We start from the raw sequence: 288,358 nt of genomic DNA, 5'->3' as shown, positions 1-288,358 counted from the left end.
ACATTATGAATGGAATTGCGGTCGTACAATATCATACGAATTATAGGACGTATAGTATCATATGTCTTACCCGGTCGTACAATAACATACGAATTATAGGATTATAGTATCATACATCTTACCCGGTCGTACAATAACATACGAATTGGATGATTCATAGTATTATACTTCTTTCTCTCAGATTGCTTGTTGCACTGTAACAATAAAGGATAATTACAGGGAGAACTAACTTTGGCGGTTAGCGGAACTAAGGTTAGGAGAATTTATGTAAAAGTTTATGTAAAAGTTTAAAACGACAATGGTTAGGATCATTTATGTAGCAGGTTAGGTGAAATGGGTTAAGTTTAGAATAAGGGTTAGGAGAAGGGTTAGCTAAAATGACGCGACATGAACACGAAACCTTTGGATTGCTAGATGGTTGCGGATTACGCCCACCCATCCTCCCCGACCAACCTCCCTACTTTCGTTTCTGTCTGAAGTAACTAGACCATTAGTAGGTATCGTACATCTTGGAGGTGCTCAGAAATACATGAAGTATGTTTTGTATGGCTCTGAGGCCAGGCAGTGAGTTGGCATTTTTTCTACCATGCATGACTGCTCAGTAAGACGTGTCCTGTTGCACATCACATTGTGGTCTGTCTGCTAGGTTGTAGCTCATCCCTCTGGCGGTTTGAGATGATCCCATATTGGGCTGTTATCTGGGGCAGTGGGAGGGATAGCCATGCCTCCTCTTTCATCTGAGTCTGGTTGAGGTTGACTCTAGCCAGCATGAAGCTCCCTGTGCCGCTCTCCCTCCCTCCTTCCTTCCCTCCCGCATGCCCTCCTATCCCTCCCCAATGGGAAACGTGTCAGAGGCTCCTCTCCCTCTGCCCCGCCAGAGAGACAATCCACTTACCACAACAGGCCAGACACATTCCCAACATGCACCTCACCAGCTGGAGAGTGGTGCTCTTTCTCCCTCTATTCCTCTCTCTGTATATTCCTCATTCTCCCCCCTCCTCCACTGATCAGGGGCCCAGAAGAGATACACATTATGCCCTCTATCTCAGACAGCTCAATTGCATACAGCACCCTAAACAATCGTATAACCAGGTAACAGCTGATTTCACTGAATGTACTGTACCATAATCATTTAACAGACACCCTATGGTAGCCATGGACCATTTCACAAGATTTACAAAATGCTCAACATTTTTACATCCAAAATTGGCAGATAAAAATAACTAAACACTCTACATGTTAACACCTGCCAACCTGCATTCACGCATGTACCCACTTGTGAAGCCATAGGGCCCTTAAACTCAAGTTCCAGTTCCTTCTAATCACACTCATCACAGAAACATCCACCCGCTATGGAGTCAGCGGGAGAGGAGCGCATGCCTGGAGTCGTGTCACGGGTCCAGGAGCATTCCACGATGCTGGCCAGCATGGGGGAAGCGATGGATCGGGTTCTTCAGGTCGTCCAACGCCTGGAGAGGAGAGGACCCGATCTGTCGAGACCAGCTGGCCAACCGGATCCAGCCACCCACACCCCAGCACCCGGATGGATCCAGATATCCCGACCACGGGAGTTCGACGGGACGGCGGCGCTCTGCCAAGGATTCCTCCTCCAACTGGAGCTCTACTTCTCCAGCATCAGGCTGGCCCCATCGGAGCGGGGGAAGGTGTCCGTCCTAATTTCCTGCCTCTCGGGGAAAGCCCTGGAGTGGGCCAACGCGGTTTGGAACGAAGGAGGAGCCGCGTTGCAGAACTACGGAGAGTTCGCTCGCCTCTTTTGGGCTGTCTTTGATCACCCGCCCGAAGGTCGAGAGGCGGGCGTGCGGCTGGTCCACCTGAGGCAGGGGACGAGTACCGCGCAGGAATTCGCTTTGGAGTTTTGGACTCTTGCAGCGGGGTCCGGGTGGAACGAGCGGGCCCTGATCGACCATATCCGGTGCCATCTGCGGGAGGACGTCCGACGGGAGCTAGCCTGCCGGGACACCATGTTGTCCTTCACGCAACTGGTGGACATGGCCATCCATTTGGACAACCTGCTGGCAGCCAGAGGACGTCCTGGAAGGGGTCTGCCCGTCCCCACCCCGGCCGACTCGGATCCTGAGCTGATGGAGCTGGGTGGAGCCGCCGTCCGAGAGAGCGGAGGACGACAGTGACAGTGCCACTCTGGTGGCACGAAGGGACAGTACACCACACGTTGTGGTCAACGCTCTTTTGGGTCTGGAGGCGGCAGGCAGGGCACTCTCGCATCACCCCAGGTATCGAACACCCACACTCGTTCAGAGCCCTCTGCTGAGCATTGTACCCTACCCATCTACTTTCCCGATCACATGGTAGTTCCCCAGTGTAAGGCGCTAGTTGATTCAGGCGCAGCTGGGAACTTTATGGACAGGGCATTCTCACGCCATCTAGGCATTTCATTGGTTCCCCTATCCATTCCACTCCCCATCAGAGCACTTGATAGTCGACCATTAGGGTCCGGGTTTGTTCAGGAAGTTACTGCACCAGTCAGTGGTCGGTGTTCTTGCCATGGGCAGAATATGCCCAGAACTCTCTCCGCCACTCCTCTACTAACCTAACGCCATTCCAATGTGTTTTAGGTTACCAACCAGTTCTGGCACCGTGGCACCAGAGCCAGACCGAGGCTCCTGCGGTGGATGACTGGTTTCGACGCGCGGAGGACACGTGGGACGCTGCCCACGTTCACCTCCAATGCGCCGTGCGTCGTCAGAAGGCCAACGCTGACCGCCACCGCAGTGAGGCCCCGGTCTTCGTACCGGTGGATCAGGTCTGGCTCTCGACCCGGAATCTTCCCCTCCGCCTGCCCTGCCGGAAGCTGAGCCTGCGGTTTGTGGGGCCGTTCAAAGTCCTGAGGAGAATCAACGAGGTCACCTATAGGTTATTACTTCCCCCTGATTACCATATTAACCCCTCATTTCATGTGTATCTCCTCGAGCCGGTGGTGGCTGGTCCGCTCCAGGAGTCTGAGGTGCGGGAGGTTCCTCCCTCCTCTGGACATCGAGGGGGCCCCGGCGTACTCTGTCCGTTCCATCCTGGATTCGAGGCGTCAGGTGGGGGGCCTTCAGTACCTCGTGGAGTGGGAGGGGTACGGTCCGGTGGAACGGTGCTGGGTCCCGGTGAGGGATATCCTCGATCCCTCCCTGTTGTGGGATTTCCACAGTCGCCATCCGGCTCGCCCTGCTCCGCGTCCTCCTGGCCGTCCCAGAGGCCGGGGTTGGCGCGCTGCTGGAGCTGCGTGTCAAGGGGGGGTACTGTCACGACTTCCGCCGAGGCTGCCTCCCCTCCTTGTTTGGGCAGGCTTCGGCGTTCATCATCACCGGCTTACTAGCCACTGCCGCTCCATATATCGTCATTCCATTTCTCTTGTCTTGTCAATTACACACACCTGGTTCATATCCCCTTATTAGTCCATGTATAAGTGTTCCCTCTGCCCCTTTGTCCTTGTGGGTGATTGTTTTATGTGAGTTGAGTGTAGCTCGGTGGAGCTACTCGTACCTTGTATTGCCGGGGTAGATTATTCCCCTGTGCCTCTATTTTGTTGGAGCTACCCGTACCTTGTATTGCCGGGGTAGATTGTTCCCCTGTGCTTGTATTTTGGTATCGCTATCCAGCGGAACTGTGTACAACGGAATAAACTGTATTTGGTGATTTATCCTCCTGCGCCTGACTCCTAATCACACTCATCACAAGAAGATCAGTAGCATAAAGAGATGGGATTCTTGGGGGCTTTTAATGGTTAACATGCACTCATTTAACAAGGCAATTTCTCACCTCTCTCGCTCTGTGAGCCTCAGGAGGGCATAGACAGCTGGATGTGTTTACTGATACACACACACACTCACACACTCACTCACAGATATACAAACACACACGCAAATACTCACTCAAAAATACACTAATTAATGCGCTTTATAATCAATCATAAGGCATTTTATAATCAATTAAGGCATGTGTAATAATGAAAGGCCTTACCTTCATGTTGGCATGTAAAATCTCCCTTGGGAAAATGCACAATTAGCAATTATTGTTTGTGCACAAAATCCAATTAAAATGTAATTGCAAACACTTTTGGGATAACAGTATTGAAAGTAGCTATTTGGCTTTGAAGAAGATAAGCATACACATTAAACATATAAACATAACATTTGCCTTATTAATGTAACTCTATGTTTCTAAGTGTGAGGTAAGCCAGGTAATAGTGCAACATTACCCACCAACCAATATCATACTTTCTACTTACATGATGGGATTTTCATTCAGATGTATTTCTGTTGCGTACAGCTGTAGATGAAGTTTATAAAATGTTTTACATTTCTTGCATTTCTGAAGAAGAAAAAACATGGTCAAATCAGCAAGACATTCTACATTCAAAATATGCAATGTCCTCAAGGTAGGGGTTCAAGCTTGACTGTCTAGTGGAGATAACTCTCTCTCTCTCCCCCACTCTCTCTCTCTCTCTCTCTCTCTCTAACTGTCTCTCCCTCTCCTCTATCCCTCTCTGGAACGCTACAGTGGGTTGAAATCTGCTCTTTATTAAGAGAAGCCAGAACACAAGTCTGATAAGAACCCCATCCGTCTTGAGGTGTTTCACTGCGGTTAGACTCTGTTTGACAGAATTACCCACTTTTTAAGGCACTCTGGGTTCATTTTCATTCTGTGGCCTACTAGTATGAAAAATGTATGCACTCACTAACTGTAAGTCGCTCTAGATAAGAGTGTCTGCTAAATGACAAATGTAATTTTTTAAAAATGTAAACAGAACCTTAATTCAAGCATACATTTTTCTTGCACATAAAATCATGTGGTTAGAGCTTTTGAATAAAATTCCTAGACCCATTCTTATTTGAATAAGTCAATATCATGTTATGGAATGATTATGATGTGTTAGTTCTAATTAGAAGTATTCCTGTTGATATTGAAGCAAATTGTAGTGAATGATGTTGAATTCAAATTATAGTGGTATAGCAGTCAAATGCCTAATAATAAGCTGTGTCCTTCAACCTGAAGCAGCATGTTATTTAAGTCAATATGTATTACATACACAAAGTGCAAACCACAGAGGAGCCTGGTGTGAGTCAAACAAACAAATGTCTTATAATCAACTAACAAAATGACAGAACGATTTATGCCATTTAAACTTTCTACGTGTATCCTTCAAAACATTTTAGTTCCACAGGCACATGTAACTGAAGTTGTTTGCTTGATAGTGTAGTCTTGTGCAGGGACATAACCTTATTGAAGACCTAAAGACTTATGCTAGCTAACCCTGGCTCAAAACCCGGTAAGTTAAACCAGTGTGTGAGAATGACATTACCAACTTTATGTCTTTGCTGTGGAAAGTAAGGAAGGTGTGCATAGTGTAACCATGAATCATGCCACCACCTTCCTTGCAACTGCCGCCTAAATTCAATTCAATAGAATTCCACACGCAGATCTAAAATGAGGGTAATGAACATATAAATTAATAATGATACTCTATGTTAAAGAGTACCTAATTAGCATATTTTGTTTCAACAAGTGCACAATTGTAATGTGGGAAGTAGTAGGCTAGGCTAATTGTTCCACTGGGACAGGTGATGAGAAGATACAATTAAAACTAAAGCGAGAGAGATACACTTGTATTGCCATATACACTATATATACAAAAGTATGTGGACACCCCTTCAAATTAGTGGATTTGGCTATTTCAGCCACACCCATTGCTGACAGGTGTATCAAATCGAGCACACAGCCATGCAATCTCCATAGACAAACATTGGCAGTAGAATGGCCTTACTGAAGAGCTCAGTGACTTTCAACATGGCACTGTCATAGGATGCCACCTTTCCAAGAAGTCAGTTCATCAGATTTCTGCCCTGCTCGATCTGCCCCGGTCAAATGTAAGTGCTTGGCGTTTTTACAATTTTTTTGCATTACAACCTGTAATTTAAATGGATTTTTATTTGGATATGATGTAATGGACATACACAAAATAGTCCAAATTGGTGAAGTGAAATGAAAAAAATAACTTGTTTCAAAAAATTCTAAAAAATTAATACCGGAAAAGTGGTGCGTGCATATGTATTCACCCCCTTTGCTATGAAGCACCTAAATAAGATCTGGTGCAACCAATTACCTTCAGAAGTCACATAATTAGTTCAATAAAGTCCACCTGTGTGCAATCTAAGTGTCACATGATCTGTCACATGATCTCAGTATATATACACCTGTTCTGAAAGGCCCCAGAGTCTGCAATACCACTAAGCAAGGGGCACCACCAAGCAAGCGGCACTATGAAGACCAAGGAGCTACCCAAACAGGTCAGGGACAAAGTTGTGAAGAAGTACAGATCAGGGTTGGGTTATAAAAAAATATCAGAAACATTGAACACCCCACGGAGCACCATTAAATCCATTATTAAAAAATGGAATGAATATGGCACCACAACAAACCTGCCAAGAGGGGGCCGCCCACCAAAACTCACGGACCAGGCAAGGAGGGTATTAATCAGAGAGGCAACAAAGATACCAAAGATAACCCTGAAGGAGCTGCAAAGCTCCACAGCGGAGATTGGAGTGTCTGTCCATAGGACCACATTAAGCCGTACACTCCACAGAGCTGGGCTTTACGGAAGAGTGGCCAGAAAAAAGCCATTGCTTAAAGAAACAAATAAGCAAACACGTTTGGTGTTCGCCAAAAGGCATGTGGGAGACTCCCCAAACATATGGAAGAAGGTACTCTGGTCAGATGAGACTAAAACTGAGCTTTTTGGCCATCAAGGAAAACGCTATGTCTGGCGCAAACCCAACTCCTCTCATCTACCCAAGAACACCATCCCCACAGTGAAGCATGGTGGCAGCATCATGCTGTGGGGATGTTTTTCATCGGCAGGGACTGGGAAACTGGACAGAATTGAAGGAATGATGGATTGCGCTAAATACAGGGAAAGTCTTAAGGAAAACCTGTTTCATTCTTCCAAAGATTTGAGACTGGGACGGAGGTTCACCTTCCAGCAGGACAATGACCCTAAGCATACTGCTAAAGCAACACTTGAGTGGTTTAAGGGGAAACATTTAAATGTCTTGGAATGGCCTAGTCAAAGCCCAGACCTCAATCCAATTGAGAATCTGTGGTATGACTTAAAGATTGCTGTACACCAGCGGAACCCATCCAACTTGAAGGAGCTGGAGCAGTTTTGCCTTGAAGAATGGGCAAATATCCCAGTGGTTAGATATGCCAAGCTTATAGAGACATACCCCAAGAGACTTGCAGCTGTAATTGCTGCAAAAGGTGGCTCTACAAAGTATTGACTTTGGGGGGTGAATAGTTATGCACGCTCAAGTTTTCTGTTTTTTTGTCTTATTTCTTGTTTGTTTCACAATAAAAAATATTTTGCATCTTCAAAGTGGTAGGCATGTTGTGTAAATCAAATGATACAAACCCCCCAAAAAATCCATTTTAATTCCAGGTTGTAAGGCAACAAAATAGGAAAAATGCCAAGGGGGGTGAATACTTTCGAAAGCCACTGTACACAAGCAAGCTGAAAGCTAGAACTTAAAACATGAGGTATAGAACATCCATCTCCCTGATGGTTGATAAATAAGTATTACAAGGTTCACGGTACGCTCACTTATCTGGGTTGAGAGAGCGTGCCGTGTCCAGAACCACAGACCCCACTGATGGTGTGGACATAACGTTGAGTCTGTAGTACCGCATGAATGTCATGGGGGTTGCCCAACTTGCAGCAGCACAGATAAAGTCCATGAAGTGGCCATGCCCCTGGTGAAGTGTGCTACCACGCCTGTCTGGAGTTGGTCTACCTGCTGCAGCATGTGATTTTGACACTGCATTGGTAATCCAATGTGCCAGTACCCCTGTGCTCCCCATAACACACAAAAAGCTGTTCTGTTTAATGATCAGTTGCTGTTGCAGCAAGATAGGCACTCAATGACCTAACCGGGCAAAGTGTATGCAACTCACAACTCTCCTGTGAGGAGTGGGGAGGCAGGTGAAATGCCGCTATGATTAAGGGCTGGTTAGTATGTGATGATGAAAACACCTTAGGTAAAGCAGCTAAGAATGCTGGATTTGGCTGAAGCACTGCCTTAGATCCATCTTCTGCTAAAGTGAGGCATGAAGAAATGGTAGAAAGCGCATGTAATTCTCCAACAAGCTTGGCTGAAACAACAGCCAATAGAAAGACAGTCTTGACTGAGAGCTCACATAGCACAAGTGAAGACAGGGGCTTAAATGGTGGGCTCATAAGTGATCGTAGGAGAACATCTAACTCCCATGAGGGTACTGAAGGAGTGACCGTAGAGTGTACGCCCCTGGTGATGAACGTGCAATCTGGTCATGACCCATAGAGATGGCTACCATATACACTTTCAATGTAGATGGGGACTTCCCTGCAACCATAAGCTCCTGGAGAAAGGTAAAAATGACAGAAATTGGGCAGGAAGATGGAGATTTTGCATGGGTGACACACCACTTCCTGAACACATTCCACTTCTAGGAATACGGCGTTCGTGTACAGGATGCCCTGGCTGCCTGAATTGTATAAATTACAAAGGAGGGCAACCCTGCAGCTAGAAGGCGGTCAAGTTCAGGGGCAACACCCGCAACTTCAGTATGCTGGGTTTGGGGTGACAAATCTTGCCGTTCGCTTGTGACAGGAGGTCCACTCGAAGGAGTTCCCATGGTTGGGAGGTTGTCAGCTGTACAAGGTCTGAAAACCTGTGACGCTGTGGCCAATGTGGAGCAACAAGTAGAAATTACGCACTCTCGAGACTGATCTTCCTCAAGACCTGAGGGAGCAAAGGAATTGGTGGAAATGCATACAGCAGCCCCCTTGGCCATATGTGTGATAGGGCGTTGACCCTGAGTTGGCCTGCTGGAACCTTTATGTAGAACCACATAAAACAATAGGTTGAGTCTTGCGATGCGAACAGATCGAGGATGGCCGTTCCGAATTGCGCCCAGATCATCTCCACTACTGTGGGATGTATCCTCCAGTCTGAAGGACTCTGAGGGATGTAAGGTGTCTGTTTGCCCAAAGCAGTATCTCCCACTCTACCTGGTGCAGTGCCATTGACCTCAGTACGCCCTGGGGGTTGATGTGTGCAACCGCGGTTATGTTGTCTGTCCGTATCAGTACATGTTGTCGTCTCAGTACTGGGAGGAAGTGCCGGAGTGCATGGTGAACCACCTTGAGCTCCAGTACGTTGATGTGAGCTGTTGACCATGGTGCTGACCATACACCATGGATCCCTGACTGGTTCAAGGCAGCTCCCCATCCCTGTAGGGAGGCTCTATGGTCAAAGTCACCCTGTTGTGAATTGCGCCTAGGAGAACTCCACTGGGAGTTTGAAGTGCTCAGCTCCAGCATTGTATTGCTCTCCAGCAACTCATTGAAATTGTCAGCTTTTTGTGTTTGTTCCTTTCTGGGACATAGATTGTGTCTGTTGTACCAGAGCTATATTGGCCGCATGTGGAGCAAGCCCAACGGTACAACATGGACTGCAGCAGCTAGGAGGCCTAGGAGCCTCTGACTCTCTAGTGCTGTCATCTGTTTTCTCAGTTTCAATGTTGAAAGACAATTTGTCAACGATATCACTCTTTCTGGAGAGAGTGTTGCTTGCATGATTTGAGTGTCCAGGGTCAAGCCCAGGAAGTGCACACACTGAGTGGGGACCAGAGAACTATTTTCCAAGTTCATTGTTAGTTGCAACATGGAAAGGTGATGTGAGACCATGGATATGTGTGCCAAAGCTTGGCTTTGTAACCCGGCACAAACACTATTAGCCAATCGTTTAAGTAGTTCAGGACCCTGACTCCTGCTTGGTGTGGATGGCGTCTCTTTGTGTGGATGGCTGAGTTCGTGCGAAAGTCTCTCTCTCACCCTACCTCGACCTCGAAAAACTGTTCTGTGGGCGCCTGCATTTGCTACATCTGCCAATCCAGACTAGCGCGACAAAGTGCTGAGGATTGATAGTGCATATATGTGACCGACTGGCTCGATTCGGTCTTATGTAGCAATATTTGAAATTTTGTTTTATACATTGGATAAAGAGACTCAGAGATAGAAAATGGTATATCATACGCTACAGTTGAGGAACAAAGGGAAAGTAATTCTGCTTTAAAAGTAACCTCACTTTTGAGAAAATGGCCCTTGAATGTTTTGGTACTCCTACTGGAGAGCTCTTCATTGTCTACACCCATTCAGCATTGTTCACACCCTCTAAAGACTTAGGCCCACCTACCTCTTTAAGGATTCACATGTGAGGCCATATACTAAACAACCAAAGATTTAAAGACTAAAGGCTGGTTTATACTACGGGTGTGTTCGTAAATTTAATCTGGAGTGCCAGATTGTGCACAGAGTGCGCTCTGGGCAGTTCGTAAACTCAGAGCGTTGTCAGATTGTCCGTTCGTAAATTCAGAGCGTTTCGCTCTCAGAACGTTCAGAGAGCACACTGGATGCTTTGGCAGAGAAGTAGGGTTGATCTGAGCGTTCTGACCTAACAACAGTAGTCAAGCTCCCAAGCTAACTGGTTAACGTTGGCTAGCTACTTCCAGATACAAATGAGAGAACAGCTCACTCTGACCATGTTACTCGCCCTAGCAGAGCTGGTTAGGCTGTTTTTATGTTATCCAGAGTGCAAATGTGCTGCTTGTAACAATTTCATTATGCTTTTTTGCCAACGTTTACTGACACTGGTCATATTCAAAGGGGGTTGGGCGTTCGTATATTCGTCAGTTATTCTGCGCTCTGGCACGCTCAGACGAGAGTGCTCTGAAATCGGAGTAGATAGACAGTTGTCGCAGTGACATCATGAACATTCTTTTGAAATGGTTACTTGCATAGTGGAGTCTTTTGTTTAGACATGTAGCTAGCTAGCTAAACAATGAACCATAATCCCAACTCATAACGTTACTACCCTGCATGAATCTGCAGATAGCTAACCAACCAGGTTCAATGTTAGCTAGCTAACATTAGGCTATAAATAGCAATGCAAATGGCTCTGAGATACGAATAATATAACTACACAGATCATACACATAATGTTAGCTAGCGAGCCAGCCAGCTAACGTTAGCTAGCTAGCTAACAGTACACTTTAACTTGAAATGAAAACGACTTTCTGACAAAATTAGAAACATTTAATATCTGAAAATGTAGCTAGCTAGGCTATCTTACCTGTATACATGGATGGATGCTGCTCCCTCTCTGTCACGGATGCCATGGTTGCCCTTATTTGAAGATGTGATCCGGAGACAGGTGTTTTATACAACAGCCTTCTTGTGTGTTCTCTTTTCGACTCCGTCTGCATATTTGCAATCAAATGGCAGAATTTTCTCCATCTCCTTAGCTATCATACTCTAATTCCACTGATTTCAAAACTCGGTCCTCCAGAAAGTGGAGAGCAACACTTATGCAGTTCTACTACGTGATATCTTTCAAAAAAGCTGCGTTAGAAAGGATTACCTCCACATACTGACCAGCTCATGTTATAGACAGCAGAAGCGTGCTACATGGCAGACCAATCTGAACTCATCTCTCGGCATGTCCAGCCCACTCATTATCTCAGCCAATCATGGCTAGAGGGAAAGTTGCTGTCTTTTTCTGTGGCTAAACCAACTAGGCTTGTAATTTAACAATTGTATTCTATCTTTCTCATTCACAAGTAATCACAAGCTAACGTTACTTCTCCTTTGCTAGCTAGCCAATTCAATCTGTATCGTGGGAATTCAGCGTTACAGCGTAACACAATCACATCAAGCAGCTGAAAAGACAGCAAACTGTGCATTTTAATTTCATAACTGTGCTATTGCAGTTATTATAAATTAAGATGAGAGTGTTTGCCTTCGTTTTATCTAATGTACAACGTTTTCACATTCTATAAGGTTGAGGAGTGCAGTGTCAACTCTACTATAACATGAAAACGTGGGCCCCTGTGATGCATCCTATCGAAGTTAGACAGGCATGGTCTATCCTGGGTATCTATCTCATAGGCCCTTTTGAGAACCGCGGCTGGTAACCAATATGCCCTAACCATGACGGACCTCTTCAGCAAATTAGTAATTGCTGAACCCTTGGAGGGCAAATCAGGAACAGAGATCACTTCAATAATCACCAACAAACCTCTTGATTTAGGACTTGTGGACAACACCATCACTGACAGGGGAGGGGAGTTTGCAAACGATGTACGTAGTCTTACGGTCACTGATGTCAAACATTGGTCATGAAAAGTCTAACACTTTCTAATCATAACCATGCAAAGGCTATGTTTGTCACTTTTTCTTTTTCATCACAACAGATCCATATATAGACACAAGGTTTGCCCAGCTAGAAGCAGAAACGGAGCTGGTAGCAGAAATGGAGACCAAGGATGTGATTATACAAAAGTATATAAAGTGTAGTAATTACTGTAATGTCTAACGCAAAACTCCCCCCTTGTACACCATGTATTAAGATTGTAAATGTATCTCAATAGGTGAAAACACTTCCCGTGTGTGCATTCATATCCTGGTTGCGCAGATGGACTAACAGCAGACATATCCATGAACGTGTCCTGTCTTGTTACCATGAACGTGTCCTGTCTTGTTACCTGAAGGTATGAAATGCAGATTGACTGAATTACTTCACCACCTTTTGAAATCATTGCCCTCTCCTGTTTCATAGTTAGTAATTTATTTGCGAAGGTACTTAAATCATTATAAACTCTAAACCCAAACAGGACGTTCAGGGAAACAGCAAGATCCTTCTTCCTCAGTGTGTGGGAGCTGATCCTGAGAAAGGGGACCATCCTTTGGGTGCGTGTCCACTTAATGATATATGCGACACTTTGAAGGCCTTCGACTAATTTCCATGTCATTCAAAATGGCTGGCGCATGAGGTCTCATGAGATACGTATGTATTTAATATATTCAACAGGTCTTCGATGGTGCATCCAAGCAGATCAGAGTGTATGACTCAAAGGGCTCCCGCCAAGGCATTGGGTCAGAGGATCTGGACTTGTTGAGGTACCTCAACCCTCTCCATATGTCAATTCCAAAACACATGGGAAATTGTGGTTGTGGTATATTAACCCTTGGATCGGGCTAAATTGAAATGTTTCTTACAGAAGAAATATGAAATGCATATGCATAACCATGGTAGCAATTGAAAGGGAACAGTTTGGAGATTATGGGAAAATTATTAGATGAAAGGTGAGGACACAACAATAGCAGGAGCAGAAATATTAACAAAATCTGAAAATACTCTGAATACAATAGGTAGCGTGATAAGAATATTCCTAGAAAATATGGGGTAGGTGCAACATAATACGAAAAATACTACCTGGTGTCTCCAAGTGGCCACACCTCTACAAAGTGTGCACTGTTCCTAAGTAATTTCAATGCACTTTTATGACTCAAAGAATAGTATTCAACTGTAAGGTGCTTTTTTGAGCTCTCCTAGCTGTGCTGTTGAGGAACTAGAGCAAGCACACTTGTAGTTGTTTTGTTTGGAACACAATCCTGCATCCCCACCATCACACAATTACTGTTGTTGTTTACGCAATCGAGAAACGGTCCATTATAAATCGCAATCTGGGTCAGGTGGGCATCATTTGAAAGCTTGTTCTATTGCCAACATGACTAGCGAAGTTATAAAATATGATATTAGTGTTAGGCTTTCACAATGCTATTCAGGGAAATGGATCATCATTTTGGTGCTCATAGAAATGAGTCATTATGAGTGCATTCAGGTGTGTGTGCCATGGTGAATTTTCTTCACAATAGACAAACAGGCTAATTCTGTTCAGAATAACCCAGGGTATGGCGCAATGTCATCTTGTAACTGTACATCAAACTGATCATAAACGTTGACACTGTGTATGACATGAGTTTTATGATATGGAAATGTGCTTGCTTGTATGACATCAAAGTGGTATTTATTATAATCCTCAACGTCTCATCTTTCAAAATACATAGTCCTCTTAAATTTACAGCATTTCCCTCACTGAGATAACAAAACATTCGCAAAAGTTGCCGGGTACGAGTGTAAAGGGCTACATAACAAAACCCTGTATTTTTATGCCTTCAGGAACATCTGGGATCTGAGTGAATGGACCGTTGTGTACCCATCACAATGGCGCAAGGCTCAGACGGATTTTGACAACTGGAGTCTTTGTCTGCTCCGGAAGTCATCGCCTTATTTAAATATGCAACCTGTGTGTTGGAAACACAGGAACTTGATGAGTCAGCATTGTGGCATCTTCGTCGATACCATCCTGCGTCTCTGGCAGTGTATGTGGTGACGAAGATGACATATGACAGGTCTGTAATTGGAGTTGATGCATAATTTTGCAATTGGAATACAATGTTTGATCAATAAAAAAATAATGAACTTTATTACTTGGTATTTTCCAGAACACTTGCTCTCCATCGCCACCTCAGCGTTTATGCCCTCGCTGACGAAGACATTGAGGCAATTTTCTTGTCTGAAGAAATTATGAGTCTCTCAACTACAATTTGCTTACAATTCATGACTAACAGTACCCTTCCACTTAACTATTAAATTGCATACCGAGCACTTTCCGACGGCACAGTCACAAACGACCGGATGAGTAAGTGGCTGGATCCTTCAGGATCTTCCAGGGTGAGACAAGAAGGCTCCAAGTTTGCTCATCCTGCAGTCTCCAAGTGCCAAGAGGCCCTCATAAAGAAGATATTCAGGGTCATCGCACGGCTGGACAAGGACTTTGACGCAGACACCCACTTCTACTTCATCAAAGAAGTTATGTTCTGTGAGGTAATGAAATGTGGTATTGGATGATTTTGTGTGTTATAAGTGTACATTTTGTAGTCAATGCACCATATCTGTGTGCATTCTTATCTTACAGGTCACAGTGTGGATTCTGCAGAAGCATGAGGGGTTCAGTTGGGCAAAGCTGTACTTATCCTCACACATATTGCCTCCCCATAAATGTTGTACATTTTATTTCACTATTTGGTTGCATCTGCATGTTCATTTGAGAGGCAGGGCCTAAGGGGTTAAGCTGGCCATTTCGGGGCTAGCCAACATTCTCTGCCTCGTCAGATGTACATTGTGTTCAATTGTAATCATCCTCAGTGTGGTTAGGTAGGTTTAACCTAAAACGTATCGTTCCTGTATCGTATCGAAGCCTTGTATCTAGCTAGATATTTATCGCATCGTTTTGAAAGGGAAAGATGCACATCCCTATTAACATGTATGCTTTTTATTTTGTATGTATGCAATGCCACCATCATATTGTAACGCCAGCAAACCGTTCTTACAACATGTCTCGCTCATCATGTCAAGTAAATAGGATTTCATAACTGTTTTGCTTTCTTAAAAGATAGCCTATATTTCTTATTGTCCTCTTACTGTTTAGGAGTCTGCTTCTTGTTATTTTGTTAGCACTTATTCTTAGCTCAAAGAAGCCTACGGCTTTGTTTACTTATATAATTATAAAGTCAGACACGCATGGATACTCTAATCATTCAATGCACATGTATCAAACTCATTCCACGGAGGGCTGAGTGTCTGCGTGTTTTCAGCCTAACCCCTGGCCTAGTGTCTGCGGGGTTTTGGTTTTTCCTTTCAATTAAGACATAGACAACCAGGTGAGGGGAGATCTTTACTAATTAGTGACCTTAATTCATCAATCAAGTACAAGGGAGGAGCGAAAACCTGCAGACACTCGGCCCTCCATGGAATTAATTTGCCACGTGCACTAGGCCCTCCATGGAATGAGTTTGACACCCCTGATTTAATGGAAAGAACCAACATTTCAGTACCTTCTTCAGGGAGGGTTGAGGAAACCACATAGGCTGCGTTTATACAGGCAGCCCAATTCTGATTTTTTTTCCTACTAATTGGTCTTTTGCCCAATTATTGTTTATTCCAATAGTTCAGAATTGGGTTGCCTGTGTAAAAACAGCCATAGTGCTGAACCTTGGTTAATTATATTACCCTAAATTGTTGGAAGCATACAGAAATGTCTGACTTTATTTTTGTTGTCAGCATCTCAATTTAGTGTGTGTGGGGGGGGGTCATATCTATTCAATTGATTTGCTTTTTAAAGCGTCAAACACCTGCTATAAGACAGCAGATCGCTGAGACGTGACTTGTTTATGTAGGTTTTACATCTAAAGCTTTTGGTCTGATATCTGCCAGGAGGGAGGATGATAGTTTTTTTTTGGGATAGCCTGTAATGTCTCTTCCCTTTATACCCTGAAATAAAATCTGTTCACTCAAGTATTTCACTGTTAATTTCTGTTATCAACCTACGAATAAGCATATGGCCATACATGACATCAAGGACTTGCTTTCTCCTTGGCAATATTCTGGCGACAAACTTGGAAGACACACTCGCAACACAGTCGAGTCTTCAGTTCCACATTATGACAGTAGAGGCCACTCAAGTGACAAAATACAGCAAAAACAGATTATTTTGGAGAAATTGCAGTACCATGGGTTAGTTATATAAATCTTTGGTAATAGTGTTGATAGTTGATTTGGCTTTACCACAAATTAGCATTGCATTTATTTGCAGCGCTGTCATTTACTTTCCACTCAAGGATTGCTCCAGCAGAGGCTACGTCGGTACTGTTGGCTTTGGGTAATGTGAGAGATGGTGGGTAAAGTTATAAGCTATTTGTAGACACAAGCTAGTTGTGCTAGCTAGCTAGTGGAGCCTAGCATGTGATGCACGGAATGGCAGACAGCTAGCTCAATACATTTGGTTATCAAAAGTAACTTGTGGAGATGTGAAACAATTGTTTATACTTTGGTTAAAACCTAGCTTTTATATTTGTTTATTTGGCTATAAAAAACAAGCTAAAGCTGCACACCCCTGAGAACAAGCCATCTCGACCAACTAACAGCTAATTATGATAGCTAGCTAGCTAAATCAATAGTGAGGGAGGGTGTGAGAGACATACGCATGAGCTCAGCCATCCACACAATTATTGACTGGGAAAATGTTCTCGCTGTGAACATTTTCACAACATGACGTCGCAATCACAACAGAATTGGGAACTATTTCATGCTGGGAAGATTTTTACATGACACCCTGCATCGTTTGTAATTCAGCTCTTGGTCTGAACTGTGATGGAGAGAAGAACAAGTGAAGCAAATTATTTGTCCATATGGGAGAAATAGCCAAAACCATTATCATCTGCACCATGAACTGTAGCTAAGCGAGTGCATATGCTTGGCATGGCAGGGCTACTGTCATTTGGCGTGCTCCAAGTGCATTGCTCACGCACACAGTCTTTGAAGAACGGGATGGATGTCTCAGTCTTTGAAGAACTGAGTTAATCAAACTGGGATGTGGACGTCATGGCAGTAGGTGCATGCTCCACATTGAGGTTCCTGCTTGCGCTCTCATAAATTTCAGACAAGGATATTTTCTGGTCAATCATCACTGCCAGGACGGAAAGCTGGGACTGGAAGATGCTAGAGCTGTGGTACATAGCATCATCATCATCAGAGTGCTCATAGTCTGTGTCATAAGAGTGGGAGGCTCTTGTGGACAGTACGTCAGTGTCTTCTAATTCAACATCCACGCTCCATTCAGAGGTAGGGGTTGGGTTTGGTACCGGTGGGGGAAGCCTGGCCAGGATGTTCTCAAGGGCAGACTCAATGGTTGCCATACAACTGTCCAGTGACTTAATCTCCTTGATTATCTCTCGAGATTTGTGCTCAGGCGAGGGCGAGCGATGTGTATATTTGGTGGTGGCTCATGAGGGGAGTGAGACCCATCATTTGACCTGGAGCATTTGGAATGATCATTGATCTGTGTTGCAGACTCATCTGATGAGAATCCAGAGGCTCTGCACCCAAAGCACACGACAAAGCCTATTCCCCCTCAGGAGACTGAAAAGATTTGGCATGGGTCCTCAGAATCCTCAAAAAGTTATACAGCTGCACCATCGAGAGCATTCTGACTGGTTGCAACACTGCCTGGTATGGCAACTGCTCAGCCTCCGACCGCAAGGCACTACAGTGCGTACAGCCCAGTACATCACTGGGGCCAAACTTCCTGCCATCCAGGACCTCTACACCAGGCGGTGTCAGAGGAAGGCCCTAAAAATTGTCAAAGACTCCAGCCACCCTAGTCATAGACTGTTCTCTCTGCTACCGCACGGCAAGCGGTACCGGAGCGCCAAGTCTAGGTCCAAAAGGCTTCTTAACAGCTTCTATCCCCAAGCCATAAGACTCCTCAACAGCTAATCATGGCTACCCGGACTATTTGCATTGTCCCTCCACCCCACCCCCTCTTTTACGCTGCTGCTACTCTCTGTTTATTATCCATGCATAGTCACTTTAACTCTACCCACATGTACATATTACCTCAATTACCTCAACTAACCTGTGCCCCCGCACATTGTGACTCTGTACTGGTACCCCCTGTTTATAGCCTCCCTACTGTTATTTATTTTACTGCTGCTCCTTAATTATTTGTTATTTTAATTTTCTACTTATATATTTTTTTACTTAACACTTCATTGTTGGTTAAGGGCTTGTAAGTAAGCATTTCACTATAAAGTCTACACCTGTTGTATTCGGCGCATGTGGCAAATACAATTTGATTTGATTTGATTGGAAGTCAAGACTCTCGGTTTGAATTTCTGACAGTGAGTGCAAGAGCTTCTACACTGGGCAGCCGCTTGAGCATGTTCAGCTCCCAAGCAAAGAATGCAAAGTGTGTGTTCATCCGAGGCTGGGAGTTGTTTTTAACACTGTTGACATGGGTGGAATGACATCCTGTGTACAGCACTGAATCAGTGTGCAAAGAACAGATTTTCACACAAGAGAAGTGTGTTACATTTTTGTCTCTATGTGGTTCGGCGTATGCTTCGATTGGGTCGGTATCGGCTACGAATGCTTCGAGAGAATGTTATAGAATGTTATACTTACCGTAGACTCCATATGCTTTGGGGTCGAGACTCCCGCCTAAATATGTATCAAGGTCCGAGCTCGAAAACTCCCACCTATATAAAGAAGTCAAGCGTGAACTGTCAGTCTCGGCGTTGATGGACTCAGTCAAGCAAGGACCGGTAGCCAACAGCATTGCTGAGATCCGTGATCACAGCAGAACTCCAAGTGAAGGAGTGGTAATGCTGGATTAACGGGCTGGTGTTGCAGTCAAGCAGGGACTGGCACGACACTGCAGGTCAACAAGCGCCAACAACAGGTACAGCAAGCTAACTACTGTAGCTATGTGTGGCTAATTTAGCTAGCTAGCTACGAGCTAATTTATGAGGTAATGGGATAGACCCGAAGCTAACTAGCTAGCTAACACACAAGGATGGAAATGCCCAACAAAAAGCGATAAAAGTTAGCTATTATGGGCAGGCAAAATAACAAGAACGAGGGGGAGTAGATTAGATAAAATCAACTACTCACAGCACCTCCTCGAGTCGTTAAAGAATCGTAAGAAAGTAATCCGAAGGGGATTAATAGCAATCTCGTAATGTAAAACACATAAACGAGAGAGTGAAGAAAAGACACAATGTCACGCCACACCGCCTTTTATTGTGACAGGTCACGTGGGTACAGTAAGGGTGTGGCGTGACTGCGTGGATTTAATTGATATTAAGCATCTCAATCACATCGCGTGAAGGAGAAGGAGTTCCCATAGGTCGTTTGGCGACCCGTTACGAAAACTAAAGAGAACCAGAGAGCAATTGTCACGGTTTCGGCCGAGGCTGCTCCTTCTCCTTGTTCGGGCAGGCTTTGGCGGTCGTCGTCTCCGGAGTACTAGCTGCCACCGTTCTATGTTTCTATGTTTGATTGGTTTTGTCTGTTTTGTTACACCTGTTCCTTGTTAGTGTTCATTATGCGTCCTATTTAGTTCTCTTGAGTTTGGTCAGGTGTTGTGTGTAATTGTTCGATGTCACGTGTAGTGTTAGTTCGTTGTTCTGTTCTCTCTATATAGTTTTGTTAGAGAGAGTCCCGCACTTTGTGCGCATTTATTTTGTACTTACCATTGTGCGTAAAGTTCGCCTGTGGCCTGTTGCCGTGGTTGGCTTGTCCTTGGACTTCACTAAAGACATCTGTTCGAACCTCTGTGTGTCCTGCGTGTGATTCTACGTTACCTCTACACTCAACCCTGACAGCAATGTCTCTCCGGTGAAGTCCACAAAGCATATTGCATGTAACAAACAGTTACATGACCTACTACAGCGTGGTCAAGCAAGTTAATGTTTCTACCATTTTTTGACTATTTAGAACCACGGAGAAGCTGCCTCCACTAACGTCATTCCAGCACCATTTCAACTTCAACATTTCAACATCATCAAATCACCTATGCTTAGTCTAATACAGTGACAACTAAAAGATACCAAAAACAATTTAGTCCAATCAACATAAGCTAAATATCATGTGGCTGTCAATGGTACTAATTTCTGTGTGTGTGTGTGTGTGTGTGTGTGTGTGTGTGTGTGTGTGTGTGTGTGTGTGCATTTGTGCGCACAAGTAGAAGTAGTAATACCATCCTCCTCTCTTTCATGTTGCCAAAATGCTCTATGACTGTCATACAGTTACCTACACGCTTTTAGTTTTTGCTGTCCTCGACTAGGCTACCTGACTAAAAGGCTTGCTAACTAGCCTAACTTACTTTCATGGGCAATGATGAGCCAGCTAACTAGTTAACGTTAGCTTACTACATCTAGCAACATATTGAACTTCCATCCTCTCAGGAACAATGTATAAATTTATGGTTGGATCAGAATCACCGTTACAATCATTGGCCGGTACACCAAGTCCAATTCCCTATCTCCATCCATGGCTAATTTAGGAAAGGGATGATTTTAGTTAGCTAGCTAGCCACCGGAGGACAACGACACAACGAGATGCAACAATTCATGTTTTTTCTGTCAATGACGTTTTGCTTTATATGTGATGTGATTGGTGTGAAGCCAAATCCAAATTGGCTTCCCTTGACACGTTTTTTTGGGTGTGCCAGGAACATTCACAGTTGTGCTCACTCAGTTTAGCTCAACGCTGATTCTTTTATAAAAAAAACATTTTATCAAGGGAGGCCAAATGCTCGCTGGCTTCATTTGCAATTGAATTCAATGCTTCTGGCAGCAACAATGTCATACTCTTTTTGACCAGACAGCATCAGATAGATTGGCCATACGTACTGAGACAGAGGGGCGCTGTTTTGCTCACTCTGATGCTTTCTCCAGTGAGATACATTCAGCCACTTGCAAATTGAAGGACAATTATGAAACACAGAGATCAGATCGGGTTCAGACTTTTTGGCTTTAAAGGGTGCATTAAAGCAGTATATTTTGTATTTATGTTCAGGAAGCCTTAAATCTAGGTCAACAAGCAGCATGAAAACACTGCACTTAGAGGAGAGTGTAGCCTAATTAGTAGAGAGAAAATACCACCTTGGCACCCCTCAAGCTGCAAACAGCTGAAGGTAATTATGGCAGTTCACCTCATGCTACTGTCTATTATCTAGCCTGTTGCCTAGTCACTTTACCCCTAACTAGATGGCTACAACAACAAAAAAAGACATTACATGTACTGTTAGATTAATACATGGCTACTATGAGTGGGTATTATCTTTAGAGTTAGTGATCTAGCTAATGTCTTTTGAGTCTCCACTTACTCAGGTGGTGAATTAGCCCAAAATAAATGTGCTTATGATATTAGAGCACATAAAGATGCATAAAGACTTTAACTCTACATTGTTGGAAAAGGACCCGCTGCACCTGTTCTTTTCGAAACGTGACAAATACATTTTGATTTGATTTGCTATGTCTCATAGTCGCTTCATGCAGATCTGAAAGAATTGGAAAGGTAGGGGGCCTAAAGCAAGAATGGTAGCTCCAACTTGTCCTCTGACAGCTAGACACATGTCAATTTGTACCATATGCCCTGTCCTTTCAGGCCTAATGCCTTTGTGGGCTAAGCTAGTTTCTCTAACAGCCGTGATTTTGCCTTCCTCCTTTGTCAGTTAACCTGAAAGCTTGAGGAAAGGTTTTTAGTGGTAGCCTGTTCTTTGATTTTCTCACCATAGATTAAAATAACATAGGCTATGCCACTCATTCTAATAGCTAGGAGTTCTAATATTTAATACTATGAGCTAGTTCCTCTGTCCTTTTGTCCAATGTAGTTGTATAGGCTACTTGGTGCTGTTAAAGTTATAATGTTATAGTTGTCATAATGTTATAATTGTTATAATAACACATTTAGAATGGTTTTATATTATCCCAAACGCACCAGCCTGCTATGACAGGCTAAATTCAACTAAGGCACAGCATGGCTGCTCAGCTCACAATAACAATTCCAGGTATTTCATTTGTTTGACATCGTTGGACGCATAAGGTAGATGAAGACCAGCTGGAGTGCATTCGTAAGAGCTGAAGTGTTTCTGACGCAAGTTAAGGCCTCTCTAAGTCCTTCCAAAAAATCTCTATAAACTTGGATTACCACCATAACACAGTCCCACAGCGTCACAACACTTGAGTTACTACGTACATACACTGAGTCTACAAAACATTAGGAACTCCTTACTAATATTGGATTGCACCCCCTTTTGCCCTCAGAACAGCCTCAATTTGTGGGGCATGGACTCCACAAGGTGTCGAAAGCGTTCCACAGGGATGCTGGCCCATGCTGACTCCAATGCTTCCCACAGTTGTGTCAAGTTGGCTGGATGTCCTTTGGGTGGTGGACCATTCTTGATTCACACAGAAAACTGTTGAGCATGAAAAACCAGCAGCGTTGCAGTTCTTGACACACTCAAACCGGTGCACCTGGCACCTACTACCATACCCCGTTCAAAGGCACTTAAATATTTTGTCTTTCCCATTCACCCTCTGAATGGCACACCTAAACAATCCATGTCTCAATTGTCTCATGGCTTAAAAATCCTCCTTTAACCTGTCTCCTCCCCCTCATCTACACTGATTGAAGTGGATTTAACAAGTAACATCAATAAGGGATCATAGCCTTCACCTGGACTCACCTGGTCAGTCTATGTCATGGAAAGAGCATGTTTTGTACACTCAGTGCACCTCTGGATGTAGAGAACGAGGGTGAAGGCCTGAGACTTCTGTCAGCTCTAAAATGAAGTCCGGACTATAAACATCTCTCAACACACTGCTGTAATGTCGATAGCACACTGCCATTATGTTATTTTTATCAATTCTCACTCTTCATCCAGCACAACAAATCAACAGGTTCACATACACTACAGTCTTACAGGAAGTCAAAAGGAGGTTTTGAAATTGTTTAAAAGTGTTGTAGTATTATCATTGTTGGTCATGCTCAGTAATGTTTCCCACCTCTTATATCCTGTTTTGACATAATTCATATTCAATGTAGTGAGGGTTCTCAGATGAAACATAAAATAAACCCAGTGAGCCACCTTGACATTTGGAACCAACCTTTTGCTGGTGCTGAAAACAAACCCTAACACCACCCACAATCAGTCTTTTCAAATTTGATAACTCAGATTAGACCTATGGGAAGGATCTTGGGGTTAACTCTGTTTTTCTCATTGTTTTTGGTATTCTCGCTTCCATTCCAGTATAGTAAGTCATGTGGGTCGGCCCACCGGCGTCGACCGGTGCTGTGTATGGACCAGACGGGGGGAAGAGGTCCATGAGATGTTCTGTGTAGACCAGGGAAGGCCAGATGAGTCTGAGAGCTGTAACACCCACATCTGTGAGTTCATCACAGGGGACATTACTGTCGTATCTGATCGTGCTGTAGCTTTGTCTGATATTTGTTGTTTTTGTTGTTTTTGTCCATGCAGTGCTTGGCCAGCTGTGGACAGGGCTACCACAGACCACAGATGTCTGGTCACCTGCAGTGAGGTGCATGCTGGAATGATAACTATGAGTATGGGCATCAGTCTTCGTCCAACTGCCCTGGGACCCTCCCCCCTGAGAGCTACATGCCGTGTAACCAAGGCCCCTGTCCTCCAACACAGCAGTGGAGGGTTGGAATCTGGGGAGCTGTGAGTGGCTTCCAGTCTCTATGTATTATCACTGTTATGTTTTTTCTCATTTTAGTGTTATTGGCCATGGCAGGTACCCTTACTCCTGCTCTTCTCTCCCCCTCAGTGTTCAGTGAGCTATGGAGATGGAGTGATGGAGAGGACAGTGCAGTGTTTCTGCTGAGGGACGCAGCAATGACAGTTGTCCCTCAGACACTAAACCAGAGGCCAGCGAAGCCTGCAGCAGCCCTGCCTTTGAGTAGACATACAGTACAGTATTCTCAGCCTCTTCTTCACCTAACTCCTGTTATATAGTATGTCTGTAACATAGCTATACCTCTCCTAAATATGTCCTTTGTTCGCTCTCTCATCTCATCTGCCCACTAGCTACAGTGATGTCCAGAGTCCGTCTGATCTCCAACCTGATGGTGAACAGTTTCTCAAAATACAAGGAAAAGCACTCAAAGTAAGACTATGGTATCACCTTTCTTATTAAATGCACGGTGCACCATTTTATAATTAAGCAATAATGCCTGAGGCCCGAGGCGACGCCAAGGGCCGGGATACAGCCCTTGGATGGAGTTGACACATCGGTTTGGGAGCATTATTGCTTTTATTAAACGGTTGCCAACATATTTATACAAATATTAATTACATTATTTTTATTCAAAATCTTATTTTAACTAGGTGTTGAAATCAAAATTATTTCCCAAACGTTTCGTTCTGAACAGAACCACCATATTTTTTTCATTTCGTTCCACTGTTCTGACCAGCAAAATAAAGTTCTGAACCGGGTTAGAACCAAAAAAGGTACCGGTTTATATCGTTCCTTTTTTTAACCTGTGAAATCAATAGTTTAGTTCATTAAATTACTTCACAAATAATTTTGTTAAGTAATCTCTCCCCCAACCGCAAAACTTCAGTGCGGCTAGAGCAGGCAAGCTAGTTGTTTACATGCGTAATGGACAGACAAGTGTAGCCTAACTTATGGCGCAAGATGCAACTGAAGTTTTGCGGGTGGGGAGAGAGCTAGAGGGGGTTGAGGAGGAGGCTTGAAGCGCTGGGCATCTTGTTATGACATGCATTATCTGAATTAGGCCCACAGAATTATACCTAGGAGGAGCAGCTTCTATAGGAACTTTGAATGTCCTTTGAGCTACCTAGCTAACTAACAAGCTTGAGCTAGCTAGCTAACAAGCTTGTGTATGCAGAGTGGCACCATAATTAAAAACACGTCTTACCTTTTTGTAGTTAATATATCCAACGTGAAATGTGATAACTAGGCCTATAGTATCTTTAACTAGCATTGGAAAATGTTAATCCATTCTACTCTAGCTAGTTCAAAATCTCTCTCCCTAGCTTCTGAATCAAGCTTGTAACATCAGTAGAGTAGCCTATGCTTCGGAGGGCGGAGGGGCAGGTAGCCTAAACACACACACATGCACAGATTTTCAGTTTGCAGGCAGACATGAATACGTTTTTGAGTGACAGAGTGAGGGTTTTGCATAGGCGCTTTGTTGCGTTTTGTTGTGGGACTAGAAAAAAATGTCTGGAACGTAAAATAATGTTATTAACCGGTTCCTGTGCTCTTAAAATAACGGTTCAATTTCGTTCCAGGTTCCGTTTATGTTCCTTGAAAAATGTTTTTGGTTCTGTTCCCTGAACCAGTTCCAACCCCTGATTTTAAAGAGTACATTCATTCTTGGGCTAGCCAGCCTACTGGCATGAGCGAGATTATACATTGTTGCACAGGTCGGTGGGGGTAGATTTATGACATTATGACATTAACAGGTCATGGTATTTTGCGCATATCAACCAATCAGCATCCAGGATCCAAACAACCCGCTTTATAAAATGTTATATAGTTATTACTGACTACTTTTGCAAATGGAAAAGGACAATGAAAAGAGAGGGTATCAATGTTAATTTATTTTCTTTTTTTCTCCGCATATTCTAATGCTCCTATTACAATGCAGTTTAGGCTACATCCCTGGTGGCCAGTGATCATACAAGCCGCGGGAGTACATCACCCTGACGACCTGAGAGGGAGAGAACTACTCTGAAGTATTTGGCTTCAGGTAAAGCAAACTATGGGGCTGTGGATTACTTCATTTATCATCATGTAAAAAGTGCATGAACTTGATTGAGACAGTATGTTTGCTCTTTTCCTTTGCAGACTGATAGACCCCACACAGTGCCCTGTTAACGGGACCAGGAGAGAGGACTGTGAGTGTAGTAGAGACTACACCGCTGCTGGCCTCTCCACCTTCACCAGACTACGACTGGACCTCAGCAAGATGTACATCATCAGTGAGTGGGCCAAAACCAGTTGCAGAACACATTCAGCAAGGCCACATAGACTACCCTACCAATTATAGTAAATTATTGCAACACACACGCGCACACACACACACACACACACACACACACACACACACACACACACACACACATACATCAGAGTTAATTACGCTAACTTTAATGTAGCATAGTGTCAGAGTACCATGATTGACTCCCCCAACATGCTGTGAAATAAGAGTCCAAGCAGAGTGGGGTTAATGGGATCAAGATGTCATTTAGGAGCACACAATTAAAGGGCCTGGGGTGGGGGATTAGTTTAAATTGCACTAAGTAGATGGAATTATACTGATATTGCCATTATAGTGACCCTAAAAGCAAGGCTGGATTTAGGTTATGTAAAAGTGTAATCATTTTGGAAGATGCAGATTGTTATTTTGCTGGTATATGAGTTTTCATAGGGATGCTGGCCAGTCAAAGAGATCGAGCTATTTTCCATATTCATTTTTCACCAAGCCTTTGTCGTGTTTACTAATATGTTCTGCCATTGTTTCTCTCTCTTGTCATTCAGCCACAGACTGGCAGTTTGCTTTCACATGCGAGGGCCACAGAGTTCCCTTCGCCACAGCTGGAGACTGCTACAGTGCCCCCTGGCGTCCACAGGTAAGAACTAGGGTGTGAGTTCTGAGGTTAGGACTTAAGACTTGTACGGACCTAACGAATCTACGTTAATCTTGTTTACTAGATGTGTCTTTGACAGTGTGTCTGATAGTATTGTCACGATACCAGTATTGCGATACTATGATACCAGATTTTCCTTGGCAAATAAGAAAATACATAGCAGACTTAACTCTATAGTCCTTTAAAACCTACTTTTGTAAAATATTGTGTGCTATAGCTTGCAAAATAAACAAATATGACTCTGAGTGACAACATAAGGCTGTCTTTTCCAACATTAGAACTGTTTTTCTCAAGAAATGTTCTGCTTCCTTTGCTTCCTTACATCCTAGTATTGCAATACTGGTATCAAATCAAATACATTTTTATTTGTCACATGCGCCGAATACAACAAGTGTAGACTTTACTGTTAAATGCTTACATACGAGCCCTTTCCCAACAATGCAGTTAAAAAGCACGAAAATTTACAAATAGATCAAAAGAAAATAGTAACACAATAATTGAAGTACTATGTACATGTAGGTAGGGAGTGAAAAGCAGAAAGTCCGGGTAGCCATTTCATTAACTGTTCAACAGTTTTATGGTTTTGGGGTAGAAGCTGTTCAGGAGCCTTTTGGTCCCAGACTTGGCGCTCCGGTACCGCTTGCCGTGCGGTAGCAGAGAGAACAGACTGTGACTTGGGTGGCTGGAGTCTTTGACCATTTTTAGGGCCTTCCTCTGGTAAAGAGGTCCTGGATGACAGGGAGCTCGGCCGCAGTGATGTACTGGACCGTACGCACTACCCTCTGTAGCCCCTTGTGGTCGGATGCATATCGTGACAACACTAGTGTCTGACCATCTAACTGTGCTGTTGAGTTCAATGTGTGCTTAGTTCCAGCAGAGCCTCATGCTCAAGAGGTTAGTGAGGTGCTGAGTGTGGTGATACTGTTAACAGAGAGAGCAGGAGTGTTTTCTGTGAGTGGGGACCGAGCAGAGAAGAGACATATGGCCTGAGGACAGAGGGGCCCGTCTGTCTGAGGGGAGATTTGGACACACTCCCTGCCTGGGCCAGTCTCTGCAGATTCTATTCGCCTGTGAGAGGTGGCGGCTGGCTGACACACACAGACACACACACACACACCAAGCCTCGGTCTCCGACTGGCAAACACACATAATACCCCCTGTCTACAGCTGGAAAATACACACACATCATGTGCTGTGTCCCTCTCCACTATCTCCCCTCACCACTGATGCTGTGTGTGAGACTGTAATAACCCCATGTCTCTCTGCATGGTGTTGTGCAATGTCTGCCTCTCATCTGGGGTTTACCAGAGACAGGGGAGTGTGTGAGGGAGTGCACCGGTACACGGCTGTGGAGGGTGTCTGTATACAGTGCCTTCAGAAAGTATTCACACCCCTTTACTTTTTCCACATTTTGTTGTGTTACAGCCTGAAATTAAAATGGATTACATTTAGATTTTGTGTCACTGGCTTACACACATTACCCCATATTGTCAAAGTGAAATTATGCTTTTAGAATTTTTAACAAATTGAAAATGAAAAGCTGAAATGTCTTGAGTCAATAAGCGTTTAACCCCTTTGCTATGCCGAGCCTAAATCATTTCAAGGGTAAAAATGTGCTTACAACTCACATAATAAGTTGCATGGACTCACTCTGTGTGCAATAATAGTGTTTAACATGATTTTTGAATGACTACCTCATCTCTGTATCTCACACATACCATTTTCTGTAAGGTCCCTCAGTCGAGCAGTTAATTTCAAACACAGATTCAACCACAAAGACCAATGAGGTTTTCCAATGCCTCGCAAAGAAGGACACCTATTGGTAGATGATTAAAATAAAAAAGCAGACAATGAATATCCCTTTGAGCATGGTGAAGTTATTAATCACACTTTGGATGGTATATCAATACACCCAGTCACTACAAAGATACAGGCGTCCTTCCTAACTCCGTTGCCGGAGAGAAAGGAAACCGCTCAGGGATTTCACCATGAGGGCAATGGTGACTTTAAAACAGTTACATAGTTTAATGGCTGTGATAGGAGAAAACTGAGGATGGATCAGAACATTGTAGTTACTCCACAATACTAACTTAAATGACAGAGAAAAAGAAGGAAGCATGTTTTGGAATAAAAATATTCCTAAACATGCATCCTGTTTGCAATAAGGCACTAAAGTAAAACTGCAAAAAATGTGGCAAAGAAATTAACTTTATGTCCTGAATAATGTCCTGAAAAGCATTATGTTTGGGGCAATTCATATTTTCAAGCATGGTGGTGGCTGCATCATGTTATGGGTATGCTTGTCATCGGCGAGAACTAGGGAGATTTTTAGGATAGCACAGGCAAAATCATATAGGAAAACATGGTTGAGTCTGCTTTCCAACCGACACTGGGTGTCAAGGTGACGTGTATGCGGTGAACGAAGTCAAGCGCAGGACACCGAGCTACTGGCAGACGTACTTTACTAGCACAGTAAATGAACATACAAAACAAAACCTCCTAACAGGGAGGAACACTATTCGCATACGACAACAACTGCTGACCTCACGGAAAACAATCACACACAACAAACAATGAGAGACAGGGGTTTTTAAAGGGAATACAATGTAACATAATGGGAAACAGGTGTAAACAATAAAGACCAAACAAGACAAACACCGAAACATCGATCGGTAGCAGCTAGTACTCCGGGGACGACGAACGCCGAAGCCTGCCCGAGCAAGGAGGAGGAGCAGCCTCGGCTGAATCCGTGACAGTACCCCACCCTTGACGCGCGGCTCCAGCCGTGCGCCGACCCCGGCCTCGGGGACGGCCAGGAGGACGTGGAGCAGGGCGAGTCGGATGACTCCGGTGGAAATCCCTCCACATGGAGGGATCTAGGATGTCTTCCTAGGGACCCAGCACCGTTCCTCCAGACTGTACCCCTCCCACTCCACGAGATACTGCAGGCCCCCCATCCGACGCCTCGAATCCAAGATGGACCGGACTGAGTACGCCGGAGCCCCCTCGATGTCCAATGGGGGCGGAGGAGCCTCTCGTACCTCACTCTCCTGGAGTGGACCAGCTACTACCGGCCTGAGGAGAGACACATGGAACGAGGGGTTAATGCAGTAATTAATGGGCAGTTGTAACCTATAACATACCTCGTTCAATCTCCTCAGGACTTTAAATGGCCCCACAAACTGCCGACCCAGCTTCCGGCAGGGCAGGCGAAGCGGCAGGTTTCGGGTCGAGAGCCAGACCCGATCTCCTGGTGCATATATCGGAGCCTCACTGCGGTGGTGGTCGGCGCTCGCCTTTTGCCGCCTGATAGCCCGTTGCAGATGGACATGCGCAGCGTTCCAGGTTTCTTCCGAGCGCCGAAACCACTCGTCCACCGCAGGGGCTTCGATCTGGCTCTGATGCCAAGGTGCCAGGACTGGCTGATACCCTAGCACACACTGAAAAGGCGTAACGTTAGTGGAGGAGTGGCGGAGTGAGTTTTGGGCTATCTCTGCCCAGGGGATATATCCCGACCACTCCTCCTGCCGGTCCTGGCAATAGGACCTCAGAAACCTACCCACATCTTGGTTCACTCTCTCCACCTGCTCATTACTCTCGGGGTGAAATACTGAGGTAAGGCTAATCGAGACCCCCAGACGTTCCATAAACACCCTCCAGAGAGGTGAACTGGGGACCCCGATCAGACACTATATCCTCAGGTACCCCGTAGTGCCGGAAGACTAGTGTAAACAGAGCGTCAGCAGTTTGTAGGGCTGTAGGGAGACCTGGCATAGGAATGAGACGGCAGGCCTTCGAAAACCGATCCACAATGACCAAGATCGTCGTGTTCCCCTGGGAGGGGGGAAGGTCCGTGACAAAATCCACCGATAGGTGAGACCACCACCGTTGTGGAACGGGTAGGGGTTGTAACTTCCCTCTGGGCAGGTGTCTAGGCGCCTTACACTGAGCACACACCGAGCAGGAGGAAACATAAACCCTCACGTCCTTAGCTAAAGTGGGCCACCAGTACTTCCCACTAAGGCAGTGCACTGTCCGACCAATACCAGGATGACCAGAGGAGGGTGACATGTGAGCCCAATATATCAATCGATCACGAATCTCGAGCGGCACATACTTCCGACCCTCTGGACACTGTGGGGGAGTAGGATCGGTACGTAACGCCCGCTCGATGTCCGCATCAACCTCCCACACCACCGGTGCCACCAGACAAGACTCCGGAAGTATGGGAGTGGGCTCAATGGACCTCTCCTCTGTGTCATATAGTCGGGACAGGGCGTCTGCCTTAGCGTTCTGTGACCCTGGTCTATAGGTGAGCTTAAATACAAATCGGGTAAAAAACATAGCCCACCTTGCCTGGCAAGGGTTCAGCCTCCTCGCTGCCCGGATGTACTCCAGGTTACAATGGTCAGTCAAAATGAGAAAAGGGTGTTTAGCCCCCTCAAGTCAATGCCTCCACACCTTCAGGGCTTGAACCACAGCTAACAGCTCCCTGTCCCCCACGTCATAATTGCGCTCCGCCGGACTGAGCTTCTTAGAATAGAAAGCACAGGGGCAGAGTTTTGGTGGCGTACACGAGCGCTGAGACAGTACAGCCCCGATCCCAGCCTCGGACGCATCCACTTCAACTTGGAACGCCAAAGAGGGATCCGGATGTGCCAGCACTGGAGCCTAGGTAAACAGGTCCTTCAGATGTCTAAAAGCCCTGTCCGCTTCAGCCGACCACTGCAGACGCACCGGACCCCCCCTTTAGCAGGGAGGTAATGGGAGCTGCAACCTGTCCAAAGCCCCGGATAAACCTCCGGTAGTAATTGGCAAAACCCAAGAACCGCTGCACTTCCTTCACCGTGGTGGGAGTCTGCCAATTACGCACGGCTGAAACGCGGTCAATCTCCATCTCCACCCCTGACACGGACAACCGATGTCCCAGGAAGGAGATGGACTCCTGGAAGAACAGACATTTCTCCGCCTTCGCAAACAGGTCATGCTCCAACAGTCTACCAAGCACCCGACGCACCAGGGACACATGTTCGGCTCGTGTAGCGGAGTATATTAGAATGTCATCAATATACACCACTACACCCTGTCCATGTAAGTCCCGGAAAATCTTGTCCACAAACGATTGGAAGACTGAAGGAGCATTCATTCAACCGTATGGCATGACGAGGTACTCATAGTGACCCGAGGTGGTACTGAATGCTGTCTTCCACTCATCTCCCTCCCTAATGCGCACCAGGTTGTACGCGCTCCTGAGATCCAATTTTGTGAAGAATCGCGCCCCGTGTAATGACTCCGTCATACTAGCAATCAGAGGGAGAGGATAGCTGTATTTGATTGTGATCTGATTGAGACCACGGTAATCAATACACGGGCGTAAACCCCCATCCTTCTTCTTCACAAAAAAGAAACTCGATGACGCAGGGGAAGTGGACGGCCGTATGTATCCCTGTCTCAGAGATTCTGTGACATATGTCTCCATTGCCGCCGTCTCCTCCTGAGACAGAGGATACACATGACTACGAGGAAGCGCAGCGCCTACTTGGAGGTCTATCGCACAATCCCCCTGTTGATGAGGTGGTAATTGAGTCGCCTTCTTTTTACAGAAGGCGAGTGCCAAATCGGCATACTCAGGTGGAATGTGCATGGTGGGCACTTGGTTCGGGCTTTCCACCGTCGTTGCGCCTACGGAAACACCTACACACCGCCCGAAACACTGATCAGACCATCCCTTGAGAGCCCTCTGTTGCCATGAAATGTTGGGGTCATGAGATGTTAACCAGGGAAGCCCCAACACCACGAAAAAAACGCAGGAGAATCAATCAAATACAAACGAATTATCTCCTCATGGCCCTCCTGCGTTTTCATCCTGAGAGGCGCTGTGACTTCCCTAATCAATCCTGACCCCAAAGGGCGGCTATCTAGGGCATGGATGGGGAAGGGCACATCAACTGGTACAATAGGAATCCCTAACTTATAGGTGAACTGGCGATCGATAAAATTCCCAGCTGCGCCTGAATCTACTAGCGCCTTATGCTGGGAGTGAGGAGAAACCTCGGGAAACACAATTTTAATACGCATATGCGCAACAGAGAGCTCTGGGTGAGTTGGGTGCCTACTCACCTGGAATGACTCATCAGTGCACTGCCTACTGCCTCGATTCCTAGGAGACCCTCCCCTGCACCGACCAGCAGTGTGTCCTCTGCGGCCACAGTTGGTGCAGGGGACGGTCTCTCTCCTGGTCTCTCTCCTGGTCTCCCTAGCACCAGCACCTCCGAGCTCCATAGGGGTCGGCTCGGAAGTGCTGGGGGATGGAATGGACGGCCCTGAATCCGGACGTCCGCGGGTAGCCAACAGGGTATCCAGGCGAATTGACATGTCCACCAGTTGGTCGAAGCTGAGGTTGGTGTCCCTGCAGGCCAATTCCCGACGCACGTCCTCCCTCAGGCTACATCTGTAGTGGTCGATGAGGGCCCTCTCATTCCATCCCGCATTGGCAGCCAGCGTCCGGAAGTCCAGTGCGAACTCCTGTGCGCTCCTCCTCCCCTGTCTGAGGTGGAATAGACGCTCACCCGCCGCTTTACTCTCTGGTGGATGATCGAATACTGCCCTGAAGCGGCGGGTGAACTCCGCATAGTTGACAGTAGCTGCGTCTATTCTCCCCCACTCGGCGTTGGCCCACTCCAGCGCCTTGCCGGACAGACAGAAGATGAGGGCGGACACGCTCTCGTATCCCGAGGGCACCGGGTGGATGGTTGCCAGGTAGAGTTCAACCTGGAGCAGGAAACCCTGACACCCGGCAGCTGTGCCATCATAAGCCCTCGGGAGCGAGAGCCGAATCCCACTGGACCCCGGAGGTGAAGCGATGGGCATCGCCGATGGTGGTGGTATCGTCGGAGGAGGTGTAGGCAGACCCCCTCTTTCCCATCGCTCCATAGTGCTCACCACCCGTTCCGTGGCGGTGCCGAGAGCCTGGATCATGGCCGTTTGTTGCTCGACGCGTTCTTCCATTGATCCAGCTGGCACCGCCGCTCCTGCTGACTCCATGAGTGGTGTGTGATTCTGTCAAGGTGACGTGTATGCGGTGAACAAAGTCAAGCGCAGGACATCGAGCTACTGGCAGACATACTTTACTAGCACAGTAAATGAACATACAAAACAAAACCTCCTAACAGGGAGGAACACTATTCGCATACGACAACAACTGCCGACATCACGGAAAACAATCACACACAACAAACAATGAGAGACAGGTTTTTTTTAAAGGGAATACGATGTAACATAATGGGAAACAGGTGTAAACAATAAAGACCAAACAAGACAAACACCGAAACATCAATCGGTAGCAGCTAGTAGTCCGGGGAACGCCGAAGCCTGCCCGAGCAAGGAGGAGGAGCAGCCTCGGCTGAATCCGTGACACTGGGAGACAAATTCACCTTTCAGCAGGACAATAACCTAAAACACAAGGCCAAATATACACTGGAGTTGCTTACCAAGATGACATTGAACGTTACAGTTTTGACTTAAATCGGCTTGAAAATCTATGGTAAGACTTGAAAATGGCTGTCTAGCAATGATCAACAACTAGACAGAGCTTGAAGAATTTTAAAAAGAATAATGTGCAAATATTGTCCAATCCAGGTGTGCAAAGCTCTTTGAGACTTACCCAGAAAGACTGACATCTGTAATCGCTGCCAAAGCTGATTCTGACATGAATTGACTCAGGGATGTGAATACTTACGTAAATTAGATATTTCTGTATTTCATTTTCAATAAATTAGCAGAAATTTCTAAAAACATGTTTTCACTTTGTCATTATGTGGTATTGTGTGTAGATGGGTGAGGAAAACAAACCAATTGAATCCATTTTGAATTCAGGTTGTAACACAACAAAATGTGGAATAAGTCAAGGGGTATGAATACTTTCTGAAGGCACTGTATGTGTGTGCTGTCCATGCATGTATGTTTCTATGTGTACACACGTGTGTGTGTGTATGTGTGTGTGTGTGTGTGTGTGTGTGTTATGAGCTTCAGCCAATGCATGAAGAAGGGGTTCTACTGTATGTGTGTGTATATGCCACCTTTCCCACAGTCCCAGCCAGCTCCCAATGTGCAGCACATATGATGAGTCTCCAGAGTGTCGCAGACTGCAGCCCACCACAAGGGAAAGCCAGTAAAACAGGAAGAGACATCCTTCAAAGACACCATTTCACCCACTTTCCCCCAACTTTACCTCCCTTCTTGATGCCGCTTTTTGACTGTAACACCAGTGTTACACTAGCCTTATGTTACACTAGGGAAATTGTGTTTCCATAGGTAGGGCTGACAGTGAGGACTTGTGAAGAGCAGAATCAATAACCTCTGCATAATCAAAACAGTTGCTTTGTGAGAATGTGATAATGTTCACAGTTAACCATTGTTATGTAAATGAAAGCTGAAAAGTACCAGTGGCCTGGCTTTGGCCCCAAGTGAGAGCAGGTTCGCTGGAGCCATGGTCCAGTGAGACACGGGTGTCAACCCATGTAAATGCAATGTTTTCAATCATTTCAGGAGATGTGGCTGAGGCCATTTGTTTCCAACGACCCCAAAATACCCCAATGAAAGCTATTGCACCAAAACATGTTGATTTTGATAGGCTAATAAATAAATATTTCATTGGACTCCAAGAGTTACTGAACATGTTTTTTATTTCCATTAACACAACACACCTTGTAATCAGAAAACGTATGCACACATTTAAATTAGCAATACCCTACACACCATGCTCTGTTAACTTGACAAATACTTCTGCTTCCATAAGAGAGTTCCAAGAGACAACCTCTGTTTATAGCTGTTTGTGCTGTAAAGAGTCTGTTATTTGTCGCTGGGTTTTGGCAGGCATATATCATTTGAGCTTTGATGAAAAGTAAATGCAGCTGCCGCGTGTTAGTGAACTGCTCTCCACTGCTCCCTGCTGTTGGCCTTATGGGGGAGGTGCTGAAAGGGTTGCAAAGTCCCGGGAACTTTCAATAAATTCCCTGATTTCCAGTCATCCTGGTTTGAGACTTCCGGATTTCCAGCTTATTCCCTCCTGATTCCGCGAATCCTCCAACCGTGATTTTGGGAAAATCTGGGAATTTATTGAAAGTTCCCAGAATTTTGCAACCCTAGTGCTCATATCTCCCCCGCCCTCTCGCTCTCTCTCTCGCTCTCGTTCTCTCCCTCCCTCCCTCCCTCCCTCCCTCCCTGAGTCCTCAGGGTCGATTCAGCATCAACCTCTCAGCAACAGGCTTCCAGCTAGCTGAGGAAACCAAGTGGATCTCCAAAGGAAACTATGCAGTTGCTGATATACACAAATCCAAGGCAGGAACATGATGCACATTCACATAGCCTCATGTTAGGTCAATTATGATGGCGAGTTTTCATCTGAGATTTACCCCATTGTTTCACCCAAAAGGCTTTTCACATTCCTGGTTTCAGACAACATCATTCTCCACTTTCCCTCCCTCCCTCCCTCCCTCCCTCCCTCCCTCCCTCCCTCCCTCCCTCCCTCCCTCCCTTCCTTCCTTCCTTCCTTCCTTCCTTCCTCTTCCAGCTCCCCTTCCTGCTCTGGGCATTGGCCCAAATGGGCTCTGTATCCCAGACTCCTCTGGTGCCTTAAGTGCCTGGAGAGAGCGGCGCCTTATTGGGCAGCTGTGAAGTGGGCCCTCCTGGTTTTGTAGTGGAGATTAGGCTGAGGACGCTGAATCTGTCTCAAAACCAGTGGAGCTCTGGACACTCAAGGCTGGTTAACTGAACACCGGTTGTTTTAAGTTGAGTGCGGTGGAGGGCACTCACAATAAGTGTTGTCCAACTACAGAGGAGATGCCGCTCCTTTCATTCCGTGGGATAGACTTCTGTAGCATTTTATTATCCTGTGTATTTCTCCTGTTATCCTGTGTATTAAGCTGAAACTGTTCCATATCATTGCTTATGCAAATGCTATTCGATTACTGTACATTTCTATGTAATTCATTCAGCAGCCCCATTTTACAGTTGGGTTTAATACTTTTATAACGTAGTGACAGAGAACCTTACAAAAGGCCAGAGCCTAAAATCACCTTTAACAGGGTTTTTTTCTTCTCATGGCCAGTTGTAAAAGAGATGGCATGGTAGATGAGTGGATACATCATGATTTGTGTTACTGTTACTAAACCACGATGTATCCTCTTCATGACAGCAGAGTAAACATTGTTCCTTATCTGTCCACAGGATGGCAGCAAAGTAACAGGAATGTGTGGGGGTTACCTTGGGAAATGCACTCCTTCTTCCAGCTCTGGCCTGCTCATCACAGTGGCCTAAATTGACCGTTTAACCAGGTGTGTATAATACGAACTATTCTTTAGAAATATATAATGTTTTATAGCTCCAATCTATTATTATATGTACTACTAGTCTATATGTACCACCATTTCCCTCCTAATCATGAAACATTGTGTTTGTATCTATAGTACACTCTTAGAAAAAAAGTTTCCAAAAGGGTTTTTCGGCTGTCCCCATAGGAGAACCCTTTTTGGCTACAGGTAAAACAAACTTTGTGTTCCCTCTGTGGAAAGGGTTCTACATGGAATCCAAATGATTCTACCTGGAACCAAAAGGGTTCTTCAAAAGGTTATCCTATTGGGACAGCCGAAGAACCCTTTTTGGTTCTAGATAACACCTTTTTTTCTAAGTGTATGTGGTTATGGCATCCCTCTGTATTGGCATCCCTCCCTCTCTTCACAGCTCTCTTCAGCTCCTCTTCAAGCCAAGATTTCCAACCTCTCAGTGGTGCTAAAGTAACGAGGGTTCCATCCTCCAAATGACCTCTATTCCCTCCAATGTGTAAATATGTTAATAGAACAGGTGTAAGTACTGTACATAACATGGTAAATGACTTATTTATTATACGATATACTCAACATGTATTTTTACATTGTATGATCATTTAAGAATTGTGTTTCTTTCTCTACAACAAACACCACACAGACTGTACTGTATTTACTGTGTATCTATCCACATCCCTTCACCATATTAGATTATAGGGGTATTCAACTCTTACCCTACGAGGTCCGGAGCCTGCTGGCTTTCTGTTCAACCTGATAATTAATTGCACACACCTGGTTTCCCAGGTTTAAATCAGTCCCTGATTAGAGGGGAACAATGAAAAAACGCAGTTGAACTGGCTTCGAGGTCCAGAGTTGAGACTAGATCATAGAAATGTGCCTTAGAAATATTTATCATCATATTCAGTCCAGTGTACTGTAATTGCTTAGTGTTTCTTGCAGTGTTGTTTCTCTCATATTGTGGTAGTGTTACAGCCTGGCTCTTCTTTGTCTAATGATGCAGAAGAAGACCATCAGTTTTGCGTATGTGTATAAATGTGTACACACTTTGTATGGTACACTCTTTATTAATATTGCAGATAGATTGTAACTTCCATCAATGTAATTGTCTGCATCACTTCCAATCCCCCATATGTTTTTTTTCCCGCAAATATATATATATATACATACATATATACATACATACATATAAATACATATATTTACATATCCTTTTTTAACATTTATTTTCCTTTATTACTTTCCAACCCCACCACCCCTCCCCTAATTGGAGTAAACTAGTGAACCACAACGCTTAGGCCTCTACTTCCAGCTTATACATACTATATACATTTTATGGACACAGTCAATTTTACAATAATTCTATTTTGTTTGTTTTTACTCCTGAACTTCCTCTACCCTCAACCTCTCCGATCATTTTCATGATGTCCATCCGGTTTGCCTCTACATGCCATATCCCCCAAACTGTGCTCTTTTTCACAGAAGTTCTCAACCTATATACTTATTATGGACACAGTATGTTTTAAATTAGTTATTTTGTTGTTATTAGTTGTTATTAGTCTCTACCTTCAGCTCCATTCAACCCCTCCCATCTATCTCTTAACACCATCCATATTGGATTTCTACTTGCCATATATTTCTCAATTGTACTGTGATGTTTCACAAACGTTCTGAACCCTTCAATTCACATTGTTTCTACAGATTGTAAATTGGAAAAAACAATTTGGGCTAAAAGTATTATTATCACTCTTACACTCTTAGCTGTATTACGGTCTCTGCATCCTTCAGCCCTGTTTTTCCTATGCTCTGTGGTGTCACTATCCAATCTAGTTCAGTGGCTGAGTGTTTATGGACCAGTGTAGTAAGTGCTATGTTCCTGCCTGTGTTTTAGTTAGTGGAAAGGCTGTTTAGGCTGGTCTAATTACCTGGTCTAAAAGCAGCACACACAGTCACCAGCAGTGAGCAGTAGGATGGTACATTAGTCAGGTGCCCTTGCTCTCTAAGGCAAATGGGAGAGACAGCCCTGCACGGCTTTGGCTCAAAGGCAGTGTGGTGAAGCATAGCATAGCGCACTATACAGACTGATCTGGGACAGCTAAGGGGATACAGGCAGCTGCTGCAGAGGCAGACTCAGCCAGGTGTTACTACCACAGAGGAACAACCCTGACGTGGGCCAGATGCAGAGAAGAATGGGAGTGAGTGCATTAAAGATATAGCTATCCCTTTAAAGTTGAGGACTCAACTGAGAGAGTTGATGCCTTAAAGGTCTTAGTTGTCCAAATGCTGCCTGTAAGAACTGCTTACTGTTTTTTATTTATTTACTTTATTTAACCAGGTAAGCCAGTTGAGAACAAGTTCTCATTTACAACTGCGACCTGGCCAAGATAAAGCAAAGCAGTGCGATAAAAACAACAACACAGAGTTACATATGGGGTAAAAAAAAAACATAAAGTCAAAAATACAACAGAAAATATATATACAGTGTGTGCAAATGTAGCAAGTTATGGAGGTAAGGCAATAAATAGGCTATAGTGCAAAATAATTACAATTAGTATTAACACTGGAATGCTAGATGTGCAAGAGATTATGTGCAAATAGAGATACTGGGGTGCAAAAGAGCAAAATATATAACAAAATAGGGATGAGGTAGTTGGGTGGGCTAATTTCAGATGGGCTGTGTACAGGTGCAGTGATCGGTAAGATGCTCTGACAACTGATGCTTAAAGTTAGTGAGGGAGATAAGAGTCTCCAGCTTCAGAGATTTTTGCAATTCGTTCCAGTCATTGGCAGCAGAGAACTGGAAGGAATGGCGGCCAAAGGAGGTGTTGGCTTTGGGAATGACCAGTGAGATATACCTGCTGGAGCGCAGACTACGGGTGGGTGCTGCTATGGTGACCAATGAGCTAAGATAAGGCAGGGATTTGCCTAGCAGTGATTTATAGATGGCCTGGAGCCAGTGGGTTTGACGACGAACATGTAGTGAGGACCAGCCAACAAGAGCGTACAGGTCACACTGTACTGTACCTCCACTCAAATGACTTTTTTCTCATCCTTTATGTTACTGCCTTTCAACAGTCTGTCCATATTTATTTCCATACTTTTCTATTACCATATGATGTTATGTATATGTTGTCATTCCAGTGTTCCTATGGGTGTTTTCACAATACTTTCTGTTTGAAGGTGTGTTTTTTAAAATCTTATGCGGCCAATGCCTTCCATTAGATTTTTGATAGACTTTTATAGAAAATGAATGACAAAAATAAGAAAACCTATAATAATTGGGGGATAGATTCAGAGGACAAAGCTATACTTGCCATATTAGCCTTTTTATAAATGATACCTTGAGAATATCAGCAGGATATTTTCATGACGGTGCACCTATACTTTGTCATGGTTCCATCTAACCTTCAGCTAAAAGGGAATTCCACACCATTGTATCTGATAGCCAATGTTAATGTTAAATGTTTTACTGTCCAAATCTTCCAATCAGAAGAGATTGATACTTTAGTCTGATTGTGAATATCTGATGATCCAGATTATATATGTATACTCATGTTTTTAAAATGTTTTAACATAATTATATGCAGCATATTTATGTCACAATTTATATATCTTATTCCACATTTGCCACATTGTTGATCTTTTTTATAGTTTTAAATGAACTTAAAAGTATTATAGTAAGAAATCATGTGTTTGTTTAATTTGTTTAAATTGTTTTAGTATTTATTATTCTTTGAATCATACATTATTGTGAATTGTAATGCAGTTATGTTATAAAACATACCTCTTTATTAGAAAGATGCTCCAGGCAAACCATTTCACCCAGCAAATGTTTATATTTATGTGTGTCATGTCTGCATAATATGTCAAATAGTTTAATGCTGCGATAGGAAATGAGATGAGATAATAGGATCAGAGGAAATAAAGTGTTTGACACAGCCCATCCTTGTCTATGAGCACATCTTATGCTAATACATCATTTTCATACACAAACCTTGATGTATCACACTATGAAGTCTAATATCAAATCAAATGTTATTCGTCACATGCTTCGTAAACAATAGGTGTAGACTAACAGTGAAATGCTTACTTATGGACCCTTCCCAACAATGCAGAGAGAATGAAAATAGAGAAATAATAGAAAAGTAATAACAGATATGATCTAGCTATGAATAGACAAGAGAGAAGACATGCCTCTGCCATAAAGCGCTCATTGCTTTCATTATTGTCACTTTAACATTATTGCACTTTCCCCGCCATACAATAAAGAACTGATTTACGCTGTGCATATATTTGGTTTGTCTATGAGGGTCTAGACACTCACCTGGTCCTCCATGTGTAATTACTGGTTGGTAGGATCTTCTAAGATGTGCAGTACTGTGACCATGTGCTGTTGACTGTCTGTCATACTGTAGCTTACTATCCATACATGAAAGGGACTTGGGAATACAAAGCCAATGCTATGACTGTGGGGCGCCATGAAAATGCATTCAGATAAATTGTGTGCTGCGGCTCCAGCTAGTTTGTACAAGCCTTATAATCTAGATTTTATTCTCTCAGGTGTATTGTAGGGATCTAGCGGATACTTTTAACGATGCTGTTAGTTGTCAACAGATCCAGGGGGCTCTATTAAACTCAAGAGAGTTTCTACAGTAGCATAGAAGTGAGGCGAGAAAGACGGAGAGAGAAAGTCATCATTCTACCCAGCAGAAGGATCTGTGTTTCATACCTTGTGTTTCAACAGAGCTGTTCCTGGAAATGACATGACAGATGTCATGCTCACAGGGAAATTATTCTTGGTAAGTAGCCTACAGTAGATATTGCACTCAATGTAATAAGGTTGGTCTGAAACCAGTTGTATTAGTGTCCAGACACTTCTCTAGGTATGTTGTGGGTCTAACATACAAGGATGGTTCACTGACCATGTTAGGAAATAATCTAAACAAAACCACTGGTCTTTGGCAGAGATAACATCCGATATACTGTAGCAGCCCACATTGACCAGATGTATGGACATTTCCCCAGACCTCAGGTTAAATTAAACAGCCCATTCAATCTCATGTTTTCCAATGTAGGAGGTGGGTCCTCTGTAATATGTCATGGTCATTGGATCAGCACTAATCTGATGCCAGAAAAACAGATGACTTTACCTGTAATGGTTATGAGCATTTTATTGATCGTTTTAAAAGTACGGTGTTCACTGTAGTATAATGTATTAGCTATGTTGCTTAGAATGACACCTCTGCCAGTAGAACTGTCTAGTGGGGTTTAAATGGTGTACAGTGGTGTTTGTTGCTTCTGTAATGTGGTCTGTTTCATGTTGATGCTGTGTGTGTGTGTGTGTGTGTGTGTGTGTGTGTGTGTGTGTGTGTGTGTGTGTGTGTGTGTGTGTGTGTGTGTGTGTGTGTGTGTGTGTGTGTGTGTGTGTGTGTGTGTGTGCGTGCACGCCCTCCAACTCAACTGGTATAGTTACTGTTTACCATCTCCATGGATCCCTCACATAGGCATGTTCTGTTTTAACAAGACCCAGCAAACACCTGTAAGTCTATGGAGCACAGGAGCTTGGATCACACTGTCATTCACAGCTCCAACTCCACTTATCACTGTCAAAAAGACAAGAGCGAATAACTACCCTGACAGCTACAAGGTAAACTGAGTAATTTTTTTAATAGGTGAACTTGTTTCGGCAATCACTTTCTTATATGCTTATGAGTTACAATCTCTCAGTTGACATTTATCTACTGTTTTATCTGCATCCTTATCACATGTAATCTGTTTTCATGAGTAGTTATATGAGGTGCTTGTATGTTATGACTTGAGCTCACTCTAACCTTATCAGCAATTCATACACGACCACTCCTCCATTGCTCACTCATATCCTCTGGCAATACTCAATCTGGAACAGACTGCTAAATTAGTGGGTTTATATAGTTATCCAGGTAAAGTGTTTAGCCTGGGGTTAGAGCAGCCTGCAGTGTCCCACCTGAACTGTTGCCTCATGCCCTTCGGGTGAGTTCAGCATCACTGCACCCTGTATCACCAACCAGAGGCCTGTGCCATGGTAACTAAGTGGTAACTGCCAGAGACAGATAACCCCTCTGTGGACTCGGTACTAAAACCACCTTAGTATGCAGTGTTCCATCGGCAAAGCTTTGACATTGCCTCCCTTTAGCAGTGCAGAGAGAGAGTTACCTCTGAATTATGCAGTAGAGCAAGTGTAGCTGTTTCCTTCAGCTAACCTTGTGGAGCTGTGCAGACTGCATGCTCATATTTATCAGAGCACATTTAATGCTGGGAGTGGTTGGAGTCACCTGTCACTGTGGAATACGTGTTTTGTGTGTATTATGTATAGGTTACACTGTGTCAGGTTATCATCTTGTACTGGAGGGTATATTTAGAATCAATTTAAGATTCTATTCCATTTTTTTAGTTTTTTTTTAGCATTTTGAACTACAGTTTATATCTAACATTCATGTAGAATCAGATGTGTGTGTGTGTGTGTGTGTGTGTGTGTGTGTGTGTGTGTGTGTGTGTGTGTGTGTGTGTGTGTGTGTGTGTGTGTGTGTGTGTGGATGTGTGCGTGAGTGTGTGTGAGTGGGTGGTTGTCTGTTTCTATGTCTGTCTGTCTTTGTCTGTGTCTGTGTCTGTGTCTGTCTGTGTCTGTGTCTGTGTCTGTGTCTGTGTCTGTCTGTGTCTGTCTGTGTCTCTGTCTGTGCCTGTCTGTGTCTCTGTCTGTGTCTGTCTGTGTCTGTCTGTGTCTGTCTGTGTCTCTGTCTGTGCCTGTCCGTGTCTGTCTGTGTCTGTGTCTGTCTGTTTCTGTCTGTGTCTCTGTCTGTGCCTGTCTGTGTCTCTGTCTGTGTCTGTCTGTGTCTGTCTGTGTCTGTATGTGTCTGTCTGTGTGTGTCTGTCTGTGTCTGTGTCTGTGTCTCTGTCTCTGTCTGTGTCTCTGTCTGTGTCTGTGTCTCTGTCTGTGTCTGTGCCTGTGTGTGCTCAAATCACTAAATGCCATGGTTGGTTCTCAGACATATTCCCAGACCTTCCCACACAGATTAAAGCAGTGACCTCAGTCCTTATAGGTCCTTTATACCAAGGACAATATATTTCTGAACACTGAAAAATGTGAGGTAAAAATTCATGGCATTCACTGGGAAAAATAAGTATGGGAAAAAAAATAGATTTTCCTTTGATTTCAAACATAGCCCTAATAATCTCTAACCATTGGTGTAATACCTGTCCATGTGTCTTTTTGAATAATATAAAGGTGGCCACTATTAGACACCCCGGCCATGATGATCCTCCTGTTTTTAGATGACATCAGGATTATTGTAAACCCAGTGGCAGATAAAATACCCTGTAGGGCAGCCCCCACCACCATTCCCACTCCCCTGGGTAATTACACACAGCTTTGAACTTACACTAGGTTTGATTAGCCTCCTGCTTTCTGTACACACTTAAACAGTGTGGACATTCATGTGTGTGTGTGTGTGTGTGTGTGTGTGTGTGTGTGTGTGTGTGTGTGTGTGTGTGTGTGTGTGTGTGTGTGTGTGTGTGTGTGTGTGTGTGTGTGCGTGCGTGCGTGTGCGTGTATGTGTGAGACAGAGGTTAAGTTATTCCTCTGCAGGACTCTCTCTCTGTCTCTCTCAATATATATTTTCTGTTGTATTTTTGACTTTATGTTTTGTTTACCCCATATGTAACTCTGTGTTGTTGTTTTTATCGCACTGCTTTGCTTTATCTTGCCCAGGTCGCAGTTGTAAATGAGAACTTGTTCTCAACTGGCTTACCTGGTTAAATAAAGGTGAAATTAAAAATTGAAAAAATTGAAAAATCTCTCACCTCTCTCTCTCTCTTTCTATCTCTCTCTGTCTGTATAGAGCCTGCTGATGTGGAACATTGTGGATGTTTTAGTCCACAGTTGTGAGGAAGACTAAAGGTCACAGTTCACACCAAGATACAGCAGAGAGATTCCTTACACACAGACAGCTCTGGCTATCTTTATTTTATCATCTGTGCCTCAGTGCTGCTTCTTCATAGTATTGCAACCTTGTTCCAGATTCAAAAGTGTTGAAAACATATGTCTGAACATTGTGGGAAGTGAAGCAAGTTAAGAACATAGAAATGTAGTGTATTGAGTGGTACATGAGCATGTTGAAGATAGAGAAAAGCCAAAGGGGAATTCAATGAGTTGTATAATATATTAGGCAGTAATACCATCCTTTGAATGAATTGTAAGAGAAATAGATATACAATAGCCCAGTAAAGTGAATAGAGCCCTGAGCATGGAGATTATTGCAGGGATATTCTTAACATGGCTCTGCTCTCTGTGAAGAATTCTCCTTTGAGAGGAAAGGCCTTGGGACTCAAAGCTCTCTTGAGTGCATTGAGCCTGCCTATCTGTCTTGGTATTGCTGCAAAGCTTTTCTCTGGTGGTAAATGGCAAGCACTTGTTGGAGAGCCAACTCTGCCTGCATTACCTCACAAGAAATTGAAATGGGAAATCCCAGAGTGGGAGGAAAAAGTCGGACACTTCATCAAACAAATGGGGGTAAAATGTATAATTTCTGACCAAATGTGATTTAGCACTCAGAGAAACAAAACAGTTTAGTGAGTCCTCAGCTCTGTGTTTGACAAGGGGCGTTTCTCTGTTGGCTTGGTTACAGTCTGATGGTGAAAATTAGCATAGGAAAAACTCATGAAGGATTCAAAGAAAGTTTCCCAACGTTGACCTACTGTTTAGCTTATTTCATACTGTAGGCCTATATGATAGAAACACTTCTCTATGTGCCCTCCAAATGTCCGAAAAATACTCTCTCTGACAATTCACTTATAATGTCACTTACATTTTGATTCTATGTAGCCTAATGAATGTAGTGAGTATGGATAAAACTTTACTTTTATAAATATAATTAATAATGACAGTGTAAAGTGTCATTATTTAACTGTCAAGGTTACTATAGTCCGCAGAAATTGCGGCTTCTATTGGAGGCAATACGGTGGAGCTGGAGTATCCGGAAACCGCGCTCCTTCATTCATGAATTAAACGGGGTAACGGGATAGGACCGCGAGGGCAGGGCTTTCTGTTTGTTTGAGGAAAGTCGAGCGCCAAGATTTGTTTACGAACGTGCGCGGACACTCTCCAAGTGTTCCTTTTGCGTTATTGGTCTCAGTTCTCTTCCCACTGTCCTGGAACAAGACTATCATGTTCACTCGCAGCTCCAAGAAGAGAGAATACAGCAGAACGGTGAGTGATGCAAGTTGTAGTTTTTCATAGGATCCCACGTTTTTGCCGAAATGTAGTAAAACGATGGTTACATGAAGCGCACGCGACATCAGCATCAGTTACCAGTTTCCAGATACACTGTGCTGTGTAAATGCAGTCTGTGGACTTGGTTTCTCAATCGGCAAAGCAGTGCATTCCTCTTTGCACCGTTGCTCTGGGGGAAGTGACATCTGCTGGGGAAAGATAACGCATCCACCAGTACAATTCAAAGACTAATTAAATCACATTAACTGGCCCGCTGATGTAAGAATAGTTGGCTTGTATTCTATGCCAATACGCATACTTTGTTAAACCTTTCTGTTCATTGTTTCATCAGTGTTTTCCCTCTATTACCTATAGGCATCACTATGCTGACTTCTGGATTTATGAGCTCCTAGAAAGAGGCACAGAAAGCTAACTTTTTTCAACAAATTTTCTCTTTTTGGGGGAATTTGGCCCAAGTCATATACTCAAAGGGAGTAGTCCTAATGCACCAGGATTGATGTCATTGTAATGTCTCAATATTTCTAGGCCTTTCGAGGTCATCTGTAAACCCACTCTGTCCCAATGTGAATTGTTTTCATGTGAGAGACAGCATATGTGTTTGATGAAGAGATGAGTGATACAAGGAGGTATCATGTATTGGTTCTTCTCTCTGTCACTAGCTGAACACCCTTGAGGCACCAGAGAGGGGACAGCCGTGTAACGTGTGTGGAGACCAGTGTCCCGGCTTCACTCTGCACAAATGGAGGTAGGGACCCTCTCTCTCATTGTCTATTTTTACCCTTACTTTTGCAGGGCATGTCTCCACCCCCTCCCTGCCAAAAACTTCAGTCAGTATCAGTTCAAAGTTTCAGTGGTGGTAGTTGGTACCGTGGAATAGTGCTTGCTCGTTGTTTGAGAAAACATCTTGAGGAAACTCTGAATACATACTGCTCTTGAATAGTATGGACCATATCTCTATTCCAGTTTGAGGCAGTGGACACTTCCTCCTTTGCAAGATCACTGGTCTGGAGGACACCTGTGAGGGTTACTGAAGCCATCCTGTGTTAAGGTTTTTAATGGACTCAGCCATGCATATCAAGGCATTGTTCAGGATCTGTGTGCCCTAACATAACAGTTTACTTTAAAAAAGCCATTCATGCATTATGGGATATTTAAGCAGTCATTCTACACACACACTCCACTTGTATTTGTTTTAGAGTGAAAGGAATGAGCTTTGGGTATTCTTTGTCATGCCGCACTTATAAGCTGTGTTGTGTTTAGGTTTGATTCACTATTAGGCTATATATTAAGACAACATGAGTTTTCCAGAACTGTTTAAAAGAGTTGAACTGTGTGTTTGCAAACTTTATTACAAGAGTTTTTACTAAAACTGGGTATGACAAGCAAAAGCTCTATTCAGTGTTAAATCAGGGGACTCATCGATCATTGAAAGCAATAACTTTAACCTCTACATGATGGTTTCATTTCTTCCAAGAAAAAGACACGTTCACATAAAGAGTCCTCTGTATCAGCAATGTAAGCAGCCCTAATGAAGGCCAAGCCTGATCTGTCTGTAAAATAGGATCTACAATGAGAAAGGAGAGGAGGGCCTGCCAGGCTAGGCAGAGGCTCATCAGGCCTCCATTCTGTAAACTATTACAGGGCAACAGCCAACCTCTGGAATGTGCCTTTAATTGCCTGTGTTTGCAGTGCCACAATAAAAGTAAACCTTTTCCCGACAAACTGACCCAACGGCAGACATTTCTTACAGACGGGTCTTGAAAACTCTGCTTTGTGTGCAGAAGCTAGAATAGTATGGGGGACTTTATGGCTACAAACATCACTGAACTCCTTTGTTCCTTCCTGGAAAGAAAATACTCCAACCAATCTCTCCCTCTCTGGTTCTCAGGAAAGCATGTTTTCATGCCGATTGATATACAGTAGATATGGGTGTTTTATTTGGAATGTGGACTTTAGCTGACTTCAGTGTTGGAGATTAGGGAATCGGAGAAGGTAGGTGCGTACATAGTACATACAGTACTGGAGCTAGGCTACTAGATCAACCCTGCTGTTTATTAACTAAGAGTGTCAAAACAACTAAGTCAACACAAGGACCTGCAAGACTGCCATAATCAGACCTTGAATTGTCTCCCTGGGGGCATTATTGATGATGATCATGGTTGGTGTGGGTTGCGATCGGGACTGGGCTATTTTTCTTTTATTTCTAAATCTGGTTCTCTATAACAGCCTTAAAACAGCCACTGTTTTAAAGGTTGCTGATGTCAGAAATAGTTGCACAGCAGCACCCTCTTTGACGACATGCACTGTGTGAGTCTGGAGGAAAGCCAGGCCATTTAAGAACTGGGTTGAACTCTCAGAAATGAATAACTAACAGTAAAAGGGACTGGGCTAAGTAAGCGCTGAGACCCACATCCCCCTACCATTCCCTACACTTAAACGTGTGTATGTCAGAATTCCCTAAAATATTTATGCTTTTCTAAATATTCAGGAGCTTGAGATATCAGGAAGAGTTTGAGCAAGTTTTTTCTTCTTTCCTTCTTCCGCGCTATAAAAAGAAGCTTCCTCTAAGCTGGTGTCCTGGGGTTTTATGCCTACTCTTCTGCAGTGGTTTTACTGTGTTGGCTGGTCCCATTCAGGTTCTATTGAAGGCCCAGTCAAGTGTAATCCATTTAAAATGACTGAGGTATACTACTGACCAGATTCTTCACCACCGTTGAGCCGTCTGAAAAAGATTGACTAAGGAAAACGCCATTAAGATTTTATGTCACTTTTATATAGCATGATTTGTTCTCAGAAAAGCAATGTATGCAAACAGTAATATGTTATGAGTTACTGTGAGCTACACTATTCTGAATAGACTACTGTATGCCTAGTTGTATTGATTGAGGGGATTGGTCTGATTGCCTCTGGCTTCAGACCAATTCAATCTATCCATCTTTTCAATAATGGCAATAAATTCTGATGAACAGTAGCTGCACATTACTAACCCTACTGGCAGTTTGTTAGAGAGCCAGTGTAACTGTGTAACCAGAGTTGGCAGCTCTAGGCAGGGTAGGCTAGGATAGGGGGAGACGGGAGTGGATTTAGCTTGCGCAACGCGCTCCTTTGAATTATTAATGCTAGCCGTTGGCTTGATTAATTTTCTTTGTGCTAATGAGACTCATTACAGAGCTTATTAACATGAGCACTGTGTGAGAGCAGATATCTGATCAGCCTGATTGTGTGACCCACTTAACTCTTCACTGGTGTGTTTTAAAGCTGTGTTCAATAACTCGCCCAACGCGCTGCCAAGGCAAGTTGGCGCACCACTGCCAATGATAATGGTGCTTGAATGTTAACACTTGACCTGTAGTTAATACTAGGGCAGGTTATAGTAATTTTACTGTGACTTCTGGAAAATGTTCCCATTTGCAGTCATTTCTCCTTGCCAGTACCTTAATTCACGTGGTACAGTAGGTTAGTCGTGGTATTTGCAGTACAGTTTGGACAAAGCCTGCTCTTGTATGCACCAAGGCCTAAGCTGAAACCCAAGTAGGAGTAAAATCAGAGTAGAGGGGATATGGAGGGGATGGGAGGGTGGTTGGGGTTGGGGTTTGGGTTTGAGTTTTAACCCGGCCTCAGTGAGCGCCCTGAAAGCCCACTGACGTCTGTCCTCACAGTAACCCGATCTGATCTGCATAACACAGGCCAGCCCTGCTATTCAGCATGTTAACAAGCAGCCCAGTCAAATAAAACTGTCAGCCTGGTTTGGCATATGAATGGCCCTTTAAAAAGGACCATCTCAGTTTAGTATTGAAGAGGCCACAGCACTACGAGGGCGAGGGGGGAAGAGAGTCCCTGGTGGCCACCACCACACAATAGGCCTGTTGGATTTACCACTGTTCCTCTCTTCTCTGTAGTCTCAGTATTGGCATGGAGATAGATGCCAACCTCCAGTGAAAGCCCTGAAGAGGTTTACTGGTAATTATTGGACCAAATCACTATCTCCTCCACTCCACTCCCCGTTGCCTTTGAAGTGGAAAGCAGCAACATCTGTGCCGCATGGTAACACTCATTTAGGTCAGGAGGCAAATGTTGTGGCGGCTTTTTATCGTGTAAATTGAATGTTTTGTGTTTGTCGTTTTAAGAGGGTCCAATTTTAAATGCCTGTGTTTTGACAATGCCTGAGGGTTTTTGCTCAGCAATAATACAAACCCAGAGAACTCTTTAACACTGATATTAATCATAGTTTGACCTTTACAGATTCTCTGACAGGTTTGGCAGCCTATCCTCCCTCTTTTTCCCCTCCCTTTCTATCTCTCTTACTCGCTCTCTCTTACACTCACTTTCTCTCTGTCTGTCTCTCTCTCTCGCTCTCGCTCTTTTCACTCTCTGCATCAAAGGCTGAGCCAAGATCAGTTGCTTCTCTGAAGGCCTCTCTATGAGCTCAAGAGGGAGAGGCTGTCTTTGATTGGTTGAAATTCGTTTTTTAAAAACTTTCGATTAGATATGGTGGTCACGGAAAGGGGGAAGCATGTGGTATCCCGCTAAGACACAGAGGGCCAATCGGACGGCTCGTGAATTTCAATGGAGTGGCATGTTAAAAGTTGAGATGAGCCAGGGTTAGCTGCATCTAAAAGTCACCCCATGTGACGCAAACAGAGGTCATTGTGGAAGGACCCCTCCTCAGATAAGAGCCTGTTTTATTAGTTTATTCAGTGTCTCTCCTATCCAGCGTTCTCCTTTGATCCCCAGTGATATTGACATATTGTGTTGTCAGAGCTGCTCTTTATGGTCTTTCTGTGTTGGTCTACCCGGAGAGGGGAAATTATATATATTGTTTGGTACATGTAAGGGGAGAAGCAGTCACAGGAATCACATGTGTTGGGTTGCTCTGGTCCAGTGTGGCTATAATCTCTTTTCTCTATGGGGCGTATCTGAAATTTACAGAATGGTTACCTGGAGGAAAATGGGGGCGGGTCATACTTTTTCAATTTCAGTCAAGGGGAGGGTTTAGTATTTTTTAAATCTAGTCCAGGGGAGGGTCATGTAATTTGTAATTATATGACCCTCCCCTGATCTGCCTGCTCTGCTCTTGCGGATCGAAAACTTTTTTTGTGTACTGCTTAACCAATGGCTGTGCTATGTAGGGCTACGGTGGCATTTTAGGAAGAGAGTCAAAGGTTTCTTCCAAAAATAATATCTGATTAGTCCTAGTCCAAAGAATTCACATAGCCTTTGTTCTGTTCAATTTGAGAAAGGAGAGTGCCAAGATGAGAAGGAGGACCAGAGGTCAACTTTGATAGCTTGCTACTACTATAATAGATTTTATGAAAAACAATATGTTTCTTGCCCATTATGTATTTATCAGAGTTATTGACCTCACAATAAGCCAGATTTGAGTAATTTACATTTAGGTGCTGAAACAGCAGCAGCCGCTGCACAATCAATCGGAAATGGACAGTTTATGGTGCTGAAAGCAGGCAAATTCAAGTATTGCAACCGTCTTTATTTTATTTAGACTAACAAGAAGAGGGCTTTGTGTTGGTGCCTATTTCTGTTTGACAGACGAAATTAGGTTACAGGCTGCTATATCCATAGATTTTTGTCGGTCAATTCCTCCACCCACCTTGCACTCTTTAAATAGCCTACCAGTGTCAGTGAAGGCCTGTTAAGTTAAAACCAAGACTCGAATTTAGGGGGTATGAGAGGTTATGCCATAGGCCTACCTTTTATTAAATAAAATGGCAAAAAGCACAGGCCTACCCCTTGTTAGCTTAAGATTTTTAAGAAAAATAAATCCATTATATAAAGTGATCTATAACAGTGCTTTGGTCCGCGATGCTTAATGCTAGAAACAAGCTGTAAAATACCTGGGAAAGATGTGACTCTGATGCGGACCAAAGCACTATCATTGTTTAGTTTCTTTGACATTCAGAGCCTGACTTTGCTTGGGAAATAATCTAAGAGGGGACTCTGGGATGCTGCAAAGAAAAAGCCATATCTCAGACTGCCCATCTTAATCTTTTCTTTTTATTGGCCAGTCTGAGATATGGCTTTTTCTTTGCAACTCTGCCTAGAAGGTCAGCATCCCGGAATCGCCTCTTCACTGTTGACGTTGAGACTGGTGTTTTGCGGGTACTATTTAATGAAGCTGCCAGTTGAGGACCTGTGAGGCGCCTGTTTCTCAAACTAGACACTCTAATGTATTTGTCCTCTTGCTCAATTGTGCACCGGGGCCTCCCACTCCTCTTTCTATTTTGGTTAGAGCCAGTTTGTGCTGTTCTGTAAAGGAATAGTACACAGCGTTGTACGAGATCTTCAGTTTCTTGGCAATTTCTCGCATGGAATAGCCTTAATTTCTCAGAACAAGAATAGACTGACGAGTTTCAGAAGAATGTTATTTGTTTCTGGCCATTTTGATCCTGTAATCGAACCCACAATTGCTGATGCTCCAGATACTCAACTAGTCTCAAGAAGGCCAGTTTTATTCCTTCTTTAATCAGCACATCAGTTTTCAGCTGTGCTAACATAATTGCAAAAGGGTTTTCTAATTATCAATTAGCCTTTTTAAAATGATGAACTTGGATTAGCAAACACAACGTGCCATTGGAACACAGGACTGATGGTTGCTGATAATGGGCCTCTGTATGCCTATGTAGATATTCCATTAGAAATCAGCCGTTTCCAGCTACAATAGCCATTTACAACATTAACAATGTCTACACTGTATTTCTGATCAATTTGATGTTCTTTTATGTTATTCGAAAACAAGGACATTTCTAAGTGACCCCAAACTTTTGAACAGTAGTGTGTGTATGTATATATACAGTGGGGAGAACAAGTATTTGATACACTGCCGATTTTGCAGGTTTTCCTACTTACAAAGCATGTAGAGGTCTGTCATTTTTATCATAGGTACACTTCAACTGTGAGAGACGGAATCTAAAACAAAAATCCAGAAAATCACATTGTATGATTTTTAAGTAATTAATTTGCATTTTATTGCATGACATAAGTATTTGATACATCAGAAAAGCAGAACTTAATATTTGTTACAGAAACCTTTGTTTGCAATTACAGAGATCATATGTTTCCTGTAGGTCTTGACCAGGTTTGCACACACTGCAGCAGGGATTTTGGCCCACTCCTCCATACAGGCCTTCTCCAGATCCTTCAGGTTTCGGGGCTGTCGCTGGGCAATACGGACTTTCAGCTCCCTCCAAAGATTTTTTATTGGGTTCAGGTCTGGAGACTGGCTAGGCCACTCCAGGACCTTGAGATGCTTCTTACGGAGCCACTCCTTAGTTGCCCTGGTTGTGTGTTTCGGGTTGTTGTCATGCTGGAAGACCCAGCCACGACCCGTCTTCAATGCTCTTACTGAGGGAAGGAGGTTGTTGGCCAAGATCTCGCGATACATGTCCCCATCCATCCTCCCCTCAATACGGTGCAGTTGTCCTGTCCCCTTCGCAGAAAAAACATCCCCAAAGAATGATGTTTCCACCTCCATGCTTCACGGTTGGGATGGTGTTCTTGGGGTTGTACTCATCCTTCTACTTCCCCCAAACACGGCGAGTGGAGTTTAGACCAAAAAGCTCTATTTTTGTCTCATCAGACCACATGACCTTCTCCCATTCCTCCTCTGGATCATCCAGATGGTCATTGGCAAACTTCAGACGGGCCTGGACATGTGCTGGCTTGAGCAGGGGGACCTTGCGTGCGCTGCAGAATTTTAATCCATGACGGCGTAGTGTGTTACTAATGGTTTTCTTTGAGACTGTGGTCCCAGCTCTCTTCAGGTCATTGATCAGGTCCTGCCGTGTAGTTCTGGGCTGATCCCTCACCTTCCTCATGATCATTGATGCCCCACCAGGTGAGATCTTGCATGGAGCCCCAGACCGAGGGTGATTGACTGTCATCTTGAACTTCTTCCATTTTCTAATAATTGCGCCAACAGTTGTTGCCTTCTCACCAAGCTGCTTGCCTATTGTCCTGTAGCCCATCCCAGCCTTGTGCAGGTCTACAATTTTATCACTGATGTCCTTACACAGCTCTCTGGTCTTGGCCATTGTGGAGAGGTTGGAGTCTGTTTGATTGAGTGTGTGGACAGGTGTCTTTTATACAGGTAACGAGTTCAAACAGGTGCAGTTAATACAGGAAATGAGTGGAGAACAGGAGGGCTTCTTAAAGAAAAACTAACAGGTCTGTGAGAGCCGGAATTCTTACTGGTTGGTAGGTGATCAAATACTTATGTCATGCAATAAAATGCAAATTAATTACTTAAAAATCATACAATGTGATTTTCTGGATTTTTTTAGATTCCGTCTCTCACAGTTGAAGTGTACCTATGATAAAAATGACAGACCTCTACATGCTTTGTAAGTAGGAAAACCTGCAAAATCGGCAGTGTATCAAATACTTGTTCTCCCCACTGTATGTATATATATATATATCACACACACACACACACACACACACACACACACACACACACACACACACACACACACAGTGGGGAAAAAAAGTATTTAGTCAGCCACCAATTGTGCAAGTTCTCCCACTTAAAAAGATGAGAGAGACCTGTAATTTTCATCATAGGTACACGTCAACTATGACAGACAAATTGAGAAAAAAAAATCCAGAAAATCACATTAGGATTTTTTATGAATTTATTTGCAAATTATGGTGGAAAATAAGTATTTGGTCACCTACAAACAAGCAAGATATCTGGCACTCACAGACCTGTAACTTCTTCTTTAAGAGGCTCCTCTGTCCTCCACTCGTTACCTGTATTAATGGCACCTGTTTGAACTTGTTATCAGTATAAAAGACACCTGTCCACAACCTCAAACAGTCACACTCCAAACTCCACTATGGCCAAGACCAAAGAGCTGTCAAAGGACACCAGAAACAAAATTGTAGACCTGCACCAGGCTAGAAAGACTGAATCTGCAATAGGTAAGCAGCTTGGTTTGAAGAAATCAACTGTGGGAGCAATTATTAGGAAATGGAAGACATACAAGACCACTGATAATCTCCCTCGATCTGGGGCTCCACGCAAGATCTCACCCCGTGGGGTCAAAATGATCACAAGAACGGTGAGCAAAAATCTCAGAACCACACGGGGGGACCTAGTGAATGACCTGCAGAGAGCTGGGACCAAAGTAACAAAGCCTACCATCAGTAACACACTACGCCGCCAGGGACTCAAATCCTGCAGTGCCAGACGTGTCCCCCTGCTTAAGCCAGTACATGTCCAGGCCTGTCTGAAGTTTGCTAGAGTGCATTTGGATGATCCAGAAGAGGATTGGGAGAATGTCATATGGTCAGATGAAACCAAAATAGAACTTTTTGGTAAAAACTCAACTCGTCGTGTTTGGAGGACAAAGAATGCTGAGTTGCATCCAAAGAACACCATACCTACTGTGAAGCATGGGGGTGGAAACATCATGCATTGGGGCTGTTTTTCTGCAAAGGGACCAGGACGACTGATCCGTTTAAAGGAAAGAATGAATGGGGCCATGTATTGTGAGATTTTGAGTGAAAACCTCCTTCCATCAGCAAGGGCATTGAAGATGAAACGTGGCTGGGTCTTTCAGCATGACAATGATCCCAAACACACCGCCCGGGCAACGAAGGAGTGGCTTCGTAAGAAGCATTTCAAGGTCGTGGAGTGGCCTAGCCAGTCTCCAGATCTCAACCCCATAGAAAATCTTTGGAGGGAGTTGAAAGTCCGTGTTGCCCAGCGACAGACCCAAAACGTCACTGCTCTAGAGGAGATCTGCATGGAGGAATGGGCCAAAATACCAGCAACAGTGTGTGAAAACCTTGTGAAGACTTACAGAAAACGTTTGACCTGTGTCATTGCCAACAAAGGGTATATAACAAAGTATTGAGAAACTTTTGTTATTGACCAAATACTTATTTTCCACCATAATTTGCAAATAAATTCATTAAAAATCCTACAATGTGATTTTCTGGAGAAAAAAAAACTCATTTTGTCTGTCATAGTTGACCTGTACCTATGATGAAAATTACAGGCCTCTCTCATCTTTTTAAGTGGGAGAACTTGCACAATTGGTGGCTGACAAAATACATTTTTTCCCCACTGTATATATATATATATGTATATATGCGAGAGAAAAAAAGATATGGGGGATTGGAAGTGATGCAGACAATTACGTTGATGGAAGTTACAATTTGATGTGGATGTTTTGTGTCTTTGCCCATAACTTTGCACTTTTTGATGTAAATGTTTGAGGACAGGGTTTTGTTCTTTCTGGATTCCATTAGAATGACAATCACAGAGAAAGGGACAGGGCAACAACTATTACAATTCCAATTATTGAATCCTGCAAAACACTGTTCTTAATTATACAACTACCTTTTTTGCCAAAGCTGATTTAAAAAAAAATGCGTTTTCTCCCGCCAATTTGTGCACATTCATTGTTTCATAACTTCATTGTGTGAATAGTTTGTGTTTGATTGTTAGTGTCTATCAATTCCCCATTACCTATATCACCAGTAGTACATTTACCGTTAATTCCTATAATTTCTAATCTACAATGTTTGTTTGGTGTAGTGGTAATGTCTGTTAATGCATTCAATATATTATTATTATTCCCGTTTTTTACCGCTCTCATTGTCGGAGTGGACATGTTTGCAGAGCGCACAACCTATGCTACACTTGTGAGAAACAAGTTTTGGTTTATTTAATTCCTTTTAGGAGTTTTGTCAATTTAGTCATTGTCTTTTGTTTGGAGCACTCCTGTCAGTGTTGAGTAAGGACAAGCACCTGATTACGCATATAAGTAGGCCTATAGGCTACCTGGCCAGCATGCAAATCTAGGCATATAAATGTGCCCATTTGGGGATCTGATCGTATTTCTGATTGGCTTAATGCACCACCACTAATGAGCTGTGGAGCTTCTCAAAGTAATGTTTTCTTCACCTCAAACAGCAAACAAATTAAGTCTGTTTTTACATCCATTGAGAATGACAATAATTCCTCAATGTATTTGAAAACTCTTTCCAGCTCTCTCGCTTTCGATAACCACAAATGTCATGCTCTGATCCAGTGGAAACGTCATAAAATAGGCCTACCTGATTACTTCTTATCCCTTGCGCAAATAGCGTACAGCTGTGTCTGTCCTGAGCTCACTGGCTCGGGAAACTCTGAGGGCCCAGAATATTTTATGCAATGTTGCAAGAAGCTTCAGGCCAGACCCAAGTTAATAGTTGATACAATGTTTCAAGTTCATTGCAGACAGGCCATGTATAGCCAATGTGATTTATAGGATATTTATTTTTATCAGGATATTTTCTACCTGCAGGCTGCAATGTTTTTATTTGTTGGCTTTATAGGCTATTTTTTACATAGTTAGCAATGGTAATAGAAGTTACTTTTTAGGTTTGTATCATTTTCATTTAGATTTGCATAGAATGTTGATTAACCATTTGACAATGATTTTGAGATACGAAGATGTTATTATAAAAATGAAATGAAACCGTTCCACGAAAACGTACATATGAAAACCATAACCTAATTTGGCATTGGATAAATATGATAAGATGAACACATAGGCCTATCTATCTGTCCATTCCTTAGCCTGTAATTTCAGTAATTAGTGTGGTTTAAAAAAAATATTCTGTGAATGTCAAAAATTATGTAGAATTGCATGAAATGTTTATAAAAGGCAATTTTTTCTCGGACCTGCAAATACGATGATAGATTCATACAATGTTTTTGCTATAAAAGAGATCTTTCCACCCCTACTCTTGTCCACGGTGGTCTGTGAACCCACAACCTTCTGGCCCGTAGCCCTGTGCGCTATCATAATTCCTGCGTTGCCATGTAATGCTTACAGGACGAAGAACAGTTTATAAAACTGCATATCTAAGGCTCTGGTCTGTCCAAGAAGTGAGGGTAAATGGTAGACATGTTTTCTGCTATCCACTTTGTTTTAATTATTATTTAGGGTGTAAGGGAGGGTCACTTGTTTTTTTCAAGCGTTCAGGGAGGGTTTAGGTAAAATATATTTTGCTGAAGGGAGGGCCATCCATTTTAATTTCTGAGAGGGACGATTTTCTCCATGTAACCCTTTTTATAAATAATGTTCACTCCCTAACAGAAATTCAAGTCATTAGTCAAGTCTGAAGTCATTAGTATCATGTTATGTTTTTACAGTATGCTGTGCAAATTTTAACTACACTATAATTGTGTGAGTGTATAAGGCTTGACATTCCTACAACCCATCTACTTGTGCATCTTGTTCTCTAAACAACCAAAAAGCCAAATTGAAGTGCTGTTGATTCAAGTCTTGGCCCTGGCAGACAACAGAAGTAGTCTCTTTACCCTGACTTTGACGCTGTGGAGTGGAGGCAACCTCCAGTGTGCCAGTGCCAGAAAACCCACATAATCAGAAAGACAGCCCAGAAGTCACAAGCCAAAACAGGCTCTCTTTGTGTTGACTCGGCATTGTGATGACTTGCATTTTGAGTAGGTGCTTTTCATTCTGGGACCTTCAAAACCTTTTATATTCAGTGTTGGGGGTAACTTTCCTTGTCATCTGATTCTATGGGACCAAATCTTGTTTTAAGCTCTGAGGAGCCTTATTCTCCACTTTCACTTAGTTGTTTGTGTTTACTGTCTCAGTGGTGAAACACTTCTGTTTGTCCACAAGGAGGCGAACATGTCTCATACATTAGATTAGACTGGAGTACATATCCTTTGTCCCGAAGGGCAATTAGTTTGCAGCAGTAGATATCAAATATGGATGTTTAAGAATGGAACAGTCACCCAGCGTTTATTATTGTGTTATTATTTCTTAATAGTGACTTGCAATTACATAATGTTTTTAACAAACAGTAGAGATGGTCCTCATGGCACTGTGTGTGTTCGACAGCTGATTCCTGAACAAAAACATAGTAATCTTGTGCCAGACTAGGGGTATCTCTCTGTGTCTCATTTGATAGTTTAAGTCTAATGCTTTAGTCTGATCCCCATCTATTTCCCTAGACTGTTATTAGAGGTCATACTGAACAGGTGCCAAGCACTCTGGGTATTGGACAGAGACAGAGACAGGCATCAGAAAAGCCCTCTTTGACCCAGAGAAAGACTGGGGAAGAGGATTAAGTCAGACTCACTAGATAGTGATGTAGACCAGCTTATCTACAGTATGTAGGAGAGAGAGAGAGGGCAAGTGAATCCCAATGTCTGGAGAAGTGCATTTGGTATTCTGAACATCGATTTGTAACTTTGATTGTCCTTGTTAGTTTAACTTTACATTCCTGTAGGAAAACATTCGTCCTCATGATTTTGTTCAAAAACTATTTGCATACAAACCTTGCTGCTGCTGTTTACATGTTTGTTCCACTCTGAAAGGAGGAAAAGGCTCTGTTGATCAATGCACTCGCCCCCTTGATGTGAATAAACCCTGGATTTGCCTGAGAGCTCCATCCCCAGTAGTTTCCAGCCATGCAGGCAGCATTCTGTTCTGCTTTAGAGTCCAGAGGGCTTATTCAGCCTGCGTCTCCCCTGGTGCTGATCCTGGCTTAATGAAGGCTTAGCAGCCAGAGCTGCCAATGAACTGTCACTGCCACTCCTGAGTGGCGCAGTGGTCTAAGGCACTGCATCGCAGTGCTAACTGCGCCGGCCGCGACCGGGAGACTCATGGGCGGCGCACAATTGGCCCAGCGTCGTCCAGGGTAGTGGAGGGAATGGCCGGCAGGGATGTAGCTCAGTTGATAGAGCATGGCGTTTGCAACGCCAGGGTTGTGGGTTCGATTCCCACGGGGGGCCAGTATAAAAAAAAAAAATGTATTCACTAACTGTAAGTCGCTCTGGATAAGAGCGTCTGCTAAATGACTAAAATGTAAATGTAAATGTATGTCACCTGGAATAAAGGGGGGAGTCTCACAGCCGTCAGCCCCACACTGACTTAACATTCACTACGTACTACAGCCTACAATTCCCACTCGCCCACACTTCTTAGGGTTTGCACTGTTCATTCACATGTTCTCCCGTTAACATCAGGAGACGCAGTCATGATCTGTGTGTCCCTTAGGTCAGGGTCAGAAGCCAACGCTGTCACACTGACACACACACACTGGCTAAGATACACCAGACACACACCACACAGCTGTGGTGGTATCTAACTCCATCTATGTCCCCTCACCTAATTACCAGCCATCTCCACTCACATGTCAAACTCTCATGTGAACTTCCCATGACATTCCCATGACTATTGGCACATTCAGCAGTCTAACTTCTACCTTCTCTTCATCTAGAGTCCCCCTACTCTGCTCTGGTGAACTCAGATGAGTCATTTTATGTAGGATGATGAGCTTGCTGGGACACCACCTCTACATTTGTAGTTGTTATTTAGAGTATTAAGATAGATTTCAGCTCTAGCCCAGAGTCACCAGCAGAGGTCAGTGTTGTATCTGACGTTATCGCCTGGCATTTTCAGAATCGATGTGGCCAGAAAGTTAGTTTCTCACTGTCCATTCTGTTAAAAAAAACAATCCATATAATGTATATATAATCAACATAATAGACAAATCAGAAGAGTGGCCCAAGTCGGGTGGCTAAAAGACAAAACAATAGACATTTTCACACTTTCACTTAGATTTTTCCCTCTCTGGGACAAAGAATTATGGCATTTCCTATTTCCATTATATGTTACTGAATCCCATTGGAGCAGTATTCTTTTGTTTAGCCACAAAAAAGTGGTTTGATGACACAGCAGTCAGTGTTGATGTATTTGATTGGTTTATTGATTTAGCCAACTGACTGGTTATTGGTTGCCTTTAGCAGCGTATTGAGCTGTAAGCAGATGCTGTCGCCCATTTCAGAATGTTTCTTTAAATGACCAGGGTAGAATTCAATCTAACCAGCACAGTGGTATATCACATTGTGCTTTCGCGATTACATTTTGAATCACATTTGAAGTGGTGTGTAGGTGAACATGTTCTGGTGTGTAGGTTTGATTGTATCTGGCCCAAAATGTCTTGCAGGCTGTGTCTATTCCCTATGCTCAGGCTCTGCATACTGCGTTTTCTGCATCATCTGAGGAGTGGGCGAAGTGTTATTTTGGTCCCAATCACATCCACAGCTCACAATGACTCAAAGCACACAGCAGAATCCATGAGTGACGCAGTCGCAGATATCGTCAAAGCTCAACAACAAAACAGAGGAGGCTTATTATAGAGACCACAAAGAGCCTTCATCATTCTGTGCATACAGAAGCCTTTTTCTCTTGGCTATACATATTGAGGTGTTTGAGTGTGTCCATACTTTGTGCGACTGTGTGTGTGTGTGCTTGTTTGGATGTGTTGTGTGTGTGTATTAATAGCCAGGAGGATGCTGGAGAGCCCTGTGTTTCATGGATGAAAGAGTAGCCACTCTGCCCTTCTGGGCTCTGCTTATCAATCCATCTGAAAGGAGAGGGAGAGGTCAGGAAGTGGGCTCTAATAGGAGGTCTGAGGTACTGCCAGCTTCCTGTGATCAGAGACGGAACGACGCATGGCTTCCAGAGATCCTGAACACCCTGACACTCAGGCCAACACAAACACACATGCGCTCCTTCACACACTGACACACACACAAACATGTACCTGCACACACACACACACACACACATTATGTTCTTCTATCCTCGTGGGGACCTACAATTAATTTCCATTCAAAATCCTATTTTCCCTTAACCACTAACCCTAATCCTAATTCTAACCCTATCCCTAATTGTAACCCTAAACCTCACAAGCTAACCCTTAAGCTTCAAATAGCCTTTGTCCTCATGGGGACGTGGGAAATGTCCTCACGAGGGACCCTGAACACCCTGACATTCAGGCCAACACAAACACATGCACACACTCCTTCACACACTGACACACACACAAACATGTACCCGCGCGCGCGCGCGCACACACACACACACACACACACACACACACACACACACACACACACACACACACACACACTAGTTATGTTCTTCTATCCTCGTGGGGACCTCAAATGAACCCCCCCCCCCCCACACACACACACACACACACATACACACACTGCTGAGTGTAACCAGTGTAACTCAGTTTGATAGGAATGGCACCACTGGGCCCTGTAATGGTCTTTCACCTGAAACTTGAGAAAACATGAAACTTTTAAGACTATTCTACACCATGTTTATGGATTTAACATGTTTTAAAGGCTGTGTGTGTACGTGCGGTAGAGAGAGGGAGATGGGAGGCAGTGCTAAGAATATTTCAGAATGAGCACAATGTGGGGTTCATTTTGTAGGCCTTACCAATATCAGATTCAAGTCTTCATCACCCTATTAAATCCTACATTCCTAGAGGAGAATTATTGCACAAGAAACCAGAACTCTTGCTCCAGCAAGAGTGAGTGACTGCTGGTGTCTGCTGGTTCCTTGACAACTAGCCAGCCCAGAATAACGAGCCATTACCATTATTAGGGTGACAATGGTCAGAGAGCCAACAGGCAGGGCCTATACAACACAACCAGATTAACAGCTAGAGGAAGGAAGGCTGTACGAGAGAGAGAAAAATAGCTATTTTGTGAATTGAATTGGTTTCGACTCCAGCGAGCTTGTTTTGTCCTATTCATCTGGTCAGTCATACTGCACATCTGAGAACAGCTCAGTGTTGCTGTTCAGTGTTGGCTTGATCGAGCTCACTGCATTGCTATAAAGCTGAGGCTGAGTGAGGAACTTGGATTGAGTTCATAATAAATAAGCTTCAACTAACCATATACATTTTTTCTACCTTGATCTTTTTTAAAGATAAGCCATAAAGTTCTAAGAAAGAAGCACTTTGTGAGGTATAGAGTATTTTCCATTTCATGTAATTGACATCAGGTAAGGGTCCCCTCCTGAAATTAGACATTAACAATGCAGAATCAAATCAAATCAAATTGTATTGGTCGCTTACACATATTTAGCAGATGTTATTGCGGGTGTAGCAAAATGCTTGTGTTCCTAGCTCCAACAGTAATATCTAACAATGAAAACCAGACCCTTTATTGGTCTGTTGAGGGGTTGATAGTTTGGTATGTATGTAAATAAATGACCCACAGTTTGTCTGGACTTTCCAAGTGTAGCAGAGTCACAGAATGGTTGAGCTCATAAAGTATGCCTTACATTTCAAAAGTTTAGGACCTTGTGTCTTGTGAAATAGGAGACTATATAACTAACAAGTAAGGTCCCTTTTCATTTTTATGCCACTCAGTGATTTATCTCTCAACCTGATATCCTTGTAGTTTGAGCTAGCGGCCAGCGTTCTTCTTTCACTCAATTTGATGTTGAAAGTGTTCAAATTAGCTTTGACTGTTCACAAGATGTCATATCTAACGACCAGAATCTATCAGTCCATGGCATCACAGGTTATTGTAAGGTCAGTACCACCACACTGCCATTGACCCAGGACAGTGATATGGTGAATATGCAGGTTGTCATGTGTTAAATACTGCAGGCTCACTGGGGACTGAGACATCATTGCACATTATGGAGGAGGGGTTCCACATCGTAGTTGTGAAATCATCACTCTCAAACCTCCACCCTCTCGCTGGATCCTGATGTGGTGTCACTAATGTGGAACATTACTTTCTATGCTTTTGGCAGTTTCAAACAAACCAACAATCTGACAACTGTCTATTTGGCTTTCTGTCGCGAACAGAACAAACCATACACAATCCCATTGGGGAGGGATTTACCGTCTTTATCCAGTTGACACTCAGACAAAACATAGAGAATGACGTTATTTAAGTGACAGCTTGCGTTTAAAGCCCACACCAGAGAACAGTACACCCTCATCCAGCAAATCAAAAGACTGTTGTATCAATGTCAGAGGTCAGCTTTTAACTAACAAATCCCTTTCCCCTCCATAATCCTCTGCTCTGTGGTTTTCTCACACACAGGACAGTGGACAGAGAGGCAGGCCAGGCCAGGGGGACTCTGTTTACATTTCACCAGGCTGGATCCTGTCAGACACATGCAATGTTGTGAATGTTCCATAGTTTCTAGTATACCTATAATCCAGTGGTATGTTTCACAATAAACTACTTCAGCTACAAAGCAAGTGATGAACATGGCTTTCTGTTCAGTAAAGTATTGAAGGAAACCCATTCCAGTCTCCATTCTCATGAACATACAGAAAAAATCCAATGTTATGAGAAACTGATACCGAATGATGCTGACAATATTTTACTGCACGATACAGTATGAAAAGCATTGTGACACTTATTTATGCTTTACCCTTGTTTAAACCTTATTATACAAAATGTCTCTACCTTTCCACTAAATCTTCATCAGACTTTCTTCTATACAGTAGAGGTGAAGCGTTTCCTCAAGCTGTCAACACCTGGACTGTTGAATGTTCAGACTAATAGTCCCCTGGACTCTGGGTCTGTGCTCTTGACTCATGGCGCTGTGCTGCATACTTTTAGAGTTAGGTTAGCTTTACCTCAGTTAAACCCCTCTCTGTAAAGCAAGCCTCCGTCTATATCATCACACATTCCTTTCTGTAGAGCGGCTCTTGCTCATTTAGGGCAGAGATCAAAGGCTCACATATTTATCAGTCTTTTTGGGGTGTAATTTCTTTCTCGTTTGATTCTAACGAGCAGGCCTGGTCTTATTTATTTATTTATTTATTTATTTATTTATTTATTTATTTACTTACTCAAATCCTCCTCTTCCTCTTTTAGCCTCTTTAATGTCTGCTGATTGAAGCCAAATAGACATATAATTAATGCTGTATACAAGTATGCTGAGTAAAATGTAAACTGTTTAGGTTAAAGGGGTGGCTCCTTATCCATAAAAAGGCATTTTGTGACCTATGGAAAACTGTCCTGTACACCGCAGGATGGGAATCCCCTGTCATGTCGTGTGGGGACACCACCTATAAACAGTGACTTAACCTCAGCTGGCCCGTATGGGTTTCACAGTCCATTTCACCAGACTCTGTTGCTGCATCTGGCCATCTGGTTTGGATCAGAATCCCTGTGTTTGTTTGTCTCCTAATGTGTTTTACTAGGGAGGCTGACTTTGATGACTCTGGATCCAGAGCCATGATGCATGTGTAAACGTTCTAGCTGGTTCCTGCACTGGTATCCACTCTGGGCTGAGAGGTCCGAAATATTCCCTTTCACTTCAGATAGACACAGAAGAGTGAACGTGATATGTTTAAATGTAGGGTCATTATGGGTTGTGTTGGCAGGGGAGGTGTCTGTATATTTGAGAAGGATAGGCATGGGGTCTGTGACATCGTCCTGCTCCTCTCCTGTCCGAGGTGTTCCTGAGTTTTCATCTCTGGGGTTCGGTGTGTGTGTCATCCTGGGGTAGGGTGGGGTACAGATGTAGGATATTAATTTGATCAGCCAGTTGCAGGATAACATATAGTGTATTTGAGGTTTAAAAAGGCTCCTGAAGTTTGTAATTTCCACTTTGAAATTTCAGACTTGATTTTCCCTTATGAAAAATGAATCAACCCCTACAAAAATGTCCATTGATTATAATCCACATAATAATTAACATTTCCTGTTAACTGGCTCAAATTAAGATCTTACTTCTGTACAGGCTGGGGGTGTGAGCAGGTGCTAGATGCCTGATCACGTCCTGTGACAGAGGGACGTCCAAAGGTTTGTGTGTGTGTGCCTCCATATCAGGAGGGTGTTTCCATATCTTAATTGTTAAAGAGTTGATGCTTGACACGCGTCTTCTGTCAGCTTGTGTATCTATCCATTTATATGGTCCAGTTCAGTGTGTTTTGATGGATGTCTATGGGAGCCCCAGAGAGACTGTCTGGCCTGTAGGGACTGTTGGCCCCGTGTAGCTCAGTTGGTAGAGCATGGCGCTTGCAACGCCAGGGTTGTGGGTTCGATTCCCACGGGGGGCCAGGGGGGCCAGTATGAAAATGTATGCACTCACTAACTGTAAGTCGCTCTGGATAAGAGCGTGTGCTAAATGACTAAAATGTAAACATTTAATGAATGTCTGTGTTGTGTAAATGTGAAGCTGGTCCTCCTGAGAGGAACAGTGGCCTTATCTGTGTCTCAAACTTAACCTTTTATTATTACATCTAAAATAAATCCATCTCAATCAACTGAGGGCTGAGACTGCGATGTCCCAGTAGACACACACACACACACACACACACACACACACACACACACACACACAGAGAGAGAGAGACTGTGTCTTTGTTCCAGGGGTCCAGGTTTGTAAGGGTAGCAAAGCAATCGCATAGTGACTGTTAAGGCCTCAGCCTCCGTCTATGTCAGCAAGGGACATCATGTGACAGACATCGTATCACGTGAAGCCTCAGTTATGCAGACCACCAGCTAGAGATTCTTTCTTCTATTTCAATCTCTCTTTCTCACTCTCCCTCCCCTCCTCTTCCTCTCTCTCTCTCTTGCTTGCTGTTTCGCACTCTCCCTCCCCTCCTCTTCCTCTCGCTCTCTTGCTTGTTGTTTCTCACTCTCCCTCCCCTCCTCTTCCTCTCTCTCTCTTGCTTCCTTTTTCTCTATCTCCCTCCCCTCCCTCTTCTTCTCTGTGTCTCTCACCTTCTCTTCTTCTGGTAAGTCAGGCACGTCCTGTATGTAGATTGGTGCCACAGCCTCTCTCAATGCAGACTCAGCCTCTGCCCTGTTTGAATTGTAAATGCTCAAACTTAGGCAAGCTGTGCACATTTCCAATGAATAATGAATTTGGACTACAAGGAGAATGTTTGATGTGTGTTTGTGTATATGTGCGTGTGTGTAGGCCAGAAGGTGCCGATTTGAATGGAATACATAGCAGCAAGCTGGGCCCCAGCCTTCTCTTCTACTGCGACTCACTGTGACAATTCCTTCTTTTACTAACTAGGATCAATATTTGTCAATCAATGGAGTCTTTAAAACTACGGCTTTTGTGTGTGTGTGTACGTGCATGTGTGCATGTCATTCAGGCCTCATTGGGTTAGCCTTAGGAGAAACCAGTGCATATATTAGCCTGAGGCGATGGACTGTCGGGGCTGATTAATGCCGTGAGACAATTGAGTGGAGAGTGGACAGGCCTTCTGCCCAAACACAAAGAGTCTGTCTGTACACCCACAAAGACCATGGCCCAGTACAGGCAGCCTCATCACTGAGACAGTCATCAGGCCTGGCCTGCTGGAATTGGATTTGGAGCATCCAGCACCTGTGAACTCCAGTAGGTTCTAATGATGAGGGAGAGACCAATATACCACAGTCCTTCTGTATTGGAAATGGGCCCCGAAGGGCCACAATCATAATATTATTTCAGAGGGGCTGCTCAGGGGTTTGTGTTCAGGCAGAAAGCTGTAAGTGATCTTCAGGGTCTTTAGCTAGGCTATGCAGTCTGTGTGCTTGGCTAAGAACCGCTGGGATTTCAGAGCTACAGTACTGCGTCATGGCAGCTATTACAAAAGTCAAAAGAAACAAAAAGTTCCTACACATTATAGCTATTGCTCCCATACAACCTTGTTACAATGGTTTGGTCTGTGTTTTTCTGTTACCTAGCACCTTAGTGCAAAATTATGGGGCGTATGACAATGTTGATTTCAAAACCATTACAAAAGTGTAATAATTGACTCCTCTATTCCTAGAACGTTGTTTCCTAGCTGTTCACCCACCTATTGTTGAGGCCTTTTGTACTTGCACAATACCTGGGTGGGGGCTATTCATTTGTACATCCTTCAATCTGATTTTTGTATTGATTGACCTTGGTATATGTTCTCAGACAGCCAGGTTGTTGTGGTGGCCTGTGTGTGTTTATAGCCAAGCCTCTAGTGCTGATGATCAAGCCAGCGGATACTGTTTGATAGCTGTGCTCTCTGGAAGTTATGGCTATTTGAAGTGGCCTCTCTACTCAGAACTGTGGATCCATCCGCTACATCAGACGCCTTCTGTGTCAGACCACAAATGATCAGGCTATTTTCAGACTCACCATGATTCCCCTCTCTCCCCTGTTCAAAGGCTTCTCCCTCCCTGTGCCTCCCTTCCTTCCTTGTGTGATAATGCTCTCCAATTGAGGGGGATCAAAATATTTGTAATCTCCTTAAAGAGCTGCAAATTGAATTATTTTCTGAAATCTCTGTGGTCGCGTAATAAGGGATTTCAGAGCTTGAGTAGATCAGATTTGGTGTTTGGTTATGATTTGATATCATATGTAAGGGTGCTGTGCCAGCCAATCCCAGATCCTTGTTTTCTGAACATGAGTGTATGATTAGGGTTCTCTAAACAAAAGATTCATTGTATTTGGGCGGGTTTCTTTTACAAGTCGCTCTTCAGATGTTGCCTTTCTCTCTGTGCACACACACACATGCGCACACACTAAGCTGCATATAGTTCAATAATACATGAGTAGCTTGGTGATTGCGCTGCAGAGCTGTGCTTAACTTAAACTCGACTGTGACAGAGTTTGCAGTAATCCTTTGCCCACCATCTGTTGTTTGACCTCCTCCTGGTCAACAGAGAGCAGATGAGGAACCAGCTCTGATAGGCCCCGTCTGTCTGGCTGTCTCTGTCTGTCCGTCAGTGTGTGACTGTCAGTCAGTGAGTCAGCTGAGCTGGGACCAGGGGTGAGGTGTCATTAGTAGGCCTTGTTTTGGGTTAATAGGGTCAAGCACTAGTCAAAGGTCCACATGTGGAAGCTATTTTGGTGTGAGTGTGTGTTGTGGGGGTGGGGCATCAATCATACTCAGGTTTCAAAGTAGACACACACCGTTGCAATGGCTGGAGGATGTGGTGTTTAGAGTTGTGATTGGGGGAAATGATTAGGTATCTGAAATCATGGTGGAAACAGACTTAATTCAGTCTCTAAATGCTCTTAACAGCTTGCAGGACAACAGATAATTTTGTACAGGCCTAGACCATTTTACAAGTTTGAAAAGTCATTACCTATTTCGATTGTCAATTCCAAATCGTCTCGTTGGCCTGCTGGGTAGTGGCTACCAAGGTCAGTAATCAGGAGTCAGTATGAGGCTGTAGGACACCACAGTAAGTCCCTGTCAGGCGCCCTGCGGCCTTCCCTTCCCAGTCTAGTGACAGCGCTCTCATATCAAGACCAGGCATCACTCTGCTTACTAATACCAATCAGATCCCTCTATAGCCCAGTCCAGGTCCAGACCTACTCAATGGCCAATCAGACACATTCATGTAGCCATTCTCCTTCTTTCCCCACTGAGCCTGAGCAGTGTGTGTGTTTGACTCACATCAGATGGAAGGAAGTCATTACGAGCCACATTCTTGGTCTTATTATTGGTGGAATAAGGGGGGTTAGGTCATTTGTTCTCTGTAGTTAATTTAAGGAGAAAATGTTTGAATCCATTAAAGGCAGACTGAATAGTACTTTTCATACTTTGACTGAGGGAGACATTTCTACAGAGAGATTTCTCATACGGGGATAGATTTTATACATCTAACACGTCTCAACCTTGTTTTATTCCAAAATGGTTGGATAACAGCACATCTGTCCTAGGGAGTTCTGTAGAGAAAGGTTAAGGTGTTGTGAAAGAGATTCTCTGGCAGGCTTCTGCACTGCATGGACCTTATAGTGTTGGATATGCTATGTGCTTTTCAGAAAGTTGAGTTCCACTCCTGTGCCATCTCACATGCACGCACGCACGCACACACACACACACACACACACACACACACACACACACACACACACACACACACACACACACACACACACACACACACACACACACACACACACACACACACACACACACACACAATGTGCCGAGCTGGAAGCCAGGCTAACTTTTTTTAGTATTTTGGCAGGCTCAGCCTTGTGGATCCTTCCAAGCTCTCACAGAGATGGTAATGAATGAAAAATCTTAGCTAGGCCATTCCTAATACCTCTGTCCTAAAACCTCATTAGGACACAGTGAAGGATATGAAGGGTACAGTCTGGGGAAGTATACAGAGCTTTCTCCGGCGTCAGCATTGTTCAAATCCTGGAGTTGAGGAGCATCGAAGCCAAGAGCTCTGCTCAACAGACTGAACTACTTACTGATTTGTGTTGCGACCTAATGTATCTCCCATATGCTGCTGCACACAAACCATGCCAGAGCAGCAGCATAAGCGAACGGTGTGCACCCCTCACTTCTGTAGAAGTTTACCTTCCAAGTGGCTAATATGAAACGGCTCCACCACATGGACTGTGTATTTGTGTTAACACAACATTGATGAGAGTGTAAGTACAGGGCAGGTTGGCTGTTCTCCTTCACCAGTCATAATTTGACTATATTGGGTGTAATGATCCATGTGGGCTTCATCAGCCATCTCCCTCTCTGAGCTCTCTCTCTGGTCCGATGGTCTGCCTGGAGTGGGAGGGCAGGCAGCCTGGTGTTTCTGTGAAACCTGGGAGAAACAGGGCAGGCAGCCTGGGTGAGGCTGGGTGAAACAGGGAGGCTGGGTGGGATCTAGGTAAGAGGCAGATGGGCTTTGTAAGGGTCCGTCTGCATGTGTTATGCCAAGTGGACGGTGTTAGCTTTATTTAATGTAATCTTTAATTAGTCCACCTGGCTCAGAGGAGCTGCAGTCTGTCAAGACCAGAACCCACCGCACCGCCACACTGCAGTCAGTCGGCTTTGAACTGATGGAAATGGACTCTGACTGCAGGTCCAAGGGAGCAGAACGTAAATCATCGTTGAAAGTTTGAAAAGTTGGTGTTCTGGATATTTCACCACCTTAACCCTTAACTTTAGCTACTTCCTGCAGGAAAGAGTGGCTTTGCTGGTATGTGTGCGTGTGCATGCATTCACATTTGTGCTTCCATGTGTATGTCTGCATGCATGTTTCTGTGTGTAAATTGGCTGCTTATAGCAGAGTCTGGGTCAGTCTCCATGGGAGGGGGATTTATGATGACCTGTTGCATGATCAACAGAATAAATCATTATCTCACCAGGCCAACACTTTGAAGTTGTGCCCTCCTTCTGTTTATCTCTCGCTCACATTGATTTGCATCTGCTAGTTGCTAACCTTTGTAGTGCAAAAAGAAACCCAGCTTCACTTGCAGCTAATGAGCTCCCATTTCCAGAAATTCATATTTCTTTTAGGAATGACACAGACTTTTTTCAGGTGAAAATATGTAATGCTAGTGCAATTAATATATTTTGTGAAATGGGGCCATCTTATTTAAGAGTTTATTAGTCTATAACTTTTTGTCATCAGGACTACTGTTTAGAGAAATATGTACTGCAGCACTTGGCCTGTGACATCAGTCTATGGCTGTCTGAGCTCTGAAATAGACTTTCAATAAAGTGTCTTCCTTCCTTTGTGTGTGAAATGCAGGGCCAAATAAATATGTCTATTGATGATTTCTGTTCAGATAGAGAGTACAGCCAGGGGTTAGCAGAGATGGGCAGATTAAGAGAGTGAAGGAGAGAAAGAAGGTCTGTGAGAGGGAGAAAGAGAGGCCGAGATAGAGAAAGAGAGTGACGGAGATAGAGAGGGAGCAAGACAGAGATAGAGGGAGCCCGAGACTGGCCTTTGTCCCATAATGTGCATGCATTTCAAATAGAACCAGTCTAATAATGACTAGCCATCTTTGAAATTAGCATGCCCTTGTGTTCTTACATTGATTTGGATAGGTTTACTGTAACAGCAAAGAAAAGAGACTGTTAAAATAAAGTGCAAAATATATTTATTGCAGATTTTAAAGTGTCATTTGTTCTTTTCTGAGAAAAGGGCAGAATTTGAAAAAATGATACTGATACCAAAATGAAAAAAGTGGGGAGAAGGACTGTTCCCCCAGTTTTTTCAGGTTTTCGCTCTGAAAATCACACTTTTTTAATAGAACATTCAATTTAGTTGTTTTTCTAAGTCCACAACAATGCTTAAACCACATCAGGGGACCAATTTGGATGTCTGGGAAAATCATGTGTAGCAAACTTGTGATGGAGTTTTCAAAACAAATGGCCACTGGATTGATGCAAATAATAATGATTCTGCCAGGTGGCACAAAATAATCAAAGGTCTGACTGCACGGAGATGCTTGGGAAAAATGGTTACAACGGGGGACCAGAGTGTTTGTGTCTCAGGTGAAGAGGGTGGATCTGATCTCCATCACCTAGGACTTGACATAGATTAAGTAGATTAATCAAATCTCACATTGTTGTCAATTTCTGCTCAATCTTGCATGCTTTCTCAATCAGCTGTAACTGTATGTGCACTCGTAAATCAGGTCCTTTCTTGAGTTGGGCTCTGGGATATAACAACCGTTGAGTATCTGATTTTATGGTGGATTGTGGAGGAGGGGGGTTGAGTGTGTTGGAGTATGTGCGTGTGTGTTTGTCCGGCTTCTGTTGTGGGGGGGTGGGGATGTTGGGGGGGTATGGGATGGACCACAGTAATTATTTGCTAGGATAATAATTGCTTGTCAATAAATTAAATGTAATACAATGGCAATCCGGGTTATATGCTAAAATCCTACGCATGAACTGCCAACATTATTACGCATATTAATTGATAATGATGGAAGATAAGATATGCAAGATATTTGAATAGATATATATTTTTTAAATAGTTATATATAGAGGTGACAGCATTGGAAATGCTTTTGGCGGTTAATCTGCTTCTGTTTTGTGCGTGGCACTGTGTGCTGTTTTCGATGGATGGGTCCTGGCCTCTCGGGGCCCTAGGGATCCGGAGGGATGTGGGTGGGATGCCGATCACTGGGATGACGGCTCAACTTGGGATGGGGAGGGGCTTTAGTGGGGGAATTAGTGGAGAACAATTGAAGGGATACTTCAAATATACCAAATATCATGGTACAGCTATATGGACACTCAATCATTACGGTATTTTTTATCGGTAAATTTACAAACATATATAATGATGAATAGACTTGAAACTTGTATCTCATTATGGTGTATGGTGAAATAAGTATAGCCGGTTATAATTGTAATGGCTTAGCTGATAATAACAAAAGAAGAACAATATTTACATGGCTCAAAGAGAAGGAATATAATATCTATTGATTACAGGAAACTCATTCAACAATTCTAGATGAAGTTGCGTGAAAAAAGGAATGGGGGGGTGAAATATACTTCTCCCATGGGCAAAGAAATGCAAAAGGGGTGATGATATTAATTAATAGTAATTTCGATCCGAATGTGCAAATTGTAGATGGATTATTTTAAATATGTTATTGGACAATAAACAGATATGGCTCATTAACATTTACGGACCAAATAATGATGATCCACACTTCTTTGACAATATATACAGTGGGGAGAACAAGTATTTGATACACTGCCGATTTTGCAGGTTTTCCTACTTACAAAGCATGTAGAGGTCTGTAATTGTTATCATAGGTACACTTCAACTGTGAGAGACGGAATCTATAACAAAAATCCAGAAAATCACATTGTATGATTTTTAAGTAATTAATTTGCATTTTATTGCATGACATAAGTATTTGATACATCAGAAAAGCAGAACTTAATATTTGGTACAGAAACCTTTGTTTGCAATTACAGAGATCATACGTTTCCTGTAGTTCTTGACCAGGTTTGCACACACTGCAGCAGGGATTTTGGCCCACTCCTCCATACAGACCTTCTCCAGATTCTTCAGGATTCGGGGCTGTCGCTGGGCAATACGGACTTTCAGCTTCCTCCAAAGATTTTCTATTGGGTTCAGGTCTGGAGACTGGCTAGGCCACTCCAGGACCTTGAGATGCTTCTTACGGAGCCACTCCTTAGTTGCCCTGGCTGTGTGTTTCGGGTCGTTGTCATGCTGGAAGACCAAGCCACGACCCATCTTCAATGCTCTTACTGAGGGAAGGAGGTTGTTGGCCAAGATCTTGCGATACATGGCCCCATCCATCCTCCCCTCAATACGGTGCAGTCGTCCTGTCCCCTTTGCAGAAAAGCATCCCCAAATAATGATGTTTCCACCTCCATGCTTCACGGTTGGGATGGTGTTCTTGGGGTTGTACTCATCCTTCTTCTTCCTCCAAACACGGCGAGTGGAGTTTAGACCAAAAAGCTCTATTTTTGTCTCATCAGACCACATTACCTTCTCCCATTCCTCCTCTGGATCATCCAGATGGTCATTGGCAAACTTCAGACGAGCCTGGACATGCGCTGGCTTGAGCAGGGGGACCTTGCGTGCGCTGCAGGATTTTAATCCATGACGGCGTAGTGTGTTACTAATGGTTTTCTTTGAGACTGTGGTCCCAGCTCTCTTCAGGTCATTGACCAGGTCCTGCCGTGTAGTTCTGGGCTGATCCCTCACCTTCCTCATGATCATTGATGCCCCACGAGGTGAGATCTTGCATGGAGCCCCAGACCGTGGGTGATTGACCGTCATCTTGAACTTCTTCCATTTTCTAATAATTGCGCCAACAGTTGTTGCCTTCTCACCAAGCTGCTTGTCTATTGTCCTGTAGCCCATCCCAGCCTTGTGCAGGTCTACAATTTTATCCCTGATGTCCTTACACAGCTCTCTGGTCTTGGCCATTGTGGAGAGGTTGGAGTCTGTTTGATTGAGTGTGTGGACAGGTGTCTTTTATACAGGTAACGAGTTCAAACAGGTGCAGTTAATACAGGTAATGAGTGAAGAACAGGAGGGCTTCTTAAAGAAAAACTAACAGGTCTGTGAGAGCCGGAATTCTTACTGGTTGGTAGGTGATCAAATACTTATGTCATGCAATAAAATGCAAATTAATTACTTAAAAATCATACAATGTGATTTTCTGGATTTTTGTTTTAGATTCCGTCTCTCACAGTTGAAGTGTACCTATGATAAAAAATTACAGACCTCTACATGCTTTGTAAGTAGGAAAACCTGCAAAATCACTGTACATGGTGGAGACTCAATCAAGCTAGTCGTCTTGACTTCTTTCTTATCTCATTCTCGTTGGCACCAAAAGTTTAAAAAGTGTTGATAGGGGACAGAATGCGGTCGGACCATCATATAATTGACATATATATTACTCTTACTGAATTTCCACATGGGCGAGGATATTGGACATTTAATCAAAGCCTATTGGATCATAATTTATTTTTAACTAGGACAAAGGAATTTATAACTGACTTTTTCCGACATAACATAGGTACAGTAAATCGCCTTATTGTATGGGACACCTTTAAATGTGCCTTTAGAGGCCATGCAATTCAGTACTCATTTCGAAAACAAAAGCAATTTAGGTCAAAAGAGTTTATACTAACAAAGGAAATAGAAAGTCTAACAGAACAGATAGATGGCAATAAAAACTGTAACATAGAGGCTCAGAATAAATTACATGAAAAACAAAAAGAAATGGAGAAACTTATTCAAGAAAGATCAAGTGTAATATATTATAAAAAATAAAGCAAACTGGATGGAATATGGGGAAAAATGCACCAAATTCTTTTTTAAATCTTCAACATAGTAATGCTACCAAAAATTATTTTATGAAACTGGTTACAATTGACGGAGTAACCCATGATTCACCAAATGATATTTTGAAGGAGGAAACAATGTACTTTAAGAATATGTTTTCGTTTCAGTCACCTCCATCTCCTCTAACTGAAGCTAATTGTAGAGATTTTTTTTCTATTGATAATTTAAAATTAACAGCCAAACAGAAAGACTCATGTGATGGTGAAATTACAGAGAAGGAACTTCTGGATGCAATTAAAGACTTTAAGTCCGGTAAAACTCCAGGGTTGGATGGCATACCAGTCGAAGTATAACAAACCTTTTTTGATATACTAAGAGGACCGCTATTAGCATGTTTTAACCACTCCTATGTAAATGGAGGATTATCTGACACTCAAGAAGAAGGTCTGATCTCATTATTACTGAAACAGGATACAAGTGGAAAATATAAAGTTCCAGTCCATTTAAAAAATTGGAGGCCCCTTACACTTCAGTGTTGTGATGCAAAAATTCTAGCAAAATGTATAGTGCATAGATTTAAAAAGGTATTATTCATTCTAATCAGACAGTTTTTTTTACATGGAAGATACATTGGAGATAATATAAGGCAAGTATTGGAAACAATAGAACATTATGGAAAATCGGAGAAACCAGGCCTGCTATTCATAGCAGACTTTGAAAAGGCATTTGATAAAGTACGACTGGGGTTTATATATAAATGCCTGGAGCATTTCAATTTTGGTGAATCTCTTATAAAATAGGTCAAAATCATGTATAGTAACCCTAGGTGTAAAATAAGTAAATAATTGCTATTTCTCAGAAAGTTTTAAACTGTCAAGAGGAGTGAAACAAGGTTGTCCACTATCGGCATATCTATTTATTGTGGCCATCGAGATGTTAGCTATTAAAATCAGATCCAACGATAATATCAGGGGATTAGAAATCCAGGGCTTAAAAACAAAGGTATCATTGTACGCTGATGATTCATGTTTTCTTTTAAATCCACAACTAGAATCCCTCCATAGCCTCATAGAGGATCTAGATACATTTTCAAACCTCTCTGGATTACAACCAAATTATGACAAATGTACTATATTACGTATTGGATCAATAAAAAATAAAAAATTTACATTGCCATGTAGTTTACCAATAAAATGGTCTGATGGTGATGTGGATATACTCGGAATAGATATCCCAAAGGAAATAAATGATCTCACTTCAATAAATTATAATAGAAAGTTAGCAAAAATAGATAAGATCTTGCTACCATGGAAAGGTAAATACCTGTCAATTTGTGGAAAGATCACCCTGATTAACTCTTTAGTATTATCCCAGTTTACCTATTTGCTTATGGTTTTGCCTACGCCAAGCGAACAGTTTTTTAAAATATATGAGAAAAAAATATTCCATTTTATTTGGAACGGCAAGCCAGACAAAATTAAACGGGCCTATTTATATAATGAATATGAATTCGGAGGACAGAAATTATTAAATATTAAAGCATTAGACCTATCACTAAAAGCTTCAGTCATACAAAAGTTATACTTAAATCCGAACTGGTTCTCTAGCAAATTAGTAAGATTGGGTGAGACAATGTTCAAGAATGGTCTTTTTCCCTTTATTCAGATTACAACCACTCACTTTCTCACCAGATATCACTATTTCTAAAACAAGCCATAGAAAGTTGGTTGCAATTTCAATTTAATCCTCCAGAAACGACAGAACAAATAATGCAACAAATATTGTGGTTAAACTCAAAATTACTAATTGACAAAAAACCTTTTTTTTTTGACAAAAAAAAAAAAGTATAATCTTTGTAAATGATATCATCGGTAGGACTGGTGGAGTTATGTCGCACATGCAGCCAACAAAAACATATGGAAATGTCTGCTCTACCCAAAATTACAACCAAATAATTGCTTACCTATTGCAGATTCAGTCTTCCCAGCCTGGTGCAGGTCTACAATTTTGTTTCTGGTGTCCTTTGACAGCTCTTTGGTCTTGGCCATAGTGGAGTTTGGAGTGTGACTGTTTGAGGTTGTGGACAGGTGTATTTTATACTGATAACAAGTTCAAACACGCGCCATTAATACAGGTAACGAGTGGAGGACAGAGGAGCCTCTTAAAGAAGAAGTTACAGGTCTGTGAGAGCCAGAAATCTTGCTTGTTTGTAGGTGACCAAATACTTATTTTCCACCATAATTTGCAAATAAATTCATAAAAAATCCTACAATGTGACTTTCTGGATTTCTTTTTCTCAATTTGATACATCAGAAAAGCAGAACTTAATATTTGGTACAGAAACCTTTGTTTGCAATTACAGAGATCATATGTTTCCTGTAGGTCTTGACCAGGTTTGCACACACTGCAGCAGGGATTTTGGCCCACTCCTCCATACAGACCTTCTCCAGATCCTTCAGGTTTCGGGGCTGTCGCTGGGCAATACGGACTTTCAGCTACCTCCAAAGATTTTCTATTGGGTTCAGGTCTGGAGACTGGCTAGGCCACTCCAGGACCTTGAGATGCTTCTTACGGAGCCACTCCTTAGTTGCCCTGGCTGTGTGTTTCGGGTCGTTGTCATGCTGGAAGACCCAGCCACGACCCATCTTCAATGCTCTTACTGAGGGAAGGAGGTTGTTGGCCAAGATCTCGCGATACATGGCCCCTTCCATCCTCCCCTCAATACGGTGCAGTCGTCCTGTCCCCTTTGCAGAAAAGCATCCCCAAAGAATGATTTTTCCACCTCCATGCTTCACGGTTGGGATGGTGTTCTTGGGGTTTTACTCATCCTTCTTCTTCCTCCAAACACGGCGAGTGGAGTTTAGACCAAAAAGCTCTATTTTTGTCTCATCAGACCACATGACCTTCTCCCATTCCTCCTCTGGATCATCCAGATGGTCATTGGCAAACTTCAGACGGGCCTGGACATGCGCTGGCTTGAGCAGGGGGACCTTGCGTGCGCTGCAGGATTTTAATCCATGACGGCGTATTGTGTTACTAATGGTTTTCTTTGAGACTGTGGTCCCAGCTCTCTTCAGGTCATTGACCAGGTCCTGCCGTGTAGTTCTGGGCTGATCCCTCACCTTCCTCATGATCATTGATGCCCCACGAGGTGAGATCTTGCATGGAGCCCCAGACCGAGGGTGATTGACCGTCATCTTGAACTTCTTCCATTTTCTAATAATTGCGCCAACAGTTGTTGCCTTCTCACCAAGCTGCTTGCCTATTTTCCTGTAGCCCATCCCAGCCTTGTGCAGGTCTACAATTTTAACCCTGATGTCCTTACACAGCGCTCTGGTCTTGGCCATTGTGGAGAGGTTGGAGTCTGTTTGATTGAGTGTGTGGACAGGTGTCTTTTATACAGGTAACGAGTGAGGAACAGGACGGCTTCTTAAAGAAAAACTAACAGGTCTGTGAGAGCCAGAATTCTTACTGGTTGGTAGGTGATCAAATACTTATGTCATGCAATAAAATGCAAATTAATTACTTAAAAATCATACAATGTGATTTTCTGGATTTTTGTTTTAGATTCCGTCTCTCACAGTTGAAGTGTACCTATGATAAAAATTACAGACCTCTACATGCTTTGTAAGTAGGAAAACCTGCAAAATCGGCAGTGTATCAAATACTTGTTCTCCCCACTGTATATATATGTGTGTATATATATATATATGTATGTATATGTGTATGTGTGTGTATGTATGTATGTATGTATGTATGTATGTGTGTGTGTGTGTATATATACAGTGGGGGAAAAAAAGTATTTAGTCAGCCACCAATTGTGCAAGTTCTCCCACTTAAAAAGATGAGAGAGGCCTGTAATTTTCATCATAGGTACACGTCAACTATGACAGACAAAATGAGGGAAAAAAATCCAGAAAATCACATTGTAGGATTTTTAATGAATTTATTTGCAAATTATGGTGGAAAATAAGTATTTGGTCAATAACAAAAGTTTCTCAATACTTTGTTATATACCCTTTGTTGGCAATGACACAGGTCAAACGTTTTCTGTAAGTCTTCACAAGGTTTTCACACACTGTTGCTGGTATTTTGGCCCATTCCTCCATGCAGATCTCCTCTAGAGCAGTGACGTTTTGGGGCTGTCGCTGGGCAACACGGACTTTCAACTCCAAAGATTTTCTATGGAGTTGAGATCTGGAGACTGGCTAGGCCACTCCAGGACCTTGAAATGCTTCTTACGAAGCCACTCCTTCGTTGCCCGGGCGGTGTGTTTGGGATCATTGTCATGCTGAAAGACCCAGCCACGTTTCATCTTCAATGCCCTTGCTGATGGAAGGAGGTTTTCACTCAAAATCTCCCCATTCATTCTTTTCTTTACACGGATCAGTCGTCCTGGTCCCTTTGCAGAAAAACAGCCCCAAAGCATGATGTTTCCACCCCCATGCTTCACAGTAGGTATGGTGTTCTTTGGATGCAACTCAGCATTCTTTGTCCTCCAAACACGACGAGTTGAGTTTTTACCAAAAAGTTCTATTTTGGTTTCATCTGACCATATGACATTCTCCCAATCCTCTTCTGGATCATCCAAATGCACTCTAGCAAACTTCAGACGGGCCTGGACATGTACTGGCTTAAGCAGGGGGACACGTCTGGCACTGCAGGATTTGAGTCCCTGGCGGCGTAGTGTGTTACTGATGGTAGGCTTTGTTACTTTGGTCCCAGCTCTCTGCAGGTCATTCACTAGGTCCCCCCGTGTGGTTCTGGGATTTTTGTAGGATTTTTAATGAATTTATTTGCAAATTATGGTGGAAAATAAGTATTTGGTCACCTACAAACAAGCAAGATTTCTGGCTCTCACAGACCTGTAACTTCTTCTTTAAGAGGCTCCTCTGTCCTCCACTCGTTACCTGTATTAATGGCACCTGTTTGAACTTGTTATCAGTATAAAAGACACCTGTCCACAACCTCAAACAGTCACACTCCAAACTCCATTATGGCCAAGACCAAAGAGCTGTCAAAGGACACCAGAAACAAAATTGTAGACCTGCACCAGGCTGGGAAGACTGAATCTGCAATAGGTAAGCAGCTTGGTTTGAAGAAATCAACTGTGGGAGCAATTATTAGGAAATGGAAGACATACAAGACCACTGATAATCTCCCTCGATCTGGGGCTCCACGCAAGATCTCACCCCGTGGGGTCAAAATGATCACAAGAACGGTGAGCAAAAATCCCAGAACCACACGGGGGGACCTAGTGAATGACCTGCAGAGAGCTGGGACCAAAGTAACAAAGCCTACCATGAGTAACACACTACGCCGCCAGGGACTCAAATCCTGCAGTGCCAGATGTGTCCCCCTGCTTAAGCCAGTACATGTCCAGGCCCGTCTGAAGTTTGCTAGAGTGCATTTGGATGATCCAGAAGAGGATTGGGAGAATGTCATATGGTCAGATGAAACCAAAATAGTAAAAACTAAACTCGTCGTGTTTGGAGGACAAAGAATGCTGAGTTGCATCCAAAGAACACCATACCTACTGTGAAGCATGGGGGTGGAAACATCATGCTTTGGGGCTGTTTTTCTGCAAAGGGACCAGGACGACTGATCTGTGTAAAGGAAAGAATGAATGGGGCCATGTATCGTGAGATTTTGAGTGAAAACCTCCTTCCATCAGCAAGGGCATTGAAGATGAAACGTGGCTGGGTCTTTCAGCATGACAATGATCCCAAACACACCGCCCGGCAACGAAGGAGTGGCTTCGTAAGAAGCATTTCAAGGTCCTGGAGTGGCCTAGCCAGTCTCCAGATCTCAACCCCATAGAAAATCTTTGGAGGGAGTTGAAAGTCTGTGTTGCCCAGCGACAGCCCCAAAACATCACTACTCTAGAGGAGATCTGCATGGAGGAATGGGCCAAAATACCAGCAACAGTGTGTGAAAACCTTGTGAAGACTTACAGAAAACGTTTGACCTGTGTCATTGCCAACAAAGGGTATATAACAAAGTATTGAGAAACTTTTGTTATTGACCAAATACTTATTTTCCACCATAATTTGCAAATAAATTCATTAAATATCCTACAATGTGATTTTCTGGATTTTTTTTTCTCATTTTGTCTGTCATAGTTGACGTGTACCTATGATGAAAATTACAGGCCTCTCTCATCTTTTTAAGTGGCAGAACATGCACAATTGGTGGCTGACTAAATACTTTTTTCCCCCACTGTATATATATACACACACACAGTTGGGAGAACAAGTATTTGATACAGTGCCGATTTTGAAGGTTTTCCAACTTACAAAGCATGTAGAGGTCTGTAATTTTTATCATAGGTACACTTCAACTGTGAGAGAAAGAATTTGGTGCATTTTTCCCCATATTCCATCCAGTTTGCTTTATTTTTATAATATATTACACTTGATCTTTCTTGAATAAGTTTCTCCATTTCTTTTTGTTTTTCCTCTAATTTATTCTGAGCCTCTATGTTACAGTTTTTATTGCCATCTATATGTTCTGTTAGACTTTCTATTTCCTTTGTTAGTATAAACTCTTTTGACCTAAATTGCTTTTGTTTTCGAGATGAGTACTGAATTGCATGGCCTCTAAAGGCACATTTAAAGGTGTCCCATACAATAAGGCGATTTGCTGTACCTATGTTATGTCGGAAAAAGTCAGTTATAAATTCCTTTGTCCTAGTTAAAAATAAATTATGATCCAATAGGCTTTGATTAAATGTCCAATATCCTCGCCCACGTGGAAATTCAGTAAGGTTAATATATATGACAATTATATGATGGTCCGACCGCATTCTGTCCCCTATCAACATTTTTTAAACTTTTGGTGCCAACGAGAATGAGATAAGAAAGAAGTCAAGACGACTAGCTTGATTGAGTCTCCACCATGTACAGTGATTTTGGATGGGGCCATGTATCGTGAGATCTTGGCCAACAACCTCCTTCCCTCAGTAAGAGCATTGAAGATGGGTCGTGGCTGGGTCTTCCAGCATGACAACGACCCGAAACACACAGCCAGGGCAACTAAGGAGTGGCTCCGTAAGAGGGCATCTCAAGGTCCTGGAGTGGCCTAGACACTTAGATTCCGTCTCTCACAGTTGAAGTGTACCTATGATAAAAAATTACAGACCTCTACATGCTTTGTAAGTAGGAAAACCTGCAAAATCGGCAGTGTATCACATACTTGTTCTCCCCACTGTGTGTATATATATATATATATATATATATATATAACATGGGGGATTGGAAGTAATGCAGACAATTACATTGATGGAAGTTACAATCTATCTGCAATATTAAGCTGATCAACCCCCCCCCCCAAAAAAAGGTAGGCTACTTTGTATTTACATATTAATTGCCTCTCCATCTACCTGAAAAAGTTAGGCTATCATTAGCATCACTAATGGATACACAAAGTGGTAGACATATAGGACCTACGCACACAGCAAGTATTCAACCCCCTGAGTCAATACATGTTAGAACCACCTTTGGCAGAGATTACAGCTGTGAGTCTTTCTGGGTTAGTCTCTAAGCGCTTTCCACACCTGGATTGTGCAACATTTGCTCATTATTCTTTTCAAAATTCTTCAAACTCTGTCAAATTGTTTGTTGATCATTGCTAGACAACCATTTTCAGGTCTTGCCATAGATTTTGAAGCAGATTTAAGTCAAAACTGTAACTCGGCCACTCAGGAATATTCACTGTGTTCTTTGTAAGCAACTTCCGTGTACATTTGGCCTTGTGTTTTAGGTTATTGTCCTGCTGAAAAGTGAATTCACCTCCAAGCGTCTGGTGGAAAGCAGACTGAACCAGGTTTCCCTCTAGGAATTTTCCTGTGCTTAGCTTAATTCTGTTTCTTTTTTATCCTGAAAAACTCCCCAGTCCTTAACAATTAAAAGCATACCCATTACATGATGCAGCCACCACTATGCTTGAAAATATGGAGAGTGGTACTCAGTAATGTGTTGTATTGGATTAGCCCCAAACTTAACACTTTGTATTCAGGCCAGCATTATTACTTTAGTGCCTTGTTGCAAACAGGATGTATGTTTTTGAATATTTTTATTCCAAAACATGCTTCCTTCTTTTCTCTCTGTCATTTAAGTCGGTATTTTGGAGTAACTACAATGTTGTTCATCCATCCTCAGCTTTCTCCTATCAAAGCCATTAAACTCTGTAACTGTTTTAATGTCACCATTGGCCTCATGGTGAAATCCCTGTGCAGTTTCCTTCCACTCCGGCAACGGAGTTAGGAAGGATACCTGTATCTTTGTAGTGACTGGGTGGATTGAAACACCATCCAAAGTGTAATTAATAACTTCACAATGCTCAAAGGGATATTCAATGTCTGTTTGTTTTTTTAAACCTTTTTTTAACCACCAATAGGTACCTGTGTTTGCGAGGCATTGGAAAACCTCCCTGGTCTTTGTGGTTGACTCTGAGTTTGAAATTCAGTTCTCAACTGAGGGAACTTACAGATAATTGTGTGTGTGGGGTACAGAGATGAGGTAGTCATTCAAAAATCATGTTAAACCCTATTATTGCACACAGAGTGAGTCCATGCAACTTATTATGTGACTTGTTAAGCAAATTTTTACTCCTGAACTTATTTAGGCTTACCATAACAAAGGGGTTGAATACTTATTGACTCTAGACATTTCAGCTTTTCATTTGTATTAATTTCCACTTTGACATGATGGGGTATTGTTTGTATGCCAGTGACCAACAAATCTCAATTTAATCAATTTTAAATTCAGGCTGTAACACAACAAAATGGAAAATGTCAAGGGGTGTGAATACATTCTGAAGGCACTGTAACTTCAATGACTTTTCATGGGCGAAAAAGCCTAGAGGAAATGTCTGATATTCAAGGTAGGCTATTCCATGATGACTGAGTTGCACATCGCAAATATTCAGCTGTGACTTTGAACTTTTTAAATACCTGGTTTGCACACCCATTCTTGCCTTATCATTTACTGGTAGATATCATAACTTGGAACATCATTTCTACCGCTTTCCTATCCCTACCGCTGTCGGTCTTCACTCCACGCAACAACCAGCTGCTTGAGAGCTGCACACTCTCTCTGCCCAACATAATTTCTATAGGCTATATATGTGCAGCACGTGATAAATAATCAACATAATGAACGAACAGCTTCGGGGATCCATCTGTTTAAAAAAATATATAAACAGTGGGGGAAAAAAGTATTTAGTCAGCCACCAATTGTGCAAGTTCTCCCACTTATAAAGATGAGAGAGATCTGTAATTTTCATCATAGGTACACGTCAACTATGACAGACAAATTGAGAATTTTTTTCCCAGAAAATCACATTGTATGATTTTTTATGAATTTATTAGCAAATTATGTTGGAAAATAAGTATTTGGTCACCTACAAACAAGCAAGATTTCTGGCTCTCACAGACCTATAACTTATTCTTTAAGAGGCTCCTCTGTCCTCCACTCGTTACCTGTATTAATGGCACCTGTTTGAACTTGTTATCAGTATAAAAGACACCTGTCCACAACCTCAAACAGTCACACTCCAAACTCCACTATGGCCAAGACCAAAGAGCTGTCAAAGGACACCAGAAACAAAATTGTAGACCTGCACCAGGCTGGGAAGACTGAATCTGCAATAGGTAAGCAGCTTGGTTTGAAGAAATCAACTGTGGGAGCAATTATTAGGAAATGGAAGACATACAAGACCACTGATAATCTCCCTCGATCTGGGGCTCCACGCAAGATCTCACCCCGTGGGGTCAAAATGATCACAAGAACGGTGAGCAAAAATCCCAGAACCACACGGGGGGACCTAGTGAATGACCTGCAGAGAGCTGGGACCAAAGTAACAAAGCCTACCATCAGTAACACACTACGCCACCAGGGACTCAAATCCTGCAGTGCCAGACGTGTCCCCCTGCTTAAGCCAGTACATGTCCAGGCCCGTCTGAAGTTTGCTAGAGTGCATTTGGATGATCCAGAAGAGGATTGGGAGAATATCATATGGTCAGATGAAACCAAAATAGAACTCTTTGGTAAAAACTCAACTCATCGTGTTTGGAGGACAAAGAATGCTGAGTTGCATCCAAAGAACACCATACCTACTGTGAAGCATGGGGGTGGAAACATCATGCTTTGGGGCTGTTTTTCTGCAAAGGGACCAGGACGACTGATCCGTGTAAAGGAAAGAATGAATGGGGCCATGTATCATGAGATTTTGAGTGAAAACTTCCTTCCATCAGCAAGGGCATTGAAGATGAAACGTGGCTGGGTCTTTCAGCATTACATTTACATTTTAGTCATTTTGCAGACGCTCTTATCCAGAGCGACTTACAGTTAGTGAATACATATTTTTTTTATACTGGCCCCCCGTGGGAATCGAACCCACAACCCTGGCGTTGCAAACGCCATGCTCTATCAACTGAGCTACATCCCTGCCGGCCATTCCCTCCCCTACCCTGGACAACGCTGGGCCAATTGTGCGCCGCCCATGAGTCTCCCGGTCGCGGCCGGCTGCATGACAATGATCCCAAACACACCACCCGGGCAACGAAGGAGTGGCTTCGTAAGAAGCATTTCAAGGTCCTGGAGTGGCCTAGCCAGTCTCCAGATCTCAACCCCATAGAAAATCTTTGGAGGGAGTTGAAAGTCCGTGTTGCCCAGCGACAGCCCCAAAACATCACTGCTCTAGAGGAGATCTGCATGGAGGAATGGGCCAAAATACCAGCAACAGTGTGTGAAAACCTTGTGAAGACTTACAGAAAACGTTTGACCTGTGTCATTGCCAACAAAGGGTATATAACAAAGTATTGAGAAACTTTTGTTATTGACCAAATACTTATTTTCCACCATAATTTGCAAATAAATTCATTAAAAATCCTACAATGTGATTTTCTGGAATTGTTTTTCTCATTTTGTCTGTCATAGTTGACGTGTACCTATGATGAAAATTACAGGCCTCTCTCATCTTTTTAAGTGGGAGAACTTGCACAATTGGTGGCTGACTAAATACTTTTTTTCCCCACTGTATACGGTGAGGGAAAAAGTATTTGATCCCCTGCTGATTTTGTACGTTTGCCCACTGACAAAGAAATGATCAGTCTATAATTTTAATGGTAGGTTTATTTGAACAGTGAGAGACAGAATAACAACAAAAATATCCAGAAAAACTTATGTCAAAAATGTTATAAATTGATTTGCATTTTAATGAGGGAAATAAGTATTTGACCCCTCTGCAAAACATGACTTAGTACTTGGTGGCAAAACCCTTGTTGCCAATCACAGAGGTCAGACGTTTCTTGTAGTTGGCCACCAGGTTTGCACACATCTCAGGAGGGATTTTGTCCCACTCCTCTTTGCAGATCTTCTCCAATTCATTAAGGTTTCGAGGCTGACGTTTCACAACTCGAACCTTCAGCTCCCTCCACAGATTTCCTTGGGTTTAAGGTCTGGAGACTGGCTAGGCCACTCCAGGACCTTAATGTGCTTCTTTTTGAGCCACTCCTTTGTTGCCTTGGCCGTGTGTTTTGGGTCATTGTCATGCTGGAATACCCTTCCACGACCCATTTTCAATGCCCTGGCTGAGGGAAGGAGGTTCTCACCCAAGATTTGACGGTACATGGCCCCGTCCATCGTCCCTTTGATGCGGTGAAGTTGTCTTGTCCCCTTACCAGAAAACATCCCCAAAGCATAAAGTTTCCACCTTCATGTTTGACGGTGGGGATGGTGTTCTTGGGGTCATAGGCAGCATTCCTCCTCCTCCCAACATGGCAAGTTGAGTTGATGCCAAAGAGCTCCATTTTGGTCTCATCTGACCACAACACTTTCACACAGTTCTCCTCTGAATCATTCAGATGTTCATTGGCAAACTTCAGACGGGCATGTATATGTGTTTTCTTGAGCAGGGGGACCTTCCGGGCGCTGCAGGATTTCAGTCCTTCACGGCGTAGTGTGTTACCAATTGTTTTCTTGGTGACTATGGTCCCAGCTGCCTTGAGATCATTGACAAGATCCTCCCATGTAGTTCTGGGCTGATTCTTTACTGTTCTCATGATCATTGCAACTCCACGAGGTGAGATCTTGCATGAAGCCCCAGGCCGAGGGAGATTGACAGTTATTTTGTGTTTCTTCCATTTGCGAATAATCGCACTAACTGTTGTCACCTTCTCACCAAGCTGCTTGGCGATGGTCTTGTAGCCCATTCCAGCCTTGTGTAGGTCTACAGTCTTCTCCCTGACATCCTTGGAGAGTTCTTTGGTCTTGGCCATGGAGGAGAGTTTGGAATCTGATTGATTGATTGCTTCTGTGGACAGGTGTATTTTATACAGGTAACAAACTGAGATTAGGAGCACTCCCTTTAAGAGTGTTGTCACGATCGTCGTAATGAACAGACCAAGGCGCAGCGTGATGAACGAACATGTTTAACTTTATTATCTTTAGTGATAATAGAACACAATCAACAAAACAAGAAATGACTTGTGAAGTCCACGGTAACAATGACCGAACACGGAACAAGAACCCACAAACACAAAGGGAAAATAGACAGTATAAATATGGCTCCCAATCAGAGACAACCAACGACAGCTGACACTCGTTGCCTCTGATTGGGAGTCACTCTAGCCAACATAGAAATAAACACAACAGAATTACCAACATAGAATTAAACACATAGAATGAACACACCCTGGCTCAACATATAGAGTCCCAGAGCCAGGGTGTGACAAGTGTGCTCCTAATCTCAGTTCGTTACCTGTATAAAAGACACCTGGGAGCCATAAATCTTTCTGATTGAGAGGGGGTCAAATACTTATTTCCCTCATTAAAATGCAAATGAATTTATAAAATTTTTGACATGCGTTTTTCTGGATTTTATTGCTGTTATTCTGTCTCTCACTGTTCAAATAAATATACCATTAAAATTATAGACTGATCATTTCTTTGTCAGTGGGCAAACGTACAAAATCAGCAGGGGATCAAATACTTTTTTCCCCTCACTGTATATATATATATATATATATATATATATATATATATATATATATATATATAGCCTAGATTAATAATAGCATAATTACAATATTTTTTCACTGGCCCAAGCGGGCCACTGACGGGGATACTCGACTGGCCCGGAGGTTTTCCAAAACCTCCCATGTATGTCGAGCCCTGACACACACAGACAGGGACATTCCCCTGCCATTGTTGCCTTTTCAGAAAGTTGGTTTATTTTTGGTCAATTGCACATTACTGTTTGAATAAATCATGATGCTAAAAAAATAATAATTGTGAACCAAAAACGTGACCAGGTAAAAAAATATATACTGCAACCAATAAAAAATGTGTGTAGCGCTGCCAAGTCAAACGGTCGCAAATTCGACTGTTTTTATCGCAGTTTGGAACCCTGGAGCAAGACGGAGACAGGGTAGTGAGCCTGAGAAAGGAGGCAGAGAGGTGAATCTATCCTGAATGCTTGTTTCCATGGTACAGACGTGATTCAGGAATCAGGATCAGTACAATGATAGCCATCTAACCTGACCCCATGTTCCCCCTCTGTCTCTTATCCCTTTTCACCACTATTTTCACTGCTCCTCTCCACTCATACCATCACAGTCAGGCAGAAAACAGATGCAGTATTTAACATGAAAAAGCATAGATTTATCTTCCAAGATAGCTATAATTTGTGCTACATTGTGGGTTTCAGCAGTATCAATTGTCTGGTATTTACAGTATAAACTGTCAAGCTGTGGAGAAAAGACTAGTCTGTGATCTAAACAGCACAAAAGGAGAAGCAAGATAAGATGGTAGAGTGTTTTACGTCAACTGATACTGTATTTTTAGCTTCCACGAATGTGCAAATTCATATAAATATCTAATGAACTAATCATTACACTCATCAATTTTTTCATCAAATCAAATCATTCAAGTCATTTGCAAAACTCCCTTGGGGCAGTACAAAGCTTTGTTTCATCCCTGCCTCTCTCTATTCCTTTCTCTCTCTCCCTTCTCTCTCTCTTTCTCTCTCTCTCTCTCTCTGTCTCTCTGTGTCTGTGTGTAAACACCAGAGGTTTGTCCAATATTTCAAACACCAGATGATCATTAGTCATAACTAGAGACTGGTCTCCACAACATCTCTGTGTACTTTATAAGGCTCTGCATGGTCTAATAGGGCAGACCTAGTCCTAATGTTATGGTGAAAATGATTAGACACAAATACAGTTGAAGTCGGAAGTTTACATACACTTAGGTCGGAGTCATTAAAACTCGTTTTTAAACCACTCCACAAATGTCTTGTTAACAAACTATAGTTTTGGCAAGTCGGTTAGGACATCTACTTTGTGCATGACACAAGTAATTTTTCCAACAATTGTTTACAGACAGATTATTTCACTTATAATTCACTGTATCACAATTCCAGTGGGTCAAAAGTTTACATACACTAAGTTGACTGTGCCTTAAAACAGCTTGGAAAATACCAGAAAATGATGTCATGGCTTTAGAAGTTTCTGATAGGCTAATTGACATAATTTGAGTCAATTGGAGGTGTACCTGTGGATGTATTTCAAGGCCTACCTTCAAACTCAGTGCCTCTTTGCTTGACATCATGGGAAAATCAAAATAAATCAGCGAAGACCTCAGAAAAAGAATGGTAGACCTCTGGTTCATCCTTGGGAGCAATTTCCAAACGCCTGAAGGTACCAGGTTCATCTGTACAAACAATAGTACGCAAGTATAAACACCATGGGACCACGCAGCCATCATACCGCTCAGGAAGGAGACGCGTTCTGTCTCCTAGAGATGAACGTACTTTGGAAGTGCAAATCAATCCCAGAACAACAGCAAAATACCTTGTGAAGATGCTGGAGGAAACAGGTACAAAAGTATCTATATCCACAGTAAAATGAGTCCTATATCGACATAACCTGAAAGGCCGCTCAGCAAGGAAGAAGCCACTGCTCCAAAACCGCCATAAAAAAGCCAGACTACAGTTTGCAACTGCACATGGGGACAAAGATCGTACTTTTTGGAGAAATGTCCTCTGGTCTGATGAAACAAAAATAGAACTGTTTGGCCATAATGACCATCGTTGTGTTTGGAGGAAAAAGGGGGACGCTTGCAAGCCAAAGAACACCATCCCAACCGTGAAGCACGGGGGTGGCAGCATCATGCTGTGTGGGTGCTTTGCTGCAGGAGGGACTGGTGCACTTCACAAAATAGATGGCATCATGAGGAAGGACAATTATGTGGATATATTGAAGCAACATCTCAAGACATCAGTCAGGAAGTTAAAGCTTGGTCGCAAATGGGTCTTCTAAATGGACAATGACCCCAAGCATACTTCCAAAGTTGTGGCAAAATGGCTTAAGGACAACAAAGTCAAGGTATTGGAGTGGCCATCACAAAGCCCTGACCTCAATCCTATAGAAAATGTGTGGGCAAAACTGAAAAAGCATGTGCGAGCAAGGAGGCCTACAAACCTGACTCAGTTACACCAGCTCTGTCAGGAGGAATGGGCCAAAATTCACGCAACTTATTGTGGGAAGCTTGTGGAAGGCTAACTGAAACGTTTGACCCAAGTTAAACAATTTAAAGGCAATGCTACCAAATACTAATTGAGTGTATGTACATTTCTGACCCACTGGGAATGTGATGAAATAAATAAAAGCTGAAATAAATCATTCTCTCTACTATTATTCTGACATTTCACATTCTTAAAATAAAGTGGTGATCAAAACTGACCTAAGACAGGGAATTTTTACTAGGATTAAATGTCAGGAATTGTGAAAAACTGAGTTTAAATGCATTTGGCTAAGGTGTATGTAAACTTCCGACTTCAACTGTAGGTCCATTAGTCTATCAGCTAGATCACTACAGCCTCCCTCAGGACATTAAGGCTTAAACAGGTGATGTGTGATGGTGAGAGAGAGAGAGAGAGGGAAAGACAGAGGGAGTTAGAGTGAGTGAGAAGACAAAGGAGTGATATGGAGATAAAAACAGAGAGAAAATAAATTAAGGATAATTTTACCTAATCTTATTTTCTCTCCCTCCGGATTTTCACTTGTTTGACTCACCTTTTCTGTCTCCAGAAATGTATCTTGCTCCCTTCACATGTTTTTGTAGTTTTAGGACAACTTCAGTACGCACTATGCTACCAACACATAGGAGGACCTAGCCAGAGAGGCAGAATTCCAAATCTAAAATGTATCATTGCCTGAATTTGTGTTTCTCCCCATGTTCAACCTTCACCAGGATGGTCATAGCAGATTATCCTTTTTTAATTAAAATTTTCTGACACCAGGGAATCAGCAGCTCATCTGAGAGAGTTATAACCCCTGAACCATGAACAGCCAGACCTGGACACAGATAGGACACACCAGCACTGAGGGAAAGTGGGAGAGAGTGTGTGTGTGCATGCATGCGTGTGTTCATTCGTGCGTGAGAGATCACTGTCACCCAGGTCCATAGAGCGACGCCAGCCTTGCGTCAGTGCACTTGGCGGTGTCTCGCCTCCTGTCTGTCATTCAACAGCTGACATATAAGACACTCATTACAGATATGGACGCCTATTTGAGAGGGTCCTTATACGAGTGTACCTACAATGTGTATGCATAATGAGATACAGTGACATTGTGTTTTTGTTTCCTGTATAGAATATTTGTCTTGAAATATTAGACTACGTAGTATAAATCATTAAACAAAATCCATCCTATTATTTTGTTGTTAATGGTTATGTAGTCATGTTATGTAGAGCATATTTCTATCCCGCAGCCAGTCAAATCCCTCATGTCTTTGAGGACCAGCTCTTCAATTTATTACACATATTCCCATTCCATCTCCCATCCAGCCCTCTCCTTTCAGACCAGCACATCATAATAGCTGATCTGACAACCACTTATTGTGCCAAGTTCTATAAATACGGCAGAAATTAAAAGAGCAATTTAATAGCCTTTCATTGGAGAAGTGATTGAATTGTAGGGAGAGGGGGCTGGTTGGCTGGCTGGTGTAATTGTGAAAGGTGGTAGATGGCTACAGTAACCAGGTCACATTACAGTGAAGTGACCCCACCCTGTTGCTGCTGCTACTGGTTATTATTAAATAATTCCAAGGTCTCTACTTTGGGTTGTGTTCTCCTTTTATTCATTTGTGTTGGGGCCTGCTGTCCCGCTCCTCACTTCACAGACAACGGCAGCCTTTGAGCGCCTGCTTTCCATGGCCCTCTGATCATCCCTTTGTTCCTCTCCTCCATGCCTGCCCCAAACACCAGAGGGAGGGTCTGTTGGCTCGCTCTAGCTCTCTCCCTACCTCCCTTTCTCTGTCTGTTCTCTCTCTCCCTACCTCCCTCTATCCTTCTCTCCCTTCTCTCCCTCTCTCCGTCTCTCCCTTTCTGTCTCTATCTCTGTCTCTTTCTCTTTCTCTCTCTCTCTGAAAGGAAAGGATGTTCGGCTGAAAGGATGTTTGGCTTCCTTGGAGAGTCGGATATATAACATCTGTCTGTGTGGAATTGGATTCTGGCCGTCCCATGTGGCACATGTAAATGCATCGGCGGTATTTCTCTGTGCTGTGCGTCTGTGGGGAGGGATGGGGGTGATGGCAGGGTGTGGGGGAGCAGTGTGATTGTCGTGTGGAGGACCGTGCTTTTCGGAGAGATAAAAATCACTCATGCGGAACTGGGAGAGGAGCTGACACTGGCTTCATGAAGTTTACACGTTGCTGTCAGGGAGCTTATTGCCTTTTTCCATCCTTCTGATAGAGTGTGTAAAATGGCTCTGTCTTCCTCTGGAGTGTAGTTTCACCCTCTGCTTCCTGTCCAGTTCAGCTCCTAGCCTCACTAATGGCTCTCCTTCATTTCTCACATCTTAGCAGCTCTCTGTCAAAAATAGAAAAATCTGTGTTTTTTCTAGGGGTTTCGGACCTTACCAAAAAATATAGGCCTACTGTGATTTCAATTTCATTTTATTTTCAGCTTCTGATTTTCCCTTAAATACTTTTTACTCATTTGATACCCTCTTCTTTAAACAGTCACTGCATTATGCGCAAGTTGACGTTTATTGTCATGAGTCTTGTCCTGGAGGCAGAACTGAGCGATTTCCCATTAGATAAGGGAAAGGGGGATACCTAGTCAGTTGTACAACTGAATGCATTCAACTGAAATGTGTCTTCCGCATTTAACCCAACCCCTTAGATAGGCCAGCTGCAAAGTCAAAATTGGCTACATGGGTATTTAGGGTTAGACATTTGGTTTAGCAGTGTGGTTAATGTTAGGTTTAAATTTATATAGATTGTATGAGGGAGGGAGGGAGGGAGGGAGGGAGGGAGAGGGAGAGAGGGAGAGAGAGAGGGAGAGAGGGAGGGAGAGAGAACATATAACATCAGGGACTCTTCTGGGCGCTGTCAATAGAGCCACTATCTGCTGATTGATAGTGTCACCATGTCACACCAGGGGAGGAGAGGGGCAAGGGGGGTAGAGAGGCAAAGCTGTCGTTGGGCTGGGGCCACGTGTGGGTCTGGAGACACTCCAGTGATCCCGGATGAGAAAGCCACTGGCCCTGCTGCCACAATGGGAAATTCATGTTAAGAGAATTTTATATGGGACTGTTACATTTTATGGTCGCGACCACTTGCCTTTGTTTGAGCCACTTTTGAGGGAGGCAATGGGTTTTAGATGAGTGGAGGAAGGAAGGGACGGAGCATGTGTTTTGCATCATTGTAGATGGGGTTTGAAGAGTTTGGTTTGGCTGTTCTCAGATGTGCTTGCTGATGAGCAGGGAAAGCATTTCATGTGTTGTTTACACCCCCAGGACTTTAGAAGAAAAATACATTGTTAGGATTCAGTGGTCTTTACCACAGCTCATCACACACTCTCTGGCTGCCAAACTAAGACATCTCAAATGTGTGGAAGACACATTTGCTGCTCCACTCCCACAGACTCCAGTGGAATAAGCTTGGTCGTTCTCCCAGTGGGTCTTGTTGATTTGTGACCTTTCAGATGCCTCTTACCCTTGTCCTTTCATCATGACTCTCAGTGGAGATGCGTACATTATTAGAGCATTGTTCATAGAAGACGTACTATACCGTCATCATCCCCTTAACACAGAGAGAGAGAGGGGGAGAGAGAGATAATCCAAACACGCTAACTAGAGTTCGCTTACTTAGGACATAGCCCATTCACTGCTGTAGGTTAGGGAGGTTAGGGAGGGGTAGCTAGATGATGTGTCTCTGGATCTGACCTCAGTGTGGTTGAAGACCTTCTGAGAAGCACTGTCTCTAACCACCTCTCTGACTGAATCCCATGATGTATAATAAAGGATGCAGCAGAGATGAGGCAGTGAATGGATCATGCTCAATGCCCATCCTGTGAATGTGTAGCAGATGGACGGTCTATAATCAGTGGCAGCAGAGGTCTCTAGCTGTAGCTCAGCCGTGATTCAGCTGTGATGGGCTGGCTTGCTGAATGGCTGACTGCATTCTGTGGTTCTGCAGTCAGTATCTCCCTCCCGCTGAGGACGACTTACAGATGTCTGATGCTGCAATGCCGCTGGCTGCCGGGAACTGACTCAGGAGTCCCAGCCCCATGACCTCTCACCTCCTGTTCACTGTGGGGAGAACACTCCCAACTCGATGGATAGATCAGGGTTCTAACAGAACTTAGTCTTGTTTTAATTTCCTTTGGTGACCACAGATCTGAAAGAGTGCTGCACTTGAGAGAACAATATTCTGTAGCTTCATCTACATAATTATGGAGCTATCTATCTCCACCATGTTGAATAGCTTTGACCTATCCTTTCAGGTCATGCATGTGGCCACTGGCCAGTAGACATGGGGAATGAGATGAGACACCCAGGCTGTATCATCACTGTCTGTTTATGGAGTAGGGTTAGGATGAGGTCAAGGCTCCCTCAATATCTCTCTATCTCGCTCTCTGTCTCCTCTCTTCTCCACTAACTGAAATGACAAAATTATAAACTCTCATCAACATAATAACGATCACTGCTACAATGTACATGGTCCCCAGAATCGACCAGTTCATTATATTGTTGTAAACAGACACTGATTTATCTATGCGACTCCCCGCCTCTGTGCTGAGTGTGACCCCTGTGTATAGCTCATTAGCTTGTGTGTACTGTGTGCTCCCTTTCTCTGGCAGGAGGGGAGTGGCTCGGCCGAGCAAGCAGTTAATAAAGACACACTGACTGACACGTCTGGGACAGAGGCTGCCTCTTTACTGTCATAGACTGTGTGTGTGTGTGTGTGTGTGTGTGTGTGTGTGTGTGTGTGTGTGTGTGTGTGTGTGTGAGCCTGTATGTGTGTCCAACTATCCCTGGAGAGAGGACATGTCTGGATGGGAGGAGAGGAGGAGTAGATGGACGGAGGAGACTAGGAAGGGTGGAGGGAGAGATGAGAGGATAGACTTGAGCCTTCTGTAGCAGTGGCTTGATCCCAGTCCCCAGAGTATGTGTTCTGTTCTTCTGTTCTGGAAAGTCTAAACCGCAGGCTGGAATTTTCATTGGCTTTCTGGAGAGGCAAACAGCTGGGCATTGTGAAACTAAGTCCGGCCTGTAAGTGGCAGGAACACCGCTGGAACTCACAGAGGACTTTAACCCGTCGAGTCCTGGACTACAGGGGCGGACTTATCACCTTTACATACAGTAGTTTATCTATATACAGTATGACTCTTTGCCTCAGGGGTTCTAGTGTGGACTTTCCCCAGGTTGATCTCTGTCATTTCAACCTCTCTCATCTCCCATCTCCTCTCCCTTCGTTCGGAGAATAAACAGATCGGAAACAGCTGTCAGAGACAAATCTGTCTTCTCTCTGACCTCGGCTAACTTTGTTCTACAGTCATACTGTAGATCTCAGTCCCCCCCCCCACCCTCTCTCTCTCTCTCTCTCTCTCTCTCTCTCTCTCTCTCTCTCTCTCTCAGTGAATTGCATGAAACTCGTTCCAAAGTTTCAGTGTTAGTTTAACCTTGCTCTCTCCTCATCTGACATTTTGGATGATCTTCAGCCCCCTCCCGCATCGCCTTCCACCCCCTTCCACCCCCAGTATTACCCAGACGCAATGGATACCAGAGGGCCTGCCAAAGGGCTCACTGCCAGGCCAGTGCAGAGAGGAGGGGATTGGTCTCTCTCTCTTCCCCTACTCTCTCTCCTCTCCTTTCTTCACCTCCCCCCACTCTCTCTACATCTTGGCTGAGGGTCAGCCTGTGGTCTAAAGGCGTACTAGGTTGGGTTTGCTCTTAGCAGAACTCGGCTAGGCGAAGTGAACGTCTGTGCCTCGCCTACTCCCTTAAAAGACCTTCCCTTGAAAAATGAGAAAGAAGCGGCAATAGTACTGTTTGTCTCTCAGAACTAATCTAAGGTAACTCAAGAAATCTGTAATTAATTTTGATGTTTTTGCCAAGGAGGTCTTAGTCGCACAATTTTACATCAAACTAAGCTGTTTGGTGCAGTATTTCTCAAGTGAAAACATTTGCATGAAAACGACTCGTCTCTTGTTGAATGACAACAAACACTTAATTGAAGAATCCCTACTGTTGATCAATCACTGACGAAGGGGCATAGACTTCGGTTACCGAACTTGGGCTTGCCTCAGCAAAATAAATATTGTGCACGAACAGCCGGAAAAACCCTTGCCGAAGACCAAAAGGAACAAAAACGTCACAGAATGTTGTCATAATATATGCACGAACTGTTTCGGATGGGAAGCATGAGGACGCCTTAAGCAGGCCTCTCCTCTGGGGTCTGAAAGGGGAAACCTAGGTATGGTAATGTGCCAGTGAGCTGACAGTCCGAGCCCATAATAGGTCCAGTGTGGATAGCCTGATTGAGCTTCCATCCTTAGCACACTACTTGTTGTGGTTCTGCATCAGGATACTAGTCTCAGACAGGATTCTGCTCTATATAAGTCCTCCTAACACTCTACTACAGGCTCTGTCTAGACTCATGCTTATACTGTAGGCTGAAGCATTGGGGTTCTTTTGATACTCTATTGAGAAGTACCATGTCAGATGAAAGATTTTTATTTTCACTAAATCATTCTAAAGGATTAATTTCTTCCTCACTCTGTCTGCCAGCTGTCTCTCTAATGGCTTCAGAATCGGAGAAGAAAGCAGATTCCCAGCGAGAGACAGATGCAGAGTTTTTAATCATGATGACTTTCTGTTATGTGTATGACATGTCAAAGCCCATTTTCTGCGTGACACATTTACTTTGTGGAGGTGAGAGATGACTTTAAAAGCTACAGCCGTGTAATTGTGTTATATTCTTCTTTGCTCTCTCTTTCTGCCAGTATGGGTGAGAAAGATAATAGTTATTGAGATTATAGCACTAACTATCTTGTACCAGCTCTACATTTCTTCCGTCACCATTGATTTCCTTTGCCAAGTTGCCAACCCACCATTCTTTGGTGCACAATGGGTATATCAAAGACTCTTGATGAGTGGTCAATTACATTTTATTAACTTGCATTATATTGTACCATGCTGTTTATTTTTGCATGTTATAATAGATAGTCATGTGTCTTTTTTTCAAGTCCCCTTGTAAGGCAGATGGCTCATGAGTAGCTCAGAACTGCTTGTGATAAACACACACTCTCCTTTCACTCGGGCAGTTAGCTGCCTCTGCCTCTGCCAATCTACAGTATGTGTGTGCTGTTGGCCCATGTTCCCCTCTCTCAGTGGGACTGTGCAATTGATTGATCACTTCATTTAGTCCTGAGGGGCAGACGACGAGTTAACCTCTCCGTGGGCTGGGGGACAGGGGGATGGGTGATGGAGGGATGGGGTGGAGGAGGGGAGAGTCACAACTTTAGCATTTCCTCTGCATGACCACATACACTAACCTCGTTGCAATTCAAAACAAAAAACTACAGTACCAGTCAAAAGTTTGGACACACCTACTCATTCAAGGGTTTTTCTTTATTTTTACTATTTTCTACATTGTAGAATAATAGTGAAGACATCAAAACTATGAAATTATACATGGAATCATGTAGTAACCAAAAAAGTGTTAAACAAATCAAAATATATTTGAGATTCTTCAAAGTAGCCAACCTTTGCCTTGATGACAGCTTTGCACACTCTTGGCATTCTCTCAACCAGCTTCATGAGGTAGTCACCTGGAATGCATTTCAATTAACAGGTGTGCCTTGTTAAAAGTTAATTTGTGGAATTTCTTTCCTCCTAATCAGTTGTCTTGTGACAAGGTAGTGGGGGTATACAGAAGATAGCCCTATTTGGTAAAAGACCAAGTCCATATTATGGCAAGAACAGCTCAAATAAGCAAAGAGAAACGACAGTCCAGGTAAGTCAAAGAGAAACGACAGCCAAGGTCAGTCAATACGGAACATTTCAAGAACTTTGAAAGGTTCTTAAAGTGCAGTCGGAAAAACCATCATGCGCTATGATGAAACTGGCTCTCATGAGGACCGCCACAGGAATGGAAGACCCAGAGTTACCTCTGCTGCAGAGGATACGTTCATTAGAGTTACCAGCCTCAGAAATTGCAGCACAAATAAATGCTTCACAGAGTTCAAGTAACAGACACATCTCAACATCAACTGTTCAGAGGAGACTGCGTGAATCAGGCCTTCATGGTCGAATTGCTACAAAGAAACCACTACTAAAGGACACCAATAATAAGAAGAGACTTGCTTGGGCCAAGAAACACGAGCAATAGACATTAGACCGGTGGTAATTTGTCCTTTGGTCTGGAGTCCAAATTGGAGATTTTTCGTTCCAACCGCCGTGTCTTTGTGAGATGTGGTGTGGGTGAACGGATGATCTCCGCATGTTTATTTCCCACCGTAAAGCATGGAGGAGGATGTGTTATGGTGTGGGGGTGCTTTGCTGGTGACACTGACTGTGTTTTATTTAGAATTCAAGGCACACTCAGCATTCTGCAGCGATACACCATTTCATCTGGTTTGGGCTTAGTGGGACTATCATTTGTTTTTCAACAGGACAATGACCCAACACACATCCAGGCTGTGTAAGGGCTATTTGACCAAGAAGGACAGTGATGGAGTGCTGCATCAGATGACCTGGCCTCCACAATCCCCCGACCTCAACCAAATTGAGATGATTTGGGATGAGTTGGACCGCAGAGTGAAGGAAAAGCAGCCAACAAGTGCTCAGCATATGTGGGAACTCCTTCAAGACTGTTGGAAAAACATTCCAGGTGAAGCTTGTTGAGAGAATGCCAAGAGTGTGCAAAACTGTCATCAAGGCAAAGAGTCGCTATTTGAAGAATCTCAAATATAAAATATATTTTGATTTGTTTAACACTTTTTTGGTTACTACATGATTCCATATGTGTTATTTCATAGTTTTTATGTCTTCACTATTATTCTACAATGTAGAAAATAGTAAAAACAAAGAAAAACCCTTGAATGAGTAGGTGTTCTAAAACTTTTGACCAGTAGCGTAGCTAAATAATTTAGCAAGCATGGCGTTTTCTTTTGACTGTGCACAGGTCACGCAAGCAACCACTGATTATTATTATGTTGTTTTACCTGGATGCTTTTTGGGAAGACATTGAAAAGTAAGTTGACACTGTGTTGATCAGTCAGCGCAAATTTGGATTATGTTGACAAGTAAATTGCATTGACAGAGGAGGGAGCGTACTGAATTAATGCATAAGGTAAGGGATCGAATTTGCTATGGATCTTCTAACAGCGACATGTCTGTTTTGCTGTGTGCATGTATTATAAATTAGGGGCGTGGTAGTTTTCCTAAATTCCCAATGTTTTGTGTAGATAAGTGGCTATAATAGCAGCCAAGGACGTTCGCTATCTTATTTGTTTGTGCTCTGACTACATGAAAGTGTCCAGATCAGCAGTTTACACAGATTACTTATGAACAACCTTCCATAGCTAAATATACCTAGCTAGCTACCTTCCTTTTGCTTCACATCCAACTGGTGTTAGCTTATATAGCTAGCTACAGCTGCTAGCCTTCTCCTGCTAGTTGCTACTGTTGCACAGCAACCAGGTTGCACCCGGTTTTAGAACTCAGAGATTCATCTGAAAAGATGTTAGCGTTGTCAGAAATGCTACAAAAAAAGGTAGCATATCGTTGAATTCCACATTTGTGTCATATTGGCTTAGATATGATGGAAGGGAGATTTGAATTTAACATTGAGCTTCAACCAATGCATTCTATCGTGTGGCTCGACTATAATATAAACACCTGTTAAGACATCAACACAGCTGTCAGTTTTTTCCCAAATTGAGTCTACTAGTGATCCTAAGCTTGTTTTGGATATGAGGTATTTCGCTGTATCATGCATACATTTTGATGCACTTTAGCAGGCAGCTCTCATAGTAGCAAAATATAGCAACGTCTGAGACATTCTTAGGGTGAGTGTGGCTTGTTGCCTAGTACTGGGCTAATATACAGTACATTAATGTTAAGAGGCATACACACACGCCGCTGGGGAAAGTTCATGGCTGTTCACCCTGGCATCGTACTCCCTGTGTGTGTGTGTGAGGGTGTGAGGGTGATGATGGTTGTAAAGAGAACACTGGCACTAGTTGTCAGGTATGAGTACTTGTTGCTCTCCTGGCGTGATTCCTTGTACTCCACCACAGAAATCTATATGGATTTATGGGAATGAATCACAGTATCCTGCCCTCTGTGGAACAGTAGTTGTACAGTGTAGAGTGCTGCTGTAGAACCAATTATATTCTACCCACAGCACACTACTGACGGGTCCAGAAACCTCACTCTGGCTCTCTAGTGATAGATGGCTATGTTCTAACCTGTACTCACACGCTCTACAGGTCCTGTTCCTCTATTTATTGGTCATGTGATTGACATGGGGAGAGGGGGTGACTGAAGAGGGGGCAGTTTGGAGAGAGAAGATGTTTAGGTTTGGCATGGAGAGGCCTATGGTGAGGTGAGGTCACACTCCATTTGTGTTGATTTAAGATGTCTGTAGCTCTCTGTAGGTAAACCAGTAGAGCGTTACTAGCTGCACATCACATAAGATCTGGCTCTACAGAAAGTATTATAGCAGATGTTTCCATCCAGTTCAGTACAGTGCAGGCGGATGTGTGGAAGTAGAGGTGGATTATAGTGAAAAGATGCTGGCAGTAGCAGTACCCAGTTTCTCTACACTACTACCGCTCCAGTCTTTTCAGTAGGTAGAAAAGAGTCGAACATACCACAGTCAAATCTGAAGTTAACCTTCTACTGTCCGTTTAGATTGCACATCATGTTGATTCCTCCTCTTTTCCCTAGCTCGCCACTGTGGTAATCTAACCTCCATGCTAAATGGACACCCTAATAATTCTAATCAGAGTCTAGTTGCTAAGCTGTGATAGTCGTAGACTCACTTCTTTGGGGGATGATGGGGGAGGTATGACGACTGGGTCCTGGCTAAGGAGGCTGCCTGCTCAGCTCCTAGCTTGGTGATCAGCCCTGATCGCAATCCTCTGGTGAGCAGCTCTCTCTCTCTCTCTCTCTCTCTCTCTCTCTCTCTCTCTCTCTCTCTCTCTCTCTCTCTCTCTCTCTCTCTCTCTCTCTCTCTCTCTCTCTCTCTCTCTCTCTCTCTCTCTCTCTCTCTCTCTCTCTCTCTCTCTCTCTCTCTCTCTCTCTCTCTCTCTCTCTCTCTCTCTCTCTCTCTCTCTCTCTCTCTCTCTCTCTCTCCCTCCTTCTCTCTCCCTCTCTCCCTCCTTCTCTCACTCCACGCACCCGTATGGTTGTGCCACTGGCTGCAGTCCCCATCAGGTCAGCAACACACTCAAGGCAATCATCTCCATGTCAGTCTCTCTCTCTCACCCTCCTCTCCTGGTTGGTCATCTGAGAGAGGAACAGACTTTTTCAATTACAGAGACGTTGAAAGTGTTTTCTTCAGGCTATCGTGCTGCAATGATTATCCTCTGAGAGTCTCTCTCGTTTGACTGTGTGATCCCCAGTCCCTGCACTGCTCAGCCAGCTGGAGGGGAAGTGGTGAGTAACTTTTACGTATTAATTCAACTCTGTAGCAAACATGCCGTTTCACACACACAGACTGACTGACAGCCATGGAATCTCTGCCTGGATACAGTCATGTTAGTTTCCTAGCTTTTCTCTCTGTTAGGTCTAATACATTTAGTGATTGACTGACTTATGTTTCTTTAGGCTGATGTTGACAACTGGTATTTTAGGTTATTTGGAAATACATTTCTGTGTCTATAAGCCTTTTGTTGTCATGAGAATTTGTGGGATTCAGATTTTGTGTGGTGTGTGTTACAGTCATGTATGAAAGGCTTGTGACATTTGTGATTTAAACATATTTTGAAGCATGTCCTTCCGTTCTCTTAGCACTGCTCTGTAGAGCCTGCCAAGTAAGGTGTTGGGAGTGGGTGGCTTTATCTTTAGAGTGAGAGCGACAGGAAAAAAGTGAAAGGGGGAATACAGTAAAAAGAGAGGGAAGCAGAAAAAAGAAGGAAACAGCGGGGAAAAAGAGAGGGAGATAAATAAATAAAATGAGAGCGAGAGAAGGGAAAAGGTAGTGTAGAAGCAGTCTCCTGTCATCTCAGCTGTTGTGATTTAAGTGGACTGACAGCACACAAATCTCCCTGCATCTCACAGCTGTGTGACATACCTTCCTCTTTATTTTTAACTCCACTTATATTGGGCTATGGCAGGGACAGGGAGCAGACTATTGTCTCAGCAATGTGGACAAGGTGTGTATGTGTGTATTAGGGTTGTGCGTTAAGGTTGTGTGTAGTTGGCTTTGTATATCAGGGTAGTCTAGGCATTTATATCAAAAGCTTTTGGTGTCTGTTATGCTTCAAATCATGTCAGATATGACAAGTTAAAGTACAGTTTATATCTGAGCGATACACTGCTGGGTCTGCCGTCTTTATTGGCCGTGTGAGTGTCTATAAATCACGAGGTACATTCCACATAGACGTGCTGCGCTCTCTGTTTATGGCACCCGGGTGTGAGTGGCTGGCACTGGCCTAGTAGAGAGAAGAATAGGGTTTGACACATAACAGGCTGTGGCTTCCTGAACACACCCTTTCTGTCCCCAAAATGGCCTCCATGTTGACTGATTTAGAGCCAGTGGTTAAACCGGGCACAGTAGAACAGATTCATCATATTTGGATGAAAAATGGTATCAACAGGGGTAAAACAATCAGCTAGATAAGAATCTTGGAAAGTTAATCCCATTTTGGGTTCCAACTGGCCATTTGAACCTTTACTTAGAGCTACACACTGAAGGCTAGTGCTGACTGCATCAATCCACACAGACCCAGGACAAACAGCCTCCTCTCAATACAATACCCTCAGGAAGAGGGATCTGCTGAGCACAGAGGAGAGGAAGATTAAAGGAGGGAGAGAGAGTGAAAGACAATGGGCTGGATGGATGTTGTGTGCTGATCTTTAGATGCTCAGCAGGTGGTGAGTGCCCATTGATTTTAAAGAGTGTGTGCTGCCAGACCCATTTCCTGCTCTAATGCTGTTTACAGATCAATGTCCCGGGCACAGCTCGCCACGAGCCAGACCAGCGGGGAGATTACATCTCTAATCATATTTAATCTCAGACACTTTGGTTTAATGCTGCCAATCATCCATCTTTAGTCTGTGTTGCTGTTGTAGCTCTTCATGTTCTAGTATAACAACATAACCACATATCATGCCAGTCAACTGTCCACTGACAAGAGTTTGAACAAGGGAGACATGAGTGACGTTGATATGGAAACGGAGCTGGGAACCCCTCAGTGAGCTCACAATGCAGACTGCCTCTGCGGTGATGTCACAGTGTAGGCCTACAGCTTGTAACTGGGTAGAAATAGGGAATGGTGGTCGCCAACATCAACAAGAACAAGTTCATTCCATCCACACAGGGGATTTTTTCAAATAATTGCATCTGAGTGACATTTAGTATGTTTATATTACACATGTCCAACATAATTTTGATTAGATTTTCTTTGTGTGGTAAGTCAACAGTATCTTTGCCTCCAGTATTTGGCTCAACACTCCCACCACACTTGAATCTGCCAGAGAGCCAAGAAAGCGGGCTGACTAACCAGCCTGCCACTCAGTACTTCCAAGCCTGCCATCTGATAGCACAGGCCAGGGAGGTGACTGCACTCTGGACCTGTCTGTCAAATACAAGGCCTTCCTTCCCCCTCTCTAGAGAGGAGAGAGAGAGAGAGGAGGGGGAGTGAGGGAGAGATAAATATAAAGAGGGCGGGGGGGGGGGAGTATGGGGTGGGAGAGGACAAGAGGCAGTGAATGAGAGGGATAGGAGTGAGGGACAGAGAGAGAGGGCTGAGTGAGAGATGTGGGGGGGAGAAAGAAAGAAGGGATACTGAAATGATGTGGTCAGATTGAGGGGAATGGAATGGAGGCACAGAATGAAAAGTGGGAGAGAGAAAGAAAAGAGGGATAAAGAGAGTGATACCCTCTGTCTATATGCCAGCCAAACCACCCCTCTCTGCTCTCATCTCTCTGTCATGGATCTAACCAGAACACATTTCTCTATTCCCTCTACTCTGCCCACAACTCACCCAATCCTCTCATTTTCAGATTGTTTCCTCGCTAAACCAGACTATGTTTCATAGAATTAAACACACTATCATAAAATCTCATGGAAATCATGTCAAATCCAAGTAGCTCCAATGACATTACAATAGGGTTTTCTATGCTGAGGGCTTCTTTTATACAGAATAGTCTTAACAGATTTCCCTCCAGAGGAATGTAAATGTGAGATGGTTGGTTCAGAACTCAAGACCTTCATCTCCTCTACTTCTACCTTGTTGACTAAAACTTTTATATTTGTGCTGACAGAGATGGAACTGAAATCTGCCAGTGCTGCCTTTTCTACAGAGGATGGTCACGTCAGTCAATTGTGGGTTAGATAGACTGCATTGCTCACGCATATGCACGCACGGATTCACTCACTCACGAACTCACGCATGCGCACAAAAGCACACCCGCACACACCCACAAATGATCTCTCTTTGTCTGAGCTATATTGTAGATAATCAGTCATTAAAGAAGCCTTAGATGAGGCAAGTCTTTATCTCCATCAGCCATCTCTTTACATTGTAGTGAAAGTGGTTTGTAAATCGTTAATTGGGTAAGGCCTTACCCCTTACCGTGGGTTCATTAGACAACATGAAAGGCTATATTGGAGTTTCATTGGAGAGAGAGCAGCCTCAGATCTCTGCTTGAGTTAATGAAAAGATGAGACACACAGCTGAGCCATAGTGTTAAAGCTCTGTTAATTGGATTTAGCTCCCAATTATCATTTCCTTGTGTTTCCTTCATGTTTGCTTAGGGGACAGAATACTAGAGGCCAAGCACACCACTCCTAACACTCACCAGTTTACACTGGAAAGTTGACTAAATGAACAGTTTGTTGGTTGTGATTCTGCTCCTAGAATATTTCAAGCATCTGCATTTCCTATTTCTGTCTTGATTCCACACAGATAGGCCTATAACCTGGAATGACTAGATGATGGGTGCTCATTTGTCAGACTGTGACAGGCCAGCTTTAGCAGAGTGCTTTGGGCAAAGGAGTACCGGGGTCATGTGTTAATGTCGTTGTGTCATATGTCAGGTCACAATGAGCAAATCCCAAAGGCATGGCGTATATCTGGCCTGGGACATGGTGGTGGTTAGCTAGCTAGAGCAGTGGAGATGCAAGCCATGTTTACTAAATAATTGTTAGTGTGATCAGTGTCAGAGAGAGAGAGCCACTTGGTTTCATTCTGGAACAAATGCGCAAAGGAGTTGTATTTTCTGTCTTCAGAGAATGTAAAGGATTTCAATTGATTGTCTCCCACTGGCTTTGCTGTCTGACATCAACACGCGTCAGACATGGCTGTTTTAAAGGTTTTTATATAGCACACACCACATGCCAAAGAGCAGTGGGTCAGGGCTCTGTTGAGACGAGGGAGGAAAATAGCATGCCATGAATTCAGATGTCACGTTAATTGGGGCTTGCTTCTTTACCAGAAGGTCAAAGTGCGATCAGCCACGCCACAGCACACTATATGACAGCAATGTGGAGTAGCAACCCCTGGACATTTAACTCTGCTGCTACGGATCCTGAGAAGTTTAATCTGTCTCTTAGGAGAAGCAGCGTCACAGCAGAGCCAGGCTCGTTACGGTCATTATACATTCTCCTTTTATCTACTGTTTATAATGTCAAGCTTCCCTAAGTTAAATACAGGACCAGAGGGACTAATGATGTTCATCTACAGCGACTGAGCCCTAATTGGACAGAATGCCATCCATATGTTATTGCAGGTAGGGGTGGTCGCCACCCCTGTGGTCCTAAAGCTTACAGGCAGGGCTCTTGGGAGGAGAGGGTGGGTGGAAGGCAGGGTTTTTATGAGATGGTTGGTTTATATGGAGGCAGGACTTGGGGCTCTGTAGCCACCAAGGTCTCTGTGCACTGACTGCATTGCAGATGGCTTCAGTGTGCAACGTGCCGTAAGGTATATAGACACGCACAGGAGATCCAGGAAAGCATAGACTTCAGAGTGCCACCCACCAGGTGCTGTTGATGCTCACTGTACCTCCACCCCTCTGCCACGTGTCACCCACAGGACCCATGAGGCTGTGGACGTCACCAGGTGCCAATGATACCACCCTCAGGCTTCCAACACACACACACTGAACATGAATCAGTGACTCCCCATATTTCCCAATTGGCACGCGATGCTCACAGAGGACAGATGAGGCGAGCAGAGTGCAGAGGGCACCCACTGGCACAGAGAGCAGGAGGAAGAAGAGGAGAAGGGGGAGTGCTAGAGTTAAAACAGCCTGACAGGTTTAGGATTATTGGGTTAACAGAGAGGAGGAACAGTGTGGGAGCTGAGAGATGCATTTAGAGACAGAAAGAGGAATAAGGGAAAGGGGGATACCTAATCACTTGCACAACTGAATGCATTCAACCGAAATGTGTCTTTCGTATTTAGCCCAACCCCTCTGAATCAGAAGGGTGCGGGGGGCTGGCTTAATTAACAGCCATGTCATCGGCACCCGGGGAGCAGTTGTTGTTGGGGGTTAACTGCCTTGCTCAAGGGCAGAACGGCAGATTTTTCTACCTTGCTGGCTCGGGGATTCAAACCAGCGACCTTTCGGTTACTGGCCCAACACTCTTAACCGCTAGTCTGCCTTCCACAGCCAAAAGACAGGATAGGTGGAGGGAAGTAACTACATTAAAGGGGAGAAATAGGGAGTTAAGTATGAGAGGGAGAAGACAAATAGAGAGAGCGGGACAAAGATTTAGGGAGGGAGGTAAGTAGGCGAGAGAGAGTGGGAGTGAGGAGCGCTGCCAAGCTGTCCCGTGGGTGATAAATGAGGCCATAATGAAGTATCTGTGCTCGTCTCACTCTTGCTGGAGAAAACCGCAGCCTTGGCACAGAGCAGGCCTCGCTCGATCACGCAATGGAGAAACAGACGCACACACACACACAGCTCTCATCTACATCAAGTGTGCTCTGATTCTCTCCATATATACAGGGTGAGTCCTACTTTGCAGGCCATTGTTCAGTGTGACAGGGCTAGGGTTGCAAAGGGAGGGTATTTTACTGGAAACTTTCATAGTTTACCAGTAAACTACAAGAATTATGGTATCTTTTAAGGATTTTATGTAATCTATCACAACATCTAGTGGCCCCTTTTGTGTACCTTAGATTATCACAGGTGTCTGTAATTATCTCTGGCCCTCTCTCTGGCCTTATCACATGTAAAATATATGAAATAATTAAATAGGATGATTTAAAAATAGAATGACCAAGCTTTAAAACATGATCAACCAAGTGAATACCTTTGGTGTTTAATATGAGGGTTTCAGCATGGAATATCCTTTATATTGTTTTTGCTATGTCATATGTATTTGTAGTCAATGTTTTGGCGTCAAACTTGTGGCAGTTGTGAAAAAAGTCATTAGTTGTACGAGTTGCAGAGGTAATTGAAAATAATGCCATTGTTGATTTAGATGCTTTTTTCATTAATTGGGTTATTTTCTCTTGAACCAGATCTACTAAAACTAATGGGAAATATGGACACAGATATAAAAAATGAATACTTTATATGAATAATTTTTTTGAAGCTACAATATGTCACTTTTTGTGTGACCTGACAAATTTCACATAGAAATTTGAGTTATAGATCTGTCATTCTCATTGAAAGCAAGTCTAAGAAGCGGTAGATCTGTTCTATGTGCACTATTTCTATGCTTCCTGTGCTTAAGTTACGTTTTTGCGTCTTTTACTTTAGGTTTTGTACTCCAGCTTCAAACAGCTAAAAATACAATATTTTTGGTTATGGAAAATATATTTCACAGCGGTTTAGATGATACAATGATTCTCTACACTGTACTTGCTTGTTTTGTCACATAAACTGAAATTAGGCGAACTATTAGAATTTCTGCAACAAAGAAATGGCTGAACAATTTCTGCATAGTGCATCTTTAAAAGTTATTCAAGTATACATTTCCAAAGTTACGATAGATTGCCATATATTTTCTATTAATTACCAAAATTACTGAAGATTCCAGTAACTTTGGTAAATTACAGGTACCTTTGCAACCCTAGACAGGGCTGTATTGTAGAAGGCAGTGTGGTTTTCTCACAGGGAATGATGGAAGAGAACAAATGTTAATACCTCTCTGGAGTAAACAATGGATGGTCTTCTGTGGCTTGTGGTGCCACTTTCTCACTGAGATGTTATTCTTAGTCCTCAAGATTTATTAACAGTGAATCTTCTGTGTGCAAAAAAACGTTAGTACGGCATTTTTGTAAGGTGACTGTGAAATGACAACAGTGTGTATGGGCTAGAGCGAGAGAGGGATCAAGAAAGAGAGAGACAGAGAAGGAGGGATTGGGAGAGGGAGAGAGAGAGAGAGAGAGAATAAATAAAGAGAGGGAGAGAATTTTGCGAAAGACCGGATGTTAGCTAAGGTCATGATAGATGAAGAGACAGAGAGTCGGCAGCGTTCTATGAGAGTAAAGCATGAAAACCTCACACAGCAGCCAAAGCAAACTTTTATCCTGCACCTGAGGTGTGGCCGTTTGGCTAGTGAAGGTCCCACCCTTAGTGTTAGCACCTAGCCCGAGAAATAGAGCCCTCCTGTGAATTCCATACACCAGTGTCAATCACTATGGTTTGGGCCAGGGAGTGTGTGATGGGATGGGGGGAGTGTGTGATGATTAAGTGGCCTATCTGGACCCGGGTCACGATGCCAACACAGCACTGACGTGTTGGGAGACATGGCCCTCTGCCTCCCTTAAGATGAGGAGCTACAGGAGATCTGTGTGTGTGTATATGTGCGTTTGTGTGTGTTTGGCTGCTGTTGCATGAGATCTGTCTCTTAGCCTGCATGTGCCACTTGATTGACACAAAGCATCTCTGTCTTCTTTCTTCCTGTTGTTGTAGCCTTGCCTTTAACATAATGGCATTATGTCATCTATTCCATAGAAAGCCTGAACATGTTTGAGTCAGAGGAACTGTTTGTACATTATAGTGGTTGTGTAGTGCTATTTGGGTTGTTAATTGGATTTGTCCTGATGTTCTTGATTTCTTTTTTGGGTTTTGTTTTTACATTTTAATTATTTGTGTACTTGTTTGACATTTTACTGCATTGTTAGGAGCTAGTAACAAAAGCATTTCGCTGCACCCGCTATAACATCTGCTAAACTGTGTACGCAACAAATAAACTTTGATTTGATTTAGAGGGAGGAGAGTTTAGGTTTGCAGTGACTGTGTGGGCCGAGGCTTTCTCAATAATTTATCCCAGTGGAAAAGGGGAGTGGAGAAACTTTCGCTGGGAAGTAGCACAAGGATAATGTGTGTGTGCATGTGTGTTTACAGTACACATATGTATACATGTGCTATGTGTGTGCGATCATGTGCATACAGATGAGGATCTTAATTTGATCCTTTTGTTGCTGAGAATGCAGGAAATGCAAACTTGTAATGTATTCAAGGTTTTAAAAGGCTTCTAAAGTTTGTAATTTCCACTAAAAATGTCAGACTTGATTTGCCATAACAAAAACTGTATCAACCCCTACAAAACATTTCCATTAATTTTAATCCACATAATTCACATTTCCTGTGGCAGCAGGATTATTTTCCTGCTGTAGCAAACTGGCTCAAATTAAGATCCTACATCTGTATGTGTGTTTGTTTGTGTCCTACATACATTAGTGAGGAGTGTGCAGTGTTGGCGTATGAATCCTGTTGGAGTTTTCCCAGTGTGCCACTGATGTAAAGACCATATGGAGCAGGCAGCCAGCAGTCTGGGCCATGCCCACTCCTACATGGCCAGCTGGTGCACGATTCAGGGTCTCTCTCACCCTGCCACCTAATCAACCCCCTAGCCACCCACCCTCCATGCCACCCGCCCCTCTAAGAGATGTATGGCAGGGACTCAGGGTATAAAGTGGTCCTCGCCCGGAATGCTAACCACTCTTGGCATATAGTTGTAAACACACATACATTACATGCATAAAGCATTCCCATAGTCTTCCCTGTTCCCTGTAGTGCACCTTGATATGCGATTGTTCCTGTTGAGGAAGGACCTCGTTTCCCAGCATGCACCAGAGAGCACTAAGCAGCCCCCAGTATGTGGCTTCCCCTGACCATCCATCTGAAGCCCACAGGAACAGACCTGTTATAGTATGGATACACCCAGCAACACTCTACCTTTAGTTATTTAGTTCTGATAGTACAGTGTGGGTTGAAAAAAATGACTAACTTGCCATGTTTAGCAATGGTAAGTTAGTAAGTCTATGTGACTATGAGAGGGATCCAGTACCATTTCTCAGTTGGACAATACATCTGTAGATTTACTATGTGTTCTTTGGCAGCATGTTCATTATGGGTCTGAGTTCGAAAATCTCTAGGGAGTTTCACTAGGCCCCTATGGCCTTAGCCCAGCCCAGCCAGCCCCGTGTAGCCAAGCCCAGCTCAGCCGAGGCCAAGCAGAACCAGGCCATGACCTGCTTTATCGTGATGGGGGTTGTAGTGGTGATGGTGGTACACTCTTAGAAGAAAAAGTGCTATCTAGAACCAAAAAGGGTTCTTCGGCTGTCCCCATAGGAGAACCCTTTAAAGAACCCCTTTTGGTCCCAGGTAGAACCCTTTTGGGTTCCGTGTAGAACCCTTTCAACAGAGAGTTCTACATGGAACCCAAAATAGTTATACCTGGAACCAAAAAGGGCACTACCTGGAACCAGGGTTCCCCTATGGGGACAGCCGCAGAAGCCTTTTGGAATCCTTTTTCTAAGAGTGTAGAGATGATGGGGGTATATGTGCTTTGACTCACCATGAAGTAGAACAGTAATAGGCAACTTTGATGGCGGTAGGGGCCACAAGAAATCTGAACTCATCATGAGGGTTTGCAGTGGCTCGCGGGTCTGCGTACCCACATCCATACAGAGCCGGCCCTAGCCTTTTGGGGGCCCTATTCACAGCACCTATCCGGTGTATGTGATACTAAAACATTTTTTTTTTTTAAATTCTATTCTGACTCTCAACAGTAAGTTGAGACCCCGACTGAGTTCCTACAAAAGGGGACCGCATGGCCGCCAGTTGCCCATCCCTGAAGTAGAGCAACACAAACAAGCTCCTGAAGCAAAGTACTTTAAGCATATGTTGTCGTTTCTGTCGCCTCCAACTCCTCTAACTGACGCTAATTGTAGGGATTTTTTTTCTATTGATAATGTAAAATTAACAGCCATACAGAAAGACTAATGTAAAGGTGAAATTACAGAGGAGGAACTTCTGGATGCAATTAAAGACTTTAAGTCCGGGAAAACTCCAGGGTTGGATGGCATACCAGTCGAGGTATACCAAACCTTTTTTGATATACTCAGAGGACCATTATTAGCATGTTTTAACCACTCAGATGTAAATGGTAGATTATCAGACACTCAAGAAGAATGTCTGATTTCATTATTACTGAAACAGGTGTGGGAAATATAAAGATCCAGTCCATTAAAAAAATTGGAGGCCCCTTACATTTCAGTGTTGTGATGCAAAAATTCTAGCAAAATGTATAGCACATAGAATTAAAAAGGTATTGTCGGACATTATTCATTCTTATCAGACAGGTTTTTTACATGGACGATACATTGGAGATAATACAGTGAGGGGAAAAAAGTATTTGATCCCCTGCTGATTTTGTACGTTTGCCCACTGACAAAGACATGATCAGTCTATAATTTTAATGGTAGGTTTATTTGAACAGTGAGAGACAGAATAACAACAAAATAATCCATAAAAATGTTATAAATTGATTTTCATTTTAATGAGGGAAATAAGTATTTACCCCCTCTGCAAAACATGACTTAGTATTTGGTGGCAAAACCCTTGTTGGCAATCACAGAGGTCAGACGTTTCTTGTAGTTGGCCACCAGGTTTGCACACATCTCAGGAGGGATTTTGTTCCACTCCTCTTTGCAGATTTTTTCCAAGTCATTAAGGTTTCGAGGTTGACGTTTGGCAACTCGAACCTTCAGCTCCCTCCACATATTTTCTATGGGATTAAGGTCTGGAGACTGTCTAGGCCACTCCAGGACCTTAATGTGCTTCTTCTTGAGCCACTCCTTTGTTGCCTTGGCCGTGTGTTTTGGGTCATTGTCATGCTGGAATACCCATCCACAACCCATTTCCAATGCCCTGGCTGAGGGAAGGAGGTACTCACCCAAGATTTGACGGTACATGGCCCCGTCCATCGTCCCTTTGATGCGGTGAAGTTGTCCTGTCCCCTTAGCCGAAAAACACCCCCAAAGCATAATGTTTCCACCTCCATGTTTGACGGTGGGGATGGTGTTCTTGGGGTCATAGGCAGCATTCCTCCTCCTCCAAACACGACGAGTTGAGTTGATGCCAAAGAGCTCGATTTTGGTCTCATCTGACCACAACAGTTTCACCCAATTCTCCTCTGAATCATTCAGATGTTCATTAGCAAACTTCAGACGGCCCATGTGCTTTCTTGAACAGGGGGACCTTGCGGGCGCTGCAGGATTTCAGTCCTTCACGGTGTAGTGTGTTACCAATTGCTTTCTTGGTGACTATGGTCCCAGCTGCCTTGAGATCATTGACACGATCCTCCCGTGTAGTTCTGGGCTGATTCCTCACCGTTCTCATGATCATTGCAACTCCACGAGGTGAGATCTTGCATGGAGCCCCAGGCCGAGGGAGATTGACAGTTCTTTTGTGTTTCTTCCATTTGCGAGTAATCACACCAACTGTTGTCACCTTCACACCAAGCTGCTTGGCGATGGTCTTGTAGCCCATTCCAGCCTTGTGTAGGTCTACAATCTTGTCCCTGACATCCTTGGAGAGCTCTTTGGTCTTGGCCATGGTGGAGAGTTTGGAATCTGATTGATTTATTGCTTCTGTGGACAGGTGTCTTTTATACAGGTAACAAGCTGAGATTAGGAGCACTCCCTTTAAGAGTGTGCTCCTAATCTCAGCTCGTTAGCTGTATAAAAGACACCTGGGAGCCAGAAATCTTTCTGATTGAGAGGGGGTAAAATACTTATTTCCCTCATTAAAATGCAAATCAATTTATAACATTTTTGACATGCGTTTTTCTGGAATTCTTTGTTGTTATTCTGTCTCTCACTGTTCAAATAAACCTACCATTAAAATTATAGACTGATCATGTCTTTGTCAGTGGGCAAACGTACAAAATCAGCAGGGGATCAAATACTTTTTTCCCCTCACTGTATAAGGCAAGTACTGGAAACAATAGAACACTATGGAAAATCTGGGAAACCAGGCCTGCTATTCATAGCAGACTTTGAAAAGGTATTTGATAAAGTACGACTGCCGTTTACAGTGCCTTGCAAAAGTATTCATCCCTGTTGGCGTTTTTCCTATTTTGTTGCATTACAACCTGTAAATTAAATGGATTTTTATTTGGATTTCATGTAATGGACATACACAAAATAGTCCAAATTGGTGAAGTGAAATGAAAAAAATAACTTGTTTCAAAATATTCAAAATAACGGAAAAGTGGTGCATGCATATGTATTCACCCCCTTTGCTCTGAAGCCCCTAAATACGATCTGGTGCAACCAATTACCTTCAGAAGTCACATAATTAGTTAAATAAAGTCCACCTGTGTGCAATCTAAGTGTCACATGATCTGTCACATGATCTCAGTATATATACACCTGTTCTGAAAGGCCCCAGAGTCTGCAACACCTAAGCAAGGGGCACCACCAAGCAAGCGGCACCATGAAGACCAAGGAGCTCTCCAAACAGGTCAGGGAAAAAGTTGTGGAGAACTTCAGATCAGGGTTGGGTTATAGAAAAAATATCAAAAACTTTGAACATCCCACGGCGCACCATTAAATGCCCCCCAAAATTTAAAGAATATGGCACCACAACAAATCTGCCAAGAGATGGCCGCCCACCAAAACTCACGGACCAGGCAAGGAGGGCATTAATCAGAGAGGCAACAAAGAGACCAAAGATAACCCTGAAGGAGCTGCAAAGCTCCACAGTGGAGATTGGAGTATCTGTCCATAGGACCACTTTAAGCCGTACACTTCACAGAGCTGGGCTTTACGGAAGAGTGGCCAGAAAAAGCCATTGCTTAAAGAAAAAAATAAGCCATGTGGGAGACTCCTAAAACATATGGAAGAAGGTACTCTGGTCAGATGAGACTAAAATTGAGCTTTTTGGCCATCAAGGAAAACACTATGTCTGGCGCAAACCCAACACCTCTCATCACCCCGAGAACACCATCCCCACAGGCATGGTGGTGGTAGCATCATGCTGTGGGGACTGGGAAACTGGTCAGAATTGAAGGAATGATGGATGGCGCTAAATACACAGATTTTATTTTATTTGATATATAATATTTTTATTCACAATGAATGAAAGATAAGATTTAAAGACATTGTAAATATTTTCCCCTTTCTGTCCCCCAAGGAGCCTTTACACCTGTCACATGTGCCATCAATATTTGGGTAGATTTTGGACAATCTGGCCTTACTGAAATGGATACGGTGAAGTACCTTAAACTGTATAAGGCTAAGCCGGGCACAAGTGGAGCTTCCATTTACCCTAAGTAAGATACCATTCCAGACTTCATCAGAGATCTCTCCACCAAGTTCCCTTTCCCACTCAGATCTGATTTTATTGAGTGACGCGTTATCAAGGGACATGATTATCTCAGAAATACGGGATATGAGTCCCTTTATTTGAAAAGGTGTTTTCAAAAGGGCATCCAGACCCGATCCGGGTGAAAGAATTGGAAAGGTTGGGCTTTGAGTGCGAATAAACTGGCGGATTTGGAAATACCTAAATAAACTTGAATGGGGTAGATTAAATTTGATAGCGAGGTCTTCGAAATTGGCAAAGGTGCCATCAATATAAAGGTCATTAAACTTAGTTAGGCCATTCCTCTGCCACAGCCTGAAAGCTGAATCCAGTTTGCCTGGAAGGAAGAGGTGATTATTACATATAGGTCCTTGAATAGAGAAATCACAGAGTTTAAAATGTTGACGGAATTGAGTCCAAATTTTAAGAGTATTAACAACAATTGGATTGGTTGTGTAGCACGAAGCTGAAAGAGGGAGATTGGAGGTGACTAAAGCTGACAAAGAGGAAGAGAAACAGGAGTTGGCTTCTGTTTGACACCAGTCAGTTTCTGGGGTGTGAAGCCAGTAAACAATATTTTGTATATTTGCTGCCCAGTAATAATACATAAAGTTAGGAAGGGCTAGTCCTCCGTGTGTTCTCTCTCTCTGGAGGAATAATTTACGTATTCTTGGATTCCCACCGCCCCATTTAAACAAACAAATAAATAAATAAAAATAAAAAGATCTAAGCTTATCCACTGAAGTGAAAAAAGACTTTGGTAAAAAAAAGAGGGAGACATTGGAACAAATACAGAAATCTGGGCAATACATTCATTTTGATACAATTCACTTTACCAGCTAAAGTAAAATGGAGAATACTCCATCTCTGAAAGTCCACTTTAAGTTTGCTAATCAGGGGATTAAAGTTCTCATCATGGAGGGAAGACATGGTACGGGTGATATTGATCCCTAAATATTTAAAGCCAGACCTTGGACATATGAAATGGAATAGTATTCCCTGGAATTTGTAATGCTAATTCATTAATAGGAAAACATTCACTTTTTGAGAAATTCAATTTATAACCCGAAAACACACCAAACCTACGCAGTAGGTCCACTACCTCAGGGACACACGCTTCAGGGTCTGAGATATAAAAAAGCAAATCATCTGCATACAAGGAAACGTTATGTTCCAGTCCCCATCTGTAGATACCATGTATTGAGGGTGTGTTTTAGTATAATAGAAAGGGGTTCTATCGCCAGGGCAAATAACAGAGGGGACATTGGACATCCCTGGCGTCATGTGGCCCTTGATAATGGGGAATACTGTGAACGAAGTCTGTTTGTAAGTACTGATGCCTTGGGTGATGAGTACAACAGTCGGACCCAGGAAATGAAGTTTGCACCAAAGCCACATTTTCCCAGTACAGAGAATATGGGGTGGCAGGTAGCTTAGTGGTTAAGAGCGTTGTGCCAGTAACCGAAAGGTCGCTGGTTCTAATCCCTGAGCCGACCTAGGTGAAAAATCTGTCGATGTGCCCTTGAGCAAGGCACTTAACCCTAATTGCTCATGTAAGTCACTCTGGATAAGAGCGTCTGCTAAATGACAAAAAAAAATTATATATATATACAGTGGGGAGAACAAGTATTTGATACACTGCCGATTTTGCAGGTTTTCCTACTTACAAAGCATGTAGAGGTCTGTAATTTTTATCATAGGTACACTTCAACTGTGAGAGACGGAATCTAAAACAAAAATCCAGAAAGTCACATTGTATGATTTTTAAGTAATTAATTTGCATTTTATTGCATGACATAAGTATTTGATCACCTACCAACCAGTAAGAATTTCTCTCTCACAGACCTGTTAGGTTTTCTTTAAGAAGCCCTCCTGTTCTCCACTCATTACCTGTATTAACTGCACCTGTTTGAACTCGTTACCTGTATAAAAGACACCTGTCCACACACTCAATCAAACAGACTCCAACCTCTCCACAATGGCCAAGACCAGAGAGCTGTGTAAGGACATCAGGGATAAAATTGTAGACCTGCACAAGGCTGGGATGGGCTACAGGACAATAGGCAAGCAGCTTAGTGAGAAGGCAACAACTGTTGGCGCAGTTATTAGAAAATGGAAGGAGTTCAAGATGACGGTCAATCACCCTCGGTCTGGGGCTCCATGCAAGATCTCACCTCGTGGGGCATCAATGATCATGAGGAAGGTGAGGGATCAGCCCAGAACTACACGGCAGGACCTGGTCAATGACCTGAAGAGAGCTGGGATCACAGTCTCAAAGAAAACCATTAGTAACACATTACGCCATCATGGATTAAAATCCTGCAGCGCACGCAAGGTCCCCCTGCTCAAGCCAGCGCATGTCCAGGCCCATCTGAAGTTTGCCAATGACCATCTGGATGATCCAGAGGAGGAATGGGAGAAGGTCATGTGGTCTGATGAGACAAAAATAGAGCTTTTGGTCTAAACTCCACTCGCCGTGTTTGGAGGAAGAAGAAGGATGAGTACAACCCCAAGAACACCATCCCAACCGTGAAGCATGGAGGTGGAAACATCATTCTTTGGGGATGCTTTTCTGCAAAGGGGACAGGACGACTGCACCGTATTGAGGGGAGGATGGATGGGGCCATGTATCGCGAGATCTTGGCCAACAACCTCCTTCCCTCAGTAAGAGCATTGAAGATGGGTCGTGGCTGGGTCTTCCAGCATGACAACGACCCGAAACACACACCCAGGGCAACGAAGGAGTGGCTCCGTAAGAAGCATCTCAAGGTCCTGGAGTGGCCTAGCCAGTCTCCAGACCTGAACCCAATAGAAAATCCTTGGAGGGAGCTGAAAGTCCGTATTGCCCAGCGACAGCCCCGAAACCTGAAGGATCTGGAGAAGGTCTGTATGGAGGAGTGGGCCAAAATCCCTGCTGCAGTGTGTGCAAACCTGGTCAAGACCTACAGGAAACGTATGATCTCTGTAATTGCAAACATAGGTTTCTGTACCAAATATTAAGTTCTGCTTTTCTGATGTATCAAATACTTATGTCATGCAATAAAATGCAAATTAATTACTTAAAAATCATACAATGTGATTTTCTGGATTTTTGTTTTAGGTTCCGTCTCTCACAGTTGAAGTGTACCTACGATAAAAATTACAGACCTCTACATGCTTTGTAAGTAGGAAAACCTGCAAAATCGGCAGCGTATCAAATACTTGTTCTCCCCACTGTATATATATTCCCATTCTACCCTGTCAAATGCCTTCTCCGCATCTAAAGAGATAACTACTTCAGGAACGTCCGAAGATGCAGGAGAGTGCATGACATTAAGCAGACGTCGAATAAACCGACCCTTAATAAACCCTGTCTGATCAGTCGATATGATGTCTGTCATAGTGGACTCTATTCGAGAGGCAAGCAATTTCGCTAATATTTTAACATCTGCATTTAAAAGTGAGATTGGTCTGTATGAGCCACACTCCGATGCATCTTTGCAGGGTTTTAACAAAAGTGTGATCGACACCTCTGTCAGGGTTTGGGGTAAAACACCCTGGTCCAGGGCATTTTCAAACATTTCAAGCAGGAGTGGGGCCAGTTTGGCAGAAAACGTATTGTAGAATTCGATTGGGTAGCCATCTGGGCCAGGGGATTTCCCACTTTGCATTGCTGTAATTGAATGAATAATCTCCCCTAACTGCAAAGGTTGATCAATTTCCTCTCTCTTCTCTGTACTAATGGTAGGAGTTTCCAAGTTGTCAAGAAAGTCATTCATAGTTGAATTGTCTTCAGGTGATTCTGACGTGTAAAGATCTGAATAAAAATGTTTGAAAGTATTATTGATTTCAGTGGGACTAACTGTTAAGACACCCGAGGTGTTGTGAATTTGAGGGATCAGCTGCGAGGCAGATTTGCACTTAAGTTGATGAGCTAGAAGTCGACCAGCCTTTTCTCCATGTTCGTAAACAAAACCGCGTGCGCGGAGTAGCTGCTGCTCAGCCTTATCTGTGGATAGTAAATTGTACTGAGATTGAAGACTCAGCCTTTCTTTGTAAAGTTCTGGTGATGGAGAGGCGGAGTATTGTTGGTCTAATTCCAGAATTGCGTCGATCAGCTGTTGTTGTTTAATTTTCCATTGTTTATTGAGAAGAGAGGATTAGGAAATTATTTCGCCTCTAAGAACAACTTTAAGGGTTTCCCAAAGTGTAGATGGAGAGATCGATTCTGTTTCATTCGTCTCAATAAAGACATAAATTGCATTCGATAGAATGGTGCAGAATGAATTGTTTTGAAAGTAAAGATGATTAAGTCTCCATGGGGGGCGATCTGTATAGTTCAATGAGAATGAGAGGTCGAGCGACAGAGTATTTCTTAACAGAGGGGAGAAGGGCTTTATCTACGAAAAAGTAGTCTATTCTAGAATAGGAGTGGTGCACATGTGAAAATAAAGAACATTCTTTGTTACTGGGAAAAAGGAATCTCCATGGATCGACACATCCCGCCTGGCTCATAAACGCAGACAAAGTGCTGGACATTTTTGAGGGAGATAATGATCTAGGGTTTGAGCGGTCCAAGACTGGGTGGATCACACAATTCAAGTCGCCTCCAAAGATTAAATAGTGTGAGTTGAGATTGGGCAGCAAAATAAGTTTGTTAATAAACTCAACACCATCCCAATTGGGAGCATACACATTTACAAGCAAAACAGAGGTGTTAAAGAGAGAATCAGATACCATAACAAAACGACCCTGTGGATCTGATATTATATCAGCAGCAGTAAATTGTACTTTCTTATGAATAAGTATTGCTGTTCCCCTTGCCTTAGCATTGAATTTTGAATGGAATATTTGTCCTACCCAAGCTTTACGGAGTCTACCATTTTACATTTACGTCATTTAGCAGACGCTCTTATCCAGAGCGACTTACAAATTGGTGCATTCACCTTATAGCCAGTGGGATAACAACTTTACAATGTTTTTTTTTTTTTTTTGGGGGATAAGGGGGGTAGAAGGATTACTTTATCCTATCCCATGTATTCCTTAAAGAGGTGGGGTTTTCAAATGTCTCCGGAAGGTGGTGAGTGACTCCGCTGTCCTGGCGTCGTGAGGGAGCTTGTTCCACCATTGGGGTGCCAGAGCAGCGAACAGTTTTGACTGGGCTGAGCGGGAACTGTGCTTCCGCAGAGGTAGGGGAGCCAGCAGGCCAGAGGTGGATGAACGCAATGCCCTCGTTTGGGTGTAAGGACTGATCAGAGCCTGAAGGTACGGAGGTGCCGTTCCCCTCACAGCTCCGTAGGCAAGCACCATGGTCTTGTAGCAGATGCAAGCTTCAACTGGAAGCCAGTAGAGTGTGCGGAGGAGCGGGGTGACGTGAGAGAACTTGGGAAGGTTGAACACCAGACGGGTTGCGGCATTCTGGATGAGTTGTAGGGGTTTAATGGCACAGGCAGGGAGCCCAGCCAACAGCGAGTTGCAGTAATCCAGACGGGAGATGACAAGTGCCTGGATTAGGACCTGTGCCGCTTCCTGTGTAAGGCAGGGTCGTACTCTCCGAATGTTGTAGAGCATGAACCTACAGGATCGGGTCACTGCCTTGATGTTAGCGGAGAACGACAGGGTGTTGTCCAGGGTCACGCCAAGGCTCTTCGCTCTCTGAGAGGAGGACACAACGTAGTTGTCAACCGTGATGGCGAGATCATGGAACGGGCAGTCCTTCCCCGGGAGGAAGAGCAGCTCCGTCTTGCCAAGGTTCAGCTTGAGGTGGTGATCCGTCATCCATACTGATATGTCTTCCAGAGATGCAGAGATGCGATTCGCCACCTGGTTATCAGAAGGGGGGAAAGGAGAAGATTAGTTGTCTGTCGTCTGCGTAGCAATGATAGGAGAGGCCATGTGAGGATATGACAGAGACAAGTGACTTGGTGTATAGCGAGAATAGGAGAGGGCCTAGAACTGAGCCCTGGGGGACACCAGTGGTAAGAGCACGTGGTGCGGAGACAGCTTCTCGCCACGCTACTTGGTAGGAGCGACCGGTCAGGTAGGACGCAATCCAAGAGTGAGCCGCGCCGGAGATGCCCAGCTCGGAGAGGGTGGAGAGGAGGATCTGATGGTTCACAGTATCAAAGGCAGCAGACAGGTCTAGAAGGACAAGAGCAGAGGAGAGAGAGTTAGCTTTAGCAGTGCGGAGAGCCTCCGTGACACAGAGAAGAGCAGTCTCAGTTGAATGACCAGTCTTGAAACCTGACTGGTTTGGATCAAGAAGGTCATTCTGAGAGAGTTAGCAAGAGAGTTGGCTAAAGACGGCACGCTCAATAGTTTTGGAGAGAAAAGAAAGAAGGGATACTGGTCTGTAGTTGTTGACATCAGAGGGATCGAGTGTTGGTTTTTTGAGAAGGGGTGCAACTCTCGCTCTCTTGAAGACGGAAGGGACATAGCCAGCGTTCAAGGATGAGTTGATCAGCGAGGTGAGGTAAGGGAGAAGGTCACCGGAGATGGTCTGGAGAAGAGAGGAGGGGATAGGGTCAAGCGGGCAGGTTGTTGGGTGGCCGGCCGTCACAAGTCGCAAGATTTTATCTGGAGAGAGAGGGGAGAAAGGGGAGGAGGATTCAGCAGGGAGGAGAAGGTGGCAAAGAGATTCCTAGGGTTAGAGGCAGATGCTTGGAATTTAGAGTGGTAGAAAGTGGCCTTAGCAGCAGAAACAGATGAAGAAAATGTAGAGAGGAGGGAGTGAAAAGATGCCAGGTCCGCAGGGAGTCTAGTTTTCCTCCATTTCCGCTCGGCTGCCCGGAGCCCTGTTCTGTGAGCTCGCAATGAGTCATCAAGCCACGGAGCTGGAGGGGAGGACCGAGCCGGCCGGGAGGATAGGGGACATAGAGAGTCAAAGGATGCAGAAAGGGAGGAGAGGAGGGTTGAGGAGGCAGAATCAGGAGATTGGAGGGAGAAGGATTGAGCAGAGGGAAGAGATGATAGGATGGAAGAGGAGAGAGTAGCGGGAGAGAGAGAGTGAAGGTTGCGATGGCGCATTACCATCTGAGTAGGGGCAGAGTGAGTAGTGTTGGAGGAGAGCGAGAGAGAAAAGGATACAAAGTAGTGGTCGGAGACATGGAGGGGAGTTGCAGTGAGATTAGTAGAAGAACAGCATCTAGTAAAGATGAGGTCAAGCGTATTGCCTGCCTTGTGAGTAGGGGGGGACTGTGAGAGGGTGAGGTCAAAAGAGGAGAGGAGTGGAAAGAAGGAGGCAGAGAGAAATGAGTCAAAGGTAGACGTAGGGAGGTTGAAGTCCCCCAGAACTGTGAGGGTTGAGCCATCCTCAGGAAAGGAACTTATCAAGGCGTCAAGCTCATTGATGAACTCTCCAAGGGAACCTGGAGGGTGATAAATGACAAGGATATTAAGATTAAATGGGCTAGTGACTGTGACAGCATGGAATTCAAATGAGGAGATAGACAGATGGGTCAGGGGGAAAATAGAGAATGTCCACTTGAGAGAGATGAGGATTCCTGTGCCACCACTCCGCTGACCAGATGCTCTCGGGGTATGCGAGAACACATGGTCAGACGAGGAGAGAGCAGTAGGAGTAGCAGTGTTTTCAGTGGTAATCCATGTTTCCGTCAGCGCCAAGTCGAGGGACTGGAGGGTAGCATAGGCTGAGATGAACTCTGCCTTGTTGGCAGCAGAACGGCAGTTCCAGAGGCTGCCTGAGACCTGGAACTCCACGTGGGAAGTGCGTGCAGGGACCACCAGGTTAGAGAGGCAGCAGCCACGCGGTGTGAGGCATTTGTATAGCCTGTGCGGAGAGGAGAGAACAGGGATAGACAGAGGCATAGTTGACAGGCTGCAGAAAATGGCTACAATAATGCAAAGGAGATCGGAATGAAATGAACTAAACATCTGGGAAAGGAGAGACCGGGGCCTCCCTCACCACAACACCCAAATATAACTCTCCCAACTTCCACCTCAGAAACTATAATTGTTGTAAACTACAGCGGTTCAATGTTTTCTAGGAATAGACTAACTTAGTTTATTCAGCTAGCTAACTTGGTACCGTATTCTTCCGTGAAAATCGTCCAGGGCACCTAGTCATAAGACGCCACAGCCAGCTAGCATGCCGGACTCCAACAACACGGTTTAGCACCAATACTCGGCCACAACAAACCACCAGTGTGTCAACACACCAAGCAGATCGTTCGTGTCCGTGTCTAACGTTGTGGGTTAGTCCCGACAGCTTGAGCAAGTCCGTCGTCAACTTATTCAGCCAGTTAGTTAGCTAGAATAGTTAGCATACTAGCTAGCCATTGCTTTCAGACAAAGAAGAAACCCCTCCTTTCACGGCACGAACACACAGAGAGAGCCAAGCTGACGTTAACTAGTCACCCATGTCCCGAATTCCTTGAACGACTCTGGCTACCAATATGTAAAAACAAAACACAAATGTAGGTTATGACTTACCCCTAGCAGCTACTGTTAGCTAGCCAAGTGCAAAGCTAGCCACTGAATTGACTCAGCCAGTTCGCGTCTGTTCGCTAGGTCGTTCCAGCTATCCAGGTAGCAACAAGCTAGCTAAATTTCAAGCACAGTAGCCACTTACTACCTAACGTTAACGGTTCAGACAATGAGGTTAGAAAACAGCTGAATGGTAGGCATTATTGTATGTAATTATTGTAGGCAGTCAGCTGGCGTAATTACAGGCACTCAGGCGTGAAACAACTATACCGTTGCTAATAGTTGCCAGTAGCTACCCGCCAGCTAGTCCAGGTAGTGGGTTAGCTAGCTAGCTTCGTGCTTCACCGGGCTCAGCCGAATACAATACTAACCTACAATAATTACATACAACAACCCACGATAACTAACTACAATACCTAACTACAATCTAAATACCTAGTTTAAGCTTTACTCGACAAAGCCCAAACTATGTATAAAGCCAAGCTTACCCGACGACCTCACCGACAACCTCCTCCTGCAAGGACCCCTTGGAAACCTACCATGATCTGCTGTACACAGATGTGTTTCTTGTAAGAATGCTATATCAGTTTTTAAATTCTTAAGATTAGCAAATACTCTAGCCCGTTTAACCGGGCCGTTCATTGCCTTGACGTTCCAGCTTGTAAACCTAATAGCTGACCCCCCAACTCCCACCCCAATATCTGAATTGTCAGTCATTAAAAATTGAGGTTACTAAATTTTTACTGGAATAGAGATGAAAACCCTGTATAAGACCACCAATCATATCCTGTGACAAAAGAAAAAGCATGTACCTAAAAGTTAGACAAAATACTGTTGAAGTAGAATATTACATTTTTGTCATTTAGCAGACGCTCTTATCCAGAGCGACTTACAGTTAGTGAGTGCATAAATTTTTCATACTGGCCCCCCGTGGGAAACGAACCCACAACCCTGGCGTTGCAAGCGCCATGCTCTATCAACTGAGCTACAGGGGACCTTTTTGTAACAATCAAATGGTTAATGAAGGCAAACAACGTCCGCCCACCCCCCTGACATAAACCAACAAAATAACACAACAAAATAAACACAGTACAAAATAACACTGTCCTATGCTCACCTCTAGGGCGGACTGCAGGCTTCCCCAAATAGGGTCAAACTCCCGGTTAACCGTCTGGCACTTAACTTACCCTACACGAGGGCTCCCAATTATTAGCATAATTATTTACAAAGCCAGTTTTAAATTGTTTAAACTCAAATATTAACAGTGTCACTCAATAGTCGATCAGTTACATCCTCCATTGGCTTTAACAAACGCGTGAAAACCTCCTTCCATCAGCAAGGGCATTGAAGATGAAACGTGGCTGGGTCTTTCAGCATGACAATGATCCCAAACACACCGCTCGGGCAACGAAGGAGTGGCTTCGTAAGAAGCATTTCAAGGTCCTGAAGTGGCCTAGCCAGTCTCCAGATCTCAACCCCATAGAAAATATTTGGAGGGAGTTGAAAGTCCGTGTTGCCCAGCGACAGCCCCAAAACATCACCGCTCTAGAGGAGATCTGCATGGAGGAATGGGCCAAAATACCAGCAACAGTGTGTGAAAACCTTGTGAAGACTTACAGAAAACGTTTGACCTGTGTCATTGCCAACAAAGGGTATATAACAAAGTATTGAGAAACTTTTGTTATTGACCAAATACTTATTTTCCACCATAATTTGCAAATAAATTAATTAAAAATCCTACAATGTGATTTAATTGATTTTTTTTTCTCATTTTGTCTGTCATAGTTGACGTGTACCTATGATGGAAATTACAGGCCTCTCATCTTTTTAAGTGGGAGAACTTGCACAATTGGTGGCTGACTAAATACTTTTTTTCCCCACTGTATATATATATATATACATACAGTTGAAGTCGGAAGTTTACATACACTTAGGTTGGAGTCATTAAAACTAGTTTTTCAACCACTCCACAAATGTCTTGTTAACAAACTATAGTTTTGGCAAGTCGGTTAGGACATCTACTTTGTGCATGACACAAGTAATTTTTCCAACAATTGTTTACAGACAGATTATTTCACTTATAATTCACTGTATCACAATTCCAGTGGGTCAGAAGTTTACATACACTAAGTTGACCGTGCCTTTAAACAGCTTGGAAAATTCCAGAAAATGATGTCATGGCTTTAGAAGCTTCTGATAATGTAATTGACATAATTTGAGTCAATTGGAGGTGTACCTGTGGATGTATTTCAAGGCCTACCTTTTTTGTTGTTATTCTGTCTCTCACTGTTCAATTAAACCTACCATTAAAATTATAGACTGATCATGTCTTTGTCAGTGGGCAAACGTACAAAATCAGCAGGGGATCAAATACTTTTTTCCCTCACTGTATAGACATAATAAAGATATCCCTGGGTGCTCCTGGAGTTAAGCGTTCATCTTGTTGCCATGTAAAAATACATTAAAGAAAAGTGGCATTAGCTAGCCAGCCAGATAGTAAACAGTCAAGTGTGCCAGCTCCCGCTTGCTAGCTAACGTTGCCACTAATCCCGGTCAAATAAAATAAAGATGTAATTGGGTGCTCCCGGAATGAGAAAAAAACAAACACTGCTTTCATGTGAAAAGTAATATCCAAGTGGATGTCATGAAAATCAATCCGTTGCCAGCTAGCAAAGTAGCCAGCCACATATTCCTCCCGCCATTGCTAGCCAGCTGGGCCGCTTCCTTTACTCTTTGCGCCGGACATAGAATTATTTAGCCTCGGCCAGTGTGTCAAAAATTAGGGTCTCTCCCTCATAAAAGACACAAAGAGTGTGTAGGAGCTGAAACTTTATCCCCTTCATATAGAGACAGGTTTTGATGTCCTTGAATTCAGCTCTTTTCTTCACGAGATTGGCACTCAGGTCCGGGTAGAATAGTATATCTTGGCCACAGAATTTTGGTTGATGCTCCCTCGCCCCCAGCGCATTGCACGTTCCTTGTCTTGGTAATGATGAAAGCGGGCTATGATCGCCCTAGGCCGCTCCCCTGAGGTTGGATTTGGGGGGCGAGGGATCTGTGCGCTCGGTCGAGCTCCGGCAACTTATCAAAGACACCGTTACCCATCACTTCCACCAGCATGTCGGAGACACATTTCACAGGGTTGACTCCAGTCTCAATTCCCTCCATGACGCCAACGATCCGGATGTTTTCCCTTCTGGTATAATTCTCCAATGAATCTACCTTGGAAAGTAGAGCTGTATTGGCCGTTTTCATATGAGATACAGCTGCCTCTAGCTCAGCAATCCGCTCGGTGTTGTCAGTGGAGAAACCTTCTAGTGTAGGGAGGCGTCACCCAAACGTGTTGACTGTTTCTTGAAAGGCGTCAATGGAAGTTTGGAGAGGTGCCAGTGAAGTGCTGATGAGAGAAGCCATATCCTCTTTTAGGCTACTTCTTTGTTTAGCTAGCTCAGCTACAAGCGTGGTCATAGAAAAGGCCTCCGACTCTGCAGCAGGGCTGGCCGTGGCAGCCATTTTCTGTGTTCGAGTAGTTGGTTCGGCCTTCGACAATGTATTAGTCATAGAAGTTCTCTTTGGGTTGGTCTTGCTCATAATACCATGAAAAGTGATTAAAATAATATAACCAACTGATACATCCACATAAGAACTAACAGCGGCGGGTAAAAAAAACGTTAAAATTAAAGTTTAATTGGGGACCTCTCACATCGCCCGACCGGAAGTCCATACAGGGAAATTATTGATGGAAACCTGTTTCAGTCTTCCAGAGATTTGAGACTGGGACGGAGGTTCACCTTCCAGCAGGACAATGACCCTAAGCATACTGCTAAAGCAACACTCGAGTGGTTTAAGGGGAAACAATTTAAATGTATTGGATGGCCTAGTCCAAGCCCAGACCTCAATCCAATTTGAGAATCTGTGGTATGACTTAAAGATTGCTGTACACCAGCGGAACCCATCCAACTTGAAGGAGCTGGGGCAGATTTACCTTGAAGAATGGGAAAAAATCCCAGTGGCTAGATGTGCCAAGCTTATAGACACATACCCCAAGAGACTTGCAACTGTAATTGCTGCAAAAGGTGGCTCTACAAAGTATTGACTTTGGGGAGGGGGGGTGAATAGTTATGCACGCTCAAGTGTTCTGTTTTTTTTTGTTTTATTTCTTGTTTGTTTCACACATTTTTTTATTTTGCATCTTCAAAGTGGTAAGCATGTTGTGTAAATCAAATGATACAAACCCCCCAAAAATCCATTTTAATTCCAGGTTGTAAGGCAACAAAATAGGAAAAATGCCAAGGAGGATGAATACTTTCGCAAGCCGCTGTCTATATAAATGCCTGGAGAATTTCAATTTTGGATTAAATATAAAATGGATAAAAATCATGTATAGTAACCTTAGGTGTAAAATAGTAAATAATGGCTATTTCTTAGAAAGTTTTAAACTGTCAAGAGGAGTAAAACAAGGTTGTCCACTATCGGCATATCTATTTATTATGGCCATCGAAATGTTAGCTATTAAAATCAGATCCAACAATAATATCAAGGGATTAGAAATCCAGGGCTTAAAAACAAAGGCGTCATTGTACGCTGATGATTCATGTTTTCTTTTAAATCCACAACTTGAATCCCTCCACAGCCTCATAGAGGATCTAGATTCATTTTCTAACCTCTCTGGATTACAACCAAATTGTGATAAATGTACTCTATTACCTATTGGATCACTAAAAAAATACAATTTTTACATTACCATGTAGTTTACCAATAAAATGGTCTGATGGTGATGTGGATATACTCGTAATACATATCCCAAATGAAATAAATGATCTCACTCCAATAAATTTGAATAGAAAGTTAGCAAACATAGATAAGATCTTGCTACCATGGAAAGGTAAATACCTGTCTATTTGTAGAAAAATCACCCTGATTTAACTCTTTAGTATTATCCCAGTTTACCTATTTGCTTATGGTCTTGCCTACGCCTAGCGAACAGTTTTTTAAATTCTATGAGAAAAAAAATTCAATTTTATTTGGAACGGCAAGCCAGACAAAATTAAACGGGCCTATTTATATAATGAATATGAATTCGGAGGACAGAAATATTAAATGTTAAAGCATTAGACCTATCACTAAAAGCTTCAGTCATACAAAAGTTATACGTAAATCTGAACTAGTTCTCTAGCAAATTAGTAAGATTGTCTCACCCCATGTTCAAGAATGGCCTTTTTCCCATTACTCAGATTACAACCTCTCACTTTCAGTTATTTGAAAATATAACTATTTCTAAAACAAGCCATAGGAAGTTGGTTGCAATTTCAATTTAATCCTCCAGAAACGACAGAACAAATAATGCAACAAATATCGTGGTTAAACTGAAATATACTAATTGATAAAAAAAACTATATTTTTTGAAAAAATGAATAATCTTCGTAAATTATATCATAGGTAGGACTGGTGGACTTGTGTCACACATGCAGCTAACAAAAACCTATGGAAATGTCTGCTCTTCCCAAAATTACAACCAAATAATTGAAGCATTACCGCAAAAATGGAAGAGGAAAGTGGAAGGGGGAAAAAGTAAGGAACTTGTCTGTCGGCCCTGCATTAAAGACCATAATTGATTAAAGAAAATTGTGATGAATAAAAAAGTATACCAGTTTCATTTCAGGACCAAAGGATTGACAGCCGTCCCATATAGATTGCAAAATATTTGGGAAGAGATTTTTGACGTACCAATTCCATGGCATAGTGTCAAAACGACGCCGGATTCAAAACTTAGAATTTTTCAATTAAAATTATTATACAAAATTCTTGCTACCAATAGAATGTTATTTATATGGGGGATACAAACTTCCCAGCTCTGCAGATTTTTTTGCGAAGAGACAGAATCATTAGATCATTTGTTTTGGTACTGTCCATTTGTAGCTTGTTTTTGGTCACAGGTCCAGGAATGGCTGAAGGATTGCAATATTTACCTGGAGCTAACCCTGCAGATAGCACTACTGGGTGATCTAAAAAGTCATAGTCAATTGATCAATAATATAATAATACTTTTAGCAAAAAAAAATATTTTCAATTTACAATCTGTAGGAACAATGAGAATAGAAGGGTTCAGAACTTTTGTGAAACATCACAGTACAGTCGAAAAAATATATGGCAAATAGAAATCCAATATGGATGGTGTTAAGATATAGATGGGAGGTGTTGAATGGAGCTGAAGGATGGGACTAATAACAACTAACAACAACTAATAACAAAAAGATAACTAATTTAAAGCATACTGTGTCCATAATGAGTATATAGGTTATAGGTTGAGAGCTTTTGTGAAAGAGCACAGTTAGAAAGATATGGCATATAGAAGCAAACCGGATGGACATCATGAAAATGATCGAGGAGGTTGAGGGTAGAGGAAGTTCAGGAGTAAAAACAAACAAAATAGAATTATTGTAAAATTGACTGTGTCCATAAAATGTATATAGTATGTATAAGCTGGAAGTAGAGGCCTGAGCGTTGTTGTTCACTAGTTTACTCCAATTAGGGGAGGGGTGGTGGGGTTGGAAAGTAATAAAGGGAAATATATATTTTAAAAGGATATGTGTGTATATGTCTTTATGTATGGGGGAAAAAAGTATTTAGTCAGCCACCAATTGTGCAAGTTCTCCCACTTAAAAAGATGAGAATTTTCATCATAGGTTCACGTCAACTATGACAGACAAAATGAGAAAAAAAAAAACAGAAAATCACATTGTAGGATTTTTAATGAATTTATTTGCAAATTATGGTGGAAAATATGTATTTGGTCAATAACAAATGTTTCTCAATACTTTGTTATATACCCTTTGTTGGCAATGACACAGGTCAAACGTTTTCTGTAAGTCTTCACAAGATTTTCACACACTGTTGCTGGTATTTTGGCCCATTCCTCCATGCAGATCTCCTCTAGAGCAGTGATGTTTTGGGGCTGTCGCTGGGCAACACGGACTTTCAACTCCCTCCAAATATTTTCTATGGGGTTGAGATCTGGAGACTGGCTAGGCCACTCCAGGACATTGAAATGCTTCTTACGAAGCCACTCCTTCGTTGCCCAGGCGGTGTGTTTGGGATCATTGTCATGCTGAAAGACTCAGCCACGTTTCATCTTCAATGCCCTTGCTGATGGAAGGAGGTTTTCACTCAAAATCTCACGATACATGGCCCAATTCATTCTTTCCTTTACACGGATCAGTCGTCCTGGTCCCTTTGCAGAAAAACAGCCCCAAAGCATGATGTTTCCACCCCCATGCTTCACAGTAGGTACGGTGTTCTTTGGATGCAACTCAGCATTCGTTGTCCTCCAAACACGACGAGTTGAGTTTTCTATTTTGGTTTCATCTGACCATATGACATTCTCCCAATCCTCTTCTGGATCATCCAAATGCACTCTAGCAAACTTCAGACGGGCCTGGACATAAGCTTAAGCAGGGGGACACGTCTGGCACTGCAGGATTTGAGTCCCTGGCGGCGTAGTGTGTTACTGATGGTAGGCTTTGTTACTTTGGTCCCAGCTCTCTGCAGGTCTCTTGTGATCATTTTGACCCCACGGGGTGAGATCTTGCGTGGAGCCCCAGATCGAGGGAGATTATCAGTGGTCTTGTATGTCTTCCATTTCCTAATAATTGCTCCCACAGTTGATTTATTCAAACCAAGCTGCTTACCTATTTCAGATTCAGTCTTCCCAGCCTGGTGCAGGTCTACAATTTTGTTTCTGGTGTCCTTTGACAGCTCTTTGGTTTTGGCCATAGTGGAGTTTGGAGTGTGACTGTTTGAGGTTGTGGACAGGTGTCTTTTATACTGATAACAAGTTCAAACAGTTGCCATTAATACAGGTAACGAGTGGAGGACAGAGGAGCCTCTTAAAGAAGAAGTTACAGGTCTGTGAGAGCCAGAAATCTTGCTTGTTTGTAGGTGACCAAATACTTATTTTCCACCATATTTTGCTAATAAATTCATAAAAAATCCTACAATGTGATTTTCTGGAGAAAAAAAATCTCAATTTGTCTGTCATAGTTGACGTGTACCTATGGTGAAAATTACAGGCCTCTCATCTGTTTAAGTGGGAGAACTTGCACAATTGGTGGCTGACTAAATACTTTTTTTCCCACTGTATGTATGTATATATGTATGTGTGTGTGTGTATGTGTATGTGTATGTGTGTGTGTATATATATATATATATATATATATACATACAGTTGAAGTCAGAAGTTTACATACACCTCAGCCAAATACATTTAAACTCAGTTTTTCACAATTCCTGACATTTAATCCTAGTAAAAATTCCCTGTCTTAGGTCAGTTAGGATCACCACTTTATTGTAAGAATGTGAAATGTCAGAATAATAGTAGAGAGAATGATTTATTTCAGCTTTTATTTCTTTCATCACATTCCCAGTGGGTCAGAAGTTTATATACACTCAATTAGTATTTGGTAGCATTGCCTTTAAATTGTTTAACTTGGGTCACACGTTTCGGGTAGCCTTCCACAAGCTTCCCACAACAAGTTGGGTGAATTTTGGCCCATTCCTCCTGACAGAGCTGGTGTAACTGAGTCAGGTTTGTAGACCTTCTTGCTCGCACACGCTTTTTCAGTTCTGACCACACATTTTCTATAGGATTGAGGTCAGGGCTTTGTGATGGCCACTCCAATACCTTGACTTTGTTGTCCTTACACGATTTTGCAACATCTTTGGAAGTATGCTTGGGGTCATTGTCTATTTGTAAGACCCATTTGCGACCAAGCTTTAACTTCCTGACTGATGTCTTGAGATGTTGCTTCAATATATCCACCAAATTTTTTTCCTTGCTGAGCGGCCTTTCCTCCAGCATCTTCACAAGGTCCTTTGCTGTTGTTCTGGGATTGATTTGCACTTTTCGCACCAAAGTACATTCATCTCTAGGAGACAGAACGCATCTCCTTCCTGAGCGGTATGACGGCTGCGTGGTCCCATGGTGTTTATACTTTTGTTTGTACAGATGAACGTGGTAACTTCAGGTGTTTTGAAATTGCTCCCAAGGATGAACCAGACTTGTGGAGGTCTACAATTTATTTTCTGAGGTCTTGGCTGATTTCTTTTGATTTTCCCATGATGTCAAGCAAAGAGGCATGGAGTTTGAAGGTAGGCCTTGAAATACATCCACAGGTACACCTCCAATTGACTCACATGATGTCAATTACATTATCAGAAGCTTCTAAAGCCATGACATCATTTTCTGGAATTTTCCAAGCTGTTTAAAGGCACGGTCAACTTAGTGTATGTAAACTTCTGACCCACTGGAATTGTGATACAGTGAATTATAAGTGAAATAATCTGTCTGTAAACAATTGTTGGAAAATTACTTGTGTCATGCACAAAGTAGATGTCCTAACCGACTTGCCAAAACTATAGTTTGTTAACAAGACATTTGTGGAGTGGTTGAAAAACTAGTTTTAATGACTCCAACCTAAGTGTATGTAAACTTCCGACTTCAACTGTATGTGTATATATATATATATATATATATACAGTGAGAGGAAAAAGTATTTGATCCCCTGCTGATTTTGTACATTTGCCCACTGACAAAGACATGATCAGTCTATAATTTTAATGGTAGGTTTATTTGAACAGTGAGAGACAGAATAACAACACAAAAATCCAGAAAAACGCATGTCAAAAATGTTATGAATTGATTTGAATTTTAATGAGGGAAATAAGTATTTGATCCCTCTGCAAAACATGACTTAGTACTTGGTGGCAAAACAGAGGTCAGACGTTTCTTGTAGTTTGCCACCAGGTTTGCACTCATCTCAGGAGGGATTTTGTCCCACTCCTCTTTGCAGATCTTCTCCAAGTCATTAAGGTTTCGAGGCTGACGTTTGGCAACTCAAACCTTGAGCTCCCTCCCACAGATTTTCTATGGGATTAAGATCTGGAGACTGGTTAGGCCACTCCAGGACCTTAATGTCCTTCTTCTTGAGCCACTCCTTTGTTGCCTTGGCCGTGTGTTTTGGGTCATTGTCATGCTGGAATACCCATCCACAACCCATTTTCAATGCCCTGGCTGAGGGAAGGAGGTACTCACCCAAGATTTGACGGTACATGGCCCCGTCCATCGTCCTTTTGATGCGGTGAAGTTGTCCTGTCCCCTTAGCATAAAAACACCCCAAAGCATAATGTTTCCACCTCCATGTTTGACGGTGGGGATGGTGTTCTTGGGGTCATAGGCAGCATTCCTCCTCCTCCAAACACGGCGAGTTGAGTTGATGCCAAAGAGCTCGATTTTGGTCTCATCTGACCACAACACTTTCACGCAGTTCTCCTCTGAATCATTCTGATGTTCTTTGGAAAACTTCAGACGGCCCTGAATATGTGCTTTCTTGAGCAGGGGGACCTTGCGGGCGCTGCAGGATTTCAGTCCTTCACGGCGTAGTGTGTTACCAATTGTTTTCTTGGTGACTATGGTCCCAGCTGCCTTGAGATCATTGACAAGATCCTCCCGTGTAGTTCTGGGCTGATTCCTCACTGTTTTCATGATCATTGCAACTCCACAAGGTGAGATCTTGCATGGAGCCCCAGGCCGAGGGAGATTGACAGTTATTTTGTGTTTCTTCCATTTGCGAATATTCGCACCAACTGTTGTCACCTTCTCACCAAGCTGCTTGACGATGGTCTTGTAGCCCATTCCAGCCTTGTGTAGGTCTACAATCTTGTCCCTGACATCCTTGGAGAGCTCTTTGGTCTTGGCTATGGTGGAGAGTTTGGAATCTGATTGATTGATTGCTTCTGTGGACAGGTGTCTTTTATACAGGTAACAAACTGAGATTAGGAGCACTCCCTTTAAGAGTGTGCTCCTAATCTCAGCTCGTTACCTGTATAAAAGACAACTGGGAGCCAGAAATCTTTCTGATTGAGAGGGGGTCAAATACTTATTTCCCTCATTAAAATGCAAATCAATTTAACATTTTTGACATGCGTTTTTCTGGATTTTTTTGTTGTTATTCTGTCTCTCACTGTTCAATTAAACCTACCATTAAAATTATAGACTAATCATTTCTTTATCAGTGGGCAAACATAAAAAATCAGCAGGGGATCAAATACTTTTTGCACTCACTGTATATACAGTGGGGAGAACAAGTATTTGATACACTGCCGATTTTGCAGGTTTTCCTATTACAAAGCTTGGAGAGGTCTGTAATTTTTATCATAGGTACACTTCAACTGTGAGAGACGGAATCTAAAACAAAAATCCAGAACATTGTATGATTTTTAAGTAATTAATTAGCATTTTATTGCATGACATAAGTATTTGATACATCAGAAAAGCAGAACTTAATATTTGGTACAGAAACCTTTGTTTGCAGTTACAGAGATCATACGTTTCCTGTAGGTCTTGACCAGGTTTGCACACACTGCAGCAGGGATTTTGGCCCACTCCTCCATACAGACCTTCTCCAGATCCTTCAGGTTTCGGGGCTGTCGCTGGGCAATACGGACTTTCAGCTCCCTCCAAAGATTTTCTATTGGGTTCAGGTCTGGAGACTGGCTAGGCCACTCCAGGACCTTGAGATGCTTCTTACGGAGCCACTCCTTAGTTGCCCTGGCTGTGTGTTTCGGGTCGTTGTAATGCTGGAAGACCCAGCCACGACCCATCTTCAATGCTCTTACTGAGGGAAGGAGGTTGTTGGCCAAGATCTCGCGATACATGGCCCCATCCATCCTCCCCTCAATACGGTGCAGTCGTCCTGTCCCCTTTGCAGAAAAGCATCCCCAAAGAATGATGTTTCCACCTCCATGCTTCACGGATGGGATGGTGTTCTTGGGGTTGTACTCATCCTTCTTCTTCCTCCAAACACGGCGAGTGGAGTTTAGACCAAAAAGCTCAATTTTTGTCTCATCAGACCACATGACCTTCTCCCATTCCTCCTCTGGATCATCCAGATGGTCATTGGCAAACTTCAGACGGGCCTGGACATGCGCTGGCTTGAGCAGGGGGACCTTGCGTGCGCTGCAGGATTTTAATCCATGACGGCGTAGTGTGTTACTAATGGTTTTCTTTGAGACTGTGGTCCCAGCTCTCTTCAGGTCATTGGCCAGGTCCTGCCGTGTAGTTCTGGGCTGATCCCTCACCTTCCTTATGGTCATTGATGCCCCACGAGGTCAGATCTTGCATGGAGCCCCAGACCGAGGGTGATTGACCGTCATCTTGAACTTCTTCCATTTTCTAATAATTGTGCCAACAGTTGTTGCCTTCTCACTAAGCTGCTTGCCTATTGTCCTGTAGCCCATCCCAGCCTTGTGCAGGTCTACAATTTTATCCCTGATGTCCTTACACAGCTCTCTGGTCTTGGCCATTGTGTAGAGGTTGGAGTCTGTTTGATTGAGTGTGTGGACAGGTGTCTTTTATACAGGTAACGAGTTCAAACAGGTGCAGTTAATACAGGTAATGAGTGGAGAACAAGAGGGCTTCTTAAAGAACAACTGACAGGTCTGTGAGAGCCGGAATTCTTACTCTTATAACATTTTTGACATGCGTTTTTCTGGATTATTTTGTTGTTATTCTGTCTCTCACTGTTCAAATAAACCTACCATTAAATGTCAGTGGGAAAACGTACAAAATCAGCAGGGGATCAAATGCTTGTTTCCCTCTCTGTGTGTGTATGTGTATATATATATATATATATATATATATATATATATATATATATATATATATCTGACCTCAGGAAAATGGTTTCATGGGGTCATTTCCAGAAGTCTGTGATCCGTCTCTCCTAATTGTTTTCCCAAATCCTGAGTTTGTGGGGTTTAGGACAGAAGGGTGGAATGCAGGGGAAGTTTCCCATCTTCCCACTATTAAACAAATGGACCTCTCTGTCTTCAGCCCAACATGCTGCTACGCTACACAGAGTGCCAGATACTGGCTGGGTAATGGAGGATGCATACAGTATGTGTGGTTGATATATGTTTCAGTGTGTTGAGAGGAAGAATTGTGGAGAGAGAGAGAAAAAACAGAGAGAAAGAGATGGAGAGAATCAAAGAAAAGGGGGAGGCATAGAGAAACCAAGAAAGAGACTGACAGAGTGAAAGAAAGAAAGAAAGAAAGAAGCGAGAGATGGCTGGCATTGTAAAGGTCAATGTGTGTGTGACCGTGTTAAGAACTGGTGAGGCTGAGATTCATTATAATGTGTCTGAGCTCAACACTCTCCTCCACAGTCCACACACTCGTGGGAAGACTGCCTGTCCATCAAACACTAGAGGGTCCAGTGTGAAATAAAAAACAGGGCAGAGTACACACACACACACAGACAAACATGCACATACAGTACACAGCAGATGCATGTACACACATAAATTACAACCCCAATCCCTCGTATTCTCACTAAAGCAATTCCACCATAATTTGCCACATCCAGCAGCTCATATTTCCACACTTGATGTGTTTGTTGTATTGCAGTGTAATATCCTGTCTATGTTTTTATTCTTTCTATTTAGAATTCTCAATCAGTCTCATAAATCAAAGTATCTTTGATCTGAACTTCCCAACCAGAGTATTAAAAGCCTATTAGTGAATAGTGCTGAAACTGTTGTTTTTGGGAGGTGCGTGTGTGTCCGCAGTGAGGGTGGCCTTGCCTGCCCCTGTGGTATTGTTTTGCTGGACTTGCTAAGCATTTATGAGGTAATTGAGGTTGTCTGGGGCTGCAGAGCTGGTGATAAGGCCCGTCTCCAGACCCATTATTAATGTTCCACGCTTCACTGGGGCTCCAGAGGGGCCCACAGACCTGCAAGCAGCCTAATTGGAAGTACTGGATCTGTTTAGGGAGATTTCTGATGACTTTCAGAACAAAGTGTGTTTGTGTGTGTGTGAACGTGTGTGTGTGAGTTTGTGCGTGTGTGGATTTGTGGTGGTTTGTGTGTGTGCTGCATGTGGGTGTGTTGGTGCGTGGGTGTGTTGGTGCGTGGGTGTGTTTGTCAGGCATGTAGCCCAGCTCTCACCCATATCCCTCCACATTTCAGATTGAGCCCCATTATTTGGTCTCTTACTGTATGTTTCAGTTGGGAAAAACACATCACAGAGCTGCAGAACACCCCTGGAAATTCCCACAGCCTTAAGAACATAAAATAAGAAAGCTGCCAATATCATGATTTTAAATGTTCTTAATGTTGTATTGCAAATTGCATTTATTTCAAACTTCCACCTCAGCCAGCACTAAGAAATGTGAGGTGTCATGAAGCTGTGAAATAGTAACTGCCTTTACTTTACACCGGGTCCCAGGGAGAGACCACTGTTTGCTCTGGGTCAATGTTAGTGTGTGGTGAAAAATTGCTTTTCCTCTCCCCCATCTCTGACCCCATGGAGACTGTAGCCACGACGAGCCCCTCCCCCCCCAGACCTAGTGCCCAGACCCTGTGGTGTCTGTCTGTGTCTGCGTCATGAAACAGCACATAAAGAGAGGCCCTCCTTTGAATCCAGACAATGACCTCAAACTTGTCACTCTCTGAAACACCCCTCTGCTATTGTGGTGGTCGCAAAAGACCCAGCAGGAGAGACTTCCTGCACATTGGTTTAGGTGTGTGTGAGTGTGTGCGTGTTGGGAGGTAAAATTATTTTTTTGCCATGGAGATGGGAGGGGGGCTATAGGGAGTGTGGGTTGGGTTTGATTTTCAGTGTTGGTCTTTAAAATTCCTTCCTGCTTGAGCTCTGATGTCATCGTAGCCCCCCCCAGAAACGCAGAGAAAATAGAAAACACATTTATGCTATTAATGAATCGCTTCAACCGCAAAACCAGCTTTCCCCCTACACACAGACAGATATACCCAGTACCCTCTCTTTCTGTTTGTGAATCACTTGCTAAGCGGTTGGGGGAACCTTTTGGTGTGCCACAGCAAAGAAATCAAACACATGTGCAACCAGCAGTACACAATGGCTGACCCCACTTAGAGACAGCAATAGCACAGCGTGATTATGTTTGGCTACAAGTCAAAATGTTGAAAATGTGCCCCATCGGTTTTCTTATTTTGTCTCTCAGCTGTTTTTCCCAAAATGAAGGTCTTCCATTTGCAGGTGATTATGCTTGTCCCCAGTGTCATCGCTGTGCGTCAGAGCTGTGTTGTTCCCTGCTGCTCTGAGGACAGGACTATTCCCTTCCTAATGAAGGACACTGAGCTGGAACCACGTTAACGTGATGCCTTCCCTTGCCTTAAATCATGTTCCAGCCTTTGTCACGTCATATAATCATCTGCTCTATTTTCTCTCACGCATGCACACACACACACACACACACACACACACACACACACACACACACACACACACTACACAAACACCTCCCCACCAGGCATCTCACATAACCCAAATCTGTCACATTCCACATTAAACAAAGATGCTACAAAAAAACATGGGTGTTTTTTTTTTATCATTGTATCTCACAGCCAAAGCCTTCCTCTTCAAAGTAAGAACAAAAAAAACATAAACACTACCATCCACACCATCCCTTTTGTGCTGCTGAGTTTTTGTTCTCTAAAGTTCATTGTAATGTTCTCAGTCATTTCTCATCACATTTGTGTGGTGTGACACTGGTACAGTGGAAGCTGTCCCTGTCAAGCTGCTGCTGTGTGAGTATGTCCCTGTCACAGAGAGAGAGCCTTCAAATGGGAGGACAGACAGGACAGGCAGGACACGGTGACAGTGGTGAGTCACTGCTGGGTGTTAATGTCATCACCAGGCAATTAGCTTCCTCTCAGTGTGATGCAGGGATCAGACAATGAAAGAGACACAGAATGAATCACCACTGAGGCACAGAATGAATCACCACCTAATTACTCTCCCTTAGTCCGTACCACACTGCATCGATCCCGTCACATTCTGATTCTTGCACTATGGGCTGTTCATCATAATTTCCCCATCCACAGCCATTTGCTTGGTTGTACATTATGGTTGATGTAGTACTTTAGGTGGCCATATGTATTCAGCTGGGTACATTCTGAGGTGGAGAGCTTTTCTCAAGGACACAGCAGAAATACCTCAGCTTGATGTGGGTGCCAGGAAAGTCCAGCCCCTTAGTCCCAGTTCCACACTTCTGCCTTCTCTCCCTGTATTTTGTTGATTTTCTTTAACCTACCACCGTCCCTGTTCTTTGGAGGACAACTTTATTTGTATCTGTACAATTAGTATGTACAATCAGTACGAAATAGTATCAGTACGAAATAGTATAAAAAAATGTATGCACTCACTACTGTAAGTTGCTCTGGATAAGAGCGTCTGCTAAATGACTAAAATGTAAAATGTAGTTGATACACAGTATGATGTATGCAGTGAGGCCGCATCTCTTTGCATCCCCCCACCCCTATTTCTGTGGGATAGGACTTTCTCTTTCTAAGCCCAGCCCACACCCCGTCATCCATCAGTGACTGTCCCTCTGGGTCTGTATTGTGCTGTAGTTACAGTGTGTCCCTGACCTCTAGGCTGAAACGTGGACTGTGGTCTGGTCCCACTCACCACAGGGAAACCAGATGTGGCAGGCCCACCTCGCAGGCCAACCAGTGGCTGGTTAGAGAACGGCTACACTCACACTAGCAGTGGTGTAGTGGGGGCTATACACAGGTATATGACGTATACACATTTTTTTCAGTGAGCTTTGCGTATACTCACTTCTTAATCCCCACTGATGCGTATCAAAGTAGTCTAGTCAAATATGTAATCATGGTTTATTGTCACATGCACTGGATAGTTGCAGTGAAATGTGTTGTTTCACAGGGCCAGCCATAGTAGTATGGCGCCACTAGAGCAAATTAGGGTTAAGTGCCTTGCTCAAGGGCACATCAACAGATTTTTCATTTTAGGTATTCGAACCAGCAACCTTTAGGTTACAGGCCCAATGCTCTAACCACTAGGCTACCTGCCGCTCTAGGTATACGCTGTATCAATTATGTAGAACAATAAATAAATCATGCACAAAGTAGCCTACACAAATGCAAAGCACGTGAAATATATTCATGCAAAAAGCACACATAGCCTAGTTTCAGCGGCATATCATCTGTCAGGCAGCAAGAGCATGCAGCTCTCAACTGGTTGTCGCATATGGAGCAGGTCTCAGAAGAACGACATCGGTAGCCGGTAGGGTAGGTAGGAAAGGCATTTCAACGTATGATATAGACTAGTAAATGCTAACTAAGGCAACAATGGGTATGCAAACTAGGTATTTAAAAAGTTTGGTCCGAAGTCTTGGTTAGTAGGCTATTTGCGATGGTCAATTCAGTCATCATGCGCTAAATGTTGACTGCAAAGTAGGCCAACCTGGCAGAATGATATCATGTTGAATTGTATCAGTTGGGAGCGCATTTGTTTTGCAAACTCTGCCAACACATGTACTACACCAGGATTCGCCAACTGGCGGCTGAGCAAAAAATAATAATAATAAAAAGAAACATATTTAATTGTTGGACATAAAAGACTGTAAAACCAGCACCAAGTGATTTTAATTTTGGAAATCTGTCCCAAAGTATTCCCACACATAATAGAGAGATATGTCATTGTACACAAATGTCAGCAAGGTTTTAAATTATTATGTTTTATTCGAATATTGTAGGCCTACATTGTTGTACTGTACATAAACATCGCTAGCCAAATGGTCTCTTGCTAGGCGTTCAACTGAATTAAAGGGAAACTACATCCTCCAAAAAAAAAAAAAAATCCCATACCTCAAATTGTTTTCTGATATGGTTTAAGCGTTGTTGTGGGCTTAGAACATCCATTTTCTTCATTTTTTTCTATAAAACAAAGTGTGATATTGAGAGTGAAAACCTGAAAATGGTTCTTCACACAGGGCGCATTTCCTTAGTCGGGCGGGCCGTTTGGGAAATTTTGGGCAAAATTAAAGTATACCCACTTCTCCAGGCACCACTAAAACCCTGCACACTAGACATGGTACCAGAGGAGCAACTGCACTAAACATCGACTGGGGTTCAGAGCAATGTTCCCTCTAAGCTGCGCGCGCACGCCGAGACTGCTGCGCAGCTCCCTGGGACTGCCGCGCAGAAATATTAGCCCACAGAAAGAAGCACGAGATTGAACTTCACTCAACTTTCTAGAGCAGTGGTCACCAACTGGTCGATCACGATCCTAGTCGACCGCCAAACATTTCTGTAAAAAACCCAACGATAAAGCCTTGTGTTCCTATTTGTTGGCGGTACGTGTGGTAGGTGCACCCGATTCAGCTGCCCTGCGCACCAGGTAGGCGAACTGTTGCCATCAACACTTTGTATTCAACACTTTTATAAGCCATAAAATGTGCATTCTTCCTATTTCCACTCAGCGCTACAACAAGCACTGCAGCAGTAATGAATGAGAAGGAAAGTGTATCTATAGGCTTGCTGTCACGCCCTGACGTATAGAACTCTTGTTAGTTGAGTCAGGGTGTGGAAGTTCTATGTTATTATTTCTATGTTTACATTCTAGGTATTGTATTTCTATGCTTGGCCAGGTATGGTTCCCAATCAGAGGCAGCTGTCGCTCGTTGTCTCTGATTGGGGATCATACTTAGGTAGCCCAGTTGCCTACTATGTTTGTGGGATCTTGTTCCGTGTGTAGGCTTGTATTTGTATAGCCTGAGGACTTCACGTTACGTTGTTTTGTATGTTTATTCTATAAAATAAACATGTTCGCATACCACGCTGCACCTTGGTCTGACCCATCTCTCAACAACCGAGACAGAAGATCCCACCAAAAACGGACCAAGCAGCGTGCCCAGGAGCAGCAGACACACTGGACACAGGTGGGGAACAGTTTTTGGACATGGGAGGAGATTTTGGCAGGAAAAGGACCCTGGGCGAAGCAGGAGGCCCAGGCAGGAGAGGAACACAGAAGGTGTCGGCCGAGGAGGAAGCCGGCGAGACAGCCCCAATAATTGTTTTGGGGGGGCTAAAAGGGTGGTCGGGGATCGATAGAGAAGAGCCCCGACCACTGCACTCGTGGGGGCTCAAGGAGGAGTCCTCACTGGAGGAGGACTGGGCGCGGAGGGTAAAGGACTGGTACAGTCGTAGACCTCCAGCGTCGGTTCCCAATCCGGTACGCCTCATGCCTGCTCCTCGCACCAAGCCAGTGGTTCATGTTCCCAGTCCGGTACGGCCCGTGCCTGCTCCCCGCACCAAACCAGTGGTGCGTGTCGTCAGCCTGGTAAGCCCCGTACCTGCTCCCCGCACAAGGCCAGTGGTGCGTGTTCCCAGTCCGGCCCAGCCCGTCCCTGCTCCCCACACCAAGCCAGTGGTGCATGTTCCCAGTCCAGTACGGCCCGTCCCTGCTCCTCGCACCAAACCAGTGGTTCGTGTCGCCAGCCCGGTACGCCCCGTACCTGCTCCCAGTGGTGTGTGTTCCCAGTCCAGTACGGCCCGTCCCTGCTCCTCGCATCAAACCAGTGGTGCGTGTCGCCAGCCCGGTACGCCCCGTACCTGCTCCCCGCACCAAGCCAGTGGTGCGTGTTCCCAGTCCAGTACGGCCCGTCCCTGCTCCTCGCACCAAACCAGTGGTGCGTGTCGCCAGCCCGGTACGCTCCGTACCTGCTCCCTGCACCAAGCCAGTGGTGCGTGTTACCAGTCCAGTACGGCCCGTCCCTGCTCCTCGCACCAAACCAGTGGTGCGTGTCGCCAGCCCGGTACGCCCCGTACCTGCTCCCCGCACCAGGCCAGTGGTGCGTGTCTCCAGTCCGGCCCGTGCCTGCACCTCGCACCAAGCCAGTGGTGCGTGTCTCCAGTCCGGCCTGTCCCGTGCCTGCACCTCGCACCAAGCCAGTGGTGCTTGTTCCCAGTCCGGTATGGCCCGTGCCTGCTCCTCGCACCAGACCAGTGGTGCGTGTTCACAGTCCGGCCCGGCCCATGCCTGCTCCTCGCACCAAGCCAGTGATGCGTGTTCCCAGTCCGGCACGGCCCGTGCCCGTTCCACCGGTGCCTGGTCCAGCTCCGCTCAGCGGCTCCACTCCGGAGCCAGAGCAGTCCGCTCCACCGGTGCCCAATCCAGCCCCGGTCAGCGGATCCATTCCGGAGCCAGAGCAGTCTGCTCCACCGGTTTCCAGTCCAGCTCCGGTCAGCGGTTCCACTCCGGAGCCAGAGCAGTCCGCTCCACCGGGGTCCAGTTCAGCTCCGGTCAGCGGCTCCAGTCCAGACCCAGACGTCAGCCCCTCTCCAGGTTCGGGGTCTCCCACACCAGGGTCCAGACAGGGCTTGGTGCATCGTGGGAGGAAGGAGAGAGATCCGCCTCCGGGGCGGAATGCCCACCCGGACTCTACCCTGTTATGTCAGGTTTGTGCGGTCGGAGTCCGCACCTTTGTGGGGGGGGGTACTGTCACGCCCTGACGTATAGAACTCTTGTTAGTTGAGTCAGGGTGTGGAAGTTCTATGTTATTATTTCTATGTTTACATTCTAGGTATTGTATTTCTATGCTTGGCCAGGTATGGTTCCCAATCAGAGGCAGCTGTCGCTCGTTGTCTCTGATTGGGGATCATACTTAGGTAGCCCAGTTGCCTACTATGTTTGTGGGATCTTGTTCCGTGTGTAGGCTTGTATTTGTATAGCCTGAGGACTTCACGTTACGTTGTTTTGTATGTTTATTCTATAAAATAAACATGTTCGCATACCACGCTGCACCTTGGTCTGACCCGTCTCTCAACGATCGTGACACGTGCGTTGTTATTATTAGCGGCTTGGATTTTTCACTTTCTCTGTTCATAGGAGTAACAACAAGAATTTGTGCATGAGGCAGAAATAATGCGGTGCGACTCGAGTTTCATCATCATCTGGAAGATGGTGTCCCTTTTTAGTAAGGGAGATCGGCGGGATGTTGAGAGGCGGACCCTCCGTCTGCTGCTCTCTCCCTCCACTGAGACTGACCATCAGATGCAGGCACCATCAGCCCAATAAAATTAAAAGCAAATGATTTAAATGTATGCTCACTCAGTTGTCCTTCACAAGTAATACAACAACGGATCTATTAACGGTGTGATCATATAGCCTACCTCAAATTTTGAAATATAATTTTAAAAAATTCCCCGAACAACAATGCATTGTCAGGGCTTTTCAAGCAAAGCCAATACGATAATGAATTGGGCCTATAGCTTACTGCACAAACCTCATTGCTACAGTACTGTTTTTAATTGGTTAATGTTGCATAGGCTTACGTTTTTTAAGTCATGTTAAAAACAAATCTGAGAGGTAGATCTCGGCTTGCATTTTGACTCAAACTGATCTTGACTCAGAAAAGGTTGGTGACCACTGTTCTAGTGTTTTCCCTGTTAACACTATCAACGTTTCCCTTTACTGTGGCAATTGTGATCAAATCAACTTAATATTAGCCACTTTCAATGCAACATACCGAAACAAAACAAACAATGCAAGAGATTTTGTTGTAGGCAGAACACATCGGAGTAGGATTCTATTCAATTGACATGCACTACTCAGCCCATACTCTACACAGACCGGTGTGGCATAAACAATCAGAGCTGTAGTAGGCCTGTAAAAAAGGCTTTCCTGCTCCCCTCCTCTCTACCTAACTTTCCCTCACAGTCCCTTCAGTTTCCCTTGAGTCCCGTTAGTTTGGCTGTTCAGCCTACCTTAGTTATCCCTCAGCCATCATAGCCCTGACATTCCCAACCAATCAGAGTGCTTGGGAAGGTGCATCTGGACACTGCACCCACCCACTCAGGTCAGAGTGTTATCGTTGTCTGAAGAAAGAAGACGCACATTTCTGAGGACTATTTCTATTGTGGACAGTAACAAGAATACCTGAATGTGGTGCGTGCATCGAAATAAACAGAATTAATTAGAATTAACATAAGTACTATTCCACCAAGATTCACTCCCAGTCAAGATTCATGTTATATGACCAAAAGTGTGTGTGTGCATTCTTAATGTGTGTTGGTTAAGAGGAAAAAGGAAATAAAAACCCTGAAAAGAGAAGCATCAGCATTGTTCTTACCGGACATCCTGTGGAGGGTCAGAACCCAAATCACAGTCAGTATAATTGTACTACTGGGTCAGGGCATTCACAGCCGACTGCTCAGACGGGTGATCGCATAACAGCCAACCGTTTTTACAAGGCCTATATGCAAATATACCATTGCCATATATGGCTCTGTGCCATTTACTTTAAACTGGACTGTGTTTACAGCATGAGCGGTCGTGAGTAGATGCAGTTCTTTTAAGATCAAAGCGACAGCTGCATGTAGACACGTGTGCACATTTTGTTCATATCCTTTGCTAGTTAGTGAGTTATTAGCCCAGTTATAGATCATTTGTAGTCAGTAATAGGGGAGTGATTGCTTCCTACAAGAGCACAAAACGTATCAATTTCTAGACATCTTTGAAAAGCGAGTCAGGTAAAGCGTTTTTTTTTTTGCATAAAGGGGCAGTGTTGAATTTTGCAGAGTGTAGCATAATTTGTCTGATTCTATGTAATAATGGTATGGGAATAATAATGCATTTTATTTTGTAAAGTGGTTTCTTGCATTAAACAACACAACAACATTTTCAGTCACCTCCTTGTCTGAAGGACAAGTGGATAAACAGGTTAATGTCAAGCTCTGCATGTTGTTGTTTTTTCAAAAGTTTCATGGAGTGTAGGCCTATATTGAACACCACACATTGGCTGCTACTGTAGGCTGAATGATAGAACAGCTATTTCCATTTTAAAATGTAATGGGATGCATTTTCTCCATTGTTTTTGATGGTAGACCACTCTGGTAGGCCTACATTATGATCAGATAGCCACAGTAGCCTACATGGCCACTGTTAAAACTGTAACTAGCGGGTACAGCCTCAGTGTTCCCAGTAAACACAAGCTAGAAGTTGAGCTCAGCAGACCTGAAATTTGCTCAGTGCCGAAAATAATTAGAGGGAACATTGGTTCAGAGTGAGGTTTACAGAAAATAGCTTAGTGGGTAAGAGCGTTGTGCCAGTAACTGAAAGGTTGCTGGTTCTAATCCCCGAGCCGACTAGGTGAAAAATCTGTCAATGTGCCCTTAAGCAAGGCACTTAACCCTAATTGCTCCTGTAAGTCGCTCTGGATGTCTGCTAAATGAGAGTGTCTGCTAAATGACACAACAACAAAAAAATAGTGCTGTCTGTTTTAAAGCTTGAAGTTAATCAATGTCAGTGACTTCTTTGACTGCCTGTATGTGACACATTGGACTTGACTTCCTATCATATACTGTAGGTTATCGTGACTTTTGATCATAGGTGCGTTTCTTAGGTCTGTCCATACAAATTGCCCTTGTAGTCCATAAAGTCGACTTTGGCTTTGTCTGTGTTTTCTTAAAATGTACAATATGTACATATGTGAGCGCATGGAGGGCTTCCCCAAGTTGAAGAGATGTGTTTGTGGGTCGACACAGGATCTCTAAAGTTTACCCAGCTTGCCAGCCAGGGGGGTGCCACGTTTCCCTCCTCTCTCCCTCTTTCTCTCCTCTCTCTCTCTCTTTCCCTCCTCTCCATCTCTCTCTTTCTTTCTCTCTCTCTTTCTAGTTCTCTCTCTCTCTCTCTCTCTCTCTCTCTCTCTCTCTCTCTCTCTCTCTCTCGTCTCTGTCTCTGTCTCGCTCTCTCCCTGAATCTCACTCTCTCGTTCACTCTCAAGCTATCTATCTCTCTTTGGCAGACACTATACTTTGCTTACTTATGATTACAATAGAAAAAAATTCAACAGGAATAAACTTGCATCAACAGATTAAAGACTTCTCAAATATTATTTTTGAGAAATATTTAATAATATGCACATACTAAGTGCCTTCCAGATGTCAGGGTCCATGTGTTCAAGCTTTTTGTGCAACCCTCAGATTCGTGCTATTTCATCATGTTTTCCAATTTGGGAGACATCTTATAATGCTTGTTTTTATTTTTATATTTATCTAACCATTTCTCATGACCATCTATCCATTTTCACGATTTTCTGCTCTCTCAATGAATACTATTCCCGGCCTTTTCCAATGAATTGATTGGAAATGGTTAAGGAAATGGACAACCTCCCCTATGTCTGTGTTTTATGAGTAATCAATATAGTTTAGGGTGAGATGAAACAGTGGGCTGATCAGTTCTGTGGCCTTAGGGGATCACAGAGGAACCAGGCTTGGTCAGGCCAGCTGAATGCTAATATACACTACCGGTCAAAAGTTTTAGAACACCTACTCATTCAAGAGTTTTTCTTTATTTTTACTATTTTCTACATTGTAGAATAATAGTGAAGACATCAAAACTATGAAATAACATATATGGAATCATGTAGTAACCAAAAATGTGTTAAACAAATCAAAATATATTTGAGATTTGAGATTCTTCAAATAGCCACCCTTTGCCTTGATGACAGCTTTGGACACTCTTGGCATTCTCTCAACCAGCTTCACCTGGAATGCTTTTCCGACAGTCTTGAAGGAGTTCCCACAAGTGCTGAGCACTTGCTGGCTGCTTTTCCTTCACTCTGCGGTCCGACTCATCCCAAACCATCTCAATTTGGTTGAGGTCGGGGGATTGTGGAGGCCAGGTCATCTGATGCAGCACTCCGTCACTCTCCTTCTTGGTCAAATAGCCCTTAAACAGTTTGGAGGTGTGTTGGTCATTGTTCTGTTGAAAAAAAAATATGATAGTCCCACTAAGCCCAAACCAGATGGGATGGCGTATCACTGCAGAAAGCTGTGGTAGCCATGCTGGTTAAGTGTGCCTTGAATTCTAAATAAATCACAGTGTCACCAGCAAAGCACCCCCACACCATAACACCACCTCCTCTATGCTTTACGGTGGGAAATACACATGCGGAGATCATCCGTTCACCCACACCGCGTCTCACAAAGACACGGCGGTTGGAACCACAAATCTCCAATTTGGACTCCAGACCAAAGGACACATTTCCACCGGTCTAATGTCCATTGCTCGTGTTTCTTGGTCCAAGCAAGTCTATTCTTCTTATTGGTGTCCTTTAGAAGGTTTCTTTGCAGCAATTCGACCATGAAGGCCTGATTCAGTCTCCTCTGAACAGTTGATGTTGAGATGTGTCTGTTACTTGAACTCTGTGAAGCATTTACAGTGGGGAGGAAAAGTATTTAGTCAGCCACCAATTGTGCAAGTTCTCCCACCTAAAAAGATGAGAGAGACCTGTAATTTTCATCATAGGTACACGTCAACTATGACAGACAAAATGAGGAAAAAAAATCCAGAAAATCACATTGTAGGATTTTTTATGAATTTATTTGCAAATTATGGTGGAAAATAAGTATTTGGTCAATAACAAAAGTTTCTCAATACTTTGTTATATACCCTTTGTTGGCAATGACACAGGTCAAACGTTTTCTGTAAGTCTTCACAAGGTTTTCACACACTGTTGCTGGTATTTTGGCCCATTCCTCCATGCAGATCTCCTCTAGAGCAGTGATGTTTTGGGGCTGTCGCTGGGCAACACAGACTTTCAACTCCCTCCAAAGATTTTCTATGGGGTTGAGATCTGGAGACTGGCTAGGCCACTCCAGGACCTTGAAATGATTCTTACGAAGCCACTCCTTCGTTGCCCGGGCGGTGTGTTTTGGATCATTGTCATGCTGAAAGACACAGCCACGTTTCATCTTCAATGCCCTTGCTGATGGAAGGAGGTTTTCACTCAAAATCTCACGATACATGGCCCCATTCATTCTTTCCTTTACACGGATCAGTCGTCCTGGTCCCTTTGCAGAAAAACAGCCCCAAAGCATGATGTTTCCACCCCCATGCTTCACAGTAGGTATGGTGTTCTTTGGATGCAACCAAGACCACAGCTCTTTGGTCTTGGCCATATTGGAGTTTGGAGTGTGACTGTTTGAGGTTGTGGACAGGTGTCTTTTATACTGATAACAAGTTCAAACAGGTGCCATTAATACAGGTAACGAGTGGAGGACAGAGGAGCCTCTTAAAGAAGAAGTTACAGGTCTGTGAGAGCCAGAAATCTTGCTTATTTGTAGGTGACCAAATACTTATTTTCAACCATCATTTGCAAATAAATTCATTAAAAATCCTACAATGTGATTTTCTGGGGGAAAAAATCAGCTGCAGGATTTCAGTCCTTCACGGCATAATGTGTTACCAATTGTTTTCTTGGTGACTATGGTCCCAGCTGCCTTGAGATCATTGACAAGATCCTCCCGTGTAGTTCTGGGCTGATTCCTCACCGTTCTCATGGTCATTGCAACTCCATGAGGTGCGATCTTGCATGGAGCCCCAGGCCGAGGGAGATTGACAGTTCTTTTGTGTTTCTTCCATTTGTGAATAATCACACCAACTGTTGTCACCTTCTCACCAAGCTGCTTGGCGATGGTCTTGTAGCCCATTCCAGCCTTGTGTAGGTCTACAATCTTGTCCCTGACATCCTTGGAGAGCTCTTTGGTCTTTGCCATGGTGGAGAGTTTGGAATCTGATTGATTGATTGCTTCTGTGGACAGGTGTCTTTTATACAGGTAACAAACTGAGATTAGGAGCACTCCCTTTAAGAGTGTGCTCCTAATCTCAGCTCGTTACCTGTATAAAAGACACCTGGGAGCCAGACATTTTTCTGATTGAGAGGGGGTAAAATACTTATTTCCCTCATTAAAATGCAAATCAATTCATAACATTTTTGACATGCGTTTTTCTGGATTTTTGTTTTGTTTTTCTGTCTCTCACTGTTCAAATAAACCTACCATTAAAATTATAGACTGATCATTTTTTTGTCAGTGGACAAACATACAAAATCAGCAGGCGAGCAAATACTTTTTTTCCCTCACTGTATTTCATAGTTTTGATGTCTTCACTATTATTCTACAATGTAAAAAATTGTAAAAAATAAAGAAAAAATCTTGAATGAGTAGGTGTTCTAAAGCTTTTGACCTGTAGTGTACCTCTGATCAAAGGGCACATTAATGCCAGGTACACACTCTATTCAATTCAATTCAAAGGGCTTTATTGGCTTGGGAAACGTATATTGCAAGTAAAATAGATAATAAACAAACAATCAAAAAACAATCAAAAATGAACAGTAAACTTTACACTCACAAGTTTCAGAGGAATAGAGAAATGTCAAATGTCATGTTATGGCTATGTGTATAGTGTTGTAACAATGTGCAAATAGTTAAAGTACAAAAGGGAAAATAAATAAACATACATTTGGGTTGTATTTACAATAGTGTTTGTTCTTCACTGGTTGACATTTTCTTGTGACAACGCTGTGGTATTTCACCCAATAGATATGGGAGTTTATCCAAATTTGATTTGTTTTCAAATTCTTTGTGGGTCTGTGTAATCTGAGGGAAATATGTGTCTCTAATATGGTCATACATTTGGCAGGAGGTTAGGAAGTGCAGCTCAGTTTCCACCTCATTTTGTGGGCAGTGTACACACTCTTGAGAGCCAGGTCTGCCTACGGCGGCCTCTCTCAATAGCAAGGCTATGCTCACTGAGTCTGTACATAGTCAAAGCTTTCCTTAAGTTTGGGTCAGTCACAGTGGTCAGGTATTCTGCCACTCTCTCCCTGGAGGTGTCAGCACAGCAGAGGGCCCAAGGCCCACGGGACGTCATATTGACTGAGGGCGGTGATTTAGTGATGGCCAAGGGCTCTGCACTGTGAGACAGAGCGGAACTCTCACTGAGTCTGGTCTCTCATTGGTTGGTCCGTGTCAGTGACCTCATCCCTCCAGCCCCTGGTGTCACTGTGTAGATGAATGGCCTCCCTCTCTCAAAGCAGTATGGGACATACAGAAGTCTTACGATGAGAAAACCAGAATGATCTGCCAATGGAAGGTTTGAATAATGTGATGAGAAACTCAATGGGATAATTTCTTCTAATTACTTGTAGCCAGCCAAATCCCAACTCCTGGTGGCACCATGTCAGATGAATGACTTCTCTTCCAAGGCTTTTTCTCTTCAATGGCTCTCTCCCTCTCTCACTCTCTCTTTCTCTCTCTCATTCATTCTCTCTGTATGTCGCTCTCTCTCTCTCGCTCTCTCTCTAGCAGTCTGTTTTCTCTGACCTCGTCCTCCTTAAAGCTGGGTGGGCAGGCTGAGAGTGATTCAAATAACCTCCAGGCAGCGCTGTCTTCTGGCTGGCAGACCAGTGGCACGCATCCTGTATCATATGGTACACTGGCCTACATACCAGAGCCGGCACCAAGCAGATTTTCCTTCCATTCAATACAGGGATTCATTCAATTGGATTTGGAATTCAGGCTGATATTCCCGTAATGGAAAAGGGGCTTTTTGAAATCAAACTGCCATGTCCAATTCCAATCCATTAAATGTTTGTATTTTGAAGGAGTTTGGCCCAAGCTCTGCTTGGTAAGCATTCCACTTAAAGCATACAGTATATGTGTAGTGAAGCTGATGGATAATGATTAAAATTCTCAGCTGGTCATGTGTATGTTTTATTGTGGAGTGGTTGCTTATGTGTGTGTCTTTATGGAGTGGCTGATTGTGTGTATGTGAGTGTGTGTTTCTGTATAAAGTGACTGGTGGGAGCTACAGATGCTAGGCATAGCAACAGAGGTGAGAAGGAATAATGTGCAGTAATTAAACATTCCACCCGCAAGTAAATGGTCAACGAGTCCAACGAGTCAAAGGGCCTTTAGGGGATATCTAAAGAGGATTGAAGTCTTCAGAGGGAAAATTGGGCTGCTGATTATTTCTTTATCACTTTAACCTAAAACAGACCTCAGCTGACATTCAGTTGCTAGGTTATATTTTTCAAATGATTGCACATATACACTGTGTAAAACTAGCGTATAACTGAGAATGGGTGGAGCCTGATACATTAGATTCATAACGTAGGCTTATGTAAAATGTGACAACATTGCTATCTGATTTTCCTGGTCAATATTCCCACATCATACTGAACAGTCTATTTCTTGCCATTGATGTATGTGTTGCTATTTTAGAGAAACCCACACATGGATAGTTGGGGGTCAGAAATAGCAACGGTTAGCAGCAAAATCACAGCCCACCAGTCCTTCAGAAATGCCAGCCTAGGTAAATGTCTGCAGTTTTACATCTCAGTATATTCACCCCCACAAAAAGTGAACTACGAAAAGTGAACTCAATATTGTACAGACATCTATTAATTTGTGTGCGCGTGTGTGTTCCTTGAGTTCTTTGAGATTTTACAGTATCTGGGTTGGTGGCACAGTCCTTCCAGGCTGTGGATTAAAACAGTGGGTTCATTGACGATACACTCTCTCATCTTCCCTTACCCCCAGGCACTGTTACCAACCAACCAACCCCATCCCAAACCCACTATTCCTCCAGTCTCCCTCCATCACAGGGGCTGCTTTGAATAATCTCCATAGATAATAACTGGCATTGTGCAGTGGAGGGGGCTGGAGAGGGCCTAGCCGGCAGTGGTCAAAGGCTGAAAGAGTGCTACCCATATGTGGGTCACAGCCTGTCCTGTGTCTGGGCTCTGGGGCTTCAGGAGGGCAGGGCGGTGTTTGTTCTCTCCATGCCTGTGTCGTGCAGCCCTGGCTGGGCACACAGAGGACTATCTGTGCCTGGAGAAGCAAAGGAGCGCCGGGCGCCTGCGGGTAGATAAACGCGCTGTGAAAAGCGTGCTAAGAGCGTGGAGGAGTGTGAAAGGGGCAGGACACAGGATATGCTTTAGAATAGCCGACCTTGCCTTCCCCCTCCACACACACATGCATGGTGCGGTTCGCAGTTCAAATAAACAGGGGCGAATGGCAGGCTGGGATGTTATAAACAGCCTTGTGCCTGGGTCATTTAGTTCCTCTCAGGGTGTTGCTCTCTCACTGATTTCTAATGGGCCAAAGTCTACAGAAGGGGAAGTAATAGAAGCTACAGTGAGTAGCATGGAAAGACAAGTAACTGTATAAGAAATCTAAGATGTGAACTAAATTATATCCACCTCAGGGCTCCAGCTATGCATTTGGTTTGCTTACTTGCTAGTTAAGTGGCTAGATGTCAAGATCAAGCTTGTTGGTTATAGCAGAAACATTCAATCCCCTCCTGGATCAAGATCCCTAATACATTTTACATTTTAGTCATTTAGCAGACACTCTTATCCAGAGCGACTTACAGTTAGTGAGTGCATAAATCTTTCATACTGGCCCCCCGTGGGAAACGAACCCACAACCCTGGCGTTGCAAGCGCCATGCTCTACCAACTGAGCTACACGGGACCTACCATAATACCTAAATAGTTTTGTGTAAAAAATATATATATATATGAAATAATGCCCCCTGTGTGCACATTCGTTAAAATCGTATACCCTGGTATGGTACAGAAATGGTATGACGATATGAAAATCTGGATAACGCCCAACCCTAACACATACTCTATTGAGTGGTGGGGTCACACTCACTCTGAGTCTGATAACTTAAATCCACAGCTCATTCCAAAGATCCTAGAAATGCCAATCCCTCTTCAGTTACCAGTCCATAATTGCCACCGGAGCTGGGCCAGACAGCCCCTGTGGAGAAAGCAGCAGTGGTCATATCGACATGGAGCGTGTGTGTCATCGGCTCATCATCGATCACAGCTTGTTGCAGGAAATCTGATAATGAAATGGATCTTGGGTGGAATGAATGGCCTGACCATAGTGAACTGGGGTTGTTTTTGTAGTTGATGAATTGGATGGGTGGTTGTTTTATTTCAGGGTTGGTTGAGATGAAACACTGTTGATTGGATGAGGACCTCCCTCACAGAACCTCTGTTGTGTGGTTAGGAAGTCATCCTCTTTATATTTCTATTGGCCACTTAGATAAGCTCTGAAATCAGATTGAGTGTATTAAATTCCCCTTTTCTCCTTCTCCAATTTCATCTGTTCATATCAGACAACCTTATTCAATCCTGACTCTACACACCTTTGCTTTTACCTTATTCTGAAAAACCTCTTATCAATTAAAATAATTTTTATTCCAAAATAGCCTGTAGTACTAAAAGCATAATTCCCCTGTGAGACAGTTATGTATGTGAAACGCTTTAGGGTTATTGAGGTGAAAGGGGGAGGGTGGAAATGGATTGGTGAGTAAGCCGGTCTGTTTTCCTATTCCTGTGTAGGTCTACATAGAGTTCAGATGGGCTTGACGGTAGCAGATTGGCTCTACTAATGCTGCAAGATATGGTCCTGTATGAAAATCTTCTAACCAATCATATTTTGACAACAGCAACGATCAAACTGACTGGAGTTTGGTGTTTGTAATAGGCATGTTGCAGGCTGATAGGACTGATCAGATTTTTCAAAGGTGCTATTCGCTGTTGCAAATCACAGAAGTATTTAAAGCAGGAGCTAAGGGTTATATTTTTCCCTGCAGATGAATGAAAGAGCATCCTGGTTTTCTCTCGGACTCTCCTAGGTCTCTCTCGGTTTCTCTCTCACTCTCGCTCCTGTGACAGGAAGCTATATCAGTCCATCCTGGGCTCTGATTCACGCCCTCCCTGATACATTTACCAGACTACAGACTGTGTGTGTGTGTGTGTGTGTGTGTGTGTGTGTGTGTGTGTAAGCAAGAGACGTTTTTGGTATTTTTTGCCAGTACACATTAATTGCTACTTGTCGTCCTTCTAAGTTTGGAGGTGTATCCTTACTGGCACAAATTACATCTGACAGATATAAAATGTCATTTCTAAAAGCTTAATAAGCATGACTTATGTTCTGTTTTCTTAGTCTACTACATTTTCTTATTCCTGCAACAGGAAGGAGGAAAAGTCTCCACTAGACAGATGTTTGAGGAATGTTCTGCCATGGGCTTGAATTGTGTTGATAACAAATTGCAAATCAAACGGAGCTGTAAGTGGACATAAACAGAGCACTGTGCTCCCTCCTGGTCCTGGACTAGAATGGACAGACAGAACCCCTCAAGCAGACCCACCACTGTTTGACTGATCCTTCTCTCCTTCCAGCCAGTCTTTCTCAAATAAATATTTAAACATGGCATACTTGAGCAAGGGTTTATTTAACTAAAAGTTTGGATTGCTCAGCTTTAAACCGTTACAGGAGGCTCTGGAGAAAGTGGAGCACTACCCAAGTGATTGGCTTAAATAGGAGAAGATAATCACACACGTTGGCTGTGTTTAAATCACTGGGCTGAACGACCTGGGGATTTTTACTCTCTCTCTCACTCTCTCTATTGATGTTCAACATTAAAAAGAGTCTACGTCTGTATCCTAGACCACATATTGTGTTCAATTTGGCGTCTTCTATTCCTCTCTTCAAGCAGTATGCATTACCAATATGTACTGCTGTTCTGCATTCCCGGCTGTGGTGTTGTAGAGTGTGTCTGAGGCTTTAGTATACTGTCCACAATGGGTATTGTGTGGTCTGATGCCCTCTAACAGAATGGGGCAATAATGTATCAAGCTGCTGGTGTTGTTGCACTGCTGTGGTCATCCTAATGAGGGTGATCATATCCTTTATTAATGAACATCTGGTCACTCCTCTCCTCTCCGCATGGCAACTGTGGCGACTGCAGGGAGAAAGGAGCGGGCTGTGGCACTCCAAGGAGGAGAGAGTTCTAGAATAGAACTCTGTGTGGTGTTCCAGAACCATGCAGTCTGACTGAATGGGAGCGATCACCCATTGAGAGATGCTGAGGTACTGACACCCACACGGCTGACATGACTATGGATTATTCCTCCCGCTGGGGGATGAATGGGAGCTTAGTCATAAAACTGCCCTTGGATGTTTGGTGTGGGAGGTTTAGACAGCCGGCTGTTCACTGAATAGGCCTTTTAATTTTCCTATTTCACGTTGATGCAAAACCATTAATTTCTAAATGTTTCATGTTTATCAGTCAACATTTCCCTATGCATCTACACATACCTTTACTGACTCCCACCCCTTTTTCAACCAGAGGAAAGTGTGAGCAAGTTATGTTTTTAATCAGAATCCACATGTAGGACTGGGAAAGCTCACAGAGAGACAGGGTAGGGTAGTGTACTGTGGACTGAGGAACGTGCTCCACAGCCCCTGGGAGCCAGGCTGCCTGTGGCTTGAGATGGATGTTCTGATGGATGGGGCCCTAGCAACACGTTTCTCCATGCTGAAGAGCTCTTATTGTAAGTGGGCCAGCAGGGGCAGAAATAGCCTACCCATCAGGAGCCTCTCCTCAAGGTCACACCAGAGCCGAAGGCCCCTCCATGCATGAAGTTTGAGCAGGAGAAAACACTCACTCTCTGTGGCCTAATGACTTCCACAGCCTGGCTATAGCAGGCTACTAGACAGACGGAGAGGAGAGGAGTTAACGAACCCCCAAGCAAATTAGAATTTCAGCCAAACTGGCTATTCTTCTCGTTATCCCCCCCATAAAAATACAATTACACCCCTCGAACCGTGTAGAATTAATCAATTTAACATTCAACATGGAGTGTATAATAGTCACTTATCTGCTGTGAACACTATTGTAGATGTGCTCTTGAGCTTTGTATCCATCCACAGCCTCAGACCCTCTACTCTGTGGACAGAGTGCAGTGGTAGCAGTGGTAGCAGTGGTATTAGAGATTTTGGGAATTACTCCAACCCACTAAGCCCGTATCTGAGTCTGTAAATACGGCTAGTCCGGGGGGAAAGGAAGTTGGATCAATCTATATGGCTTGTTGGTCCCAACTGCTTTGATGCAAGCCCTGCCCAGCCTCTAAAAAGGAATGTGGTTATCTCTGAGTGGTCACACCAGAAAAGGAGTGTTTTTTTTCTTTCTTTCTTTCTTGCTCTCTTGCTCTCTCGTTCTCTCCTTAGTGATCAGCTGTTGGGGTGAGATCCAGCTGCCTTGGTGTTGACTCAGTGATAGTCATCATCAGCATTTCCCACATGAAAGGAGAGAAGAGGGTGGTGTTAAAAAATGAAATTGTGGGTCAACTCGGGCCATTGGATCCATAGATTTATTTTTTGTTGTTACTTCAGTTCGTTCCTTGGTAAGGTTTAGATAATATCGGTGTATTATAAGATCCTCTCAGGAAGTGCAACTATAAAACATATTTGACATGGCTTGTTCATCCCTCGGGGCAGTAAGTATACACAATATTGTTCATCCTGTGCTTTGATCGGGACAAAGGCACTGATATGCTCCTGCATGCTTGTGAAGGGAGTAAACCTGTACTCCTCAACTAAAATGTCCATGCAGAGGCTCTACATGCCTACAGTAAAGTAAATGTTATCTGTGGCATGTTCCCCAAGCTGGCCTCTACGTTTTTATAAGAACATTAAAGCAGCTGCAGGCCCTGGATCAGTTTATTGGGGAAAGGACAAAGCACATATGAAGCAGCAATGAGCCCCAGAGTGGGGACACTGTCACTTACAGCTCCTCATAAAAGCCTGTGGAAAGGCCTTAAGTTCAGGATGAGGGGTAATTGATACTCTTGTGTGTGGGGCTAAAGACATGCAGACCAGGGAGAGGCGGTCTGCCACGTGTGAAGAGGGAATCCAAGCCAGACATGTAGCATTGGGAGCAAAAGCCGGAGGCTTACTCAAGGAGGTAAAGGAGGACAGAAAGAAGACTGCATCTTCCTCAAACTGCGGAGGTCGTTCAGAGCTGGTTTTAGCAGCTTCACAAACTGTTTATACAGCGTTCAACCACTGTTTCAAAGAGTTCTGTTGTTTTGTTTTTTTACTTTCCTTTTTGCCTCTTGGCTAAAACAGTGCAGAGGCTTTTGAGGAAAAATAAACACATCTTGATTTAATTACTAACTCCCCTTATTGTACCGTTTCCCCTTTTGAAATCAACCACATTCAATGCAAGACAAATAAGCAAATTAGCAGCAGCAGTCAGACATTGTTAAACATGCCTAACACTGATTCTGGAAAGGAGCTCAGATGGCATTACAGGCTTAGAGCCATGCAAGTGTTTGTAGATTACGACGGATCAAAATAGCCAAGATAGAAGTAGTCTAGTAGAGAACAATCAGCCTGTTTATTTAGTCACTTTTAATTGCAGGTTGAGTCCACAAATAAACCGATCAATACCAAATCACATCCCAAAGGGGAGAATTAATTGTGATTGACTTGCCATAGTTAAAGATGCACACTGGGATCTAAAGCACAACAAATTTGAAACATGTTGCACGAATTGGATTTGTCACATATCACACAAATTGCTAAATGTGTATGATATAATACAAATTGCAAAACTCATAACATATCACGCGAAATGGATGACGTAGTACACAATTGGATACACAATTACACCAAAAATGGGGAATACTTTTGGCTTGTGAGCACCACTTTCAAAACTACTGGCTGAAATTATACAAAAGTTAGAGAGTACATCCTTAAGTCAAATGTATATTTTGGTTTGCAATGTGACACACTGATTTCATTCCAAAAGTGGAACTATTTATTTTGGTCCCAAACAGACAGACCCCTAAAATCAAATCAAATTTTATTGGTCACATTCACATATTTAGCAAATGTTATTGCGGGTGTAGTGAAACTGGGTTTATAGTTATTACGCTGATAGGCTTATACAGTATGGCAATGTTTCTACATTTGCAAGTTGTTTGATGATGGAAGTACAGGGTCAATGTTAATTGTTTTGTTTTGTCTCAACTATGTTCCAATAGCCTAGTGTTCAATAACTGTCTTGCCTGTCTCCTTTCCCTTATATTCACTGATGTGGAACATCAGGCCCCGTGTAGCTCAGTTGGTAGAGCATGGTGCTTGCAACGCCAGGGTTGTGGGTTCGATTCCCATGGGGGGCCAATATGAAAAATGTATGCACTCACTAAACTGTAAGTCGCTCTGGATAAGAGTGTCTGCTAAATGACTAAAATGTAAATGTAAGAGCTGAAAGTTTAAAGCTATTGTTCACCTCTTAGTGGTCCTGAAGAAAAGAGGAAGCTATTTGACAGGAAGCTATTTGAGAGGCCTTGTAGCAATGTATTTCTTCTATATCTGTTGATAAACATTTGATAACAAAGCAGTATATAATAGGACCTTTTAGGCTACAGTGTATTGGGAAATAGGGCAGGAGGAAGAGTAGCTGCTGCTTTTGCCAAAAAAGGTTTTATTACCTTACTCTATTCAACACTAGTGTTCTGTAAGCTATAGGCTATACAGTTGAAGTCGGAAGTTTACATACACCTTACAGTGAGGGGAAAAAAGTATTTAATCTCCTGCTGATTTTGTACGTTTGCCCACTGACAAAGAAATGATCAGTCTATAATTTTAATGGTACGTTTATTTGAACAGTGAGGGACAGAATAACAACAACAAAATCCAGAAAAACGCAGGTCAAAAATGTTATAAATTGATTTGCATTTTAATGTGGGAAATAAGTATTTGACCCCTCTGCAAAACATGACTTAGTACTTGGTGGCAAAACCCTTGTTGGCAATCACAGAGGTCAGACGTTTCTTGTAGTTGGCCACCAGGTTTGCACACATCTCAGGAGGGATTTTCTCCCACTCCTCTTTGCAGATCTTCTCCAAGTCATTAAGGTTTTGAGGCTGACGTTTGGCAACTCAAACCTTCAGCTCCCTCCACAGATTTTCTATGGGATTAAGGTCTGGAGACTGGCTAGGACACTCCAGGACCTTAATGTGCTTCTTCTTGAGCCACTCCTTTGTTGCCTTGGCTGTGTGTTTTGGGTCTGTCATGCTGGAATACCCATCTACGACCCATTTTCAATGCCCTGGCTGAGGGTAGGAGGTTCTCACCCAAGATTTGACGGTACATGGCCCCGTCCATCGTCCCTTTGATGCGGTGAAGTTGTCCTGTCCCCTTAGCAGAAGAACACCCCCAAAGCATAATGTTTCCACCTCCATGTTTGACGGTGGGGAGGGTGTTCTTGGGGTCATAGGCAGCATTCCTCCTCCTCCAAACACGGCGAGTTGAGTTGATGCCAAAGAGCTCCATTTTGGTCTCAGATTTGGTCTCATCTGACCACAACACTTTCACCCAGTTCTCCTCTGAATCATTCAGATGTTCATTGGCAAACTTCAGATGGGCCTGTATATGTGCTTTCTTGAGCAGGGGGAACTTGCGGGCGCTGCAGGATTTCAGTCCTTCACGGCGTAGTGTGTTACGAATTGTTTTCTTGGTGACTATGGTCCCAGCTGCCTTGAGATCATTGACAATATCCTCCCGTGTAGTTCTGGGCTGATTCCTCACCGTTCTCATGATCATTGCAACTCCACGAGGTGAGATCTTGCATGGAGCCCCAGGCCGAGGGAGATTGACAGTTATTTTGTGTTTCTTCCATTTGCGAATAATCGCGCCAACTGTTGTCACCTTCTCACCAAGCTGCTTGGCGATGGTCTTGTAGCCCATTCCAGCCTTGTGTATGTCTACAGTCTTGTCCCTGACATCCTTGGAGAGCTCTTTGGTCTTGGCCATGGTGGAGAGTTTGGAATCTGATTGATTGATTGCTTCTGTGGACAGGTGTCTTTTATACAGGTAACAAGCTGAGATTAGGAGCACTCCTTTTAAGAGTGTGCTCCTATTCTCAGCTCGTTACCGGTATAAAAGACACCTGGGAGCAAGAAATCTTTCTGATTGAGAGGGGGTCAAATACTTATTTCCCTCATTAAAATGCAAATTAATTTATAACATTTTTTACATGCATTTTTCTGGATTTTTTTGTTGTTATTCTGTCTCTCACTGTTCAAATAAACCTACCATTAAAATTATAGACTGATCATTTCTTTGTCAGTGGGCAAACGTACAAAATCAGCAGGGGATCAAATACTTTTTTCCCTCGCTGTATATGACCCTTCTCCATTCTCCTCCATTCTATTGGTAATTGTTATGCATTTTGTTTACAGGGACTTATCCCTCCAATACCCCACTGTCCTTCTATTCCCTTTCTCACTCTCTAGCTGGTTGCCCTGGGGCAGTTGATTCAGGGAAATTGTCGAATTTGCATGCAAATGATTCCAAAACACCAGTCATTCACGCCGCTAATTATACCAGTGTTAGGACGGTGACTTGCTGACATCACGGATGGTCATTAGCATTTGGGAGGGGAGGGGGCGGTGGTGCAGGCAAGGACAGGCAACTCCGTTATTCAGCCAGGCACTCGGGGCGAGCAAGTCCCCTGCTCAGCGCTCCTTACGGATCCTAATGGATCATTTTTCAACTTTCTAGCATTCTGTTGCTGCCTCCGTAAATTGTTTTGGATTCGTTCGAAACGTAACCTGCAAAGTTTAGGCTAGTGCATTATCTCAACATAGGTGGACTAAATGTAGGGGTATTTGTGTTTAACCGCTTATTGGGTTTTGTGTCGCTTTACCAATCCGTGCGCTTGGTGAATGTGTTTGCGGAGCAGCTTGACAAAAAGGCTCGCGGAGCGAAAGGGACGGTAGAGGAACAGATTGCGCCATCGCACTGACCAGAGAGTGAGAGTGCAGGATTCGTAAAACTGTGGCGCAGGAATAGTAGACTATGAAAAGGCTTGCAATGAGGGAAGTGTGGTTGAAAGCTATTATCACCGGGTGCATAGCCATGCTCTCCCTCACACCTACTTTGTAATAAGGTAAGCATAGACTACATTCTACCGTTTGCGGATCCGTTATTTTGTATTAACCTGTTATTTGCACAGCTGACAAGGCTATCTTTGCGCACTGATGTGTCCCGACCTTCACGACAGGATCTATTTCATGTTTTAAACTGTAGCTAAGTTTACGATCGATAAATTACACAACATTGCCAGTTTGAGTGAACTTTTAGTGCCGTTGAAAGGTCGTGTTTAAAAAGGGTTTGATATTTCCTGACTGCAAGATGTGTGCTACAATGTAGTTTATGTGGCTCATTCATGGTGTGTTCGATTTAAACTCAATCATATCAACATCAGTGGGGTATGAGTTGACATGTATTTGACGACAAGGTAGGCCTATTCATGATTTAGAAGTCGGCAAAATATTTACACTGAAAATTCAGTAATATCATTTTTTATTTTAATGTTAAATTTTTTTGCTTGCACGCAATAGTTGCACTAATAGTCTCACTAATATTCACCTCACTGACTCATAGGCTATCCTCCGTAATGGATGTGTTATTATCAATGTTCTCTTTCTACTCTTCGTGGCGCCGCGGTCAAGCTAACCAGTTTTTTTCAGTGGGATTAGTCTTTGTTGTGTTGCCTCTATGGTCTGGCCCTGGCCGGCCGTGGGATTGATTGAGTCAGGATAGGTCACTTTGGATTAGCATATGAACGGATTTCTGGGGAATAATGAATAATGGGACACTCCAGCAGCTGGCCGAGAGTCCAGGGGTAATGGAGATATCAGGCTGCATTGCTCTGAAACAGACATCTAGACTACAGGTAGCCTCAGTTCATAGGCAACCAACCTTTTTATCAGACTTGATGTGCAAAATAATGTCTGGTCAGTTTTTGACCATCCCTTTTCAACACCATGAAATTGTTTCATTTGGTCCACTGTTTTAGGCCACGTTTAGACTAGTTGTGTTTGTCAGCATTTCAAACTTGATGATCATTTGCACAGATGGGTTCCCCAATGACAGCTTGACAGTCTCTCATGAGAACAGCATAGCTACAGTTCCATGAGGACTGAGGTCTCAGGAGCCTGAAAAACCTGCCCCTATGTGACATACCATGCATATGTCCCAGTAGCAGTTACCAAACAAGTAAACACTTATGAATAAGTAACATGATCATCTGATATAAAGCTGCCATAACTAAAAAGCATAATCCTCAGTTAGATGTTACATAAATCTCTAGTCCTCTCTCACTTCCTGCACTTCCGACACTAAACCTGTACAAATCCCATAAAGATGCAGTGTAGAGAAATAATTGGCGTTTTCCCCCAATCTGCCTTTTTGAGATAAAGTACATTCTGCAATAAAGTGTCCAGTCTATGTATATCTTATGCAGTGTGTGTGTGTGTGTTGAACAATAATAATGGTTTATGGATTATTATTTATTGCGGCAGGTGGGTGCAGACCTAATCTCCATTAGATGGAACATATTGGATGGAGTCGCCAGTAATTAGCTGCAAATAAACACCTTTTCTGAGTTTGATTCCTCTTCGGTATGTAGTGCAATCCAGTTTAACACTGATTAAAGCTGAACATGGCTGCTTCAATAAATGACCAAATTAGTACAAATGAAGACTAAATACTTTATTACTGTTTCCTTTGACAAAGTACCATTACATTCCTGAAAACCCTTGAACATGCAATCTTATAACACTGAATGGAAATGCCCATCTGATCTCACAGAACAAAAGGCAGTTAAAAATGGCCAAAGAATCTGTCCTCCTATTTTCCCTGCACGTCCAGAGAAAACAAAAGCACCAGAAAAAAATAGAAATTTGGCTGCTGTCTGCATCCAGCTGTTCCTCTGAACCTATTTTCTCCTTCTCCTCTCGTCTGAGCTGCCATTTAAACATGCTGTCCGGAATGATGACACGGAAAAGCGGCAGCGGTTCTGGGAGCTGCTCCAGAATTAGTCTGGAATGGGGCTCCTTTCAGATACCACATCAAGCCCACTCAGCTCCATGGCTGTTTTTCAGGAAGGCAAGGGTTGTGGATGTGTTGAACACTTTAGAGGAGGTGTTTAAGAGCCCGGATGACACCTTACCCTATGGCAAATGGACCTGTTAATATTGGGTTAGTTAAATGAATGGCACCACCACTCAACCCAACCTCTTGAGATGTCCCTGAGTTGGCAGAGGATTTGTACCAGTACCTCAGAGGATTTTTACCAGTACCTCAGAGGATTTGTACCAGTACCTCAGATGATTTGTACCAGTACATCAGATGATTTGTACCAGTACCTCAGAGGATTTATACCAGTACCTCAAAGAATTTGTAATAGTCCCTAGGTGGTTATTATGGGTTCCACAGTGGTGAATAATACTGAAAACAAAACAATATGTATCTCTAGTCTAGTAAGAACTTGTCTGTGTGTGGGTCAGTCATTTCTTGGGTGTTAGTTTCACCAGTGGACTGAGTCTATACGGTTGGTGTGTCTACAGACTGACTGTGCAGTGTGTCAGAGTGTAGTTGTTTAACTTGGCTGTTGCCAGGGTGATGTAGAGGAGCTATGCAATGATTAACACTGTGGTGGTGAATGATTGTCTGCTTACATCAGTCTCAGGGATTACTGTCCACTCAAATACCTTCCAGTCATTAGAAGCTTCCTGTGGTGCTCTGCTCTGCTCTGGCCATGGAAGGCTTTATCTGCCCCAGGAGAGGAACGGCCAGTCTACTTAATGTACTTCATTCTCCTCCCTTTTACTTTGTGGAGTTTTTTTTTTTTTTTTACAAGGTGTTGGTGATGTATTTGACTTGTATAACCAGAGCACTCAATCCCCCCTAATTGAAGTCATGTAGATGACCAGCGGAACGTTGTGTAGTGTTTCAGGATGGAAATCCCAGTCATGTGCAGCTCAGGCCCTGGGCATATCTCTGCTAATCCTGATGCAGGGAGATCAGATGTTTGTAAGGTGAATCACTGGATGATGGCCTCCATACATCTGGAGAAAGACAGGCTCATGGGTCCCATGGGACTCCAGCCCTCCTGCTCCCATGTCCAGTTCAAAGACAATGAGAACAATTGGGTTGGTGTTTATAAGGCCTATGTCTGTATCATTTTAAAACAGAGACACTCTACTCTAACCGGGAATGCAGTGTGAAACACTCTCCTCCATGCCCAATGTACTCCTCCAGGCTAAATTTAAACCCCTATCTCCAAGCCTGTTTTCTATCCAAAGGCAGAATGAACCCCTAGCATGAAAAGGAGTGGGATAAGTGTGTGTAGCATATTTTATTTGTCATGTTTTTGTACCCTCTGAATCATCTCTCCTGTGTTCTAACGTACATTCAGTATGTTAGTGTGTGTGCATACACTGTAAAATTATTATTAAGTAACTGGTTCCACTGGTTTCACTTTTCAGTCAAAGTGTAACCTGAACTTAACATTTTTAGTTGGCATAAACTCCAAGTTGAGAAAACTTAGGCAAAAATTAAGTCAACTTAAAATGATGTGTTTGCTCAACTTGACTCATATGTTCATTCAACTAGAAAATATTATTTGGGCATCTTCACTAAAAAAAGCTGTGTAACTAGTTACACAGATGGTGCTTTGACATACAATGTTTTCAATTTACATATTTCAAATCCCAGGTGAGGGCATGTTGAATAATAATAATTGTATAAATGAACATGCACAATGTAATCATGTAAGGTAAAACATTGCATGTCAAAAGCACTGTGTGTGTGTATCCAGTGCCACAGCCTTTTGTTAAGATGCCTAAATAATAATTTCTATTTGAATGAACATATGAGACAAGATGGAGCCAAGTTTGGGCCAGCTAAACATTTTAAGATCAGGTAACACTTTGATCGAAAGATAAAAGTAAAAAAATAAAAAAAGTAACTTTGAATGACACTGAGGGGCAACGTTGTTACATCTAATGCCTGTTTGCCTGAGGATGATGCCGTGCAGGTGTTTGTACGCGTGTACACATACATATACACACACTTGCGTTCAAACGCACACACGTGCACACACATACACACATGTAAAAAGTGCCATACATGCACTCAAAACGTATTCAGTTGGCTTTGCTGTTATGATTTTTGTGGCCGATAGGTCGCTGGTTCGGGTCCCAGTTTTGACCTTGTGGGAGATCTGTGAACGTGCCCTTGGGCGGGGCGTTGACCCTGGTTGCTTCTGTGGGTCGCTCTGGATGGGAGTCTGTTAGATGGCTAAATGTAATGTAAATGTTGAGCGGCTTCACTGCAGTTAGATTGTATGTTTTAATATTCAATATATATATTTTTTTTTTTACCCACTTTGATCGAAAAGTTGAGTATACTAAAAAGACTCGAATCAGTTACTTAATAATTATTAGTTGAAACAACTAGAATATTTGTACAGTGTGTGTACGTATGTGTGTGTCTCATCCTCTTAATCCCACATCCATTAGTAATGACGGAGGACTGCTGTATTGTAATGAGAGGACTCTGTAGCCCCAGGCTAGGTGTCCTACCGCTGGGATGGGCTGTTTAATTCTCCCCTCTCCTGTACGGACGGGCTGGTTTTCAGAGAGCTAATGACATAGTCTGCAAGCCAAGGCCTGGCTCCATGTACTACTTACCACTCCCATCAATATTCATAGATGAGATGTCTTGGCATTTCAGTATTCATTCATATGTTGCTTTAATATTCATGCAGACTGCTCTGAAGCCAATCGCCTCCAGGAGATCAGGTAGATTGCCCTTGCCCAAGGGTAGTGAAGAAGCAGAGATTTATGTAATAGTCCCCAGACATGCATCACTAGTTTATATAATCAGTGCTTGACTTGGGCAGGAGCTCACCGGAGCTCAGTACTGACACCTCAAATTTCTACTGCTTGAGCTCCTGTTCCTCTTATAGAATATTAGCTCAAAAGTATTGTGGAGCTCCTGCACATTAATGTAAACAGTACCGGCACACAAAATGAATACCGGCACCTATTTCAGTCCAGGTCAAGTACTGTATATGACACGCAGGTTAAAATATCAAAACCAATTGTGAACCAATTATATTAATTTGGGAGCAGGTCGAAACACACATGAAACATTCATGGACATTTAGCTAGCTAGCTGTTGCTCTCCTCGTTTGTCTTTCAAGCTTCCACGTGTGTTTGTATCATCCTGATATCCAATAAAGAAGGGACTTTGTCACGATCGTCAGGGAGAGACCAATGCGCAGCGTGTTGAACGAACATAGTGAACTTTATTATCTTTAGTGATAATCGACACAATAAACAAAACAAGAAACGACTCGTGAAGTCCACGGTAACAATGACCGAACACGGAACAAGAACCCACAAACACAAAGGGAAAACAGACAGTTTAAATATGGCTCCCAATCAGAGACAACCAGCCAACAGCTGACACTCGTTGCCTCTGATTGGGAGTCACTCAGGCAAACATAGAATAAAACAAACTAGAACCCCCAACATAGACATATAACACATAGAATAAACACACCCTGGCTCAACAAATAGAGTCCCAGAGCCAGGGTGTGACAGACTTGCAGAACCAAGTTCTATTTTAGGGCTTGGCTACACAGACGCTCGTTCACGTGCACGAGCGGAGTAGGAGAAATGATTGAATAACGTGTGTACATTTATTTTGCAACGTTCACGCACGCAACGTCTCTTTCTTTCTGTCAAAGAGGTCTAAGCTCCTGTCCCTCTTACCCTTTACTGGTGCTGACGAAGATGGCGGCCTCGCGACTAGCTCTTAGGAAACTTTGCGGTATTTTGTTTTTTTATGCGTTATTTTTTACATTATTAGCTCAGAAAGTGTTTTGTATCATTTCATACAGCCGGGAAAAACTATTGGATATCAGACCGGCGGTAACTCACCAGCATTACGACCAGGAATACGACTTTCCCGAAGCAGATCCTTTGTTTGCTCTCCCCAGGGCAATTGAACTGATTCCAGCGGCTGACCCAAAACATCGCCGGCGGAGGAGAGGCATTCGGAGCGGCCTGCTGGTTCGACTTAGGAGGCGTGCACACCACCCACCGCTTCCAAATATACTACTCGCTAATGTTCAGTCTCTGGTTAACAAGGTCGGCGAGCTCCGGGCAAGGATTTCTTTCCAGAGAGACATCAAGGCCTGTAACATACTTTGTTTCACGGAAACATGGCTCTCTGGGGTTATACTGTCGAAATCGGTCCAGCCAGATGGGTTCTCAGTTCATCGCGCAGACAGGAATAAATATCTCTCCGGGAAGCAGAAGGGTGAAGGTGTGTGTTTCATTATTAACGACTCATGGTGTAATTGTAGTAACATACAGGAACTCAAGTCCTTTTGTTCACCCGACCTAGAATACCTCACAATCAAATGCTGACCGTATTATCTCCCAAGATAATTTTCTTCGGTTATAGTCACGGCCGTGTATATCTCCCCTCAAGCCGATACCACGACGGCCCTCAAAGAACTTCACTGGACTTATGCAAACTGGAAACCACATATCCTGAGGCTGCATTTATTGTAGCCGGGGATTTTAACAAAGCAAATTTGAGGACTAAGCTGCCGAAGTTCTATCAACATATTGACTGTTGTACTCACGCTGCCAAAATCCTCGACCATTGCTATTCGAACTTCCGGGATGGTTATAAGGCCCTCCCCCGCCCTCCTTTCGGCAAATCTGACCACGACTCCATTTTGCTCCTCCCTTCCTATAGGCAGAAACTCACACAGGAAGTACCCGTGCTAAGGACTATTCAGCGCTGATTTGACCAATCGGAATCCACGCTTCAAGATTGTTTTGATCACGCGGACTGGGATATGTTCCAGGTAGCTTCCGAAAATAATTTAGACGAATACACTGAAACGATGACTGAGTTTATCAGGAAGTGTATAGGTGATGTTGTGCCCACTGTGACTATTAAAACCTACCCTAACCAGAAACCGTGGCTAGATGGCAGCATTCGTGCAAAACTGAAAGCGCGAACCACCGCCTTTAACCATGGCAAGGTGACTGGGTATATGGCAGAATGCAAACAGTGTAGCTATTCACTCCGCAAGGCAATTAAACTGGCAAAACATCAGTATAGAGACAAAGTGGAGTCGCAATTCAACGGCTCAGACATGAGACGTATGTGGCAGTGTCAACAGACAATCATGGACTACAAAAAGAAAACCAGCCACGTCGCCGACACCGACGTCTCGAGTCCAGACAAGCTAAACTCCTTCTTCGCCCGCTTTGAGGATAACACAGTGCCACCGACGAGGCCCACTGCCAAGGACTGTGGCCTCTCCTTCTCCGTGGCCAACGTGAGTAAGACATTTAAGCATGTTAACCCCCCGCAAGGCTGCCAGCCCAGACAGCATCCCTAGCCGCGTCCTCAGAGCATGCGCAGAACAGCTGGCTGGTGTGTTTACAGACATATTCAATCTCTCCCTTTCCCAGTCTGCTGTTCCCACATGCTTCAAGATGTCCACAATTGTTCCTGTACCCAAGAAAGCAAAGGTAACTGAACTAAATGACTATCGCCCCGTAGCACTCACCTCTGTCATCATGAAGTGCTTTGAGAGTAGTCAAGGATCATATCACCTCTACCTTACCTGTCACCCTAGACCCACTTAAATTTGCTTACCGCCACAATAGATCCACAGACGATGCAATCGCCATCACACTGCATACTGCCCTATCCCATCTGGACAAGAGGAAGACCTATGTAAGAATGCTGTTCATTGACTATAGCTCAGCATTCAACACCATAGTACCCTCCAAGCTCATCATTAAGCTCGTGGCCCTGGGTCTGAACCCCGCCCTGTGCAACTGGGTCCTGGACTTCCTGACAGGCTGCCCCCAGGTGGTGAAGGTAGGAAACAACATCTCTACTTCGCTGATCCTCAACACTGGGGCCCCACAAGGGTGTGTGCTCAGCCCCCTCCTGTACTCCCTGTTCACCCATGACTGCGTGGCCAACCACACCTCCAACTCAATCATCAAGTTTGCAGACGACACAACAGTAGTAGGCTTGATTACCAACAATGACGAGACCGCCTACAGGGAGGGCTCAGGGAGTGTGGTGCCAGGAAAATAACCTCTCACTCAACGTCAACAAAACAAAGGAGATGATCGTGGACTTCAGGAAACAGCAGAGGGTGCACCCCCCTATCCACATCGACGGGACCACAGTGGAGAAGGTGGAAAGCTTCAAGTTCCTTGGCGTACACATCACTGACAAACTGAAATGGTCCACCCACACAGACAGTGTGGTGAAGAAGGCGCAACAGAGCCTCTTCAACCTCAGGAGGCTGAAGAAATTTGGCTTGGCACCTAAAACCCTCACAAACTTTTACAGATGCACAATTGAGTGCATCCTGTCGGGCTGTATCACCGCCTGGTACAGCAACTGCACCGCCCGTAACTGCAGGGCTCTCCAGAGCGTGGTGCGGTCTGCCAAACGCATTACCGGGGGCAAACTACCCGCCCTCCAAGACACCTACAGCACCCGATGTCACAGGAAGGCCAAAAAGATCATCAAGGACATCAATTACCCGAGCCACTGCCTGTTCACCCTGCTGTCATCCAGAAGGCGAGGTCAGTACAGGTGCATCAAAGCTGGGACCGAGAGAATGAAAAACAGCTTCTATCTCAAGGCCATCAGACTGTTAAATAGCCATCACTATCACATTAGAGGCTGCGGCTGCCTATTGAAATCACTGGCCACTTTAAGAAATGGAACACTAGTCACTTTAATAATGTTTACATATCTTGCATTACTCATCTCATATGTATATACTATATTATATTCTATAATATTCTACTGTATCTTGGTCCATGCCGCTCTGTCATTGCTTGTCCATATATGTATATATTCTTAAATTCCATTCCTTACTAGATTTGTGTGTATTGGGTATATGTTGTGAAGTTGTTAGATATTACTTGTTAGATATTACTGCACTGTCGGAGCTAGAAGCAGAAGCATTTCGCTACACCCGCAATAACATCTGCTAAACACGTGTATGTGACAAATACGATTTGATTTGATTTGATTTGTGCTGCCCACCTGGCGTCTGGCTGGGTAATGGGATGGAGTACCCTGCCCTGAATCTTGGACACTGTCACTAGCCGGCTACCACCCGTTACTCTACCCTGCAGTATGTACATAGTCATTGAACACTGGTCACTTTAATAATGTTTAAATACTATTTTACCCACTTTACAGTGAGGGAAAAAAGTATTTCATCCCCTGCTGATTTTGTACGTTTGTCCACTGACAAATAAATGATCAATCTATAATTTTAATGGTAGGTTTATTTGAACAGTGAGAGACAGAATAACTGATTTGCATTTTAATGAGGGAAATAAGTATTTGACCCCTCTCAATCAGAAAGATTTCTGGCTCCCAGGTGTCTTTTATACAGGTAACGAGCTGAGATTAGGAGCACACTCTTAAAGGGAGGGCTCCTAATCTCAGCTTGTTACCTGTATAAAAGACACCTGTCCACAGAAGCAATCAGTCAATCAGATTCCAAACTCTCCACCATGGCCAAGACCAAAGAGCTCTCCAAGGATGTCAGGGACAAGATTGTAGACCTACACAAGGCTGGAATGGGCTACAAGACCATCGCCAAGCAGCTTGGTGAGAAGGTGACAACCGTTGGTGCGATTATTCGCAAATGGAAGAAACACAAAAAAACTGTCAATCTCCCTCGGCCTGGGGCTCCATGCAAGATCTCACCTCGTGGAGTTGCAATGATCATGAGAACGGTGAGGAATCAGCCAAGAACTACACGGGAGGATCTTGTCAATGATCTCAAGGCAGCTGGGACCATGGTCTACAAGAAAACAATTGGTAACACACTACGCCGTGAAGGACTGAAATCCTGCAGCGCCCGCAAGGTCCCCCTGCTCAAGAAAGCACATATACAGTGGGGAAAAAAGTATTTAGTCAGCCACCAATTGTGCAAGTTCTCCCACTTAAAAAGATGAGAGAGGCCTGTTATTTTCATCATAGGTACACGTCAACTATGACAGACAAATTGAGATTTTTTTTCTCCAGAAAATCACATTGTAGGATTTTTAATGAATTTATTAGCAAATTATGGTGGAAAATAAGTATTTGGTCACCTACAAACAAGCAAGATTTCTGGCTCTCACAGACCTGTAACTTCTTCTTTAAGAGGCTCCTCTGTCCTCCACTCATTACCTGTATTAATGGCACCTGTTTGAACTTGTTATCAGTATAAAAGACACCTGTCCACAACCTCAAACAGTCACACTCCAAACTCCACTATGGCCAAGACCAAAGAGCTGTCAAAGGACACCAGAAACAAAATTGTAGACCTGCACCAGGCTGGGAAGACTGAATCTGCAATAGGTAAGCAGCTTGGTTTGAAGAAATCAACTGCAGGAGCAATTATTAGGAAATGGAAGACATACAAGACCACTGATAATCTCCCTCGATCTGGGGCTCCACGCAAGATCTCACCCCGTGGGGTCAAAATGATCACAAGAACGGTGAGCAAAAATCCCAGAACCACACGGGGGGACCTAGTGAATGACCTGCAGAGAGCTGGGACCAAAGTAACAAAGCCTACCATCACTAACACACTACGCCGCCAGGGACTCAAATCCTGCAGTGGAGACGTGTCCCCCTGCTTAAGCCAGTACATGTCCAGGCCCGTCTGAAGTTTGCTAGATTGCATTTGGATGATCCAGAAGAGGATTGGGAGAATGTCATATGGTCAGATGAAACCAAAATAGAACTTTTTGGTAAAAACTCAACTCGTCGTGTTTGGAGGACAAAGAATGCTGAGTTGCATCCAAAGAACACCATACCTACTGTGAAGCATGGGGGTGGAAACATCATGCTTTGGGGCTGTTTTTCTGCAAAGGGACCAGGACAACTGATCCGTGTAAAGGAAAGAATGAATTGGGCCATGTATCGTGAGATTTTGAGTAAATACCTCCTTCCATCAGCAAGGGCATTGAAGATGAAACGTGGCTGGGTCTTTCAGCATGACAATGATCCCAAACACACCGCCCGGCAACGAAGGAGTGGCTTCGTAAGAAGCATTTCAAGGTCCTGGAGTGGCCTAGCCAGTCTCCAGATCTCAACCCCATAGAAAATCTTTGGAGGGAGTTGAAAGTCCGTGTTGCCCAGCGACAGCCCCAAAACATCACTGCTCTAGAGGAGATCTGCATGGAGGAATGGGCCAAAATACTAGCAACAGTGTGTGAAAACCTTGTGAAGACTTACAGAAAACGTTTGACCTGTGTCATTGCCAACAAAGGGTATATAACAAAGTATTGAGAAACTTTTGTTATTGACCAAATACTTATTTTCCACCATAATTTGCAAATAAATTCATTAAAAATCCTACAATGTGATTTTCTGGATTTGTTTGTTGTTATTCTCTCACTGTTCAAATAAACCTACCATTAACATTTTAGACTGATCATTTCTTTGTCAGTGGGCAAACGTACAAAATCAGCATGGGATCAAATACTTTTTTCCCTCACTGTATATTGTATTCTAGTATATAATGTATTCTAGTGCCTTCAGAAAAGATTCACACCCCTTGACATTTCCACATTTGGTTGTGTTACAGCCTGAATTTAATATAGATTACATTTAGATTGTTTATCAATACCCTACACACAATACCCCATAATGTCAAAGGGGAATTATGTATTTCGACATTTTTACAAATTGAAAGCTGAAATGTCTTGAGTCAATATGTAATCAACCCCTTTCGTTATGGCAAGCCTACAGAAGTTCAAGATTAAAAATTAGTTTAACATGTCACATAATAAGTTGCATAGACTACTCTGTGTGCAATAATAGTGTTTAACATGATTTTTTAAATGACTACCTCATCCCACACATACAATTATCTGTAAGGTCCCTCAGTCGAGCAGTGAACACAGATTCAACCACAAAGACCAGGGAGATTTTCCATTGCCTCGCAAAGGGCACCTATTGGTAGATGGGTACAAATAAAAAAATCTGACATTGAATATCCCTTTGAGCATGGTGAAGTTATTAATTATACTTTGGATGGTGTAGCAATACTCCAAGTCACTACAAAGATACAGGCGTCCTTCCTAACTCAGTTGCCGGAGAGGAAGGAAACCTCTCAGGGATTTCACCATAAGGCCAATGGTGACTTTAAAATAGTTACAGAGTTTTTAATGGCTGTGATAGGAGAAAACTGAGGATGGATCAACAACATTGTAGTTACTCCACAATACTAACCTAATTGACAGAGTGAAAAGAAGAAATAAAAATATTCCAAAACATGCGTCCTGTTTGCAACAAGGAACCAACTACTTCTCAGATAGAGTTCAATGTGTCAAATCGGAGGGCCTGTTGTCTGGACCTATGGCAGTCTCTATGTGGGTGCCACAGGGTTCAATTCTTGGGCCGACTCTTTTCTCTATGTATATCAATGATGTCGCTCTTGCTGCTGGTGACTCTTAGATCCACCTCTACGCAGACGACACCATTTTGTATACATCTGGCCCTTCATTGGACACTGTGTTAACAAACCTCCAAATGAGCTTCAACACCATACAACACTCCTTCCATAGCCTCCAACTGCTCTTAAACACAAGTAAAACTAAATGCATGCTCTTCAATCGAACGCTGCTGGCACCCGCCCACCCGACTAGAATCACTACTCTCGATGGGTCTGACCTAGAGTATGTGGACAACTACAAATACCTAGGTGTCTGGTTAGACTGTAAACTCTCCTTCCAGACTCACATTAATCATCTCCAATCCAAAGTTAAATCTAGAATCGGCTTCCTATTTCGCAACAAAGCCTCCTTCACTCATGCTGCCAAACATGCCCTCGTAAAACGGACTATCCTACCGATCCTTGACTTCGGCGATATCATTTACAAAATAGCCTCCAATACTCTACTCAGCAAATTGGATGTAGTCTATCACAGTGCCATCCGTTTTGTCACCAAAGCCCCATATACTACCCACCACTGTGACCTGTACGCTCTTGTTGGCTGGTCCTCACTACATATTCGTTGCCAAACCCACTGGCTCCAGGCCATCTATAAATCACTGCTAGGCAAATCCCCGCCTTATCTTAGCTCATTGGACACCATAGCAACACCCACCCGTAGTATGTGCTCCAGCAGGTATATCTCACTGGTCATCCCCAAAGCCAACACCTCCTTTGGCCACCATTCCTTCCAGTTCTCTGCTGCCAATGACTGGAACGAACTGCAAAAATCTCTGAAGCTGGAGACTCTTATCTCCCTCACTAACTTTAAGCATCAGTTGTCAGAGCACCTTACCGATCACTGCACCTGTACACAGCCCATCTGAAATTAGCCCACCCAACTACCTCATCCCCATATTGTTATTTATTTTGCTAATTTGCACCCCAGTATCTCTATTTGCACATCATTTCTTGCACATCTATCATTCCAGTGTTAATACTAATTGTAATTATTTTGCACTATGGCCTATTTATTGCCTTACCTCAATAACTTGCTACATTTGCACACACTGTATATATATTTCTGTTGTATTTTTTTTTGACTTTATATTTTGTTTTACCCCATATGTAACTCTGTGTTGTTGTTTTTTATCGCACTGCTTTACTTTATCTTGGCCAGGTCACAGTTGTAAATGAGAACTTGTTCTCAACTGGCTTACCTGGTTAAATAAAGGTGAAATAAAAAAATATATAAAAGGTGTTATTGAATGTGTCACTGTCTGTCACATTGATTACTAAAAAATGTATCTCGACCTGTGCACCTACGTTGTAAACTTTCATTCGTATGCTAGGTTGTAGCAACATCATGATGGGTATAGGAAAAATGTGTGTATCATGTAGTAGACTAAACCTATCGTTGTTACATTGAGCTAGGTGAATGGAATATGAATGAGTCATCCAATGTGCTGTAATAGAAATAAGGCCATGTTCATTTAAAAAGAATCGTCCTCCCTCATCTAAATTGGCACCGGCCACCACTGCTATAAACCATTCACACATATATATTTATATTCCAGAAGCTAATTTCCTGCAATTCTATCCATTTTGCCATGGTGTTTTGTATTGTGTATTTAAATATGTCGAGAAATAATTCTTGACATAGCTCTTTTTAATGTTTACTATTTTAGTTACACCATTTATACACACCGCATATTTATTTATATACTGGATTCTTGACATTACTCACTCTATATCTACTGCTGTACATATCATTCTTAGTATATCTTGTGTCAATACATCTGGTTTATATACGTATATACAGACTGCATTTTGATTACTGTTACTGTGCTATTTGGCTTGTTAATTTGATTAGTTACATTTCTTTATTTATTATTTTTTTCAGTTTTTTTTGTGCGATTATTTGTGTACTTGTTTGATATTTTATTGCATTGTTAGGAGCTAGTAACATAAGCATTTTGCTGCACCCGCTATAACATCTGCCAAACCCACTGTGTACGTGACCAATAAACTTTGATTTGTTTTTGATTGGCTGCCTGAGGGGCAGCAGAAGTTAGCGGATATGACCTACAGGCCTCCCCCTGTGTCCACTGGTTACAGGGTCTGCTGCCTGGACAGACGAGTTTCACTGTGTGTGTGTGTGTGTGTGTGTGTGTGTGAGAGTGTATGTAGCCTAGTTCACAACTTTAGTTTATTCTGTTTTTAAGGGTGAGGGGGAAAGAAGGCACTAGTCACATGTACTATACCTAAATTGGAATGGACATAAAAATGGAAGTGCCACACTCTTACAAACATTTACAATCCTTGTTCTGAATGCGAACAAACAAATACCTAGTGTGGGTGTGTTAATCTGTTGCATGGTTCTTGATTAATGAGAACAGAGTTTTATCCTGTCTGAGCATCTGAAACTGCCTGAAGCTAACCTTGTAAAGACAGGAGGAGAAATGTGTATTTACAGTACTGCTTTCCATCACTGTCAGTAGCTCGGCGAATCATTTCCCTAACCTGTTTGTCATTATGTCCTCACTGGCGTTACCTAGAGGATTGTGGGAGCTAAAATGTCTCTGAGATCCTGCTCTCTCGGTGAGACGTGAACACTGGCCCTTGAACTGTGTGGAGTTTAGATTTCACGTGCTTCATTGCCATGGATATTTGATTTCACATGCTTTGTTGCCATGGATATTAGATTTCACATGCTTTGTTACTTTGCAATGGAAAACCCTCAAAACAAAGATGGCATAAGTCCTGGTTGGTTGCTGACAGTGTTTTATATCACTAAGCTTTGACTATGGATAACGGTTGCTCACTTTTATTCATCCTGAAGAAAGACGTGTCCACTCATTGTAAGCTTTGATATCTCATCACTGACCTCTGCTCGCTGTCCCTGTGTCCTGTAGAAAGATCTGTGTCCACTGTAAGCTTTGATAACTGACTTCTGCTTTGCCCTGTGCCCTGTAGGAAGATCTGTGTCCACTGTAAGCTTTGATAACTGACTTCTGCTTTGCCCTGTGCCCTGTAGGAAGATCTGTGTCCACTGTAAGCTTTGATAACTGACTTCTGCTTTGCCCTGTGCCCTGTAGGAATATCTGTGTCCACTGTAAGCTTTGATAACTGACTTCTGCTTTGCCCTGTGCCCTGTAGGAAGATCTGTGTCCACTGTAAGCTTTGATAACTGACTTCTGCTTTGCCCTGTGCCCTGTAGGAAGATCTGTGTCCACTGTAAGCTTTGATAACTGACTTCTGCTTTGCCCTGTGCCCTGTAGGAAGATCTGTGTCCACTGTAAGCTTTGATAACTGACTTCTGCTTTGCCCTGTGCCCTGTAGGAAGATCTGTGTCCACTGTAAGCTTTGATAACTGACTTCTGCTTTGCCCTGTGCCCTGTAGGAAGATCTGTGTCCACTGTAAGCTTTGATAACTGACTTCTGCTTTGCCCTGTGCCCTGTAGGAAGATCTGTGTCCACTGTAAGCTTTGATAACTGACTTCTGCTTTGCCCTGTGCCCTGTAGGAAGATCTGTGTCCACTGTAAGTGCCGCCGTGAGGAGCATGTGGTGACAGCCATGCCTCTGGAGATGGAGAAGACCATCACTAAGCTGATGTACGACTTCCAGAGGAACTCCACCTCAGACGACGACTCAGGATGCGCACTGGAGGAGTACGCATGGGTGCCCCCGGGGCTCAAACCTGAACAGGTATGATAGATAGACATGCACACACACACACACACACAGGGGACTCAAACAGGAGTATGGTTTGCTTTCACTATTCTATCTCCTCTGTGTTGGATCAAAGTTCTACTCGCCATCTTATATTGCGTGTGTGGTGTTCAATTAAGCCGATAGGTTTACAAGGATTATATGATGCCAGTGGTTGAATGAATATCTCATGAATTCTGCTTGCAAACTGTTTACTCGTGATTTCACAAGCCCATTGTTGACTCTGTTAAGCTGGGATATGCAGAAATATATTACATGGCCTGTGAGCATCCAAGAAAACATCTTTACAAGGCTCTTGTGTACCAAAGGTGTGCGTGTCTGTGTGCTTCTTATTGGACAATAAAACCTCTATAGATGTGAGTTTCATTTTCTTGATGAACTGAAAGGAAGCCTTATTGCGTGTGCAATCGGGGGGTCAATACTCTGTTAACTAGTCCCCCATTTCAGTTGCCCAAGGCTGAGCACCACCATTTTTCATCCCCAAGGGTCACATGTGACCTCCAGTCAATTAAGCCCCCCTTTAAAAGCTGCTCAACACCAGCCGGAGAGGATAGACTGACTGATAGATTTCTAAAGCAGTAGGTCAATATGACTGGGAGTGTTGCAGTTAAAGGAGTGGCTTTGCATTGAGGGAATGGAATAGGCTATATTTTGCAGGATTTACTGCTGGTTGCATATGTACATTGAGTGTCCAGGTATACGGTTTAGCTTTTCCCAACCTGACATACAAGTCAGTCGAGTCATAGAAATATGTTTTCTAACCTTGCACGGTGGCGGTAGGCTATCCATTGAGGTACTTTTCAATGCCCAACCCCAGCCCTGCCCAGTCACAGAGAAAGAGATGGTGAATACCAGTTAATCTGTAGAATCTGAGCTCCAGGTTTAGGTTTCTCCTCAGGGACCCAGTCCCACTGCTCCATCAGGAGGAGCATCCTATTCAGTCTCAACTGGTGTCAAGTCACCATTCTGTAACATATTTTCCACAAAGACTGTGGGAGCCATTCCGGGATAACTAGACATGATTTCCCCCATGCTCTGCAATGATGTGAATGCCTTGATTCATGTATGTAGCTCAATTGTATTGGTAATGTGAAACTGAAAGAATCTCGACTGCATTTCAACTACAAGAATCATGTTCTTATTTAGCTCTGAAACCAGGTTCAGAGTTTAATGGGTTTTATTGAATAGGGAATGAGTTTTCTGAACATTGCTTTTACTGTGCTGAGAAGTTATTGGTTCTGGCCTCAGGAAGGTCCAGCCAATATACACGCTCTCCCTTGATGTCAGAGCTAATAAAATGTCAGGACATTGCCAGGATACAGGGAAGTTCAGGCCAAATATGTTACTAAGCAGCTGTTACTGATGTGTCTCTGCTGTTGGAAAGGCAGATCACGCAGTCTGTCTCCTGTTGCTTTTACCTTGTGTCACAAGAGATGGGGAAGAATCTGCTTGCTCATCCAAGAGGAAATGATATCAAAAAGCTTTTACTATTTAATGTTTTTGTAGAAGGAAATGGCAGCATGTTACCATTCATTGTACTTTGGAATGGCAGTCCTTCCTTCTTGACCTGATGAAGGATCAGTTTCGGATCGAAAACGTTGTCAATAAAGCGGTGAATTGGGCGCTTTAACAGTGTGCAGGCCTTCTTGTTCTTTACTAGTCCTTCCTTCTTGCCCCTGGGTGATGGGCTGTTGTAATGATGTTTAGTTTAAAGTGCGGTATGTCCAATAAACACTCACTGTTGCTTGTTTCAGGACTGGTCTTTGATTGTGTCCTATATATGCTGTCAGTCTTGCCAGTGAACAGCGATGAAAAACAGCTGTGGGGGGGTGGGGGGGGACTCTGTTCTGTTGGTTTCTAAAATAATCCCCAAAACCCTGTCATTTGATTTACCCTTTAAAAGTAATATATTCTCCGTACAATTAGAAAGCAGATTTAATCAGAGTACATGTAGTTTCCATGCCCCTGATTACTATTATTATCCCAATCTGCTCGTCCTAACTGGCTCTGGGGAGTGTGTGTGTGTGTCCTGCTCCACATCTCTACCATACAACAGTGTGTGGGTTGGGCCTGGAGTGTATCGGCCAGTAGTTGTTGTTGGACGTGTGTTCAGTGATTTATCAGGGCTTGACCACAGTTGGTGTTTCATGAAATATGCAAGGATCCCTGAGCTGCTTCTTTGACTCCCTATCCTTTGCTGACATGAGCCAAGCCAACCAAAACACAACCAGAGGAATTGAGTTGCACTTAAAGGAGAACAAACTTATAAAATGGGGACATTTCACCCTGGACATGCATAAAAGTTTTAGAATAACCCACAATAAACATGCACCTCGTTTTATTTCCAAGAATCACAGACTATTTCCAGCTGTCATAGAACATGTTGCAGTGGGCTTGGGTTTAAGTTTCGACATTTACATTTACGTCATTTAGCAGACGCTCTTATCCAGAGCGACTTACAAATTGGTGCATTCACCTTATAGCCAGTGGAATAACCACTTTCCAATATGTTTTTTTTTTTTTTTTTTGGGGGGTGGTGGTAAGGCGGGGGTAGAAGGATTACTTTATCCTATCCCAGGTATTCCTTAAAGAGGTGGGGTTTCAAATGTCTCCGGAAGGTGGTGAGTGACTCCGCCGTCCTGGCGTCGTGAGGGAGCTTGTTCCACCATTGGGGTGCCAGAGCAGCGAACAGTTTTGACTGGGCTGAGCGGGAACTGTGCTTCCGCAGAGGTAGGGGGGCCAGCAGGCCAGAGGTGGATGAACGCAATGCCCTCGTTTGGGTGTAGGGACTGATCAGAGCCTGAAGGTACGGAGGTGCCGTTCCCCTCACAGCTCCGTAGGCAAGCACCATGGTCTTGTAGCAGATGCGAGCTTCAACTGGAAGCCAGTGGAGTGTGCGGAGGAGCGGGGTGACGTGAGAGAACTTGGGAAGGTTGAACACCAGACGGGCTGCGGCATTCTGGATGAGTTGTAGGGGTTTAATGGCACAGACAGGGAGCCCAGCCAACAGCGAGTTGCAGTAATCCAGACGGGAGATGACAAGTGCCTGGATTAGGACCTGTGCCGCTTCCTGTGTAAGGCAGGGTCGTACTCTCCGAATGTTGTAGAGCATGAACCAACAGGATCGGGTCACCGCCTTGATGTTAGCGGAGAACGACAGGGTGTTGTCCAGGGTCACACCAAGGCTTTTTGCACTCTGGGAGGAGGACACAACGGAGTTGTCAACCGTGATGGCGAGATCATGGAACGGGCAGTCCTTCCCCGGGAGGAAGAGCAGCTCCGTCTTGCCGAGGTTCAGCTTGAGGTGGTGATCCGTCATCCACACTGATATGTCTGCCAGACATGCAGAGATGCGATTCGCCACCTGGTTATCAGAAGGGGGAAAGGAGAAGATTAGTTGTGTGTCGTCTCACATCATTTACATTGACATTTTAGTCATTTAGCAGACGCTCTTATCCAGAGCGACTTACATGAGCAATTAGGGTTAAGTGCCTTGCTTAAGGGTACAGCGACAGATTTTTCACCTAGTCGGCTCGGGGATTAGAACCAGCGACCTTTCGGTTACTGGCATAACGCTCTTACCTACTAAGCTACCTGCCGCCCAGATTTGATGCTTGGGGTCATTGTCCATTTGGAAGACCCATTTGCGACCAAGCTTTAACTTCCTGACAGATGTCTTGAGATGTTGCTTCAATATATCCACATCATTTTCCTTCCTCATGATGCCATCTATTTTGTGAAGTGCACCAGTCCCTCCTGCAGCAAAGCACCCCCACAGCATGATGCTGCCACCCCCGTGCTTCACGGTTGGGATGGTGTTCTTCGGCTTGCAAGCATTCCCCTTTTTCCTCCAAACATAACGATGGTTATTATGGCCAAACAGTTCTATATTTGTTTCATCAGACCAGAGGACATTTCTCCAAAAAGTACGATCTTTGTCCCCATGTGCAGTTACATAACAAAATCACAAAATAGATGGCATCATGAGGAAGGAAAATTATGTGGATATATTGAAGCAACATCTCAAGACATCAGTCAGGAAGTTAAAGCTTGGTCGCAAATGGGTCTTCCAAATGGACAATGACCCCAAGCATACTTCCAAAGTTGTGGCAAAATGGCTTAAGGACAACAAAGTCAAGGTATTGGAGTGGCCATCACAAAGCCTCAATCCAATAGAAAACTGAAAACGTGTGTGCGAGCAAGGAGGCCTACAAACCTGACTCATTTACACCAGCTCTGTCAGGAGGAATGGGCCAAAATTCACCCAACTTATTGTGGGAAGCTTGTGGAAGGCTACCCGAAAAGTTTGACCCAAGTTAAACAATTTAAAGGCAATGCTACCAAATAATAATTGAGTGTATGTAAACTTCTGACCCACTGGGAATGTGATGAAAGAAATAAAAGCTGAAATAAATCATTATTTCTACCATTATTCTGACATTTCACATTCTTAAAATAAAGTGGTGATCCTAACTGACCTAAGACAGGACATTTTTACTTGGATTAAATGTCAGGAATTTTGAAAAACTGAGTTTAAATGTATTTGGCTAAGGTGTATGTAAACTTCAGACTTCAACTGTGTGTGTATATGTATATATGTATATATATATATATATATATATATATATATATATATATATATATATTGGACCAGTCAAAAGTTTGGACACGCCTACTCATTCAAGGGTTTTTCTTTATTTTTACATTGTAGAATAATAGGGAAGACATCAAAACTATGAAATAACACATATGGAATCATGTAGTAACCAAAAAAGTGTTGAACTAATCAAAATATATTTTATATTTGAGATTCTTCAAATAGCCACCCTTTGCCTTGATGACAGCTTTGCACACTCTTGGCATTCTCTCAACCAGCTTCATGAGGTAGTCACCTGGAATGCATTTCAATTAACAGGTGTGTCTTCTTAAAAGTTAATTTGTGGAATTGCTTTCCTTCTTATTGCGTTTGAGCCAATCAGTTGTGTTGTGACAACGTAGAAGATAGCCCTATTTGGTAAAAGACCAAGTCCATATTATGGCAAGAACAGCTTAAATAAGCAAAGAGAAACGACAGTCCATCATTACTTTAAGACATGAAGGTCAGTCAATACAGAAAATGTCAAGAAATCCAAATACATTTTATATTTGAGATTCTTCAAATAGCCACCCTTTGCCTTGCCAAGAGTGTGCAAAGCTGTCATCAAGGCAAACGGTGGCTGTTTGAAGAATCTCAAATATAAAATGTATCATTCATTGTTGGCTGGCATAATGTAAAGAATGTCGCAGTCATTAGAATAGTGTGATTAGTATTAATCCTTTGTCTGTCACAAACACGGTTAATTCATGTAACGTGTGTGTGTGTGTGTGTGTGTGTGTGTGTGTAAGGGTGAGGGGTAAAGCGTTGCATTCTCATGTCAACATGCTGGGAGGGAGTAAAAGGCCAGATTCCATTAAGTCTGTATCGGAGGGTCATAAATCAAAGTGATTGTAAATGTGTGTGTGTACTGCATGTATGTGTGTTCCTGTGGTAGGGTTAAGGTCACAATGCAGATATGAATGTTCTCCTTTCTCAAATAGCCTACATGATTCCATTAAATGTTAATTTGCTACTTGTGGGCCAATCTTTGTACCATGTCACTAGTATTAGTGGTAGTGGTGGCCTGACAAGCCCGTGTCTCTCTCCCGTCAGGTTCATCAGTACTACAGTTCCCTGCCTGAGGACAAAGTGCCCTATGTAAACAGCCCAGGAGAGAAGCACCGCATCAAACAGCTCCTTCATCAGCTGCCCCCCCACGACAATGAGGTGAGACCGTTCTCCCCCCTGCCCCCCGGGCACACAGAGGTTGGAAAGGGGTCATTTGTAACTGCGACATTGTAACTTGTGTCTCTAGCTTAAAATTATAACAAACTAGAGCGTTTGTGTGTGTCTCTGCTGCCATTTATTTAAACAATTTGTATGTGTTTTCCAGGTACGTTACTGTAACACTCTGGATGATGAGGAGAAGCGTGAGCTCAAACTCTTCAGTAACCAACGGAAACGGGAGAATCTGGGCCGCGGCAGTGTGAGACCATTTCCCGTGACGATGACCGGAGTGATCTGTGAGCAGGTACAGTAACTCCTGCGGGACTGGGACTGGTGCACACACAGGCACTCGCATAATGAGTAGGGCAGAGGCAGGACAGACTGGTAGACGTTATACATCGGTGGCCATAGTTGGTGAGATATGCTAGAAATACATGTATAGTCACATCACTATGAGGGATCTCTCACAAGAAAAGAAAAAACCTTAGCAGGTTATCAAAGAAAATACTATAAAGGCGAAGGACATACACATCTCTTTTGTGGTAGAATCTGAGAATCTTAAGTACCCAGTGACATTTCTCGCTTTTATTGTGATTCACCACGTGAAGAGCTCAGCTGACATTTAAAAGCAGCTCATATAATGGAGCCTCACATTCAAGTCATGACCCTGTCTTTCAACTGTGGTAGACTTGAGGGTCTTGTGTTTTTTAGGGTTTGTGTGTGTGTGTGTCTGTCTGTCTGTCTTTCTCCTCATATATCCCAGTAGCTTGACCAGAACAGATGTCACACTAACAAACTGATAGCTTATAGGTTCCTTGATGCTGTGCTGTTTTTGATCCTAACTCTCTCTTCACCTTATGTAATACCTTGGAATGCACATTCCAGATTAGATATCTTGAAGGTTCATCACAGCCTAGATAAACAAATATTGATGTTGCTTTAGTCTACATCTTTAAGACGGAGCCAATATAACATGAGATAAATGAAAGCACTAGAAAGTGTTCATTCAGAAACACACTCAGCTCCCAGTCATTCCCTTACAGACCTGAGGCAGTTCTGCTCTGTTATGTTCATGCCCTGTTTGTATCCCTGTTTTACTCGCTGTGTTTCTTGCTAAGCAGACAACCATATCACAGACATACACAGAACTGTGTGTGTGTGTGGGGGAGCAGATTATTTTAAGAGTGTGTATTGATTGAATCCCCTCCCCCGACTGATCTCTATGCGTAGCAGGGCTGTGTGCCAGTTAGATAACCTGATTGTAACTTTCTCATCTCCCTCTCTTTCCCACCCCTCTAAATCTCTGCTGCACTCCCTGACCTTCCTCTCTTTGTCACGCTGTCTCCTTCACTCCCTCCCCCTCCTTTCTCCCCTCCCTACCATCTCTCACTGTCTCCACCCACTCATTCCCACTCCCTGTACCTTTCTTCTCCCCTGCCTATCCTCTTTCTCCTCCCCATGTCTCTTTCTCCTCCCCATCTCTCTCCTCCCCATGTCTCTTTCTCCTCCCCATCTCTCTCCTCCCCATGTCTCTTTCTCCTCCCCATCTCTCTCCTCCCCATGTCTCTTTCTCCTCCCCCATGTCTCTCCTCCCCCATGTCTCTCCTCCCCCATGTCTCTCCTCCCCCATGTCTCTTTCTTCTCCCCATCTCTCACCTCCACCATGTCTCTTTCTCCTCCCACATGTCGCTTTCTCCTCCCCATCTCTCCCCTCCCCCATGTCTCTTTCTCCTCCCCCATGTCTCTCCCCCCATGTCTCTCTCCTCCCCATCTCTCTCCTCCACCATGTATCTTTCTCCTCCCCCATGTCTCTCCTCCCTCATGTCGCTTTCTCCTCCCCCATCTCTCTCCTCCACCATGTATCTTTCTCCTCCCCCATGTCTCTCCTCCACCATGTCTCTTTCTCCTCCCCCATCTCTCTCCTCCACCATGTCTCTTTCTCCTCCCCCATCTCTCCCCTCCACCATGTCTCTCTCCATCTCTCAGTGTGGGGGGCAAATAAACGGAGGTGACATTGCAGTGTTTGCGTCGCGGGCGGGCCACGCCGTGTGTTGGCACCCTGGCTGCTTCGTGTGCAGCATGTGTGATGAGCTGCTGGTGGACCTCATCTACTTCTACCAGGAAGGGAAGATCTACTGTGGTCGGCACCATGCAGAGAGACTCAAACCACGCTGCTCCGCCTGCGACGAGGTGCGAGCAGACCCCGCTAAACACACCCACACCCACAGGCACACAAACACACACACATGCAGTACACACACACAGTCACAATCCTCTCTGATACTCAACCGTTTATAGGCCTTCCCGGCAAATATTATATTGAATACTATGACACTAACTTCCATGCAAAACACAATAGATGATTTAGTGATGGATAAACAGAAGAGGCCTATATGGCGTTTTCTTGAAATATACTGCTATAATATGGGAATAATTAAGCATTGTTTTCAATTAGATCTCCATACACATGATCCCAAAGAGTGGACTGTGAGACAGAGTGGATGGTGTAATACAGTAGGACAGTGTCTGTCAGTATGAGGGAGGGAGAGGGAGAGGGCTGCAGTAGCAGGCAGCGAGGCCTTGAAGTCTTTGTCCTGTCATTCTCTGTAATTGGGTGAGCAGGGCCTTGCCTCAGAGGAAAAGCAGCATGATAAATGATACCTTCCCCATCCCTCTTCCCTCTCTCCGTCTGTAGATTATCTTTGCGGACGAGTGCACGGAGGCAGAGGGCAGGCACTGGCACATGAAGCACTTCTGCTGTTTCGAGTGTGAGACGGTGCTGGGCGGCCAGCGCTACATTATGAAGGAGGGCCGTCCCTACTGCTGCAGCTGTTTCGAGTCCCTATATGCAGAGTACTGTGACTCCTGTGGGGAACACATCGGTATGCCACGCACCCGCCCCATCCATCAGAGCCAACACAAGGCCCTATATCCAACACATGAGCCCTACTCCTGAGCACTAGAGCACTGGCATTATCTGTTTATTATCTATGCATAGTCACTTTAACTCTACCCACATGTACATATTACCTCGACTAACCGGTGCCCCCGCACATTGACTCTGTACCGGTACCCCCTGTATATAGCCTCCCTACTGTTATTTTATTTTACTGCTGCTCTTTCATTATTTGCTATTTTTATTTTTTACTTATCTATTTTTTACTTAATTTTTCTTAAAACTGCGTTGTTGGTTAAGGGCTTGTAAGTAAGCATTTCACTGTAAGGTCTACCTACACCTGTTGTATTCGGCGCATGTGGCAAATAAAATTTGATTGGATTTAATACGCAAAGCTAGACGAATGGGACGCTTTTTCAGCTGCATGATTTCTGTAATGTTAAGGGAACAGAGGAATGACCTGGATTTAGCTTGGAGAAACATTTCAGGGAGAAATATGCAAAGGTGCAGATATGACCTGCTTTTAGCTGAGAGTAACCGTGGGTAGGTTTTAATGCAACACTAGCATGCAGATACCTTATTGTCCTTTAATACAGACTATGTGAACTTAAGACTGTTTTCTCAAAAGGGGAAAAAGATCAGTGGGTGAAATCAATTCAATTTCAAATGTATTCAGTAGATACTTGTTTCATACATTTTCATAAGATCATTTTCTGTAGGTTAACCAAACCCGTTCTGAGCAGGACAACTCTGTGTTTATTTTGGAGGGTAAACCCAGCGCCGTATCACCAGTTGGCCCAGTGCAACCTCTGTGTGTTCCTCTCAGTCCAGAGAGCTGCTGGCTTATCCCTCAACATGATCCCCAGCTGTGATCTGGCATGGCCCTCAGCAGACAGACATGCAGCTCTGTAATTATTTGTTATACAGGATAAAGAAAGTATTTGAGTAAAACTGATTATAAATTGAAACCATCAAAAAACATATTGAAACCAGATGGCAGCCATTAGCCTTGGACCATTCTCCCCGGCAATTCCAAACATACTTAAAATCTAATGTGTTTATACAGTGCCAGGCATGGTACATAATGGGTTTACCCCTAAACTCCACTAAGTGTCGTAGCCCCAGGGCGCTTCTTCACTCAAGTTTACTTATAATTTCCTACTGCAGTTTTAACTTTTAAAAAATCCAGTTTAGGGACGATATCTTTATCTTTTAATTCAGATATGAGTTCTCCCTCTAGAATATTTAGCTCATGTTTTGTATTTGATTAGCCTCAATTTGCCAAGCTGCTTATAGCACTTTCTCTTTCACATTCCCCACCTACAGTGTTTCTACAATGATTAGTCTTGATGGTTTTCTGTTGCAGGCATTGGCTCTGAGCATTACAGAGCAAAATAGTAAAATGTATTGGGACCTTTTCATGGACATTTTGGCTTATATGCTAACAAGTCTTTCCCCTCTCTCCCGCAGGCATTGACCAGGGCCAGATGACGTATGACGGGCAGCACTGGCATGCCACAGAGGGCTGTTTCTGCTGTGCCCGCTGTAAGTGCTCCCTCCTAGGTCGCCCCTTCCTGCCCAAACAGGGACAAATCTTCTGCTCACGCTCCTGCAACCTTGGGGAGGAGCCTAACGGGTCAGACTCCTCAGACTCCGCCTTCCAGAGCGCACGCTCCACTCGAGAGCCCCGCCGCAGCTCCAAGGCTGGGAAGAACGGGGGTCAGGCGGGGCGGTTTTCGAGCGAGGTGGATCCTCTCTCCTTACAGATGGACCTGCTGAGTCTGTCCAGCCAGACGCCCAGTCTGACCCGTGAGCCGCCCGCATGGCAGAGCCAGGGACAGGGGGGCGACACGTACCCCTACGAGGGCCGATCAGACCACACAGCAACACCCACTCCACTCCAGCTGCTCAGCCAATGCAACGTCAGGACTGCATATAACTCCACCTCCCCCGGGCAGGGCGGCCAACCAGACCCCAGGTCCAAGGAGACGGGTGTCCCCAAGAGGCCGCCCATCTCAGCCCTGAAGGGCCACTCCATGAATGAGAACTGGTTCCACAAGGGCCCAGTCAACTACTACCCCCCCAAACTGAAACCCCAGCAAAGCATTGACGTACCCCACAGCTCCTCACCCCACAATGGCTTCTCTGACAAGCGCTCAGTCAGTCTGCATGTGTTCCAGAGGGAGAACCAGAGGGACAGGGACAAGGAGGTGGGGCCTCCCCAGATGGGGCGCAGCAGGAATCCCATCAGTGCACTTAGCTTCACAGAGCAGCTCACTCCCCTAGAGCAGACACCCAGGGGTTCCATGGAGTCACTCACCCTGTCCAACGCTACAGGTAACTCATTCAAAATTCACCATCATGTGAAGATTAATTAATATGATTATATTTGAAGCAATATATTTTACTGCTCAGGACATTTTATTTCTCACTGAATACTGCAACCCATCTGGGGCTAACTAAAAAAGTATTGTTCACATAAGAGTGTAATGTCTATTATATCAAAGGTTATTTTCGGGATATTTTTTGTCATTATCCATGATCAGGAGAAAAAAAAGATGCCAGCAAGCATCTTTCTCATGTCAGTCAGTCAGAGTTTCTAAACCATACGGTACTCTCTTTGAGTCATTCATCCAGGCTCTGCTGTAGCCGGCCGCAACCGGGAGACCAATGGGGTGGCGCACAATTGGCCCAGCGTCGTCCAGGGTAGGGGAGGGAATGGCCGGCAGGGAGGTAGCTCAGTTGGTAGAGCATGGCGTTTGCAACGCCAGGGTTGTGGGTTCGTTTCCCACGGGGGGCCAGTATGAAAAATTAAAAAAAGAATAATGTATGCACTAACTGTAAGTCGCTCTGGATAAGAGCGTCTGCTAAATGACGTAAATGTAATTCATGTGAGTGCTCTAAATAACTCAACTGGTTAGTTTTCCTGTCTGTAAAGTGAAGGGCGGGCTGTACGTTGATTCTGGTGCTCTGATTGGATAGAGTGAAGCTGTATCTCTCCATCCACTCGCTTCATAGTTTCACCCGATCACTTTTCCTCGCATGTTTTCGGTCTGATCATTTAGATTGCTGCTGCCTGCTACTATGATAAATCACATGGTGAGGATGTTTGCTATCAAGCTATCAATGTGCATAATATCTAACAAGTGGGGCAAGATTAGGGAAAAAATATACAACGCTAATGCGCATTCTGACAGCAAACTTGGCTGCCCACTGCAAGTTGAGGACACATACGCATACACACCCACCCCTCTGCGCACTGCTCCTAATCTGCAGCTTTTTTGCAGTGAGAACGTGCAAGGAGGTATTTTGCCAACATCTATTTAGGCATATTAAAACACTTCAGTTTTTCCGATCACGAGTATCATCCGATCCGACTATCAACTGTCAACTTATGGATACGATTACGAATACGAGTATGGCCATGTCAGCACACCCCTAATGATAATAATAAGGACAACTGATAAAGTTGACCACTGACTAACCCCTCTGTTCTCTCTCTGAAGGAACGTCAGCAGACGGAGGAGGGAAACGCCAGAAGCACCTGTCTCGTTTCTCCATGCCCGACCTGAGCAAAGACTCTGGCATGAACGTGTCAGAGAAGAGCAACATGGGCACCCTCAACTCCTCTGTCCAGTTCCACAGTTCTGAGTCTCTGCGCAGCCTGACCTCAGGCCAGCCCTACATGGAGCTGGAGCCCCCGGTGCAGGTGCAGTACCCTCTGCAGTACTGTGAGCCCCCAGGCCTGGGCATGGGGATGGGCCGCTTGCCCCCCGGCTTCACCTACCAGGAGGAGGACAGGGTCAGCCTGGTGAGCAGCGCCAATGCTGCACGCCTCCCGCCCATCAGCGAGCGCACCCAGAGACGAGGAGAGGGCCCGGGCATGGCTGCCCCTGAAGACACCCCTCAGCGCCGTAGACACCACCACCACCGCTCACGTCGCTCCAGACGCTCCCGCTCGGAGAACGCCCTGCACCTGGCCGCAGAGCGCAGGGAGAGACCCCAGGAGAGGCCCAAGCTGAGAGTCAGAGAGGACTATGACCAGTTCCCCCCTCCCCGGGGCGCCAGGGACCCGTTTGGGGGCGCAGGGGGGAGGTACAGGGGGCCGGAGCCATTCAGGCAGTGCCCTCGCACCACATCTGACCTCACCCTGCAGAACCCGGGTGCCCACCGCCGCCTCGCCGGGCCCTACTCATGGGACGACTACGATGATGAGGACGAGTGGTGCTCCACCTGCTCTTCATCATCTGAGTCAGAGGACGAGGGCTACTTCCTGGGAGAGCCCATCCCCAGGCCCGTGCAGCTGAGGTACCTTAGCAGCCAGGAGCTCCTCCACAAGTACAGCTCCACGGGGGTGGGCGGACCGCACCAAATGAGCGGCAGAGGGGGACAGCTGCACACTCGCAAACGCCGGAAAAGCAAGAATTGCATAATCTCTTAACATTCGCCACATGGCCAGAGTCAAGAGAAAGTGCCCTCCCTCTCCCCAGTATACAGTCGTGGTCAAAAGTTTTGAGAATGACACAAGTATTGGTCTTCACAAAGTTAGCTGCTTCAGTGTTTTTAGATATTTTTGTCAGATGTTACTATGGTATACTGAAGTATCAAAGGCTTTTATTGACAATTACATTAAGTTTATGCAAAGAGTCAATATTTGCAGAGTCGACCCTTCTTTTTCAAGACCTCTGCAATCCGCCCTGGCATGCTGTCAATTAACTTCTGGGCCACATCCTGACAGATGGCAGCCCATTCTTGCATAATCAATGCTTGGAGTTTGTCAGAATTTGTGGGTTTTTGTTTGTCCACCCGCCTCTTGAGGATTGACCACAAGTTCTCAATGGGATTAAGGTCTGGGGAGTTTCCTGGCCATGGACCCAAAATGTCGATGTTTTGTTCCCCGAGCCACTTAGTTATCACTTTTGCCTTATGGCAAGGTGCTCCATCATGCTGGAAAAGGCATTGTTCGTCACCAAACTGTTCTTGGATGGTTGGGAGAAGTTGCTCTCGGAGGATGTGGTGGTACCATTCTTTATTCATGGCTGTGTTCTTAGGCAAAATTGTGAGTGAGCCCACTCCCTTGGCTGAAAAGCAACCCCACACATGAATGGTCTCAGGATGCTTTACTGTTGGCATGACACAGGACTGATGGTTGCGCTCACCTTGTCTTCTCCGGACAAGCTTTTTTCCGGATGCCCCAAACAATCGGAAAGGGGATTCATCAGAGAAAATGACTTTACCCCAGTCCTCAGCAGTCCAATCCCTGTACCTTTTGCAGAATATCAGTCTGTCCCTGATGTTTTTCCTGGAGAGAAGTGGCTTCCTCGCTACCCTTCTTGAAAATAGGCTATCCTCCAAAAGGCTTCGCCTCACTGTGCGTGCAGATGCACTCACACCTGCCTGCTGCCATTCCTGAGCAAGCTCTGCACTGGTGGTGCCCCGATCCCGCAGCTGAATCAACTTTAGGAGACGGTCCTGGCGCTTGCTGGACTTTCTTGGGCGCCCTGAAGCCATCTTCACAACAATGTAATCTCTCTCCTTGAAGTTCTTGATGATCCAATAAATGGTTGATTTAGGTGCAATCTTACTAGCAGCAATATCCTTGCTTGTGAAGGCCTTTTTGTTCAAAGCAATGATGACTGCACGTGTTTCCTTGCAGGTAACCATGGTTAACAGAGGAAGAACAGAGATTTCAAGCACCAGCCTCATTTTAAAGCTTCCAGTCTGCTATTCTAACTCAATCAGCATGGCAGAGTGATCTCCAGCCTTGTCCTCGTCAACACTCTCACCTGTGTTAACGAGAGACTCATTGACATGATGTCAGCTGGTCCTTTTGTGGCAGGGCTGAAATGCAGTGGAAATGTTTTTTTGGGGATTAAGTTCATTTTCATGGCAAAGAGGGACTTTGCAATTAATTGCAATTCATCTGATCACTCTTCATAACATTCTGGAGTATATGCAAATTGCCATCATAAAAACTGAGGCAGCAGACTTTGTGAAAATTAATATTTGTGTCATTCTCAAAACTTTTGACCACGACTGTACACTAACATAGTTCATCTGTTCAGAAAAAAAACAGCCACTCTTCTGAAGTTGTTGAGTATTGTGAGGTTGACAGTGTTTGATATGCAGTTGGGTAAACCGTTGACAGCACGCATGTTTTGCATGTTTATCCATTTAATGTTTCAAAACAAGTTATCCTGAGTACTGATTATATTTCTCTGACTCTCACACTGCGCTCTGCTTGTCTGTCACCATGTTTATCAAAGCCAACATGCAGTCGTAATAATAATGTCATTTCCATTCAGCAACAGTAAGGTACAGTCAGTTTAGTAAGGTCCAGCTATTTCATGCAATGTGATTTAGGTATATACCATTATACTCAAGTTTATAGGATGTATATAAGTAAATTAATTAATGAATTCACTAAGTTAAGGAAGTAATGTAAATACTATGTAAATGAGGTCCCACATATTTTTATATTTTGTATAGAATCATTTATGTATTGAATATCTATAATGTAGAAATAGAAACGCATGCCTGTTTATGTACTGATGTTGTCCTGCATTGGAATAAAATAATATTTCAGAGAGAGATTGACAGGTGTCCGTTCCCTCACTGGGGACTGGTGTGTTCATGTGAAGCTATGTCTACCACTGAACAGTCATGCTCACCATCTGCAAAATGCTAAAATGAATGAGAATATGGCAAAAGCGCTGATTAAAAAGTAACTTCTCTGTAAATGTCATTACCCCCATGAGGTCATGAGTCAAGTGTTACAAATATTGTGATTCATGGGCCTTTGTGGCACTGTTTGCAAACAGATGTCTGTGAGCTCTAGCTGATCTAATCATAAACCCAGATAAGTTATGTGCTGCTGATGCAGCTCTATGGATTAACGCATTAATAACTATGCTGATGGGATTCTTATGGTCCTCACTGAAGCGCAGTTTGTAACTCACAAGCTATCTCCTCAATTAATACAACCCTTACATCCAAAATGACAGGAGTAGTTTACTTCTCTTGTCATCTAATTCTCCCGTTTTCTACATTTACACTTAGACAAGAGATCCACGTTAAGTTTGTGTTTGAAAGGTGAAGTAGCAGGGCTATAAATTGGATTGTGTCTGATGTCCATGTGGTCAGAGGATTACGCTAGCTAGGTCTCTGGCCCTCGTAATCTGTGTCCACTCCACACCCTCCCTTCTGCTGCAGGTCTCAAAACAATAGGTATTTAACTATACTCTCTAGATTAAAAGTGATTGAAGTCCAATGCTATTGACATGTTGGGGGCATTAGTGTGTGTTTATGTAGGTTCCTTTAGAGGGTATGTCTTTCATTGTTCATATATTTTGCTGTGGTCAAATAACAAAGGGTGAGAGAGGAGTTCTCATTTTGTTGACTGTTATGACCAAAACAGCTGCACAAACATGTGCGACACATTTCTCTTCTGGGAGTGTGTGTCTTGTTTCCCCTCTTTTACTGAGCCCCTAGGCCACTGCCATTGATTAAGTCAAACCCGCAAAGATGCACATTGTCACATCGTTTCCAAAGAAATTAGTCCTGGAAAAAACAACCCTGTCTATCTCCAGTCGTCTGGGTATTGATCTAACGGAACACATGGTTTCAAAACTCATCAGCGCACACAGCCTTACTTCATCAACCCAACCCATATATTTATTCACATATTCATTCATTTCGTTTACATATCTTCTCATCGCTGCAGGCCTTTACCCAAGGACAGAGGGGTTGTGCAGTCAGTCAGTGTGTCAATGGTTTGGCACTGAGAGTGAGTCTGTGGCTTTTCCATGTGCTTAATTAAAGCAGAGATAAGAGGCTGTCAGAGGTGCCACAAATTGTGGCCATATGCTTTCTGGGCTGCGCCATAGAGGAGTAGAGGACGGGATAGTGCAGTTGTGTTGATGCAGGACAGTGACAGTGGTCTGGTCCGCTGGGGCATGGCTGACTCCAGGGAGATTACACCCACTGGAGAGAACACACATCCCATATATGGCTCTGGTTATAGCATCTTTGTTATTTGTCTTACTGAATGTTGTGATCCATGTCATATTTACAGAGTACATTCTTATGAGAATGTGGTTTGAATACTTCTACACTTGTGTTTGTCATAGGGCGTTTGTATGGGGCTTGTGAAAAGCACTGAGTGAGTCAAAGTATGTAACATCCAAAGCATGACAACTTGAAAACAGCTTGTGTCTTTCAATTTGCATTTTAATTGCAGAATGAAGTTGATCATGCCTAAGCTAATGACTATCACATATTTCAAATGAAGCTAAACTGCTGCAGGTGAAAGAGTGAAAAGAAGTGTGGCACTTTAGTTTGTGATAGACCACCTGTTACTGAGAAGACTGCTAACAAAGGCTTGTCTGTTAAGGACAATCCTGGTGCCGACGAAGATGGCGGCCTCGCGACTAGCTCTTAGGAAACTTTGCTGTATTTTGTTTTTTTTATGTGTTCTTTTTTACATTATTAGCTCAGAAAGTGTTTTGTATCATTACAGCCGGTAAAAACGATTGGATATCAGAGCGGCGGTAACTCACCAGCATTATGACCAGGAATACGACTTCCCCGAAGCAGATCCTTTGTTTGCTCTCCCCAGGGCAATTGAACTGATTCCAGCGGCTGACCCAAAACATCGCCGGCGGAAGAGAGGCACTCAGAGCGGCCTGCTGGTTCGACTTAGGAGGCGCGCACACCACCCACCGCTTCCAAGTATATTACTCGCTAATATTCAGTCTTTGGATAACAAAGTCGACGAGCTCAGGGCAAGGATTTCTTTCCAGAGAGACATCAGGGCCTGTAACATACTTTGTTTCAAGGAAACATGGCTCTCTCTGGATATTCTGTCGAAATCGGTCCAGCCAGATGATTGTTCAAAAGACCAGCACTCACCTCTGTCATCATGAAGTGCTTTGAGAGACTAGTCAAGGATCATATCACCTCTACCTTACCTGTCACCCTCGACCCACTTCAATTTGTTTACCGCCCCAATAGATCCACAGACGATGCAATTGCCATCACACTGCCCAATCCCATCTGGACAAGAGGAATACCTATGTAAGAATGCCGTTCATTGACTATAGCTCAGCATTCAACACCATAATACCCTCCAAGCTCATCATTAAGCTCGAGACCCTAGGTCTGAACCCCGCCCTGTGCAACTGTGACCTGGACTTCATGACGGGCCGCCCCCAGGTGTTGAAGGTAGGAAACAACATCTCCACTTCACTGATCCTCAACACTTGGGCCCCACAAGGGTGTGTGCTCAGCCCCCTCCTGTACTCCCTGTTCACCCATGACTGCGTGGCCAAGCATGCCTCCAACTCAATCATCAAGTTTGCAGACAACACAACAGTAGTAGGCTTGATTACCAACAATGACGAGACAGCCTCCAGGGAGGGGGTGAGGGCTCTGGGAGTGTGGTGCAAGGAAAATAACCTCTCACTCAATGTCAACAAAACAAAGGAGATGATTGTGGACTTCAGGAAAGGTGCACCCCCCTATCCACATCGACAGGACCGCAGTGGAGAAGGTGGAGATCTTCAAGTTCCTTGGCGCACACATCACTGACAAACTGAAAAGAAGGCACAACAGAGCCTCTTCAACCTCAGGAGGCTGAAGAAATTTGGCTTGGCACCTAAAACCCTCACAAACTTTTACAGATGCACAATTGAGAGCATCCTGTTGGGCTGTATCACCACCTGGTACGGCAACTGCACAGCCCGCAACCGCAGGGCTCTCCAGAGGATGGTGCGGTCTGCCGAAAGCATTACCGGGGAAAACTACCCGCCCTCCAGGACACCTACAGCACCCGATGTCACAGGAAGGCCAAAAAGATTGTCAAGGACATCAACCACCCAAGCCACTGCCTGTTCGCCCCGCTATCATCCAGAAGGCGTGGTCAGTACAGGTACATCAAAGCTGGGACAGAGAGAATGAAAAACAGCTTCTATCTCAAGGCCATCAGACTGTTAAATAGCCATCACTAGCACATTAGAGGCTGCTGCTGCCTATTGAAATCACTGGCCACTTTAAGAAATGGAACACTAGTCACTTTAATAATGTTTACATATCTTGCATTACTTTTCTCATATGTATATACTGTATTCTATAATATTCTACTGTATTTTAGGCCAATACGCTTTGTCATTGCTCGTCCATATATGTATATATTCTTAATTCCATTCCTAACTTAGATTTGTGTGTATTGGGTATATGTTGTGAAATTGTTAGATATTACTTGTTAGATATTACTGCACTGTCGGAGCTGGAAGCACAAGCATTTCGCTACACCCGCAATAACATCTGCTAAACACGTCTATGTGACAAATAACATATGATTTGATTTTGATTTGATCTGTTTGTGCTTCTGACTGTCAGTCTCTCGTGGTCTGTTTAGGGCTCATGAAGAGCATTCAGATTATTCTAAATAGAATGTCTGTAGAATGTGACAGTAAATTAACCAATGTTCCTGACATTCCATTAGCCCAGGCATGCAAGGAACTCAGGGTCATGTGATCACGCTAAAGTTAGCAGACAGGGATTCATAGGATGAAACCCAGAGAGAGTCTGAAACCCAGAGGCTGTTCCTGTTTCATGACCATGACTAGATAACACTACCATGTTGTCCAGCGGTGCACACAGAACACATCTTCCTATTGTAGTGTGTCAGAGACGGTTCTGTTCTGGCAACACTAAGCTCTATCTTGGTTAACTGGGAGGTATGCACATCATGGGTAGTGGTCAGATGGACGGCTATCAGCTGAGACATAAAGATGGAAAATTCTCCTGTCTGCTGAAGAAGGTCAGAAGCTATTAAGTGATTTTCAAGGCCAGCACAGAGAAGGCGCCTATCTGACGTATGTAGAGAGTACTGAATGCGTTTATTCACTTGAGTGTCCTCAAAATAATAACTTTTATAATTCACCGTAAACGTATACACTACCAGTCAAAAGTTTGGACACACCTACTCATTCAAGTGTTTTTCTTTATTTTTACTATTTTTTACATTGTAGAATAATAGTGAAGACATGAAAACTATTAAATAACACATATGGAATCATGTAGTAACCAAACAAAACGTTAAAATGGGCAATACTAGTGACCTAAGCGACTTTGAGTGTGGTATGATGGTTGGTGCCAGGCACGCCGGATCCAGTATCTCAAAAACATCCAGTCAATGGCAGTCATATGGGCGAAAACAGCTTGTTGATGACAGTGGTCGAAGGAGAATGGCAAGAATCATGAAGCTAACAGGCGGGCCACAAACAGACAAATAATGGTGCAGTACAACAGTGCTGTGAAGAACGCCATCTTGGAATGCACAACTCGTCGATCCTTGTCATGGATGGGCTACTGCAGCAGACGACCACACCGGGTTCCACTCCTATCAGCTAAAAACAAGAAGAAGCAGCTCCAATGGGCACACGACCAACAACACAGGACAATTGAGGAGTGGAAAAACATCGCCTGGTCCGACGAATCCCGGTTCCTGTGGCATCATGCTGTTGGCAGAGTCAGGATTTGGCGTCAACGGTACAGGCTGGTGGCGGTGGTGTACTGCCATCCAATCTGCAGCAACTGCGTGATGCCATTGTGTCAGCATCCACCAACATCCCTGTGGAATGTTTCCGACTTGTAGAGTCCATGCCCCAAACAATTCAGGCTGTTGTTGAGGCAAAGGGGGTTCTGACCCCGTACTAGATGGACCTAATAAACTGGCCCGTGAGTGTGAGGGACAGAGAGAATTAGATCACAATAGGCATGTGGACAGAAGTTGGTCTCTGGGTTTTCATTGGAAAATGTGCCTTTTCATATTTACAGCACCTTGTCCAGATATGTCTAACAGCACAGATGTCATTTGTTCCCTACTTGGAGAAAGAAGTGAAGGTCTTGAGCTGTTTTGGAAGTCCCTAACAGCCATAATTACCGGTCCTTAAGAGCAAAACGGCACCAAATTACAGCTCCACTCAGAGGGGACTGAAATAGCCTGATTCAGTTATTTACAACTGAAGAATGCTGGTGTGTTATCGCACTCCACACACACACACAGCATACGGATACACACACGGGGGCCCAAGCTGGTGAATAGAAGACACATGACAGGAATGGCTGAGGCTTTTACTGGCTGTCTCCCCCTCGTCTTGTGTCCAATTACCATGGTAAGATATCACCATAACAACACAGTCAGTCCACACACACCAAACATACACACACTGCACAGCGATAAAGGTAGCCTCATACCTGACCTTTGATAGTAGCTGACATTGAGATTGATGAATCAATATGGAATTAAATGATTCTGTTAGAAGGTGAGAAGAGAGAAAACAATTAAAGGCTCAACTCTGCAATTTGTCAACCTCAGATGTAGATGATATTGATACAGAGAGATTTGCAGGCTTTCTCTATATTCTGCTGACTAAAGCCGGATGTTTTTGGTTAATTGGCCAATATGACCCAGAATCCTGACTCTGAGGTTCAGGAAGGCAGGATGGGATTTCATTCTCTGATGACCACCCAGAGTCCTCCTAAACGACGGGACCCACTGCCTCACAAAGTTGTGCATGAGTGCCTTTGGCTGTCCTGAGCCTGACCCCTCTCCTGAGGATGTTGTGTTAATACAGGGTGACAGTCAGTAATCCCTCTGTTTGGTATTAACTCCATCTGCTACACCTCAACTTACACTGGGTATCCCCCCACCATTACCCCTTACTGCTTTAACTCTCACCCAGTTTCAGAGAAAAAACTGGGGGACATACTGGACCCACATCTCATTCCAGCTGCCCACCTACATACAAAGGTGAGCAATTGTGAAGTGTCCCATGAATTAAGTGAATTATACCAAAACTCTCAATCAAGTTCATAGCAGGTAAGACTTGGACCTCAACTCAACTCAACCCCAAACATGAATCTAAGCTTAGCTCCAACCCAGGCCTCATCCTCAACCCTTGCCCTTAAACTGTCCTCCATCCACAGCCTTGCTTTAAATCTCACTTTAATCCAGGCTTTAAAGGCTCAGTGCAGTCAAATGTCTGTGTTTTAACTCATATTGTACAACAAATGATGAAACTAACACTGTAAAAGTGTGAAAACATTTGATCAGTGTTATTTCCTGATAGTTGCTGGTTGAAAATACAATCTACACAGGACCTTCAAGTTTCACGTTTTATTTGTCACATGTGAAAAGTGTAACTTGCAAGCCCTTCCCAACAGTGCAGTAATAAATATCAAAATAATAAAACAAAACAAAAACATAAGAAAGGAAGAAAAAAACAGGAGAATGTAAGCTATACACAGGTACCAATTTTACAATGTGCAGGGATACTGGAGTAGTTGAGGTAGATATGTACATGTAGGCAGGGATTAGGAGAAAGTGACTGGTAGCAGGATAAATAATAATAATAATAATGGTAAATGATATAGCAGCAGCATACGTGGTGGGTGGATGGGTGTGTGCGTGGTGGTGAGTGGATGTGGGTGGGTGGGTGTGTGTGAGTGTGTGCAAGAGAATGTGTGTGTGTCAGTGTAGGCGTATGTGAGTGTGTGAGTGAAGACCTGTGAGTGTGCACATAGGGCCCGATTCAGACGCACGCCTTTCCTACGCACTTCTCAGTAGTTGGTATTCAGACACCTTATGCAGGTGCGTAACGGACTTTGCAGGCGTGGTTCCCTTGCACACGCTGAATAAATTGAATTCAACCACTGAAAACCCTCCAACTTGCTTGCCAACGTATTTTGTCGTGGACTTTTCATTCAACAGGAGTTTCAGTACATTTATCTAAAGCCATCTCTTTACATTTGTTGTAGCTTTCATTAAAATTTTCTCTACAGACTCACTAGAATATATGGAGCGAAAGGTTCAGAATATTAGGGAGCAATGAAAGAAAGCCATGTAAATACATACATATTAGTCTCCTTTTCAGCACCAATTGGTAGATTTAAAAATACTCTGATCTCTATTTAAGGTTAGGAAAGTATTTATGAATAATAATAAAAAAAAACAGGTTTGGAGAGCCTTTACGCATGAAATATATTTGTAAATCAAAAATACAGTGGTTTGATACATCCTGAAAGTTGCACAGTAGTGCTATAAATCGACCCTAATAATCCTCACTAATTAGCTCTTATCAATAGCTCTAATCAATTTGTAAATTACAGTGCACCATTCTCCATGCAAATGAATGTCATTTGGATAAGGGGATTGTAAATATAAATGACAATATTTTACCTTATGATTGCTGGAGACAAATGTGAAACCAGTCATATGGCAGAAAACTGAAGCATATCAACATATCACCAGGGCGGCAGGTAGCTTAGTGGTTAAGAGCGTTGTACCAGTAACCGAAAGGTCGCTGGTTCTAATCCCCGAGCCGACTAGGTGAAAAATCTGTCGATGTGCCCTTGAGCAAGGCACTTAACCCTAATTGCTCCTGTAAGTCGCTCTGGATAAGAGCGTCTGCTAAATGACCAATTTATTTTTATTTTTATTTACCTTTTCCACAGTGAAGTTCATGAAATGCTGGCCTTATTTTTTTACATTTTAGTCATTTAGCAGACGCTCTTATCCAGAGCGACTTACAGTTAGTGAATACATATTTTTTTTATACTGGCCCCCCGTGGGAATCGAACCCACAACCCTGGCGTTGCAAACGCCATGCTCTATCAACTGAGCTACATCCCTTATAACTTGGGATGAAATTTTGAGACCCAAGCTATAGGCTTCTGTAGCCATGTGCAAATGACAGTATAGAACCAAACCTATCGAGTTGGTTTATGATTTCTATAATGTTTTAATTACATACAGACTTTTCACTGTTTTTTTTACAATTTGTGTCATGTTAAATATTAGCCCCTATCGGTAGCCACCTTCAGTTATACCCACATACATTTGTCACTGTCACTGACTTTAGTGTTAGTTTCCTTACATTTTGCATCATTCCATTACATCGTTAGTTTACCTTTCTTTCCTCTGTCACGTTCGTATGGTTGTTGCTGAGGATCGCTTGCAACAGTATTAGGCTAACGTATTACACCATTTCTTAAGTCTGAATTGTGCCCTCTCTGTTTAAAAGTCTCATTGCTTGGGGGTAGAAGCTGTCTCAGAACATGTTGGTCCAACTCTGATACCGCCTGCCGAAAGGGAATCAGAGAGAACAGTCTATGGCAGGGGTGGCTGGAGTCTTTGTCAGTTTTTCGGGCCTTCCTCAGACATTGCTTGGTGTGTACTGTATGTCCTGAATGGCTGGGAGCTCGCCCCCAGTGATGTACTGGGCTGTCTGCACCAAACTCTGTAGGGCCTTCTAATCAGCATGGGCGGGAGTTTCGGCTTTCCATGGTGACATCACCATGCGGTAAATTGGTTAATAGACCAATAATAAAGAGAGTTCCAAACCTCTCTGCCAATAGAGAACAATATTAATTACATATTTTTGTAGGCACTAACTCCGCCATGGTTTGTTGGATGAATCCTATGGGAAAACGTTTTTGTATAAACGCCGAAAATAAGGTCTGTGGTAAACACAGGCTTAAGAGATCTTATATGTTTTGTTCTATGAGATCATCTTCATCAGCTAATGTCACATTTTGTGAATTTTGAAGCATTTATATAATAAAAAAAGCACATAGAGCACACAAAAGCTTCATAATTCATAAAAGTAATGTTAACTGACGGATATTATCTCATAGAACAAAACATATAAGATCTCCTAAGCCTGTATATCCCAAAACCCTATTCTTCCTCATTCATTTTCAGGAATGGCTAAACGAACCAGAGGTAACTCATTTCCGGGTTTTAGGACTACAAGCTGGCGAGCTCTATAGCCTCTGGTTCGAGTCCCCAACAACAAGAAGTTCCAGTTTTCAGGGGAAATGGAAAGAGAGCCTGTGACTTCTGCTTTTGGAGGTTAACAAGAAAACACACTATCTTAACTCCTCCTCCACATTTACTGGATTGGTTGAACAGTGCAGAAGAGAACCTCCCCCAACAGTTTTTTTTTTTCTTCTTGTCAAGACCAGTATGTAGAGGATCTAGTTTCAGGTCTTTCTTTTACGCCTGCTACGTTAGGTTACTTTGCCAATAACAGCTAGTTTCAGTTTTCCCTCCCCACTCAAAGACAGCTAATTTTGCCCATTTTAATGTAAATCTATGACACCAGCCTGGTCTCATCGACTAGACGTAACATAGTAAAAGTAAATTCGGTACCACAAATTAGTATGGTAGTGTATGTTATATTTGTTATGGTTACATAAGACAGATGGTTACTTAAGGCAAAAACAACAATAGGTCGGGGTGGATGGGTAGGCATATAACGTGAATGTCTAGCAATCAAAAGGTTACGAATGTCATCACGGACAACTTTAGCATTTTCGCTAATTAGCAACTTTTCTACTTACAACTTTTTAGCTACTTTGCAACTACTTAGCCTGTAAGCTAACCCTTCCCCTAACCCTAACCGTTTTAGCTAACCCTCTCCTAACCCTAACCTTAACCTTTTTAGATAACACTTACCCTAACCTTAACCCTTTAACCTAACTCCTAAACTTAGCCCAACCTTAACACTGACCCCTAACCCTAGCCTAGCTAACATTAGCCAGCTAGCTAGAATTCGTAACATATCATACATTTAGATCATTCTTAACATATAGTACGTTTTGCAATCATGTCATGCATAATAATATATATGTTGTGACGTGACTTTCATTATTGTGATGACTATTATTTATCGAATAATGACATCTTATGTTTAATTGTTACTAGATTAAATTAATCATGTAACAATTAACACATTAGGAATTTGGGGCACCATGGGAAAAGTTGTTTAACGAGTTACCGTTTCCCAAATTAACTCTAAAGTTATCTAGATATCTCTTATCATTTAACAGTCATTTATTAACCACTTACCTCATATCAGTCTCATTCTGAAAGTCGTAGGCACTTTAAGTCTGCACGAACCCGGGTCTTACTGATCATTCAAATGATCGTACCACACAAATTGATTTAATTATTTATTTACTAACTAATTAACAATTATGACACAAGATACAAACACGTACACGGTATAGGTAGGGATTAGAACCTTAATACAATGAAAACGGGTCCCTAGTGGACTAACACAATATGACACTTGTTACAAAAGATGGCGAGTTAAAGAGAGAGAGAGAGATAACACTTGGACACACATGGACCTATGCTCACAGTAATCCTAATACTTTGCCCGGAACTGCCGCCCATTTGGGAAGAAAAGCAATGCATGTATTTACGCGTTGGAGGTCTTCGTCGTGTATCTCTGTTGGACCCAGGCTTTCGTGGGAAGGGGTCGATTGGGCCTTCTCTTTCGGATGGCCTTTTAGATGTAAGGCTCAGATTGTCCACGAGGTCACAATGTCCTTCTTCTTAGTTGTCTGTTTACTTTCACTCGTTCTGGAAGTGGTCTTCTGAGGACGGCTAATCAGCGGTGTCGAAGATCCCCTGTGGGGTGATGAGAGCAGTGTAGTAGACAATGGCTTGAAGAGAGTAACAGGATGGTCCCACTTAAATTCACCTTCTTAGATACAGTACTTAGAACAGCTACTCAGCCGTAATATTGATTGTTAGTGGAGGCAACTTTGTTGTCTTCACCTCGTGTTGATTTTCTGGGTCGGGACCAATATGGGCAAAAGCTGCAGCTTGAGGTCCGTCTAGTCTGATCTGATCATTCTTATCTCAATCTTTTATGCACTCTGGTAAAGAGGGGCGTTTCCGTCATACTGACACGCTCTCTGAGCTCTCTCGGGCGTGGCTAGTTACGAGGCAAAAGTATTATCATCACTATGATTTTGTTAGAAAGCTAAAATCATATTCCTATCTTCACGAAAACATTGTCTTCCTCCTTGATATTTTCTACACAAGGTAAAGGATGTAAACCTGATATACACAGTGTAAAAGCTCTTCAAGTCACAATGTTTTCGTTATAACGCCTTTATACCATTTTTTATGACATCACAGAATATACATTAATTTTCCATATGCCATTTCTCATCATTCCCAACGTTTGGATGTTGAAATATATTGTCCCAATGTTCATTGTTGAAGTTTTTGGGCAGCAAAAAAGTATCCTTTCTCCATACTAGAATGGCAGAGATAGATTCTCCTCCTCTCTAATTTATGGCAGTATTAAGGTGTCAAGACCGGCACAGCCCCTCTGTGGGTAAAAGGGTCTGGTTGTTGTCAGCCATTTGCCAAGCTGATGTGAGGCCTTTAATCCTCACCCAGGGAGAGTCATGACATATATTTACACCTCTACATCAGTAGTATAATCATTCTGGAATCCTGGTTAAAATTGCATACAGAATTTCCCTTCATAATATGTTGTTTCCTGATTTTTTTATTTTATTTTTTTATTTAACCTTTATTTAACCAGGTAAACCAGTTGAGAACAAGTTCTCATTTACAACTGCGACCTGGCCAAGATAAAGCAAAGCAGTGCGATAAAAACAACAACACAGAGTTACATATGGGGTAAAACAAAACAAAGTCAAAAATACAACAGAAATACATATATATACAGTGTGTGCAAATGTAGCAAGTTATGGAGGTATGGCAATAAATAGGCTATAGTGCAAAATAATTACAATTAGTATTAACACTGGAATGATAGATGTGCAAGAGATGATGTGCAAATAGAGATACTGGGGTACAAATGAGCAAAATAAATAACAATATAGGGATGAGGTAGTTGGGCGGGCTAATTTCAGATGGGCTGTGTACAGGTGCAGTGATCGGTAAGGTGCTCTGACAACTGATGCTTAAAGTTAGTGAGGGAGATAAGTGTCTCCAGCTTCAGAGATTTTTGCAATTTGTTCCAGTCATTGGCAGCAGAGAACTGGAAGGAATTGCGGCCAAAGGAGGTGTTGGTTTTGGGGATGACCAGTGAGATATACCTGCTGGAGCGCAGACTACGGGTGGGTGTTGCTATGGTGACCAATGAGCTAAGATAAGGCGGGGATTTGCCTAGCAGTGATTTATAGATGGCCTGGAGCCAGTGGGTTTGGCGACGAATATGTAGTGAGGACCAGCCAACAAGAGCGTACAGGTCACAGTGTTGGGTATTATATGGGGCTTTGGAGACAAAACGGATGGCATTGTGATAGACTACATCCAATTTGCTGAGTAGAGTGTTGGAGGCTATTTTGTAAATGACATCGCCGAAGTCAAGGATCGGTAGGATAGTCAGTTTTACGATCTGCCACATCCACAGTGAAACTGTGCCAGTTTGGGGCTGGGTAGTAATCCACAAATCAAACGACTGGGAGACATCTCATGGTAATGGAGATACCTTTATCCCGCCATGATAGAGGGCTCCGTCTGGTTCATGGTGTCACGTCACCAGGCCCTCTGGCAGTAACTCATTAACGGGTCCCAGGTCCCAGAGGGGGTCCCATCTGTGTGCCACCTGCACTAAATCACCACAACCAAAATCTCTCTTTCTCTCTCTCTCTCTCTCTCTCTCTCTCTCTCTCTCTCTCTCTCTCTCTCTCTCTCTCTCTCTCTCTCTCTCTCTCCCCCCCTCTCTCTCACCCCCTCTCTCTCTTTTACAGCATGATGGGTTGACCACTTTAGCCCTCAGATGTAAATGAGGCAGAGAGTGTCGCTGATGTTCTCATTCCAGGACATACTTTTCTTTATTCATCACCAGGCTGGCACTCATTACCTAGAGTGATTCATACAGGGTTGCCATTGCGTTGTTTGATCCCATCCCAGGTTGTGGTTTAAAATTATCTCTAAACTGTCATTGCACAATGCAAACCAGTTTGAGGTACTATGCACTGAGTGTACAAAACATTAGGAACACCTGCTCTTTCCATGATATAGACTGACCAGGTGAATCAAGGTGAAAGCTATGATCCCTTATTGATGTCACCTGTTAAATCCACTTCAATCAGAGTAGATGAAGGGGAGGAGACAGGTTAAAGAAGGATTGAGACAATTGAGACATGGATTGTGTATGTGTGCCATTGAGGGTGAATAATCAAGGCAAAGATTTAAGTTCCTTTGAATGGGGTATGGTAGTAGGTGCCAGGCGCACTGGTTTGAATGTGTCCAGAACTGCAACGCTGTTGGGTTTTTCACGCACAACTGTTTCCCGTGTGTCAAGAATGGTCCACCACCCAAAGGACATCCAGCCAACTTGACACAACTGTGGAAAGCATTGAAGTCAACATGGGCCAGCATCCCTGTGGAACGCTTTCGACACCTTGTAGTCCATGCCACGACGAATTGAGGCTGTTCTGAGGGCAAAACGGGGTGCAACTCAATATTAAGTGTTCGTAATGTTTTGTACACTCAGTGTATATCAGTGTGGCCAGGAAGTTGCAGTCGTATACTATACATCTAAACTAGGTCTGTGATAGAAGGAGTCAGGTGCAGGAGAGTAATACGCATCTAGAAAGTTTATTCCGTCGATAAACAGTTGCGCAAGCACGCGACAATAAAACTCAGGCACAGGGGAAATATCTACCCTGGCAACAACAAGGTAAGGGTAGCTCAACCGAGCTACACACAGCTCACAACAAACAATCACCCACACAGACAAGGAAGCAGAGGGAACACTTATACAATTACTAATTGGGGATAAGGACCAGGTGTGTGTGATGAATTAGACAAGACTAGTGGAGTGATGATAAATGGATCGGCAGCAGCTAGTAAGCCGGTGACGACGAACGCCGAAACCTGCCCGAACAAGGAGGGGAGGCAGCCTCGGCGGAAGTCGTGACAAGGTCATTTTACGGAACTACCATGAATGCCTTGTAGGTGTGCTCAACATGGGCGTAGCAGGGAAAACAGTAAATGATAGCGATTGGCCCATATTTCACCTCTGTGTCCCTGAGGAACAACTACTGGAGCCGGCTTTTCCATTATGTGCGGAGGCATGAGGTTTATTGAAGGCAGTAAAAGTCCTAAAAATAGCACAAGACATTTTAAAATGTATCTTTCATGGTATGACCTTGTACAGTGCTTTTGGGATAATATTCTCTTTTTCACCTCAGCAAAAAAGGTTCTTTAGTGATCATATGAACTGACCTTAATGGTTGTCCTTAAAATAAATCCTCAGAGATATATTGTTGTATTGTGACGCATTGAGAAGCAGTATCAGTCATCCAAACCTATTTTTATCACTGATTCCATCAAAAGATGTTAGTATGAACAAGGCTGAACAAAACTATAAACGCAACATGTAAAGTGTTAGTCCCATGTTTCATGAGCTGAAATAAAAGATCCCAGAAATGTTCCATACGCACAAAAAGCTTATTTCGCTAACATTTTGTGCACAAATTTGTTTACATCCCTGTTAGTGAGCATTTCTCCTTTGCCAAGATAATCCATCCACCTGACAGGTGTGGCATATCAAGAAGCTGATTAAACATCATGAACATTACACCGTGCGCATTTTGCTGGGGACAATGAAAGGCCATTCTAAAATGTGCAGTTTTGTCACACAACACAATGCCACAGATGTCTCAAGTTTTGAGGGAGCGTGCAATTGGCATGCTGACTGCAGGAATGTCCCACAGAGCTGTTGCCAGATAATGTAATGTTCATTTCTCTATCATAAGCCACCTCCAACGTCATTTTAGAGAATTTGACAGTACGTCCAACCGGCCTCACAACCACAGACCACATGTAACTACACCAGCCCAGGACCTCCACATCCGGCTTCTTCAACTGCGGGATCGTCTGAGACCAGCCACCCGGACAGCTGATGAAACTGTGGGTTTTCACAACTGAAGAATTTCTGCCCAAATTGTCAGAAACCATCTCAGGGAAGCTCATCTGCATGCTTGTTGTCCTCACCAGGGTCTTGACCTGACTGCAGTTCGGCGTCATAGCCAACTTCAATGGGCAAATGCTCACTTTCGATGGCCACTGGCACGCTGGAGAAGTGTGCTCTTCACGGATGAATTCCGGTTTCAACTGTACAGGGCAGATGGCAGACGTTGTATGGCGTTGTGTGGGCGAGCGGTTTGCTGATGTCAACATTGTGAACAGAGTGCCCCATGGTGGCGGTGGGGTTATGGTATGGGCAGGCATAAGCTACGGACAACGAACACAATTGCATTTTATCGATGGCAATTTGAATGCCTAGAGATACCGTGACGAGATCCTGAGGCCCATTGTCGTGCCATTCATCAGCCGCCATCACCTCATGTTTCAGCATGATAATGCATGGCCCAATGTTGCAAGGATCTGTACAAATTTTTTTTGAAGGTATCATTGACCAACAGATGCATATGTGTATTCCCAGTCATGTGAAATCCATAGATTAGGGCCTAATTTATTTATTTAATTTGACTGATTTTCTTATATGAACTGTAACTCAGTAAAATCTTTGAAATCATTACATGTTGCGTTTATATTTTTGTTCAGTATATTACAGTGCCACTGCGTCTGTGCTGTCATGCCTTGAATTAAAGATATTTTTCACAATGCAGATAAAATATGCCATCTGTTGAGAACATGGTGTCACTACAGCACAATAAATAATAAACCAATATGGCTTATCCCTAATGCTTAAATATGACAATATTGAGCGTTCATCTTCCCAAGATCAATCTATTATTATTCACAGTTTAGTTAACAGTTGAAATATACCACATTGCACTTGTAATGAATATTGTTTGGTCTAAGTCCAACCCTTTATTTGAAACATGCTCAGACTGAAATACCTACTATACTGTATGTGTCCATGATATTTACCTCAGAGTCAGCATTTTCCATTAAATAGTAAAAACAGCCCATTTGCCAGGCAGTGACCAGGCAGGCAGGTCTGTGAGGAGAGACGGTTAGGCGTCACTATGGTACCTCTAATTAATCCTCTAGTTAATCCCCTCTAGAGATAACGCACAACAGTGGGATGCCGATACACCATCTCACCCAGCCAAGATAATGTCAATCACTCCCCATCCCCGAATGGGAGCTGTGCACCTCGCGCGTTTAACTGCTAATGAAGACCCTGTGCCTGGCAGCCAGTGATAAGGGGGGGAGGAGGAGCCCCTCAAAAAGCCAGCAGGTCCAGGACCATACTGGAAAAGCCAATTCCATCAAAGACCCAGCCACATCATTATGGGAGCCAGTCCTCAAAGAGCCAGCTAAGAGGCTGTGGGAGTCCCCCACGTGGACCATGGGCATCAGTTAAGTGTACAGGGTTCTTACTAATGAGTCCGTAAGAAGTCAGATTTGGGGAGGATTTTATGTGGTGTATGAGATATGATGAAAGATAAAGAGTGCATTTTTGTCCTAGAAAATTCATAATATGAACCTTCTCAGGAAAACAGACCATCAGACCAGACCATATGGCTTGTAAACAAGGTTGGAAACAACACAAAAGTAAATGAAAGACTATTTGAAAAGTAATTTTATTATATTCAATAGGTCCCTAAAAGTCATTCAGATGCATAAAACTATTTTATATTGAATATGATATGGCTGTGAGTGCACATTGTATGAAGATATGATGGGCAATACTATAATACAAACTAAACAACTCAGACAGAGTAGGATAAATCTCAGTTAATTTGCTATCAACAGTTTTCATAACCTTGTCTCCAAGATCTTGTCATCTGAGAGGGGTTTTTCACACAGTGTGATGTTTTTAAACTCCTCTGAGATCTCCAGGAGGGTTTTCCCCTTGGTCTCCGGCAGGTAGAAGAAGATGTAGAGTGATGCCAACAGACACATGCAGGCGAACATCACAAAGCTGACCGATTTGAGCAGCTCCTGTGGTACAGAGAAGAGGCAGGCAGGTGAGTTCCTATAGTTACAATAACCAGGGGAACAACTTGGACAGTTGGCTGAGAGCCTGTGATTAAATAGTCCTGTCCTATTGTTCTACTCATGGCTATAGGAAACCTTTCTTGTTCAATTTTATATAATTCCACTTATGTCTAAATTAGAGCTCTGCTGTTTTACACAGACCGGCTGAGACAAAAGTAATACTGAGATGATAGAGAAAGGTTTTAATTGCAGAGTCTCAATGTAATGTTTAAAGTATGGAATAACTGTATTCCTGGTATCTCCGAGGTATCAAACTGTCATAGTGAAGAACAATGTGCTTTGTGCTCAGGAAATGTCATTGCATCTCAATTGGTAACTTTGAAAGAATTATAAAACTTTGCATGCGTTATAAAAAGCATTATAAACTGGGTGGTTTGAGCCCTGAATGCTGATTGACTGAAAGCTGTGGTATATCAGACCAAATATTTATTTTTACTGCTCTAATTACTTTGGTAACCAGTTTAAAATAGTAATAAGGCACCTCGGGGGGTTGTGATATATGACCTTCAGAAAGTATTCAGACCCCTTGACTTTATCCACATTTTGTTATGTTATAGCCTTATTCTAAAATTGATTACATTGTTTTTCTTCCTCATCAATCTACACACAATACCCCATAATGACAAAGCAAAAATACATTTTTAGAATTGTTATATTTAAAAAAATGAAATATCACATTTACATAAGTATTCAGACACTTTACTCAGTACTTTGTTGAACCACCTTAGGCAGCGATTACAGCCTCGAGTCTTCTTGGGTATGACACTACAAGCTTGGCACACCTGTATTTGGGGAGTTTCTCCCATTCTTCTCTGCAGATCCTCTCAAGCTCTGTCAGGTTGGATGGGGAGCGTTGCTGCACAGCTATTTTCAGGTCTCTCCAGAGATGTTCGATCGGGTTGAAGTCCGGGCTCTGGCTGGGCCACTCAAGGACATTCAGAGACTTGTTCCGAAGCCACTCCTGTGTTGTCTTGGCTGTGTGCTTAGGGTAGTTGTCTTGTTGGAAGGTGAACACTCGCCCCAGTCTGAGGTCCTGAGAACTCTGGAGCAGGTTTTCATCAAGGATCTCGCCGTACTTTGCTCCGTTCATCTTTGCCTCGATCCTGACTAGTCTCCCAGTCCCTGCCGCTGAAAAACATCCCCACAGCATGATGCTGCCACCATCATGCTTCACTGTAGGGATGGTGCCAGGTTTCCTCCAGACGTGACGATTGGCATTCAGGCCAAAGAGTTCAATCTTGGTTTCATCAGACCAGAGAATCTTGTTTCTCATGGTCTGAGAGTCTTTAGGTGCCTTTTGGCAAACTCCAAGCGGGCTGTCATGTGCCTTTTACTGAGGAGTGGCTTCCGTCTGGTCACTCTACCATAAAGGCCTGATTGGTGGAGTGCTGCAGAGATGGTTGTCCTTCTGGAAGGTTCTATCTCCACAGAGGAACTCTAGAGCTTTGTCAGAGTGACCTTCGGGTTCTTGGTCACCTCCCTGACCAAGACCCTTCTCCCCTGATTGCTCAGTTTGGCCGGGCGGCCAGCTCTAGGAAGAGTCTGGGTGGTTCCAAACTTCTTCCATTTAAGAATGATGGAGGCCACTGTGTTCTTGGGGACCTTCAATGCTGCAGACATTTTTTGGTACCCTTCCCCAGATCTGTGCCACGACACAATCCTGTCTCGGAGATCTACGGACAATTCATTTGACCTCATGGCTTGGTTTTTGCTCTGACATGCACTGTGCCTTTCCAAATCATGTCCAATCAATTGAATTTACCACAGGTGGACTCCAATCAAGCTGTAGAAACATCTCAAGGATGATCAATGGAAACAGGATGCATCTGAGCTCAATTTTTGAGTCTAATAGCAAAGGTTCTGAATACTTATGTAAATATGGTATTTCTGTTTTTTATATTTTTTAATAAATTAGCAAACATTTCTAGAAACCAGTTTTCACTTTGTCATTATGGGGTATTGTGTGTAGATTGCTAAGGATTTTTATTTATTTAATCCATTTTAGAATAAGGCTGTAACGTAACAAAATGTGCAAAAGTCAAGGGGTCTGAATACTTTCCGAAGGCACTGTACCACGGCTAAGGGCTGTATCCAGGCACTCCGAATTGCATCGTACATAAGAACTTTCCTTAGCCGTGGTATATTGGCCATATACCACACCCCCTCTGGCCTTATGGCTTAATTATAAACTGGGTGGTTCGAGCCATGAATGCTGATTGGCTGACAGCCGTGGTATGTCAGACCGTATACCACAGGTATGACAAAACCATTTATTTTGACTGCTCTAATTACGTTGGTAACCAGTTTATAATAGCAATAAGGCACCTCGGGGGTTTGTGGTATATGGCCAATATACTATGGCTAAGGGCTGTATCCAGGCACACCACTTTGCGTCGTGCATAAGAACAGCCCTTAGCTGTGGTATATTGGCCATATCCCACACCAACTCGTGCCTTATTGCTTAATTATACACTTAATTCCAAAATGGTCTATTGACTTACGATAAGAAAGGGGAAGACTAGTCCCAGCACAGCAAAGCCAAGCCAGCGAATGATCCCAGTGAAGACAAACGCTGCAGGCCGGCACGACTGGATAAAGATCTCATGTGTGAGAGACGGCAACACTCCAGCTAGGAATACCACAGGCAACAGGGAAGGACGCATCAGATCAATCATCATTGATGATCACAGCAATGTAATGTCAGTATTTTGTCTATACTTTGTTATAGTATTATTACTAACCCATACCGTAGTTTGATATTAAACATACCTGGTCCTCCTCCATAAAAAATGACAAAGAGGAATATCAAGCCAACAGTGCTGTATGGAACCCAGAAGCTGTAATCCTATAACAATATTGTTAGAACAGAATAAATTATATTTTATTGTATGTTTTACATGCACATGGAACTACCACAACTGTTGCTGGGATTTGGGACACATTATAATGTCATACACATCCATGTATCATCACTTAGGTCCTCTTACTGTATATTTGTCACAGTGCAGGAGAGTTGAAAGGTCACGGGCTCACCTTTAGATTGAGAGTGATGGTGATTAATATCATGATGGCAGACATGGCCCCAAAGCCCCCCCAGAGTAGCGCTCTCCTCCCCACACTCTCGATCAGCAGGCCCTGGGGATGAATGCACACAACAGAACTTATCCGGAACCTTCCCCATCCATCACTCCCTCCTTCCCGCAGCACAGGGGATGGCAGAGTCAGAGGAGCTCACACATGATTTATTGTTTAGGAGCTCAGGAGGGGCATTCACATCTTAGTGACAAATATGTTCAACCTGTAGCGGAGCTTCTGTACGGTAGGCACAGGGGGTGGATTCCTGCACGGGGACAGTGTTTCTTCCCCTATGGTCACTCTCCTACTGTTCACTGATTACTTTTGCTTATTAGTCCTTATCACGGTTGCCTAATGACCGCTTAACGAGTGACATTTTCACATTAATTAAAAAGGGCTCTACTTTAAACCTTTTTAGCCTAGGTACATAGTGACGACCATACATTGTAGAAGTTACAGAGTGTTATCGTAGTGTACCCCCTATAGTGTACCACCTATAGTGTAGCCCCTATAGTGTACCCCCTATAGTGTACCACCTACAGTGTAGCCCCTATAGTGTAGCCCCTATAGTGTAGCCCATGTTCCCCCAGCAGCACTCACACAGGTGATGGAGGTGAGGACCTCAGACACTCCAACGCCCAGAGTCACGTAGCGGATCATATCCAGAGGGATGCCTGCCTCCTTGAAGATGTCAAAGGAGAACACACTGATCTGAGGGTGAAGGGAAGAGGAGTAGGATGTAGAATGTACAGTTGTAGGTACAGTAGGAGATAAAGGACAGAGGGGGCTGTGCTTACTGCGGTGATGCCAGAGAACTGGATACAGCCGTACGCCACCACCATGGTGATGAGCTGCCATCGTACGCTCCTGTCTCTCAGCAGCTCCAGGAGACTCTTCGAGGCCTCGCCCTTTATGGCAGCCTGCTCCAACACCATCTCCGTCATCTCCAGCTTGTACTCACCCCCGCCCCACAGACTCTGCAGAGCTGGCACACCACACACACACACCAACACAGGGACAGATATTGTTTCTGAATAGGATACAACAAGTTAGTAAAATCTCTTCAGCTGTATAAACTTTGCACCCAGCTATACAGGCATTGGCCCATCTGTCAGCTATGTATAATAATACAGGTTTATGTATTTAGATGCAGTGTAATGTAGCACTGTACATCATGTCTACATTTGCACAGGACAGTACTCAATGTTCTGAGTATGATTGTTGCTACTTAGGATGGAAGCCCTTTGGACAGCAATAATTTCAATCTCGGTGACTATGAGGAAACACAAACTACCTTTTTTGCATGCCTCTGCATTGCCTTTTTCTATCAATGAGTATCTTGGGGCCTCAGGAAAGAAGGGCAGTGTTAGCAGCTGTACCACAGAGAAACATGTTGGAACACACAGTAGGATGTTCCAGCTATCCTCTCGGCCAAGAATCCCCCTGAGAAAGTTGAGACAAAGCATCACGTCAGAGCATATTCAGGATGTCTGATTTGGCACACATTGATAACCATAAGTTTAATGTGATACTTGGTGTTTTAGCCTTTTTTTTTGTGAAATGTTGAAATTCAAAATGAGCACTGTACCTTAGTCCAACAAATTGTCCTGACAGTTTACCAATGGAGACGAATGTAGCAGATGTTAGTGTTACCATGCCCCTTATCTTTTTGGGTGAACTCTCACCCAGGTATATTGCATGGATATTCGCTCCTAAACCTGAGATTCACAAACAAGAATAAAAAATCAATGCTATCAACACTGTAAGACATAAGGCCATTCCGTGATTCTATTTTACCATGGCTAAATTATCCATAGATTAAACTAATCTGCATGAAATTAAAGGTGCAATATTGCATAGGCCTACCTGCAGTGAATCCGTACAGAAACCGAGCGATCAGGATCATCTCAAAGGAGTTTGCCCCCCTACTGGTGAACATGATCAATGCAGCAACAATGCTGATCACATTGTTCCATATCATGGCTCTCTTTCTGAAAAAAAAATTAAAAAAGTTTGAATGAAAAAGTCTATTAAACTTAAATTGAGATAAATACAGATACAAATCAGTGCAACTCACCTGCCAAACCTCCCAGCAATGCACCTGACACTCATAGAGCCCAAGAGACCCCCCACAGCGTACATAGACACTATAGCTGACCAGAGGAGTTTGACTGTCGGTGCCGGTGGGGTTTCCTCATATCGCCCAATCCAACTGCTATTGATGAAGCTCCGGATGTACTGCAAGCAGACAGACATGGTTAAGGAAACAGACAGTCTACAAGCCTGGTGAAGTAGGCTAGGTGTTCATTTGAGCAGGATTGAATAAGCAGATTTAACTTGTGTGAGATGAAAACAAGATATTCATAAACCTTGAACACCATGTTATGTTTCCTAGGTATTTCTTGCCATGGGAAAAGTAGAGGGTCAATTCCACACTCATCCAAACATATTTAGTATCATGCTTTTTAATAAAAATGAGTGTGTGGAGAATCAATGTGCTGATGTCTCTTACTGGTGAAGGGGAACTGATGACAGTAACATGGAACCCATTTTGAAAAGATCCGCCAATACCCAAAATTATTATGAAGACTAGAGCATTACCACGGGTCTGGAATGGAGAACATAAACGGGGTAAACATTTTACAATGAAAGTTATAGGTCTACACATATTTAATGTCAATGAGGTATATAATCTCAATCAATAGTGGACGCTTTTTAAAAACATTGACACATAGAGAAGGCATGGATAGCCTACTATGTAACCTCTCTTCAACATTGCTTCTCTGCCCTGTTTAGCTGAGTCATTGTGCTTATAGATTTGTGTCTAATTTTTACCTATTGTCATTTTATAACCCTTTCATACAGCAATTAATTATGTTATAGCTATAAACGTGTTTGTAATAAGAAGCTAATTTCTTAATTTTTTTTAAACATTTTTCAACAGTTACATTTTTGCTTATGTTACCTTTGGATCAAATAACAGGAAACTGTAACTAATAATTACTCATTCAGATATGAAAAAAGTATATACTTTTTTCAATAATAAAAATGTGCCTACCAGGTGCCTCAGCAAAGTCTCCATTCTGTATATCTTGAGCGTTCCATGTAACACAGTTATGTCTACATGTCCACCTCACAATTGCTCTGTTAGACATTTTCAGGAATAAGATTAATCTTTTACATCTCAGAGGGAGTTTACCTTTCTGTCAACCACTGAGTCACTGACACAGTAGGCCTACTCGTCGCTGTAGAAAGTAAGAAAGCCTGTAAGCCATTTGGCAACATTTGTTTCATCTGAGTGAAATGTTGTGTACTTTGACGTGAGATAAATTGGCATACTTCGTGAGTTCGGCGGACATTTCCTTATTAGCCAGAGGAGGGCAGTACCATCTGATCTTGTCACCCCTGACGTTCTCTTCTCATCTCGTTGGCGCCGTAGCGGAAGGAGCATACCAGTGTTTTCCGTAGTCATCGTTAGCTAGCAGAAGATACCTTCCCCGACCGTTGTTGTCCCAGATAAAATATATCTGTTATTTAGCCAAGTTTATATTTGCCAAAATGCCGTTGGAAAATCTGGAAGAAGAGGGTCTGCCTAAAAACCCTGATCTTAGGATAGCACAGCTGAAATTTTTGCTCACGATGGATGGTCACCGACAAGATGTCAAAGTGAAAACCGAGCTCATGGACTCAATAAAAGAAAACAGTGAGTAGCTAACGTTAGCCAGAAAGTGCCGGTACTGGCAAAGTAGCAAGCTACTGGCTTCTGCCAAGCTAATAAACCGAAAATAGTAACGTTAGCCATATATTTCGTTTACAACATAACTACGTGGCCTAGCAAGTCATGCTAGCTAGCGTATCCTAGTCTAGCTTGAAAACCAGTGCTGAAATTGCTAACGTTAGCTAGCTACTGTAGTTAGCTAACTCGCCTAGCACATCTTTGTTGGTAGTAGCGAGTAGAGTAGACTTGCTAACTAACGCGTTAAGATGGATAGCTAACTAGGTACACTACTCTGAACAAAAATATAAACGCAACATGTAGTGTTGGTCCCATGTGTCATGAGCTGAAATAAAAGATCCCAAATTTTCAATATGCACAAAATGTGTTAATCTACAATGTTGTGCACACATGTATTTACATCCCTGTTACAGAGAATTTCTCCTTTGCCAAGATAATCCACCCACCTGACAGGTGTGGCATATCAAGAAGCTAATTAAACAGCATGATCATTACACAGGTGCACCTTGTGCTGGGTACAATAAAAGGCCACTCTAAAATGTGCAGTTTTGTCACACAACACAATCCTACAGATGTCTCAAGTTTTGAGGGAGCGTGCAATTGGCATACTGACTGCAGGAATGTCAACCAGAGCTGTTGCCAGAAAATTGAATGTTAATTTCTCAAGAGAATTTGGCAGTACGTCTAACCGGCCTCACAACTGCAGACCACGCCAGCCCAGGACCTCCCCATCCGGCTTCTTCACCTGCGGGATCGTCTGAGACCAGCCACCCTGACAGCTGATTAAACTTTGGGCTTGCACAACTGGTTAATTTCTGAACAAACTGTCAGAAACCGTCTCAGGGAAGCGCATCTGCGTGCTCGTTGTCCTCACCAGGGTCTTGACCTGACCACAGTTCGGCGTCGTAACCAACTTCAGTGGGCGAATGTTCACCTTCGATGGCCACTGGCAGGTTGGAGAAGTGTGCTCGTCACGGATGAATCCCTGTTTCAACTATACCGGGCAGATGACGTCATGTTGGCAAGTGGTTTGCTGATGTCAACGTTGTGAACAGAGTGCCCCATGGTGGGGTTATGGTATGGGCAGGCATAAGCTACGGACAATGAAGGCAATTTGAATGCACAGAGATACTGTGACGAGATCCTGAGGCCCATTGTCGTGCCATTCATCCTCCACCATCACCTCATGTTTCAGCATGATAATGCACGGCCACATGTCGCAAGGATCTGTACACAATTCCTGGAAGCTGAAAATGTCCCAGTTCTTCCATGGCCTGCATACTCACCAGACATGTCACCACCCATTGAGCATGTTTGGGATGCTCTGGGTCGACGTGTACGACAGCGTGTTCCAGTTCCTGCCAATATCCAGCAACTTGTCACACTCCTCCTCAATGGCGGTGCAAACATTCCATGAGGCATTTGCATGAGGCAAATGGTGGTCATTCCCAATCCATAGATTAGGGCCTAATGAATTTCTTTCAATTGACTAATTTCCTTATGTATTGTAACTCAGTAAAATCTTTGTAATTGTTGCATATTGCATTTAATATTTTTGTTCAGTGTAGTTAGCATCACTGTCAGACATAAACCTTGCCAGAAGATACCGAACCTACCGTTACGTTTGTTTACACTGAGCTGCACTGGGGTCGGAACGCAATAATTTTTACATTAAGACACCGTGGAGCCAGCACGAGATATGGGTCGTAAAACATACCTCAATGGCGGGATGGGATATGCCACTGTACTTCAGATTTTACCTTTATCCACACTGCTCCATTAAGAAGATTGAAATACTGATAGTTTTCCAGGAAAACTGCAATTTTTGCCCTCATGCTAGCTAGCAGTATGGAGTACAGTGGCATATCACATCCCGGCATTGAGGTATGTTTTCCGACCCATGATTGCGTTCCGACCCCAGTGCAGCTCAGTGTAAACAAGCTAACGGTAGGGTCGGTATCTTCTGGCAAACATAAACCTATCCATATCAAACTGCTACTTAGTCAGTTAGCTAGTAGCTAACTAGTTAGATACTCAATAAATGAAATTAGCTAGCTAACCAGACACATATTGAAGAAAAATTGCTAGCTAGCTAGAATGTTGCCAAAGGTTACAACTGTCAAGTTGAAGCTAGCTAGCTAGTCACTAATGTGGTAGCTGACGAATTGTCTCTTGTTACAGATATGGCACCTTACTACGAGAGCCTGTGTAAAGACCTGAAGTGGCAGCTTGACACAGACCTGCTGATTAAGATGAAGAAGGCCAACGAGGACGAGCTGAAACGCCTGGATGACGTCCTGGAAGATGCCGAGAAGAACCTTGGGGAGAGTGAAATTCGAGATGCAATGATGGCTAGAGCTGAATATCTCATCAGAATTGGGAATAAGGTGCTTTTGCATTCATAAGCTGTTAGATTCAGAGCAGAGGCCAATGAATCAGAAGTCATGTTAAATGTTATCAGTCGTAGTGCCATGGTTGGACGGTGGACCTTATACAATATACACACAGTATCACACTATACATACACAGTAACTGCAAGAATCTGCCCCAGAAAACCCCATTCCGACTTAGCCATGCATGTAGGTCATTAGCTTCACCAAATAACCCATGAACTTCACATCACCCGTATCATATGTGTTTTCCTTGCTGTGTAATTCCACAGGAGGAAGCGTTGACTGCCTTCAGAAAGACCTTTGATAAGACTGTGGCCCTGGGACATCGACTAGACATTGTGTTCTACCTGCTAAGGATTGGACTGTTCTACATGGACAGTGACCTCATCACGCGTAACACTGAGAAAGCCAAAAGGTAGTTTGGCTAAAAGGCACTGCTTCTCTCTGCATTCAATACTCTATGATGACATGCCATTAAATGCCTTCACTAACTATTTAAAGTCTCATATTTGTGGTAACTGGCACGGTTTCGATTTCATAGCAGCCAGCAACATTTTGCCCGCCATGCCATTGTATTGACTCTTATTTATTGTAAGCCGTTGTTTTTCTATATTCTCGTATTTTGTAAGCATCATCATTTCAATGTTCTACTTGTTTGTGTCTGCACAGCCTTATTGAGGAGGGGGGTGACTGGGACAGGAGGAACCGTCTCAAGGTGTACCAGGGCTTGTACTGTGTGGCCATCCGCGACTTTAAACAGGCTGCTGAGCTCTTCCTGGACACAGTGTCCACCTTCACCTCCTACGAGCTCATGGACTACAAGACCTTTGTCACATACACCGTCTACGTCTGCATGATTGCCCAGAAGAGGCCCGACCTCAGAGAAAAGGTTGGTAGCAGGAGAGGAAGATTCTGGAGCCACGTGGTGTTGTCGTCAACAGGGCATTCATGTGCTTACGTAATTCTAGAGTTGGTAGTTTTGCAGACTTTGTACTTACCCTGACAGACGCTAAGACACGTATGGTTGCAGAGAAACAGAATTTGTTTAGACAATACTTTCTACATGTCAGAACATGTACATTTAAACTTGTTTTGACAAGTGAGGACACATGTTTTATACAGCTGGCAGATTTCCAGTTCTGTCATGACTATCTCCTGTTGACTGTGTTGTTCTCCCTCAGGTGATAAAGGGAGCAGAGATCCTGGAGGTGCTGCACAGTCTCCCTGCTGTCCGCCAGTACCTCTTCTCACTCTATGAGTGTCGCTATTCCGTTTTCTTCCAGTCACTGGGTGAGACACCCCTTTTGCTCTCCCCTCATTTAGTCTTGTAAAAAGTAAAGCTGAAGAATGAATGTCCGCAGCCAGTGAGTGCACATCCATGTTTCACTATCCCCCATTCCTTATTTGTAAACCAGTTTCTCTGTCCCCTCTTTGCAGCCACAGTGGAGCATTGTAAACCAGTTTCTCTGTCCCCTCTTTGCAGCCACAGTGGAGCAGGATATGAAGAAGGACTGGCTGTTTGCCCCTCATTACCGTTACTATGTGAGGGAGATGCGTATCCATGCCTACAGCCAGCTCCTGGAGTCCTACCGCTCACTCACCCTGGGCTACATGGCTGAGGCCTTTGGAGTCAGCACAGAGTTCATTGACCAGTGAGTCTCACGTCTAACTCTTGTTCCATACCCACAATGCCGATTAGTGCTCCATTGTCTTTCGTCAGACAGCGAGACGACTTCATCTGCACTGATGGTTGACGACTGCGAGTCGTGTAGGAATGTCGCCACCTTTCAGAAGACAATTGGTGCGCTTGATTTCACCGCTACAGAAAAGGTACTGTGATAACTTAATTAGTTTTTCCTTCGCTCTCAGGGAACTCTCACGATTCATAGCTGCTGGTCGCCTCCATTGCAAAATCGACAAAGTAAACGAGATTGTGGAAACAAACAGGTAAGAATTACATTCCCACATACATGTAAAACAATTGGTTTCTTTATTCGAAGTGGCAGAGCTCAGTGTTGTATTTTCTTTCCTCCAGACCTGATAGTAAGAACTGGCAGTACCAGGAGACCATCAAGAAAGGGGACCTGCTGCTCAACCGTGTCCAGAAGCTGTCTCGAGTTATCAACATGTAAAATGGATGGCAGTGTTACCATTGTTCTTTGGGTGGGAGAGCTGGATTTTTCTGTTGTACCAGTATCCAAACCAATAGTTTGTCTGAAGAAGTGACCCTTATATTGTGTATATACAATTCTTTTCGGTGACTTCGGTTTCCTTTGATACAGACTTGAATGAAAGAGTTAACGATTTTACAGAAATAAAATCAGTAAAGAAGCGGCGCAAGTTTCTGTTTAAATAGCTGTATAAATAATTTTTTATTTACAGAAACCTGTTACAAAACAAATAGAATATACAATCTTTTCTTTAAATATTAAGTAAATCTAACCTACAATGTTTGTTCATGAATTACATAGCAGCCAATACACAAGTCCAGCTGATCAAATGATTCTGATAATGTATACAAAAAAAAAACTACACGCTCTTACGTACTGAGGATATTTTCCTTCCACAAGCTGTGTTGTCTCACTTTCACATTCCAAGTCTGTGGTACTTGACAAAAACATCTTTGCAAAGTTTCCATCACATAAAAACAAGGTTAGCGTTTTCAGTGGAGGTTGAGGGTAAACAAAACACTTTACTGAACCTGTTACAAGCAATTCATAACCGACCAGGGAGCTTAAACACCCCCTGGTCTGCACCAATTTCAGACGTCTCATCTGGAAAACGTTGATAAATCAGAAGGACAAAACTTAAGTGTTTCATACCAGCTAGCTGACAAGGTTTTTTTCTTTATTTTACCACATTTAGGGTTCATAGGCAGATTTTAAAAGCTAGCTCCTAAAACACAACAGTCAAGGTAAAACAAATTAAAAAAGCTCTGTCCTCAAGCAGTCAGTGTGAAACAAATTCAGGCACTTTCTTATTTCAACATTTTGAAAAGCTGCAAACTAAGAATTTCCTTAATGCTGTGCTTCAAATTATGTTTGGCAACAATGACGCAAGCAGATGCACTGTTTGAAGTGTTCCATCTACATTGCTTTAAATGATTGCTTAAGTCCCTTCAGCCTTAAAGGAAAGTGTTTCAATGATGAAATGTTATTAGGTCTACATCTACAGAGGCTGTGTTTACACAGGCAGCCCAATTGGTTTTTTTCCACTAATTGGTCTTTTGACTAGATCGGCTGAAAAATATCTGATGTGAAAATATATGTGATTGGTCAAAAGATCAATTATTGGGGGAAAAAGATCAGAATTGGGCTGCCTGTGCGAATGCAGCCAAAGTAAATGAGTGAATCCATGGAAATCGCTTAGACAACGGGCACAGCTTTCAGCCTGCGGGGCATTTCGGAATCAGGCTATTTGGGTCACAAAATGATCATTTCTTTTTTTGATTCAGAGGCAACTTGAAAATAGTAAAGAGCACAAGTGACACCTTGGAGAGTTAAAACAAAAAGCATTGTCTATCACACAAACACATGCTACAGTGGAAACACCACCTTTTAATGGATCCCAGTACATGATTCATGAGATGCTTCAACCTCTAGTTATAGGCCTATTGCATTATAGACTTGGCAGTGAACCACTTCAAATAAGTTATGTTCTTAAACTTATTTAAATTCCTAAATAAATAATCTTAATTGTACCAAAAAATTGTGTAAGAAAATGCCTGTGCAAAAATACATATTTCAATATGTACAATTCGTTAACAAAATATGTATTCTGAAATTGGGATACTTCGATGTTTGTTCAATACATACAAGAAAAAGTGAAAGTAAGAAAAAACACAACTTCTCAAATACTATCGCTGCCTGACATCAGTGGAGTTTACGAAATGTACAGAGTTACAAAAAAGTAATAACTTACTCTGAAGCCATCTCCATGAATCTCGCACCCCCCAAAAAACACAACTTGCTCCCAAAGAGCATCATCTCAGAGACAGAGGGAAGTATTGCCAGTTTAAGACTTCATGCTTGACGAAGGACATACAAGTGTGATGTCAGTCATTACAAACCCCTCTACTCACAAACATGGTATTGTGACATTACTGAAGGTACCGGTATGGAAACTAATAGCCATAGCTGGGATAGTGGTTACAAACTATGGTGGGAGAAACAGATGGCTGCCTTTGGCTAGAGTTTGGGGCAAATAAGCACAACTTAAATGTCCTAAAGCAAGTAGTGGGTCTGTATTTGTTTAGTGCTGTTCACAGTTAGGGCTAGGTCTACTGTGGCTGTTCATTAGTCAAATTAAAATATTGTAGGAATTACAACAGAGCTTGGGACTATAAGGTTCTCTGAATTTTTGTCAATTTAGTTATTGACATAGCCTTGTTCTGTTCAATGTTCTACCTATATAGTACTCTAAATTTCAAAATAATACAATATAAAAACTGCTGACACCATTCAAACCAATGAGGGTTCAGAACTTTAAAGCCAATTATCTCAATCATCTTTTTGCAGATAGAACCTTATAGTCCCAAGCTCTCGACTTGTCTTTCAAGAGCAGTAGTCCCTCTTTCACAACCATTCAATCAAATTGTCACATCAAGCATACTTTTTCACATATGCATGCACAATTGACCATTTCCACATAGACTTTTGTAGTTAAATTCAGTGAAAACATGATAAGAAATAAAAAAGTAACACTTGCATAATTGTTTGGGTCATGTATGGAACTCATAGAATTGACTGGATCTGCTCCTCATGTCGTTCATCTCTGGCTACTGTACATAACATGGCGGTATGTACGCACACGCCACAATGATTAAAACCAACCGACAAAATGTAGTGAAAGGATCAAAACAAACAAAAACAATGTGATTGTGTTTGAAGTTTTGTAACTAACAGTTTTTCCTCTTCCTGCCCGCTCCGTTCAAGGCTTCTGAGTTCAGGCGTGCAGGTGTAATTTTGAATTTCCAGTAGTCCAGTAGAATCTGACGTGACAAAGTCATATACACACACACACACACACACACACGGAAGAGATCGTCAGAAACCAACAGATTGCGGCTTGTTGGCTCTCCAGTCACTCCCAGCGGCTCTGCATCATGATAGAGGTGCCATGGCTGTTGTGCCAGCCCTTCACCCTCCCTCCGTATCTCTGGAACTTCAACATGAGGTCAAAGGGCAGGAAGGCTGCAACTCCCTCCTCTCCTCCCCATAGGAAGACCTACCTCAGGACAACACTGACAGACAGGGTGCCAGGTGTGACCCACCCCAGGTGCTAACGCCTGCCACCTCCACACGGCACCCACACATGGCTTTAGGAGAAATAGTTCCACTATAGACAACAACATCACGGGGTTGTCCAGATCACATCCACCCTGAGGATCGTGGGAAGCTGAGAGTAAGGCATTAGAAGGCCTCGTGCAGTCCAGAGCAGTGTACAGGTTACACCCTTATCATCCGCCCCTAAGTTCCATACAGAGGACCCAGCCACCGCTGTCAGGGGCGGGCCTTTGGCTGAGGGGAGAAAGAGAGTGGCAAGGTTTTTAAATGATAGATTACATTGGAGATTTTTAGTTTATGTTTTGTCTAATGTCAATATATGTACATATGTTGAAGTCAAATAAGTCCTGACTGCAAAGTGAATTTCCCAACAGATAAAGAGATAAACTGGGTGATGATAGGGAGCGTTAGCAGCCAGTGTGTGAGGCTGTGGGGGTCCAACCCACCTGATGGATGAGGGAGTTGTTGGGGAGCCCTTGGGCTCCTGGGATTGTGCGTCCATGTTTGCCGTGGATGTTGTTGATGGCTGGAGACTTGGCCACTTTGGGCCTGCCCGGCCCACCTCCACTGTTGATGGAGCTGGCAGCGGGGGAGCCCTTGCGTTTCTTCCCCTCCAGGCGGCCATCAGTGTGGGCATGGCTGAAGCTGCTGTGGTGCTCTGAGGCCTGGTGGACAAAGGGACCCAGGGAGAGGGTGGAGTCACTGCTGTTCATCACCACACTCATCCTCTTGATGGACTCGGCTGGGCTGCCCGAGGGGGGGCCTCTGACCCCAGGCCCCGACACTCCCGCTGGCCCCGAGGGCTCTGCCTTCAAACTGAGGGAGTTGGTCCTGGCGTTGGGGCCACAGTTAAGTCCCACACTGTGGAGGCCGCTGTGAGACGAGGAGGAGGGGACTAGCGAGGCGTGGTGGGACGTGCTTCCTGAGCTGCCGCTGTTCACCATGCAGTTCTTCTTGAAGGAGGAAGGGGTGGGGTTGGAGGAGGAAGAGGACTCTGAGGAGTAGGTGGTAGCGTGAGACGATGTGAGGAGGGAGCTGTTCTTCTTCTTCTTCCCCGAGCTGAGGCTAGTGCTGCTGCTGCCTCCAATGCTGCCCCCACTGGTGGAGTTGGTTATGGCGGCTGTGGAAGAAGACTCCCGGGGTCTGAAGGACTTGCCGCTGGATCTGGACTTGAGTGGTCGTCCTGAAGCCAGGGTGGGGACCGAGGAGTGGGCTGAAGGCATCTGGGGCGACGAAGACACTTGTCTGGCCTGTGCTGCGCTGCAGGCAGGGTGGTTGGCCGTGCCATGGGGGGAGGCACGGGCATTTAAGGTGGTCCCGTACGAGAGAACAGACTTGCTGTCGTAGGACTGAGTGTGGGGGGGCGGAGGGGGTGCAGAGGAGGGGCTGAGGAAGTCTGAGGCAGGGGCGCTACCGTGGGATGAGGACAGGGAGTTTGTGCTTGTCCTGTGGGCCGGAGCAGAGGAAGAAGAGGAGGAGTTCTCCAAGGCCAAAGGGATTTTCCTATAACACAAACAGACCACCATGAGCATCCCCATCAGTAACATTTACACATACAGAAGTGTCAGCACAGGACAGTCCTGGATAGAAACTGGAACTGCTTTACACATAGAGAGGAGTCAGCACAGGACAGTCCTGGATAGAAACTGGAACTGCTTTACACAGAGAGGAGTCAGCACAGGACAGTCCTGGATAGAAACTGGAACTGCTTTACACAGAGAGGAGTCAGCACAGGACAGTCCTGGATAGAAACTGGAACTGCTTTACACACACAGAGAGGAGTCAGCACAGGACAGTCCTGGATAGAAACTGGAACTGCTTTATACATAGAGAGGAGTTAGCACAGGACAGTCCTGGATAGAAACTGGAACTGCTTTACACAGAGAGGAGTCAGCACAGGACAGTCCTGGATAGAAACTGGAACTGCTTTACACAGAGAGGAGTCAGCACAGGACAGTCCTGGATAGAAACTGGAACTGCTTTACACAGAGAGGAGTCAGCACAGGACAGTCCTGGAGAGACACAGGGTATAATACAAAGCAGGATCAATGAGTTAGCCAGCTAACTTGCCTAAATGTTCTGAAATATCTTTCAAACAAATAAAAGTTAAGCTTGAAATGGGCATGTTCTCATTGACTCAACAACCAAAAACAAATATCTAAGTTCAGCTTACTTAATGAACCAGAAAATCAATAGTTATTTATGTTTGTTCATCAAAGTTAGCTGGCTAACTCATTGATCCTGCTTTGTAGTATACCCCTCTGTTGTCCCAGGTCTGAATCAGTCCCTAATTAGGAGAGGATGAAAATCAGAAGTGTTCTGGCCCTCCAGGAATGGAGATAAATAGCCTAATGGTGTCCCATTTAGCACTAGATCTCCCTTCACCACCCTGCAACACTATTGCTCCCTGCCTCAGTGATTTTGTAATAGGTTTGTGAATTAGGTAGGTATTATGGAACTCTGGTCTAATGAATGTACACAGACTTACTTCCACATCTGAGTATTGACGTGCTTGTCCATCATGGCAGTAAGAGCACATCGCATTCGATCCCAGCGCCGGTCAAACGAGTAGCAGCTACTCCCAAACAGTCGACTTCCAAAGGTACAGTACTGATCAGCAGGGAGGGAAACTGTTAACACAATGACACACTAACAAGCCAAAACACACACACACACACACACACACACACACTGCACGGTACAAGCTGCCACTCAATGGAGGTTGGTACTGTTTATAGGGCCCATAAAAACAGGTTGAAGACTGATTATTCGCGCATCTGGCTATGCTGTTGTTTCATTGTTGCTGTGATGTGAATTTAAGGGCTCAATAAATGTAGAGCATATTCCTGTAAGAGTCAAATATAAAGTGAACTTGTGGTGGACTTACAGCTGCCGGCCGTGGTTGGTAACCTGAATAGTGACAGTCCAGTTTGTCTGTGCCTTCCTCCCTTTCCTCATTCTCCCCCTCGTCACTGGACAGGCGGGAGACCCCGTCGGGGGTGGGCGTAGAGTGGTGGGGCGACTCGTGGACCGACGAGGGGTCTCCCGGGGTACCCCCACCTCCGTGAGAGATACTGCTGTTCAGTCTGAGAGCAGTGGAAACACAGTGATTTAGGAACACACATCAGGGATGCAGGTACTGGCTGTACCCAGGAAGAGCACAGAGTGACTCACCGTGGAAGACCAGGATTTTGAGGTTTTGGTTTGCCGAGCGCCAAAGGCTTGGTGGCGTCGGCAGCTCCGTTGCCTTGAGCGACCTGGTGGGTGTCGTGGTGGGGGATGAGTCGTGAGGGGGAGGGGTGGGGGTCCCTGAGAGGGGGGATCTGCTGGGGGTGGGGGTGTTGCAGGTCCCGTTCCCGCGCTTTGCTCTTGTGCTCGGCCAACAATGTGTCAAATCGCTTCCTCCGGCCCAGCACTGCCCTCCGCTGGCTTAGGGAATGTGTCTGAGGGAGGGAGAAGGCCAAAGGGTATGTTAGGTCAGGATGAGCTGCACACAGAGTCTGGAGGCTGCTTAAAGACCTAGGAAATGTGACAAGGAATATTTCCTAACCACACAGAACAGAAAGAAGGGGGGCAGAAGAGAGGGCTTGGTACCTTGCATGTTAGGGATCGTGTGCATGGCTTCCGAGCTGTCATATCCAGGACCCCACAGTGGATATCTGGATTAAACTCACGTTCTGATGGAAGAGAGAACAGGAGGAGTAAGGAAGAGAGAGAGAACAGGAGGAGTAAGGAAGAGAGAGCGCGGTAGCAGAAAAACATAGTATTCAGTTAGTGGCATTTCTGGGATAAAATCAGCAGATGTTTTACTGTATGGCTATGACATGTCAGTACTTGAATAAATGACTGAGGTTATAATAATCTATTGCAGCAAACAGACAATCCCCCATCATCTCCTCTCACCTGACAGTCTCTTGTGGAGGTGTTGTCTGCTACTGGCGCTGGTGTCCTGCTTCTTGTCCAGGGCAGAAAGGGAGATGTGGCCCTTGCCATTGGGGATCTGGCCGGGGGCCAGCGAGGGAGCCTTTGGTATGGAGGGAAAGTTAAGGCCTGACTTCAGGGGTGACGAGGAGCTCACAGTGCTGCTGGAGGACGACGACGAGGTGGCAGAGGGAGCCTGCACCAGCTTGGCCCACACATCCACCTTCAGACGCATCTTCTCCACTTTGACCGCAGGGGTCAGGCTGGAAGAGAGGGATGGACAGAGGAGGAGAAAGTGAGGGATGGCGTGAGGAGGGAGCTAATTTATCTATAGCAGCAAATCATCAAAGACCTCAAAGAAATCGTTTCATTTCAACAGAACAGGTTTAGGTAAAGTTTGAAATATGTTTAAATCCCCAAGCAGAAAGCCAACATGTTTTGAGTGGTTGCAAATGGAGTTTGATAAAGGATCTCTTTTTAACACTCTTTAAGGGGCTCATTTAGTTGGAGGGTAGAACGGGGAGACTTCAGTCAGAGCTAGACTTCTGAGAAGCAGCGAGAGGAGGACTTGAAGAGAGAGAAGTAACAGAGGATCAAAACTAACGTAATGCAGGGCTATCAGAGGCGGGGGGCTGAAGTTCAACATGACAACACGTTTTACTGGGGTTCAGCAGTATGGCTAGGTTAGACATGGCTTACATTTTGTCATTGAGCAGCCGGAAGGGAGGGAAGTGAGGTCTCTGCTGGATGCCTGGCAGCTTCTCTTTGGCTGGTTTGAGGATTTTGGAGTTGGACGAGGCGCTGGTCCCACTGGAGGAGCGGCCCATGGCCCCTCCACTGACACCCCCTGCCCCGGGACCAGTCCCAGTCCCACTGCCCTTGCTCCGAGACAGAGCGGACAGGGAGAAGGCTGAGGAGGGGGCCGAGGTGGAGGGGGGATTGCTGGCCGAGCTGTGTCTTCTCTCTAGGGGTCAGGGGAAAAGCAGGTTAGGGATGAACTACAGTCCACACAGAGACATGACCAACAAGCATCGACACATAAATCAGAAGGTAGTAGCTAGAAACAACAGGCCTTTGGACAGGTACATTTTTGTAATAAATGTGCATGGAATCAATGTGTGAATAAACACTTCTATAAGTGGGCAAAAATGTACTAAACACAAAGTCAAAAACAGGCAGCTTCAAAAACAAAGACTAGAAAGCCTTGCTGATCCAGGCCAATTCACCTGAAATAAAAATACGGGTCAAGAGCTTGATTTCCTGTCTGAAACTGAATGGAACGGTTAGCCTTACTATAACAACTGATAAAAGACAATACTGACACCAGAGAAGAAAAAATATACAACTATGAGGAAAAAACAAGAGCTGCTAAACAGGACAAAGGGCAAATCCGCATTGCAGTATTTAGCCTAAACAGTTATTTCTAATGTTTCTAGTGCTCACTCCACACACCACAAACGAACACAAGCTGAACAAGCACACACACACAAGAGAAAGTGAAAGTAAAGCTGACAGAAAGACAGAGAATGAAAGTTATACAGCAAGAGAGGAAGAAAGAGGAAGAGAGCATGTGAGAGAAAGCGAGAGGTATAGCTCTTCTGGCCGAAGCAACTGAATGCCGTTCCAGTCCTGAGAGGGTTAATCTGACCATTTTACAGCCAGATAACAGAGACACTGACTGCACTACCTCCTCCCAACCAGCAGAGCAGCATCTTCTATCCATGGAGAAAATTGTGTGTGTCAGAGAGAGCGAGTGAGAGAGACAGACGTCAAGACAGACAAACAGACAATCAGTGAATGAGAGGAAACAGTGAGAGAGGGCAGATAATAAGAGAATGGAGCGAGAGCATGAGAGCGATAGATAAAGAGAGCAGATCAGAGCAGGATTAGTGAAAAATTGTCTGCCTGGCTGGCTAGTGGTGGTGTGGGGAGTTAAAACGAAACTCCAACTAACCTTCTGCTAAGCCCATGCAGGTCTGGGCTGCATGCCAAGGCTGTCTCAGTGGGAGAGCAGCAGTAGAGCAGGGTAGAATGCACAGCTGCCACGCCCAGCCCCACACCACCCCAGCTAGCTAACAGAGCAACATCTCCAGGCCCTTTCCTCTCCCTCCTCACCCAGACTAAACCAGCCCAGCCTATGTGCTATGACAAAGCCCCTCCCTGAGCCAAGCTGGAGCTTCACACCTCTTCCACCCTCCTACCCATGACCCACTGCCTTCCTGCTAACAGGCTAGCACCCAACAGCCTCTCACCAACCTCCCCCAACCTATAGATGCCACTCAGTCCATGCCAGACGTCGCTGCATAACCCACACTCAAGCGCAAGCAGGCTTCCCCAGCGTGACGTTCCCACAACGCCTGCCAAATGCTGAGAGCCAGCCAGCCAGTAAGAGAGGTCCTGGCAGACCAATAGAACAGGAAAACAGAGACGGAGGAGAGGAGCAGCATTACAGTCTATTCTCACACTGGCAAATAAACAGTAGTCTCTCTAGAGGGCTGGGGAATCCCTGCAGGAGACAGGCTTGCTGGGGTACATTTTGGAAAATGGGTGCACAGCATAGGCCTACCGCACTCAGTGTAGGCTACACATAAAGCAGCTAGGCCCAATCAAAATGATTTACATGGTCCTGTCAACAGTGTAGGCTTGCTCTCCTCATAGCATACTATAGCTCTACTTGTGCTGATCCCAGATCTGTAGTCTCAGAGTCAGTCACTGCTGAGTACGAGCATATAGCTATGGGTCTTTGTTCAGCGACCGGATTCATAAATTAATGAATAAAACCGGAGCGGAGCTGCATGCCTAGTGCCTGTTTATACTCCGGAGTGTCAATCCTGCCCACAGCGCCAGGCTAGCTGCTCCCTGTAGCTCAGTTGGTAGAGCATGGCGCTTGCAACGCCAGGGTTGTGGGTTCGTTTCCCACTGGGGGCCAGTATGAAAATGTATGCACTCACTAACTGTAAGTGGCTCTGGATAAGAGCGTCTGCTAAATGACTAAAATGTAAATGTACTACACCCAGGGGCTCCACAGTTAGAACACACCATACAGCATACGGATGGGCTTCAAGCAATACAGGAGAATGAGGTGAGACAGTTTAGATGGTAGAATCACAGCATATAGAATCACTGTGCACTGACCTTCAGCAGACTATCAGCTAATGGCCTTCCTACCAGCAGCAACACTGTGGCTTCATAGAGTGAAAGTCATGTAAAACTACACAGACCATATCCAGGGCAGAACAAGAGGGTCCCTCTGTGGTACCTTGCAGAGATGAGCTCAATATTTTATAGAAGACAAGTTCACTAGTGTTTCACTGACCAGACAAGTTCAGTAGTCTTCAGATAGGAACTGTTGAGTCCTGCGTTAACATACTGTACACTGGAAAACCAATGAATGAACAGGCCTACTATGGAACTTCATAATGACGAGCCTATCAAGTCACTGAGACATTATGCAGATGAGACTGACAGGCAGTATGTGGTACATCTAAGACAGATTCATCTGATCTGATTCAATGTTATTGCACATTTAAGGTGGAAGTCCGGTTAATGAACTACGCTATAGTAGTCAGGTGCAACCACACCAGCACTAGGCTAATCTCAATTTATGTGGAAAATACAAACTTCTGTATTTACTACTCTATTCACATTTGCTATTAGTCTATGATTGCTGTGACTCTTGCCACAGGATCAATGAGTGTCCCCAATGACACTTGGGTGTTATTGTGTCTCCCTCGTGGCCAATCCTGATCACTGTATAACCAGTAACAAATCAGTGATGAAATATTATAGGCTTAGCTGTTTATTCAATAATTCCTTTGAGAAAAAAACGAACTACATTGTAAAAGGAGAGTAGTGATTGCACTGAAGCCCCGTGGCATTGACTGGTCGATTTAAATAGTATGGATCCCAATGGCCACACTAGCATGAAACACAGTGTAGTAATGTGTGCATTAGTGTTGTCACGATACCATAATTTTACTAACGATACAATACCAGGCCAAGCACCATGACACCGAGTAGTATTGCGATACCACGGGGGGAATTCTGGGTGGCCTAATGTCCTGTTCGCCCATCCCCCCGACGCTTGTTCCAGTTTTCTAAATGTTATGCGCATGTGCTACACAAAAAACCTGTCACTGATATTCACACTTCTACTCAATCCAACACATATTTAATTTAACTTCACACTGTATAATAGAATACGGCATAGAATGGTGACTTTGCTCATATCTGCAAAGGTCTACCTGTGATTTGGCTGGAGGAAGGAATATAGATGCATAATGATCTGAATGTCATTGTGGCAGTAAGGGGAAAACACTGCATGAAACATTTACTCTTCAGTTAACACACAGACACACCACTCTCTCTCCCACAAACACATGCACACACTGCCCCCAAATTTAAAAACATTAGGCACCAAACAGAATGTAAAGAACACCAGAAAGAGATAGATTTTTGATACACAGTACCAGTCAAAAGTTGACACCTACTCATACCAGGGTTTTTCTTAAATTTTTTTACTATTTTCTACATTGTAGAATAATAGTGAAGACATCAAAACTATGAAATAACACAAATGGAATCATGTTAAACAAATCCAAATATATTTTATATTTGAGATTCTTCAAAGTAGCCACCCTTTGCCTTGATGACAGCTTTGCACACTCATGGCATTCTCTCAACCAGCTTCATGGTCACCTGGAATGCGTTTCAATTAAAAGGTGTGCCTTGTTAAAAGTTGATTTGTGGAATTTCTTTCCTTCTTAATGCGTTTTGAGCCAGTCAGTTGTGTTGTGACAATGTAGGGGTGGTATACAGAAGATAGCCCTATTTGGTAAAAGACCAAGTCCATATACTGTCAATAACAGCTCAAATAAGCAAAGAGAAATGACAGTTTATCATTACTTTAAGACATGAAGGTCAGTCAATATGGAACATATCAAGAACTTTGAACGTTTCTTAAGTGCAGTCGCAAAAAGCATCAAGCGCTATGATGAAACTTGCTCTCATGAGGACTGCCACAGGAAAGGAAGACCAAGAGTTACTTCTGCTGCAGAGGATAAGTTCATTTGAGTTACCAGCCTCAGAAATCGTCAATTAACTGCACCTCAGATTGCACCTCACAGAGTTCAAGTAACAGACATCTCAACATCAACTGTTCAGAGGAGACTGTGTGAATCAGGCCTTCATGGTCAAATTGCTGCAAAGAAACCACTACTAAAGGACACCAATAAGAAGAAGAGACTTGCTTGGGCCAAGAAACACGAGCAATGGACATGAGACCGGTGGAAATCTGTCCTTCGGTCTGATTTCTGGTTCCAACCGCCATGTCTTTGTGAGACGCAGAGTAGATGAACGGATGATCTCCGCATGTGTGGTTCCCACCGTGAAGCATGGAGGAGGAGGTGTGATGGTGCTTTGCTGGTGACACGGTCTGTGATTTATTTAGAATTCAAGGCACACTTAACCAGCATGGCTACCAGAGCATTCTGCAGCGATACACCATCCTATCTGGTTTGCGCTTAGTGGGACTATCATTTGTTTTTCAACAGGACAATGACCCAACACACACCTCCAGGCTGTGTAAGGGCTATTTGACCAAGAAGGAGAGTGATGGAGTGCTGCATCAGATGACCTGGCCTCCACAACCATCCAACCTCAACCCAATTGAGATGGTTTGGGATGAGTTGGACCGCAGAATGAAGGAAAAGCAGCCAACAAGTGCTCAGGATATGTGGAAACTCCTTCAAGACTGTTGGAAAAGCATTCCAGGTGACTACCTCATCGAAGCTGGTTGAGAGAATACAAAGCTGTCATCAAGGCAAATATATTTTGATTGTTTAACACTTTTTTGGTTACTACATGATTCCATATGTGTCATTTCATAGTTTTGATGTCTTCACTATTATTGTAGTGAATAGTAAAAATAAAGAAAACCTTTGAATGAGTAGGTGTGTCCAAACTTTTGACTGATACTGTACACTGAAGAAAAATATAAACGCAACATGTAAAGTGTTGGTCCCATGTTTCATGAGCTGAAATAAAAGATCCCAGACATTTTCCATAAGCACAAAAAGCTTATTTCTCTCAAAATTGTGGGCACACATTTGTTTACATCCCTGTTAGTGAGCATTTCTCCTTTGCCAAGATAATCCATCCACCTGACAGCTGGGCCATATCAAGAAGCTGATTAAACAGCTTGATCATTACACAGTTGACAACAAAAGGCCACTCTAAAATGTGCAGTTTTGTCACACAACACAATGCCACAGATGTGTCAAGTTTTGAGGGAGTGTGCAATTGGCATGCTGACTTCAGGAATGTCCACCAGAGCTGTTGCCAGATAATTTAATGTTAATTCCTCTAACATAAGCCACCTCCAACGTTGTTTTAGAGAATTTGGCAGTACGTCCAACCCGCCAACCCGCCTTATGGCGTCGTGTGGGCGAGCGGTTTGCTGATGTCAACGTTGTGAACGGAATGCTCCATGGTGGCGATGGGGTTATGGTATGGGCAGGCATAAACTACAAACCACAAACACAATTGCATTTAATCAAATACCGTGACGAGGCCCATTGTGAGGCCATTTTTTAAAAAGGTATCTGTGACCAACAAATGCATATCTGTATTCCCAGTCATGGGAAATCCATAGATTAGGGCCTAATGGATTTATTTCAATTGAATGATTTCCATATGAACTGTAACTCAATAAAATCTTTAAAATTGTTGCATGTTGCGTTTATATTTTTGTTCAGTATAGTTTAGGCTTACATTAGGCCTATATGATTCCTACCTTTGAAGCACATCTCATGAGTAGCAGACCCTTTTCCTTTCTAACTGTGCCAATCAAATTTGCCTAGACCTACTGTCAAGTTACCTGGTTGTTAGCTAGCTAGATAACATGACCAATAATTAATTAGTGGCCCAGGATTAGTTTAAAACGGCCAGTGACTTGGTTTGTGAAATTTTACCAAATGTGCGCGGAATCGAGTCATATTTCTTTTACTGTTTAAGCTAGAGACAAGTCGTTTTCTTTGCTGTAAAGTTGCTAGCATGCCTGTCGCGAAGCCGTTTTTCCTCTCTGGCACTGCTGCGTGACAGCGAACTTGCAAACCCTACTCAGACTGCCTTGTGCAGGTGAGTGATGGCTGGAAGGGGATGCGGCTGGCGGGTTAGCGCTGCCACACATGATATGCGCATGAAAGGGAACTGGACAGTATTGGACCGGCGCATACAAGAGACTAGCTGTTGTTGCTTACATTTTTTAAACTAAATTTATAAACCAAACTGACTTTAAACATTTTATAACATGCGCCAGCCAGTGGGTTCTTTAGATCGGTAGGGCCAAAAAATGTGGTAGTATCATATGAAACGGTACTACGGTATTCAAAAATGTTGGTGTCATAAGGATCATTACATTTTGGTACCGTGATATTACCGTGGTACCAGTATACAGTGCAACACTAGTGTGCATATTGGGACACAGATGGACTCAAGTGACCAGCCCAGAGTAGAAACAGAAGGAAGTGCCATTGAAGCATTCGTTTTCAGACACCTAAAGGAAAATAATAAAGGCTTGAGAGGCTCACCAGGTTTACACTATGAAACTGGAGATATCAAGTGAATATTCCAATTAAGTTTAAAACGCAAACTGCTTCCATGGCATTTTACAAAAAAAATTGTTCTAAAGACCGAAGGATCCAGACTAAAGCTCCTAAAAGCATGCCTGAAGCATTAGAACACTGTTCCTCTGTCGATGCGTGAGGACACTGACATGTCAAACATAAAGTGCCTTCAGAAAGTATTCACACCCCTTGACCTTTTCCACATTTTGCTGTGTCTTAGCCTGAATTTAAAAATGGATTAAATTGAGATTTTCTGGGCACTAGCCTACCCCCATAATGTCAAAGTGGAATTATGTTTTTCGATTTATTTTGCTAATTAAAATGAAAAAGCTGAAATGTCTTGAGTCAATAAGTATTCAACTCCTTTGTTATGGCAAGCCTAAATAAGTTCAGGAGTAGGAATTTGCTTAACAAGTCACATAAGTTGCATGAACTCACTCTATGTGCAATAGTGTTTAACATTAATTTGTAATGGCTACCTTCTCTCTGTACCCCACACATACAATTATCTGTAAGGTCCCTCAGTCGAGCAGTGAATTTCAAACAAAGATTCAACCACAAAGACCAGGGAGGTTTTCCAATGCCTCGCAAAGAAGGGCACCTATTGGTAGATGGGCAAAAAAGAAAGAAAAAAAAGACATTGAGCATGGTGAAGTTATTAATTACTCTTTGAATTGAGTATCAATACACCCAGTCACTACAAAGATACAGGCGTCTTTCCTAACTCAGTTGCCGAAGAGGAAGGAAACTGCCCAGGGATTTCACCATGATGCCAATGGTGAATTTAAAACAGTTACAGAGTTTAATGGCTGTGACAGGAGAAAACTGAGGATGGATCAACAACATTGTAGTTACTCCACAATACGAACCTAATTGACAGAGTGAAAAGAAGGAAGCCTGTACAGAATACAAATATTCCAAAACATGCATTATGTTTGCAACAAATAATGTGGCAAAGAAATCAACTTTTTGTCCTGAATACAAAGTGTTATGTTTGGGGCAAATCCAATACAACACATTACTGAGTACCACTCTCCATATTTTTAAGGATAGTAGTGGCTTCATCATGTTATGGGTATGCTTGTAATCGTTAAGGGCTGGGGAGTTTTTCAGGATAGAAAAATAAAAAGAATGGAGCTTAGCCCAGGCAAAATCCTAGAGGAAAACCTGGTTCAGTCTGCTTTCCACAAGACACTGGGAGATTAATTCACCTTTCATCAGGACAATATTCTAAAACACAAGGCCAAATCTACACTGGAGTTGCTTACCAAGAAGACCGTGAATGTTCCTGAGTGGCCGAGTTACAGTTTTGACTTAAATCTACTTGAAAATCTATGGCAAGACCTGAAAATGGTTGTCTAGCAATGATCAACAATCAGTTTGACAGATATTGAAGAATTTTGAAAAGAATAATGGACAAATGTTCCACAATCCAGGTGTGGAAAGCTCTTAGAGACACCCAGAAAGACTCACAGCTGTAATCTCTGCCAAAGGTGCTTCTACAAAGTATTGACTCCGGGGTGTGAATACTTATGTAAATGACATATTTCTGTATTTAATTTTCAATAAATTAGCAAACATTTCTAAAAACATGTTTTCACTTTGTCATTCTGGGGTATTGTGTGTAGATGGGTGAGAAAATCAATCAATTTTGAATTCAGGCTGTAACACAACAAAATGTGGAATAAGTCAAGGGGTATGAATACTTTCTGAAGGAACTGTATGTGTGAGAAAACACATTAAAATTCTTAAAGAACGACCCATAACATAGGGTTATTTACCAGTTTAGACTCCGCAATTTCATAAAAAATGTAATCCTTCAATGAAACAGCTCAAGGAACAGATAATACCTTGCTCTTCTTTACTAGAGGTATCAATGATAACTGTAGGTGGAGGGAGGCCTACACATTTTAGAGACTAAAATATATTTAGAAAGGTCTCCAAACTTTAACCTAAAGCACACCACACCTGTAATAAATAGATTATACATGCCAATTGATGCTTAACACCCTATCATGGAGACGAATTAGCCAGAGAGGGAGAGAGAGTTTACACCACCTTATCTAACCCTCTGCCTCACTGGCTCATAGGTGCGCACTGTCTGTGGAGAGAGCAGTTCTCTTAATAATTGCACTGAAGCACATGGGTGTATGTGTGTGTGTGAGAGAGAGTGAGTGTGTGTGCCGCAAGTGTGTGAGTGCGTGCACAGAGGGTTCACCAGGCTGGTTTTAACGAGATACACAGCAAAGCGATCTCTTGATTCTAAAATCCATAATTCATCAATTCTTCCCAGCGTGCCAGCCAAAAAGCCAGTTTAAGAACTCACACAGCGGAGAGGGAAAAAGATACTCCTTTACTCTTTGTAGTACTTTTAAGACATCTCCAGAGATCTCAGGGACAGCTTAACACGCTAAAACAATAAATTAGGCTACACTCACACAGAGGCGTGGACTCGGGAGGAACACATCAAATATTAACAGGAGAATTGTAAACACAAGTCTCAGGCGGTGGAAATCAAAAACCTGAGCGCTCCTTTCTCATGTTACGTTAGAGAGTGCAGAGGTGGAGAATGGGAGGGGTGCTTTTAATCCTTTTGAATGTGATAGTGTCTGAACATGCGCGCACACGCACACTCTATAGATGTGTCATCCTGACAGAGATTAGTGCCGAGCAGGTTCCCCAATGCACAAGTCTAGAATATGCTCTCCCTGCCCAAAACCTTCATAAGAGCTATAAAACAAAAAACGATTAAACCAAACCCTGGATCAGCTCGGTTTGTGTGTGTGTGTGTGTGTGTGTGTGTGTGTGTGTGAGAGAGAGAGACTTACCGTAGTGTGCTTGGAAGGCCTGGGGCTTCACCACCTGACTGCAGTGGCTGCACATCACCAGGTAGAAGTCGTCCTGTGCCGGACACTGGCCAAATATGGGCATGTCTGTGGTTCCATGGGGGGAGAGAGAAACACAGATGAACAGGATGAAGACAACCAGTATCTAATGTAAACTGTAGGAGGTAGACACAGGTAGTTGCTGAATGAAACATTTGAAACCATGCAGTGTTATGGAGGGCGATAAAGCCTAGGCACCTAAGCTTTCAATACTCTAGGATAATTATGGTTGATACGGGTGTGAGAACAATCATTCCAGAGAAAAACAGATTGTACATGCGCAGAGTACACACACACAAGCCCCATTTCACAGTACAGGAGAACGCCTAGTGATAAGAACAAGGAGATGACAGAGTCAGCACTCCAAAGGTTAACTGCTGCAGAAACACACACACTGACAGGCTACCCACACGCTACACACCTACGGTGTGAAGCAGGCAGGATAACTACAGCCAGTGGCAGAGCCTGTGAATGATCTGTGACTTCAAATAAACAAGAGAGGATGGAGAGCAACTGAGGCAGAGACTGTCACTTGGGCTTTTAAATTGAAGTATGCGCCGTACCTGCAAATATTCAAATCGACAAAATCATCCAGCCAAAAAAGAACACCATCATTCACAGGAATGCATGTGGCATATTACTTTCTTATGTGACCAGAAAACTGCATTCCACAGTTAATGTGGTTAAAGTTAAAATGTTCAACCTCCTTCAGTCGTTGAGTTAGTTAAATACTTAACAGAGCCGATTGGTTGGTTGGTGGATTCATTAATGTGCTCAACACCACCAGTCACAAATATTGTTGTATGGTGGTATTATACATTTTGTATTGTGTGTGATGTAAGTGCCTTAATGTGTTTGGACCCCAGGAAGAGCAGCAGCTAATGTGGATCCCTAATAAATACAAATACAAGACTCCCTCCTTTTTTGATGAAAGCTCCATCGTGGAAATCAGAGGGGCACACTGGGAGACGAGGAGAGATCAACATTTACCCTCACAAGGAGAACGACAAAGAGCTAATGAAGGGTCTAATTAAGAGATCACTCACACGCCGTAGCAGACAAGGCCCTCCAACACATGGCTGAGGACACTTGAAACATCACCGACGTCTCCGAGGCTCTGGCTATTCAAGTCCACACAAAAGTCTACCTGTGCTCTTAGGAAAGTAATTTGCTGCTGGGGATGGGGGAATTAACAAGCCGACCTGTACTAAACACAGGGTTAGTGACAGGTCTCACTGGTCTCTTAAATGAGCACCAGCTGAATCACCAGTCCACTCTGCATTCAGGACATTGGCAGTGGCACTGCACTGTTGAAGCGTCCAACTTTAAGTGGTGAAACTCCATGTGCCATTTCATTCTCCATTTTCTTGTGTGGTATGGAGATGAGAGAGAGAAAGAGGAGAGTGCAGTTAATTTCACCTTCCTCTTCAATGGCAGTGATGAATGATCTAGGTAGAGTAGTAGCAGCTATTGGAGGCACACAGACACATGGCAGCAAACTCTGACCTGTAGCCACTACGTTTCCCAGTTCCCCTTCTCAGTCTGCTATATCAGTCAAATGGGTGAAGGGGAGTCAGAGGGATATAATGGGAGTGAATGAACACGGGGCAGATCAGAGGAGAGAATCCTTCAGTCACGTTCCAATTATGGCTCTTGTGAGTGTGTCATGTATGGATCGTGTGTGTGTGTGTCCATGTGTGTGCGTGCATGTAGAAATGTCTGTTCCACCAGGGACATATGTGGTGAGTCATGGTAGAGGTGTAGTCATCCACAGGGTAAGCCATAATACCCCCCACTTCACAGGGCTGGGCCTGAATGACAATGTGCTATGAGAAAGAGAAGAGAATACACTCCAGACCTGAGGATGATGTAGAAGAACACCATCCCAACCGTGAAGCATGGAGGTGGAAACATCATACTTTGGGGATGATTTTCTGCAAAGGGGACAGGACGACTGCACCGTATTGAGGGGAGGATGGATGGGGCCATGTATCGTGAGATCTTGGCCAACAACCTCCTTCCCTCAGTAAGAGCATTGAAGATGGGTCGTGGCTGGGTCTTCCAGCATGACAACGACCCGAAACACACAGCCAGGGCAACTAAGGAGTGGCTCTGTAAGAAGCATCTCAAAGTCCTGGAGTGGCCTAGCCAGTCTCCAGACCTGAACCCAATAGAAAATCTTTGGAGGGAGCTGAAAGTCCGTATTGCCCAGTGACAGCCCCGAAACCTGAAGGATCTGGAGAAGGTCTGTATGGAGGAGTGGGCCAAAATCACTGCTGCAGTGTGTGCAAACCTGGTCAAGACCTACAGGAAACGTATGATCTCTGTAATTATACTCCTGAGCGGCGCAGTGCTAACTGTGCCACTAGAGATCCTGGTTCGAATCCAGGCTCTGTCGCAGCCGGCCGCGACCGGGAGACTCATGGGCGGCGCACAATTGGCCCAGCGTCGTCCAGGGTAGGGGAGGGAATGGCCGGCAGGGATGTAGCTCAGTTGATAGAGCATGGCGTTTGCAACGCCAGGGTTGTGGGTTCGATTCCCACGGGGGGCCAGTATAAAAAAAAAAATGTATTCACTAACTGTAAGTCGCTCTGGATAAGAGCGTCTGCTAAATGACTAAAATGTAAATGTAAATGTAATTGCAAACAAAGGTTTCTGTACCAAATATTAAGTTCTGCTTTTCTGATGTATCAAATACTTATGTCATGCAATAAAATGCAAATTCATTACTTAAAAATCATACAATGTGATTTTCTGGATTTTTGTTTTAGATTCCGTCTCTCACAGTTGAAGTGTACCTATGATAAAAAATTACAGACCTCTACATGCTTTGTAAGTAGGAAAACCTGCAAAATCGGCAGTGTATCAAATACTTGTTCTCCCCACTGTATGTATTACATTTGTATTTTTAATCCCAGCCCCCGTCCCCGCAGGAGGCTTTTTGCCTCTTGGTAGGCCGTCATTGTAAATAAGAATGTGTTCTTAACAAACTTGCATAGTTAAAAAAAGGTAAAATAAAATAAATACAAAATATATACGAACTCTTTCACATTGGCACCAAACGTTTCAAAACATTTACATTTAGCAGACACTCTTATCCAGAGCGACTTACAGTTAGTGAGTGCATACATTTTTCATACTGGCCCCCCGTGGGAATCGAACCCACAACCCTGGCGTTGCAAGCACCATGCTCTACCAACTGAGCTACAGGAGGCCTAATGTAATTGTCTTCCAACCTTTGTCTTCTCCATTTGTATAGCATGGTAATTAAACATTTCATGCCAGTCTTGATCAGATCACTGACAACACCCATGTAATAAATCAATTATAAATCATAGCGGACAAAACAAACAGTAAGGCCATTCTTTGTTGTTAATATTGTAAATATAGAGCTCTTTATTGATTGTGCTAATAAAAATATGTGCTAAACAAATGTGAGTGTTTAGTAGCACTATAAATATTCAACTCACATAGGAAAGTCATCTGAGGTTTCAAGCAGTTACCATCAAGAGTAGCAGTTATTCTTAATGACAGACTCGTTGCTCCCATTTTAACTGTGAAACTGCTGTCACCACACTGAGTGTACACCTCCCCTAACGGTGCACATCAGGGCATTTCAGGTGGGCACAATGATACAGAACAGCCAGACAGAAATGATTGTGTAAAATAGACATAATAATGATCTGTTGTGTATAATCAACAATCATGTCAGCTTTATCACATTATATTTCTGTCTTTCTATCTCACTGAATAAGCCCTGGCTGGTTATTAGCTGTGGTGTGCACCTATTTAGGGACAGAGGAAGTCCCCTCTTCAAGATGTCAACTAGTGGCCATAGATTCCAGGGCTATATCATTGATTGATCAGACTTGTGTTGTCACAGGTCAATCTAGTGCACTTGTTTAACAGAACAACCAGACTTCAACTGGTGCATGTGAAGTGTGTGTGCAACCCACCAAAACACTCATTGGCTCTGACAAAAGAGAGAACACTCACCATCTCTGCACAATCGCATGGCTTCTCGATTTTTCCCGAACTCCTTCAAACTTTCCTCCGATTCAGCACCTAAAGAAGGCAATCGGATACACAGACACATAAATAGTTGCACTTGCTTGCTTCTGCTGTTGCTACCAGTAGCGTGTCTTCATATTCCCAAAACTGTACGCAATCGGCAAAAAAGCTAACGATCATGTCTCGATTCTACACACACATCCAGTACGCACGAGCACTCACCGTCGTTGCCGTAGAGTTTGGTAGCATCGACCCAGTTGCTCCAAGGCTGTCCCAACATCATTTCTGGACTAGGCAGGGATCTGCGCTCCGCAACAGTCGCCATTGCTGTGGAGCCTTCTCCCGGCTGTATCTGCTGCTGTTGCTGCTTTAGCTGCCTGGCGGCTCTGCGCTGCTCCCCCCTGACGTCATCATCGGCCCTTTCCGACATTCTTTCCGCTACAATGTAACACAACAGCAGTCAGCGTTGAGGTGGTGTTCTCAGGATTCCTTCATTGATCGACTCGGGCAAACGCAAGTTTGGATAACGCTAAACCCTTTGATGTATTCAGAAGCTAGAGGGAGTGACACTTTTTTTGACGGGAGCATGATGTGTGTGCGAGGCCACATACCAACCTTATGGGCAATCGCAGATATAGATACAACTTTAAACGAGAAACATAACTTCACCTCCCTGAGTGCTTGAAACGTGAGAAATCCAGGTCACTTACAAGGGTTGTTACAACAATATGTTGCCAACATAACTGTATTAGATAAAATACTATAGGTAAGCATATACGTTTAAAATCATGCAGTCCCACATCACCTTCTTAAATGTAGCCTATACCAAATTTATACAGTTCACATTGTAGGCATTCGTTTTTTAAATCGAAAAAGCCGTTTTGTGAATGAGAACCAACCAAATTATAGGGACCCAAAAAAGGTGTTATAATGCCCTAATATTGAGAAAATTCATGTGTCACTTCATGACAGCCAGAATATCACTCGCTCCCAACTTCAGAATCGAAGGTATGTAGCCTATGCCCGAACAGTTCATTTATATAAAAACGCTTATTAAAAGTGCAGACATTATGACCGAGATTTTGTTTTATTGTCGCCGGATGGGGGAGGAGATATACATTAATATTCTACTTCCTTAAAGCGCGACTGCTTTCCAGTAAATCGATTCATATTACTCACAACCTTTTGCGTCAGTGCCATGTGGCGCATGGATGAAATTCCCACATCCATAATCTAGGAACTGGGAACACTTTTATTCACAAAACAAGCAGATAGAAAGCTATAGTCCTCCCGTTAGTAAGTCAGTCCCATCACTGTTTTCTTTCTAAAACACTTCATTCCGATGTACAGTTCTATAAGAGTTTGTAGATTAAGCCTAGCAACATTTTTCATGTTTAATGTCTTCAAGTTTGTAGAAATGAAACATTTCCTAAAGGAATTATCCCTTACTTTCAAATGGGATTCTGATTTACATGGAGTGAGAGGGATGAGCCAGGATGTCTTCAGATATTATCTCATGTTTGCAACTCAGCACAACATCACAACACAAGATACTGTTGGGCAGAATCAATCTGTAACATATATGGTACACTGTATCATCACCTGCCATACTGGATTTAAGTTAAGTGAATGTTACATGTTAATAAATGGTAAAATCCTACACAACCATTATCAGTTTTCAATCATGCTTACCAGCAGTAACATTTTTACATTTTAGTCATTATTATTTTTTATTTTTTTCATTTCACCTTTATTTAACCAGGTAAGCCAGTTGAGAACAAGTTCTCATTTACAACTGCGACCAAGATAAAGCAAAGCAGTGCGATAAAAACACAACACAGCAGACACTCTTATCCAGAGCGACTTACAGTTAGTGAGTGCATACATTTTTCATACTGGCCCCCCGTGAAAAACGAACCCACAACCCTGGCGTTGCAAGCGCCATGCTCTATCAACTGAGCTACAGTAACCAGAAATTACCAAATGCATTTTCAGTGCATCCACCAAAATTCAAGCACCATACCTCTACTGCCATGTGGTCCTCTGTAGCTCAGCTGGTAGAGCACGGCGCTTGTAACGCCAAGGTAGTGGGTTCGATCCCCGGGACCACCCATACACAAAAATGTATGCACGCATGACTGTAAGTCGCTTTGGATAAAAGCGTCTGCTAAATGGCTATTTTATTTTTATTTTATTACAATAGGCATACAATGGTCTACAATGGCCCTATAAATGACAGCTAATCAGTGCACAAATTACTAGGTTATATGACAGAGAGCAAAAACCCTCGCCTCAAGCTAACTTGTGGGCATGTTAAGAGTCTAGACCACGTGTCAAACTCATTCCACGGAGGACCAAGTGTCTGCGGGTTTTCACTCCTCTCTTGTACTTGATTGATGAATTAAGGTCACTGATTAGTAAGGAACTCGCCTCACCTGGTTGTCTAGGTCTTAATTGAAAGGAAAAACCAAAAACCAGCAGACACTCAGCCCTCTATGGAATTAGTTTTACACCCCTGGTCTAGACACATTAACATTTCTTGGCATATTCGTTTCCAGACACATTTTCTAAAATATAAAAACTTTGCATCTTGTTGTTTTGGTTATAGGGATGCTTGTGGATCCAAAAATGAAAATGTGATACAACACATTAATGCAGCTATCAAAGCATACATAGATAAGGATAGTAAGCCTAACTAAACTACCTCCAAACAGCACTCTGGTTCTATACCTTATACACTCACCTTTCTCTGTATCGTGGTACAGTGCAACATTTATTTTTAAAGGAGAACAAACTTCTGAACCGCTTCCGTATTTTTATTTATGTGTGAAAGGATAGGAACAGAGGTATTGAGACAGAGGGATCTGGTTTTGGGGGAATATATATGGTTCTGAAGCTGAGAGTGTTACTGCTAGGCCAGACTCAGGGCCCATAGTGCAGCGTATTACAAAAACAAAGTCATTGTTTACATGATTGATTACGTGTGTGTATACTAATCAATTATAAAATCGACATATTACTTGGCAAATGTTCTGCATCTAACAGACTGACATAAGAATAAAGTTAGGCTATTCTTTTAAATGACAAATATTACACTTCAATGGTGGTCTATGCAGCTGATATACCATATGTATTTAGGCCTCCTGCTTATGTGACCAACGGGTCTTCTGTGCATCAGAAGGACTTGGGCTCGTTTGAGTGGTAAGGCTAAAGCAACCAACTTTAGACAAAAGTCTAGGAGTGAAGACGGGGAAGGTGACATGCATCTGCGATAGCTGAAAGTCTGACACTGATGTGGTTTTCCAACAGCAAGGCTCAGTGCAACATGGCAATGCTGCCATGCTTTATAAAAAGTGTTTCTTTATAATGTCGAAATAAACATGTCTCTGACCCCCATATCACACACTCACAAACTGAAAATCTACACTGATTGTACAAAACACCATGACAGACTGACCAGGTGAATCCAGGTGAAAGCTATGATCCCTTAGTGATGTCACCTGTTAAATCCACTTCAATCAGTGTAGATGAAGGGGAGAAGACAGGTTAAAGAAGGATTTTTAAGCGTGTACATTGTACAATCAATTGGTGAGAGGTCCTCAAATATCACATTAATTTGTACATATCCACTGTATACACGAATCACAGCAAAGTTGGTTCCTGTCAGTCAGGTCTTTGGTCATGTTGGTAAAAAAACACCTTAATGATTGGTTGACAATAGCGCCTCCCACAATGCAGGCGATGGCTGTTTGTGAAGCGCAACTGCAGAAACTTGCAGTCGACAGCAGTCAAAACTTCATGACCTTTGATGGCATGGTTTTTGTAAAGTTCATGCAGTTGACATGTAGGCGCAAGTTGGACCATTTTTTATCCCCATAATGCAACACACTTTGAAAGGCGACTTGACAGAAGTGATCTGCTCGAACGCGCCAACTGACTCGGGGTGCCAACACAGCTCTTCAGGTATCAAGCATACCTCCATTACACTTCACCCCGCTTTTACTTCTTCCTCCTTCTCACAGAGACCCATCCGGGTCATGGAACCAATGTGACCCACAGGGTTCGAACCCAGGTCTATGGTGCAGCAGAAGAGCGCATTAGCCTACTAAGTCAAGGCCCAACTCTTCAGGGCTCAGGCTAGGTTACTCATATGCAAGTTTGGCCATCGAACCACTTCCGTTACACTTACTAATGAAGTATCAATATCTTATGAAATTTTGTAATGAAATGGCCGCTGAAAAACTGCAGTCCTGAGAGAAGAGTCTGATTGTAGCTATGTCGCAGGACTGTGGAGTGAGCCTCAAAACTGGAACCAGTGATGGTTAGAATTTCAGTAGAAAAACAGATAATTGTGCTCACTGAACCCTTACCTTGTCAAATGTGGAAAAGGGAACTCAATCTTAACTGGATCAGTAAAACCTCATCAGTTTGGGTGATGGCTGGTCGCCCCACACAAGTTGTGGAAGGATTCTGGGTGAGAGAGAGAAAGAGACGGGAGGGAAAAGTTAGTATCAGCTTCATTGTTTTCCTTGTCTTGATGCCGTAATCACGGTTTAGGGAATTACGGGGTTGTTTGTCTGGAAGATAACACCACCTCCCATTCTCCTGGTGGATCTGGCTGTGGCTCCGCAGCTTTCACGCTAGCACGAGCTACTTATGGAGCTCCTCGCCGCAGCAGAGTAATCGAATCCAATAAGCACTATCCCTGGTTAACCACTCCAGAGCCCTGCAGTTTGCAGCCCAATAATCCCTTTCAAAGATTATATATATATTTTTAAAGAATTTTAAACCATTGTTCTGCCTTTGTTTTACCATTATAGGCTTCTCATCAATTCAACACAATGTGAATAATGACAACAATATTACAAAGATAGACTATATAGGTGAAAATGAAGCCTTTTATGAGATGTATAGCCCTGTTTGGGGCGGTGTTGATGTGAGCCATGACCAGCCTTTCAAAGCACTTCATGGCTACAGACGTCAGTGCTACGGTCGGTAGTCATTTAGACTGGTTATCTTAGTGTCCTTGGGCACAGGGACTATGGTGGTCTGCTTGAAACATGTAGGTATTACAGACTCGGTCAGGGAGAGGTTGAAAATGTCAGTGAAGACACTTGCCAGTTGGTCCGCGCATGCTCTGAGTACAAGTCCTGGTAATCCGTCTGGCCCCGCGGCCTTGTGAATGTTGACCTGTTTAAAAGGTCTTGTTCACACTTGATCACACAGTCATTCGGAACAGCTGGTGCTCTCATGCATGTTTCAGTGTTGCTTGCCTCGTAGCGAGCATAAAAGGCATTTAGCTCGTCTGGTAGGCTCGCGTCACTGGGCAGCTCGCGGCTGGGTTTCCCTTTGTAGTCCGTAATAGTTTGCAAGCCCTGCCACATCCGACGAGCGTCAGAGCCGGAGTAGTAGGATTCAATCTTAGTCCTGTATTGACGCTTTGCCTGTTTGATGGTTCGTCTGAGGGCATAGTGGGATTTCTTATAAGCGTCCGGATTAGTGTCCCGCTCCTTGAAAGCAGCAGCTCTAGCCTTTAGCTCGGTGCGGATGTTGCCTGTAATCCATGGCTTCTGGTTAGGATATGTATGTACAGTCACTGTGGGGATGACGTCGTCGATGCACTTATTGATGAAGCCGGTGACTGAGGTGGTATACTCCTCAATGACATTGGATGAATCCTGGAACATATTCCAGTCCGTGCTAGCAAAACAGTCCTGTAGCGTAGCATCCGCATCATCTGACCACTTCCGTATTGAGCGAGTCACTGGTACTTTCTGCTTTAGTTTTTGCTTGTAAGCAGGAATCAGGAGGATAGAATTATGGTCAGATTTGCCAAATGGAGGGCGAGGGAGAGCTTTGTATGCGTCTCTGTGTGTGGAATAAAGGTGGTCTAGAGTTTTTTTTCTTCTCTGGTTGCACATGTGACATGCTGTTAGAAATGACGTAAAACTGATTTAAGTTTGCCTGCATTAAAGTCCCCGGCCTCTAGGAGTGCCGCTTCTGGATGAGCATTTTCTTGTTTGCTTATGGCCTTATACAGCTCGTTGAGTGCGGTCTTAGTGCAAGCATCGGTTTGTGGCACTAAGACGAATTCTCACAAGGCACCCTGACCTCCACCCCCTGTATCTCTGTCTTTTCTTCATGCGAATGACAGGGATTTGGGCCTGGTCTCGGGAAGCAGTATATCATTCGTGTTGGACTCATTAAATAAAAAATATCTTTGTCCAGTTCGAGGTGAGTAATCGCTGTTCTGATGTCCAGAATCTCTTTTCGGTCATAAGAGATGGTAGCAGCAACATTATGTACAAAATAAGTTACAAACAATGCAAAACAAATGAATAAATAGCACAGTTGGTTAGGAGCCTGTAAAACGGCAGCCATCCCCTCCGGTGCCATTATTATGTTTGATAGTGGCTTATCGAGGGGGGGTGGAATGACACTTGTCATTTGACAGCTGATGATGGCTCTCATTTGCTATGTGTGTTGTCATTGCACTGTGCACGTCTCAACGATTGTTCATAAGTTCAACAATTTGTCTAACTAACCTACATGTGTACTAGGCTAATGAATAAGCTGGTAAAATATGATAACGGTTAAAAAGCTTGTAGGCCAGTAGCTAACGTTATTGATTTCTATGTGAAGTTAACTAAACAACATAGCTATAATGGTAACTAGGTATAAGCTACTGTATTTGAATCTCAGACGTTGTCACCATGGACAACCTAACAGTTGGCTAGCTAAGTTAGCTCTGGGAATGTTGGATTCCCACATTGCATCACATAAAACCAAATGAATAACATGACATAACTAAAACCCTAAATATCTCATCTGACTGTGGAATAGACTAATTAAACAAATTGTAAAATATGCCCATTGAAGACACTCATGTCAAAGACCGTACAGTATGAAGATGGGCAGAAACTGCTTCTCCGATAGAAATCCCCGATCACACTTGTAGGCGATAAGTGCATCGATGACGTCGCCCCCACAGTGACCGTACGTACATACCCCAACCAGAAGCCATGGATTACAGGCAACATCCGCACTGAGCTAAAGGGTAGAGCTGCCACTTTCAATGAGCGGGACTCTAACCCGGACGCTTATAAGAAATCCCGCTATGCCCTCCAACGAACCATCAAACAGGCAAAGAGTCAATGCAGGACTAAGATTGAATCGTACTACACCGGCTCTGACGCTCGTCAGATGTGGCAGGGCTTAAACTATTACAGACTACAAAGGGAAGCACATCCGCGAGCTGCCCAGTGACACAAGCCTACCAGACGAGATAAACCACTTCTATGCTCGCTTCGAGGCAAGCAACACTGAAGCATGCATGAGAGCACCAGCTGTTCCGGATGACTATGTGATCACGCTCTCCGTAGCCAATGTGAGTAAGACTTTTAAGCAGGTCAACATTCACAAGGCCGCAGGGCCAGATGGATTACCGTGTACTTCGAGCATGTGCTGACCAACTGGCAAGTGTCTTCACTGACATGTTCTACATGTCCCTGACTGAGTCTGTAATACCAACATGTTTCAAGCAGACCACCATAGTCCCCGTGCCCAAGGACACTAAGATAACCTGACGTCTGTAGCCATGAAGTGCTTTGAAAGGCTGGTCATGGCTCACATCAACACCATTATCCCAGAAACCCTAGACCCACTTCAATTTGCATACCGCCTCCACAGATGATGCAATCTCTATTGCACTCCCACTGCCCTTTCCCACCTGGACAAGAGGAACACCTACGTGAGAATGCTATTCATTGACTACAGCTCAGCGTTCAACACCATAGTGCCCTCAAAGCTCATCACTAAGCTAAGGATCCTGAGACTAAACACCTCCCTCTGCAACTGGATCCTGGACTTCCTGACGGGCAGCCCCCAGGTGGTAAGGGTAGGTAACAACACATCTGCCACGCTGATCCTCAACACGGGGGCCCCTCAGGGGTGCGTGCTCAGTCCCCTCCTGTACTCCCTGTTCACCCATGACTGCATGGCCAGGCACGGCTCCAACACCATCATTAAGTTTGCCGACGACACAACAGTGGTAGGCCTGATCACTGACAACGATGAGACAGCCTATAGGGAGGAGATCAGAGACCTGGCCGTGTGGTGCCAGGATAACAACCTCTCCCTCAACGTGACCAAGACAAAGGAGATGATTGTGGACTACAGAAAAAAAAAAGAGGACTGAGCACGCCCCCATTCTCATCGACGGGGCTGTAGTGGAACAGGTTGAGAGCTTCAAGTTCCTTGGTGTCCACATCACCAACGAACTATCATGGTCCAAACACAACAAGACAGTCGTGAAGAGGGCACGACAAAGCCTATTCCCCCTCTGGAGACTGAAAAGATTTGGCATCGGTCCTAAGATCCTCAAAAAGTTATACAGCTGCACCATCAAGAGCATCCTGACTGGTTGCATCACTGCCTGGTATGGAAACTGCTCGGCCTCCGACCGCAAGGCACTACAGAGGGTAGTGCGTACGGCCCAGTACATCACTGGGGCCAAGCTTCCTGCCATCCAGGACCTCTATACCAGGCGGTGTCAGAGGATGGCCCTCAAAATTGTCAAAAAGACTCCAGCCACCAAAGTCATAGACTGTTCTCTCTGCTACCGCATGGCAAGCTGTACCGGAGCGCTAGGTCCAAAATGCTTCAACAGCTTCTACCCCCAAGCCTTAAGACTCCTGAACAGCTAATCATGGCTACCCGGACTATTTGCACTGCCCCCCACCCCATCTTTCTACACTGCTGCTACTCTGTTAATTATTTATGCATAGTCACTTTAACTCTACCCACATGTACATATTACCTCAACTAGCCGGTGCCTCCGCACATTGACTCTGCTTTTTTTCTCTCAACACTTTTTTGTTGTTTTATTTTACTTTTTTATTAAAACATAAATGCATTGTTGGCTAAGGGCTGTAAGTAAGCATTTCAAATGTCTACACCTGTTGTATTCGGCGCATGTGGCAAATATAATTTGATGTCATGGAGAAGTTGGCTAGATAAGCTCATGGACAGAAACACATCATCATGTCTAACGGTGGTCCTTGCTATCCGGGATCCCCCCCACCCCACTGAAGTTGAAATTTAAAAAAGGTTAAGGCAGGGTTTCCCAAACTTGGTCTTCAGGGACCCAAAGGGGTGCACGTTTTGGTTTTTGTCCTAACACTACACAGCTGATTCAAATAATAAACTAATCATCAAGCTTTGATCATTTGAATCAGCTGTGTAGTGTTAAGGCAAAAACCAAAATGTGCACCCCTTGGGGTCCCGAGGACCGAGTTGGGGAAACGCTGGGTTAAGGTAAGGGTAAGGGTTAAGGTTGTCGCTCTGGATAAGCGTCTGCTAAATGACTAAATGGTTAGGGATGTCCCAAGGATCCCGGGTAGCACTGACCATTAACGGTCGCCTCGCGCATGTGCAGGCCGTCAAATACGCTCATTCGATATAAAGACAATATGTTTTTGACTAAGATGAAAACGTGTCAGTTTATCACTTTCACGAGGTTGGCGTAATAACATGTTCAACTACTTAAGACATTTGCTCGAACATAGCTAGTGCCTTTAGACTTCGAGAAAAATTATTTCTTAGTTGATAATTTTTCACTTAGTTTTTCACTCATTGACTTCTCAAACCCCAAACCCCGGCCTGGTCTGATTGGTCTGTTTCATAGGCATTCCCGGAAGTCTCGCGATGTTGCGCCTCTGGTTTAGAAACTCTGTGCCCATTTCACCAAAATGTAGATAATTTCGCAGTCAATCGAGGAGTGGCTAGCTAGCTAGCATTAGCGCTAGCTAGCTGGCCAGCCATGTCTTCCAATGAAGCTGGCAGAAGTCATTAACAGCCGACATAGAAACATTATGTATTTGCACTTACCAAGGTCCTGGACGTTAGGGATGCAAATGTGACGGCAGACAGATACAAATCTGTTGAATGTGGCGGATATTAAAGTATGGAGATCGTGCAAAAAGAACGAATGCAATGCTCACTGACTGTGGAGGTCTTTACCAGGTGCTTCCATGTCTGTTTACCAAACTGCATTCTGGGATGCAGACGTCACTATATTTTAGAGTCTATGCTTCACGCACGCACGTCGCTGTCCTGCCAGCTAACGGTTTTACCCCTTCTTTTATTCCACAATGGGTTTCACAGAGCTGAAACTGGTACCATTTTGTGTCTTGTCATAGGGGCCAAGTAACAATTTTCAGCTAAATACATGCACGGTAATGGTGAAGAGGAGTAGTTTCACGAGATTCTCATGCTGTCAAAATGAACACGAGCTGGTCTTTTGACCAATCCGTGCCACTTTTTTTCAGAGGCGGGGCATATCCAGTAGTGCTGGGGAGTGTTCAGTCCGAGATACTTTTGAGGAGATGGGAAACTCCATTGGAATCGTATTACCTCCATTGTGTACGTTGCCCATGCAGCGTCAATGGGCCGCGCGGTGCATTCTGGGTGATTATGAGACAAGGCTAGCACCACAGAGTTTCTAAACCCAGAGACTTCCGACAAAATTTTGACCATGTAGACCAGGCTGGGGTTTGGGCTTTGATAAATCAATTAGGGAATTGAACATTTCTTCCTTAGCTGTTAATTTTCTCGAAATCTAAAGGCACAACCTAGATTTGAGACAAAGTCTTAAGTAGTTGAGGATGTTAAAAACAACTTTATATTGAAGGAGTGCCTTTGAGTTGAAGGCCTGCACATGCGCAGTTCGGCGCGAGACCATCGTTAGACCTGATGACGTATTTCTGCGCATGAGCTTAGCGAGCCAACGTCGCCATGACATCGCCTACAAGCGTGATCGGGATTTCTATTGGAGAAGCAGTTTCTGCCTATCTTCATACTGTACTGTCTTTGATTGCAATACTTCAGCGATGAAGAAGGGAGAGGGACAACTGGGCGAAAAATCTGTATTTTCCAGCAGGTGGTGTTGTTTCGTTTCTTTCGCTCACCAAGCGAGGAGTTTTTGTATGAGTGTCGAATTTGATCAACAACAAATGTAATGGCTTATTTGCTACGTGAGGTTTATTTGATCAAATATGTTTCGTAATGATTAGGTTGTTACGAGTGTACTTAGGTTGTTACGAGTGCAAATAGTCAGGAATGATTCGCAAGGAAGGTGGATCTTTTTGAATATGAAAGTGGATGAAAAACAGATTTGGCTCATTAATCTATATGGTCCAAATCAGGATGATCCATACTTCTTCGAAAATATTTATACAAATTTATTGAACTTACAGGCAACAAATTATCAAATCGTTATGGTGGGAGACTATAACACAGTGTTAAGTACCTCAATGGACCGTAAAGGGAATCACTCTACAAACTATCATCAACGTGTCCTTAAGGAAATCACAAATATTATGGACACATTAGAAATAGTGGATATTTGGAGACTAAAAAACCCCAACCTAGTGAAATATACGTGGAGGAGACTTAATCAAGCTAGTCGTCTTGACTACTTTCTTGTCTCTTTCTCTCTTTCATCAACGGTTTAAAAAGTTTTAATAGGAGACAGAATGCAATCCGATCATCATTTAATTGGCCTTCACATAACTCTTATAGAATTTCCACGTGGACAGGGATATTGGAAATTTAATCAAAGTTTACTGGAGTACAATTATTATTATTTTTAACTAAGACAAAATCATTTATAACTGAATTTTTCCAGTACAATATAGGTTCAGCAAATCCCCTTATTGTTTGGGATACCTTTAAATGTACCTTCAGAGGTCATTCAATTCAATATTTATCAATAATAAAAAAGCAGTTTCTGGCTAAAGAGACAAGACTAACAAGGGAAATACATGAACTAATAGTACAGGTAGTGTCAAGTCCTCCTATTGTTCACCATCCAAAGGACACAGGGACAACTCAAATTTCTGACTCAATCTTTTTTTTTTTTTTTTTGCTTTCAGTTGATTGGTCTGTCCAGTAAATTAGCCAGTAAATTAGGTTGTAAACCTTTAAAGACAGAACAAAAAGTTACCATTTTAATTAAACATTTTAATGAACTTAAATTAGTTTAAACATTTAAATAAACATTCTAAATAACTTAAATGAATTAACCATTTAAGCCTTTTACCATTGGTGTCTTTGGACTGAACCTGTGAGTGAACTTGGAGTGAAAATGACTGATCAGGTGACAAGCAGCCGGTTTGCTGCTGCTGGTGCACTCTGGGAAGTGTAGTTCTTTGACTCACTCCTGAGATTCAGCTCAACACCTCCCACTTGAGCTCCTGTTTTTTTCAAATCCAGAGAGGTCACACAAGCCCTTCCCACCTCTGTTTGTTCTTCAATGGGAAGTAGAATGACAAGGCGTCTGACATCTCTATGAAGAATTGTGGCTGGGATTTTGGTTTGAAGCCTCTTCGTTCTTTCACCGTTTGCTCTTGTGGGCCCTTTTTTGCTGTTTGACTTTGTGATGTGAACAGGATAGCTGGGAAAAGTCTTCACAAGCACATCTCTTACGATGCCTTTGCTGTCAGCATTGACACCGACCACTCTAGCCAGCTTGTACTGTCCTCTTAGGGCGTTTTGGTCAGCCAACCAGACCACATCTCCAACAGCAACATTTCGCTCTTTGGTGTGCCATTTGTTCCTTATGAACAGATTAGGTCCAGCCAATTGGCTCCACTTCTTCCAGAAATGGCTTAACTCTGCTTGAATATGTTTAAGTCTTTTGTAAGGGTAGCCATCAAACTGGAAATCTCCAGGGTCTCCCTTTGGATTGGTACGTCCTAAAAGCAGAGAATTCGGGGTGATGTACTCTACACAATCTTCTCTGCTTTGAGTTCTTGCATCAATGGGTCTCTCATTAGCAAGGTTGGCTGCCATGAAGAGAAAAGTTTGGAATTCTCCCCACGTGAAAACACCATCTCCACCAAGGTTGCTCAACGCCCGCTTCACTACTTTGACAGCTGCCTCTGCGGCACCATTCCTATGGGGAGAGTCTGCAGGGTGGATCTTCCATGACCATTCTGTACCATGCTTGGCAGCTGTCTTCAAGTTCAGACTTGTTTAGTTGGTTAAGGAATTTTTGAAGTGCGGGTTTGGCTCCCACAAAGTTAGTGCCAGGGTCTGACCAGAGTTTCCTGGGGTGTCCTCTCAGTGAAGTGAACCTTTGATAGGCTAGCAGGAATCCTTCAGATGACATGTCACTCACCACTTCAGTGTGTATGGCTCGGGAAGCCATGCAGCAGAAGACTATTCCCCATACTTTGAGTCTAGTTCTCTTCTTGACCTCATCTTTCACTTCATAAGGGCCGAACAGGTCCATGGTGGTGAATTCAAAAGGTGCAGCTGGGCCTGTTCGCTCTAGAGGCAGGTCAGCCATGATTTGTTGACACTGTTTTGCCTTGTTTTTCCTGCAGACCACACAGCTGTCAACCATTTTCTTGGCAAGTCTACAGCCTTTTATTAACCAGGCTTTCTTCCTCATCCGGAGAAGGGTTCCCGCCACTCCCTCGTGGTTTGCTTTGTGGGATTCTTGTGCCAGCAGTGTAGACACGCATGCTTCAAAGGGTAAAACTGGCACTGCTGTCTTATCTTCGTTGAATGTCTGAATTCTGCCTCCACAAACTAGCAGCCCAGAGTTCACATCTTTGTACACTGTCAGTCTGCTTAGAGTTGTGTCTGAAAAATCTGTACCTTCTTGAGCTGCGAGGAAAAGGTATTTGAGTGCATCTTCATGTTCTTTGACAGTCAGCACAGCTTGCTTGGGTGATCTTACCTCCCTCTTTGCCTGTTTAGGGGCCCGGCCCTTCCTCTTCAGCCAATGCTTGGCTGCTAGACAAACCCAGGCAACGACTCTCACCAGTTTGGACAGGCTACTGAATCTTCTTACTTCCACAAGATCTTTAACCCAGCCAGTGGGCTTCCTTCTAAGAAGATTTGGTTTTACCACAGGTATTCCCTCTTGAGTTTCACTCTTTGGACTTTCCTGAGTGCCTTGTAGGTCTTCTTTCTGCTGACTACTTCTTGCTTGAGCTCTTGTTAATGCACCTGAGAATGCCTTCCTCTGGAGCTTGTTTACACTCTCCCTGGCATGAGCTGCAACCTCTCCAGCTGATTTTATAGGCCACTCCTCCACTGGCCACTTTAGGAACTCTGGTCCATTTTGCCATGTGGAATTCTCCTTCAAATCTTCAGGAGCACCCCCTCTTGTTATGATGTCAGCTATGTTTAGATCCCCACGGATCCACCACCAGTCTTGCACTTGTCCAGCCTTCTGGATTTCACCCACTCTATTTGCAAAGAAGGTTTTGTACCCATAACTGACTCTTTGGATGGCTCCCAAGACCGTTTGACTGTCAAGTAGATGGAACCATCTCTCGATCTTCAGTCGAGCATGCTTTTCCACATACTTCCTGATCCTGGCTGTGAAGACAGCACCACAAATCTCAGCTCTTACAGCTTCTCCCTTCTGATCCAGGGGTGTCAGCTTGGCTTTTGATTCAACAAATCGAACTTTAGTGCCTTGACTTGTCTCCCATCTTAAGTACATCACAGCTCCATAGGTTTTGTCACTTCCATCAGAGAATGTGATGCCCCAAGGTTTCCCTTCCCAGCCAGCTGGTGTGAGGCTCCTGTGGAATTTCACCTCTCCAAGCTGCACATATTCTTCAAAAAAGCTGGATGGCTTCTTCTCTGAGGCTTTCTGAGAGAGGTTGGTCCCAGGTTTCTTGGGTTAGTTTCCCACCCCCCTCCCTCTTGGAATGCTTTTCGAACAAGAATTGCTCCCTTCTGTTTGGCAGGTGTAACTAAGCCAATTGGGTCGTACAGTCCAGCCACTTGGCTTAAGAGAGCCCTCCTAGTCAGTGGGTTAGGTGTCTCAGTTCTCACCTCCTCCTTGAGAAGATTTTTCCAACTCTCATCTTCTTTTTCCTTTTGGAAAAGTTAACTGAGGTTAACATGTAGAGCTTGTCTTCATCCATTTGGTAGCCGATACCCAAGGCTTTGTTGTCTTCGTCCCTCATTTGATTTGGAATAATTAAGGTTTTACTTTGTGTCTTTGTTAGAACCTCCATCTCCATTCCTTGCCTCCCACTTTGCCCTGACCGGACCCATGGTTTGAGGAAGAACCCACCAGCTTTCAAGATCTCTTCGACATTTGCTGTGATTTTGTCAAGTTTATTCAGGTCATTTTGGGAGGTTAAGAGGTCATCCACATAACTGTCCTCTTCAATGACTCTGCGCTCATCCTCCAAGTGAAGAAATTTGGGCAGGCGTGCTGTTTCCCTCATAGCCAACTGAGCAATGCAACCAGCAGGTCTGTCCCCAATGTTTACTCTGGTTATTGCATATTCACTTATCTCTTCATCTGGGCTGTCCCTCCAGAGGAACCTGTGAAGATGCATCTCACGCTCCTCCAGCCATACAGAGTTGTATATCTTTTTGATGTCTCCTAGAGATGCATACGTCCCTTCTCTGAACCTCAGCAAGACAGCTCTTATAGGGTTGAGAACGTCTGGTCCCTTCAGAAGAAGATCATTCATACCCACGCCTTTGTATTTCTGGCTACTATTCCATACAATACGAACCGGTGTTGTCACCGAATGAGGGTTTGGTGCCACCAGGTGGCTTACGTACCACACTGGTCCGTTCCACTCGTCCATGATTTTGTTGGTGAGTTTTATGGCTGCGCCTTGCTCGACCATTTCATGGATCTGGGTAGCATATGCGACTTTCCAGTCTGGCTCTCTGCTTAGTTGCTTTTCCATCCTTAAGAAACAAGCCTGGACTGCACTTTTGTTGTTCGGGAGAGAGGCTGGATCTACCGTCCAAGGATACTTTGCATTCCAATGTGGAGCCGGTGTGTGAGCATCCCCCTTCTTGTAGGTGAGGCCTTCTTTAATGATCTCCAGTTCCCTTTCCTCTGCCAGGGTCATTTCCTTTCCTCCTGGTGGACAGTTTCCACATCGGCATCCTCCACATCTTGGCTCACATGCAGCTCTGATGCTGTCCCAGTGCCACCACTCAAGGAACTCACGGTTACTGGCAGCTGTAAATTTGGTCTGAGTCACATCCTCCTGCTGTAGCTGGGCTGTGTCAGTTGTTGGACTTGTGATTTCTTGATATTTGACAGCTGCTGTCGTCATGGAGCGAGCGAAGTGTGTTTTGGACTCATATGCTGCAACCTCCACTTCTTCAAATAAGTCGGGATGTGCTCCACCCACTGTTTTCCCCAATGGACCCTCCCACAAGACAAGGTCTCCGATGATTTTTACCCTCTGGGGGCGAGTCTTCCCTCTCGGTGGCTAATGAGAAGTTCAACCTCTTCTGGCCTTTCCAATTCTGTAAGTTTGACTTCTGGGAAGAATTTTTTCAACTTCTCAGGTTCAATTACTTGATGCACTCTGGCGATTTCATCCAAGCCGTAGCAGACCATTTCATGAGCTCTCTCTGTCCCTTTAGGTGTCTTGACTCTGACTTTGAGGAGAAACCTTTGTGTGTTCACCTCCATGGTCATACCACCAACCCCATGCACAACTAAAGTTATCTTCTCATGTCTTAACCTCAGTCTTTCAGCAGCCTTATGGGTAATGTAGTTTGTGTCTGAAGCAAGGTCAATTCAAGTCCCAATCTTCTGCCCTGCGTTTGCCGTGACTTGCATCGACATCATGATGACAGGAAGTTCAGAGAGCCCATTTCTCTGCGGTAGCTCAGACTGGCCTGAAGCATCGAGTGTCACTGCGGTTTTGTTGGTGTTGGTGAAAGCCTTTCTGCATCGATCTGCCATTTCCTGGGAAAGTTCAGACAAGATCTCCTCTTGTTCCTCCGTTAGCTTACTTTCACCTTTGCCGTCTTTTCCACTCTCTCTCTTCCCCTCTTTTGACTTCTCCTTTTGGGCAGAGGAACAAATTGTGGTCTGGGGCACCACCTTCCCTTTTACAGTCTTTGTTTCTGCATAGGAAAGTATCTCTGCAGTATCCATCTTCATCATGGCATCCGAGACATTTTCTGCATGCTCCCAGCTTTCTCAATACAGTTTTCTTTTCAGGTAGCTTAAGTCTTTTGAACTTTCTACAGAAGAAGATTTTGTTGTTGTGCCCACTATCACCACATACCTCATCAAGGTCTTCTTTCTTTGTGGTTTTTGTTGAGGCAATCTTTCTGTCATACTTCTTGTCCAAACAATCTGATTTTTTCACCTTCTCCACAGTTCTGAGCTGTTCGAGTCTCTCTAGTATTTCTTCTTGACTTTTCAGGAACTTCAAGAGCATGACAAAGTGGTTGTCTGATGTGACATTGTTTCTGGGTTCAACCATGAACATCACCCAGTCTCTTTTAATGAAGTCAGGCAACTTGCTTTCAATGGATCTAATTACCAGTGGGTTATTTATGGCTCCAGAGTTTCCTAACTCTGTGAGATCTGCTAGAGCCTTCTCCACTGACTGTATGAGATCAATGACCTTTCTTGGTTGGTTCCCTTTCACATGCGGCATCTTCTCCAGCTCTTCCAGGATTTCCACTATGATGGTTGACTTGTTGCCATACCTGTTCTCCAGGACTCTGAACATGTCATCGGCAGTGGTGTAGGTTGAAAGTCTGAGGTCTTTTGAGATTTTGTCATCCACACTCTCCAGGAGTTGGATTTTCTTAACTTCAGTTGATCCGGATGGCTCTCCCTGCTTTTGTAGCCTTTCCCAGTCTTTCCTCCATCTGTGATATTCTCTCTTGCTTCCATTGAAGATAGGTAGAGAGATTGGCTTGATTCTCACTATTGGTGTGGATGTTGCCGGTTGGGGTAGTAGTTTCACTCCTGTGCCTTGCTCATTGATTGTCCGTGCAGTGGCAAATGCAGGTCTCCTTAACTCAAGCCTGTAGTAGAATGCTCTTACGTCCTTGACTCTTCCATCTAATTCGTCCTTTAATTCTACAGGGATCCATCGCTCCCATGTTGACATTGCTGAGATGGCCTCTTTTATTCTCTTGTCCAAGAGAGCGAGGTGCACTTCATAGCCCTCTAAATTGGCACTTTCCACAGGTACATCAGCCGCTTTATCATTGGCTTTTTCTGCTTCCAGGATTGCCACAAGAAGTTCACTCCTTCCATACCTCGACCACAGGTTTGTTTGAACAATCCAGTCCAATCCTGTAGTCATCGTTGGCATCGAGCATCTTTCTGAAACAATCTGAAAGCTTAGCGAATTCCTCCTTTAACTCCACTTGAAGCATGCTGCTTGCTCCTCTTGAAATGAAGTTGGCTTGTCTGGTGAAGCTGCTTTTTGCAGTGGTCCTCTCCTTTTTGAGCTGCTGGACCGACTTCCCCAGGACATCTTCCGCCATCTTGACTTCCTCAACAGCTTATTTCTGGATCTGAAGCCGTTTATCCTCAGGGCCAGGCCGCTCCGCGTGGTTTACAACTGTCAAATCCTCCTCTTGTTCACCATCCAAAGGACACAGGGACAACTCAAATTTCTGACTCAATCTTTTTTATTTTTAGTTTGCTTTCAGTTGATTGGTCTGTCCAGTAAATTAGCCAGTAAATTAGGTTGTAAACCTTTAAAGACAGAACAAAAACTTACAATTTTAATGAACTTAAAATAGTTTAAACATTTAAATAAACATTCTAAATAACTTAAATGAATTAACCATTTAAGCCTTTTACCATTGGCGTCTTTGGACTGAACCTGTGAGTGAACTTGGAGTCTTCTCTCTGAAGTTTGTTCTTCTGAATGACTGAGCCCCTCCATGCCTTCACAGGTGCTCCAAATCAGTGAAAATGACTGATCAGGTGACAAGCAGCCGGTTTGCTGCTGCTGGTGCACTCTGGGAAGTGTAGTTCTTTGACTCACTCCTGAGATTCAGCTCAACAGGTAGGTAGCAATAAAAACGATACTACAGAGATACAAAATAAGTTAGAGGAAAAACAAAAAGAACTGGAGGAACTTATTCAAGAACGATCTAATGTAATCTATTACAAAATTAAAGCAAACTGGATGGAAAATGGAGAAAAATTCACCAAATTCTTCCTGAATCTCCAACACAGGAACACTAATAAAAATAATTTGCAGAAACTCGTTACTGAACACGGAGTCATCTATGATTCTCCTAATTATATTTTAAAAGAGGAAGCTAACTATTTTAAGCAGATGTTCTCTTTTCCGTCTCATCCTCACCCACTGAATGACGATTACTGTAAGGAATTATTTCCAAATAATAGGCCAAATTACAGAGGATGAACGTTTTGAGGCTATTAAATCCTTTCAGTGTGGAAAAACCCCAGGGCTTGATAGCATACCAGTAGAGGTATATCAAGCCTTTTTTGATACACTGAAAGCTCCATTGTTAGCTTGTTTTAACTACTCCTATAGAAATGGTAGTCTGTCAGGTACTCAGCAGGAAGGTCTGATTTCATTATTATTAAAACAAGACCCAGATGGCAAATAGACTGGATCTTTATATCTTAAAAACGTGAGGCCTCTTACACTTCAATGTTGTGATGCAAAAATACTAGCGAAATGCATAACACTCAGAATTAAGAAGGTTTTACCAGGTTTTTTACATGGACAATACATTGGAGATAATATACGACAACTACTAGAAATAATGGAACATCATGAAACATCTAAGAAGCCAGGCCTGGTATTTATAGCGGATATTGAAAAGGCCTTTGATAAAGTAAGACTGGATTTTATTTATAAATGCATGGATTCTTTCAATTTTGGTGATTCTCTTATAAAATGGGTAAAAGTAATGTATAGCAACCCCAGGTGTAAAATAGTAAATAGCGGCTACTTCTCAGAGAGTTTTGAATTGTCAAGAGGAGTTAAACAAGGGTGTCCGCTGTCACCATATCTATTTGTTATGGCCATCGAAATGCTAGCTATTAAAATCAGATCAAATAACAACATTAGAGGATTAGAAATCCAAGGCTTAAAAACAAAGGTGTCCATGTATGCCGATGACTCAAGTTTTATATCAAGTCCGCAAGCTAGATTCCTGCAATGTCCCATTGAAGATATAGATCACTTTTCTGGACTCTCTGGACTAAAACCTAATTATGATAAGTGTACAATATTAAGTATTGGATCTTTAAAAAATACAACATTTACATTACCCTGCAGTTTACCTATAAAATGGGCTGACGGTGAAATAGACATACTTGGTATTCATACCACAAACTATATACAGTGGGGGAAAAAAGTATTTAGTCAGCAACCAATTGTGCATGTTCTCCCACTTAAAAAGATGAGAGAGGCCTGTAATTTTCATCATAGGTACACGTCAACTATGACAGACAAATTGAGAAAAAAAATCCAGAAAATCACATTGTAGGATTTTTTATGAATTTATTTGCAAATTATGGTGGAAAATAAGTATTTGGTCACCTACAAACAAGCAAGATTTCTGGCTCTCACAGACCTGTAACTTCTTCTTTAAGAGGCTCCTCTGTACTCCACTCGTTACCTGTATTAATGGCACCTGTTTGAACTTGTTATCAGTATAAAAGACACCTGTCCACAACCTCAAACAGTCACACTCCAAACTCCACTATGGCCAATACCAAAGAGCTGTCAAAGGACACCAGAAACAAAATTGTAGACCTGCACCAGGCTGGGAAGACTGAATCTGCAATAGGTAAGCAGCTTGGTTTGAAGAAATCAACTGTGGGAGCAATTATTAGGAAATGGAAGACATACAAGACCACTGATAATGTCCCTCGATCTGGGGCTCCACACAAGATCTCACCCCATGGGGTCAAAATGATCACAAGAACGGTGAGCAAAAATCCCAGAACCACACGGGGGGACCTAGTGAATGACCTGCAGAGAGCTGGGACCAAAGTAACAAAGCCTACCATCAGTAACACACTACGCTGCCAGGGACTCAAATCCTGCAGTGCCAGACGTGTCCCCCTGCTTAAGCCAGTACATGTCCAGGCCCGTCTGAAGTTTGCTAGAGTGCATTTGGATGATCCAGAAGAGGATTGGGAGAATGTCATATGGTCAGATGAAACCAAAATAGAACTTTTTGGTAAAAACTCAACTCGTCGTGTTTGGAGGACAAAGAATGCTGAGTTGCATCCAAAGAACACCATACCTACTGTGAAGCATGGGGGTGGAAACATCATGCTTTGGGGCTGTTTTTCTGCAAAGGGACCAGGACGACTGATCCGTGTAGAGGAAAGAATGAATGGGGCCATGTATCGTGAGATTTTGAGTGAAAACCTCCTTTCATCAGCAAGGGCATTGAAGATGAAACGTGGCTGGGTCTTTCAGCATGACAATGATCCCAAACATACCGCCCGGGCAACCAAGGAGTGGCTTCGTAAGAAGCATTTCAAGGTCCTGGAGTGGCCTAGCCAGTCTCCAGATATCAACCCCATAGAAAATATTTGGAGGGAGTTGAAAGTCCATGTTGCCCAGCGACAGCCCCAAAACATCACTGCTCTAGAGGAGATCTGCATGGAGGAATGGGCCAAAATACCAGCAACAGTGTGTGAAAACCTTGTGAAGACGTACAGAAAACGTTTGACCTGTGTCATTGCCAACAAAGGGTATATAACAAAGTATTGAGAAACGTTTGTTATTGACCAAATACTTATTTTCCACCATAATTTGCAAATAAATTCATTAAAAATCCTACAATGTGATTTTCTGGATTTTTTTTTCTCATTTTGTCTGTCATAGTTGACGTGTACCTATGATGAAAATTACAGGCCTCTCTCATCTTTTTAAGTGGGAGAACTTGCACAATTGGTGGCTGACTAAATACTTTTTTCCCCCACTGTAAATGAGCTCTCCACAATGAATTACAATAGAAAACTTGTAAACATAGACAAGATCCTGCAACCATGGATTGGTAAATACCTGTCTATTTATGGAAAAATTGCCCTGATGAACTCCTTAGTCATATCTCAGTTTACTCAGGGGGGAAGAAATTGAAATTGTAGCCAGCTCTGCAATGCTTGTTTGAAAAAGAGAGATGCTTAGAAAAAAATATCATTTTCAATTAATCGAAAATGAGACATGGCAATCTGCACAAAGGCAAAAAGGCAATTTTGAAACAATGGATGAGCTTTTCTTAGTAATCTACTTGAGAACCATTTAGGGTTCAAGTAAAACTTTTGAATAAGTGATGCTTTTAGAAAGAGGTTTAGTGCTTTTATATTTAAATAATCTCAACCCACCAAATTCATATTGATTATATAGATAGGCACGCATTATCTTGTCTGGTTTAGCATCTCGATAAAGCAAAATATTTTTTGCTCATATGATTTGATCAGGAGTAGGCAGCGCCAGAAGTACAGTGAGGGAAAAAAGTATTTGATCCCCTGATGATTTTGTACGTTTGCCCACTGACAAAGACATGATCAGTCTATAATTTTAATGGTAGGTTTATTTGAACAGTGAGAGACTAATAATAAAACAAAAATCCAGAAAAACACATGTGAAAAATGTTATAAATTGATTTGAATTTTAATGAGGGAAATAAGTATTTGACCCCTCTGCAAAACATGACTTAGTACTTGGCAGAGGTGTGGACTCGAGTCATGTGACTTGGACTCGAGTCAGACTCGAGTCATGAATTTGATGACTTCAGACTCGACTCGACAAAATGTACAAAGACTTGCAACTCGACTTGGACTTTAACATCAATGACTCGTGACTTGACTTGGACTTGCGCCTTATGACTCGAGAAGACTTGCTACGAGGACTTGTAATGACTTGCAAAGACTTGCTAAGAGGACTTGAAATGACTCGAAACTAAAATGTAGGACTTTGGACTCGACTTGAGACTTGATGGCTTTGACTTTTGACTCGACTTGGGACTTGCCTCATCTTTGACTCGACTTGACTCGGGACTCGAGGGCAAAGACTTGAGACTTACTTGTGACTTGCATAACAATGACTTTGTCCCACCTCTGGTACTTGGTGGCAAAACCCTTGTTGGCAATCACAGAGGTCAGACGTTTCTTGTAGTTGGCCACCAGGTTTGCACACATCTCAGGAGGGAATTTGTTCCACTCCTCTTTGCAGATCTTCTCCAAGTCATTAAGGTTTCGAGGCTGATGTTTGGCAACTCGAACCTTCAGCTCCCTCCACAGATTTTCTATGGGATTAAGGTCTGGAGACTGGCTAGGCCACACCAGGACCTTAATGTGCTTCTTCTTGAGCCACTGCTTTATTGCCTTGGCCGTGTGTTTTGGGTCATTGTCATGCTGGAATACCCATCCACGACCCATTTTCAATGCCCTGGCTGAGGGAAGGAGGTTCTCACCCAAGATTTGACGGTACATGGCCCCGTCCATCGTCCCTTTGATGCGGTGAAGTTGTCCTGTCCCCTTAGCAGAAAAACACCCCCAAAGCATAATGTTTCCACCTCCATATTTGACGGTGGGGATGATGTTCTTGGGGTCATAGGCAGCATTCCTCCTCCTCCAAACACGGCGAGTTGAGTTGATGCCAAAGAGCTTGATTTTGGTCTCATCTGACCACAACACTAAATGACGTAAATGTAAATGTAATCACTTTCACCCAGTTCTCCTCTGAATCATTCAGATGTTCATTGGCAAACTTCAGACGGGCCTGTATATGTATATTTGTAAGTCGCTCTGGATAAGAGCGTCTGCTAAATGACGTAAATGTAAATGTGCTTTCTTGAGCAGGTGGACCTTGTGGGCGCTGCAGGATTTCAGTCCTTCACGGCGTAGTGAGTTACCAATTGTTTTCTTGGTGACTATGGTCCCAGCTGCCTTGAGATCATTGACAAGATCCTCCCGTGTAGCTCTGGGCTGATTCCTCACCGTTCTCATGATCATTGCAACTCCACGAGGTGAGATTCTGCATGGAGCCCCAGGCCGAGGGAGATTGACAGTTATTTTGTGTTTCTTCCATTTGCGAATAATCGCACCAACTGTTGTCACATTCTCACCAAGTTGCTTGGCGATGGTCTTGTAGCCCATTCCAGCCTTGTGTAGGTCTACAATCTTGTCCCTGACATCCTTGGAGAGCTCTTTGGTCTTGGCCATGGTGGAGAGTTTGGAATCTGATTGATTGATTGCTTCTGTGGACAGGTGTCTTTTATACAGGTAACAAACTGAGATTAGGAGCACTCCCTTTAAGAGTGTGCTCCTAATCTCAGCTCGTTACCTGTATAAAAGACACCTGGGAGCCAGAAATCTTTCTGATTGAGAGGGGGTCAAATACTTATTTCCCTCATTAAAATGCAAATCAATTTATAACATTTTTGACATGCGTTTTTCTGGATTTTTTTGTTGTTATTCTGTCTCTCACTGTTCAAATAAACCTACTATTAAAATTAGAGACTGATCATTTCTTTGTCAGTGGGCAAACGTACAAAATCAGCAGGGGATCAAATACTTTTTTCCCTCACTGTACTTCTGGCGCTGCCTACTCCTGATCAAATCATATGAGCAAAAAATATTTTGCTTTATCGAGATGCTAAACCAGACAAGATAATGCGTGCCTATCTATATAATGAATATGAATTTGGTGGGTTGAGATTATTTAAATATAAAAGCACTAAACCTCTCTCTAAAAGCATCACTTATTCAAAAGTTTTACTTGAACCCTAAATGGTTATCAAGTAGATTACTAAGAAAAGCTCATCCATTGTTTCAAAATTGCCTTTTTGCCTTTGTGCAGATTGCCATGTCTCATTTTCGATTAATTGAAAATGATATTTTTTTCTAAGCATCTCTCTTTTTCAAACAAGCATTGCAGAGCTGGCTACAATTTCAATTTCTTCCCCCCTGAAAAGATAGAACAAATATTATGGCTGAACTCAAATGTGCTGGTTGATAAAATACCTGTATTTATGGGAAAGATGTTTAAAAATGGTATTTTGTTTTTAAATGATATTGTACATTTTAATGGTAGAGTTATGTATTTCATGGAGTTATCAGAATTGTATGGGAAGGTCTGCTCAATCCAAGATTACAACCAACTGATTACAGCATTACCCCAAAAATGGAGGTGGCAGGTGGCAGCGGGAGGAGGTAGGGAACTGGTCTGCCTGCCCAATATAAAGGATCAAAACTGGCGGAGGAATAAAAATAGCATAAATAGGAATGTATACCAGTTTCATCTGAGGACCAGGATGTTGACAGCTGTGCCATACAGATTGCAAAATAGTTGGGAAGAGATTTTTGATGTAACGATTCCATGGTACAGGGTGTATGAGTTGATATATAAAACGACGCAAGATTCAAGACTTCATGCTTTTCAGCCGAAATTATTATGTAGAATTCTTGCCACCAAATATTTTTTGAATATTTGGGGCATACAATCATCGAAGCTTTGCAGATTTTGTTGTGAGGATACAGAATCAATAGACCATTTATTTTGGTATTGCCCTCAGGTAGCCTGTTTCTGGTATCAGGTTCAGGAATGGCTGAAAATGCATAACATTGATTTAAAATTGACCCTAGAAATAGTACTGTTGGGAGAGCTGGAGAGACCGGATCAGTCAAAATACTAATATACTAATACTCTTAGTAAAAGTATTTATCTTCAACTTGCAATCTCTGGATTCTATTCGATTAGATAGATTGAAATTGTATGTTAAACATCACAGCATATTTGAAAGATATATGGTGCGTAGAAATCCGAAGAGGGTGGCCAGCAGAGATAGGTGGGATGGGCTGAGGGAGGCTGAGGGTTAGGATGTGGAATTGGAGACATGTGGGAGTGGAGTTGCTGGGCGGGGGATAGAATGATGGTCAAAGATATAAGTAAAACAAATAAAGTCAAAATAAAACATAACAAAAATTATGTTTGAATGACACTGAGGGGCAGTGTTGTTACAGCTAATGCCTGTTTGCCTGAGGCTGATGCCGTGCAGGTGTTTGTACACATGCATATACACACACTCTCATTCAAATACACACATGTCCACATACACGGACACACACACACATGTAAATAGTGCCATACATGCACTCAAACATATTCAGTTCGCCTTTTATGATTTTTGTTGTCCCTGATGTCTTTTGGTTTTTGCATTGTTGTTTTCTGTTTTCCTTTGTCTTTGTCTTTTTTGTCTTTTGTTCATTTTGTTGGTTGTTGGTGCATTGGGGACGGGGGCTTGGGGACGGGGGCTTGGGGACGGGGGCTTGGGGAGGGGGGCCTGGGGACAGGGGCTTGGGAAGGGGGGCCTGGGGACGGGGGCTTGGGGGACGGGGGCTTGGGGACGGGGGCTTGGGGAGGGGGGCCTGGGGACGGGGGCTTGGGGACGGGGGCTTGGGGACGGGGGGCTTGGGGAGGGGGCCTGGGGACGGGGGCTTGGGGACGGGGGGCTTGGGGAGGGGGGCCTGGGGACGGGGGCTTGGGGACGGGGGGCTTGGGGAGGGGGGCCTGGGGACGGGGGCTTGGGGACGGGGGCTTGGGGACCGGGGCCTGGGGACGGGGGGCTTGGGGACGGGGGTCTTGGGGAATGGAATTATTGTATTTTTCTCGGGGGGGTTCGAATGGTTGAGGGGTAGCTCTTGGGGAACTGTGGGGGGGATCTTGGAGGGCTGGTGGCCTGGCGGTTGGGAGCTTGGGCCGGTGACTGATGGATCGCTGGTTCGGGTCCCCGTTTTTGACCTTGTAGGAGATCTGTCGAAGTGCCCTTGAGCAGGGCGTTGACCCTGGTTGCTTCTGTGTGTAGCTCTGGATGGGAGTCAGTTAGATGACTAATGTGATGTAGTTGTTGAGCGGCTTCACTGCAAGTATATTGTATGTTTTAAATATTCAATAAATATAACAAATATATAAAATAATAATTTACAAAAACTGGTCATCTGTAATATTGTATAGCTTTGAAATCATGACATTACGTACTTTCGAGGAAAATAGGCAGGTTTCTCGACTCATACCCTGACTTTTAGAAGGGACTGTGTGACGATTATTTTATATTTTAGCAACCGCTTGACGCAGCATAACAACGTGAACGTGATTGGTCGACAGTGCCTTTGATTTGATGGCTGCACAACGCGCAGTTCAGGGCAAGAAGACCGTTAGACCTGATGACGTGTTTCTACGCATGAGCATAGCTGGCCAACGTCGCCATGGAATCGCCTACAAGTGAGATCATGGATTTCTATTGGAGATGCAGTTTTAGCCTAGCAATCTTCATACTATACTGTCTTTGGTTCTACTCCTTTTTTATGAAAGATTTGTATAACTAACCCTTAGCTCATTGTTCTATCTGTATTTTTACGTTCTGAATGCAGCCCTTTTTATTTCCTTTAACAATAAAGTTAAATTATTGTTAAAGGAAATAGGCTCCCAAAATGGGCTCCCGAGTGGCGCAGCGGTCTAAGGCACTGCATCTCAGTGCTTGAGGCGTCACTACAGATCCCCTGGTTCGATTCCAGGCTGTATCACAACCGGCTGTGATTGGGAGTCCCATAGGGCGGTGCACAATTGGCCCGGGTTTGGCCGGTGTAGGCCGTCATTGTAAATAAGAATTTGTTCTTAACTGATTTGCCTTGTTAAATAAAGATAAAATATATATTAAAAGAAGAGCAAATCAGGCTGGACAAATGGGTGCTGTAACTGATGGAAAGATTGTTGATTGTATGATATTACCCAATTAGCTAACTAATTTCTTGTTGAGATTGGTTTCTTAATCATACTACCTGTCTAAATAGTTCTGTGTATTTGAAGTGGCCACTTTAATCTCGTTTTGAAGGCATAAACTACATTGATTGAATAGCTACATACAGTACATGTATTGTTAACTATGCTAGCTAGCTAAAGTGCTAGCCTATGGTGACATTTAGCCAACTTAGTTAACTAGCTTACTAGCTAGCTAGTGAACTATTGTGTACAGTATTTATTAATGAGTGATGATAGTTGCTAACTACATAATTTTACATAAGCATGACGGACCTTTTGAGTTTGTCATCATGAACAACCGGTGTGAATGTGTTAGCTAGCAGCCATGAAGCTAAGATTAGTATTTTTTTTTATTTTTTAGTCATTTAGCAGACGCTCTTATCCAGAGTGACTTACAGGAGCAATTAGGGTTAAGTGCCTTGCTCAAGGGCACATCGACAGATTTTTTTTCACCTAGTCGGCTCGGGGATTAGAACCAGCGACCTTTCGGTTACTGGCACAACGCTCTTAACCACTAAGCTACCTGCCATCCCAGGTTAGCTTGTGGTTGTTGTTCTCTAGGTCCACAGGGTTTCCCAAATTCTGTCTTGGGGCCCCCCCTGGATGCACGTTTTGGTTTTGGCCCTAGCACTACACAGCTGATTCAAATAACCAACTCATCATCAAGCTTTGATTATTTGAATCTGCTGGGTAATGCTAGGGCAAAAACCAAAACGTGCACCCAGGGAGGGCCCCAGGACCGCATCTGGGAAACCCTGCTCTAGGAGGTGGTCAAAGTGCTCATTGGTAACGTTGCTTACTTATCCATTACAGACAACGTTATTTGGAAAGAGCTTCTCATTGATGGAGACGGAGCTGGAGACAACCAACGTATCAATGTTCTTTTGAAGAGCTTTACTAAATGGTGCAATTCAACTGGGTTGCCTGAAGAAGGGTAAATGTGACTCCTCTGCCCTGTGTGATAAGCCGTTGTTGCTACTAGCTAACTAGCTACCATCAATCATTGCCTATTGTAGCTACATCAAAACCAGGAGAGGTTGATTTGACTAATGAAACATTTTCTCTTGGCCTTGACAAGCCTATATATGGCTATTACTGTTTCATTCATGTAAACTATCTCAAAGTAAAATAATAATTCAGAGGATCTGCAGAGAAGAATGGGAGAAACTCCCCAAATACAGGTGTGCCAAGCTTGTAGCGTCATACCCAAGAAGACTCGAGGCTGTAATCACTGCCAAAGGTGCTTCAACAAAGTACTGAGTAAGGGGTCTGAATACTTATGTAAATGTGATATAAACGTTTTTTTTAAATATATAAATTTGCAAACATTTCTACAAACCTCTTTTTGATTTGTCATTATGGGGTATTGTATGTAGATTGATGAGGGGGGGAAACCATTTAATCAATTTTAGAATAAGGCTGGAACGTAACAAAGTGGAAAAAGTCAAGGGTGTGAATGCACTGTACATGTACATGCATATATTCATTCCTTTTTTTCTTGACAAAGAGCTCCAGCAGCTGTCCCACATCAAAGAGAATGTGGAAAATAAGGTAGGCTTGTTTCCTACTTGTGTTTTGTTTAATTGATATATCTTAATCAATTATATATTTTTATCATGTTACGTTATCTTAATATATTGTCTGTTAGTCCCTCTCAGCTGGAGTTGAGGAAGAAACAGTTCCATGTGCTCCTCAGTATCATCCAGGAACTACAACAGACACTGGAGAGTAAGTATCAACTGATGACAACTGTAGCCAGGAACTACAGCACACTAGAGAGTAAGTATAAACAGATGGCTGTAACCAGACACTGAAGAGTAAGTATTAACAGATGACTGTAGCCATTGTGCTCTCCTATGGCAAGATGAGCTATGACTTGATACTGGACTGGGTTGTCGGTCAGTGATTGTGATCTACCCCTCTGAAATTATGTTTATTTAGATGATGAGAAGTTGGAGAATGATAACACTCAGGAAAGCTCCATGGAGAATGGAGAATGAATGCATCTCAGCCATCAACGTAATGAAGAGTTATGTACTCTTAGATAATGTTTCATTTGAGTTTGTCCTGAGTTGACGTTTGTTTTTATATTACCTGTATGTATTTTCGATGAATAAAGTTGTCAATTGCTCTTGTACTTTCTGTCTTCATTAGAATGTCATAGTATGTCATAGTCGGGTTAGGGTTATTTATAATTAAGCTGTCCCTGGGTGGGAGTGTAGCTAGGGTTTAATGTTTTCCATCCATTAAGCACAGAATCTGCTATATTCACCTTGTCACAAACATGACTATGGTTTGAGGATCCTCCACAACTGTATACACCAGCACTCACCACATATTTTTGGTTTTCATTAAATGTCCAATGCAGCTGTTTTTATCTCAATATCAAATAATTTCTGGTTAACAATTAATTACCTTACTGTGATTGGTTTCAATCAGAAACATATTTTTTTTAAAGGGATAGATCAGCTTTGAAATTAGCATAATTGAAGACTATCAAATAACATATTTTGTAATATGCCCCTAGACCCTTTCCCCTAGTTGGAGGACTTGGTGGAAAACAAAATGTTTATTTCCTAATCATACTCGATTCCAAGTGTATCGGTCAATCAACCAATCACTCTAATCTTAATTCCAACCCTTGGATGTCCACAGACTAACCCATCTTTCCCAGTACACTACCATTATTTTTTTCCTATTGCAATACATTGTTCTATTTTACTGTGATGTCTTACAAGCAGTGGCGACCCGTCATTCAGGGCAGGTGGGGCAGAGCCTGTTTTGCATGTTATTTTGGCATTAATACGTGTCACATATCGGTTTGCAAACAATGTAAAAAATAATAATAATTGAGTTAATAAAGCTGCATACAAACATGGTCTCTTTTTTGCTTTCTTGAGTAAGGCAGTTCCAAAATGCAGGTGTTTCAGCCTAGCTCAGTGCTTTTTATGGTGGTGGGGCAGCCTGCGGAAAATACAGAGTGTAGTGGTTGGTAATGTTCTCTAGTTGTGCCGTGATTGGCTCAGTGTTCTGTCACCTCATGGGGACACTACTAAAATTCAAGCCCCATGGGTACTGCCATAGAGTTACATTAGAAGTGCCCATCCAAGAAGGCTCAAGGTCATTGGCCACAGATAAAATTACGTCAAATCACGTTATATCTACCATAGCTTTGATTGGACTGATCATGTCAACATCATACTTTCAAAATCTAGCAGTCATCATCATGAATCAAGTCGACAATCTACTGGCAAATCCTTTTCAATCCATGTCATGTGAAGAGAAATTATAAAGAGAAATTATAGATAAAATGTATTGGTGCTCAACGGCCATTGGACATAAACATTACACAACAAGTTGGAAATCGCAAATTCAACAATGAGTGGTTTGGAAGGAATCAGTGGCTAACTGCAAGCATTGCAAAGCAATCACTAGCCTGCTATTCAGTGGAGTGGGTGTGTGGTCCAAGTCTGGGTTTAACGGTCTCTTTTCCAAGCTTAAAAAGATAAACATTCAACATTGGCCATGCTGTCAATCCAGCATGACTTCTGCCACGTTCAAAACAACTGGAAACTCGGAACTGGGAAATCTCAGACTTCAGTGAAATCTCAGACTTCAAGACTGGAAAAATACGTTTTGAACGGTCATCCAACTCGGAATTCCAAGTCGTGAACTCAGGCCTCTTTCTAGAGCTCCGGCCTGAAGATCGCTGACGTCGTGATTCAACCTTGTTTTTTTCAGAGTTCCCAGTTGTCTTGAAAGCATCATAAATCCAGAGAATGACAGACATTGATGACAGAGCACTCCCGTCTGAGTGTGCCAGAGCGCAAAATAACTGACAAATTTACGAATGCTCGACACCCATTGAATATGGCCGGTGTCAGTAAACGTTGGCAAAAAAGCGTAATTCAATTGTTTCCAGCAGCACAATTGCAGTCACCAACGCTCTGGATAACATAAAAACAGCCTAACCAGCTCTGCTAGGGTGAGTAAAATAGTCAGAGTGAGCTGTTCTCTCATTTGTGTCTGGAAGTAGCTAGCAAGCTAGCCAACGTTAGCCAGTTAGCTTGGGTGCTTGACTGCTGTTTAGGACAGAACGCTTGGATCAACCCTACTCCTCGGCCAGAGCGTCCAGTGTGCGCTCTGAACGCTCCTTAAAGAGATGGGCGGGGCTAAAGGGGGTGTGAACGAGGCTGAATGGGTGTAGACAAAGAAGAGCTCTCCAGTAGGTGTACCAAAACATTCAAAGGCCATTTTCTCAAAAGTGAGGTTACAAGTGTCGTGTATTGGGATTATGCCTTTGTTAAATGTTTTTAAGTGGAACTGAAAGAATGTTGATTTTAGTATCAAGAGGGAATGTTTTAGTGTAACGCCACATACAACAGACAGGAAGTGTGTTGTAGACAGGGGAGACTGGTGATTGGCCAGAAGAGGGAGCCCATCTTTTTGCATTGTTTATAAGTAGGGGCTAAACGAAGGAGAAGGCAGAGCGGCCATTCTGAGGCGTCGCTCTCCGGGTGGGCATGTCACCTGTCACTTATGCTGAAGCTTGTGATATAAATAAACCTTATGATCTAAGTTCAGTATGAGCGGACTCCTTTGTTCATCAGCAATAATTGCCACCATTCACCCGATACGACAAATGGCGCCCAACGTGGGGCTGGTCTGCACCTCTCCTTTGTTTCATTCAGCCGCCAGGCTAACTCGCTTTGAAGCCATGGCCAGACAAGGGTGAGTTTTTCTTACCGCTTTGGAGCTTGTTAGGTTGGATGCTATGTGATTGTACACTGGAGGAATGTACCATTACGACCGTGCCTCGTGTGGCGTTATTGCTGTTGACTAGGAGTCTGGTAATAATTATTCTAAAATTGTACAGCAATTGAAGGCAGATATTAACGGCAGATATTGGCAGAATAAAGTAAGGTAGATACGTATATGCAATTAGAGCATTGTGAATCTGGAAAGACCTCGAAACGAGGCGACTCTTTAGGAGTGGGCCATAAAATCCTGGCAACGCGCTAGGGTGGTGTCAGGTTGGTTCTGGGAACCATAAGATGGACGGGTTATATGTATGTTATGCTCATCTTATAGTCGACGGATTATTCGTTTGGGGTAACCGCTCATATGATTATCCAGAACTTACGGCAGCATAAAGTTAGCAGGTGATATATGGACAATGATTTGGGCACAATGCAAGGTTACTTAGGGCGTGGTAGGCCGCAGTTAGCTAAAGGCTAAGGCTAATGTTAATGCTAAATGGGAGTGTGTTTCATGCTACATGGTACATAGCGGCTAATGCTAAATGCTAATTGTGTTGTGTGCTACATGCTAACGTATCCTTAGAGGTCCTATTGCGATAGGATAAGCCTCTTAAAATATGTCTGTGTGTGTGTAGAATTCAAAGTTCTACGCAAATGTGAGCTCTGTTATGTGTAATTGTGTGAGTATAAGGTATAAAATAGTGAAGCTGTAGCGTAATGCTATCGTTCTATTGTCTGGGAATCGTATCATTGGATGCATTTGCGCATGCGTTTAATTTTATGACACTACACTACAAAACGTGGGAGTTGTAGTTTATGGCACGAGATTAGGACACGTTTTGGTTTACGGTACTAAACTACAACATGTTTTTGCTAATGGGTCATATTTCTGTTGGGGGCTGCAGGAAGACAGAGAAACACACAGACAAAGAGATATTTGGACACGAGTCTTCTAGTTGTAAAGCGGCGGTTGGTTAAAGATGAAACTTGGTTTGTGACCTATTGAATTGATAAATGAGAGAGATATGTTGACGGATTATAATAAATTGAATTAGAAGACGATTAAAATTAAATAAAATGTTTTTGAGCGATCGATAATTATTCCTGAGTTAATTCTTAGAGCAAATGTAGAACGAACGAATATTGAATGGTTGGAAATACTCAGTAATTGCATTAACTACTAAAATCTTTTCCTGTGTCTCTGTTCTTTTGTCATATGAGAGCAAAGGAGAGAGAGAAGGGGCTAACGTGTGCGTGACGTGACATCACGTGACGCGACAGGATCGAGTCAAGGGTTTGAGACTGGTCTGGTTACAAAATATTTGATGTTATGACAATTTCACATAGGCTTGGCAAATACTATTTCATTAAAAATTGCATTTTGGAGGCTATGTGCATCACTTGGGTTAATTACAGATGTGTTGGGAATCAAGGACTGACATTATTCTGTAAAAGTAAGATAAGGGTTTATGGGAATTGTAGTGTTGAAGGGTTAGAGGCTTTGTTTTTGGGATTGCTTTGAAGTTGACTAACTTACATTTGCATTTGATGGGTTGTGGTAAGATAGCCACCACTAATTGATAAATTGGTGACATAGGATATAGGAATAAAAATTGGTTTTAATTATTCATGATTTTTAATTGATTTATTTAAAAATAATTGAAGGGGGGAAGCCATAGGCTATATAGTCTAAAATAAAATAATTCACGATAAAGGAATATAAAAGGGTTGTTACAATGGGGAGAAAGGACAGCAAGGCTATGAAAGTCATTACATCGGTTGATATAGTACAAAATGGTAATCCTTTAGTTAAGAGTAGTGTTAGGTTATCCGGCAAATGAAACAAAAGTTGCCCTTCATTCTCAAACAAAAAATGATAAAAGATTCCAGCGATAAGATAAACAGAGGTATAGAGAAGGTGACAGGAAAAACTAATGGCAGAAGTTAGTACACCTTTCTCACATACGGATTCAGCAAAAAGACACCCACCTTACGAGAAGGAAGTAGAGCTTAGGGATGTTTATCCTCAGCTTCCGGTGATCATCCAGGAGGGTGATTGTTGCATCAGAGATGAAGATTAATAATAGATAGAGGACAAGCAGAAACGACGATAAAGATGAATCCAAAACTCCAGAAGGAAGAAAAACCGAGATGTCTGGAAACTAAGAGAAGAATGAGGTTCGGAAAGATGAGGATGAAGATACAGAAGGAGAAAACCTGCTGAGAAAATAATCCCAAGAATTGGAGGAGAAGAAGAATACATTGAGGCCAAGCAGCTGAAGAAAAGTAAGAAGATGATGGAAGATGATATTTTGAGGACAAAACTTAGAATATAAGCTTTTGAAGAATCCTGATATGTCAACAGCAAAAAAGAACAGGATCAAGAAACTCAGAAAACTCAATCATACAACTGGTGGAGAAGAGAAGCTTTGGTTATGAAGAATCAGAGTGAACCAAATCAACAATCACTACTACAGCTTCAACTGAACAATATCAAATGCAATGTACCAGCCACCAAGGGGGGTACCAGATGTTCCATATCCACAGCCAGTTTCTGGACAGACACAGAATTGGAGAGGAAGAGGACGAGAAGGCTTAGAAGGAGGAGGAAGATTTCAGCTACACTTCCAGCAACTTTCAGAAGACTGTTATAATTATGGACAGGTTGGTCACTTTACCTGTGAGTGCAACAAGTCAGGAGGAAACAACAGAGAACATTTTTAAGGAAGATACAGGGGCCAGTCAAGATCACCTGTTCTCCAGGTGAACCCTAAGGATTCTAGAGTGCCTAGAAGATACGAAGGGGGGTGTCAGCTGATAGCATCGATTAGAGAAGAAGAGAAAATATCCAACAATTGAAGTAAAAACAGAGGACTATGAGAGGTGAATAGGGGAAAAACTTATCTGTGTTCAGCCTAAAGAGGTTAAACATCTCACTATGTAAAATTAACTAATTAGGATAGGGATTTGAGGTAGTAAAACAGTTAAGTACTCTTAGGGAACCAATTGAGCTATGCTATAAAAAATCAAGGAGAAATTAAAATAGACATACTAATATTAGAAGATACTGTTATTGCAGTGTTGGGAAGAGATGCATTGTTTAAATTGAATTGTACAATAAGATGTACACTAGACGGCTGTCTGGTAGAAGATTTTGAAAAGTAGGGTTTTTGGGAATCATATTGGCTTAAAAAGATAATATCATAGGAAGGATGATAATCTATTAGACTGCCTATTAGACATTCTGTCTGGAAAAAAAAGTTAAAAGGGGTGACTGTTATTCTGGGTTACATTCTTACACCAAGAGATTTCAGGCTAGGCTAAAAGGTGTTTAGTCGTTTGCCAAGTCTGTGTGTAAAGAAGTCAGAAGCAGGTGGGGACTTTCCCTATCACATATCCTAAAATTTGGTGGTAAAGGGATTTTGTGAATAAATCAGTGGAAAAGGTTTTTAAAGGTTAGGAGAAAAGATTAGATTAAAATAAGTTAGGAGAACTAGGTTGAAGGAACTCTTAAGACAGTAAGCTAAGTTTCAAAGTTAGTAGTAAGAGAGAGAGAACAGTGGTGAAGGACATTTTAGGGTTTAGTGGGAAGATATGGTAGGAGTTTAGATCTGTTAGGAGCAGATGCATTGAGAAAGTATGTGTTGCTGAATAATAAGAGAAGATTGAGGGTGATTGAGTATCTATATTTACAATCCCCAGCAGGAAGATCAAGGTAATTATAGGTGTATTTTTTATAATCAAAAGTTTGAAAGTCAGGGATTACAGGTAGGACTGAGAGTTGGGAAAAAGTGACACTAGTGGTGATAGATGGAAGTACAAGCAAAGACAACTTTTCTTTGGGGAAAATGGATGAAGTAACAATAAGGACATTAACACTTCAGTCTATTAAACCAACAGTGAGAAGCAATTTAACTCTTTCAACATTGATAGTTATTAAAGCCATAAATATATCGCATTTGACTATAAGGGAACCAATAGCTCCAGCACCAATTTTAGAGGAAAAATACTTAGTAGGGTTAGGATGGGGACGTTCCTCCCACATGGAGAGATAATTATGGAGAATAAGTATTGTTATCAGGACCAGGAGTAGAAGCTGTTGCACCTAATCATTGGAGTTCAGGAAGAATATGTTACAGTAGCCACTCCAACAGCAAATAATGCACATAGGATATTGGTAACTTTGCCACTAGAAATAATTAAGGTTAATACATCAGCTAAATCAACTACTTTAATGGTAACTTTGGAAGGGATTAATGATACGATGGCAATAGCAAATGTAGGAAGTATGACACAGACAACAACTTTTATGTTACGGATGGAGAGTGCTGTCAATGATAGTACGAATAGGGTTAAAATAGGAGAACAGATAGTAGTAGAGAGAATATAGATTCATCATGGAGGTACAGGATGAGGTCTTTGATTTTAATGACAGACAAGGAGAGGTATCTGATCAGTACCGCTCGTTAGGGAAGAGAGAAACTAAAGGGAGTGGTTTGATTCTTCTGTTGTGAAAATTAGAGATAGATGGGCAGGTTCCAGCAGCTCATTCTGTAAGATCAGTGAGGAATCTTAAGGGTCCATGTCTGGTGAGAATTTCAGCACCAAACATGTTAGAGACGGTCGATCGACCTCTATCAAGTATGTGTCAATTTTATGCTTTGTCATGACTGTTGTATCAACAACAATCAGTAACAGATAAAATAATGTCGTTGTCAAAACATTTGTTTAAGCCTAGGTTTAAGTGTTCTTGGGTTAAGTGAATTAACTTGGGTGCATTTGTTAGATGGAAAGTAAAATCAGGTAACAGCAAACCCTGAAGCATTTGAGGTGTAACCATTGAGGGCTAAAAGTTGTTTTTGTTCTAATAAAACATATGAGGTAAGGGGTATGTTTATGGGAATATCAGATTGTGATGTTATATGATAACTTTGGGTATGCATGACCTTAAGGGTAGTAATGAGAAATATAATGTTACTTTTTATGTTCCAGTTAGTAAGAAGAGCAGGACTTTGATGGTAAAAGATTAGCTTTTGCCTGGCAATGTAACTATTGGGAATTTTAGAGATATTTAGAGGGTTTGTGGTGATAAAGCGTATATATTCTTACCCTATGGATGGATAGGATGTTCTTACATGTCAACGTTGAAGCTTCCACATGAGGTTTCTACCATTATAAGAGGGGTAGCACCGGACACAGCTAAATCTAGGGTTAAAAGGGTGACATGGAGACATGTTATAGTCTTCAAGCCTATCATTGAAGAATATAAGGGATGCATTTGGGAGATCTGAGGGAGCTGGATGGTCAGCGAAGTCTTGGTTGCAAGATCAGGTAGGGCCAGTAGGGGCAGTGATGGTTCAGATTTTAATGGCAGCTTTGATAACACTGTGTGTGATGGTTGTAATTTGTTACTGACCTTTAAGAAAGTTATGATATTGAGATAAGTTGGAGAGTGATGCCTGGAGACAACACTCAGATACCGGTGTTGACTGTTCCTGATCTGGATGAAGATGGACAAGTGGAACTGAATGGATAAATATCATTTTTGATTATTTGATCATTTTCCAATTATTTTTTTTTCAATATTAGGGTGATTTTGGTATGATTTTATGAATCAAAGGGGGGAAGTGGGTTAATGTGATTCATACATCATTTATATATCATTTTTATATTCTTAGTTGATATTGATGTTTAATTTGAAAGTGTTTGTTTTGCAAAAGATACTGTTTGGTATTTTCTTTTCTTCCAGAAGCATTTGGGGGACATGTGGAGATTGAAATACTCAAACAAGGACAATATGAAGGGACAATATGACTGGAGGAGATGAAACAAGGAGGGTGTGGAAAGATTCCGATTCCATCATCAACAATCCATTGGAAGAGGAGACTACGGGGAGATGAAGTGTAGTGGACTACATTCCAGTGTCTGCAATGAAATATAGACATAGTTGCATGTGTAATACATAATTGTGTCATATTCTTAGGTATTGATTTTTGTAGAATGATGTTTGATGTTATTGAATACATGTGGGGAACTTAGATGTTTTTGTTTATTTCGTGAATGCTTAGGGACAGGGAGTCTAAGCAGGGAGAGGTCCACTATAGGGTCCAATGGGTTGACCAGCCTTAGAGTGGATATTAATTGGATAGGATTTTGTTTGCAGGGGCTTACATGTGAATTTAATTGCATCATAGTTTCAAATGCATTTACATGGTTTATGAGTTTAGCTGGAGTACCGAGGTGGTTGCCTGGGGCAGAGGGACCGTGAGAGAATTTTACTGTCTTGATTGATGGATGGATTTGGAACGAAGGTTGCCGGACAGTTTTTCGCTCTTACACTCCATAAAGATTTGTTCATATTTCATAGTAATGTATTCACACTTCATAAACAGTTATTCATATTTCATAGAAAGGTATTTACACTCTAGAGAAGAATGTTTTTGGTTTAATGTTAAAGATACTCAATAAGATACATTGTTACTAGTCATAATCCTATTCTGTTTGTTTTCGAGACTGTTCGTCTCGAAGGGGGGAAATGTCGTGTATTGGGATTATGCCTTTGTTAAATGTTTTTAAGTGGAACTGAAAGAATGTTGATTTTAGTATCAAGAGGGAATGTTTTAGTGTAACGCCACATACAACAGACAGGAAGTGTGTTGTAGACAGGGGAGACTGGTGATTGGCCAGAAGAGGGAGCCCATCTTTTTGCATTGTTTATAAGTAGGGGCTAAACGAAGGAGAAGGCAGAGTGGCCATTCTGAGGCGTCGCTCTCCGGGTGGGCATGTCACCTGTCACTTATGCTGAAGCTTGTGATATAAATAAACCTTATGATCTAAGTTCAGTATGAGCGGACTCCTTTGTTCATCAGCAATAATTGCCACCATTCACCCGATACGACACAAGTTTATCAACTTTCAAAGCAGAATTACTTTCCCATTGTTCCTCAACTGTAGTCTATGATATACCATTTTCTAGCTTTGAATCTCTACTTTTATCCAATGTAAAAAACACAATTTCAAATTTTGCTACATAAGACCCGAATCAAGTCGGTCGGTCACATATACTATACCTGATATCTCCTTCAGTTTCTTGACTGCTGGTTCCTCCAGTTGTTTGATCTGATCCTTCACCATCACCTCAAAGGTCTTGTAGTTGATGAACCCTGGGAGCTCCCTTCCACGGTACATCTTCTCATAATCAGCCACTTCTTTCTTAATCTTTTTATTAACTGCAATTTACAAAAGGATGTCACTATGTTGCATTACACTAAATAAGCAAGTGTGTGAGCCTTCCATGTCAAATTAAAATTATAAATTCAAATAGTAATTCCTTGTTATCTACCTCACCCAAATGAGACATTGTTTTCAATGGGTGCATGATAATGGTGCACTCACAGTTTTCTCCAGAGCGATACAGGTGTAACTTCCATTTCCCAAACTCTGTTCTGTGTGGAGAAGACGTTGAGACGAACTACGCTCTTCAGCTCCTCCCCAGTGCTCAGGTTGATGGCATCCTGAGTGAATGCAGTCACTTTCTGAGACACAGAAAGATAAGTTATTAGATACATGGGAGGGATAAATGTGTAGATGTGTAAAGAGAAACAGCTATGGATAAGATTTCAACAACGTTCAAATGCTTTCCTGAATTGACAAATTTTGCTAACAAAGGCTGACATGGCTGTTGTGAGTTTGGGTTAAGGGTCAAGGCCGGAGCGGTGTGAAGGAGTGGGTAATTAAATAATCTGGGGATTATAGGCTGGGGGACTCACTTCGATCATGAAGTACAGCCTCTTTGCTGAGTCCTCAGGGGGTCTGGTAACATATTTCTCCAGCTCGGCATGTGTCTCTGCAAGTGCTGATTTTAGCATGTAAATCTTGGTGGGGCAAACCCCAAAACAATTTATGGGGTGCATGCCAGCAAAGCCACTACACAACACACCATAACACAACATTAAATAATACATTAATTGCACTAAAACGGTGACAAACGGTGCCCACAAACTGTTAGGGTCTACATAAAGCTGTCCCAACAGCAGAGTCCCAACAGCAGTCCCAACACCTTACCACTGCTACACCTGGCTATCAGCGGAGCCTTGTCTGGCAGCGAAACAGTTAATTTTGTCTCATTTACTGCCTTTAAAAAAAACATAGCTGATATGGCTGACTTGCTTTAACAAATGTGGTTTCTACTGACAATTGAGATGTACAAACTATGGCATAAGGGGACAACGAGCGGATAAGAGGCAATCCGTAATTTCGATTAAGACATTAATGAGCGAGCTAGGACGGACGTAGTCAATATAACTATTTGTTCAGCACTTTTGAAATGTACAGCGACAGAATTCCAAACATGGGCCGTTCTTACAGTATTATCCCTGTACACTAAGTCAGAACCGTAGAATAAATAAAGGGTGCATATAAGCAGACAATGAAAGCTCTTACAATATTCAATGATGACATTTCTCTAAAACAGGCTATAGGCTACACATGCACCACCAAGTCAGAACAGTAGGCCAAGCTATGAGGGGAAAAGGGACCAAATGAATAGGGTGAGGCACATGGGCTACTAACAACAGCCACTTAGTATTACTTTCTTAGCTACAGTATGCATATCTCGGTGGCATATTACATAATTTATGCAGCAGCATACAATACATTTTTGGACTCACCTTGTTGTGCTCACTTGAACAGGAAGGTGGCGCGGCGGTCTTTCGTGGGCAAATTTTGTCATCAAACTTCGTCATCAAAGTCTGGCATTCTCTAGATTTGTGGTGCTTTCAAGACAACTAGGAACTTGGAAAAAAACAAGGTCTAATCACGACGTCAGCGATCTTCAGGCCAGAGCTCTAGAAAGAGGCCCGAGTTCACGACTTGGAATTCTGAGTTGGATGACCGTTCAAAACTTATTTTCCCAGTCGGAGCTCGTTTTTTCCCGCGGTCCCAATTGCTTTGAACTGACGGAAGTCTGAGATTTCACAGTTCTGAGTTTCCAGTTGTTTTGAACGTGGCAGAAGTCATGATGGATTGACAGCATGGCCAATGTTGAATGTTTATCCTTTTAAGCTTGGAAAATAAACTGTTAAACCCAGACTTGAACCACACACCCACTCCACTGAATAGCAGGCTAGTGATTGCTTTGCAATGCTGGCAGTTAGCCACTGATTCCTTCCGAACCACTCATTGTTGAATTTGCGATTTCCAACTTGTTATGTAATGTTTATGTCCAATGGCTGATGAGCAGCGATAAGTTTTATCAATCTATAATTTCTCTTCATAATTTCTCTTCATGACAAGGATTGAAAATGATTTGCCAGTGGATTGTTGACTTGATCCATGATGATGACTGTTAGCTTGCAAGCTAAGATTTTGAAAGTATGATGTTGACATGATCAGTCCAATCAAGCTAAGGTAGATATAACGTGATTTGATGTCATTTTATCTCTGACCAATGACCTTGAGCCTTCTTGGATGGGCACTTCTAATGTAACTCTATGGCAGCACCCAAGGGGCTTGAATTTTCGATCTCTCCCTGTAGATCTTCCGGTGACGTAGTGTCCCCATGAGTGACAGAACACTGAGCCAATCGCTGGCTGCCCCACCACCACAGGAAGCACTGAGCTAGGCTGAAACACCTGCATTTTGGAGCTGCCTTATTCAAGAAAGCAAAAAAGAGACCATGTTTGTATGCGGCTTTATTAACTAAATGATTATTTTAATTTTTTTGCAAACTGATATGTGACACGAATTAATGTTTTTTTTTTAGCTAAGCAGGTGGGGCTTAAAACAGGTGGGGCTGGATTTTTTTTTTCTTTTCTAAACACACCAAATAGTTTGGTTACCCCACAGGTACACACTAAATAGACATTTGATCAAATTTGCCTCATGCTTTTGAAAACAGCTTTAGAAATCTGAGGCACACTTCAACCCAGTTGACCGACCTGAGACTAGTGTGCTCATTGAAGAAGGCCTTCTCCCTCTCTGTGGCATCGGTCAGTGAGACTCGCTCCATGTGATTTTTTTTTTGTTGAATAAAAAATAAAATATATAGAAATACAAAAATTACAAAAATTAAAAAATACAAATAAACAATAATAATAATAAAAAAAATAAGATAAATAAAATCAGATACAAAAAAAAAAGAATAATGTATGCACTAACTGTAAGTCGCTCTGGATAAGAGCGTCTGCTAAATGACGTAAATGTAAATGTAAATGATCTCCTTCTGGCCTCTGCACTTGACTATCATGTTGTCCTCTGGTGGCTGTGATTGGTGTGAAGCCAAATCCAAACTGGCTTCCCTTGACACTTTTTTTTGGTGCACAACGACTATTCACAGTTGAGCTCACTTAGTTTAGCTCAATGCTAGTTCGCTATTATTTTATACTTTTTTTATTAAGGGAGGCCAAATGCTCGCTGGCCGCCCTTGCATTCAATGCTACGGTCGGCAACAATGTCATACTCTTTTTGAACAGACAGCATCAGATCAATGGGCTACACATGCAGAGACAGAGGGGTGCTGTTTCGCTTGCTTGGATGCTTTCTCCGGTGAGATAAGTTCAGCCTCTTGCGAATCCCTTGGGATCCATGAATACACGCCACTGAAAGAGAGACCTAAGCCAACAATACAACATGGTAGCAACACAACATGACAACAACATGGTAGCAGCACAACATGGCAACAGCACAACATGGTAGCAGGACAAACATGGTACAAACATTGTTAGGCACAGACAACAGCACGAAGGGCAAGAAGGTAGAGACAACAATACATCATGCGAAGCAGCTACAAGTGTCAGTAAGAGTGTCCATGATTGAGTCTTTGAATGTAGAGATGGAGCTAAAACTGTCCAGTTTGAGTGTTTTTTGCAGTTCGTTCCAGTCGCTAGCTGCAGCGAACTGAAAAGAGGAGCAACCCAGGTATGTGTGTGCTTTGGGGACCTTTAACAGAATGTGACTGAAAGAACAGGTGTTGTATGTAGAGGATGAGGGTTGCAGTAGGTATTTTAGATAGGTAGGAGTGAGACCTAAGAGGGTTTTATGAATACAGAGATTGACAGTTTACAAAGCAGTATAGAGTGCAGGGATGTGTTCTATAAGGAGCATTGGTGGCAAATCTAATGGCCGAATGGTAAAGAACATCTAGCCGCTCGAGAGCACCCTTACTTTCCGATTTATAAATTACTTCTCTGTAATCTAGAAAGGTAGGATAGTCATCTGAATCAGGGTTATATTTGCAGCTGGCGTGAAAGAGGAGCGATTACGATAGAGGAAACCAAGTCTAGATTTAACCTTAGCCTGCAGCTTGGATATGTGCTGAGAGAAGGACAGTGTACTGTCTAGCCATACTCCCAAGTACTTGTATGAGGTGACTACCTCCAGCTCTAAACCCTCAGAGGTAGGGATTCTTCTTACCGAAAATTGCCTTTGTTTTGGAGGTGTTCAGATCATGGTTGAGGGCAGAGAAAGCTTATTGGACACTAAAAAAGCTTTATTGTAGAACGTTTAACACAAAATCCGGGTAGGGGCCAGCTGAGTATAAGACTGTATCATCTGCATATAAAT

At 43.4% G+C, this 288,358-nt stretch overlaps 4 protein-coding genes across 8 annotated transcripts; 2 read left to right on the top strand and 2 right to left on the bottom strand.

Annotated features, from left to right (window-relative positions):
- The first annotated feature begins 46,380 nt into the window (after nt 1-46,380).
- On the top strand, nt 46,381-192,247 carry LOC121574954 (prickle-like protein 2). Of its 3 annotated transcripts, XM_045223262.1 has the most exons (9): nt 46,381-46,530; nt 47,214-47,299; nt 178,782-178,965; nt 184,679-184,792; nt 184,959-185,096; nt 186,779-186,982; nt 187,488-187,674; nt 189,159-190,025; nt 191,195-192,247. In XM_045223262.1, the coding sequence occupies exons 1-9, from the start codon at nt 46,489-46,491 to the stop codon at nt 192,127-192,129; spliced, it is 2,757 nt and encodes a 918-aa protein (XP_045079197.1). In that variant the 5' UTR covers nt 46,381-46,488; the 3' UTR covers nt 192,130-192,247. The 3 variants fall into 3 exon arrangements, with proteins under 3 accessions (XP_045079197.1, XP_045079198.1, XP_041743592.2); XM_045223263.1 differs by lacking the exons at nt 46,381-46,530; nt 47,214-47,299 and adding an exon at nt 102,637-102,851; XM_041887658.2 differs by lacking the exons at nt 46,381-46,530; nt 47,214-47,299 and adding an exon at nt 162,390-162,845.
- Nucleotides 192,248-211,123: 18,876 nt separating this feature from the next.
- Nucleotides 211,124-217,714, bottom strand: LOC121575845 (solute carrier family 2, facilitated glucose transporter member 9). Its single transcript, XM_045223261.1, has 12 exons — nt 217,649-217,714; nt 217,103-217,198; nt 216,668-216,828; nt 216,457-216,581; nt 216,179-216,308; nt 215,885-216,033; nt 215,388-215,575; nt 215,191-215,301; nt 214,549-214,650; nt 214,285-214,360; nt 214,017-214,144; nt 211,124-211,458 (listed from the first exon to the last, which is right to left on the bottom strand). The coding sequence occupies exons 1-12, from the start codon at nt 217,670-217,672 to the stop codon at nt 211,273-211,275; spliced, it is 1,476 nt and encodes a 491-aa protein (XP_045079196.1). The 5' UTR covers nt 217,673-217,714; the 3' UTR covers nt 211,124-211,272.
- Nucleotides 217,715-218,010: 296 nt separating this feature from the next.
- Nucleotides 218,011-223,054, top strand: LOC121574953 (26S proteasome non-ATPase regulatory subunit 6). 2 transcript variants are annotated; one of them, XM_045222929.1, is made up of 8 exons: nt 218,014-218,293; nt 220,508-220,713; nt 220,989-221,134; nt 221,389-221,608; nt 221,901-222,009; nt 222,203-222,371; nt 222,589-222,666; nt 222,755-223,054. In XM_045222929.1, exons 1-8 carry the CDS (start codon nt 218,149-218,151, stop codon nt 222,849-222,851), a joined length of 1,170 nt encoding a protein of 389 aa, XP_045078864.1. In that variant the 5' UTR covers nt 218,014-218,148; the 3' UTR covers nt 222,852-223,054. The 2 variants fall into 2 exon arrangements, with proteins under 2 accessions (XP_045078865.1, XP_045078864.1); XM_045222930.1 differs by lacking the exon at nt 222,755-223,054 and having other exon boundaries at nt 218,011-218,293; nt 222,157-222,371.
- Nucleotides 223,055-225,188: 2,134 nt separating this feature from the next.
- Nucleotides 225,189-254,545, bottom strand: LOC121575836 (ataxin-7). 2 transcript variants are annotated; one of them, XM_045222928.1, is made up of 13 exons: nt 254,335-254,545; nt 248,817-248,916; nt 244,669-244,884; nt 244,432-244,500; nt 240,379-240,483; nt 230,625-230,889; nt 229,908-230,188; nt 229,599-229,681; nt 229,179-229,447; nt 228,892-229,090; nt 228,493-228,614; nt 226,451-227,507; nt 225,189-226,238 (listed from the first exon to the last, which is right to left on the bottom strand). In XM_045222928.1, the coding sequence occupies exons 3-13, from the start codon at nt 244,874-244,876 to the stop codon at nt 226,221-226,223; spliced, it is 2,676 nt and encodes an 891-aa protein (XP_045078863.1). In that variant the 5' UTR covers nt 244,877-244,884; nt 248,817-248,916; nt 254,335-254,545; the 3' UTR covers nt 225,189-226,220. The 2 variants fall into 2 exon arrangements, with proteins under 2 accessions (XP_045078863.1, XP_045078862.1); XM_045222927.1 differs by lacking the exon at nt 225,189-226,238 and having other exon boundaries at nt 226,252-227,507.
- Between the last annotated feature and the right edge of the window lie 33,813 nt (nt 254,546-288,358).

Source organism: Coregonus clupeaformis, chromosome 10 (genome assembly GCF_020615455.1).
Source record: "Coregonus clupeaformis isolate EN_2021a chromosome 10, ASM2061545v1, whole genome shotgun sequence".
Lineage (NCBI taxonomy): Eukaryota > Metazoa > Chordata > Actinopteri > Salmoniformes > Salmonidae > Coregonus > Coregonus clupeaformis.
The sequence above is the reverse complement of the archived record's forward strand: the minus strand, read 5'-3'. Positions and strand labels throughout refer to the sequence as shown.

Bases quoted from the DNA above. Each gene is read 5' to 3' on its own strand.
- LOC121574953 (XM_045222929.1), top strand. From the start codon at position 218,149: ATGCCGTTGGAAAATCTGGAAGAAGAGGGTCTGCCTAAAAACCCTGAT. The intron at 220,714-220,988 runs GTGCTTTTGCAT...GTAATTCCACAG, and splicing joins TCATCAGAATTGGGAATAAG to GAGGAAGCGTTGACTGCCTT. The intron at 222,667-222,754 runs GTAAGAATTACA...TCTTTCCTCCAG, and splicing joins GAGATTGTGGAAACAAACAG to ACCTGATAGTAAGAACTGGC.
- LOC121574954 (XM_045223262.1), top strand. From the start codon at position 46,489: ATGTTCACTCGCAGCTCCAAGAAGAGAGAATACAGCAGAACG. The intron at 185,097-186,778 runs GTACAGTAACTC...TCCATCTCTCAG, and splicing joins CCGGAGTGATCTGTGAGCAG to TGTGGGGGGCAAATAAACGG. The intron at 190,026-191,194 runs GTAACTCATTCA...CTCTCTCTGAAG, and splicing joins CACCCTGTCCAACGCTACAG to GAACGTCAGCAGACGGAGGA.
- LOC121575845 (XM_045223261.1), bottom strand. From the start codon at position 217,672: ATGGAGACTTTGCTGAGGCACCTG. The intron at 216,034-216,178 runs GTACAGTGCTCA...CAACTTTCTCAG, and splicing joins GGACAATTTGTTGGACTAAG to GGGGATTCTTGGCCGAGAGG. The intron at 211,459-214,016 runs GTAAGTCAATAG...TCTGTACCACAG, and splicing joins TAGTCTTCCCCTTTCTTATC to GAGCTGCTCAAATCGGTCAG.
- LOC121575836 (XM_045222927.1), bottom strand. From the start codon at position 244,876: ATGTCGGAAAGGGCCGATGATGACGTCAGGGGGGAGCAGCGCAGAGCC. The intron at 230,189-230,624 runs GTAAGCCATGTC...CCTCTCTTCCAG, and splicing joins CGGCTGCTCAATGACAAAAT to CCTGACCCCTGCGGTCAAAG. The intron at 227,508-228,492 runs GTAAGTCTGTGT...TTTGTGTTATAG, and splicing joins GTCAATACTCAGATGTGGAA to GAAAATCCCTTTGGCCTTGG.